Source organism: Manacus candei, unplaced genomic scaffold (assembly GCF_025592945.1).
Source record: "Manacus candei isolate 608988 ecotype Guabito, Panama unplaced genomic scaffold, ASM2559294v1 h1tg000065l, whole genome shotgun sequence".
In the NCBI taxonomy this organism is placed as follows: domain Eukaryota; kingdom Metazoa; phylum Chordata; class Aves; order Passeriformes; family Pipridae; genus Manacus; species Manacus candei.
Window position 1 is genome coordinate 10614655 of NW_026138113.1, and position 288358 is coordinate 10903012.

Sequence of the window (288358 nt, forward strand, 5' to 3'; positions counted from 1 at the left end):
TTAGGATTTAGATTTCAATAAAATTCTCTTTTTATTGTCCTCTTTTGGGAAATTAAGTGCGCTGTTATCCTTCAGAAGCTTCAGCAACAATCAGCTGATGCAAACACCTAAAGCTGGATGAATTAACTTTATCACTGAAGCTCCAGAGCTTCCCAACAACCTGTTACACCTTCACTGATGGCCTTGGGGAGACACTCAGTAGACATTCAGCAGCTCACCAAGCTAATTCTAGATATGGCAATAACCAGAGTTACCACTTATTTATGACAATTTAATTCTGCAAACTTAAACCTTGCAGAGTTTGAAGTTACCCATCAATCACATCCCATACATCACACCTGAAGGACAGCTCTGCTTGAAAAGAAAATCCTACTTTTTTTCCCCCAAATAAAAATAAAAGCAGGGGAAAAAAACCCAACAAAACCTCAAAGTGAAAGCAAAGGGTTGTTCTGTCCCATCTCCAAAAATTCCAGGGATTCCTTTGCAGAAAAGTCTCTAATCATTGTACTGAAATTTAATCATCTGTAAGACTAGACTTGTCAGAAACCTATTGAAAAAGTTGAAAGTAAGAACCTGCCTCCCTAATCCAAGCTGAATTAGGCCTGTGCTGAGTCCCAAAGGGGATAATTAGGTTTGCAAGTCTAATAATCCACTGTAATAGAACAGCCTTTGTTCTCACCAAGCAGGCTTTGTTTCAGTTCACCACGTGAAAAACAGGAATATCTGATGTCAATAATCAATTGACCTGAAGAAAACATTTTACACTTCAAGAACTTCAGAGGTTTTGAAAACAAATAATTCTCCTCCCTCCCCCTGCACCAAATACAGGTATTTGGGAAGAATATTCAAGAGTGGCTCTTTGAGTGCTAACGATTCAAATGCATCACACAACTAATTACAGATATAAAGTATGGATCACACAACCTCTCTTATGGAATACACAAATAAAACTTCATATGGTTGGATCTGCTGCAAAGTTTAATTCAAACTGTGGGTAAACTCTAGTCTACTGCTCTCAGGTGCCAAAAACTGAACAGATGTATAAACACTTGTGTCACCACCCTTGATACCTCACAGTCCCAAGACCTCCCTCCAGATACCTTTCAAAAATGAGCCTAGAAACTAAAAATAATAACTTGGATACAAAAATCACTGACACAAGAGAAAGGACAGTGAAACATCAAGACCACTTTCATAAAACATCAAAGCAATTGTGACTGCACCCTTTTCTAGCTATTAAAGTAATATTATGCATACTTCCTTACCTCCTGCATCCCTCCAGGTAGATCCCTACTCCCTGGCTTGGCACTGCTCATTTGAAGACTTCCTCAGCTGCAGCTTTTTCCTGACCCTCTGGATCCCCCTGCAGTTCCCTGAGCTGTTTTTGGCCAGACTGCCCGGGTTCCCTCCCACCACACCTGCAGCCTCTTGAACCTCCCATTTTTTGAGAGTGCCTGCTCAGCTGCTCCCATGGCAGATGATCTCTCCTTTCCTCCAGGAGGTTTTCATCAGCAGTCACTTCAAACTAATACAGCCTAACACAGAGTGAAAGCAAAAATTAAATAAAACCCAAATGTTTCTGTCTCAATCATTCACTTTTTTTTTAAAAAATGCATTTTCTTATAGCTTTAAAAAGGCAAAATTGTTGTGTTGCTTACAACATCTTGGAGGAGAATCCCATGTAAGGCTCACCCCAGGCAGCCCCTGTCTGATAGAAAGGGAGAAGTAAAAAAACCAAAGTGGGTTTTTTCCCCTTTCTCAGTGCACACATTCTATGCCATCTGTTTGACCCCTCGTCTGTCTCTTCCCTTCAGAGAAAAGTAGTGTAGTTGTGGGATGATGGATAGGGTTAAAACTTAGAGGAGATTCGGAATTCTAGGGCAAAAAGCAGCTGCAACTCCTTGGAGTCTGAGGTTGACATACTCCCCAATATGACAATAATCATCTGCTCAGAGGAACAGAACAGAGTAGGGAACAAAGTGAAGACCACATGGCCCCCTCCATCCAAACCCCAGCAGAATGGGGGAGCACTGTGGTCCTGAGACTGCAGGACCTGTGTGCCAAGGGAAAATCAAGGTGTTGTGCTGCAGAATCCAGCAAGTATGTCTAATCCCCTCCTCAGGGGCCAAGCCATGACCACCCATTAGGTGTGGTGAGAGAACTTTAACCAGAAATAAAAGGTATTTATGACTCAAGTCACTCAAGCTCCACCCAAACAGAAGGAAAATAGTATCAAAGTAAGTTGGGGATAGGGACGAAATTGGACATCACCTACATCAAGACTACTGGGGCAGGTCAAGGGATGCCTGGGGTGAGAATTATACTCTACACATGTTAAATTCTGCTTTTAGAACTAGCAATTGTATTTATGGTCACCTTACAATGTATCAGTAGATTGCTTTGTACTAGAGCTTGTGCTTGCCTAATTTCTGCACCGGTGGGTTGCTTTAAAACCCATTTCTGCAGCCAGAAACTCTCACCGACAGCCTTCAAACCTGATTAACATGTCACAGTTTGTATTAATAGAGAGGGTTGTTCCCTGAACTGTTCAGGTGAGTCCTTACAGCTGCCAGCAGCAAATAAACCTTTGGCAGGGTCCTCTGAGGGGTCTTGGCTCTGTGGAGTCCCCCTTAAAAGGGTGGCCAAAGTACCCCCCAGCCTTGTGAATCTCTCGGTGAAGGGTCTCGTCACAGGGCACTGACAGACTGTGGGACACCAGCAGGGGCTGGACTCTCCTGGGGGCACCCACAGGCACAAATCTAAACCCCCCCCTCTCCCGTGGCAGTGGCACAGCAAATGTCCCTCTTCAGAACAGCCACTCCTTCAGCAGCTCCTCGGACAGCATCATCTGCATTTCTCACAGGTGGAGCAGTGTGAGCCTGAGCAGGGGTTTTAGATTCATTCTTCAAGGAAAATGTGGCAAGGCTGATGAAAATTAAACCTCTGAGACCAACCTGAAGACAGGTCACCAGTAAGGCAGGTTTACAGCAGCTTTGTTAGCCTGAGGACACTGCTGCAGACCAGCACAGAGCTCCAGGTTATTTCCTATTCATACACACCCCTGGAAGTGGTTCCTGGCAATAATACAGACTACAATTAACCTCATCCATTCCAGCTTCTCTTCTTTTTAAATTTCATGAAAATCCACTCTTACTCAAAAAGCTTTACTATGATTAATTCAATATTTTGTTATTAATTCGATATTCTTGAGCCTACATGTAAAACAGCCTTGTTTTGGTGCATACATATAAAACAGGGTTTGATCTATTTATTTTTCTAACAAATAATAATTCCTCTCTCCCCGTCAAAAATAATAATGATAAATAAATAGCATGAAGGATTCCTTTCCTTCCAAAAGATGCATGCTAGGGCTAAACCACTACATAAAGTGTCACCTATTAAACGTGAAAAATGTATATGCAGAGCAGTTAATATCTGGGACATGTATCTCAGGGGTAAAAAAATATTAAAAAATAAATAAAGAAAAAGCAGGATTTTATCAGAAGTTAGAAGTGAACCAAAATTTACAACTGATTCTCTAAAAAGGCACAGGCTTCACTTCTCTAGTATAAAAAATAAATATACTGGGAGTTACATAGCATTGAAATATTTAATGCTGTTGAATTGAAATGAGAAAGATACTACTTTAAAGTGTTTCATCTTCTATATTAATTTTTCTTTTTACTCGATTTTAAAAAGAAACAGCTACTTCAATGTTTTAATAAGCAGAATATATTTTTGATAGAAAACAAAGTCTTTGTTTCGATAATTTTTTAAAAAGAGGTTAAAGAGTAGCAAATTTTCCCTTTAAGGAGTAATAAAAAAATAGGAGTTGCCATGGTTATGAAACAAAAATATATTCCTTCCTACCCCCTCCAGCTAAAACACAAGTGTTTTAGACTACTTTTGTGTTTCAAAATAAAAACACAGACTCAATGTGTAATAAAAATGTAATTGCTCTGTAAATGTTCACTAACGAGGCAAAAGTCCAAATGTCTTGGTTCCACCACTCAGTGACTGCTTAAATATCCCCAAAGAAATTGAGAGGCTGCTTTTATGAACAGCCACAAACCCTTTTGCTCCACTAGTGAATGGTCTGAACTCCAAGATGGTCAGTTTTGGCCAAATTCTACTTTCTTTAAATTGCCATCTGCAACAATAACTAAAATAAGAAACAATCTGTTATCCTTTGGAAGAAAGGAGGAAGCAGCAAGGAGTACAAAACAGAGGCTGCAAGGAGTTATGAAAACCTACTAGAATATTGAAGCTATTGATTTATTTTTGTTTGCTGTGACCCCTTAATCTGTGGTTTCATCAGTTGACTCTGCTTTAAATTAAACTGACAGCACAGCACTGAAAATGAGTCACTGGAAGGGGTAAAACTTTGACCCCACAAATCTCAAAGCTTTTTGCTTGGTAAAATCAAATATGGAAATTCTGGTACAGGAAGAATTTTAATCACAAAATTATTGTCTAAGAAAAGCATCTTAAAGTGTAAAAGCCTGTTTAAACTTTTAAGGTATTCATCAGGATCATGGCCAATCCATGTGTTCTGGTAGCTCAAGATAGAGCCCAGCCCACAGCAAGGAGCACAGATGCCTTTGTAAGTCATTCAGGGAGCTCTACTTCATCCTACATTAAATCTATCCATAAACATGAATTCAGCAAAGGCAAACTTAAGTCCAGCACAGAGCTGACAAATAGCCCATGCTTAATATGCTGTGCTACAGAGATTGTACCCACTACACCCCCTGAACATGGCTTACAGTTCTGTACAAATCCCTGCACTTTGGATACCTTGGAGTTTATACAGTAAGTTTATTTTAAAAGGGCAAACACCACTTGGAAAAAAACATAGAAACTGAGGTGGCCCCGTGCACCTTAATTTAATGAACCTGCTTGCATGGGAACAAGTAGTGCCTGCTTTCATGTGTCCCAGTTGAATTGCCTTTAGTTTAGTAAAATGTAAAAATCACCTTGAGGAAACATCTCTCCCATGCTCTCAATCACCCAGTTAGAGCCAAGGAGGACAGACAGCTAAATATCATTCCTTCTTGAGGAAATCAACCTATGATTGATCCACAGAGTCACAGAATATCCTGGGTGGGAAGGGACCCACTCATCCAGTCCAACTCCTGGCCCTGCACAGACACCCCAACAATCCCACCCTGTCCCTGGGAGCATTGTCCAAACCCTCCTGGAGCTCTGGCAGCCTTGGGGCTGTGCCCACTGCCCTGGGGAGCCTGTTCCACCCTCTGGGGGAAAACCTTTCCCTTAAATCCAGCCTAATATGATTGGTGACCATGTAGACAGATGCCTGGGAGTTCTACATTAACACTCCTCACTGTTAAGCACTTAATTTTATTCCTTTAAGAAGGAATTACTAAACCTTGCTGTATTTCTTTCCTTAGGAAGAGCCCTAAGTCCATAAGTTTCTTGACAGTTCAACCATTCTGTGGCACCCACAGGAGTCAGCAGAGGAGCTGGTGCACGTGGAGCTGCAGCACAGGCCTCTCACCCCCTACATTAACCTACACCAGCTGTGTGGGGCCAATTTTAGAGGATGTTCTCTATAGTGTTTTTACAGCAAAGAATTATTAATTTAGAAAAAAATTCACGAAAATGTTAAGATTCCAATAGTATCTCCTAAACAAGGAAGGGGAAAATGTCCAGTCCACATGTAAGCAAGGTAGCACTTTCAAAGGAAAAGATTGCCTTTTGTCCCCCAACACAGGCAAAAGCAAGAACCCACTTTAAGGGTTGCTTGATAAACCTTTTGTCTTGTCTTGTCTCCCACTCTCATCCCCAGAACCAGAGAAAGATCCAAGCTGGAAACCTTTTAACTTACACAACTGAAACTTGTTGAAGCAAAACCCAAATGGAAGTAGTTTCTTGCAGAGAACAATATCAGAAAAGTTTATTGAGAGGTGACAATGTCTTTCCCTGAAGTAGATTTTGTCCTGCTGGAAGATCCAGCAGCAACAACAAATGGCCAATTCTCCTCCAGATTTAAAGCTGTTACTTGAATCCATGAGGAAAAAAAAAGTTGAGAGAAGGATAAATAGAGAAGCCAGGTGAAAATCAGCAGCTGTTAGGGTTAAATTACAGATCACTTCAGGGGATTGTAACTACTCGACCTCTAAGTGGAACTTACAGGGATTTCCAAGGCATTGGTCCCAGTTTTATATTTGCCCATTAGGCAGAAGCTCAACAGACTGTGAAGAAAGGAAGCAGAGGGGCTGCCCAGCTGCCTTTTCCATCAGAACAGCAACAGTGGTGATAAAAGCTCAGCACAGCTTCGGGTGGAAACGTGGAACTGATGAAACAGGAGGAATTTCAAGCCTCAAGTGAAGTGAATGATTGTTGTCAAACGTGCCAGTGCAGAAGATATTACTGATCCTGGTCAGTGGAGCTCAAGGCCGAGGAAGTGGCCAGGCCACTTCTGAGCACTCCAAGGAGCAGAAAGTAGAGACTCCTCTGGGTTAGCTCAGCCTTCAGACAAACAGGAAAATCAGATTCCCTCATTCTGCAAACATCCAGCTCTGGGGGCTCACCTGGCTGGGTTGTTTCACGCTCATATCCCTGCAGTGGAGCAGTTCAGAGTCAGAGAAAAAGCCCAGTGAAGAGCCATAGAAAGGGGCTCAGTTTCACAGGTAGATTTTCCTGAAAATTAGCAGGGCTTAAGCAATACTAATAGATAGGTAATTGTGTAGTTACAATGAAATCAACTAATTAAAGGGAAGCCAAATGGGAAATATCCAGTGTTCTCTTTTGGCAGGCAACACAGGAAAAAATTTCCCAATGCTTCTACATATCCCTAAGCCATTTATATCTCTAATTCCAGACCTTTTCTCTGTCAGAGTTAAGGATTAAAATCTCTTATGAAAACAGTGTTAACAGGAGAAAAGCAAACAGGAAAGCTTAGTTTTGAGATGGAAGTTAAACTCTGAAATTTCAGTCTGGGAAGTGTTATCCTCCCATCCAGATAAAATTTGATCTTTATAATTCTTCAGCATTTGGTTGCTTAAGGCAAAGCCAAAGTTTCTTTTCACAGAACAGTGAAATCAGTTAACAAATTAGAATAAGTTAATTTTAAATGCTTTTTATAGTATTAGCCTTCTAAAACAAGTAAGAAGGGGTAAATGGGATTCTGCCCCATCTTCAGGCTCAGTATCAAACATTTACTGAATTGGGACTACACAATTTGCTGAGGGTTACTGAAGATGCAAAAAAAAATAATTAAATTTATACTATCTTTTTACTACTGGGGACAAGCATGGGGACATCCTGCTTTCATTAAAAACCATAAATGGTTTGGCTGGAAAATAATTCCAGTCTCTGAACTATGCATCATACTTGGCCCTCACTGGTGTGAAAGATAAAGGAAAGGCAGAAGAGATGAGAAAGCAAAGAAGTAAAGACATTTATTCAGTAAGTTCAATCATTTTTATGATATGCTGTTATTTTCATGAAAATGTGCTGTCACACACAAATATGAAGTGTGATTTTTTTCATCACTTCTACAAAGAGGAAGGGGAGTGATCACTGGTTTAACCTGTAGAGCCTTTAGCAGATCAAAGAATCTCTAGAAATAATAGGATGAAATAATAATAATAATAATAAAATCTTCTAGTGTAAGCAGAAAGCATAGGGATAAGGTTAAAGAAATACTGGAAATCCATTTTCTCAAACTTTTTAAAAGTAGCCAGACAAGCCATTAGTAAAGCTAATGTAAGGCATAATTCTGCAATAACAAAAATGACTACATGACTTAATGCATCCTTTCCATTTTTCTGTCTCCCACAATCCTTTTGATAATCTTATCATTGTGTAACCATCACAAGCAGCACCACCAGAAGTAATGGTTAGCTATTCTCAGACCACTTTTAAATTATTCACAACAGCCCTGTTTCTATTTCTCTGACTCATTCTTTTAGAAATAACAGGAAGCAGAAAACATGGAAATGGAAGAGTTATAACATTACATTTTTAGAAAAACAGAAAGCTAAAAATTATCCGGTCTGTTATTTCTTTTCTCAGCAACGCAAGAAACATTGTGATCTCACTGAACAATGACCCACCCAAACACTGAAGAAATCTCTCCAACACTAGAACTTGCTCAATAATGAACAGATCTATAAGTTCTTTTCTGCCACGGTTGTAGGAAAAAGGATGCAAGGAAAGATGAAATCTTGTAGGAGAGAAACAAGACTCCTTTTTTTATTTTTTTTTAAATATCAAAATTAACAAGTCTTTAGGATAAGATTAGCCCCAAAAGGATAATCTTGGCAGACACTGTTTAGTGCATCTTGCATGGGAAGAGTGCTTTTAAAAGTCACAGTTCTCCCACCCTCCCCAAATGTTTCAGTACTACTTTCTGGTTTGGTCTTTAAAAAAAAAATCTTAGTAATAAAGGAAAAATCATTTCAACTTGTGCTTCTTATAGGAGTGATAAAGTGATTTGGAAGGGTCAGTTTCATTAATCTTATTTTAGCAGAGAGAAGACTGAGGCACCAGGAGAGAAGTCCTGTCAAAGAGTTGGGACAAAGAAATAGAATTGAGGGCTGAACCCCAAAAGGCTACACCAGCTCTCAATGCCATCTGCAAACTGGGCAGGTTTGAAAAGAAAACAAGTTCTCCACGATGTACTTCAATGCCCTCATTAATTTTATCTTTCTACAGGATTATAAAATAAGACTGTACCTAAGGAAATTGGTATTTCTAGAAGGTGTAAGAAAGGCAGAAAACAACAGACATGACAAGGGATGGAGACCCTACAGCCCCATCATACCCATAAAGGTATTTTGTCTTCCACTTGGAAGAAATCCTCTGAAGGTTTTGCAAATTGTCTTCGGGGCTGGTCCCCCTGACTGAAATATAGAATAATACAGGGGAGAAAAAAAAGTTTCTGAAAGGATGATCTGGCTCGAGATCTCTATGGTAATAAACTATTGGACAGAATGTCTTACACAATCTTCCAAGAGTAATTCAAAATGACTTGGAAAGAAGCCAGCTGGCCTGAGAGCTGGCTGAGGAGCTGCAAACAAATGGGGATGTTACACAGTGATGTCCCACGTTGTCCACTCAGACACCAGAAAGAGCAGTGTTCTGTCAGCTCTTATTTACTGCCCTGCTCTGCTCTGGGAAGTGACAAGAGAAAATGGCACCTCCTTTCTCAACAAATCTGATCTATATATGGATCCAGTCGTTTCTAATTAGTGACAAAAGTTTATTCCTATTGCTCCTGCAGAGCCAAAATGGTTTGGAGTTGACTGCAGGGTATTGCTGCCAGTACATCCTGGAAATAGTTTGGTGGGTTGCAGGCAGTTATAGACATACAAGAGGGGCTACAGAAGCACCACCAGCAGCTTAATTCAGAAAACAGACTGGTTATTACCAGTAGTAATGTTTGAAATGGGAAAAAACCCAAACCAACACCTGCCTGACTCTGAATGCAGGCAGAGCTTTCCAGACTGGCAGCCAGATCCCTCTTCTTGAGGGATAAGCATGTTCAGGAAAGACTCATCGAGGTGGAACATCTGTTTAATACTACATCTACCAAATAACTTTGCACAGGGAACTGAAAGAGAAAGTCTCTTTGTGATTTAGAAGTGACAAGCCATGGGAGTTCATCCCCGGGGCTAATGAACAACTGCACAAGGCTGACCTGAGAGGAAAGTTAAAAAACCTTGAAAAGTTTAATACATAGTAGATAAAATTGGCCTTCAAGCATGATTTCAGAACGTCAGTAATTCTATCCTTGAATCCTCTTAAAATGCCTTTAACATTCAATTTCTGAAAGTGTACATAAGCTGCTTTACCTGGAATTATCTTAAGTGATAAAAAAGAAAATACATTGTGGTTGGGCCCTCATTCTCTTTGCCACAGTGCTAGTAAATGCCTTGGAAACTAACAAATTCAGCAGGTGGTATTGATCTATCTTAAAATAAACTAGGCTAAATAATAAAATAGTCTAAGCTAAACACATACAATATACAACATTAAAAGCTGTAGCATACCACATATAATGGATTTCTTGTGGTTCATGAGTGAGTGTCAAGTATTGAGTGCTCATAATTGAATCCAGCTCAAATTAGGGATGGACAGGAGCCTCAGTAAACTCTGTATGTGAAAATATTTTGAATTTTCAAAAGACTAAACAGGTAATTTCCTTCCAAAGAATTGAAAATATACAGGTGAGAAATAAAAAGAAGAAATTGGTGGTTTCTGGTAGATTTTGATGTAATGAATAATATATCTTAATTAATAAGCAGAACCATCCAATTCTGGAAGGTATCTTCCCACTTTGTATGAGAATACTGTTTCTTGCAAACCCCCAGCACTCAGGAATGCAGCCTGGATTTTTTTTTCCCTCATTTTTCCACACTTATTACTGCAGAAAGTCACCTGTAATCCTTTGCAAACATCCCTGATATAAGGACTTGCCTCATGTTTGCATTTTGAGATGTACATTTACCAGGAGAAGGCTTTACAGGTGGCTTCTATCCTACAACCAAAAGCAGGAGAGCTTGCCATCGATCCTCAATTTGCCCTTACACACTCCAAATGGGCAACAAACTGATTCTACAGCAACCAAAGGCTAAAACACAAAACCAAAATAACACTCAAACCCAAATATCCCCTATGAGCTCCTATGAAAACACAGCAAAACCACTGAGTTGTTCCCTGTGTCACAGGATGTTTTTGTTTAAAAAAATTGTACTATCACAGTTCATTGCACAAAATAACCTCTTAGTGCAAACTTCATTATCTCTTGCAGAGATGATCTGGTGCCAACTTTCACCATTTCAGCCTGTTCATGCTACCCCAAACTTAGGAATTCACTCAATTTTTCACTCTGATCTGCCAAATGAAACTGAGACCTAAAGGCCACTGCCGTGCTGGATTACAAAAAGAGGCTCTATGGAAATATCAGCAGTTTAATTGAAGACCTTATTTCTCAAAAAAGGTCCCCTAGATTCTCTCACATTCTCGCACCAACTCAGTAACTCTCTACTCCACAGTTTTAAAAAGTTTTGGTTTTGCTGAGAACAGCCATGTGGCTGAATTTTGCACTTTGAGTGACATACTTACTTCTATTACTATAAAATTACTCCAAAAATAGAGATATTCTTTCAGGAATTTTCTCAATTCTAAGTTAGATTATGAGCAAAGCCCAGTAAACTTCACCTTATTCTCTCCCTCTCTTGCTCATCAGTGCCCAGAGTAAGAACTGCACGGTATAAAACCAAGTTGTTGTCAGTAAAAATCAGTAAATGTGGATGAATAGATACAATGGGCAAAGAAACTGAAGTTTTTATAACTACTTGTCAAGTGAAATCACACTTTGGAACAACTCACAGTGGTGTTTCAGGTATCTCTAAAAATAGGGACTTCCACTGTCTAATTTTTCTCATTTTTAAGGAGTTTTTTTTCCCTAATGCCTGATTTAAATGTTTCCTTGTATGCAGTAATTTCACACTATTGCTCTTTATGATGCCGTTTTCAGCCACTGTCAATAACACAACTGGGATTCTTGCAGCTCCCTTGTTTGTAGACATTTCTGTCCCTATCCCAGTCCCTTCCCCTGGTTGGTTGTGCCTGCACGGAGCCAAGTGTGTGTGCCGGGGTGTTTATCACCCATCACTCGCCTTTGTACCAAAGAGATGCGAAATTTGCATGTCAAAAGCCTCTCCCCCACTTCTCCGGCTGCCAGAGCAGCAAACTCAGTCTGGGATCTGAAAGTCAAGCTGTGTTCCTTCTGCTTCATGCATCATCCTTCTAATAAAAGTTCTACACCCAGACCCAGCTGCAGTTCTGCTGATGACGCACGGGAGCAAAATACAGCCCGGCTCGGCGTGCCTTTGGCTCTGCAGCCCTAACAGAGCTGGGAACCAAATAAATGCCACTGGAGTGGTTGTGAGTGACTTGGAGGAGTCACATGGGACAGAGGGATGTCAGCAGCTTATGCCCAATATCTTTCATTGAGATGCAGTTGCTGGAGCTGAGCACTGTGTATGAAATGTTAACATTTGAGAATGTGGAGTACCCGCCTCTTAAAACATTTTAAAGTCATGATTCCTATTTTGCTATTTTTTTCTTGAGTTTTTTTTTTTTTCAAAAGCCCTCAACTGTCCTTAAATGTAATTCCTTCTTTAATGTGGACTCTCACTGTGGGACTTAGGCACTGTTCTTCTGACACACAACGGGAAAAAATAAAATGCAAATCTAACTGTGAGTTTTGACTGAGTAACAGCATATTTGATTTAATCCATTTGAGAGCTATCCAGAATTAGGCATAGAATCATCCAATCAAAGAACAATACAGTGGTTTGGGTTGGAAGGAACCTTAAAGATCACCCAGTTCCAATCTCCTGCCATGGACAGGGACGCCTTCCATTAGACCAGGCTGTTCCAAGCCCCATCCAACCTGGCCTTGGACACTTCCAGGGATGGGGCAGCCACATCCTGGAACATGGTAATTTGTGCCATTGTCCAATCCATGGTAAATATATCAGGTACATGCTAAATATAGGTACAGATCTTACCCTTCTTGCAGTGAAAATTCCATGTCCTCCTTGGCTTCTCGCCAGTCTAAACTTAGATTCACCTTTTCATGGAAGCCTGGAAAAAAGTCACGACCTTTGTAAAGCCACTACTCTGACAAAAGCTCTCTCTGCAAATACCTGGTTTAGGTTCATGCTGTGTGAGGAATTAGAATAGTTTTATGTAACCTTGTATGTCCTGCAGGGCATTTTTGGTATATGTATAATGAATTTAAGCATAAGGTCAGCTCAGAGGCCTGCTGTTGGTGGTGGTATTAGTTACAGAGTCACCAGACTTCTCAAAAATCATTGGCTTTGACTATATTTGAGAAGCTAGTCTTGCATTGGTTAAGGTCATAGAGGAAGTAAGTTATCAAAGGTCTGCTCACTTGGCTGGACCATGGCACAGAGAGATGCAGATTTCATAAATTACATTTTAGTTCTCATAAAAAGTGAGCATTGTTTTACTTGAGCTTACAGTATCAGCGTTGGGTCTCCCCTACCCTACCTGCCAATAGACTAAATATTGAAGTGTGGAAAGGTTCTGTGGGATTTTTGTTTTGTTTTTTAAGTAAGAAGTTGGCTTGGGATTCTGCTTCTTTTCCAGAAACAGTTGTCCATAAGGAGCTCAGAAGCCTTGGAAGCAGCTCTCTATTTCTCTGCCTATCCATGTGCAGTTTAAAGAGAGGTCAGAACAAGCACAAAGCAATGAGTAGCAGAAGGAGGTTTTTTTGGAGTTGTCTTGACACCAGTCAAAAATGAAGTACTGAAACAAGGGGAAATGATAGATTAGGATTGGACTATGGTTTTTTTTTTTCATAAGGACAGTGTTAAAAAAGAATGCGGAAAAGAGAGGTACACTGAAACACACAATGGAGCAATGACTTCAGACTTCAGAAAGTGATAAGCAATTTGATTGCAAACAGAACAATTAACAGACTCTGTATGAGAAGACTAGCAATAAGACTGTAATACCTGAAAGACTGAGGCAGAAATAGCAGAACATGTAAAATGAAGGGTCCCTGTGAGAGTAACTAAAGTGCTTTTACAGTGAGTTTGTCAGTGCAAAACAGCATCATTAGACTTGCTAGAAATCTGCCCTACCTACTCTTGAAGAACACTGGGTGCATGATGTCACCATGTGTTTCTTTATTACATCATATTATGCTCAGGCTCACAGCTTATTTGAAACAATCCTACCGTTTTCCAAGTGCAGAGATGGAACCCTTTCCTACAGCTATCTTCTCAGATTATTGCTTTTTAAATATATTTAATAAAAAAATGTTAGTTAATGGAGACTGTAAATGCACTACTGAGCTACTCTCTATTTGTGGTATTTTAAATTTGGTTGAAAACAATTAGCAGATGAGAGAGATGCCTGTGAGCATTCATTAAAATGAGGCTTGTGGTTTGTGACTGTTGAATTTCACTGTGCATCTGGAGCTGTTTGCACTGATGGCACAGTTTTCTGTCATCATAAAAAAGGGACTGTTCCCTATAAAGGTTATGCTGGCAAAAAATAAACTGTATTAAATTTTTTCCAAAACTTCCCATTGAGAAAGCAGCAGCTTGTTACCCACGGGGAATTTCTATATCAGATGATGATGGCTCACGGACAATTTAATTTGTTGTTTAGTTTAACAGCTTGTAAATCCCTCTCCTATAAATAACATGCAGTTGTAAAAGCTGACTGCTAATGAGATGATTGACCCTAAAGGTCACACTGGCAGAATCCCCCATTGTTTGCTTAAGGATATAATTTTCATTTCATCTGACTGAAAACTGACATTCAAGCATAACACAATGAGAAATTAAACAAAAATATATTGCATTACTGGAAGAACTGTGCCATTGTTTTATCTTGGAGAAAAAAAGCCTCAGCTTGGACTGAGCTGCTGATGAATACGTGGCTCTCAAATGGACTGTGGGAAGAAATGAATATACTGGAAAATATCTACTGAGCAAGTACAGTATCAAAAGGGAGCATGGTCGGAACGTGAACATTCAATTTTATATTTCATTAAAACCAAGCTCAATTCCAAAACTCATCTCAAGGTGAGGTGAGCAGGGTAAGGAGGTTTTATAGAGGTTTTGCTTGTTTTATACTAGAAAATTTTTGCTGCTGCCTACATTTTTAATATTGACTGTCTAGAAGAATCCCAGGCAGCCTAATGTACTAGAGGACAAATAATATGGACAACACTCCTAACTTAAAACTGGTTAATGCAGTGAAAATATTTAATTTTAAAAATCTGTGTACCCAGTAGTCTGAAAAAAGCACAGAATTAAGTATGAGGCTGCTGTGTTACCCTGTGCTGTCTCAGTATCTACCAGAGCAGACGTACTCATATTTCATTCTTTCTTCTGCACTCATTCACAAAACCTCCAAATTAGTCTAACATTGCTCCCTGTATAGGAATTATTTGGAGCTTTTGTGTCAATGTCCATCTCAAATCATGAATTACTTGCATGATGTCTAACAGTGTACCCAAGAGTGAAATATTAAGCAGATGCAGCAGAGAACATGCATTACTGATCTGAGTTAATCCAGTAAGACTAAATAATGTAAATGAAGTGTGCAATACATTATAATTTTCAACACATTAATTTGGGATAATCATGGTGATTACATAACCAGCTATCTGATCAGGACACACATGAACAGATCTACAATAAAGCCTCAGATACATCAAATATACTGACAGACACCTCAGTACCTTTGTAAACCTCTAATATCTGCCAAGGAAAGCATCTCCACAAGCAAGAGTATTAGTAGTTATATATTCTTCTTATCAAAACATTGGTTACATAAAAAGCTCAAAATAATAGACCCCTTGGCAAAAGTATATTGATTTTACACCAGGAAACTTTGGGCATTGCTCCAGCTTCTGGGTACACATCTGAAAATTCGAGATACTTTCAAAGGGCAGCCTCTGCCATTTAGTTCATAGCACACCAAGCATTTCCTCACAAAGGCTAAAATTAGCACTAACACTCACAAATCAATCTGAAGAAAATTACAGGTTGCACATAGGTGGATGATACCTCATTTTTATATTTATGCATATTCAAGCCTTAATAAGAGCCGTGTGCTCTGCGTGTCCCATTTACATCTCTAAAGGTTCAACAACAGGGTATTCAGGAATTCCAAGGTCTCCATGGCAATGATGTGGGTTGAGCATCTGTTCCCTCTGAATAAAAAGTGATGACCATATTTTGATTCTACTTGGCATTGATTATCTTTGAGGAGAGTCACAGCCTAGTTGTTTATGAGATCTTCACGCTCCATCATGTTTCCCTCTATTCTTAGAGGAGAAGGTGAGAGGCCATATTAATTGACAGGAATTAAAAACAAAGGTTGCCTGCTTGGACAGAAGAAAGAGTGAGGATGACAAGAGTTTTCTGAAGAGATCTTGTTATACCCTTGATTTGAAAATAGTGAAATATTCAAATACCTTAAAGTTTCTTTTTGCTTTGGAATCCTGCACTGGCAGACAAGCAGTGTCAGCAAGGGTGAGTCATCTGCTTAATGTCCCGTTCTTAAGAACTATCTTCTTATTTCTTTTTCTTTTTTTAAATAAAAGCCAGCTATGCCACTGCAAACATTAACCTAATGTTCCAGAATTAAGCTTTCTGTGCATGTGAGGTTATTTATTATAGCATCACCTGGTTGTGCTCTCCCATAAGATCCATGTTCTTTTAGTCTACAGCACAGACTTGTCCCATCTCAGTGAACACAGAACCAAACCACACAAATTTCTGGTGCAGGGAAGCTGTCAAGGAATAATGAGTTAAGTGTAATTTATCCACCACAGACCCTACTATTTGCCAGTCGAACGAAATGGAGAATTTTTCAAAGAAATCAAAGAAAATATCAGTTTTATGATTTAAAATATCCCCGAACAAAGGACACCCCGGGCTTTTATCCTCTCACACTCTGAGCTCTGTCCCTGAGTGTCCCTCTGTCCCTGGGTGTCCCTCTGTCCCTGGGTGTCCCTCACCTGGCTGTGCCACGGATCCCTGGACGCTTTGTTATGCAAAGGATCGGCAGGTCACATCCTCTTGTCTCGACAAACCGAAAAGAACACAATAAAGGCATTTAAAGCCCGGGTATTGTGTATCAATGAGAAAATAAGTGTCTGCGGCTGGAATAATTTTACTTTATTCGTGGGCTGGCAACAGAGGGTAATAGTCTGCCTGAAAGAATCGCACAAAGGATTTTATTGGACTAATCGGAGCCCCTGGTGAACAGACCTAATTGCTGGACTGCCATGGAAACATCAGAGCAGTTCCAGGTGATTGATAACTTTTGTTATTTCCAAAGCACAGAGAACAGGGAGAAGGAAATATTTGGATAACAAATAATGCATAATCTGTCGTAACTTTAAAGAATGTTGATTTTTTATGGAACTACTGTTCTCTCATCCTTTTATCCATAATCAACATAAAAAGCAAAACAGAAGCCATTTACATTCTCTTCAGGCCTACTGTTTTTCCTTAAAACACCGAAGGAAAAAAATCTCTAGGACCTCTTATCATACAGGACAAATAAAATAGCAAACAAGATGAAAGCAGAATTGCTAATGGAGATTCTTACACAGGTGTTACCTGGGATCAGCATCCATATGTGAGCATGATTACTCCAGTAGAAATCAAAAGCAGGATAGGAGGCAAACCCAGTGCTACCAGTTCTTTTCACTGGCTTCAGCTGTCTCTGGATTCCAAGTTCACTTCACTGAAATTACTGCAGGTTCACACTGGTGTAAGACATGGTTAGGAATCTGGACAGATAATTTATGGAATGTCATTACCTAAAGCCTCCTGGATCATAACTGTTACCAAAAAAGCTCATCTGTCTAGAAAGCCCCCCTGCTTATTTGGTGCACAGCCTGACCCCCTGCAGCAGAGTAGTAGAGAGAAGGCTCTTGGTCAGGTATGAGAAATATGACACTGATTAGGGGATGATTATGATTAGATAATAAATCTAATACAGTATCTAAATATTGCCAGTGCAGGATGGAATAAAAGCAGGTCTAAAGGGTGGTATCAGAAGCAGGTTGGGCTGGAAATGCACGGGTCTGTGCCTTGTAGAATGCACGGTTACAGAGCACAGGGCACCTGTGGAGCTGCTTCAGGATTTTATCTCCCTGTGTGATGGGATCTGAGGGCTTTTAGTCACCTGTCCTAAAGTGAATGTTCCCCATGGCCAGGCTGGACATGCCCTGCAGGTGTCCCTGCCCAGGAGGGGATACACCTGGAATCTACCTGCAACTTTTAGAGACCAGTCTTCCCTGTTGTCTCAGTCTCCAGAAACATTTTGTACCCTTCTGCAGGCCAATGTGCACCAAAAAGTCAATGTCCATCCCCACAGCTCCCCATCTCTGAAATTTATTCATTATTAACGCATCCAGAGAATTCCTCCTGTAATTCCCACCTGTGGTATTTATCTTGGGACTATTCCTGCCTGGGGTTCTTCCCCCAGGACAAATCACACTGTCCATCAGAGACAGTCTCAGGGAGAGGGGATGTGTGTGAGGAGAGGACATAAGTAAGACCCAACTATCTTTCACCACTGTCACATATATCACATTGTACCAACAAGGAAGAGTAACAGGATTGTCAAGCATATTGGATTTCATGGATTTGAACGGGAAGCCTGCAAACTTGCTGCCAGTACCACTGAGAACGTGTTATTCCCGTTCACGAGACCCACCTTCCGTTTTCTCCCAAGATAAGGCCACCTATATTTTCTCCTCACAGCCCAGCTGAGGACACACAATAGTGGCCATTTGTCCAAGACCTCCAAAGCCACTCAGTCAGAGGAGCAGTCCTTGCTGTGGGGGCCACTTGACTTCAGCACACACCCTCAGCAGGGCCCCAGCACCCCAGGACTCCCCACACTCCCGTGTGTGCCCTGCTGAGCTGAGCATCCCTGACATTCAGAATCCTCTCCTCCAGTCCCAGCTCCCTCAGGAACACGAATGACTAACCCATAATAAGTGCTTTTATTCCCTAGCTCGAGGACAGCACATCCCAGATTCAGGGCATGCTCAAGTCGCTACTTATCTCTATCTGCTTAGATCTAGGAATACAAACATATCATTGAAATGTAAAATTTCTGAGCAGAGGAACAGCAGCCAGTGCCACAGGATCTCCACTGAGATTGCTGCAGAGGGGAAAAAAAAGGCCAAATTCAAACTAATGTCAGAAAGAAATAATTTTAAATAGAGCAACCTTCATCTTCATTTCATCTCATCTCACTGATGTGATGCAGAAAAGGCCTTTTATGAGAGAGGGATGATTCTAAAATTTTTGAAGGTTCATTTCAAAGGCTTTTTAACTGATTATCCAGAGCATTCCTTTGGTACAAAAGCAAGCCAGAGTAATTTTTTCATCTCTTGAGATTACCATTCCCATTTGGACTACTCAGAAATACATTCCTCACATAGCATTTCCTTTCCACTCCTAGGTCCCTCACAGGAATGCAGAGACATGCAAATTAATTTGCAGACCAAAAAATATCCAGATTTTGAACTGAGTAAGAAATTCTAGATTGGTTCATCTAAAATATTCCTAAGGAACGAGGCAGCTCACTCATCTAAATATTGAGAAATTGTTCATTAGTTGGTCATACTGATTAAACTCAATGGAAGATTCTTGTTCTTTTCAGCTGAACAACATCACAACTCTGTTAACAGAAGTTATAAGCAAAAACAGAAATATATAATCTGGTATTTTCTGTACTTTCTTCACCTACAGCGTGTTCTGTTAACTTGTCGCAGCTATTGTCTGCTTTAACACAAATAGGGAAGAAGGTTCTCCTGGTCTTACAGGACATGCACAGCTTTTAGGTTAAGGTTCCTGCCTTATCACATTTTCTGTGTGGCCCTACACAAGTCCTTCAACGTCTCAGTTTCAGTTCCTCAACTTGTGCAAGGTCCCAGACAGCATCTTGTTATATCACTGAGGTAACAGGGGAAAAAAATGAGGCATCCAGCTACTACAGCAATGGAAACTAGTGATGTTCATTGAAGAGACAGAACTGTAGAGCTCCCTTTCAATTCACTTTGACTCCTGATGGAACCAATCTCTCCAGAAAAAAAATCTTACAGTGTCTTGAAATGCCAGAGTCTGTAAAGCCTGGCCATTAATTAAACTATCAAAGTGCTGTTTCTCTGCTCCAACAGGGAGGTAAATAATGCTCAAGGAACCTCCTGTGAGTAGTAGCATTTTTTTTAATCTCCATCATTTTGTCTCTCACCAATCCAGTATAATTTGTTCCTTTTTACCTTCACTTATTTCTGGCAATATGAAGGCAAATTATCCATATTCTTTCTTTACTGATGAGACAGACCTCAGAAATCGTCCAGCTTGAATGTCACATTTCATTTTTTTTTCAGAGAGTCCATAATTTAAGAAAAGTTTTTCTGTTGTTCTTTTTGCACAGATATCTGTAAACACATTACCAGTTCCTGAAAAGGACACTATTCCAGCATATAAATTTCCTGTTTAAAGGAATGACATTATTTTTAAAAAATATTTATCGCCCAGGACTCAAATGTAGCTCAAAACATGTGGTGAACATACAGTTCATCTACGCCAGAGCAAAGGGGGTGATAATTAAAACCCTGTATTTAGTTTAATAAACTACATCTACCTTCCTGTCAGAAAATGGAGCAGAGGTGGGAGAGGGGAATTGGCAAGAGGGTGGATTTTTTTGTTTCTGGCCACCCTACACTACATAAAAATTTGGCATGCAACACATTCCACAGGAACATCACCAGCAAAGCACACAGACATCAGTCAGGAATATTTTTTGAGAGAATAGCACATAAAATGAGACAGGCTCAGAGAAAGGGGTAATGAGGAATTGACCATTGTTCTGAAGTATCTGCTTGGGAACTATATAAATCCTCTTCATTGATCCATGTATTACAATGACAATTCCTACTCAAAAATTCAAGTAATTTATAGTCTCATAGATCTGCTTTAAGCTTATTGCATATTTTTACAGAACAAGAACTGAAGGTCCTTTTTTCTTAACTCTCAAGAGGAATTAGTTTAGCAAGAGACTGGATATTTTACTTCTAATCTTCACCTGCTGTGGTTTTGATTCTAATGCCCTTCTTTACTCACCCTTAGTAATGTGTTCAGTATTACTTTGAGAGAGCAAAATAGTCCTACTCTGGTCCCCTGATGATTCAGAAAAACACTTTCTGATATACCTGAACTCCTTTAGGTTACATCTAAAAAGACAATTCCAGGAATGCAACCCAGGCTTAGCCCATGTACAGACCTTCCTCATACACTGGTTTCCATGGAAAGACATTCCAGACTCACAGGGGGAAGGAAGCCACTACAAATTTTGGACTTGCTTAGAACTTGGACCAGCAGGAGAGGAGGGCTCAGGAGCTTTCCTCCAAACTCATTTTTTCTAAGATTCTTTGGGAAATAATCATATTCTCTGGCACCAGTGATGCTCCCTGCCTGCAGACAGCTGTGCAGTGTGGATACAATTCCCAGCTCAGTCAGTATTGTCCACACTGTCTGTGTCACAGGGAAGGATTCACTGGCAATCAAATGCAGCCTTAAACTTGTGACTTCAAGAAAAACCTGGAGTTATCCAGCTCTCTTTTAGCATCAGTGCTCACATCATCAGGATCACTGCAGTCCTCTCCCTAATACACGTGCAAATCAGTGGTGATGCACAAAGCCATCTGCACTAGAAAATGGTCTATAAAAAGTAAAATTGCATTCCTTTATTGTTGTAAAATTCTACCAAATTGGATGAAAATAATTTCTTTCCCCAATGCTGTTTCTCTGAAGTTGACCAGTCAGAATTGTTCCTCTTTTAAAAAAAGAGCACATCACATACCATCCCCTCAGTTTGCAACAGGCAAAGGATCTGTATAAATATCATCAAATCAAAGAGACGAAATACTGCAGCATCAGGAAGAACTCCTGTAAGACGTCTGATTGTCTTTCACCTCTGGGTGAAAGGCAATCTGAAATATGAAATTCTATTTAGGACATAGTGAGATCGTCAGACATACATTATTGCTCAGAGCATGTGACTCTGATGATGGTTTCCTTTATATCAAGAAAAAATAAAGTTGTTTGTGTTGCAGAAAAGAGCAGTGAAGAAAATAACATGAGTAGATGTCTAAGTTTTCTAAGAGTTATCTCACAAGAATAGAAATGCTTGAGCACTGTATAAACGGGCCCATCAGTCCTGTTTATAAAAACTGCATGTCAGGGATTTAAATGTGCCTGTTTGCAGAATCGTTTTCAAAATGTTGATAATTTCTTTGTCATTCTCTCTCATCCTCCGCACATATACTCTGTCTCAAATTTAGAGTGTATTTTAGAGAAAAAAAATCTGGTTTTTATTCTCATTTCTGCTGCTTCTTGCTCTGCTGCTCATCCCAGAAATCGCTACATTCCTGGTCTGGTCTGGGGTTTACTGCACACACACTAAAAACAATTATACCCACACTCAGGCTGCAACACAGTGATTGGATTATAAGTGACACCTTATGTTTTAGCTGCTCATTCACTTTCAACTCTAGTGCATTATTGGAATTCTCACCAGCTGACTGGGACAATTCTGAACATTTTCAGCTCACACTGCACGGCACAGTTGTAAAACCACCGGGTGCAGGCAGGAAAGGCACAGTGATGTATGAGACTGCCAGAGGAATGGCACCAGCCTGCGAGTTTGGAGCTCACTCTCTGTGCCTGTGTCCTCAGAGAAAACCACTGCAGTGCACAGGGCCACATTTTGTGGGTTTAAGTGTTAATTAAATGGTAAATAGGTCTCACTCTGGTTCCCTGCACAGGGGAAGTTTCTCCCCTTTGAGCTGGGTGAACTATTCACAGCAGTAATTTTATTTTTCTTTTTTTCAGCTATACCATCTTTTCATTATTAGCCCTTTGAACACTTCTGGAAACTTGTCTGAATGTTTCACATGAAGCATCAAGCATCAAGCATACAAGCATCAAGCATACAAGCATACAAGCAACATTTTATAAACACTTCCAAGTATCCATAAATTGAATATCAACTTTTAAAGATATTTTTTTAGGTAAATATAAAAAACTGTTGCTACTCACTTACCTGATTAGGAATTAGGTTAGATCAGGATGAATTGTATTACATCTGACTTAGTGCCTTGCTGAGTTTTTTGGGCTTCACCTACCACCTAAAAGCAATCAGAAACAAAAGGCCCAAACACAATTAGGGAGATTAACCCTTCTGAGTCTACAGCCCTCCCACGTGGAGCAGGGCTGGGTGGGAGGCACTGGGTGGGACCAGGCAGTTCACTGCTGCCTCACTCAGCAGTGAATTCCTTACTCCCAGAAATCTCCACGATAGCACATTATAGAATCACAGAATATCCTGAGCTGGAAGGGACCCACAAGGACCATCAGTCCAAGTCCTGGCCCTGCACAGAGACCCCAACAATCCCTCCCTGTCCCTGGGAGCATTCTCCAAACCCTCCTGGAGCTCTGGCAGCCTTGGGGCTGTGACCACTGCCCTGGGGAGCCTGGGCAGTGCCCAACCAGCCTCTGGGGGAAGAACCTTTGGCTGAGATCCAACCTGAGCCTGCCCTGACACAGCTCCAGCCACTCCCTCCAGTCCTGTCCCTGGTCACACAGAGGAGAGATGGACCTGCCCCACTTTCTCCTCTACTTCAGGTGACTGTAACAAAAGGGTTGTTCAGGCCCCACCAGAGGTTTTGTGGCCAGGTCCACTCCCTGAAGTGCTTATTCATTTTCTAGTCCAACGTGAAAACAAAACCATAGCATGAGGAATCATTTAACAGCATCCAACTAAAACCTGCAGCACAATCAGTGTCTTCCCAACAAGTTTTCTTACACTCTATAAACCTCCTGTTCACTCTGAAGTTCTCACTGTACATTTTACACACCAGAAGTACCAAATGACTACATCCAAACTCTCCAAGGGGACTACAGATTCCCTGATTGCTTGCTGAGAACTATATTGATGTCAGGCCATCAAGTTTCACGATCCACATGAAAAGATCACTTGCAGCAATTATGTGTGTTCTCTTAAGACAAATTATATTCCTATGACTGTCGTAGTATTTGTTAGCACAAGCATGTGTATTTCTTAGCACAAAAAATTCACCAAAGTACATGGAAGATATGACTGAAATAAAATACTGCAGCCACTCTTCAAGATTTCATAAGGAGAAACAGTAATTTTCACTTTGCAAAAGACTTGTATGTTGTATTGGTACTTATAATCAGGCTTGAAGGATGTAGGAGGAACCCGAGAATGTTCAACAGCAGAAACACGATTTTCAATGTAAAACATAACTTTCTACGAAAAAAAGCTTACCTGAACTGCCATTATTATTCTCTGAGTGGAGAATATGGATTTTATCCATGTACTCTGTTCCACAATGTAAACATTTAGTGTAACATTTCTTGGGGCTAAATCCAAACCCTTTAGTGATGCAAAGCTCACTGGCAGACATGTATTTCAGTGCAATTTGGGGATTATTGGAATCCATATGTAGGAAATTAAAATCAAAATTAAAACTAGACAATCATTTGGAAAATTTAAGAAAAAATATATTTTTTTTACATTTTAAATGTCTGTATTTTTTCTTTGTGTTCTCAACTAGAGTTGAGAAAACTCTTCACAACATGTGCCCATTTGCCCATCATGGTGACATAAGGGGAAGTATATCCTCAAAATTATTAGATTCTGTTTGTTTCATGTTGGGGTGGAAAATAACCCTTCTCACCTAATTCTTTCATGCATTTTTAAGGGATAAAATATATTCTGAAACAGAAATGGTGGGAAAACTTGAAAAATAGCTATTAAGGCAATTGCAGGTTTGTAAGATAACACTTTTCTTCCCTCTCTGATATATTCACGCTGCCTGAAAGGAAATAGTTCTCTCTAGAGTGAGCCAATAAACTCTCAAAGAAACTGCCACATGGACAAGAGTAGACACAATGCTAAACTAAATTAATTAACTAATTAATTAAGCCAAAAACATTCATGAGGATGGGACAGAGAGAAGATAGTAATGTATTTTTCTGCTCTGTTCAGATATTAGGCTGGGTCTGTATAGTCATGGGCTGAAAAATTCCTGTTTGTCTTGTAATTTATATTAAAAAACCAGCAGCAGACATTTATGACAGACTAAATAAAGCCCCTTTGTCATCGATTCTCACTTTTATTTATGGAAGAAATATTATATACAATAAAATAAATGACTGTTGTTTCATGTGATATAAGAGGGTTGGAAAATATCCATTAAAACCCCACAGCATTTGATGATTCATCCTTGACCTTTTCCTGCAAGGATTAATTGTATCTCAAGCTCTGTGTTGCACTGACATTTTACCTAACAATGCTCTACCTTTCTTTGGTATAACAGGTTATACTGAGCTGCTACAGCTTGAAGCAGTTCACACCTGGAACTGCAAAATGGAAAGGAAGCCAATTTTGGCTGGAAGGCTGTAAAAGGAAGACAGTAAAAGCTGTCCTAATACAAAGATTATGAAGGTACCTCTGTCCCTCTGGAGATGTCAGGCCACCTTCAGCATTTGCCATGGGGCTTACCTGGCAGGAGACTGGGATAAACCTCTACAAAATAACCATGTGCTTCATAGTTGCTCCAACTGCCCTCAGCTGTGTGAAAGAGGAGGTCAGATGTACTGCCAAAATAATCTCTTACTTACCTCTAATCCATTTGCCCCAATCTCTCAGTCGAGACATTGGACCAGGACTTTGATTCCAGCTCTGAATTCTACTTCTGCATGAGTAACAAAGCCCTATTCTTTCCATGCCCACAGGTTTAAGTCATGATATAATTTTTAATTAAAAACAAGAAACTGATTCCTCAACAATGTCTAAAGACACTGAGCATATAAAACATTCCTTTGCATATAAAACTCATACCAAAACTGGTCTATCAGTGCATTTTAAAATGAGTCCAAAAGCAGTCCCATCTGTGGCTGGAAATGTGGGATTGTTGGAGTTTATTTTAAAGGTAATTCAACTGGTTTTGCATTGCTCCAAATTATATAAATAATATTTCAGTTAAAAAATGCACATCTTTTGTTTTCATATTCATTGGTAAAACTGCCAGCTTGTGAAATTTGGCAGAATGAACTGTGTCAATGTTGCCATCAGTGAATGTTCCATTAACAAAGAAAGAAATGACAAAAAGACCCCCTGCCAACCACAAGACCTGTTTTATAATTCAAAAACCAAGCTGTTATAAAAAGCAGGGAATTGAGTTTTTTTGCTGTTAAGTATTTTAAAGGTAAAAAATCAAGGCTAGACTTAGTTAACACAAAGACTCAAGTAAGATAAAACATGGGGACCAGTCCCAGAATCATCCATCCTTTGCCATCAGTGCTACCTGCCTGCTGTCTTATTGGCTGCTTCTTCCAAACTTCACAAATCAGAGCATTTCCACATGAGGAAAGAAAGAAATCTCTGTGTTTGTAAGTCCTATGGTATGAGTCTGTATACAGACTCTATACAGACATCCCTGGAAGTGTCCAAGGCCAGGTTGGACGGGGCTTGGAGCAACCTGGGACAGTGGAAGGTGTCCCTGCCCATGGCAGGGGTGGAATGAGATGATCTTTAAGATTCCTTCCAATGCAAGCCATGATTCTATAGGTATCCACTACAGGAAAGCTGGCCTGTGATCACCTGATAAAGAGGAATTTGAGCTGTCACTATTGGACTTTAATTAGTTTTTTAGGAGTGCACAGCAAAATAGTAGGCAAGGGCACTGCTGCTCCCACACCAGAAGGGCTTTCTCCATTCATGGAATAAAAGAGGTCATCTCCACTCATCCCCTCTGTGTACCTGCCATCACACAGACCTTACTCAAGCAGGCACCAGAGGCAGTGGAAGGAGAAGAAAGGGAATTTTGCAAATTATTACTGTGAAGAGAAGGCTGAAATTTTCATTTCATTTATTTCGCTTGTTTAATTTTCACAATGGGGGGGGGGTAGGAAATTTAAAAAAAAAAAAGGAGGAATAGTTGTGTTGCAATGCTAATGAGCACACTTACAAGGCTCTGCCAGAAACTCTGTGCTTCAGCTTGCTTTCATTAGCCATTTTGGAAGATGTCTTAGTTGCAGTTGCACAAAAAACATTGTCAGGATTTTTATATTTTCTCATTTAGAATGCTACAACATTATTTGAAGAGGGTCTGGTTCTGCAGCACGTAAGCCAGTATCAGTATTGTGTGATACAGCAGGAAGACTCATTTTGCAGTGTGATTACAAAACCCATCACTGTGAATTATACAGCAAGTAAAATTGGTTTCCACCTTCTGCAAAGCCAGAATATTATCTTGCACAAATAGTGTACAAATGTAGAAATAATACAAGTCCAGCTTTTCTGAATGACAGAGCACAGAAATCTTCCATTTCTCACTCCATCAGTGCTTTCTATTTACTGCTAATGACACGTGCTCTGGTCTGAAAGCAAACTCTAACAACAGTCAACACACTCACTTTTTTTTTTTCTTTTTCTTTTTTTTTTTTAATTTTTATTTTTACTAAGGACATCCTGCCACTGATAAAAACTTTCCCAATCTGAAAAAGGATTTTCTGAGCAATAGAATCATAGAATTACAGAATAGTTTGGGTGGGAAGGGACCTTAAAACCCATCTCCTGCCACGGGCAGGGACATCTTCCACTAGTCCAGGTTGTTCCAAGCCCCCTCCAACCTGGCCTTGAACACGTCCAGGGATGGGGCAGCCACAGCTTCTCTGGGCAACCTGTGCCAGTAAAGAATTTCTCCCAACATCTAATCTATACCTACTCTGTTTCAGTTTGAAGTCATTCCCCCTTGTCCTGTCACTCAGTTCCTGATGAACTTTTGAGGAACTTTTCACTTCTCTAGATCAGAAACGCCTCTGAATGTCTGCTGCTAGTGAGCAATTTTTCTATTATTTATACTCAGTTAAAAAACACCATCATTAGCTTCAGACTTTTCAGCATAATTTAAAATACAGAAGCAGTCCTTTGGTATGAATAACTCGGGGTGTTCAGTCTTCCTTAGAGGAGGGAGAGCTGGTGAACCTTGTTACCCTGCTTGTTTCCAGTCACTGAGCACACCAGCTGAAAAAGAGCTCCGTGGTCTTAATGACCCTACTTCCTAATTTGATGTTCACAGCTCTGGATAGGGGGACTGGTGGAGAGAGGAGCAACCAAAAGAAGAGAAACAACCAAACAGCTCCATTCAGACAAAAATTATATCCCAAGGAAATCACATACAGAAACAGGCTACCTGCCAAGGCTTCCTCCAGCTGGACAAAGCCTGGAGAAGCTTCCCAAGCCCATTTATCCATTTCTAGAATTCCATGACCACACAGGCTGTAAAAAAAGATTGCCACACACATCTGTAGGTAGATGCAACTGCACGGACATAGTGTAGCTGATTTATTTTTCTCTGTATATTAAAATCAGCAGATCCATCTCTAGCAGAGTTGTACAAATAGAGTTATTCCAAACAGACTATTTTGCAGACACTCTGTCTGTTCTCCAGACTGAGAATTGTTGCTGCTGTGCTGCGACAGAGCTGATGGGATTTGGAGTTGCCATAGTGTTAAATGTTTCTCCTGTGATCAGCAACTGCTGATTTAAATGAAAGTCTGGAGCCATTTTCTCTCCTGCATATTTCACAGTCATTTCAAAGTCATCACAGACAAAAAGGTATAATGATACCAGGTAAAAAATGCATTTAAATGAGCTTTTTGTGATCCGATTTCAAGGTCATAGCACACAAACAGCACATGCTTTCAGTTGCAGTAAAGGACAGGAGATTATGAAGGCCTTTAGTCATCCCAGTTATAATTAGTAAACGTGTACACACATTCACTTCAGGGGACTTGCATATTTAAAAACCTGAGCTGAATTTTGTGTCTGTGCAACGTCCAGGCCAAAAACTCCATCTCTGATGTGTGGGATGATTTCCTTTAGCAGTTGTGACAAATGAGTGTGAGGCACAGCGAGGTGAAGGCAAGCCAGGGGCAATGGGATGGGGAGGCGCTTGGCACTTGTAAAAAATTCGGAGAATTTAATACTCAGATTTATCAGTATTAATAATTCTAATTTAATGCATTTTCCTTGTCACTTACAATGAGTCAATCACTAATTAAATGTTGTTGAAAAGATGAATTACCATTTTACATGCTTTAAAGAGCGTCGCTTATACATCTAAATCTAGATGTGAAATGTAGAGAGATATGATCTAATCCCCCTAAATACCATCGTTATCCAAAAATAATTTTATACTTAATTCATCTCATTGTCAGAAAAGGAAAAGTCCTGGAAAACAGAATGATCAACAACTAACCCCCTAACATGTATTTGTACAAATTTTATATTCAAATTACCTGGAGCTAGTTTGTGGAATTAATCATTTCCCTTCGGTGGGGTAGCAATGACACAAGAAACATCCTGTGTCTATTGACAGGTTCAGAAATTCATTAATTTCTTCCTCCCCTTTGCATTGTAGCTATTCATGTTTAATACCTGTATAAATGTACAATTTAGAGCTCTGCCCAGCAGTAGTAACTCCCATCTCTTTCTGCCTGACAACGATGAGATTTCTGTCATGCTTTGCCTCTCCTACAGTGCCAGTGATGGGATTTTTTTCCCTGGAAATCTTATTACTGAATGCGCTGTCGTGGTCTCAGATGGAACTTTCAATCAAAAAGGCAATCAGAAGGTTATCCATTTGTGATTTTTCCTACAAAAGAGCTTTGCAAAACTCTTCAGTGCAGACTATAACTCCTGGTCAGAGCGACTTGCCCTGAACACTGATGGGACCATAGACAATAACGTGATCCACAGCTCACAGCACCTTCCTTTGCTCCCAGCACTGGAGGGAGACTGAAAACTGGCTCAATTTTGAATCAGACTTTCCCATTTGCACTCCTATTAGATCTGGCATGGCAACTCACAACACCCTGGCATGGGGTGCAAGTGATTAGTAAGAGTGTGTTTGGCTTTAATTGCAGCCTGTTCCATAAATATGTTTGATTCCATTGAAATCTTCATAACTGCTTCTGTTCTATCTTTAGAAAACTTCACTGTTTAGAGTATCACCAAAATTGCTAGATAAAGGTATTCAGAGACAATTTTTAACATAATATAACTTAAATCTATTGGAGACTTCATTAATTTCAATACAATCTTTAGAACACATATAGAAGTGGTATTAGTGTCTTAGTTGTCCACAGTCATTAAACCCAGCCATGCTGCAGCTAAAGCAAAGTAAATGTTTCCATTTAAAACACAGGTAAAATTGGGGGTGATGCATTAAGACTTTTTTGTTTGCAGAACAAATGTTACTGAGGAATTGAAAATCAGTGGGTTGTTTTTACTGACAATACTTTAACAAAAGATCTGTGAGCTTGTTTTTCAGCAAGGCACAAGTGAATTAGACACTCATAACTCCTGTGGCCACAGGCTGCTATCTAATTCTGCAAACACTGTCAAAAAATGTTTCAAATATTATCCTATTTTTAATATTATTTTGACTGTATTAAATTAATAAATAAATTCTGAAGAAACTACATTCCTCAAAAAACCTATGAAGTTATTCAGGCAGATTCATTTCTGCAGTGCACAGGTAAACCTGAAAGAAAAGCAGCAACAAGAGAAGTATTTATAAAAATATATTTCACAAAGTAGGAAACAATACAGGAGTTTCTCTGAATACAATACATGGAGTAAATAAACAAACAATAATATAGCTTCAAAACAAAGTAGAAAATTAAAATGATTTGCATGTAATACGTAGTTTTCTTATACAATTGCTACTTCTAAATGGCAAGTTTGCATTACAAATTGAGTATGCTTGCAGCTTCTAGTGTTCTTTCTCTGTGTGCAAGAGCCCTGGTGCAACACTATGAATATTATAGAAAAGAAATGCTAATAACAGAAGCAGTAAAATTATGTACACACTGGTTCCTGCTCTAATACAGTGGAGAACTATAAGCATGTTTTTTTTACTGTACTGTGTTATGTGTGGATTTCTAAAAGTCTATAGTTTAAATATTCACATGAACCAGTTTACTTCCAGCTGTTTGTGCTTGTATTAAAAACACCAGGTACTAGATTTATGAAGATACAAAACTGTCAAAAGTTTTCTCTGGGAAAGTTTAATTCCTGCCAGCATTCTCTTAAAATTCAGCTACTTCAAATGGATAGGGAACTGCTCTAACCTGCAACAATTTGTCATTTTTCTTTTCAAAATGTACATGTATTAAACATTCATTATATATAGAAAAAAAATCTAACGGATATAATTTAGTTTTCTTCATAATCTTACTCTATAGATTATCAGTTTTGATAAATAAAAGCAGTAATGGACATCAATAAAATATTTATTTCAAAGATTAAACAAATAAATTCAATCTTTAGCAATAAAATCATCAATTCTTTCATTTAGATAAGTCCATCCCATTTCACAGTTTTCTCTTTCAGAAGACGAAGCACAGGACTGATCCTTCTAGAAAAAAAGATCCTTTTGGAAAGCAAGGTTTTGTAGCCCTGCCTCTGAATCTCTACACATTAGTAGGATTTATTACCCATCACTGGAATGGATTAAGAACATGTGAATATTTTAAGGCTTGACACAATATTTAAAGATGATATTCAGTCTGTGGTTACGTGGCCAACAATTACTGTATGTACAATGGATGGTCACTGCACAGTAGAAGCCAGTAGGAATTGGCAATGCTATTTCTGCTCAGCATTGCTAAGAAGACCAAGATATTGCTTTTAAACATTTCTGTGGCGGGATCTTTGTTGGCAATGCAGAAACAAACCATTAGCTTTACACATACTGGCAGGAGCTACTGTTCAACAGCAAAATCCCTGCAAGTCCATTTTCTAAGAGAGCACCAATTTCTTTTTGTTCTTTTCAATTCACTGAAGATAATCAAAGATCCAAATCTCCATCTTCAGAGTGGTCAAGTGAATATCAAATATCCAAAGACTTCTAGACACTCCACATACTTTACTTCACACTCCACAAGACTTAACCTCCTAACATATACTTTTTTTTTTTGGTTCAACATTACAATGTAGTTGATTTTATAGATGACTGGCGCTAAACTTGCCTCTAAAACAAAAAGCCACATTAGTTTTAACTACCAGCAGTGGCCCTAGAATATTACATGATCATTAAGTCAACAGGGAAGAAGTTTGTAATCCACTGTCAAGTTTCTTTGTCACTTTCTCCAACTGAGTAAAGTTCTCCAAGTCTTTTAAAGCGAGGACCCCATTCACTGAGGTAGTCAAAATTCTGGTCTGAGTCTGATGTAGAGGACTCCAATGAGCTCAGGGAACCAGCCGCTGACCCCTTTCCTTCGTAGCCATAAATCTGGATAGAGTCATATGGTGGAGCCGTGGGATCGTTATCAGCTTCATGAAGCCTCACATTAATAAATTCATCAACATCAACACCATTAGGAACAGGTGCAAGACCCTGCCTGGGCATAAACTGAAGATCAGGCTTAATATCCTTACGAGGCAAAAAGCCATTAATTCCATCTGGATTTTGCAAAGTCGCAATGTCAAACGCTTCCGTGTCTTCTTCTCCCCCTCCCTCGTCGTCATAGCGGATAATATTTTCCCTCACATCTTCATCATCTTTGATGATTAGAGGCTCGTTCTTATGTCTTCTCAGCGTTACAAACAGCACCACGATGACTGCAAAGAAAACATCACAGCCTGGTTAGGTAAGAAATTTCCAATCAAAACATGACATGGGAAGTGCAGTTGTGGAAGGTGGTCGGGTGGTTTTTGTGAAATTGAGAGTAATAAGGGTGAAAAGCTGAAAGACCTATAACTTCAACCTCATTCACGTGATGGAAATCTGATCAGAAGCTCTGAGTAGCCCTCAAGATTTTTATTATCAGCTCATATTTACATCTGAAGCTCAATTTTACATAGGCTTCTATATAGCTTTTATATACTTCTATAAAATGTACTTCTAGTTTTGAGCTTCAAAGTCAGTAAACAACTTTTCCTTTTGGAAGTGAAGTAAAGCTATCATTATTCACTGAACACAGTCTATAAGGATCTACATTATGGATGGTGTTTTCCAAAATTAGAGAGTGTTTTTCTGAAAACACAGCCCTAATGACAGAAGGAAATCAGTGTCTTTTTTTACCTGTTGCAAGAGACTCACATTATATAACTGAAAAGAAAATGAGACAATAAGGTGGAAAAAAAGAGCTTAGCTCGATTTCAGAATTGTGGACAGATGTATAAAAAACTCTAAATGGGTTGCAGTGTTGTTTTTGCAGCTTAATGCTGAAATCTCAGTTACTGATGTAAATCTCAGTTACAAAGTGAAGCTGTGAAGTGCAGAAATAGGCCTCTTCCTTCACTGCTCTCTCCCTCACTTGATGTTGTATACAAATTCTGTATGTTTTATTAAAATATACCCTGCTACTTGTCTTGTAAAGCTGCAGTGGGTCTTGTGCCATTACAATCCAGAATAAGCTCATATTAGAAATATATAAATACAAATATATATAATAGAAAGTTCTAAACTGTTTAAAAGCATCCAAACGAGGGCTAGGATGATGATGAAGGGTCTAGAGGGGCCTTACAAGGAGGGGTTGAGGACACTTAGCTTGTTCAGCTGGAGGAGACTGAGGGCTCTCAGGGTCTGCAGCTCATCAGGGTCTGCAGCTCCTCACGAGGGGCAGAGGAGGGGCAGCTCCATCTCTGCTCTGCGGGACCAGGGACATCACCCAGGGAAGGGCTGGAGCTGTGTCAGGGCAGGCTCAGGTTGGATCTCAGGCAAAGGTTCTTCCCCAGAGGGTGGTTGGGCACTGCCCAGGCTCCCCAGGGCAGTGGGCACAGCCCCAAGGCTGCCAGAGCTCCAGGAACATTTGGACAACGCTCTGAGGGCCAGGGTGGGATTGTTGGGGTGTCTGTGCAGGGTCAGGAGTTGGACTTGAGGGACTTGTGGGTCCCTTCCACCTCAGGATATCCTGTAATTCTGAGATTCTATGATTCATGCAAGCCTTAGAAGACAGAACAAATCCACCTCTGTCATGTGTAACACATACTGTGTTCACCTTGCTACTTGACATCCTGGTTGGATTTTTGGTTTCACGTTCCATACCTGCTTATTATGTAACTCATGTGTACAACTACTTCAGACTGGGACTTTGCTTTGTATGCTTCAGCTCTCAGGGCAGGAGGGACACAACCCTGACAGGATTTCAGTACTGCTGCACGTTCCACTGGACTAGACTGTCAGTCCTTCTCTGTGACTCCTGTGCTCCCTTATGGCCACGCAGGAAGCAGAGAAGTTTTGAGCTGTGACACAAATACCTACCCAGCAGCAAAATGATGCAGGCCAGGATTGCAATGAGGGCTCCCATGCTGAGTCCAATGGGAAGCACATAGGCCTCAACATTACAGGACTGGACAATGCCATCACTGCTGCAGCCACAGACACGGATGGTGAGGGTACTGGTGCTGCTCATGGGAGGATTCCCACTGTCACTGATGATGATTGGCAGCAGATAAACTTCTTGCTTCTGCCGGCTGAACCCGCTGTGCTTCGCCAGGATGCTGAGGGTGTTGTCTGGAAAAGGGAAAATTGGCAACGTTTCACCACACAGAGGGGCTGCTGACCCCACAGCTTTCAGGAAACCTCTCCACAAACGTTTTATGACCTCCTCACACCAGCAGCACATGACACAGAAATCCCTCCTCTTTCTGTCCCTGCTCTGAAGAAGTGCAACATATTCATTTTCTTATGTCTTGTGGTATGACCACGAGGCAATCCCTCACTTTCTCCTCTGCATACATCCCTATAGATATCTTCCCATCATGGTTCACCACTGTTTCTCAAGTCATGCAGTCATAAAAATTCACCCAGTAAAGCAAGAAAGAAATGAGATGTTAAAGTAACCCAAACTTAAAGCACATTCATCAATTAAAACAAATGTTCCCTCCGTTACAGTTACAAATTGCACAATATCTTCCCGTGCTACAAAAGATTCTTCTTTTTCATATAAAGACAAAAGAAAAGCTCAATGCATCAAAAGCTGTAGGCCTGATTTTCAGTAACTTAAACATTTATTAGGCCCCGGTGATGGAAATAGAGCAAACGGAACCAGAATGTATCTCCTGTGGAGGCAGCTGGAGGAAATGAGTCTGGGACATTCTTACCTCTGCACACATATGCAGAAACTTAATTTTAGAAACATATAGAGGCATCTGACTGCATGGCATCCTACCCAGACACAGAGTCACACAGTTAAATCTCTCATACTCACTCAGTTCACCATCAAAAAGAATACAAGTTGGTTTTACTTTGGATAATCATATAGATTCTCACAAGTATTAGCTGTAAAAATTATAGATTCTAGCCAGTTAACAACACACTACTACTGAATATCAGTGATCTTGTATGTGTAAGAATGCTCAGGTATAAATCATGATTAGTGAGAATGCCAAGCATGAGAAAAACTCTGATTTATTTACATACTTATATATTCACTGTTAACTTTTAACTGTTTCATTCTGTGGAATGAAAAAAAAAATTCAGTATTATAGTTATATACTAACAGAGTGCATGTTGACTTGCACTAGTTTGGGTTTGTTTTTAATAAAAAGATATTTAATAAAAAGATATTTTGTTTAATAAAAGGATTCTGAGGCACACAGAATAGGAATGTGTGTGTGTGTTACTGCAGGATCCAATGACAATTTTAAAGCTGCACATCATGTTTGGGAGAAGGAGTTACTGTTGATTTTCCTGATTCATCATGAACCAAAGTAAGCCTCCTGATATTTTATGCTATAAAAGGCACATTTTCAATATTAAATGTCATTCCACGGAAGGAAAGAAATTACTGGGATTTATGTGGCAGGCATGAGGCAGGGAAGGCTTGGAAGACAGGCAGTGTTCATATGACAACTACAGCAAAGACTCAATTCTTGAGTTGAACCCCAAATTTCCTTCTTAATAAGGAGGCATATTAATAAGGAATAAAGATGCAGAATACAATGATTACAGAACAAAATATTACTAAACTATATCATGGTCTCAACCTATATCAAGATATCAATCAGTAGATAACTCCTATAGTTAATTCATTACTTCCATGAAACAAAAGAGGAAGAAAGATTATTTGGTATTCAAGCACAGGCGTAATTGCCTCACACAGAGAACAGAGAAGGCTTGTTTTCCCACTCAGTGACTAAGAAAATGAAGCCAAGTAGGCTCCTTGTGAAGATCAGGACCTCTGATTTTGCAGGCCTGCTGTGTATGCTCAGAGGGCTGGAGCAGCTCTGCTGGGAGGAAAGGCTGGGAGAACTGGGATTGTTCAGCCTGGAGAAGAGAAGCTTTGGGGTGACCCCATTGTGGCCTTCCAGGACCTGAAGGGAGCCTGCAAGGAACATGGAGAGAGACTATGGACAAGGGCCTGGAGTGACAGGACGAGGGGGAATGGCTTCAAACTGACAGAAGGCAGGGTTAGATGGGATATTAGGGAAAAATTCTTGGCTGTGAGGGTGGGGAGGCCCTGGCACAGGTTGTCCAGAGAAGCTGTGGCTGCCCCATCCCTGGGAGTGTCCAAGGCCAGGTTGGACAGGGTTTGGAGCAACCTGGGCTGGTGGGAGGTGGCAGGGGGTGGGACTGGATGGGTTTTAAGGTCCCTCCCAAACCAAACATTCTATGATTCTCTAACCCTTCCACAGCAGAACCACCTACCAATCACACTTATGCAACCTGGAGAAGTTCTTTCTATAATTCATATTGCTAATGATGTGTTAGAGATGATGTAACCATTTCAGTATTTTTCACACATTTGGAGTACGTAATGCATGAAGATCAAGCTAAAAATTAACCACTGAATAAAGCAGAAAAAATATAGTCACTTTGCAGAACAAAAAGTATTCCTAACAATTTTTTTTTTCCCAGGAATCCTGAGTTATTATCTATTTAATTTGGAAACAGTCACATCAAAACTGATGGCACCCTGGAGCTAAATAAATAGTCTAGTCCTTTCTTGTGCCCTTTTTGAAAATTAAAGGGAGCATATCTGTTTACTGAAGATAAATTTCAGGTATAAGCTCTTAAGAATCCTGACAACTCAAATAGGACCAAGCTCCCCGAAGACACTCGGAGTCACATGTGCCACTGTGTTACAGTGGAAAAGTCAAGTATGTCTTAAGTCAACAATTAGCAGACATTTAGAAGGGAGCATAAACCACATGTCAAATTAAACCACTTCCAGTGTCACACTTGTTCTTTGGCTGAACTGCAGGGAACAAAGGGAAAGGTTATGCTGGGAAAATAACCCTGTAGTTCAGATTTCCTGAATATGGGTGTGATTCTTACCAAAGTAAGAATCACTAATGCATAACATTGGGATGTGTAAAAGGTAATAGTTTTTTTTTTTTATCAGATAGCATTCTTTTCCTCCTTGGCACCCCTCCCTATTTTCAAATACTGCAAAATAAATTCATCTGTCCACTGACTTTCTCCTGCAAAATTAAAAATATCTCAGCATAAGTTGAATACTTAATGCTTTTTCTTTAACTTTTTAAAGAAAAAGACTATGTGCTGCTCAATTTCCAGCTCTTTCTGTCTTTGAGACAAATCCAACTCAGAAGTGTCACATCTGTAGTCATTTATTCAGAACTCCAGAGACTTTTACAGTTATATTACACAGTGACTTCCTGTGCTCTAAAATCTGTACTGATACAGCCTGTTCCTTTCTAGGAACCTGGTACAGTCCTTCTCTGTCCAAGCTGGAGGAGAGGATTGAGAGCTGAGCCCCAGCAGCCCTGCACTTTACAGATATGCAAAAGAGGGAAGGCACCTGCTTTAGGAAGAAACAATGAAGAGAAGCTGTGCTTGTTGGTGGCAGCTTCAGATCCCTTCTGGCACACTCTCTGCTATCCTGCCTGGCACAGCAAATTCTAATAAGCCAGAACCAGGGTGTAAAACTTAGCAAAAAAGGAAGTATGTGCTCTGAAGAGACAAATAGGACGGGGCAGAAAAAATGAGAGGAAGAAGAGATGGAGAAAATATGCCCACCACTGCCAATTAGTGAAGCTGTAACTGTGTGCAAGAAACCACCTGATACCAGGAGTGGTTCTAAATTCCAGTTCAAAAGAAATGAGATAAAGTAAAAGATATTCAAGATATGTAGGACAGTTAGTTGAAATCTTTAAGTGCAAAAGAAGTTGTTATGGCTGAACAATCAGTACTGTGCAGAAGAGATGCAAAACAAGGAGAAGAGAATAACCCTTCTTTTCTTACAGATGGCTAGCTTGGTTGGATTTTGGGGGTTGTTTTTTGGGGGGTTTTTTGTTTTTTTTTTTTTTGGTTGAAAACTGCTGTGTTTGGAAAGAAACTGGCAATCAGAAGTCATCAATAGAAAAAGCAAAATGAAACAACCAAATTGTTTTGCCAATGGATGGCAAGCCCTCCACTTGCCTTGGCAATTTTCTTTAGCAATGAATTCCTTTCCCTTCATTGCTACATCCTGAAATAAATATACCTTGGTGTTGCTGGAAATGTGGTTCGAGTGAAGAACAATGACTCTCTAGCTGACGTTTTAGTTGGCTCCTAGAACTTGAAACTAAATCCTAGAACTTGAAACTAAATCCTAGCAATTGATTAGCAGTAAACTTAACTTATCTGATTTGATTCCTTCTCTCCGTGGACATTCCCCTCACTGGTAGGTGACAAAACAGCAGGAATCCCCTCCAGGAACACCCTCCAGCACTGCTGCAGGAATTATCTTGGCAGCAGGTGCTCAACAGGAGAGGGGACAGTCTCTTTCCACTCATCTTTCCAATTAACCCACTGATCCTTCATTATAGTGCTGTTCAGGGTATTTATTTATTCGTGTTACTTTTAGCAAAACAAGGAAAATTACATAAATTACACTCAGAAACCCCCCCAAACCTGTCTGTTAATAAAGCTTTGAGGTAAACCTGCCACAGGCAAAGAGACACCAAGTGTTTACCTCCAGTCACTGAGGTACAGTCAGGAGGGCCTTTGATGTTCTCCATGAAAACGAGTCTCCCTGAAATCTGTGCCCTTTCATGTGAGGAAAGGGCTGAAGAAGGTCATGGAAATGCCTGAGTCCTGTGAGATGCCCTCTCATGGGTGATGTTCCAACTACCCAGGATTGACAAGGAGCTCTGTCTGTCCTACAGGCTTCAGGAATAGCATCAGATGAGGGACCCTAATAATTGCCTTACCCTCTGTGTCAGCTCAGAGTGACACAGCACCAGGAACACACAACTGCAGTTCACATCTGGAGCTCATTTTTACCATTTTTAAATATAAAACCAAATCAGTTCATTGTCTGACTCTCAGTTTTTGAAGTTCATAAGAAGATTTTTTTTAAACAGTCGTGAAAGAGACTGTTTTGGGAATATCTCCCTCACAGCTGGAACAAAGAATGGCAATGCAGAAGGTCTTTATGAGACGTCCAGTGTGATTTCCAGACAAAGGGAGTTTGAATAACCGTAATTACCACAGGGCCAAGTGCTTCCTGCAGCTCCCCCCAACAGTTCTCAAGACTCCCAGATCTCTTTTGAGGCTCCTGGATGCAAGATTTTAAGAAAATGTAAATGTAGTAATTGTTATACAAAGCTGCTTCTGGATTTGCTGGACATGAGTGACTTTAACAGCACTGACACCAATTTGGATGGGAAATTAGCAGGCAGGAGTCAACTTCTTCATCTCCCACTTTGTACAGGAACACACGTTGCAATTTTAAGTCAGACAATAGAATCACAGAACAAAAGTAAAAATCAGAAGCAGTCAGTTTGCATCCAAGTTTCATTTTCTCTGCTCACACTATTGCAATTCTTTAATTCCCTCGTGGTCTCTAATATGTGGAGATCAGTGGACTTCCCTGCTGGGTAACCTTACACCTACATAACCCTTTCTGTCTTTCTTTTCCTATCCCTTTTAGAACATTTCCAGAAAGATCAAACGACCACTGGTATTAAGGACTTTGTGGTAGAAGTTGTTATCTATGCTGGATATATTACTTATGTGAAGAAAGAATTTTAATTGGAAACTTTACAGCTGGAAACACCAGAAATACATGTCTTCATGTTTATAAGAGATATCTTATTGTGTACATTTTTTAACCTAAAAGACATTCTCTGTAAAACAGTCCTTTACAAAAGTAAAAGACCATCAAGAATATCCTTACTGTGATGCTCCCTGCTTTTTCTGATAATGAAAAGACAAGGACAGCTCATTCATTTCCTCTCTCAGTTCATAAGTGGCATCTATTCTTACATAAAAAAAACCCAAACTTGAAATAACTGAGCAATTAAGTTGTTATCATCAAGGTTTCAGTGGAAACTACAAAATTACAGGCAGAAAAACAGAACATATGACATTCTACGAAATACTGGCACTATAACATTTAGCAATCTGCAAATGCACTTGAAGAGAACATTCCAGAGAATGTTAAGGTAACATTTCAGCTCTTTGCATAACCATTGATTCATTCAAGTGCTTTCTCTAATTGTTACTCTTCAGTACTGGAGACCTTTCAGTGCCAAACACAGATTTTTTAAAAGATCTGTAGTAATACTGGTATTTTAGGTTTTCTTCAAAATTCAAACCTAACAACACAGAAATAGTGGAATATAGGGAAGATTCCAATCCCCATTTTAGATTCTGGGAATCAATCAAGTTGTCAAAACACAGAGACCTCTCAAAAAGTCTCTCTATGCACTCCATGAGCTCTAAGCCTTACCTTAATCATTATTCTTTTGCATATTTTCTCATGAAAAGATTCACAAATAATACATATTTATATTCGTAGGATTGCTTTGTAGAACGAAACCAAATTAATTCAGCCCCAGCAGGTCCTACACTTAGTCTCATATGTGGCATCTTTGTCAACTCAACTGTTCTGAAATCTCTTTTTTTGTTTAATATTCATAATTACAAAATCCCTGGGAAAGGATAACCACGAGCTGGTCTCTGTTCCACAAGAACCAGGAGCGATGACTCAAAGCACACCCTCATCCATGTTCCCCTTGTAAAAGAACACTGTTCACAGACAGGCCCTGGGCTGAAAAGCTGATTTATATGTTTCAGGCTCCACTTTGGTACAAGTTGGAAACATCAGTTTCCTGCTTTCAAAAGAATGCTGTCAAAATGCTTTATGAGAAACACCCATTTAAGGCGGTATTTTTTTCACTTCTGCCTTAGGCTGAAACACTCTTTAAAGGGGACCTAATTAAAAGGGAACAATCGTGAGTTTGTATATTATAAAGTTGTCAGTCTTTAGCAGCTGAAAAAATAATCTATTTGTTCATTAGCATTACCACCACAATTCTGTTTCATGATTAAATCTGGTGTTTTCAACATGGGTGCATTTATGCATATCAAATATCTTTTATGAGAACTTGTATGTATATTCATATAAACACATAAGTGTGTCATGTGTAATATTTTACATGTGTATTAGGCCTTCCTTGATGTGTGTCTCAAACAAAATTGTGTTGAACAGCAGTTTCCACGAAAAGTGACCCCTTGTCTAATCTGCATAGTAATGGCATAAATGTTCTATTCAAGTACAAGGCTTACAAAATAATCTGAAAATAAAAAGTGCCATTTTTATAGTATATTTTTCTGATTTATGACAGCCAAACCATATGGGCACTGAAGCATTCACAGGTATTTCAAACTGACCTGCTTTTCATGAATGTCAAAAAATTGTGATGTCTTCAAAAAAGCAGATTGATGACTGCTATCAAATTTGATAGCAGACATCAGGTTCAAAAGAAAAAAGTTTTTGTGCTATAAAAATTCAGCTGACTGATCAAACTGTCTCTCCTGCACCATAAGAAGTTGCATGTCATATTGGCATCCTTAATGGCCACTCAAAACATTCCTATAATAAATTACATTCTTCAATTGTTTTTTTTGCCTCGGGACCTGGGCTTTCTGTAATCCCTTAAAACAACAAAAAAGAACACAGGAAAAAAAGTATTTCATGGGAGAAAATGTATCGGTGGAAGAATAATTGGAATATATCACATATTTTGTATCTTTGATTATTTTTTATTCTCTTTACCAGTTGGCCTAAATAATAATAGCTTATGCCAGAACCGAAAGGCTGAATCAACCAATGAATAAAAAAACATAAACATATTTCCATGTATCCCTTTGCAGAAATAAAAAGCACTGTTGGGAATTTTGAATCATGAGCAAAGTAATATTTAATCATGTATACATCACTCTCATATGTTCAAATTTCTTGGAAAGGGGAATAATTATGTTAGTACTACTGTGTGATACGGAACTTGTAGTAAATAAATTCTTGACAGAAGTTTAAAAAAAAAGCCAGACGAATTACCAGCAAAGTGATGATGAATGAGCATTTCCTCCTACTTTTTTCCTTTGAAAAATGTGAACTTTAGATAATAGTCAGTATAATTTCTAGTTCTATTCCTTTGGAAAAGTCTGAACTTTAGATAATTGTCTCTTAAGTATTCTAAAACTTTCCTTTGACCTTTAGGCCTGCAGATCTATAATCAAACATAACTATATGGTCACTTGCAGTCTAGCAGCAACTCCTGTATTTTGTACCTGGGTTTTTTTAACTCATTGAAGAAAGGACAGAAAATCCCTGCTGAAGAAATAATGATGTAGAAGCAAGGGCTGAGTCTGAAATAATACTGGTTCTATTGTTAACGGGGTAGAGAAATAATTAGGACAAGGTACCTCTCCCTCTTTTTTAATTTACAGACATATAAGGCAAGTCAAACCAGGGACCTTGGGGCTCTGGGTGTGTTTAACCCCCCCAGTCCCCACACTGAACTGCATCCAACACACCTGACTGAGTGTCACCCACTCTGCTGTGCCCAGTTATCTTTTCTAAACCCCTGGTGCCACTTTTGACTGACACTCCCATAATCTGCAGCAAATCCAGCCCGGGGAAGATGTAAGATATGCTCAAACAGCCATGGCTTTTGCCTCTCATTTTTCTCTTCTGTATTCAACAAACCAGCCACAAAGTTGTTTACTAATAATCCCATTGCTTTGACATGCTTTCCTTTATTCGGATCACATCACTACATGGCATGTGCATTGAATGTTACATCTGTAAAGTGTAAGAATTAATGCAGGTTGCCAAGCTCTGGTTTAGAAAGAGAGATGAAATGGCTGTCAAATGTGCTCAGCATAAAAAATACATTATTAACACAGCAATTTGCATAGACTGATGGATCATTTTTGAAATCTACATATTCTAGTTAATTCTATTCTCTTGTTATTTTAACCAAAAAGTTTCAGAAAGTAATACTGTGTTTTACAGTGCTTTGATAAAATAATGGCTATATTTTGCATTTGAACCAAGAACTTTCCAGTACTGTATTACCAGATTCCAACAGAAATGCTGCAAAGATAAATAAGAAATCCAAAATACCCCGAGGCTTTACCATCTGTTTTTCTCTTGAGGGATAATGGATTCTTACTCTTTCTATGAATGTGTGCTTACAAATGCAGTGTGGGAGGTGAAGCTGATGACAGACAGATGCCTAAGGCCCTTGGGTCACTGTGAGATGTACAGCTTTACACATCACATTGCTTTGGGGTTCTCTTATGTGTAAAGCTAAATCTCTATCAGATTCAGTGAAATTCATACTACTTTTGGTAGGTGATGGAAAAGTTCCAAAAGAATTCCATCCCATGTTCTTCACCTTCCCCTCTTCACACACGTCCTTCAATTCTTACTTCAATGACTTAATTCCAGGCTCTGGAAAAGTTCAGAGTCTTCATGACTATGAAGACAATCAGAGATGTTGGAAGTGAATCTTTCTTTCCAGAATGTAAACTGTGAATGCCACAGTAAGAAACATAAAACTTAAGTAGGAACCTTTTGGGTTCTAAATGTGATGTGTTCTTGGCGTTTAAGTAACTTAAAAAACAACCACTTTCCCTTGCCATGATAACTGTCTTTTCCATTCCAATACTCTATGGAACAAATTCATGCACACAGTAAAAGTTTAAAACAATTTACCAGTAGATCATATAACAGACCTTAAACCTAAATCTGGAATCAGACCTATCAACCATATTGAAGTTTTGTTATAACAGTAAGAGCCAAATTCAAGCCATACTAGTGCATTTCTATTATGCTATTTACTTTTGTCATAATGTTCACTTTGAAATAGAGTGGCAGAAAGCAAACACCAGACTATAAAAACAGCAACCAGCATTTATTGGAATGCTGCTTATTTGTACTGATGTAATAAAGGTCTTGTCAGCACTTCCACTACAAAATGCCAATTTTCAGAGCTTTATAACTCTGACATAACAACTTACTATGAGAAGAAATTTAGAATGCGTCCTCTCCGCCAAAGAATATTGAAAGTTAAATATGACTTACATTGGCTGGGGCATTTTAAGTCTGGAAATAAATTAAAAACAATTTTGACTGAATATTTTCTTGAGCTGGTGTCATTGAAGAAAAAAAAAAAAAAAAAAAACAAAAACAAAACCGTGGCTTTGATTTTAAAAAGTGCCAGATCCAGCAGTTCTTATATGTGCAGAACTGCCTTTAACTTCACTGAGAATAATTTCTGTGAGAGAACTGAAAGAAGTGCCATTATACATTTTTGTAAATGTCATCAAGAGTTATATTAGCTTTTTGTAATTTGAAAGACTGAAATGCTATGGTATAACATTGCCCCTGGGCACACAGGCAGCATGATAATGACTTTTGGAAGACATTCTGAAATGCAGATTACATATAACAATAACAATTTGTTATCATCAGGCCATTAATGGCAGTAATTTATATCTCTGTCTTACACCCAAAGTATACACATAATGTCTTATATGAACACCTCGCACTGAGGATGTGTCTCCCATGGTGAAGACTAATGGCCATTTGAAATGCAGGGAAGAGCAAAAGGCATCCAGAGAAGGAATTGCAGTAAGTGAAAAAAAAAAAACCACCCACCACAATTACCCATCTATAGGGTGGAATAGATTGCATAAAGTTTTCAAATGAAACATTCCAGATACTCCTGGGAACGTTTCTGCACAGCATGCAAACATTACATGGAGAAAACTTGGCATAGCCAGAAGTTCCAAAGTAGGAAACGCAGTTGGATTGCTGAGAATCAAAGCAGGCAAACACACACACACATCTGAATTTGGATTCCAAGACTGGGACTTCCTGCAAGACCCTGATTTTACTATATACATTCTGTGACACAACACATAACTTGGAAAGAAGAAGGAGCCAGAGAAAGAAGTCAACATTTGAATTCTGCCTCACCACTGCATAGACATTGCAAAGTCAGTGCTGATATTGGTAACTATCTGCCAACTGCAGCATCAGCTCAGGAGCTCTTTCAGGGTTCTCACTGAGTCATGGAATCATTGAGGTTGGAAGGGACCTCTGGAGGTCATCTGGTCCACCTCCTGCTAAAGCCCAGGATCTTGTCTGGGTGGCTTTTGAATACCTCCAAGGATGGAGGTTCTACAAATGGTAAAACATCTGTTATTCATTATTGAAATACAACTGCCACAAAACAACAGACATCTTATTCATTCCTTCTCTTTGTGCCGAGCAGAGAAGTTATGAGGTATAAATATATAATGCATCTGTATACTAAGAGAACCTTGCACACCACAGTGAAATGTTCCTTGTTGTCTTCCCATTTGTGATGAAGACTCTGATAAAGTACAAGTGAAGTGTGCAGGCTGAAGCTGCAATAAAAATACAAAGCAGGATCATGTAAAAGTATTATAAGAGATGGCAACTCTACTGGCAAAGGAAGATACATCTCAATGTGCCAAAAATGCTTCCATGGTCCTAAATTAAAAAATAGTCAAAAAGGTGGACAGAAAACAAAAAAAGCACAAATACTTTGAGAAAATTACATTTCCTTACTGGGAGGAAAAAGAAAAGAAAAGAAAAAATGTTTAAGTAAAACACTTTTAGCCAAGAAAAACCTAAGTTCTGTATACAAATTTTGAAGTAAATGGTTCTACTAGACAGACTGCATTAGAACTCTACAAAGTTTAAGACAACTATATCTTTTGATCTTGCATGTTAGCAGAAGAAAAGCACAAATAAAGAGAAAGTTGATTTGGTATAATTTTTTTTCTCATTTAAAAATAGAAAGTACAAAGACAGAAGTTGCAACAATGTGGGATAGATAAAGATGATATAGAAGGAGATAAATGATGTAGAATTGAGTCTAAACTACCTTCCTCAGTATTTAGTATTGCTGCTAGAATCAAAAATACAACAGCTGCATTAGAGTGGGCTTCACATTTCCTGCCCTGAGCTGACAAATAATTTCTATATGTTTTCTAACAGGAGTCTCAGAAGAATCCAAAGAGACCCCTTAAACCCCTCTCGAAAACCTCAGTCTTTCCCACTCCAGAGGGCACTGCCCACAGCTCTGCAGTGTTTGCATGGCACATTGACAGCCATGGTGATTAAATGACTTGTCCAAATTCATGCAGGAAACCCATAACCCAGCTCTACAAAACTGTTCTGAACTCCAGAGCAATTCCTCAATCAAAAAACCATCACTCCTGCAGAGTGCTCTGAGATCACAAGGTCTCAATCTTTGTTGGGGGGAACACTGAGCACTTTACAGAAGGGTCACATATAATGGATGAAAATGTTATAGAAAGTGGCAAGGCAGAGCTAAGCAAGGTTAGGGAGTGACAAGTTCAAAAAGGCTACATGAAACAGTTCTATTTTATTTTTTATTATTTCCTATAATCTAGATTTTGGTTTCAAGTTTAGGTTAGACTGAATGAATGTTTCCTAACAAAACACAAACAACCCCAAAAGGTTTTATGAGTTTTTACAAAAGCAACGTGAAACTTTCTTGTCATCTATCACATTACAAAAATTAAAGGGAAGAAAAAATTTGGTGTTCTTGTTCGAGACAGTCTAACATTCTCAGAGCACAACAGAGTGTTTTCATCAGCATTGAGTGAACTACTGATGATGCTCCTTTTAAGGTTTATGACTTCAACAGCAAATACAACTGACATTATAATTCCACAGAGAGGGCTTTATTCCTGATTTATCTCTTATCACAGAATCAGATGTACGAAACAAGCCAAAAACTGTGGTGTTACAGTTCCTGCTCCAGGATGGACACAGTCCTTGGCCTATAGGAAAAGTGAAGTTTGCTTGATAAGCCCACAGTTAGTTGGGCCAGGCTGGGGTGATCTGACTCTGCTCTCTCAACACAGGCAGACAGCTACCACTGCTTTACTGATTCCCTGGAATCTGGCTCCACATCCATCCACGTTACCTTCCGAGGACCCCACCAGCTCTTCCTCTTCAATGCCATCAAGCAGACATCTGGTCCTTTTCTTCAAGTTCTATTTATCTCTCCCTAACAAGCTGGCTTATTATCTCACTTCAAACAGGGGCCCATCTTCACTCCCTCTCTAATCAGCCCTGATTACCAAGTGTGCACATCCTATCATTTGAGGATATGCAAAATCTCTCCCCAGAGTAGACAGGTCAACTTATGCCTTTCATTTATTTTCTGCTTTTGGCTCCAAATGTAAGATCTCTGCATTCAGGGGAATCACGTACTCTCCTTCTCCTCTGCCCTCTGAATGGATTGCCTTCTAGGCATATTTATTATATAAATATTACATGCTAATAATTACATAAATATATCACTAATTACTGGATGCTTGCCAGATAAAATACATCCTAATTAGATAGAATTAAATGAAGATCAACAAAGTGACATATTTTACAACAAGGTCACCCGTAGGCATTACAAAATCAGGAGTTGATGGGAAAATAACCTCAGTGATACAAAAAAAACCCAAACCAACCAACTGAATAAAAGCTTGGTCTCCCTTACAGGTTGATGTGAGAAGCTTTGGTAAAACTCATACAAAAATTTCCTCTTTCCTTCAACGTGTCACTGTTATATTTGCTCTGACAGAGAAGTACAGCCCATTCTTGAACAGTCATCTCCTCAAAAGGAGTAAGGAGGAAATAAAAGGGTCTGGAATAACTGTGACCACTCCAGACAGGTTCAGGGGAATGTAGAGACAGAGACTTCACATCCCAATACAAGGCAATGGTCACCTCGTAGGAGGAAGGAGGACTGTGATTCCAACACTAACTCCTTCCTTGTGCACACCACTTGTGGGATTGGTCCAAAACAAGATGCAAATTGGAACATGATCTTAGTCTTTTTAATTCACATTATAATGTCAGTTGTGTAATAGTTTATCAGATAAGCCTTGAGGCTGAGTGTGAAAAATTAATACCTTCTATTTTAATGGAGGAACCACGTGCAAATGGTCTGATATAATGACAAAAGGAGATTTTTAATAATCAAAGGAAAATTTAACAGTTAATATGTGATGATTCATGCTTAAATTGTTTTCATTTTTAGTCTGTTTAGATTTTTCCTTTTTTTTCCTCCAGTAGAAAAGTGTTGGTGTTCTTTTAATCTTTACTAAGACTAAAAGTTTAAAATTAGACTCCTATCTAGTTTCTCATTAATTGACAAAAGCAATTTTTGTCAATTACAGTAATTAATCAGTTAATTGTTATTCTCCTTCAAGAGTCTGCATTTCGGACTGGACAAAACAAATAGTCTGTAATGAGAGAAACCAATAAAATCATAAGGTGTAGGAAAAAAAAAAAAAGATAAATAATCCCATGCCATATTTACTAATTAGGTATTTAGGGAGAAAATCCAAATATTCAAAACAAAACCAAACCTAACAGTGAAGTGAAAACAGAGATGGGCTTCTTATATGCAGCATGACTGTCAGGTAACAAATATATTGAGGTGGTGAAGGGGTAGAGGCCCTCCCAGAACCTTCAGCCCTAGAAGATCATACCTCCTCCTCAGTGAATTAAACCCATTTACACAGGGCATTGTCTGTGAACACTTCAACTGCAGAAATGTTTTCTGGCAGAAATGTTTTCATGGAGGCATTAGATGCAGCCATCGAGCCAGAAGTGGTACTTTGACAGAAATCTCTTAAGATACTTCCAGAAGGGAGTTGGTTAAAAATCTGGAAATTTATCTCCAAACATTATGTATTCACTTAGCTAGAAATACTGCTATGAAATACTTTTAAGGTCCTAGAATATAATAATCATGGGTGCTGCTGGTTTTCAAGGAGTTACGTTTCTAGAGCATTTAGGGAGCCTTGGAACATTAAAAGGCTGGTGGAGCAACATTTCACGGGATCACAGAACACGTGGGGTGGGAAGGGACCCATAGTGGCTCAAGCAGGGCCACCCCAGAGCACATGGCACAGGATTGTGTCCAGATGTGCTGGAATATCTCCAGTGATGGAGACTCCACACCCTCTCTGGGCAATCTGTTCAGTGCTCAGTGCAGAGCAAAGAAGTTCTTCCTCATGTCCAGGTGGAACTTCCTGGGCTTCAGTTCCTGCCTGTTGCTAAATTCCAGGGAGCTGGTACTGCACAGACCTCACTGCTGGAAGTTAGAAGTTTTGTACTCATTAAGAATAACACCTTTCTGACTGCTAAGCAGTTTAGTTTTGAGACCCTGATTTAATGTCTGTTTTCCCCATTATGTTTCTGGAATTAAGTCACACTGAAGATTCAATTTGTTCTTCTCTGCTATTTCTTTCATCCATGTTCCATATTATTGCTAAAATAGATAGATTTTCATGCTAATTTGCTGACCAGATTATTTTTCCTCTTCGGATTTGTTTTCATAACCTTTTATCCCTTACTTAGTCTTTTAAAGTCATGGCAGCCTTGCTCACTTTCCTTCAGTTTTATTATGAAATTAATGAAATAAACTGGAAAAGGAGAGCTGAGTATGTTCCACTACTGAGCTTGATGAAACTCCTACAGCAGGAGAATTCACAGCTGTCCAATCCATTCCCTCATCATGAGTAAGCACTGTCGTGCATATGGTGCACAACACTGACCTCAGATCTTTTTCACTCAGATTGCATCTGGTTCTCAATTAGTTTGATTTATAAAATGAAACATAATTGACGCTTTGGCAACATTACGTTGCCAGCAGCACAAATAATAAATTAAGACTGAGTGAAGTAAAAGTGTCTTTGGTCATGTATGCATAATGGCAGGCTGCATGTACAGGGGCTTCTCCTGGGTTTCATCCCTCACATCTGATGCTGTTTTGGGCTGGGTCATGTTTAGATTAACGCTCTGAAATAACTGTGTAATTGTGGTTGATTGAAACGACTGAAAAAAGGGCGCTTTTCTGAAAGGATGTGATGCCGTGGAAATGAGTCTTATTTTACAATGTGCATATACAATTCTTCTGTCTGAAAGCTTGCACGTGTGAGGCTCAGGAAGGAGTCGTCACCCCAGAGCTAAACTAAAACAGGAGGGGAAGGTTAAACAGCATTTGGAGCAGAAGTGCTCCCAGAGAAACACTTTGGAGCTACAAAAATATAAGAAGTACAGACGTGCTGGGGAGCACAGCAGAGCTGAGGAAGAGCCTAGAGATGCCTGCAAGAGGACAATCAGCTTACCAGATGGCCCCCTCCTTGCTGGTTCTTTCATCAGGTTGGCCTGTCCAGTCGAATGGAGACTTGATGGATCACATCTGGCTTAGGGCGGAGGAGGGAGGGAATCTGTCTGGAGTCCTGCATCCTGAATACAGGAGAGGAGTGAATAAGGTTTCAGATGGACAGAACAGGCAGAATGGTCACAGTGTGGAGGAGCGTGGCAGCTGAGTCAGCCTTCCAAGAGTTGATCCTGGCTTTCTGCTTCAGCTAGAGCAGCTTTGTGCACCAAGAAGGACTCGCCTCTTTAGCCTATCCAAGTGGTGAAAAGCACATAACCATTGTAAGAAGGTGTAAATCACCCAGACAGGGCTAACAAGTATGTTTGCAGAGGAACTGAGCTGAATCTTCACCTGTTTTGTGGTTCGAATTAGAAAGGAATCCAGAAAGAGCAGTGATCTTCATGCAAGAAGATAGATGGGGAAGACAGCAGAAGCAGGTGTCAGTAAAGGAAGTGGCACACAGGAGAGGAAAAATGCTGGCTTTCCATCTATGTGAATGTAATCACTTCAGAAAACAACAGCACGTCCTCCTCTGCCAGAGAAGTTGTTTCAAATTGCACTCAATTGATATTCAACATCAAGGCAAAACAGAACATTGGGGAATAACAGATAAGAGTTGATAGTGATGAGAGTCAAGAAAGAAGGGAGAAAGGAGGCAGAAAGTTATCAGTAGAAAGATATATACTGAGAATATTTTCACCAGCATTCTCAGACTAGACAAGACTGACACTACTGCACCATGGAAAAGTGTAACCTTGCTAGGAATAGCAGAAAGGAATCAGATATATCACCTCAACTGCAATGTGAAATCATACAGTGAAAATGGAAATGCATTCCGTGCCTGGCAAGGCAGAACTTCTGAGCACTGCTGGAATGTGTTGGGGTCCCTTGGTAATACTGCCATTAACTTGAAATTCTACCAGTCTTCTGGAATTTGAGAATAGTCTAAAGATCTATAGCACCAATTTCCACCTCCCGTAGCTTTAGCACTTTCTCACTGGCAGAAAGGGCTCCTCCTTTTGAGTCTTTAGACACAGTCTATTATTTCACAGGGTGACATTACATCGTAGAATTGTCAGATATGTAAATGAGAAAATTGATTACTTTTCTTACAGAGGAAGATCTAACATAGTTTGTGATCCAAAGCAGTTTCAATCAGGTGAATTGTCTGACGACCAAGGATGAAGGAACTTGAGTACCATAAATAAGGAACTGCATTTCCTCAGTTACAAAAAATGAATTATTTCAAGGACTTGACACCAGCCAAGACACAACCACTGGCTCCAGCAAAAGTATTTGCACTGGCTGAGCACTACTTTTTGTATATTAATCAAGGAGAAGCTGGAACCAGTGCTTTCCTGAATAGTCTAAATCCACAGAACTACAATGTTTCATGGAGCTCATCTACCTTAACTATCACATAATTTGGTTTGATAATAGTTAGACTCTCCTACCCAGTAAAATATCAATACCTATATGCTTTTTTCTAATTTCTATAACTTACAATTTCCAACATAAGCAAAAAAGACCTTCCTGAACAAAATCTTTCGACCATGCTAAAAAGGAAATATTTCAACAATTTTATATTATCAATTTCATTATTAACTCTATCATTCATTTAAAAAATCAATAAACTGAGGTTCTTGTGGCATGCACAGGTCATAAAAATGTTGAACTCCGCTATTTAAACAATTCCAGTTTAAATGCCATGCTGAGAAAAAGATTGATGGTCTGATATTTATAATACATTTTTCACACTATGAACACTTCTGGAGAAGCATGATGTGTGCCTGTGGATGGCAGATACTGACACACAAGTGCCAGATTAAGGGTTAACTTGCAGGTTGTTATTTTTTAATACATTGGAATGCTTTATTTTTAACTCTACCCCTTTCACACTGATTGCACCTTGTTATGCAAGATTCTTTGTGATTTCTGGTGATAAAACTATGTCTGTGAAGAGAGATGTTGATCAATGCTGTTTCCTTGATTATGCAGCATATTCCTTTACATCTCCTAGATGTTATTCCATACCACTACTACTGGCAGACAGGAGAGAAAAATATTTATTTATAAGATGCCAGACACATCCTTGAGCACATCACTTAATTTCACTTCTCAAGAAAACCACTAACAAGGTTGTGATTTGGTATGTTTTAGAGTTGTCCTTTGAAAGTTTAATTACTGAGACGCAAAAGAAACGAGGGTGATAATTAAGCACATTAGAAATATATAAACATTTGCTTTCCCTTGAGAAGTGCCATTGTGAAACCCCCTCTGGCACGTGGCAGCTGGGCCACAAAGTTTCCCAAGGCTCTTGAAAAATTGCATGAAACCGCAAAAAATGTGCGAGGATGTGCTGCTCATATCCATGGGGGCTGTTTGTCTGGGTGTTCATTGCACTCCCATCAGGAAATGATGGGTTTAATGATGTCCTTGCTAAGGCAATTTGTACCTGAGGTCAGCGGGTTAACTTTGAAACTAGGCAAAGTGGAAGGAGGGCAGTGACACAGCAGTGCCACCCCTGAGCTGTCTGGGGAACACATTTGGGAAGAAAAGTCAATCAAAACCACCAAAGGAGCTTTAGCTGGCAGCTGAGACAATGGCAGAGAGACTTATACAGAAATGCCAAAAGAACCTGATTCAGGGAAAGACTCAAAGCTGGAGAGTTACTCTGGTGGGAACAAAAGACTCACCCTCCAGGTATGAATTTGACAGATGCTGCTAAGAATGTTTTCAGGAAAAAAGATGTGGGAAAAATCTAGGTTTTATTGTGTTAAAACTACAATGACACAGAAGTATTAAAAAAAAAAAAAGCTGATAATTTGCTTTTGTTATTTGAGATATCTAAAAGGGAGCTGGCATGTAATTGGCTTCTCCAGCTATTGTGAAGTAGTTCAGAAATATTTGTTTATTAATGGTAAAGAGGCAATGAAAAATAGAAAATATTTTAAAATAAGCAATAGTATACAAAGGCAGTGATTGAAGTGATTATGTCAGGCTATTTCTTGTTAAATACATTAGACACTCACTGCCTATGCTTTCAAGGCAGCACAGGGAGGCCAGAAGTGACAGATTTAACTTGTTGCATGGAAAGAACTAAAGAAATGGTCATTTAAACATGAACACTCCTGGAGCCATTATAGGTGTCACAGGTATAACAGACTAAGCATGGCTGAGAATAAATATTAATTTTGTCATAGAGAATGAACAGAAATCAATTCGGACCAAAATCAGAACTCAACTCACCAGATGGACATTTTGATGAACATTTTTGGGAGAGGGGGGGCTGATTACTTATAATCAGTCTATTATGAGCCAAATCAGGCTATTGGACTTCTGCAGGAATATTAGGTCGTGCCACTAAGATTTCTAACCCAAAAGTAATCGCTGTCCATGATCCAGGAAACCCTGTGACTGCTTCTGCCCCAGTAAGAGGTGTGGAATATCCCATTTATACATTAGGAAACAGAATCTGCCATGAGAAACGTGGAGCAGCAATGGAAACGTCTTTTGGGGAAAACTTTAGGTCTCTTTATGGCAAAGATGCATTTGCTAGTTCTTGAAAGTAAAAAATGCATTGGCAGCCTATCAAAATGCTTGCATGTGTGAAAAGGCTTTTATCACAGAATTCTGTTCTCACTTGAACAATCTATGGAAATCTTAAGAATTCAATGCTGAAAACAGGTACTGTTGTGAGGGTATTTTTTGGGATGCAGGAGACGATCCTTGTACTGGCACTGGATTTTAGGTTGCTCTGTGAAGACCACTCACCTGAAAAAAAGACTGCCAACAAATGCTAATTCCATTTCCAGAGGTCTCATTTCAGTTTACTGGTGCCATGACAGTATAAAATCCTCATCAGCTGTCTAAATACCTGCCAGTTTTTTGTCATTTATTGTGATCCTACCGTTTTTTGGAAGGTTTAATTCCAGTCAGTCTATGACACATTGCTGGAGTGTAACAACACTTGTCTAAACATCAGATATTTTCATCTGAAGTTTTAGGTTTTTCTGGTTTGTCAGACGCACTACACAAAATATATATTTTCAATTTTTTCCCCAATTTCTGCTCCTCTGCACAAACCCAGCAGAAAGACACATGAAAAGTGAAGTGCCCAGTCAGTCTGTAGGAGTTTGTGCAGTCAAGGATTTGTTATGTCACAGTCACAGGTTTAGTCACCAGGAAACATTGCATGATTTGCACGTTGCAATAAATCCTTATATTTTTGTTATATAATTTTATGATTTCTCTGGTGAGCAGATAAAGCTTTAGCACCTGGTAATCTAACTGATCAGTGTTCCTTGCATTACAGTTTAAGAGAGCAGCACTGCTTTACTTCAGATTATCACTCACTGCCCACGAACCCAAGGCACAAAATCCACAAAAACTGCCCATTACGAGACATCTGAGCTCAGGAAAGAAAACAGAGAATGGACCAGGAGACATGAAAAATAAAGATTGACATGAGAGGATCTACTGAGATGCATGATGGCATTTAAATTAACATTTTTTACATTATTTACATCAGAAAGGCACTAAAGTCTCTATAGTTTTGGGCATCTTGTCTACAGAAAAGATTGTAAATATGGAATTATATTCTGCTGTGAGCACAGGATAACTTCTATAATACATAAGATAATCTTAGGAGAAGGGAGGGGTATTTGTATTTTCTGATGAAGATACTTGTTGTTTCACTCAGTTGAACATATTTATTGTGACCAATCATAATATTAGCAGTGTAAATTAATTACTGAAGGATCAAGTGAACTTGCCTTAGGGCAGTCTGGAAAGTTTCAAACAAGGGAATCAGCCTGTGTGCAACAAACTAAATTGATTAATGGCTGTGCTTATGTTCCATACAGCAAGAGAAAATTCCACAGGCATCTTATATATTCTTTAGCATGAGGGACAGAGAGAGAACATTGCAGCTTTCTGCTCCTGGCAGATGCCAAGTTGCACTCTTTGCATACTAATGCCAGCAGATTAAATGATGTCATTACGTGGTGGAGGAGTGAGGGCCAAATGCCAAAGTTACCTAAAGCACAAAACAAGGACCCAAAAGGGCAATATCATTTCACAAATGCTCTTGAGGAGGGCTACTTTTGTTTCTCTCTGCCCTTGAGAGGATTTTGGAGAAAGGCAAGCGGTGAAAAACTGTTTAAATAAAGAAATTGCTGGTTCCAGCAAGTAAAGAATTGGGTTTCTAGAGGAGGCTTCCTGAGGAAATGCCATCCCTGTATGATATCCACAGGAGGACAGCACTTCTGCAGCATCACCACCTCAGTCTCTGCTGCCTTGGAGAATTTGGCAGGGCCAAAGCTGTGGGAGGAGGTTGAGGCTGAGGACACAGTCAGGAAGATGTCAAGGACTTTGGCCACCAGCGTGAGCAAATGTTTTTCTGTTCTAAGCTTTGGTGTGTTGTGCACCAATTGATCTCCAGAAATGAGGCTGGTGCTTGTCATAGGCATTTCCTTACAGAGTTGCTCACAAACCACCCCAGCCTGGCTTTTGGGCAGCCCAGACACTCAGAAATACAAAGAAAGGAGGAATTTGCCTTGTGAATTCACTTACTTTAGGCATACTGTATTTTTTCAGCAAGAATAACCACTCATGCTTATCTAGCAGATGTATGCAGGACAAAGTCACAGCCAAGTTCATTGTCTAAGTGGCAAAACGAAATAAAGACTTGCTGAAGATTTATGACGTTTAAAGGACATGAAAACTCACCTCAACCAAATAATACCCTGATTTTGGCTTTGACAGGAATATTTGCTTCCTGTAGGAGATCATGTCCTGGCATCAACCATGCACTGCACCCCTGACTGAGCAATCTTGATAGACAAGGATGGCATGCCTAGCTGGAATTTTATTATTGGATACTGAAGGATTAATTCAGAAAAGTCTCTTCAAGCGGATTTTTAATTTCAAGAGATTTCAGTTGGTTGTTTTAAGAGGATTTTCACATTTAACTGATTCAAACACATTAAAAACTGTATAAAACTGAGTGGCAATGCTGTAACAAAATTGGACTTATTTCTCTCAACCTCGTTATAAAGGAAGTTTCCTCACTCTCACTTGGATCAGCACTCATTTTGCCACTGTCTGTGACAAGGAGTAAGAGTGGATCTTAAATGAGTAACAGATTGGAAGGACAAGGGTAATTAGCAACATGAGCTCAGTATTTAAACATGAAGAGAAATGCTGAGATCTTTTTTACTTTGTCATGCTGTGCCAAGCAAAGCACCTCACATTCAGGATGCTTAATTCAATTTATGTTACACCACCGATGATTATGAAATGCATTTTGAAGAGGTTTGTTTTATCTTCTCCTGTAAGTGCAGAAAACATACACTCATTTCCTACATGAAAGTACAGATAGAAGTAGAGACACACTTTGTGAATGCTGGAAGAGAAAAAAAATATCTAAAGAAAAGAAAAATACAGGATATGTTTAAAGCAGATTTAAGAATTTAGGTTTATATAATGTTATTTAACAAAACAGTGCCACCATGCTTCTTAGTTGGAACAGATAGAACAAGAAATGAAAACAATATCAACTCTTTATTTGATGTTTCATGTATTACTCTTACACTCCTGCACACACAGCTCACACATACATCTTCCTATTAGTAACAGACTAAATAGAGATTTTCTATATTATAATTTGAAATAAGAAAAATAAGGGACTGAATTTGACTAAAATTCCTGGCAGGGCATGTTTTATTTAAAAAAAAAAAAAATTCCCACCAAGATGGAAAAACTTTGCTGAATATTCAAGTCAGTAGAAATACATAAAGCACTATTTATAGCATTCTTGGGATCAATCCTAGCTCTTTCTCACATGACCTTCAAACATATCTGTGTGCCAAAGAAAAGGATCAGTATAAATTTATGGCTCAACAATATTAAATGGGTCTTTTCTTTCCATCACGCATGAAAGTCCCCTTCTATAGCACTACAAAAGGACATTTTGCCCTTCCAGAAGTGCTCCAAAGCACGGTGATACAAAGTGCCCTTGGGGGCTTTGCTGGCCCAGCAGATTTCTCTTTCTAGTAAAAGTTCCTCACCAAAATACTTTGAAACCTTTACACACACAACAAACAGCCTGAAAAGGTGCTTGCTTTGGGAGGTTTAGTAGATATTTAGTTTTATGTTCCCATCTGTAACCACTCAATGCAGGGATCAACATTTATTTATCAACATAGTTCCAGATTTTCATCTCACAGCATATCTCTGCACTTCCAAATTAATAGAAATAATACAGGCAGTAAATCCATCCTTTCATTTTATTTAAGCCAGTGAGCTGTCTTCTGGATCTAAATTCCATATCCATTTTACTTTCTTCTTATCTACTGTAAAGTTATTGGAAATAGCTTAAGAGATACAACCAAGGTACCACTGAGCAGATTATTTACACTGTAATTGCCCAAAGGACAAGCTGGTAAAGTGACTGGAAGTTAAAAAAACAATTCAAAACTTAAGCTGTTAAGATGCACGTTGTATATGTTTTATATTTACCTTCATTTTTCTTGATGGTGAAGTTTGGATTGTTGACCATTTCAGGAAGGAGGCTGTACAGGAAATAATGCCCATTCTTAGGATCATCCTTGTCAACAGCACTGACAATCTGAATCACCTACAACAGAAACAGTCTCATTAACTATTCAAACTCCTGATATAGATATAGAGATAGAGAGATAGAGAGATAGAGAGATAGATAGATAGATATGGTATTGAAAAAAATTGTATTTTATTGGACACGCTTAATTTCTCTGCATTCCAGATTTAAAAAGCTATTTTATACCTTTGCAAGGACTTTAAAGACCTTGGATTGAAAGTCTTAGGAACGGGAACTATATCTGGCCCATTTAAACTGTTTCCAGAACAAGGAGGCAGTGAATAAGGAGAGAGAGGTGAGAGAGGCCAGTAAAAACTGCTGCTGATTTTGGCAAGTAATAAATTATTATTCAACAATAAAAAGAAAGAAAATTGTCCTTCAGAAACACTCGTGGTGCCTATAGCAGTCTTTCATTTATAGAGCCATGCTTCTCACTGGACCAGGATATATAATCTATCTTTAATCCTTTCTCTTTTCCCCCACCATTTTTCACTTCAATTAATATTTTTTTTTAAATTAACTTTTGGTGTGACATTTTAGATGATAAAGAACCTAAATTGAAAAAAAAAAAAAAAAAAACAGAAAATATCTAAGTCTATTTTTGTGGGGTTTATTTTTTCTTAACTTTAATAAACTCTTAGTTGTTCCTGTACTAGGAACAGTACAAATATTCTTGTTTGTTTTAAAATAACATTATTAACAAATAATGGAGGATACTAAGGTTGGAAGAGGAGAGAGTGTCTGGGTAATTTGAATAACTTTAAATAATCAAATAACTTTGTATGAAGCACCTCACATGATTCATATGACCAGCTACAGTATCTACAGTGTATTTATCTCCATTTTCTCATTTACCTCCCACATCACTCAGATACTGCAGTTGGTCTTCAAATCATACAAAGTTGCACAGGAATATGAAAGGAAGAAACGTTATTTTAAAATAATCAGGAGGACTGTTGGTTTTTTCTTTTTTTTTTTTTTTTTTAAGGATTTGGTGCAATTAGTTTTGATTCCATTTATTTTCCAGAGAAACGGAAACAAAGTCAGCTATGGATCCAGTTGCCACACTCAGAGCTGAATTTCAGTGCTAGTTAGCTCACACTAGATGAGTTTTATAAGAAATTGAATTAGAATTATTGACCTTTCTCATGTCCATTGATTTCAATAACATGTTTGTCTCATGTATTTATTCTTACAATGCCTAAAGCAACGCACCAATAATTTCTTGGACAATTAAATTCAAATTAGGAATCACTACAAATTCTATTTTTAAAGGGTAGGGTGAAAATGGAAGCAGGGTCTGTTGCTGTCCAAATTCATAGACTTATACTTTAAAAATCCTCAATGTTTCCCTAAGAAAATGTCAATAACTAACATTTTATACTAGTTTAACCACAATGACTATAATCTGTGTGTGTTCCATACATGAGACTTGTCAAAATCACATTCTGTATTCTTCAGGAGTCAAAGAAAGAATAAATCTTACAACCCTAAAACATAAATATTTGAAATCATGTACGTAAAAGGATTTTTGAGCAGCTACTGATATAGGCAAATGTAATTTCCAGGACAACCCAACCCAGGAAGGAATTTGAGGCAATGAATTCCTTGTCTAATCATACTCTGGATAGGCCAGATTTATTATTAATATTATTAAAAAATTACTGAAAAAATTTAGATTATTTAAATACCACGTAAATAGATATTTTTTTCTTTATAACTGGATCTGCCAAGGTGGGAACCTTGATTGAAAAGATTTCAAACACATGTATTAGAAGAGATGGACAAAAAAAGTGCAATTTAAAACGGAACAAGACAGATATATTTAGGCAGATATATTTTATGAGTGTTCAATTTTTCAAACACTGTTAGAGTGGGAAAGCAATAGGGGAAAAGGATAATGGCACAGTGAAATCTGGAAGGTCAAGTGCACATAACAGGTGCAGTTTATCAAACTGTTGTACAATTTTATCTGTACTGGCTACAGAACTGTTAATTCTTTCCAGGTTGTAAAAATTCACTTCACTGTCTCCAGGTTTTCAATTAATATACCTGAAAGTCAGTGGCCAAGACCATTAGTAACAGGGATTTTCAGCTCACAGACATTTTGTGAAATAAGCTTAGAGTATCTCCCAGACTGGAAATTTTCAAGAAATAGAAACGAGGTATCTTTTTTGTACTTTATTTATTTTTTTTTTTTTTCCAGGAACTATAGATCACAGAATTCCAGAATATGCTGGGCTGGAAGGGACCCGCAAGGACCATCCAGTCCAACCCTCAGCCCTGCACAGGAACATCCCCAGGAGTCACCCCCTGTGCCCCAGAGGATCAGCCAAACCCTCCTGGAGCTCTGGCAGCCTTGGGGCTGTGCCCACTGCCCTGGGGAGCCTGGGCAGTGCCCAACCAGCCTCTGGGGGAAGAACCTTTGCCTGAGATCCAACCTGAGCCTGCCCTGACACAGCTCCAGCCATTCCCTGGGTCTGTCCCTGGTCCCCCCAGAGCAGAGCTCAGTCCCTGCCCCTCCTCTGCCCCTGCCCAGGAATTGGAACTGCACTGAGGTCTCCCCTCAGTCTCCTCTGCTCCAGCTGAACACACCAAGTGCCCTCATCCCCTCCTCATGTGGCCCCTCCAGGCCCTTCAGCATCTTCATGTCCCTTCTCTGGACTCCTCCCAACAGCTTTATATCTTTTTATAGATACTTCTATCTGTCCTATGGAATTCTTTCCTATATTTCAGTTCTTTCCATCCATCCCCTTCCTTGTTTACCAAATCCTTCTTTCTCTGAAAACGCACCAAAAATGTTATGCAAAAGCCAATCTTAGTGGAATACTACACTTGTTGTGTTATACACACACACATCACGGAATTAAGAGTTAGTGTTCCCATAGCAACCTTATTTCTTTGTGCCTTTGCATTAAAATAAGCTCTTAAAAAAAAAAAAAAAAAAGTAAAAAAAGCATAATGTATATACAGTGATAAAAAGCTGTGGTATCTTTTACTTCATAGGAGTGAGAAAAGTCCAGTAATTCTCATGTTTTTATTAGTGTGCTGATGGGCATATTTTACTGCTCAGTGTTGTGTGATCATGGAATGGAACTCTACTGAATACTCCAACTCTTAATTTGTGGTTCACAACATGGTTGAGAATCACAAAATCATGGAATCACATTTAGGCTGGAAAAGATCTCCAAGGTCATTGAGTCCACCCTGTGCCCCATCTCCACCTTGTCCCCCAGCCCAGAGCACTCAGTGCCACCTCCACTCCTTCCTTGGACACCCCCAGGGTGGGGACTCCACCACCTCCCTGGGCAGCCCCTGCCAAGGCCTGACCACCCTTTCCAGGGAGAAATTCCTCCTGATGTCCAACCTGACCCTCCCCTGGCACAGCTTGTCTTTACAGTCATAAAGAAAACAAGAACTGGGGTTTTTTTGCACTATGTATTCAGTGAAAGTCAGTAACCCTTTGGCTGTTTAGTCTTGAAATTTCTGAAATTCTTACATGTAAAATTTCAACTTTGATGTTTCATTAAGTCTTCATGCATGTATTTGATTCTGTACATACATTTAGCAGAAACTCAGCAAATCAGCATATTTTGCTTATCAGGCAGTTCTGTATTGTAGTGAATAGTTAAAGGATCCCCTAGGACAATTTGGCATTATAATTTGCAGGTTTGTATTGCATTTCTATGAAGCCACATATGTCTGAAATAATGCATATAAGGATAAACAGAAAAATAAAGTTCCTATCAATCTATAATAACTATCTATGTGCAATTTTAATACATGGTAATGTTTAAACTCTTTTTGTGGGATGCAACTTATTAACTTCACTGACAATGTTTCCTCATCACTAGTAAACTCTTTCCTATTTTTATTAAAACTGATCTTCCAAGTCTGAAAAAGCTTTTTGCAGTCCCATTGCTCTTCCTGGTTATTTGTGCATGACTTTGCAGACTCAAAATACCATGAGAGTAGACTTTTCACAGGATAATTTTAACTTTGCCTTTTTAGCCAGAGCCCTTCACTGCCAGGACCTGCATTTGACTCTTCAGACAGACAATGATCCAAGTGAAGATTTCTTCTATTAGAAAAAGGCAATTCTAGCAGGAGAAACCAATAAAATAAGAGACAAATTGTCAGAGACCGAAGGACCACTGTACTCACTTTTATATTGCTCTGGTTTAAACACTGACTCAAGCACTGAAGTCAAAATTCTGTAGCTTTGTTTTGAGAAAACAGCACTTCATTGGAAAGGTCTGGGTTTAGGCTGGGGAACAGTGAGTGAGGCACTTTTCTCACTCAACATGACAGAAGCTCTGTTCTAGGAGTACAGGAAAATAATTTCACTGTGCTGGAGAACAAGCAAGTGCAGAGTCATGGCCAGCAAACCATGAATACTCTGGCTTTAATAGTAGAATTATGCCAAAATAAAAAGGAGTAACAGGGAAAGGCATGAGCTTTGTGGCTAACTTGGAGTTACTGTAACATTACATTCAAATAATTTAATTTTTTTCCCCATAAAACCGACAAAAAACATCTCTGGTAACTTTCTGTTGTGTGCAAAAATGTGCAAGCAGCACATAAATATGTACATAGACAAATATATTTCCTCCTCTCCTCCCTTTCCTCTCCATCAGCTGTGGCACCTCTACTCTCAGAGGTAGGTGAAGGCAACGAAAATGCATCTGGCAACATTATACATCAACAGTTTTTAATACATTCTGTCACATCACCAGCAGCTGTACTTGCCACTGCAATTATATCAGAACCCAAAATAGAACCCTTAGAAAGTGAACTGGAATAGACTGTTCAATTTATTTAGTGGCTGCACATAAGGTTTTATAAACAGTTCAAATGCAAACTCCCTTATGGTAATTCAAATGTGATTTAAACTTAGATTCAAGTTGAACTGCAAGTGTAAATAGACTGGAATTGCACAGTTACACCTTTCCTGCACATGTAACATTTGGGTTTAAACTTTGGAGAACAATTCAAATTAGGCTTTTGCTACTATATAAGGAGTAGTATCTTTCTCATATCAGCTATCTCATAGCTGACATACATTTCGTTTTTTTGAATTTTACATCTTGACTGATGAATATGATTTCTTCTGAAATCTGAACAGAGAAATAAGCATAAGAAAAAAAACAATAAAATTGTGGAGATACTAAAATCTCTGCAAGAGTGGATAATTTTTAAATGACAAATTCAGAACCTAACCTTGGTGATTATTCTGAACTGGTTATTGTTCCAGTAATTTTATTTGTTTAAAGCACAGAATAAATTGCAGGATCAGTGCCACCTCACCCATGCTGACAGCCAAATATTTAATAACCATCTGTAAAGTTCACACAGGATCCATGTTCAAGAGTGACATCTGCCATCAGATCAAGAGTGTAAAGGTAATGGTAAGATAAAGAATATCGTGGTTTAATGAAAGTTTTCTGTAAGTGCTTAAACAAAAGCCTCTTTTAACAGCTGACTCTTAATCATCTCATTTATTGTTTCATTGCAAAATGAAATGTGAACATTTTTCACCATGTCTTAAACCACCTGAAATTTGACAGGAACACCTAGATAAATATAGTCAGAAAACACTGTACAACAGAGCTTTCTGATTTTAGGGAAGCTTACTGAGTCCTGGGTAAAGTTATCCTCATTAGAATTTAATGTATTCTAGAAAACTTAACTACTCAGCATCTGAAATCCACCCCGAGCTAAACAGAAATCCACCCTGAGCTGGAGGAACTTAAATGCCAGCAGTGACATGACTGTCTGCCCATAAGGGTACATCTCAATAATCTCCTTTGCACTGGTTAGAGAGAATTCTCATTTCTCAAATGACACATTTTTGACACCATTTTACTAAACAAAAAGGGGTGCTAGAAGTCAAGTCATCTGCTGTAACAATGCAATCCTGCCAGAGGTGGGTTGTCATATAGTGCTATATAGGTTGTCATTTCACACTGCTGAAAGAAAATAACTTCTAACTCTATTGTCAGGTAACCTTCTTTGGAGAACAGTGAATTTAATGCCTAACACCCACATGAGACACAGGAATAGTTGGATTAACAAGCCTAGTGTCATACTGTCAGCTGCTGTTTATTCAAATAAAATGTCACAATCTAGAAATAAATTACAAAGTTTAAAAACAGTGAATTGTTGCAACACACGGTGTTTCTCATGCTGGACAAAAGTTTCCATCTCATTTACACTGCATTACTTTCTAAATGTCTGTACATATTCTGGGATCTTTGCCTTGTCATTTATGTGGGATATGAGATATCCTTCCCTGTTTCTGTACATTTGTCCTTCAAAGTGGATGCTTTTTGACAAATCTGATCTGCTTCATTTTCTTTGAAAAAGATTATAAAGTTTGGATCCATATCTTGCTATGTTTACCTCACCTTGTGGAGTGTTGTGTGAATTCCTCTTTTTCTCCATTAAATCAGGGAGAAATAACCTGTTAATTCTTTTTTTCTCTCTCTTTTTTTTTTTTAAATATAATGAAAACTCCAACTCCATTTCTCCACCACCCCATTCCTCCTTAGAAACCTTAAACACAATTACAGTTTATGTGATTTCCTATCAAGTTTTGCTTTGCTGTCTTGTTTTTTCCCAACTTTCATAAAAAAGTGAGTAAGAACTAAATAGAGATTATAACTGAAATAAGGGTAAGGAGAAATGGGTTTATTGTTTTAACTGTTTCTTCTAAATTATACCTGGAAGCAGCTGCAATATAGTTCAATAACTGGACTGGAATTCAGGTTGGATTATACTTTTACCTCCTGACACACTTGAATTTATGAAGTGCTGAGCTCCATCACACAGAGTGGGATCAGTGGGAGCATAAAAACACTCAGAATTTTTATTTCAAGCTTTAATTTAAAGCCTATATTTAAATAAAATATGCCCATATAACGAGAGATGTATCACAGAACGTGATCACAGGCTTACCTTCAGTTAATGTTAAGGGTTGTTAGCATGAATATACAGGTATATATTTTGGGAATGAAGATGACATAAGGGGACAGGGAGAAACTCAACCTCAGTCTCACACAACATAAAACCATGGAGACACTTACTTGTCCAGGCTTCCCATTCTCACACAGGAAGGCTTCGTGCTCTGAGGCAAACTCGGGAGCGTTGTCGTTCACATCGAGCACCTTGATGGCAACAGGCACCCGGGACACCTGGCTGTGGTTCCCTGAGGCAAGAAACCAAAGTACAGAAGGTGAGCATATTCAATCTGAACCTAAACACACCCAGAAATGCACACACAGTAACCGTGCCCTGCCCATCCCCTGTCCTTGCCTACCTGGGCTGCCTTATCCAGAACGGATCGTGGAGTTGGAGTGGGAGATAAAGAGGGATGGCCAGAGTTTCATGGTTGAAAAGAACAAATAGATCCCTATTGCAAACAGCATTTGTTAGAGATTAGCTCAATGAAGACCTTTCCTGGGCTAAATTGGTAAGATTTTTCTTTGATGAAGTTTGTATTGTTTTATTGATAAAGTCCATTATACATGGAAAAGGGGAGGCTGTAAACAGCAGAGATTTATTTCTTTGTTTATCTTTGGCAGAGCACAGAGCATGTCACTCTATTAATTGTTCTGACTGCACATCTATTATTTCTTCATTGCAAATACGGTTAATGTGGTGACCCACATGGTGAGGAAGATGGATGGTAGACTGACACAGGCAAAACTAGACAGTAATTTGGACTATTAAAGCACTTTGATCATCTCCCACTGACCAAAACCATGACCTGTGAACTTCTTTCTTCCCCGAAGTAAGGACTCATTATTTATAATATAGAGCTATTTTGCATGAAATTGCTTACCCCTGTAAAGAGGAGAATGAGCTGTAAGGCAAGAAAAGCTAAACCATCAGTTTGCATTTGAATAGATTTCAGAGTCAGTTGTTAGTGTCTTTCCCTAAATTCAGTATAGCTAATTTATTTAGAGATTCTTTATAAATATTATAGATTATTTTACCCCAAAGAGCAAAAACATGAGCTCTATTTAAACTGGGGTGACCACCTGATTTGAAGAGTTTGAGAAACAATTCCATAGCACATACTCACCCCTACAAGTAACTCAGGACTAATTTCAAAGTCCATCACTTAGTGAGGGATATTTTACAATCACAGCATTCTACCTTGGTTTTACCATCAACAATGGCAGATCTCCCACTGCCTGGTATTCAATGTATTTATCATTTCAAATGTCTACAAAGTACACAAAGACTGGGCTCCACCAGTGCACAGGGAGCAACTGATGGCAGCCCCACGAGTGACAGAGATGAATAAAGGAAGAATCACAGTATTTTTGGTGGTCTCCATCAGGGTTAATTGTGTTGTGACCTAATCCAACCCTAAATCTTACAGCCTGTTTTCTCCTCCTGTGCTACGGTGGCCATAATTCGTGGGGCTCCACCTATAAATGTGCAAATTTCAACTGCTCAACTGGCATTGCTTTGAAATAGCATAAAAATAACAATTTCAAAAGACACAAGCCCTAAGACACTGATGTTATTAAGAAAGGCTTTATATTTGCTGGACAGCCTTAAATATTAACACTCTACCAGTATAGGATATGGAAGATTACCACACATCAGACTTTAAATGTTTCCCTTTTGAAGGACACCAAAGTTTTTTGTTTGGACAGAAATACATTACAAGAAAAAAAAAGGAAACCCCACTAAAATATTTTAGGACCAATACTTATGTCCATTTTGCATCATATGATCTTACTAACATGTGAGGTGAAACTCATGCCATGAAATAATAATGTATTTGAAACCAAAGAAAAGCTAATATGCAAATCATGAATCCCAAACATTTTAAACACATTTTTTTAATCTTCACTTGATAAAAATACAGACAGTGAATCTCGAGCTTATCAGAATTCTCAGCACTAGTGTCATATTTAAACACTAAAGATTTACTTTTATCCAAATTAATGAAATGATGGCAGTTCAAATTTTAAAGACATTACAGAGAAATGTAATTAATTAGATAAGCTTCTAAAGAAATTATTCATGTCCCTTGTGACTGCCCCCAAAATGTTTGTCTTTCATCAGAAATACAAACATTAAATTTAAAGATATTATAATTAGAAACTTGATGAGAATTCATTTAAAAAATTAATTTACTAAACACAAGAGAGACCCAACCGGTTTGGAGATCTCCAAACAAGGGGATATCTGCTGCCTTTTAGGGTTCTTGTGACTGTGATGAAATTTGTTGTTGAGAAAGAGAGAAAGATGGAAAGGGAATTTTATCTACAGCTTGTACTGCCCACCACACTGAGTACGTTGAATTATTTTGTCATTCCCAACTTTTCAAGGAAATTTCACTTTATGCTAAGTGTTTACTGAGCACACCTTTTCCAACACATTGATGACTCCTCACTAAACAAATCCAGCTTGAAAACAGTGCCCAGACAAAACAGTCCCACCTGTTCATATTCGTACTTTTAATGTCTGAAAACTTGTCAGGGGCAAAAGGTACTCAGAGGATATTTGAATCCAGCTCTGTTAGCAATGCCCAGAATCCTTGGACTGGAAGTGGGAAGGGACTGAAGTGGCTCCACTCTGATCCCAGAGAGCACAAACTGCTCCCATTGCATCCCAGCTGCCCCTCATGTCTCCCTAAATAGTATTCAGCCTTCAGGACTTTTCCTCATTTGTAGAGAGTCAGTTCTTTCTAAACTACTGACAAAACCCAGATTTAATTATTGGGTAGGGTTTTTTTGTTTGTTTTAGGATTTTTTTCCCAACAAACCCCTCAGCCAATAGAATTAAAGGAGACTGAGCCTTCTTGCATGTAGACAGTAAGACTGACTGCTTAAATTCTAATCAGTTCTTTTATGCAAAATCATAGAACAGTTTAAAGTTAAAGACTCTCTAAGGAGCTAAACAGATTTTTAAAGGCTTTATTGTGATGCAGTTTAAAAAGACCTACCTTGAATCTTGCAATACAAGTGTGCCATTAGGGCTGTCACTTGAGAGCCATCAGCTTCATTTGAAAATTTAGCACCCTGAGGTGCAAAATTATAAAAAAAAGGTGAGAAAACCTCAACTAGTCTGGTTAACCAAAAATCTTTTTGAGTCCCAGCTGCACAGAAGGACTTAGTTAATACATTCAATTGGTCATCTGGGGCCAGCAGTGGCACAGCACAGCGTGGAGCTGTAAGGAGCACATGTGCAAATTGTGTACATCCCTTCCTAGAGTGCAGCTCATCCGTGGCTCTGCTGAGGTCTCAATTACTGCCCACAGCCCTGAGATCCAGCAGGGTGCTCTGGATGAGCACAGTACACACAGAAAGGAACAGCCAGGCAGAAATAAGGAAAGGATCACTCCATGTAGAAATAACTAGTGGGGACTCGCTTGTGAGAATAAATAAACTCAAAAAAAAATAATGGGAAATCCAACTGAGTTTAGAAATGCATATTGAAGAGTCTACAGGGATTATAAGCACCTAAAAAAGCCCTCCTGCTTTTCTCCCCTGTTCTCAAGATTCTGCTGGAACACTAAAAGTTTGAAACACACAACTAGCTGGTACTCCTCTGAGTAACAAACCCATTCAAACCCACTCAGGATTTAAAAAGGCTGCTGAGTTTGATACCAAAATGATGAGGTAGATGAGATAACCAAAGTCAAATTAAAAAAAAAAAACAAGCAACAAAACATTATCGAGCCCTTCAGTGTCTCTAAACCTGATCTTTTGGAGGTTACAGATGCATATTTTATCACATCAATATTTTTCTTTCTTCCTGGAAAAACCCCCTCACAGCTGAGATGTTCCTGTTTCATTGGAAAGTTGTATTGCAAAGCACTGAGTGTTGTTAACGTTTTTACTGCAGGCAACAAGTCATACTAGGAGTAACTGGAGCTTATAAATAAAATTTTTGGTCTTGTGCCATAACTAAAAGAACATAATGCAGCTTTTCAACTCCCTTAAACACATAAACACTTCATAAACATGCTAAAAACACTTCCCCCTGTCTTTCCTTGACAGATACACATACAAGTCATCTTTGAGAAAGAGAATTATTGCAGCCCAAAATGAAGTTTATAATTTGTTAAATCCAAGGGAATTCAGTTTAATCCAGTTTTTCTTTATTTAATTAAATCATCCAAAACCACTTCAAGGTTCTCTTTAAGAACTCATTAGTGGTCTTGCATTTTAACTAAAATGAAGTACCTGAACAGAAAGTAGATTCCTAGAAAATAACACATTTTTATTATTATTATCATCACTACATAGCTCAGAAATGGCTATTTCATGCTTCTGTGGTTCAGTGAAATTTCTACTATAATAATATTTTAAATTAGAAGTAGAGGAAGCCCTGGTTCTAACAAAGAAATCAAACCAAAATCTGAATCACTGACTTAATAAAAACAAGGGTGCTTGGTTTAAATCCCTTATATTTCAAACTTATTAAGTTGTATTTTAACAGATCCATCCCCCATGACTTTATCAAAGTTGTATCTGATGATTTTATGAAGATAATCCACATGCAGGACAAGTTTATTTCTCCTGTTAGAGTTTATGCTGTTGTTTTCATTGGGCAATCCTTTACCTCTAGAACAGCACAGCTTATAACAATCTTTCTGTCATATAAAACTGACAAATCTGACTTCAAGAATCCCGAGAAACACAGATGCTATTGTGAAACTGAAGTTTTATTTATGTTGAAGCTTAAGTCTAGAAATCAGATACAACAGCAAATCCTGTGCTCATTTGTCTGAAGCATTGTGCAATGATCTGATTCAAGACAGACTGAGTGCCTCAAACTGACTCCAAAATTGTCAGGAGACATCAGGAATTGCCAGTGTTTCTGTTAAAAATACCAGAACACAAGCTAGTTCTGAATCAGGACAAAACTCAAGCAACCAAACTAAAAACCCAGACAGGATTGTTCACCCTGAAGATTCAGATTCTCCCTTGAAATTATTGTGTTTTAAAAAGGATGAGAAAATACTAAGTTGTGGAATATCTAAACAGCAATATAAACATACCAGTACACAGCAGGAAGGTTCCTGTACAAGTTGCTAAGACAAGAAACAATCACTGCTTCCAAATTAATATTCCATTTCTATTTATTTCAGCCCCTGGAACGCTGCGGAGGAGCAGATTGTGGCGATTTCTGTGTGTACAAGTGCGTGGGAGGGGCGCGGAAAGGAAAAGATGGGAAACATATTTCTTGGGTTTGTTCCTTAAGTCATTCCTCGGGAGACAAACAAGAGCAGATTTGAAAAGTTTTGTCTCCTCTCAGGAGCTCACTGGGTTTGTTTTATTCCGGGCTCCAGAAGAAGAATGTAACGAGTCAAGAGCAAAGCCACGTTACACTCTGGTTTTATGTCCTCACTGATAGACTGTCACCAGTTTAACCAAAGAGCTGCTTAATATCATCCAACTCTTTCATTTTAATCCACTTTTCTACCTCTGATGGCCATGGGGCAGTGTCAGACTCTTGCACAAGACATGCTTCCAGAAGAGCCATACGTACCCGCTGACCAGGGGGAGCGCGGGGAGGGCATTTCCACTGCATAGCCTGGAAAAGGAGGACAAGAAGGAGGGGAAACTGAGGACAGACCAGTTTTGCAAGGCCCTGAATTCAAAGCTGAATTTGTAGTTAAGAGGTTCCCAAAGTTCAGCAGCTCCATCTGTAAAGGCTGACTTAGGTAGGCCACGTACACCTACCTTTAACCAATATAATTAAGATGGGACCAAAGCTTGGGACTAAAGGACAGATTACACTTTGAGGCTGCTGATAAGGCCAGAAGAAAAGATAAAGAGCAAAATTTCTGTGGTGCATGCACAAGTCAAGGCAGAAAATATCAAATGAATAAACCATATTCTTCAGGCCCTTCAGAAAACTTCAGACAAAATTTTCACTCGCTTTCTATTTCTGTGAGGTTTTCTTTTATTTCCACCTTAGTCCATGTAGGACATTAAAATTGTTTGCTCATTAATGCATGCAGGACATTACATTGTTTCATGTAGTCCAGAACCCATAAGATTTTGAATCAATTACCTAAAATTTGCAGAAAAATTAAACGTGCCTGCAAAAAGAGCAAATGGATTTTCTTTTTATCAGCGACATTCCACCTAACTCTGCACTCAGTTCTTTGTCTGCCACTGTAGTAGTAACACTGCATTATTTCCTAAATTTGAAATAATTTAAGATTTTAAATGTAAATATAATTTAAATTAAAACAGAGACTTTAACTGGGTACTTTGCTGACTTCAAAGGAACAACACTGATTTATAAAACTTGATAATAAAACTAAATTTAAAAAAGTGAATATATTCCCTTCACAGAGGCACAATACATACTGATAGAATCAGTTAACCCTCATTTTGTTTATCTGAGGTCAGGCTAAATTTGGCATTCAAATGCAACCTCTTTGTTCTTTTTCATACCATGAAGCTGAGCAGTTATTCAGGAGTCTTACAAACAGCTACCAAGTAATTACTTCTGATACTCTCTGAATTGTGAGATCCATTTGCAAAACTAGGAAAGGTTTGTAAATTTTTTCAGAAGTATCTTGTTATGTTTGGCATATTTTCATTAATGATATTGTCTTGTCTGAATGAACAGACAGATCAAAAGGGCTTGGAAAGGAAAAAAAGAATAGATTGGAAAAGCAAATGTAGTTCACAGGTGGGAAGAGGGTTTCTTGTACCATAACCCTGGTTATAACGGAAAATCAAAAGACCACGTTGTATTTAGATTTCTTGTATCTAGAAAAGAGAAGTTATCAGTTGCTACAACGTGACTGAGCACATGGGGCCAGGGTAAGTGAGATGTAAGTTTGTCCTTGAGGGAGAGGATGCTGAAGCAAGTTGATATCCACCTCAGGACTAGAGGGGAATGGGAAGCAAAGGCAACCCCAACCCCCTGTGCCACCCAAAAACCCAACTAACCAGAAACTCCAGGCTTTCTGGTTATTCTAAATCACTTGGGATGGTGCTCTGCCTTTAATCCACCTTGTTTTGATGACACCAGGTTGGGTGGGAGTGCTGATCTGCTGCAGGGTAGGAAGGCTCTGCAGGGGGATCTGGATCATCCATGGGATGAGGCCAACAGTGTGAGGGTCAACAAAACCAAGTGCTGGGTCCTGCCCTTGGGTCACTACAACCCCCTGCAGCTCCAGGCTGGGGCAGAGGGGCTGGAAAGCTGGAAAAGGATCTGGGCGTGCTGGTCAACAGTGATTGAACATGAGCTGGGTGTATCCAGGGGGGCAAGAAGGCCAAGGTCACCTGGGCTGTACCAGCAGTAGGGGCAGCAGGACCAGGGCAGTGATGCTCAAGCTGGGACTGCACCTCAACTGTGTCCAGTTCTGGGCCCCTCAAGACATCAAAGACTTTGAGGGGCTGGAGCATGTCCAGGGAAGGGACAGAGCTGGGGAAGGGGCTGGAGCAGCAGGAGCAGCTGAGGGAGCTGGGGGGGCTCAGCCTGCAGAAAAGGAGGCTCAGGGGGGACCTTCTGGCTCTGCAACCCCCTGACAGGAGGGGGGAGCCGGGGGGGGTCGGGCTCTGCTCCCAGGGAACAAGGGACAGGAGGAGAGGGAACGGCCTCCAGCTGTGCCAGGGGAGGCTCAGGTTGGACATCAGGAGGAATTTCTTCCTGGGAAGGGTGGTCAGGCCTTGGCAGGGGCTGCCCAGGGAGGTGGTGGAGTCCCCACCCTGGAGGTGTCCAAGGAAGGAGTGGAGGTGGCACTGAGTGCTCTGGGCTGGGGGACAAGGTGGGCATTGAGTACGGGTTGGACTCAATGACCCTGCAGGTCTTTTCCAACCTAAATGACTCTGTGGTTCTAGGAATGCATGGGATATGAAATGGGGATATGAAATCAGAGGGAACAAATGGATGGGATGAGGCTTGAAAAGAGTTAAAAGGGGCATCCTAATTCAAAATTGTAGCATCTTTGCAATATTTGGGTAACTTGTCTCCTGACAGAAGCTCTGGATGCAAACAGTATGTCCTTAGGGACTGCTCTGCATATCTAATTTTGACCACAGTGAGCTTTATATTCATAGTGACACCTAATCAAGATACATGTGACACGTCAATATGGGTAAACAAATACATAATTCAAAATAAAGTATTAGTATAGCTGCTGGAGCGGGTTGTGTTGGAAGCTGCTAAAGTCATGTCAGGTTTATGACAATGAAACAGTTCTGGTTTATTCACAGCTCCTGGGTAAATCCTTAAGGGAAAAGGATAAAAAAAAAAATACTGCCAACATCCTTCCACCCACACATCTATCCAGAGACCAAACTGAAACAAATGCTGGCAGAAAACAACCTGTATTTGTGATAAAACACCGTGTTATTGAGCCTTATTTGTGTCTAACGAGGGTACAAGTCAGGAGGAAGTTTGCAGTCAATTAACTGTGTTACATATTGAAAGGGGGGGAATAATTATACAAGTGCAAAAATTAAAAATACAGCCAAAGTTTTAGCACTTATTAGCAGGGCACTTATCAACTCCAAAGAATGGCAAGGTAGAAATGTTTGAAGTTTTACAGGTTTGGGATTTTTTTTTGGCAAAAAAAAAGCAATGAAAATTAAAAAAACAAAAGGTGGAAAAAAATTATAACTAACTTCAAGAATAAGGAATAACAAAACAACATTTGCAATGTCTGGAAGCATCTGAAAGTAGGAAGCTTTAGTCTACAGACACATCATTTCAGCAAAAGTCGGAGTCTACTAAATGCTTTTGAAAATACTTCCACCAATAGGAAGGAAAAGATAGTTAGGAAAAAGGGAACCACAGAAAAGCAGAGGGAACCACATCTTTCTGATCCCTTCATTACACACTAGAAATAAAAACAGTGGGATGAGATGCCAATGGATCTTCACTTCTTGTGGATCACAGCACCACAAGCCTAATTAGGAGCCCAGATTTTCTGAGGCAGAGCAATGCCTTAAATTGTTGTGAGGAAATAATAGCTTTTAATATCTAACTATAACAACGAGACAAAAATTCCAGAAAATAATATGGTGCCCTTAAGTGACAGAAAAGGATTTACCTTAAAAAATTAACCAGTGAATAGGCAGCAAAAGAAAAATTTTAAGATACAACAGAAGTTCCAGGGCGTGATTTGCTGCTCTGTTTCTCAGTTCCAGCTTAATCAAGGGAGTTGTGCTGCCATAAACCAGTCAGGAATCTGGCCCACACTTTGGAGTAATTATATTATTAATATGCTAATACTTCATGCATATTAAAATGTCATAAAATATTGACTTAGATATGCAAGGTCTTATTGTCAATTATGATTAGCTCTGAAATTTTCTAATGACTAGCAGTAACAATAATAACAATAAGCAGCTTGATTGAGGACAAGATGTCTGGAATATTTGGGGGGTTTTATTTTAAATGATTTCATAACTGAAATAAAATAATCTATAGCTCAAATGAAATCCCTCCCTTACTGGTAGACAAAACATCAAAATGCTTTAATAAAAATTATTATTAAAGCAGAATTTATTATAGAAGTATTTAAATGTCATTACTTTAAGAGCTCCTATTCCTTTCTGAGACTGATTTTTCTTAACAGTGCAATTTAATTAGTCTTATATTTCCTTCACAGATAATATATTATTGGAGATGCTGGATATGAATCAGGTTCCAGATGTGTACCATCAAACCTTTCTTACTTCCATACCTTCAGAAATAAGCAAAAAGATGTCCCTACACATCAGTATGAACCTTTAAAAAAATCACCTCCTTTGTTTTTCAGCCAGAAAATAATGTCATCTTTTGCTATCCAGCACCTTTCCTAGAAGCTCAAAGCACGCTATCCTGAGTAGAGTCTTTATGCTAGATAGAAAGATGCTTAAAGAAGATTGTCCAAAGTTATATTCAGTTACAAACCTCTACTCTGACCTGCTCTTATGCTTCAGCCTCACAGAAAAACCAGGGGATTTTAGACAGTGACATTCCACTCAAAGTTGATGAATTCAGCTTACCAAACAAGATGAATATTACCCAGTGTTTCTAAGATTAATCTTATTTTCTTTAGAGCTTTGGAGTCAACTGTTCAAAGTGCAGATGGCCAGCTGGTAGTTGTTCAGAGTAAAGATGCCCTCACTTTGTTAATATAATGTGTATATTGTCAGCTTAGCCATGCCTCCAGATTTCATCAAAGTAACTTAACATGCTGTGCATGAATTAGTCACTAATCTGTGCACATTTCCACTAATGAACCTTGTATTCCTTACATGAATCCCTCTGTTTCATGCCCCAGGAATCCTTATTTCCTTCTAAGACACCACCTAGTAACCCAACCTTTTGTGTATTAAACTTTGAACAGTGTCCTGACTCCAGTTTGTCTTGTGAAATGAATATTTGCAAGCCTAGAACCAGGATGTCTTGCCTGCCCTTGTAACGCCAGCAAATCAGAAATGAAATATTTCAGACTGTTCATGCAAATCTCTGTCCTTTTCCTCGCCATAATGACGTTTATTCCCTTCTCTGACATATTTTTTTTTGCACTGAATTACTCAGATGCTTTATTCACAGCTACCTTACATGCTTCCCTCTGAACCAGAGGCATCTAACTTCTGCTCAGCATCCCATACCTGAATTTTAACCTGAACCATTGAGGCCATTTTATACAGTAAGTACACTCCATTCCCACTCTGTTTCCTCCTCATGTGGCCACTCCCATGCTGTTAGCCATGTGGATCACCTCTCCTGCTGTTCTTGACCTGTGCAAAACACTAATTGGAAACTTTGTGCTATGTTTGAGAACACTTTCATAGCTGAGAACTGCAAAGTGGCCTGACAGGATTCACCAGCCCTCCACTGCCCAGTGGCAAATGCTCAGTGACCCATTAGGATCTATGGAGTTCTGTGTAACCCTGTAGTTATGTGCAAATGAATAAAAACTACCTTAGTAAATTCTGTGTTTCAGCGTAAAAATGATGGATTATCTAGTTTGAGTTCCACTAAGCCAGAGCAAAAAGGGTCAAGCAGAAAAGGTTAATATTCCTGAGCTTCTCCTGTTTAAACCTCCATAAAGGCTTCCTTTCCCTCTCTTCCTCAAACTCACTGAAATTTACTCAGCCCTAAATTAAAGATAATTTATATGATGCACCAAAGTAACTCCCTAAAATGTTAGAATTATTGCTAATAATACCTATAGTAATTTTTACAATAAAATTAAATAAATGAAAGCATGAGCAAAGGTATACATGGCATTAAAAAGTAGATTGTAGCTGAAGGATTATTCTGAAGAACAGTTATGTCTCTCTTCCTTTTTAATTAGTGTCCTTGTATTTTTTAAAGGAATACACAATATAGATAACTTTAGCAGAGCGTGTGCTGGGTGATGATTCAATTATTGTATTTATATTCTTGGTAAACCATAAAGAGTCTTTCTGGCTTTATGCCCTTTCCCATTAGGTGACAAAATTGCCTCATTCTTCTTCATTTCTAAAGAATGCCGTTGGTATGGGTAATTACCTCTGTCAGACAGAGCCCACAGCTTTGTCCTTGAGACTCCTCTGCTCTGTGCCTGCAAAATGTTTATTGCGGGCAAATGGCCATTTACATTTCAGACCTTGTCCAGATTTTCATCTCATGCTTTGACCAATTACTCACAAGGATTTCTACTAGTTGTGGCAGTCCTGCCACTCCTTGGGCAGGGGCTGAGCCTGCCACAGGAATGCTGCTTGTTTGGCACCTGAACCTGAACACCAAGACTCATTTGACAAAGCAGTCAATCACAGTGAAAAGAACAGCTCTGTGACTGCAGTGCCTGCAGAATAAGGAGAACAGAAATTCCATTAAAACCCTTCATTCAGAGATTTAAAACTTGGCTGAAAGCATGGTTCTAGGTTAATAGAAATATCCTCTCCCAAGCAGTCCTGCTCTGGCTTTAGAATTCCCCAGGGACTGCTCTGTTGTGTCTGTGTGTGTGATGCAGAGAGTGAGAATCACAGAATCATGGAATGGTTTGGGTTGGAAGGGACCTCAAAGACCATCTTGTTCCACCCTGTCATTGGTAGGGACACCTTCCACCAGCCCAGGTTGCTCCAAGCCCCGTCCAACCTGGCCTGGGACACTTCCAGGGCTGGGGCAGCCACAGCTTCTCTGGGCAACCTGTGCCAGGGCCTCCCCACCCTCTCAGGGAACAATTTCTTCCCAATATCTAATCTAAGAAGGGTAAGTTTTAGGAGAGCCTTCTTGCAACCTGGTACAACAGAGCAAACATATCCACACTTCATCCCTGTATTTCCCAGTATGTCTGAAAAGGCTGGAGTCTAAACTCATTATAGAAGGACCTGTCTGTGCCTGAATATCCTCATGGTAGTACCTTAAAAAGGGTCACCAAGAAGGGTCACCTGAAGGCAGGCTCAGGAATGCAGTGGAAAATATAAACCTTGAGCAGCTCACTCAGTGTTACATCAGGTGACAGAAAGCTCGGGGATTTTAAAGGGATCATCTGTCTTTAAAGACAATGACCCAGCCTGCTGTTATTTGTTGGTGTGTTTGTCACTGAGGCTGTCAGTGGGAATATGTTTAGAAGGTTTTACTCGTTGCAACCTATGGTGTCATTCAATGAAGCTCCACCATGTAATACACATATTCTTGGGAAGAGGATTACCTCACTTTTTAAAAAGAGAATTTCAGAGAAGCACTGCTAATAGTGAAGGCATTACAGTACACTTCTTGTTTTCAAAGAATTCACTAGAATCCTGTACCTCAAGCAGACCTCAGCCACAGCTTAGGGATGAGTATGCAAACATCAGGACATTCATATTTAATTTGGAGGAATGTTGTGCAGTCAAATTAGGTTGCTTCTTTCTTGCCTAAGTTAAACCAGCTTCTCTAAGTCTTTCCTTTGGTTTCAAACTCTATCAGTTCTCCATTTATCACTGCTGTTATATCAATTAACCAGCAGTGGCTGAAGGACAGGGCCTTTCCTTAGTATTAATGAGTCACACGGTGAGTGTGCTAGAGAAGTGTCTGAAACGTGGCTGTTACAGCTGATAGAAGATGGAAATGGAAATCCACAGAGCTGGAGGCTTAAAGAAGATGGAGTTTAATTATTATATGCCTTATACATGTCTGGCAATCTGGTTGCTTGAATGATCAGTGATTCTGAACTCCATTCAGAATCTGTGTGAACTGGAGCAAAAATGTTCTAATAAATAAGTCATGGCTATTTGATTTTCTCTTCCTAGCTGACTAACATTGACAACACATAACGTGGTAAGTACTGCAAAACCTGTCCAAGAAACTGGGAGAATGCTGAGGAGGTTAACCCAGCCTGAACCCTGCTCTGCTTCACTGCCCAGCAAAATTGCCAACCAGTTAATGCAAACAACACAAGCATGTCAGTGTGAGCAGTAGTTACAGCTATAATTGTAACCTGTACAACTAAAAATGTATTTGTGTGTTCAGAAGAATGGGATCACACCTGACTATTAGGATCCTGACTTCACTGGATTTTCCTGAATGGTAGAAAATTCATTTCAAACAAGTACCAAAGAACCAAAGATGTGATGAGCCTTTGTACAGACAAAAAAGATGCACCGAAAGAAACGTCTGTAATTTGATCATTCATTCTCACTGCACTGCAATTCAGGCTCTCAAAAAATACTTGCACATGCCCAGAGATTTCTGTCCTGTTGAGGGTATAGCTCCAGAGAGCCCAAACATGTGAGCAGCACATTCAACCTTGACTTATAAAGCAAGACTATCCAGCCCTGTTCTCTCAAGCATTTAGATAAAATAAACCTCCCACCCCTGGCGTGCAACTTTAGGCTCATGGAAGTCCCAGCTACACCACAAACCAATGAGAAATCTCATTAGTTCAATATTTAAAGTCCAGAGTCAGTGACAGAAAACAAAGATCACCTTTTGTATCCACAGAACACAAAGGTACATTCTCAGGGAATCATTTTGCCTGTGAACCTGCTTCCTCTAGCCTGGAATTGCCTGGATGTTCCTGCTCCTGTCCATTCACCAGAGCAAACTTGGATGAATGGTAACGTAAAAAGAAAATTTCAGAATCAATTCACAGGTTCAATAACTTTCAATCTCACCCTTGCCATGAGTGTTAATACCTGTATTTCTTCTGAGCACCCTAAGCCTGTATTTCAGGGGGATCTTCCAAAGATGTCAAAATTCTTTCTAATATTATCTTCTCTAAAAAATCCTTGTGACAGAATTCATCAGCACAGAGGAGTCACCACATGACCAGAGCGGAAAAAACATTGAACAACAAAGAAGCAAAAATTATTCTGATAATATAAGAAAGAAATGTAAGAAACAATACAATACAAAAAAGCATGTAAAAGAAATGGCATATTTAGGAGTAGACAGGTTTAAGTGTAGCAGCTGAGAGGACCAAAGCAGCAGAAGGAATGTAATGGAAAGTGTCTAAGTAAATGTGAAATAATGCAACCAACACCTAAACATCACCTGTGTCACCTAAATGTCACCTGTACCATGTTCATCACATTCAGTTCATTCTTTTTCACACATAGCTCTTTGCATTGTTTCATCTTTAGTAACCACAAAAAGATTCAGGTGGAGGAAATATTTGAAGAATTAGCATGCAAGTGTTAAGGAAACTTCCCAGTGTGACCATTCACTGTCCCTGGCAGTCACAGTGCCACCCCTCAGACTGTTCCTCAACACACCCAGAGCACAGTGTCCTTACTGTGCTTTGATTAATGGACACAAAGCTCTGTGCAACTTCTTTACATATTTTGGGAACCAATGCAAAAGTTGGGCGAGTATCTGAGGGAAAGCCACTCAAGGCAGCTGTTCCTTAGTTTGTTTTTACAATTGCCCAAAAACAGAGGCTGCAGAAAACTGGAAACTCTTTCCCAGGGGCTGGAAGGACCCTGCTAATAATGGGAAAGTAAAGGAGGGAAACAGCACTATCCAAAATGTCTCACCTTGCACAGGTCTCTGAATACAATGGTAATGCTATTTGTCACTAATAGCAGGAGTTTGTTCTGAACAAGAACTGGCCAGATTTCCTACTTCTGTGAATAGGAAAAGAAAATGTCCTTCTTCTAAACAAAAAAAGAAAAAAAAAAGAAAACAACAACAACAACAAACAAACAAAAAAAACACACACAAAAAAAACCCCCCACCACTCAACTGACTGCTCTTTTGCCTGTCCAGTACATGTAGAAAAGAGTCACCTTCCCCACTGGCTCAGGCTTTTCTGTTTCCTCCTAGTTTTGCTGGACACAAAAAGGTTGAATGCACATTTGGGGTCAGTAGCATGTTTAAATTATCCACACATGTTTTAAATCTGATCATAGAAAAAATCAGCCAGTCTGGAGCTGAGGATCTTCATCCCCAATTCAAGACAAAACACAGAAGCAGATATGCTCCACTGAGCAGACCAATCCTGTCTTGGAAGATTCCTACTTAAGGCAGTGGCTGAGGGATGACACAAAGATACTTTTTCACAATAACTGCCAAAAGTTACCTGTGCCTATAGCACAAGTTTAGCTGCAGGTAACCTGCCAGCATGAAGTTCTGAAATAGTCAATTATGGTTCAGCAAAACTTGGTGTTTACCTATGAAAGTGTTGCTAAATCAGGATACTTTTAGGATCTACCATGGAATCAAGAAGAGAAAATCAGTGTCATGGCTTATGATTAGTGAGCTTAATGGCAGTGAAATGGTCTGGTCACTGCCCTGCAGATAGAGAGGAGAGCCCTGAATTAGCCCTGGGAAGCAGCAGGCCCAGGAAGAGGAAATGTTCCTGTATGGACGATGCCAACATATTTATTGTCATGGGAGAGATCAGCAGTCCATTAATATGACTACCAGTGAAAGCACTGTAATGACACACTTTGTGTTTGCATTCATTCCTTGTGTCTGCCTCCAACAGATTTCTGTTATTTTAGAGCAGAGATTTTGCTTATTACTGTCTTGGAAAAAAAATGCTAAAAATGCCCATTTTACTCTGCTTGACAGTTCTAAGAACAAATTTAATTTCTGCATGAGGAGCTTAAAAATAACTTCACTTAAATAAGCAAAAAGAGTAGTCTATGAAATTAAGCCCTTGTTTTATGTAAATGTCAAATAATTATATTAGGAATGCAAAAAATAAGCCATCAGCAGGAACACAAATGCTTAGAACAAGATTGGCATTATTATTTTCATAGCCAGTCTGATAAGAGGCAATTTTACAATAGCAAGAGATGCTGAGGCTCCCACAAAGTCTAATGACGAGGCTGATTTCTTACAAAAGTCTCAAGTATAATTATGTTTTAAAAATCTGAAGATGCAACAGGCAGACTTCACTCCTGTGTGCTCAGCAAAGCACAGTTCTGCTAACACTGCTCTGACACACACATTTAAGGGAGATATAAATGTGATTTGGAGGAGTTTCTTGCAAAATTATTCATTTTATCTCGTTCTTTTTTGACTTTTTGGAGGAAACAAAATGTAAAACAACTTCACTTTACATCCTACTATTCCAATGTTTGGATCACAAACTAATAATTCTGTTTTCCATGGTGTTGGTAAACCTCATGATCTGAGGCAATAGGTATGGTAATTTTATATATTTCTCCTTTTAAAACATTGAGATTATTAATTGGTTAGATATTAAACTGGGAAAATGTGTCCTGTGAAACCAGACCTTCCTTTCTTTCCTTGTGTAGTTTGGTTCCCTGTGTTGGATTGGCTTTCCTGCAAGCACAAACTATTCCTGCTAATTTATCAACGTAGTGTTTGCCCTCAAGACATAACAGGAATTACCAGGGCACTGTTTGCACTACTGGCAATGAAATACAGTAGTGAAATGAAATTACTGAGGTGGGTCGTAGGAATACAGGTTACAAAGGGTGTAAGTTGAGAGTTTAGTTTACACCCAAACCCACCTTTCTACTTATGTCTTCCATTTTGCTTATAGGTCATGGATTCCTAAAACTTTTGGTTTTGCAAAGAACCACAGAAAGAAATATTAGATGAAAAAATGGGCTAAATAAACATATTTTATCCCCCTATTTATTATGCTCATAGCTACAGTCCTATGAAACCACATTAAAAATTCTGTATCAAAATACTACCTCCTTAAAAAAGATACTCGGGGGAAAAGCAAACATTCACATCACCCTATTTTCTCCATGAGCAGCACTGATCATCAGGCTCTGAAGACATATATCCTTACAACCATGTGTCCAGTGGGTATGCACAGGAGTTGTGCCTATCCACTGACTGCAGAACAGACACATCAGCAGAAACCTTGCCAGGGTTTGTGTCTCAGTCCAGGGGATGACACGGGATGAGAGCCCGACATTCCCAGACATTCCCAACGTGTTCATTTGCTGCAATATGTTTGTGTCAAATGCACAGAGTAAAACACAGTGCTAATATTAATAATAAATTACACTGTCACGTGTGATCCTGTCAGCAGCGCTTGCAGCTCCAAATTAATTAAGAATTCCCCTTGATTAAGATCCCTGACCCCCATACCCAGGCAGGGTACTCCTGGCTGCCTGTGACTCAGGTGTGCAGAGCACTGGCATTGGGTTTGTGGGCCTGAACAATCCAGGTTCTTCTCTATTGCTGTGTATGAGTAAACTTATCCATAGGTATCCAACGGGACCACTTTCATGCAACATTACCCCTGTGCTTAATCATTTATGGCACTGAAACATAATAGCACTCAGCGTTAAGAGCGTCTGGGTTGAGCCCACAATTTACCTCTACGACAGCAAAGCTTTAATTTTCTTCTGTCTTAATATAACTAACTAGTTATAAGGCTTTGGTTTGGGCTTTCTAAACCATTTTTCTTAACATTTACCCTGTATACCCTGTACCTAAGTACTCATCTGTCTCTTCAAAACCTCGACTACCATATTCACTGCAAAAAAAAAAACAACCAAACAACAAAAAACTAACCCCCCAAAATTGGAACTTGCACAGAAAGTAAGTTTTCTTTCAATAATTTAAACACACAGTATGTTTTACTTTACTGATTTCTATAGTTTCCACTGTTAAAATCAATTCTAAACCCAATGGAACTAACAGCACACAAATACTTACTAGTTTCAGTAGCTACAATAGTGATGTTGTGCCATGTACTCGTTTCTCTGTCCAGTGGTGTTGCCAAAGTTATTTTCCCGTCTTCTGCATTGATGTTGAACTGTCTCTCAAGGTCAGTGTGGCGATCAATGGAAAACCTGCAAAACAGACATCCCTGTAATCTACTTAATGAAGTTGGTGTAATCCATACAGTCACAGGACAATTTAGGGAGCCCTCTGAGAGCTGCAGTTTTGTAGCCAAATGGATTGAGAAGCTTAAGAGCGCAATAATTTATAAGACAAAATGACAAACTGAGGCTAAAAAAACTTAATAATTGTTGCCCAAGGAGTAATTAGCTGTATACCCAGTGTGAAGGTCATAAAATGCCCTCAGGTTCACTGGGTAAGATCTTTGAAAAACAGCAATGATCAAGAGTTAATTACATAATCCATCACATTTATTAGACAGTTTCTATGGTATTCCACAGTAAATGATGATAATTTCAACAGTAATGCATTAAGCACACAAAAGTGGTGGGTTTCGTGGTTATTGTAAAAAAAAGCTGAATAATATTATTTTACCAACATATTTCAGATTAATGAAGCATGAACTATTCCCCGAGCACATTAGTTGGTTATGGTTCAAGCAGCTCCATGGGCAGAACGCAGTCAGTGAATCACCATTTTCCTATAAAGCACTGCAAACGCTGAAGGGCTGATTGTTTTATGGATTGACATCACTGATTTTTAACAAAACAAGCTTCATCTGACAGGCAGTCACAGTTTGCAAATGTGGGTGTCCAGGTAAATTATGCAGCCTAAACAGAGGCAGCCTGACAAGGCGACAGAGCTGTGGTAGATTGGTCCAACGGTGCATTAAGCAGGATGATGATTTAAAGCTCAGAACTGGATCTCCAGGAAAGCTTTTATGTTTGTCCATTTTCACAGAGTTATTCTATTAATGAATTATTTGCAAAAAGAAACTAAATGGCAAAATTGAGCCCTCAATTTTTAGACAAGGAGAGGTAGGGAACGAGGGAGCTCAGTGATAAACTATTGATACGGTTCAACAAAAATTGATTTCAAGGGGTTTTACTGAATCCTGATTGTGGATTTATACAAAAGCCTTTCAAGCCTTTGTGTCTGTGTATTACACAACTAACAGCATGCACTGACAGTTTTTACATCTGTTCTGCATTGTATCAAGGTATAATAGAGTGAGCTGGGATATGGTATCAGCCTGGATTACGTTATGGAGTGGTCAGAAAAGGGACTCAAGACTGTCAGTCTCTCATCACATTTCTACTTTTTGCAAGTACACTGTTCAAATTCACTGATAAAAGAACAAGAGTATATTTTGCTACAGTGACAATGGCACAGTTATCTAAAAATCAGCTATTCCATTCTGGTTTATGCTTTATCATAGGCAATTTCCAAAAAAATTCTGATTTGGTTGTTCCTTTATGTGCTACAATAAACACATTCTGATGAACTCAATCTCACTCCAGCCTGACACAATTGATTTTAACAGACATAGCATTAGGATCTGATTTCAAAGCTTGGGATTATTGTGTTCTTTTTTTTTTTTTTACTTCAGTGCCAGATATTTTCATATTTAGAATGAAAGTTACATTACAATTAGGTTGCTTGTGCAATGCATTCTGCAAGACACAGCTCACTTTCAAAACCTTAGTTTTTAATTATGAAAATTTATCAAAACGTTTAAAGATGTATTGCTAAAGATCAAGGGTAGTGTGATAACACTGTAAAGTCATTAACAACTTAAGAGTGAAAGCCCCAGTTTAACTAGGAAATGGGATTTTTTTTGATATTTACTTGTTCTGTTTTTAAGTTCTGAGAAGAACTAGTTTCACTCAGTTAAAAATTACTAGTTTGGTAAGAAGAGTACCAGAAAAAAATGAAGTAAAATTACAAATATCTGTGCCTAAAGCTTGGCACATGCATCTGTATTTGGACATTTAAGTAAACTGATTTTGTAGTGAGCTCCACATACTCAGTGCTCAATGGTTTAATGGGAATTGTACTAAACTCAGCACTTCTGAAAATCAGGTCACCTGTGTGGAAGAATAAAGCTGTAGGTGCCTAACTTCAGGCAATCATTTTTGAAAATGGATCTTAACCTTATTTTGATGTCTCCCTAGCTCCAATCAAAGTATTAAAAGTAAAATTCTGGTACTAGTGAAGTTAGTAAAAAATACCTTATAGCCTTTCACAGGTTTAAGATTTCACTCAAGAAAATACAGGAAAGACAGTTTTTAAAGATGACTCCTTAAAAAAGGTTGATTCCTCTCTTTTACTTCTCGATTTTTATGTAATGACACTGAAAGAACTCTACTGATATCAAACATTTATGAATTTTTTACAGTCTACAAACAAAATAAAATGTGAAATGCTTGTATGCTATTTAATGTTTAGTTGACCTGGGCTTGACATACATTTTACTGAGAGAAGACACAGTTTTTCTCTAAGGATCAATCCTTCTTTAAATGTTCCTGTTGAAGTTATAGAACAGTGAGTGACACATTTGTGAGTTTATTATGTTGCATTTCATCTCATCCCAATAATATTTATTCACAACACAATCCCAGCATTCAAGAGGAAACGTTTTTAACATAAGTTACAAGTCTTTACAAGCCAACAAAGAGGTAAAACCCCTACCCTGGTTTTATTTGATAAATATTTGGTGCAAAACCAAAAAATTAAATCTGTACTGTCATAAACCTGGGAAAACTAATAGTTCATTTGCAGTTTCCTTTTCATGATAATGGTGTTGTAACTCTTTTTAATGGGAATGCATTGTCAGATCCATAAAACATACATAAAACATATATTACTCTAAAAATGAGAAAAGAACATCTTGGGAAATAATATCTTTGGAAATTGCCATAAAGCCAGCACAGGTTATTGGGAAGTTTGGGTTAGTTTATGAGTCTGCTATGGCAATTATAGGAACGACCCCACAGTGATTTAACAGAAGACTTAAACTGATTCTCAGTCCTGCTCCTGCACTGCTGCTGTTATGACTTGATTTGATCTGCTCTTTATTTGCACCAATGTAAATATGAGCAGAAATCCTTTTTTGCTGCCCCTGCTGAGGTTGGAATCCCAGCACTGATACCCCACCAGTGGCAAATCCCCATTGTTTATTAATGCCAGGCAGATGGGACATCCTACTTAGTGACAGATAAACACTTGCACCATTGGGGAGGCACAAAATGTTGTCTCTAGGTTTTTAAGGCCTCCTGTGAATTAAGAAAATGATCAACTGCTGCCAAAGATGAAATCTCTGCTGATATGAATGGGGAGAAGCTGCTACAGCAAAGCTTATCTCTCCACAAAGAGACACTGAGGGGCAGTGATTTATGGGGGGCAGATGCAGCATAGGAAGAAAGATTATTACTCATGGTTCTTGCTATGTGCTTGGATCATGCTTTATCCAACATAATTTACTGCAGACAAATACAACATAGTCAGAAAATAGCAGCAGAAACATGAAGTAAGTGCTGCTGGTGTCTGTAGTTGTGTGTTAAGGGAGAATGATCCTCCAAGGCTGATACTGCACCCAGAATGTACCACCCTTCCTACACCAGTAAAGCTCTGCACCCAGCTTAGCTAAACCCACTGGGTCCCTCTCCCAAGAGAGAGCCATGTGCTCCAGATGTGGTTCCAACACATGCTTCTGAAATGACTGGGCTAAAATAAGACAAACTACAGCCCATTTTTTACAATTATTAGCCAAATTTGTAAGTCCTTTCCACCATCAGGCTTAAAAATGAGGAAGCCCTAAAGTGACATGCTCTGCAGAATGGCAATTAAGGATAAAGGAGAGATTTTGCTGCTTGGTTTTAAAAACAACAGGTAAGGAAAAGTATCATAGAGTCATAGAACATCCTGACCCACGAGGATCATTTAATTCCAACTTCTGGCTCTTCACAGGACAACCCCACAATCCCAACTATACACCTGCTTGTGAACTTCTGAGAGGCTCCACACCTTTAGATCAAGTGATGCAAAGATCAGACAACGTTCCATCTCTTCTAAGCAAGAATGAAAAACAAAGGAGTGGTGTATTGCACAGAGATGAGGATGAACATACTTTTTGTTTCTTAAAAAAAAACCACAGGAAATCACAGAATCACAGAATGGTCTGGGTTGGAAGGGACCTTAAAGATCATCTTATTCCAACCCCCTGCCCTGGTCCCACTAGACCAAAAGACAAGTTTCTTGCCAGGCTGTTGTTTAGAATCATTTTTCTGAATTCTTTAATGTTTTGTCCCATGAATTAATATTCATTCCCATGTTCAGAGATATTCAAGTTTCATTTCATTTATGGCACTGCAATACTCCTGAATTTACAGAGCTTTTTTGTATCAGACTCATGTAAAGCAGACGTGGTATTGGGAGCACACGAGGTGATTCGTTTCTGTTTGTGCTGCCTGGGTTTTCATAACAAATAATACACAAAAGCTCTGTCTAACCAAAATATTGATAGAACAGATAGCTATTGAAAAATGTAATTTCCTTGAACTACAATTGGTTGTTGCCTCCCAAAATTCTGTTTTGAAGAAAAGATACATTAAAAAAGGCCAGGCAACACTGAGCACTAAAACAGCCCATCATTTTTAGAACAGATTGGTTTAACTCTGTTTTTTTGAATTTTTAATTAAAGTTTAGTATTTTTGAAATTGTATCATAGAACATATACATAAAATTTACATCACATACGTGATACAATAACAGAATAAACACTTGAAATGCACATTCCAATGAAAGAAAAAAAGGCTTCTATTTTTCTTAAAACCTGACATGTTCCTATTTTGTTCCAAATTGGAAAGAAAGTAATTGCATCTCTGCCCCCTATTTGTATCTGATGAATATTTTTTCTCCTTTAGTAGTAGAATTACTAATTTGAAATCCACTTTTTTTTGTCTTAAAATATTTTTTAATGCAAAGTCATGGGAAAAAAAAAAATTGGGCTTTCCAGAGCTCTCTCAGACAAAGACAAATTAATCAGGTGAGCAGACAAGAGCAAAAAAGTTGCATAGAAAATTGAGGTCTGTATATTTCTTAATTAGCTATAAAGCCAATACTGTGGGAAACAATTAAATCCTCTAAAGTACTGCATATGATTATTAAAAGAAGATATAAATCATACTAATTGATTACCCATTTGTTTAAATGTAAGGAATTTTGGCCAATTCTGTTACATGTATGCCAAATGTTTCCATATGACTTGATGAGTAACAACATTCTAATTCAGTTTGCACACACGAAATATTTTTGCTTTTAAGAGTTTAAAAGTCTCTTGATTTATAAAACGATGAACAAATGAAAATCAAGTAAATTTTTAACTCAGTCCTCTTTTTGGGTTTGGACAGAACAAAGAGGCTCAATTTTAGGACACAGGTAGGCTTGTAGCTGGTCTAAATTATTAGGGGTTTGGGGCAGGACAAGAAAAGAATTCCAGGGCAACAGAACAAGAGTGGAAAAATAGCCAAGTTAAAACAGAAGCAGGAGTGAAGCCAGGCTGAGATGAGGAATAAATGGGACAGGATGAAGAGGTTGAGGAGCCCAGGACCAAACCAAGAGTAAGGCAGAGCAGGGTAGAGGGAAGGAACTAAGGTTAAAGTGAAAGGGAAATGACTACTGAGCTGGAATAAAAGGAAGAAAGCCAACTTGCTGTCCCCGTGTCTGCCTTCACACACCCTTCCAAGGCCCTTGGCTTTGCACCAGCAATGCAAGGCATTTTCCACAGACACCAGTGGTCAGCAGTAACAAAATAAGGGGTGGAGCCACTGCTCCAATTGTGACAGATCAAACTGCCCACTCTATGTCACTGCTGTTTACAAATCTTAGTTAACACTGTGTTCAGCTAGTTCTGAAAGTCTGATTTAGAAATGAGAATCACAGAATACCCTGAGCTGGAAGGGACCCACAAGGACCATCCAAGTCCAACTCCTGGCCCTGCACAGACACCCCAACAATCCCACCCTGTCCCTCAGAGCGTTTTCCAAACCCTCCTGGAGCTCTGGCAGCCTTGGGGCTGTGCCCACTGCCCTGGGGAGCCTGGGCAGTGCCCAACCAGCCTCTGGGGGAAGAACCTTTTGCTGAGATCCAACCTGAGCCTACCCTGACACAGCTCCAGCCATTCCCTGAGTGCTGCCCCTGCTCACAGAGAGCAGAGATTGGAGCTACCCCTCATGAGGAAGCTGCAAAGGGGGAGGAGAAAATGTGTGCTCGTCAAATGAGATAGAAACCAACAATCTGATGGAACTGGAATAACAGATTTTGTTCAAATTAAATCAAAAAGAGAAAAACATTGTCAACTGAAGACTCAAAAGTCATATGGGCATAATGATCTCCGACTTTCTATCTTTAAAGCAGGAATGGGTTTAGACAAAGGAATACAAAATACATTTTGACGACCTTACAACTGCATGGCACAAACTCAGTATTGTTAGTGCAGACACTACAGGATTATTTAAATTCACTGCAGACATTCACACTGATGATTCAACCCCATCCAACCTCATATTTCTCAAAAGAAATGCTCACATTTCTCATTTTCATTGCATTCCTCTGTTTCATAAGACTACTCCTGTGGCAAGGAGCATTTGGGGGACCTTGAAAATGATCTGAACTGATAAACTTTAACATCATCAACCAAATCCTATATGAGTATTTTCAGAGAAACAGAACAGTGTCACACAATGGGTAAGGGAAGCACACTTAGGACTCTGCCAGTAGTTTTTCCAAAGAGCACTTTAAAGCAGCACTACCTTATAGGGCTGGAAGACACGTCGGGGTCATGGGCCGTCACCTGACCAAGCACAGAGTTAAGAGCAGCATTTTCATGCACTTCCAGAAGGTAAGTAGGTGAGGAAAAGACTGGTGGCTCATCAGCATCCTCTACTACAATTTTTACCGTTGCTGTATCCTTGAAGGGGCCTCCGCTGATGAAGCGAGGGTCGATGTGGGTGTTGGCCGCCTCTACCTTCAGAGTATAGGATTTTTTGGTCTCAAAGTCCAGTGGCTGTTAAGAATGACAAAGATAAATGTCTTTTACTAATGGCCACAGAGAAAGAACAAGTGACTGTAATGCTGATGGATGGGAGTTATGTGCATTTCAGCACGTTCAGTGAGTTTTAATGCAATCGCTTCCCACTCCCAGAAACCCAACCTGCAGATTTTCTAGGCATGTGTTGATATCTGTTTATTTATCAGCCTCAGAGAAAACAAAACTGTTTCCTTTCTTTTCACAAGAAATTTACTGAAATATTCTCTCTCCTGAATTATACCATTACAATTACATATCAGATAAACACTACAAATTTGTTGGTGATGGCATGACTTGCATAGTAATAATGCACTTGATCAGTGCTTTGGTAGTTGGAGATAAGAAAAAAAAATATACTAGCTCCACAAAGAATAAATATTTTATTACTTCCAGAACCATGTGAAAAATTCAAAGAACTAGCAATTACTATTGGTTGGACATGAGAGACAATATGTGGAAAAATGTAGAGCTAATCATATAAGAAACTACTTCAATATTATTGCACTTCAGGTTCCCATGTATTTCAGTTTATAGGGGTAGATGAGGTAGACATCTCTCAGGAATTTCTTAAAACTGTAGCAATTCCTACTACTGTATCTTTTTTTTTTCTTTTTTTTCCCCAGAAACGGAATCTCAAAACCAATTACTTTATTCCACCAATATACCTGCCATGTCACCACTGTTTTTACTATTTTACAGTTCCATATTAAAGCATAAAAGACGAAAACACGGTGGATTTAAAGGAATGAAATAACAAATAAACCCCAAATCTGTGACACTTTTGAGCCTTAGACTTTTTCATTAGAGGAGATTCAAGTTTGTGTCTTGAAGCACACCAGTATATTCACTATATAATTCTCTTGTGTCTCACAACGATTCAAATTTCAAAGATGTAAATTGCCAAGCATTGGAAAGATATTAAGATTTGCATTATAATGTCCCAGGGATAAAAAAAAGAGGACATAGACATTCTGAATCTGCAATGCAAATACCAGCAAGAGCACAAACAGGAATCTTCAGGAAGTCTGTCAAAGCCTTCAATATGTATATGCTCAAATTCTGTTGATTTTTTTCAGGTATGAATCAAGCTCTAATGGGATTTGCTCTCTCTCACAAAGTCTAGTAAACATGAGAAAAACTTGCTTCTTTAGCAGCTCTTAAATTAGTGAGCTTTTGTAATTATGAATGGTGATTTACAAATCAGCATATTCACAAGTTCCCAATCATGGCTCCTGCAGCACTTTTTCCATTGCTTTTCATGTGCTTTACAGAAATGACAGCACCCCAATACATTTAGTCGTGCTTAATCAGAATATCATATTGAAAATTTACTCAGCATCGTCTGGAGCCCACGAATTTATGCTCAAGAAAATCTGCTGGTGAACAGTCCCCTCCATACATCATCTACTGTAGTAGAACCAAAATTATTATTGCTGTCAAAATGAATATATGAAACAACATTATGTTGGAGATTCAGTTATGAAATAAAGCCAAGGGAACTGGGGCAAAAGGCTAATTGCCTTAGCTTACAAAAGAGGCCACAGCATACAATAAACAACAGTGAGGAAGATCTGGGATGTATATCACAATTTTCTCTTTAGAAGAACAAATCTAAATTTAGATAAATATACATCAGCTTATTATAAATCTACAGTGCTGACCCAGTCACTGAGAAAAAGTTTTGACAGGCAATCTGCCTGACCTCTTTAATTACAGGTAAAAGTGGACTATTAATTACCTGTACTCACTGGACTCTTTTTTCAGTGGGATGTCATGTTTTGGGTTTTGTTTACTTTTGTTTTTTAAAAACAAAGATTCATTTAGAGTGCTCTGTGGTACTTAGTTAAAACCCTCTCTGCCAGCACTGTAAGTTATATTCATGTGCTTTTTTTGAACACAGCATGAGAAACAGCTTTTTTTATCCTTCCCCAGAAAATAATGACAACTAAATCTGCAATTAATGTTTTGCTGGCTTAGCTGGACAAGTTTTGTCCTAGATATGCTGTCTGTCCCCATATTTCTGTATATAATTGGGTAGTGTTTCTGTTGTGTATGTGCAAATACCTCCCTTTACATACATCAAGACTGTACAAGCATAGAAAAGTTCACATAATTTTCTTTAGGGCCAAAATTTGACACTTCTCATGTGAAACTACTGATCTCCTTGATAACATTCACTGAAATCCTTATTCATTGAGTGTTGAGAGTTCAACATGAGAAAAGGTGGAAAACTAAGCCTCTCACACATCAGGCAGTTTAAGTAATTCCCTATGATTTACTTTTTCTCATAACAGCTATGCAGAAAACCAAATAATTGAGAAAAGGTATTTGATGAAAACCCAGCCAAGATTTTATGGAAGTTTACACCACCACCAAAGCCAAATCTAATCTACTCTTTTGCTTCAACCCCATGGAAGCCCAGATAAGATTAACACACTCCCAGCATCCCTGGATGTCTCCCCAGTTGTCACCTAAATGAGAAGTGTGAGGGACGTGGCCAATGCACCCCTTTTTCATCACTCCACTGGCCTGACACCTCATCCATAGAGAAAAGAATCCCTGGCTGGGTAGTTGTATGTAAAGTAAACATGTATTTTTTTTTAACAGAGAGATGATTTACCTTTCTCACTCTAATAATGCCGTCCTGAGTTTGTGCATCTGTAGTAATTTCAAATATATCCATTCCATCTCCTTCAATAATATCATAGGATGATTTAGCATTCTCTCCAATATCCAGGTCATTTGCTTTCACCCTTCCTATTGGTTCACCAAGAGCAACATCTTCCATTACTGAGAAGTGATACAGACCTTACAAATAAGAGGAAAACACTAAACATTACACCTGGTTCCAGTGTCCCTTGTGTGCTTTTCAATGTTTATACTTCCCCAGTGCAAACTCTTGAGAAGCCCAACTGATACAACCCACATTTACACAAGTTATTTACTGAAAGCAGCAAAATGTGTTCCTCACACAGGAATATTCAGTTTACTGTATGTGAATGTTCTTTTCATTCCACTAGTCTCCTGCATCTTCCTTGCAGGGACGCTTAGTGTTGGCAAACACAAATATCAAGCTATTTTCAACGCTGGAAGCACGTGAAGTTCTCTCCTGCTGACACTGTTGAACTTACCTTTTTATTTATAGACATTTTATTTACATGGAGTTAGAATTTGACCATGAAACTCTGGCTTTTAACCTGTAGAAAACTGGTCTCATACTTTAAAAAAAAGTATTGTGCAAATACTTATATAACTTCAAATGTTTACTAATTTTTAAAATTTGTTTTGGTTTTGTTTGTTTGTTTAAGCCCTTCCACCTCCCACTTGTGGTAAGAAACTAATCAAGAAACATCCAAGGAAACTCCCCAGATTTATGTTTTATTGGCAACAATAACTTCATGGCAATCATCGCTGTATTTACTATTTGGTTCTACAGTTACACTGAAATCCACTAGAAACTGCCATTCAAATTGTCAGCATTTTATTTTTTGTAACACTTGCTTCAAACCTTTTAACCAAAAAAATGTCCAAAATCTATTTAAATATATTATTTTAGGTAGGAATTTTATTAAGACAACCTCAAAATACCCACTTTACTACTGTATCTCCCTGTTCCTAACAGTGTTTTAAAACCCAGAAGACACATGCATGTTTTACATAAAAAACTCTCTCTGGAGTCCCTGTCTTTTTACTTCTTCATAATTTAAACTTATTGAAGCTACAGTTAATACATGATCTAATGAAATGTAGTGTTATTTAGTAGTTAAAATAGGCAAAAAGAATTCAAGGATGAGATCATGAAGATAGTTTTTGACAGAAGGTTCTGGCCTTGTTCTTCTCTGTCCCCCTGTTGTTGTACGACAGTCTGTATTTTTTTCTATTATGTGCAGTAATATTTTTCCAAGAACAATGTTCTGGAGTTGTTGCTTTACCTGTTTTAGACTGATTGCAGCAGCAACAGTTGAAAACAGGAAGGAAACTGGGAGGAATTCACAAACAGATATATTTACTACTCATGGGGCCTGTCCCAAAGCGATTTGTTTTTAACGTTTCCAGGTTAAATTATTAGAGATAATTTGGAGATCATCAAGATTCCTCAGAATATCCATAAGGGCTCACAAACAATGAGCAGCCAAAGCAGTGAAGTGCCTCGGGAGACTAAGTTATGTATTCATCATTTATAGTGCTGGCCACACGTTGTGGTTTGAGTCTCCAGGCACAGCCAACTGCATTTTTAAGTCGAAATTTTGCTTCTCGGATTTATTAAGACAGTTTACAAAGCATTGTAACCAAGAAAATAATGCTGCAGTTGACTCTTTCTACACAAATCCCTCTCTGGAATTACCAAGCGTGCTGTCATAGTGCAGAGCTGACCAAAAACCCACATTATGCATCTTTGAAAGCCCTTTGGTTTCCACAGCAGCGCACGGTTCTCCTCATTACAATTCCGCGGTAAACTGCCGGGTTAAAAACTTCGGTGACTTATAAAACGCCTCTAAAATTATTTCAAAGAGATCACAGAAGTAGCGAAAGTTCATCTTTTTCATTTCTAAAACCCGGGAGGCTAGCACTCTGAAATCAAACCATAAATATACATTTCTGTCCTGCCTGGAAACAATAACCCGATAAAACACACAGCTTCCTGAGCTCATTACCATTTATTGTGCAAGCAGCATGTATTACATCTTATGAATTTCGATTTCATTCTGGTTAGGCTGATTGTGAGTTTGATCCTTTCCTATTTTCCTTTCCAGGCAAATGCAAACCGTGCTTCAACAGTATAAAAAAATGTTAGGCTTGATCAGCTCCTGTCTAAGGCCAGAGAGTGGCTAATCTGCAGGGCTGGGCAGCAAGCTCTGACTGCTGGGGTTTAAAAGGTAGAATTTTTAACAATATCTAGTTATAATATTACTATGGCTCATAATTAAATGCAATATGTGGAGAATACCCAGGTTTGTTTCTCCTGATGGATTTGCATAATGGTCAGGGTTATACCAGGGTGGTTATTCCCAGATGGAAACTTGACTCCTACACCAGAATGCACTGAGTAAACAGCTTCAAAGGCAGCACCTTGCTTGTTGGAGGAAAACTGATCTTGGGAGAAAATATATTCCAGGGATAGTGCTGAAATCTTCCTGATGCTCCCAGTCAGTGTGTCACTGTTCCCAAACTGCAGGAGAACAGATGGGAGCCAACTGCACAGGGAAAGGGCCCTTCCACCTCCCTGTGCTCCCTGCTGAGACCTCCCCTAAAGGTACCAGTTTGGACCAGTTGTGCTGCTGATTTTCGGGTCAGATTTTTGTCACGCTGGCAGCCAAAGGCTTTTTGAGACAGGAGCAGTGATACAAATATAAAGGTAAGCTGGCAAAGGTAGGACTGTAGTCCCTGAGTTACAGGGACAGTGCATTGCAGGTGTAAAGGAAATGTCCCTCTGCATTCTGGTGATATGGTTCATGTGTAGGAGTTCACATTATCAGGGAAATTGCTGGAAAATGCTAACACACAGAGACAAGCAATGCAATGGGATACAAAGTAAAAAATTTACGTTTCCTACTTTATGAGAGAAAACCTTTTATTGTGCAGAGTGCTTATCTGTTAAAAACCACTAAGATGAGGTAATAAAATATATATTGTGCAAATAAGTTTTTAGCTCTGCTTATTTATTTTAGATTTCTCCCTCTGTCCATCTTTATGGGCATTTTCTAGACTACAGAAGAGTATTCATCTCATGCAGAGTACTAGGACAAACCCATTTTACTCTGTGCCCTCAGAACAGGGCAAAAGTGGACTTCAGGTCATGCATATGTAAGACAGAATTAATTTTACATTGATTCCATGAGTACCTTAATAGAAAAAAACATACTCCTAATGAAGCAAAAGTGATACAAAGTCTAGAAGCACACTCAAACCAAACTGACTCTTATTACCTTATAATTTTAATTTTCCAGAACAAGCTGGATAAAATGATAAGTGTCTAATAGTGTGTTAGATTGCACCTGTTCCAAATAAAATTGATCCAGTCAATATTCTCATCCCTCTCCTTTTTTCTTTTTGTCTTCATCTTGGAAATAAACTACAAAGCTTGCAGAGAATCTCAGCAGGATGCCAAATCATTTTAACCTAGCTCAGCAAGATACCCGCTGGAACCACAGTAGTAAATATGGATTTTGAATTAAAGATCAACAATTATCTAGACTCAGACTTATCTTCTTTGTTTTCTTCACTATTACCTAATTAGTCAAACCTTTATTTCTTTTATCTGTTATATATGTCTTTTACTGGTGGGGTCACTTGTCTGCATGAGATGGAAGCAACAAAGCACATAGAAACAACTGCACTGAGAGTAAATATGTTTATTTTAAAAGTCCCCAAGCCCTTCTGTGTGGATGCAAGAGGGGTAACAAGGAAGACTCAGATCTGTGTACACTCTTGTGGACATAATTCCCTCTTACCTAAGCTCTTAATGAGACAGAGGGCTATTAAACTTTCTCTAGCAACAGCTACATTTTTTTAAAGTTACAGTACAAACCCAGCCAATATAAACATTAAATAAATAAAAAACCAGCTTGAATAAAAAAAAAAACAATAAAACAACAGTAGAATACTTTCTTATATAGAACACATATGCACAATGGCACTTACTCTGTGCAAATTTGGGAGGATTGTCATTAACATCCGTGAGTGTAATTGTCACTGTGGTAGTTCCAGAGAGTCCACCCATATGTCCTCCCATGTCCTTTGCTTGGATGACCACAAAATATTCCTCTTTGGCTTCTCTGTCCATGTTGGGAAGAGCTGTTTTAATTATAGCTACAATAATGGGGGGGAAAAACAGTCAGGTACAGACTCAAATTCAGTTTGCAGATGGTTTTATGGATAAACATAAATATTGGTATCCAAAAAACTGCTAAAGGTCCATCTCTTGATACAAAGGATGAAGAATTTGAGATTTTCAAAAAAGCATAATAGAGGTCACCTACCTTGATTTAACTAGCAATGTAATGAAACTACTGTTCAAAACCCAAGACTTAATCATAGCTGTGTGCTAAACATTATTTTTTACATTTTGTTCCTGACAAACTTCTTGGTTGCTGTGGCACCACCCACAGAAATCCATTCATTGTTTCTCCACAGAATTCCCAAACAAGACAAATACATGGGAAACTGAATCTGTAAACATCTGTGACGTTGTTAAAATATTTTCAATGTAGAGAAGTAAAATAATCTGTTGTATATCAAGATATAAAATGTCAGTGGGATAGCAGCAAATATCAGCAATGGACAACACAATTAAAACCAGGGCAAACTCTTACAGATTTCATGGGCAATGAAATAATAAAGTCACTTTTTCTTTCCAAAACTTTTCCACCTGTGATGTGCCACTATATTCTCAATATGTATACAAAGTGCAACACTAAATGTTTAATGGTAAAATTAACAAGTGTTCATCAGAGTTTAGTAATGTCCACCATAATAATAAGATCACAATGGATTAAAAAGTCTCTCTAAGCCTAAGGAAAAAAAATTCTAAATGTTAAACTGAAATATGGACTTTTTTATTTCCCTTTTAATTCATGTTTTAATTCTATTTAAAAAAACCTGAAATAACCCAAAAGAAACCCAAAAAAACCAACCAACCAACCAAACAAACAAAACAAAAACAACAACAACAATAAACAAACAAAAAACCCCAAACCAAACCAAAAACAAACAAAAAACAAAAACAAAAAACCACAAACAAACAAAACAAAACAAAAAAACAAACCAAACCAAAACAAAATCACATTTGTCTGGGCAGGCATTGACAGTAACTCACCAAATCTTTGTAATTCATATATTTCATTAGCTCTCATGTTCTAAGTTGGCTTTTTATACCCATTATTTGTTAAGTATTGTCAGGAGTTTTTGGTTGTCAATCAATACTTCTTGTAAATCTGTTAGTTTTGATTTCTCTGTTGGGACTGGCACAGCTTTGGAGACTCCATACAGCTTTTACTCTTTTGTGTGGCACAGTTTCTATTAAATAAGCTTCTTAGAAATGACACTCTGGCTGAAATGCTAAGATTATCTATTCATGTGGAATAAAGAACTGATCCTGGTCTTTACCATTAATAGAGAGGCCTTTTAGTAAATTCTAACATTTATCAATTCCAAAGTAAATGCTCATATTCATTAATTAGCCATTTATCTTTAATATTATAATCCTAAGAGTGTGATCAGCCCTCCTTTTCGTGGCTGAGCACAGAACCACACAGAGCAAGGGGATGGAAGGCATTTCTAATACAGCAATGTTCTATAACCACCAAACATGACATGGGAGCACTCTTGCAACCTACACTTTTGTACACTATTGCTATAAAATATTTTTGGTTGTTTCCTTAGATATCTTGGAAGTCTAATTCTGGATGAAAACGAAACCCTTATTTTATTTCTGCCACAGCCAAACCAGAGAAATCTCGTGTTCCCTGGGAACTCAGAACCACAGAACAGTTGGGGTTGGAAGGGACCCCCCTGGAGATGATCCAGCCCAAATCCCTGCCAAGGCAGGGTCACCTGCAGCAGGTGACAAAGGGACAGGCCCAGGGGGGTGCACAGTCAGTGATTTTTCATTCCAGGACTGGACAAGAGAGGTTTGAAGCCACAAGGCCAACAGCACTGCAGGCAAACGTGAGTTAGGAGAGAACAGAAGTTACTCTGCAACACACTGAACAATATGCTTGTGTTAAGTTTTCTGAAGGAAAACAGGAGAACAGCAACCCCCAGAAGATAACAATAAACATTTATCAGATGTGATAGGTGCAAAATGCATTCAGTAAAAGAGTAGGGTCATTTCCTCCATGGCAGCCTGGGTAAGGAGAGGAAATGATCCTTATTCCTAAAAGTATTTGACAGCTGAGACCAACTTGGACTGACTGGGTTACTATTTAGGTATAATAATGATGCATTCAGCAAATAAGTCTATTGTTATAAATGAGATGGCTCATAAAAAGCAGGTTAATGCAAACTTAGAGTATCAGAATTTGGTCCACATTCATATTTTTTATTAATAGAGCTGATCCAGAGATCAATAAACCATATTTCAATGGGGTTTGTATTAAGCCTCCTATATTTTTCTCCATTATTATTTTTTAGGCAGAGCTTCTCTGTTTGTTTGGGTTTTTTACCCTAATTTACATAGTTAAGTCTAGCCTACAGATGACTTGTATAAGATGCCATATTTTGTATTCTGCAGTTTCCTCTGAGACAAGTCAATTATTTCACAAAAGTGATGATTTTTCCTAGACATGTATTTTAATTTGTCTCTTAATGTATGGAACAGTCTAGCCCCTGCCTATGGTTTGAAAGATATTAGGAAGATTAAATACTTTAAAAGTGCCTAAAAAAACCCTCTAATTTCTGAGTTCTAAGACATAAAGATGTGGAGGTTTCTTTTTCTGTACAAAGATAATAACACAAGCTGTTATTTCAATAGTTTTATACATATCTGCTGTCTCAGACCATAAACCACTTGCCAGAAGCTGAGTCAAAGACAAAGTCAAGTTTCAATTTCAAACACAATAAAAAGCTAAAAAGCAGTTTACTGTTTAAAGGACTATAAGAGGAATTTAAGGTTTTTAAACATTAAATCCATCCAAATTACACAGGCTCATTGTTGCCACCAGTATTCCTACACTCAGAATCTACAGAATTGAGGTCAGCAAAGGAGAAGTGTTGATACCTCTTAGGAGGCAAATTAATAAACACCATAAAGCTCCATCCTCACCTATTGTGATCAAGACAAACACAGACTGATCTATGCACAGAGTATCTCAAGGATATTTATTTGTTCTTTTGCTTTATTCCCCAGCTCTCAGTCCGGGCTTGCAGGAAGGACTGAAACCTTCTGTTTATTTTTAGAACACAATTCAGGCTTAGCAAATACTAACACACATCCAGCACACAGAACATTAACTCACTGAGCATTCAACCTGCTCTGCTTCAATTCAACCCAGAAACAAATGGAGAATAAAAACATAATCACTTGCAGCATGCAATGATGGATGGAAATGGGATGTGCCAAACAGGAGCAGTTTAAAAGCGAGAGAATTACCATGAACTAATGTCAGGCAGGTAGATGCTTGTTGGAAGATTGTATTCCAAACAGTTATCAATGGCTTACTGTCAGAGTGGAGAGATGGATGACACAGTTCATGGGCTTTGTTCTGCTTCTACCATCATTCAATATTTCCTGAATGATGGAAGGCAGGAAGGCCTTATCAAGCCTTTCAGATAACACAAAGTTGGGAGTCATTGCAAGTACAGGAAGAACAGTTCAAAACAATTTTCACAATTTGGATGGTCTAAAATAGCAGGATGCAACTCCAGTTGGCAAGTAAAGAGCATTTTGCATGGGGGGAAACAATTAACTTCCCAATTACAATAGAGCAGATGACTCACAAGACAGAAGAGAATGTGGAGTCAAAATGAGCTGAGTGCTGATAAAAATGCTCAAACATTTCCTGGTATAGTCATTAACATGTTATACAGAAGAGCTGTGGAATAATCCTTCCACTTCACTCACACAGGTAAGGCTGCAGCTGGACTGGTGTGCCCAGTTTTGAAAAGTGTTGATTTATACAGCCAGGGAAAGGAGGAAATATGTAAAAAATACTGGGAACTACTCTCCTTTTGCACTGGGTATAAGAGAAGAAATCACAGGCCTAAAACATACACCACAAAATGGGTTTCAACTGCACCAAGAGAGATTTCAGTTAAACATTAGGGGAACACTCTCTAAAGGAGAAGGCAAGTACTGACAGAAAGGGCTGCCTGTAGAGTTTCTAGTATTCTCATTCCCATAAGATTTCAAGAATCTATCAGTCAATCATCTGTCAAGAGGGGGAAGGGATAAACCTGATCCTTTTGGGGGAAAGGGCACTCAGTTTTCACTAGAGGTTTCCTCCCTTCATAATGTCTAAGCTAAGGCTTTGTCTCTATGCAGCCTAAAATATTGCACAAACCTTGTCTTATGAAAACATTCAATGGGCATGTAGTACAACCACTAAACAGAAACCTGCATCAGAATTTTCCTACAGATCCTTTGCCTCAAGAGGGAAAGATCAGGAAGCAGGTTGGAAGGTAAAGGAGTCAAGAAGCAATTTATTCCTTTCAAGAATGAAAATCCTCAATATTGGAAGTACCTATTTCTTATTCTTTTTTTTTTTTTTTGGCTGAGTTGCTTTTCCTAAACAGCCATTGGTGTCACACTGCTCAATGGCAAATAAAACAGCTGCAGAAGGGGATTTACTTTTGCAGTGGCCTTAACTGCACACACTGAGCAATTTGCACAATCTGCCTCACAACTTGAATCAGTTAAAATGCACCCCTGTGGACTACTATCAAAAACCTGTTTGGAAGAATATACACTGTCTCACACTGAAAAGGACCAGGGGAAAAGAAGCAACATGTCAGAGGCTGTAGCTCACAAAGAGAAAGAGGAGAAGCAAAAGAAGCAAAAGAAATAAGGATCTGGCTTTCATTTTTCTCTCCATTTTTTAAGGATGTCTTTATGGTAATGCTATAAAATTATACATAATAATAATTGAGAACATGGAACAAAACCAAGCAGGCACTATGCAAAATTGGAATCTGGCCCTGAAAAGCCTTTCTTAAGCATCTCATTCATCTCACGTGTTTTGTTGAAGACTTCCTGCTATTTCAACTTGCACACTTTGGAACTTTCCCTACATCATTTTGGAAGAGCTCAGTAATTGCTTTGATCTTCCTTCCGTGCTAAAATTTTGGTGGAGATTCTTATTAAATAGAACAGTCTTTTAGGACCCAAACTCCTGAAAAATCAATCTTGCAATTTCTTCAGAGAGCCGTGAGAAGCATTCTTTGTATTCCTGTCAAGCACACTGACCTCAGTGATGTTTTAGCAGCCCTTAAAAAAGGTTCACGTGGAGATCTATGGAAAACTTGTGCCATCAATCCTAAAAAATGAATAGATCACAACTAACTTCATTCCAAATTTGAAAAAATGTAGTACTTTGCTGATATGATACAAGAATACTGATCCTCTGGTTTTAATTCTAATTACCCTCACCATAATCTCTTTAATAAGAATTATCATCAAATATTCTAATCCCTTGTTTAGTTCTACTGCCTTAGGATTTTTGTTTTAGCAAGACAAGAAAAATATCTGCAATCTCTGGCAAAGTTGTCTAACTTTCTATAAAAATTATCAATTCCAGGAGTTGTCTGAACTACACTCAGATATAGATGTATTTCAAATCAAAAACATTAGACACAGCAAAAATAATGACTAGGTGGAGAATCAAATACTATATTACACCATTTCCTGTTGAGGGATTCTGTGACATTTTTGTATTTTTAATAGAGAAGATAATAGTGTACATATTTTATTTTAATACTTATTTTTGAAAATTTTATGAGGAAGATGGCAGGTTTTTTTGAACTGTGAGATGAAGTTTGAATATGGCTATATTAATTCTTGTTTCTTGTGTAACCTCCCATCTATTGTATTTTCTTTTTCAGCCCATATTACTGCCAGTTTTGTGTTTTCTGATCTTGTTTTCATTTTGAAGTAGACCTTGCAAATTTGCCATTGAATGTGAAATAACACAACCTACCTTTCACCGTGTGCATTCTGCTAGAAGTATATAATATAGAATATGACTGGATAACACCTATTAGAACATTAAATGTTTTAATTCAGGTGAACTTGTGTCTGGGTTTTATTGAATAGGTAAAAAGCTATAATCTCTACTTACCAGCCATCTCCTTTTCCCTGGGGCCATTTCAGTGGCACAGTGAAAGTATCACCCTCTCAACAACTGAGACTGAATGCAGTAAATAGACATTTTGCACTGCATTTATGACCTTGTTTCCTCAGGATTTTATTTGTAACGATCCTCTAATAGCTATGATTACACTAGACACTTTACAGAAGGTAGCCTTGGATTCTTTTTCAGGTGCTTTCCAGCTCCAGCTGTGTAGTTCAAATTCCTCTCTCTAATTCAGGCTCTTGAAGCACAACATTATTTAGATCTGTTGCCCGTTTTCCTAACTCGGCGTGAGGAACAGTCAAGTTCAAACTACCCCACTAGCTTTCTGAAATGATAGAGGTATTGCTCTGCAATACAAGAAACATGTGGCATCAGCTTTTCTGTTACTGCCATTATTTGATAAACTCTAGAAGCAGATACCACTTTTTTCCCAAATGCCAATCTGCCTTGATCTTAAGCCACTCGGCTTTACCAGCTCCAGACCATCATAACTGCTTTCAAACATCTCTGCAGTGATTTTATACTTCCTTTATTAATCAGAAAAGACAGCTCTTGCTGCTACTGAGGGGCTCAATCCAAGCACCTCATCTCTAATAATTGCTCTTTATGGGTCTAACTAAAAGCAAGAGCGGGGGGACTGACCCTCAGGTCTGTGCTCTGTGTCAGTCCCACTCTCCTAATGGGCTGTCACCAAGACAACTCACAGAGCCACCAGAGACTGTACAAACACCTCAATGCAACTCCTCGGGTTGCACAGTCTGCTCAGTGCACAAAGACAAGAAAGGAATCCCACTGGCTTGAACACAGGCTCTGATTTCAGCCCTGTGCCCAAGCACATCAAATGCTGTCCAGGCAGAGTTGAAGGAGCTGTAACAGCAGCGATCAGGGACAAACTCTAAAAATCCCTGAATCTGCTGGAACCTTTCTGCTGCCTTGGGAATGTTGCTGTCTGGGCTGCATGGACCTGCCTTCTGCATGATGCTGCAAACACCTGCCTGCTTCTAGTGGAAGATGTCCCTGTGCTTGGCAGGGGGTTGGAATGAGATGATCTTTAAGGTCCCTTTTCCAATCCAACCATTCTATCACTCTATGAATCTATAAAAAGAAGTTCCTTCACCTCTCTTGCTAAGACAGAACAACACCTAACCATCCTACTTCATGCCTCTTTTCATTTTTGCAGTTAGAAGTTTACTTACTTTAAATCTGTGGCAACTGGCAAGGATGTGGCAGCAGCACTAGTCAATAAAGGGAGCTAGAAAGCAGCAGTTCAATCCACACTCTGACTCATGTCAAACAAGTTCTCTCTCTACACTAATCCCATGAGGCTTTAAATCTAAAGTATTTAGAAGCTGCACTGTTTAGAAAGGCTCTGTAGAACACGAGTGAGTTCTGCTCCCAGCAGCTCATTACTTTCCCTGTACAGTTGCAGAGCCCTTCCTGTACCAGCACTGCTTTCCCATCTCCCTCCAGTCTGAAATGCTGCCTTGTCATTTTATCATGAGTAACTACAGAAACAGTTCCCGTGTCTCTCTTTTATTAACACCTCTCAAATATTTGTGTAGTGATTTCATATCCTTCTTTAATCACCTTTTATCCAGTTTATACAAATTAAGTTCAATCAATCTTTCATTATAAGCAATATGCTTCTGACCTCAGCTGTGCTGCTTTGAACTGTCCTCGGTATCTCAGCAGGCTTTTTTTATGATGACTGGTCTTATCAGTCCTACACACAATATTCTGAGGGCACCTTGTGCTGTACCATTGCTAATGAACTGGACATCAACAACCAGGTAGAAGAAACACTCTGTAACATCACAAAAATATCAATAACTGAAAAAGTTGCTGCTGTTTACCCTCTTGTTCTCTTACTTCTTTTTATTCTGCTGGACTGTAAATTAAAAAAGATTCAAACCTGGCTTCTGCTGAATGCAGTTTTCATTTCTCCCATTTCATTTCTCATTTAAGTTCTGATTTCAGAACTACAGGGTTCAACACTGTGGACCAGAGAGGGCCACACACTAAATCATTAAAAGCTCTGCTGATTAAAGCATATGCACTTTCAACTGCAAGTTAAAGCAGGTATAGGAAAAAGAGTTGATTTTTCACTCTCCGTAAAAATACCCACATTTATTAGGAGAGTCTTCAGCTTTCTAGTTCTCCTGGCTCTTCTATTCATCTCAGCTGCAGTAACCTGAACCTTGGCTTTGTACCAAAGGGCCATAGCCCAGTTTGAAATGTGCTCTTTCTCACACACAGTAAAGGTCTGTGCCTGACTAATCCCATGTGCTTCCCAGTGCAGGAGGGCGTTGGGTGTAATTTGCCTCGTTCATGGAGCTTTATTTCAGGTATGTGTAGGAGTGACATAATTTAAGTTCATGTGAAATGTAAATAAGTCAGACACAGCTGAAAATGTATTTCCTCTGCCATCCCTATATTGTAGAACACAGTGTCACTTCATATTACACTCCATTATGATAATCTTATTTTAAAGCTGACAGTCATGATTTAAGCTTGAAAAAGCTTAAAAGTGAGAAGTGTACTCCAGCTACTTTTAGCAGCCTTAAGGAACCCCCTTTTCCAGCATTTGGATTGTCATAATTTGGATTATGAGAGAATCCACACAGCTCACATACCTTCATAAATAAAACACAGTAGGCAGGAAGCCTGACATCAGTTAGTGAGATGTAACAATAATGATACAAGGAATGTATTCCAGTCCACCATGAGTTTTGTTACTATTCTGATGTTGTCACAAGTTTTAACTCTCACAAAAAAATCTAAATCTCTATTATTGTCATGTATTATTTATATCTACCCTCTACCCACCAAACCAGTGGTCATATTAAAATTCACCTGTGGAAAGCAAAAAATATTTAGAACAAGCCATCAAAAAAGCATTTACCCTAAGCCATATTCAGAGCACTGAGTGAAAAATAACTTCTGAATTACCTCCTTTCATGTGTCTATAACTCACAGAGAAGAACCTGAGAACCAAAACTGCAGCAGTATATGCATTTTTCATCTCAGGTAATGGAAAATTATTGTTTCACGGGTCACTCACAGGTACTTATTTCTGTGTGCCCAGCATTACAGAATTGTTTCAGTGAGGAGGTTGAGAGTAATGTCAGAGTTTCAACCTCCAGTGTGATTCAGGTGAGGACTACACCCACTTACTGACAAGTCAGTAGGAACCAAGGAGCAGAAGAGTAAGCAATGCTTTCCTCACATTTGCCCTCAGGTGTGACAATCCTTTCTACCACAGGCATGAAACCACATCCCACACCTTTGCTCTCTCTTTTTGTTCAGGTGCTACAGGAGGCAGAGCAGTCAGGAGGCATGGCTGGGATTATTCCCAATGGTTGGCTCTCCACGTGCCATTGAAACAGAGCAGTAAGGTCAAACAATCCTTACTCTGAGCCAGGAAATTAAAAAATGTAGAGACAGTGCAGCCTATCTGTGGCTGCCCTCGTGCTGGTAGCTGCACACATCTAAATTTACTCTTAGTTTCTAATAAACAAAGATAAAAAGGGGCCAGTCATTTATAAAAACAGTGAGTAAATCAGCTCTAAATAGCTATACTTTTGATAACATTTGATACGCTCCCATGAATGACAGAAAATATTTACACTCTTCAGTGGATGACTTTCACATAGTCCATTTCTTAAAATAGTGATTCCATTTTGGGAAAGACACAAGATCTGTGTTCAGGAACAATTCTTTTTCAAATTAATTGAATAGGTTTTCAACTCAGCAGGGCTCTAATGAAATGCAACCGCAGAGGAAACGCAGCCATACACACACCCACGTCCCCTCCCAGCCCCCCAAAAAAACCCCAGTCAAGCCCAGATCCTAAAATACCTACCAGGCTTGGAGGATGAGCTTGAGGTTTGATTTGTGTCGGGTAAAACACTACTACACCTGTTCTGCTTCAGTTTTACGCTGTCACAACAGTCTCCAAACATCTTCCTACAGGAAAACTTTCCCTGAGGGTCCCAAGAACTACATACAAATGTGCAAGAGAATGTGTTTTCCTGGCTTGGTTACTAAAAGCTGAGATGGTTCACACTGCTAACTGGGATAAACTGAAAGAAACAACGAAACACTTACACACTTTCTATTTGCTTTGGACATTTTGTTTTAGAACAGCCTTTTTCACCCTGAGTGACATGTGGCTGCACTTTCTACATAGCTACTTGTCTCTGGTTGACTTAATGACTAGAATTTTATGTATATTTGTTGTTTCCAAACAAACAAATGTGTGCTGTTTGGTGGTAGCTGTGAGAGTAGGGGGGTGGTTCCACTTTGGGTGGAGGCCAGTGCACAGAGATGGCAAAGAAACACAGGACAGGCTCAGAACATAAACTCACCCAGTGGAAATGGTTTAGAGAAGAATATAATTGATGCCCTCCTTCGATCTAGAAGAATGGGGAATCTCAAACCATTTGTTGACTCACAAGCAGCTCCTCAACATGAAGCCACTTGCTCAGGGTCTGAGGCCACAGTTGAATTTTTATGAATAAATTCCCCTCAGAAACTAAAATGTCGTTTTCATGGTAACTGAACTGCTGTGTAAAGGAATATTTGTGACTGGAAATGAAGGTAGGAGGGGGGAATTAATGGTAGTGAAACAGGAGAAAAATCAGGATTTTCAGGTTCACCAGGAAGCCTTGGAGTTCTGTCTGGAGTTCCACGATAATGGAAACAATTTTCCTAGGTGAGGAATACTTACTTCTTTGGATTAAGCATCAGGTTTTAATGCAATACAAATCAGAAATTCGAGTAAAATGAAACAATTTTTAACATTTGGAATATTTCTTTCAGTCTATTTTTCTGTGAAAGAAGTGAAAAATCTTCTGTGTAGGTGGAGAATACATTTCTCAGCTCCTTTAGAAAAGCTGAGGTGTTCTCGTGCTAAGGCACTAACTCTCCCTAATAGAAACTGAGAAAAATCCTACAGCCAATTCCCCTCTAATTAGGTGATGCCAGTCATCACTGCATGCAATAATTTGTAATATTAAAGGAATCAAACAGTATCCTTTGACACTTGATGGTCAGAGGTCTGGTCAGAGTTATATTTCCACACAACTCAGCCAGCAGGAACTAAGGGGCTTCACCAGTAACTCTCTCTTGATACACTTATTTTTGGAACAAGCTGCTCTTCTCCCATTGTACTATGCTGGAGTTATTCTCTGTAAAACTCTATTTTACATGCAATATGAAAATAAAAGACTGAATCACATTCTGGAGGTCACTTTCATGTTTAGGAGAGTTGTCCTTCAACCAGAAGAAAAAACTTTAATGGATTAATCCATTAATCTATTAATATTATTGATGCACACTATTTACATGAAGTCCCTACAAGTTAGGGAATTTCCAGGAATGGCAGATAGTTTTTTCCATGTAATTTCACCAGAAAAATTTAAAGACATTCCAGATTTTGAAGAGCACAAGAGTACTGTGTTTAATGTTGGTGAGAAAACATAGTACACTTGATCTATTAAAAGCATCCTTTAATGATTTCTCCTAGCATTTATTTTATAATTTAGTTAATCTGCACGAGAAGAAGAATTTTTATTCCTGCTTTAATCCTTTACAGTTGTATAAATTCAGGAGGTTTTTTGTATGTTTTAAAATGAGTTTCAGATTTCTTCTCCTTAGGAGATCACAGCTGCTTGACTCACAGTGATTAAAAAGAGCTTCTAGTAACAAGTGAAAGAATATTAGAAATAATATCAAATTACTTTAAAAAACACTTTTTAGACATAACTTAAATAAATTTACTGTAAGTACGACATATGTCCAGAAAACAAGTGGGAATGGATTTATTGGCACTTCTTTCAGATGACTTGCAAGACTATAAAACCACAGAGAAATAGTCATCCTAAATGCATGCTCATAAAACTCCACATCAACACTCAGTATGATGCTCTTTCTCTCCCCAGATTGATCCACCCGAGCAAAAAAAGAAAAATAATTTTAATGGAAACACAAAACATATTCACTAAAATTCTCAAGCTAAACTGTACTTGCTTTAAGTGGAAACACTATAGTCTCCTATTGAAAATTACATTATGTTCATTAAATTCCCTGGGCCAGGCCTTAAAATCCCTGATCAGTTATAAGTCATACAGCTCTTTCTCTGCCTTCAGTTTTGCTTTGGTAACTTCTGCAACTTTACCATCACCCTTATTGTCCTTAACACATATTTTTCCTTTCTCTTGTCACAGGATCAGACTCTGAGGGAACCCAGGTTAGACCCTGTCACCCCTGGGTGGTGCTGACAGACACCCACACTCTCTGATTGCTGTATGGGATACAGGAGAGGCACGGGGTGGACACCTGTATAAATACAATCATGGAATTGTTTCCACTGGAAAAGACCTTTAAGACCATGGAGTCCAAACACACCCACACTGCCAAGCCCAGCATTAAACCACGTCACAAGTGCCACACCCTCACAGCTTTAAACCCCCCAGGGATGGTGACTCTGTCACAGGGCTGGGCAGCCTTTTCCACAAAGATAGTTTTCCTATGCCCAACCTAAGCCTCTCCTGGTGCAGCTCAAAGTCATTTCATAAGCCAGGGATTCCCATTCCCATCACCTACCTGTGTGTGGCTCAATGGAGAAGTAAGGCTGTCCTTCCAGAATGCTATAAACCAGCTTGGCACTATTCCCATACACTGGGTCATCTGCATCCGTAGCTGTGACTTTAGTAACAAAGGTGCCTAAACAGAAAGAATGCACACAATTAATGCTTACACTCACTAGAGATTTGCATATGTTTCTCAGAAACTAATGTGAAACAAAGATTCATTTCCTTGTGAGCTGTGTAACAATAGTAAGAAATAAAAACCATCGGTAACCAGTTAAAACATTAGTTGTGGAACAGAAACAAAACATTTTTCCTTCAAGCTGATGTATGCCAGCAGCCTGAATTTCTGGGTGAAACAAAAACCCTTTTAGTATCTGTATTATTTAAGGTTTCTTTGTAGAATGCATTTAAAGCTACCTGATAGATCTGTGTAGACTTCAAGCACTTGCAAAGGAATCATATCAAAGGGATATGAAATAGAAGGTTAATAATAAATATAATATGCTGCATTTAAAACACAATTTCACATTTGAAAGGACCTTGCCAAGTTACAGAGACCACACTGAAAAACAATAATAAAAGGGATTCTTTTTTCTTCTCTTGGCTTGCAGCCATGATAATGATTTGATGTGGCCACAGTGACAGAGTTAGGACAACAACTATTGTCTCTGGAATGAGCCTCTGCCACTCAGGGGGCCATTGTCTAGCCAGAGTTATAAATTCCATACTCTGTCAAAAATAAATAGAAAAAAAATTAAAGAAAATTGCCCTTTTTATTTTTTAAGGCAACGTAGCACTTGCAGTTTCTGTAAGAAGCAAAATGGAATGAAATTCAGTTGGTTGCATTAAGGTTGCTGCAGAGACCTTTTTCTTGGCTGAAATAAAAGTATGATTGCATTAATTAGGCTTACAATAAAGGCAATATCTACAGGAGGAGAGACAGCAAGAGCAGGAGGGAGGATAAGGGCTGAATTACGATTCTTATGGTCAGAATGGAAAAGAATTTATAGCACCCACCCAAATCTGCCCCTTCCTGGATATGCCTCCTGTGCCTTCTCACACTTTGTGTGCTGCTGAATCCAAAGGACAGGTCACTTCAGGACAGGAGCAGGAAAGCAAAGGGGAAGGAGATCCCTTTGGCACATCCTGGCCCTGTGCTCTCTCTCCCTCTTTCCCTGTAGGCACAGAGCTGATACACTCCAGGCACATGCAAATTATTTAGAGGAATGTTTGCACATTTAGATATAATTTGCTTTCCCTCCTGGCCACTTCCAGCATCAGAGCAGGGTGTGGGGCTGGCAGGGGTTGGGAAGATGGATAACACCTCACTTATGGACTGCACGTTCTGCTGGGACTGAAGTTGTGGCAGGTTTGCTGCATGGAAGTAATGGGATAATTGCCAGGGAAGGGAATGTGGGCTGCAGAACTACATCTTACTAGAGAAAAAAAAAAAAGCCTATGGCTTGCATTGGTCATTTATTTTTGGTGTAAATTAAACCATTCTTAGAGGGGACATTATCAGCAAAGGGAGGCAGGTCAGTTTGCTGTGCAAGTTCCACCACAGCCCCACCTGGCAGGAAAATCTCTCCTCTGCTCAGCAGGGTCCAGAGTAGTCCTGCAACTGATGCACCCCTTGGAAAAGGAATATTATGCTACTATCTCTATCTTCGAGAGATGCTCGCTGAACCTGTTCTTGCAAACATGTAAACTGTTCATGTTTTGAAGCTTAATTTGGTGTTGAAAGGTGATCTTATACCCAACCTTTAATATAACAGACTTTAACCTGCCACCAGGCTTGAGAAATGGACTTTATCCTCAACATGATGGTTGGTTTGTAGGGAATTAATGTCAGAAATTTGTTGTCCAGCCAACTACAGATGTTGCTGTACACCCAGACACTGACAGTGCCTGGGAGGTTTGAGTGGAAATGATAAAGGTGACAGGTGACCCAAATGTGGTACCCAGCCCTGGGGCAAGTACAGCATCCTCTGCCTGTAGGTGATACCCTGACTGACCTCCCTCATATACAGGAAAATACAAACAGTAACAGGGAAGCAACCACGGGGCACACCCAGAGGCCACTGCACAGGCTACAGAAAATAAACAAAATAGGGAACAACAGCAAGGAAGTTTGCAGGAAGCTTGAGTGTGGATGTTGCAGGAACAGGGGAACAGAAGGCACTGTCATGGCTTGCCCACAGCAGTTCCAGAGCAGGAAAAGCTGTAGCTAACAGGATTGTCCCACATATTTAAGTTCTGCTGGCTCACCTTTCCCAAGTCCTGCACCAGCTACAAGAGCAGTCCTTTGGTGTTCCCACAGACAGCAATCTCTCAGCCAGGTTGTGCCCCCTCTCTCATCAAATCCAGGCTACAGCCCCAGCACAACATTGCCTGCAGTTCTCAGCTGTGTGGGACACCAGAGAGGGATGTCGGGGGTCAGAGCTTCCTTCAGCTGGATTCAAGCTGAAACAGCAGGAGATGTACCTGTTTCTGTGGCTGCCACCCTAAAACTTTTAGTTTGTAACCTTCAAAGACAGAGGAGGTTTGTGCAGAACATCCTACAATGGGGCAGGGCTGGAATAAGATAAGGCTCATCACAGAACAGTGAAAATTTTTGTAAGAGTATTTTATCTAGGCTGTTTCATTTTGTTTCCATTATATACTTTATACACAAAGGAAAATAAAGAAGTAAGACTGTTGACTTCTTGGAGATTGTGTTTGATTTGCTTAGCTGGCTCTCATTTCAAAGGCCTTCAGAAATAATTACATTGCTTGTTTAGAAAGATTTGGTATATAATGTCTATTCTTATCTTATTTCACTTGAGAATTTCTGAAGAACTTTTTATAGATATTTATTTCAAGATTCCCAAACTTAAATGGGTCTGCTGATTCTTTGATAAGCGCATTCTTTATCCCAAGTGTTCATTAGATATTAAAGTTGAATACACCCTAATAAAAAGAGGCAATCAGTGCCTAACACTGCTTCAAATCCTGATGCTCAGCTATCAAGATTTTTTTCTTCTGATATAAAATAATTTAATCACTTATTGAGCCCCGAGTTCAAATGAAGTTTATACATATATTAAAAATACACGTGTCATATGTATACCAGTATTCCCATCCATTGTTTATACACACAGAAAGTGGGGGGAGTGGCACATCCTTCTTTTTCTTTCCCTTACAGGTCACTTGAAATGCAATAATCTCACCTAATATAACTAATGAAGGGAATGGAAAACTAAAATACTCTCCCTTCTCCTAGAAATCAGCTTCTTACCCACCCAGTCTCTGCCACTCAGCACTTCATTGCCAACCATCACACACTTCTCAGAAGGTCTCTCAAAGTCAGTAATTTGCTCTCAACGATCTTACTGATGAAAATTGTTTATGAAAGATGTACATGATCATGAAACAGAAATTAAAGAAATTGCTTCCACTATGGAAATTAGTTAAGCTTTGGCATAGTTTAAATTTGATCACCTTTAATTTGATTTTTTTTTTCTTTGTGCCTTGAATCAAATCTTTTGCAGGTGTGAAATATACCACATTATTCTGTTCACAGTGGCAATAAGAAGTATATTTAGGAGCAAACTGTGTCCCCTCTGCAGCTGCAGGTGATATTGCTCCATCAGTGCTGTGCTGGTTCCACTAAGGGTTCAGATGTAGCAACTGATCCCAACACCACAGGTGACAGAACCCTCTGCACCAAAAGGTTTAGAGAACTGAGAGATTCCTGAGGGGAAAAAATGAGGCAGAAAAAGAGGAACTCACAGCCACCATGGCTGTTATTTAGGCAATCTCACAGCAGAACTCTCCAAGCTTTGGATTATCAATATTTAAGCAGGATTTTACTCCACTGCAGTTATAAACTACATGTACATAAATATTTTTTACATGCGTAATGCGCTTAAAGTTTTAAAGATAAAAATCTTGCATTGGAAAAGCTGTAAGAATGCAGGGGAGAGCATTTATTACGTAAATGCTCTTGGAAAAACAACATTCTGGGTTCTGCCCAGCAAATAAACAGTGAAGGTTTGTGTTTGTGTTTAATTTTGACTGCATTTGGCTTGTGTTTGTTTCTTTGTCAATGCTACAACAAACTCATTTAGCCAGAGACTATAAATTTGAAATGGTGCCATTTTTACAAGAAAGCCACTATTATAGTCCAAGTCACTGTTGTCCTAATTACAATAATATTGCAGTTTTATATAATCTGGCCCAACAACATAATCACTGTTTCTTTTTTTCTTTATGTACCTAATGCTGCCTTATGCAAACCAAAACCTTTTTTTTTTTCAATACATGAGGCAAATTTTAAGACGTTTAGGTAAAAAACTTTCTGGGTTTTTTTTCCTGAGGTGCACTTTTGCAATGCTAATAACCCTTAATTATGGATTTAATCGCCATAAATATGGACTGCAAAGAGATTCAACAGATTTTAATTAATGAACACTTCTACTGTGCTTTCGCCATTAACCGGTGCTGATTGTTTTACTCTGTTAGTGTCGGACTTTCTTTTTGCAACAGGCCAGCAATCAGAGACACAATTAACACTAAAAGTATTCTTATATGGCTAGGTAGGAAAGGCTGTGTTTGCTGGCAAACTAAGATTAAAAACCACCATAAAAAAATAAGATGTGTGTGCTCAGCTACTGCTTTTCTGTTGCTTTGGCTATGTTTTTATGTGCAAGTCAGGGTACACATTCTGCACATTAGTCAGAAAGAAAAATGCATATGCTGCCACAGGGAGTAGGAAAGCAAATTTTTTTTTGGTGTGGCAGTGAAATGTGTGTACTGGGGAAAAAAAAAACCCCAAAAATCAAACTTGAATGTTCTAGAGGAGGTAATGCATAGTCGGTGCCAGCAATTTACATGAATCCATATTCAATGAAGCAACCATTTTGTTGAAAGATTGTAATGGCTGGTGAAAATAAATAATGTGACCATAATGCAACCTAGTGGGACCATGTTTTCTCATCTACTCAGGGACTTCTGGGTTTGTTTTTTTTTTTGCTTTACTGATGCCCTTTCTGATCTCATTCACTCCTTCTCTCCTAATCTTCCCAAGTCTTGACAGGCTGAAATCTCCATTTCATTCAGAAGACCTGATTACCAACCGGACAGGGCATTAAGAGAGTATTTGCATGACAAAGCCCTGCCATTATTTACCAACTCTTTTGTTTTCCTAAGAGGATCACAGTGCTTCCAACCCCTAGCTGGATTTGGAGTTGGGTTGATAGTAGCCCTGCAGTCAGGGGTGGTCACAGCAAGGCATTGTTTGTCTCCAGCAGGTCAGATAAGCATTCTTTCCAAAATGAAGCCTTTTCTTCACTGGCCTTCCTTGCTATAATCTCACAGGTAGCATGACAGTTGTTGTCATGGTAACAATTTTTTATTGAATAAAACTGCAATAATCTCATAAAAACCTGCATAACTTCTTGACATGTAAATTATTACTGCCTCAAAGCTGCAGAAACTTATTCTTATTTGTTTTTCATTGTTTCTGGGTTTTTAAATACAAAACCACAGTTTTAAGCATTATCATCTATTATTCTCTATCAGACCATTTCTAAATACAGAATCTATGAATTAGAGGTTTCACTAACCAAATAAAGAAAATGTATATGAAATAGGAATCTGTGTAACGCACTTTAGAACTTGTTAACATATTCAAATTACACACATAAAATGTCATTGCATAGCTTGGTGTTCATGCAAATATACATACACATATTGCAGGTATGTTGCACAAGTTTTAGGGTTCTTTTGCAGATCATATGTTAATTCATCCCTACCTTCTACACTGTACTTCAATGTGTTTTTATTGTTATTAATAGCTGCTTTAGTGCAAAAGCTTTAAGACCCCAAAACATGGATCAGATTTCACAGCCCAGGAAAGTTCTCTCTCCAAAGACTCCAAGAGTCAAGTGCCAGGAAAGGGAAAGGGAAATGCAGACAGACAACCAAAGACAGACAAAGAGTTTGTCCTGCGTGGCCAGTTGGACTCAATGATCCTTGTGGGTCCTTCCCAACTCGGGATACTCCCTGATTCTCTGATTCCATGATGTAAATCAGTTTGGGAAGGAATGCTGCTGGCACTTGGTGCTGCTGTCAGGTGTCACACGTGCCCACAGGACATCAGCAGCAGGGAAGGGCTTTAAGGTCTGCTTTGAGAACAGCTGACAGAGGTCTCCTGTGAGTTTTTCAGGTCTTCCCACACTTAAAGGAAAGCATGTGAAAAACAGAAAAATATTTGCTCTTTAAGTGTCCAGTGGAGTCCTTTCAGTGACAGAAAATGAATGGAAGCAGAGGTAAAGGGTAGAGATACGGGCCAGAATAGTCCACTAAGGGAAAAATGAGCAACTTGTGCTTGACATGCTGGGAGACAGGAAGGTCAGAATGCATTCTACTGTATCTATGGTAGGAATCCAATATACAGTCATTTCTAGAGGGAGAAATGAGAAAGAAAATTTGTGTGTTACAGATGTAATACTGGTGTGTTGCTGATGAGAACCATACAAATACACAGATACAAGACTTCACTTAATCTTCTGCCAAGAGAAAAACAACAACAAAAGCTTCCTTGCAATGAGAAATTGTACAAGGAGGAATAGCTCCCCAAGGGAAATAACAGAATCCTCCTCACTGAAGAGTTCACTCTCTTGCACAGGATGCTGGATAATGTATTCTAAGGGAAAACCCTAGAAAGACAGGAAGATTAACTAATAGGGTAATTTGTCTTTCCCAGCTGTAATTTATTTGACTCTAAGTAGTGAAATACTGTGATGCTGTCATGATCTTGTTTATGATGATTAAGGTAAGGAAGAAGGAAAGGAGGGTTATTCATACAACTCAGTTTTAGGCACAACTGGCTAAATTACATACCTTGCTGCACCAGCTTCCTGCTCTACCTAAGGGAGGAAGACAGTCATCCTCTCCTGGGATCCTCCTTTCTTGGAAGACCAGAGAGGAATCCCAATTAAACCAGCCAGCTAATGGGAATGCCTAAATGACAATAATGACTCCTCTCTGATGTCTGTGCTCAAAAGAGGCCACTCCAGTCTCTACCAGCCCTCCAGGAACTTCAGGCATGTAAAGCTGACACACCACTGCACAGGACAAGTAGAAACCTTGCAAGACTTTTGGGTTTGTTTACATTATTTTCCATATATATATATATATATATAAAATAGAATCACAGAATCATTAAGGTTGGAAAAGATCTCCAAGATCATCAAGTCCACCCTGTGCCCAATGCCTACCTTGTCCCACAGCACTGAGTGCCATGTCCAGTCCTTCCTTGGACACCTCCAGGGACAGGTTCTCCACCACCTCCCTGGGCAGCCCCTTCCAAGGCCTGACCACCCTTTCCAGGAAGAAATTCCTCCTGATGTCCAACCTGCCCCTCCCCTGGCACAGCTGGAGGCCATTTTCTCTTGTAAGCATATATACCTATAAACACCTGTGTGCACTTATGTACTCACCTAAACAGCTGTATACACTTTGTGTAATAAGTTTCAACTGATATAGCTCATATTCAGTCTTTTAAAACTAACATAAAACATTGGAGAGACAAATCATTACTTGCTTATTTTGCCAGTTTGTTTTATATAAGTAGTTGCATGTACAGTCACTAAAATGCAGAGAAAAAGAGATTTGAGAACTCAGTACTCTATAGACCTATAGGAAATGGTTTGTGCTGCCCTAAAAGAACTGATAATCTAGACCAAATGTTTTAACACCTGAAAAATATGACTTAGTGAAGGTATCTGAAAGAATCCAACTGGAGCAACTTGATGTGCAATAAAGTATAAAGTACCACACAGGAAAATGCAAGAAACTGTTTCCTGATTCCACCAGGAAAATAATCTTTTCATACCTTTGATATACTTAGTGAGATTTATCTCCAGAAGCAGAAGAGGTATCCAAATTGTTTCTTTCAAATGTTCCATATTTCTCAATGCAATTTTTGGAGTAGATAGCTTAGAAAGTCAATGAACTCTTTGAAGACTGTTAACATCATGCAGTACATGCACGAGTCAAAACCAATGACAGCTGAACAACCCACCACAGGCAACACAACAATGCTTTTCTGGATTGCTCACGTGTCATTTGAAGGATTTTTTTATCATGTGAGGGAAATGGGGAAAAAAAGCCCCATATTCTATGCAAATATGTGAGTGCAGAAGTATGAGAGGTGCCTGCTCTGCCTGGGAGAAAGGCACTGTCTGTCCATCCCGTGCCAATGGAGAGAGCTGGCAGGGTGGGCACCACAGGGTTATAATGGGGGCTGGGGAAGGCAGGGCTGGAAAATCTAATCAGCTGCACAGCGCCCGATTTTTTGTGCATAAACTTAATTGTTTTGGAACTGCGACGCCACCTTTTTATGTGATTTTTTTGGAAACAAAAAGTATTTTCCGTGAGAAGTATGCATTCAGATTTTGGGATGTAGACTCCTCTCTGGCAATTATCCTTGCTGATGTTGCTTGGGTTTACCTTGTGTGGGTCTAACAAGAAAGGACACTGCCTTTTCCATTTTAAGGCTGGCAGTTCTTTTTTGCTACAACTTATGAGATGGTGCCATTAGAGAGCCTGCAGGTATTCCTTTATAAATTCCCCTGGGTGGCTGTTTGTTAGGATTAGTACATGGTCTGGAACATCACAGGCAACAGTAGAAGGGTAAAATATATTTTATGTTTGGCTTAAAGAATTATGTTTTCCTTTCATGCTGTTTTTTTTTATCCTCCCTTTATATATCACCCTCTCTATAGAATATTAATTGATATTTGCGAGAGAAGTGGGAAATAGCTACTCTTCTTTTCAGGACTTTTTGAAAGACTGCTTGTCTCTAATCAATTGACCATTTCATCAGCATTCGTTCTGCAAGGTCCCCAGGCAAAGGCAGTAAAATTGGATGATCACTGTACACTATATTACCAAGCAGGAAGAAAAAAAAGGTACTATAAGTCTTGTTGATTTCGATGAAAGTTTCGGGTTAGGCTCAGGTGTATTGTAAAAAAATATAAATAAATAATAAAGCAGCCCTGGCTGTTTGCTGCAGAAATGCTTTCAGTGATGAGTTTCTGCAGTGAGAACAGAGAAGGGCTGGTGTCACCTCCCAGCTGGGACGCTCTGCTGGCTTTGTCTGGGGGAGGGAAGCCCACAATGACACCAGCTGTAATCCAGGGTGGCAAAGCAGACTCGGAAATATTGTGCCCTCAGGCCACTGCAGAGCCAACACACGGCAGAGCAGAGCCCGTTTGAGCCCCAGGGAAGGGGCACAGTGGAATCTCCAGCACTGGATTCCCAAGGAAGCCCTGTGACAGCAGCTCCAGGGACAACTGCTGGGCTGTATTCAGGGAGGAACATTAAGTGCTGCAGATTCAGCAGCTAAACAAAGACAGAGGCATCAATTTGGGGCAGGTGGGGAATGACCAGTGCCTGAATCACACCCAAATCTTATTTTGCCAAATATCAAGTGTGTCCCTCAAAGACAGACATCTAACAAAGGCCACTTGAATTAAGAATTTTAAATGGAATATTGGTGCCCGTGCTCTAAAGTCTAGTCTTTGTGCTAACAGAGTGAAAGAAGTCATATTAATAAAAGTTTCTGTGCAAATATAACCACACCGAATTTAATTTTCTGACCTAGAAGTTTCTGCCTCAGGGTTAGAGCTCGTCTACATTTTCCATGGTTGAAAAAAGTCAGAATATGCTCCAGACCAGTTAGTTGTGTGGCATCTCATAGAGCCTCAGTCTGGCAGGAATCTGTGCTGCTCTGCTTGTCTGTTTTCCACTTAGGCATCATCCTCTGGCAAGCAAATGGGCTCATGCCACAAGCCAAGATGTTTGGAAAAAATGAGATGGCACACTTTCAACCCCTACCACTGTTTGAAACACCTTTTTTTCTTCAGAATTTGAAATTCAGCAAAATGGTGAAAAATCCACACTAAGAGGAGATTTAAACTGGTAAGCAAAAGAGAGTGTATCAGAACCCTGAGTCAGACTTAATTTCACACAGTCACAGAACACAAAGACAATGATGTGTTTGATATGTACAAATGGAAGCAACCCCAAAGGATTTCAGAAGCAGAATGTCTGCAACAAGAACAAGATGTTTGTGGCTATTAGGCAGGAATCATCTGGGGAAACAAGAGCAGGACTAGAGAAGCCTGCACCTAAAACTGCCAAAGTTTTCTCTGCTCTGCCATCATGTGATCAACATAAGCTGCGTCTGTCTGTCTGTCTGTCCTCCTCCTTGAAACAGGAACATCATAGGAAGATGTGTTCCTCTGGATAGAACTCCATAGGGAACTGTGACCCAAGTCTGTGACCCAAGAGGATTTTTCCTGTGGAGTTTATCTTCACTAGGTGTCATCTGCACAACTTCCCTTCATGCAAAAGGAATGCTTGTGTGCAAAAAATGGAAAACCTGTGACAAACTGCTGCCACGGAATGGAGAGAAAGAGAGGCAGCTTTTTTCTAAGGAACCAGCACACAACAATAGCTCCATACTTTGTACAGATAGGGCAGGACTTGCTTCTAAGAACCAGGCAGTGCCTTCAGAACCTGAACATTCAAGTACCTGCTGCCACTGCTATGAACTCTTTTGGGCAATCCCACTGATTTTGGCAGTTTTGTGCTGTCAGTCAACCAGCTCAGCACACTCAGGATGATACAGGTGGGCACAACTTAAGGATCAGCTTATAAAGACCAATATTAATTTCATCCATGGCCCTCAAGCTCACAGTGATCATTTAAGATCATTAATGATCATTTAAGAACAATATAGAAAGATAATGACACCTTTAATCAGACCCCATGAGAAAGGAAAACTACAAATATAACAGCACATACTCAGAAGTACATTTTTTCAAGGCTCAGGAGAAAGTCAGGTTCGGGAGCATATATACTGAATATGTTGACATGTTGAATATATCCTTCCCAGTTCCTCAAGGTTCTGTATGATGATTTTAAACCCATACGTGCTCACTAAATTAATCTCTCACATTAAATGCTCAACAGTACCACAGCTAGGGAATGTGATTATGCACAAGATGAACAAGTAGAGGAACAAGACAACATGAAAATATACTTGGTTTTTAACAGCTGTTACATTATTGCCATATTTTACAACATCTGCTGGTTTTTTCCCTTAGCTTTTGCACTGCCTTTGCATTTACCCTTTGGGCTAATTTGTAGTTGACCCCAGTAATGCAGTCATTTTACTCCACAATTTTGTCACAAACTATCATTGATTTAACAGTCATGCTCAGCGCCTTAAAAATCAATGAATACACAGGAAAAAAAAAAACAGTAAGACAGTGTGGTTGATCTTGATAACATTTCAGGTCAGGTTTTTATCACAACTTTCTAATTTGTCAAGTTATTTTATCACTATTCATATCAGAGGTGGAACGGTGATTTCATGTGCAGCACATTTTGCCCTTTTGCAAACGATTTGTGACTGGGAGAGAACTGATATCTTTGGGAGGAGTGGAAAGCAAAGCTGCACTGTGTACAGCGTGCTCCTACTACACCTGCCTATGCTAAAGAACTCTGCTTTTGAGAAAAAGTATAAAAATGGTACCACTTCTTATCCGCAGTGGTGCAATCAAAGGCAAACCTTGATTCAAAGGAAAACACTCCTGAGTAGATGTGCTTGTGCCAAAACTGAAAATTGATATTCTGACTCAGCTAAAAGCCATTTTCTCATTGCCAGTAAAGACCTTTCCCCCCCAGTAAGTAGTTTTCATGGAAGCATTTAAGGACAAAAATGTTATTGTTCTAAGCTTTTTCACGTGGTTATTATTTTACAGTGTTAAAGGCAAGAGCATTTTTAGACCAATAATAGACTGAATTCCACTGCATGTGTTTTAAGATGGGGTTTTTTTATGACTGTCAGGAGAATCCTTAATATTTGGAGATTATTAAAGTTTGTCTGTTTACCTTAATTCAGGCAAACTATGAGAGAAGTCTCTTCCCTTATGTCTTTTGTTCTTTTTCCATCTGTGTCCTTTTTTTATTTCACCAACACGTTTGTCACTCTGGTTCCGTCATCTCCTGTCTTTCAACATGACACTCGCTGTCTAAACACTCCTGGCTTCGCTAAGGAAATCAGGAAATTTCACTCCTCATCTCTCTCCTGAAAAAAAAAGGATCCTGAAACTAAACTGCTGGGAGACAATATCCACTTTGGCTGCCATTACCACCTCTGCAGTGTGTTTTGGGGAACTCATGAGTCTGTGTGTGGCTGAGCAGGTAATACAGAAACAGAACATACTCAAGGGAGGGCGTGTTTTTATCTTTTTTTTTTCCTCTTTTCTTTTTTTTTTTTTTTCCCTTTAATTAGTTACAGGACTAGTTCCAATTACCCTTGTGGATCTTCTAAGTTTGCTCATTCATTTACATAATATTCTGTCTGTCTTCATTGCAGGCATAGATACAGAGCTCACAGAAAAAATGGGGAGAAAAAAAAAGAGTCATGGCATTCTTCCTTCCAGAAGCTTAGATAGACCTTTTTCTTTTTTTTTAAGGTTTTAACTGGGTTTTTAACCCAGTGTGGCCTTTTACATTTAAAAGTGATTAAACAAGGTTTACAGACAAATTAATTTATTTCCTATTTGTGAAATGCAATACTGTCACAATTAAGTGATTCCACAGATTTCACTTTTTGTTCTTTAATTCCTTAAGATACTTACTATCAGAATTAAAAGATTAAAGTGCACAGTTTCAGCAAAGAACATATTCTCCATGTACACTATTAGCTTTCACAAGCAAATTCATCTTTTTTGGAGTTGGGGAACAGGGCTTACCATGGTAGATTATGTAGGAATTACATTAAAAAAAAAGATCAGAAGGACGGAATAAGGGAAAATTCAATTTAGTTCTCAAAAGTTGGTGGTTTTTTTTGTTTTGTTTTGTTTTTCTGGAATGTGCTGCTCTCTTTCCTCAAAGAGAGAAATAAATTATTTCAAAATAACTCGGAGCCCAGCGCCGCGGTGCAGCACTCGGTGCGTGTGTGGGTGTGTGTGCTGGGAAGGCAGCTGAAAAGTGAGCATCATTCCCACCACAGATAACACAGGGTAATACTAATCATCTTTGCTCCCAGCAGTGGGAGGAAAGCCATGCAAATCCTTTTGTTTTAGCAGGGAAGCAGGATTTTCCAGAGATCACCAAAACAGAGTGAAACCCAACCAGGGCAGATGGTGGCCGTGCCTGTGTGCTGATCTCAGCACTGATCTCACCCACTGCCACACACCCCACACATCACACATGGAATGCTGGCACTGAGGTGAATCATAGAATTATGGAATGGTTTGGGTTGGGAGAGACTTTAAAGATCATCCAGTTCCACCCCCTGCCATGGGCAGGGACACCTTCCACTAGCCCAGGGTGCTCCAAGCCCCGTCCAACCTGGCCTTGGACACTTCCAGGGATGGGGCAGCCACAGCTTCTCTGGGCAGCCTGTGCCAGGGCCTCCCCACCCTCACAGACAAGAATTTCTTCCTAATATCCAATCTAAACCTACTCTCCATCAGTTTGAACCCAGTTTTCACATCCCCACAGTGTATCATTCGTGTTCTTTTGCATACTTATGCAAAAATACCACTGACTTTCATCAATACACCTCTCCCAGCAAGGAACACAAGACCAGATCTAACATAGCTATTAGAAAACCTGCATTGTGTTAGAGCCTCAGCTCTGTGGCACAGAACAATGGAAGGTTATTGCCTTCATCTGTATGTTAGAAATTGCTTTCCACAGACATCCAAAAATAAAATGCCTTGTACTGCATCCTCATTACATAAGTACTATATATATCTATATAGCATATGAGTTCCTCTTGTGTTTCAGAGCAGAATTGATATAAGCATTTTGAGGAAAGAAAAGGTTTAGGAGAACTTTGTTTTATCCTGAATAAGAACACTGCCTGTGTGGTACAAATGCCAAGGCTGCAGTTGGCAGTGGGAGGAGATCTCTTTAAGGTGAACTAAGTGGATAATGGAAGAGAAATACTCTTGGTGGGGGAAAAAATAATAAAAATTCCTTGAACTCTGAAAGGAAACAGTTTTCTTATAAACATCATGAAGGAGTTAAGTAATTTTAAGAGGACTAAAACAACTTCAAGAAAGTTAAAATAATTTACAGAGAATCATTTAGTACAGCTCTTGGTGTTGCTACCTGTGGGTCAAGAGAGGAAAGAAGAAGGAAATAGTAACAGCAACAGTAACACTCTCATCTTCCACTTCCCAGCCTTGAAATTTGGTTCCATCAGAGAATAAGACAATGCCTGTACTGCACAGATATTACAGTTATTCATGATCCATGTAATGCAACTGGAAACATTCTCTGAGTTCTGAAGCAACAGCAGAGAATTAGGTTTCATTTCTCAACAAAAGAGCAGGAGTGTATGTTTGTGCTTCTTTAGAGAAACAGCCTGAAAGCATTCACAGTTAGGAATGTCACATAAAACACATGGAAGGTCTAGGGATCATGAGGGATAAATGAGCAAAACTTGCATAGTTACAGTAATAAACCTCAGACCTCTCAGATAATCTATTGCAAATTTCTACCCCTATTTGTGTTGTTAGAACAAACTTGCTGTTGGACAAAACTCTGCCATGCAGCCTAAGAATACATAAAAATGTGGAACTATGTGATTTCAGAGGCAGTTCAACAAAGAATTGTTTCTCTTTCCCCCAACATGCCAGGGGAACAGTTGAAATATTATCCTCCAGGAGCCAACCCTTTTAGTTATTTATAGCTTTCCCAGATTAAGTTTTATCTTATAATTCATCTCCCATGACCTTTCTTTACATTTTCCCCTCCTCTTTCACCCTAACTTTTTTCTCAATTGTTTCACTTTCCCTCTCTTTTGCTAATGTTTCATCTTTTATTCTCTTTTACTCTCCTGATCTCATTGCATTTACCACCTTTTAAACCTCGAGTTAAACAACTCCCTAGATTTTTACTCATCTGATCTCCTGACCAATTTCCTGTCAAAGTTTTTGGCTTTTTTTTCCCCTCCTCTTCTTTACAGGGAATACTCCTTGGATGAGAGCCATGTCTTTATTACAGATTATAAATATTGCTCATATGCACAGATATAAATTATTTTTATAGTAGGATTTGTGATCAGAAACCATCTTTTCTTGTCTGCATATATCTTCATTTTCTTTTTTCCTAGAGTACCATTCATATGGAGAAAAATAGCATTCCATTTTCCTTCTTCCTTCTCCCACTCCCCACTTTTTTTTCTTTATTTTCTTTTACTCTATTTTATTTTATTTAATAAGTCATTTTCTCACCTAGAGCTTGGCAAAAATATCTTCTGAAAGCAGGACCATATTATGTTTGTGCTGCTGTATAATTAAAAGTAACTAATCAAATTTAGCCTATGTTTTAGTAAAAGAACTGACTTGCAGGCTTGAAAATTCAGATATCAGCTTCAGAACAAGCAATTCAATGCAACCAAGATATGGAAACGTGTTAGAGAAGGGTTGATTAAAGACATGAAGGCTCAGGTATCACCATGTAGTGAGCACACCACGCCTGTCATTGAAATGACTCTGCAACTCACTGTGCTGGGTGTGAGAGGGGACAGGTCTGGCTTCTCACATTCCTCCTCTTTTTAGCTAAATAAGACAGAAGGGTGGGTTTGGAACTTTGTGATAGAATGCTGCTTTATTTTACAAAGTGCCTTGGCACTCCTTCAGTTACCTTGCTTTGACAGATGTAGACAAATCACTGAAAAGCACATTATCCTCAACCTAACACTAAAATATATTAGAATTTCCTCTGTGTTTTATGGCCAGATTTTGATGTCTTTGCTTATGCTGAATTCTTATATTGCCCTTAAATTGAGTCTTTTGGTTTGATGGGTTTGCTTCCCTTTTGCTTCAGCGAGAGCTAAAAATCACCTGCCTCAATGTGTGTAGGTGGGGAGTCAGGACCTGGGTACATCACTATCTACCTCTCTAACTACATACTTATACATTTGCAAACACAGAACAAGGGGCAAAGCATGCAAAAAAAATTCTAATATATTAATCCACGAGGAAATAGATTCACACTAATCCGACAAAATGAATAAATATAAGTAAAACGTATTAAGAAGATTATGTTCTACTCTTTTCTCTTTTCTGCTTTCACACAGTTAATTTCCCTTTTCACCATCTTTTTCCACAGCTTTCTCTGTTTCCCCTTCCATCATCCATGCAAATCCTACGGCTAATTGGTTAAGTCCACTCTGGAGTCTAACCATCAATTCCCAGACACAGCATCTTTCACTTCAGTGTCTTTGCTGATTACAGTTGCACTTAGAGGAAAACAAATAAGTTCGTATCAACACACTGCAAGTGTATGAAAACACACAAACAGATAATTAAACATCAACAAAATATCAATAGGATTAGAGTGTCATGCCGGAGCAAATCTTGATAAATCCTTCTCAACAACAACACTCTCAACTACAGCGTCATAAGGGAAATATAAATTTAGCCCATTAAAGTGTTGTTGGACAAAGACAGACACATTAATACAGCTGTTAGTCATTTGCTTACTACTAAGGGACTCTACTGTTGTGCTGCAGATGAAAGCTTCGGCCAAGAGGAGATTTGAAAGCATGCAAATTAATGCTAACAACATAATAAATATCTTATTACTCATCAGCAACTCCAGGGCATCCTGGCATGGACTGAATGGGAGCGATCAGAGCTGCTGGTGTTCAGCCACACCTACCTACGAGGGACATTTCTGGGACCGTGGCGTGGTAGGGACCATCCACAAACTCAGGGGGATTGTCGTTGATGTCCTGGACCTTGATAATGAACTCTGAGGGAGGCTCCAGGGGCTGGTTTGTGTCCCTGTCCACTGCCTGGGCTGTCAGAGTGTACTCAGCCTTCTCCTCCCGGTCCAGCCTTTTCATGGCGTGAATGTCTCCGGTCTTGTCGTTGATCACAAAGATTGTTCCAGCTCCATCTCCTGACAGAATATACTTGATTCTGCTGCTGCCAGGGTCCAGGTCCGTGTGTAACTAAAAGGGGAGAAAAGAATTATTTTAGAGACAAAAAAGTGTACACACAGAATTTTTGTGGGGTTGGTTTTTTTTTTTTTGTTTTTTTGGTGGTTTTTTTTGTTTTGTTTTGTTTTTTACTTTGGGCTAATCATACATTTTGTCAAGCTGTTCCTTTGTACTTCAATCCTGGCACCAGTGATCTATAGCTCAGCTTGAATACACATGGAGAGCAGGGATTTGTATGCATACTAATCAAAAGTGAATGCAATCATAGGCATAATTAGACTTTCTATTTAAAAAGCAGCTGTTATATATATATTTTAAATTCCTGTTCTAAAATGTAAATGCCTTCAGAACCATTATCAGCCAAAATGAATAAGTACAAAATGTCCTTAACCTATTATATCAAAGGGTGAGTGAAGGGTTAACAATAATATATGCTTTAATCAAGTTTCTTATTTTTAGTTATTACTTTCAGCTTATTTCCAGGTGACTGAAAATGGATGAACACTGGCATCTATGGAATGTTGTAACAGGCAGGAATTCAGAACTGTGTCTTAACTCACCTGTTAGCAGAATTTAAAAGATTCTAAGATCTTTATTCTCAAAGTAGGTGCTGAAAAGAAAGAAGAACCCTTACACACATCTTCCCATTCTCATAAAAGCCCCAGTAGAAAAAAACAATTGTATTTCATTTGTATGTCATTTTCAAAAAAACAAGGCAGGATTATAATAATCTGAATCAGTATAAGAAAGGTTTTCTTCTTTACTTTGAATTTTTTTAATTCATTAAAAGCCTGGAGACAAAGGACTTCCATTAATTTTTTTTGGCAGGCTCAGAGCCAAGTAATAAATACCAGAATATCTCCAATAATTTTTAAGTTGTGAGGTGAGCATGTCAGTTGGTGGACCATATGTACTAGTGTCAACACATTCAAAATATAGGAAAACAACTTAAATGTAAAGTAATAATGTTTTAAATTCTATTTACTAGTAAGGCTAACATACTCATCATGATCAATAAGAAGTGAATAACATGACATTACAAATGTAATTTGCATCTATTATTATTTATCTCTGTCTCACAAAAGTTATTCTGAAGGAAATACAGCCTGTTTAGGTTGCAACATAACAACCACTTGTTCCTGTTTGCTCATTTTGTCAGACAGCTCAGTAGAAATTGCTGCTGGTTATGCATTTTACTCTTCAGTTGATAGCAGTGGTTGCCAGGGCTGGGCAGCATCATCATTTGATATAAGAACTTGCATTAGGATATTAAAGTAGGTGAGGGGAAAAAAAGCCTTGTAAGAGCAGCTACAGCCAAGCCACAAGGAGAGTCTCATGTCATCCCCCCAGTAGCTGTGCAGGTCCTTCAGCAGAGCTGGTCACACACTGTTAGAGCTGCAGCTCACCACTCAGCAACTCTGCTGCTCAAGGCCTCAGAAGACTGGAATCTGGGACTGCTGCAACGAGCCCAGTGGACAAGAGCAGCCAGGGCTGATCTCCCCGTTGCTCTGGTTTATTGCACTCCCAAAATCCACCAGAGCATCCTCTGCTCTGCAGGAACAGCACCACTCCCACCAACTGCACGAGGTGTAACTTCATCCCCCGTGTTTTGCTGGGCAATATTTCATCACACCACCACTGTTTGAACAGCTTTTTAAAAGCACCTGAGGGGTGAATATGTGTGACTGCATCCAGCTCACTCTAACCTACATACAGGAATGTACACAGAGATGTCAAGTGACAGATGAGCCCCTTTTCCAAAAATTCAGTCTGTTTTTCTTTTTGCACCTGCTGTCAATTCCTGCTTGAGAACAATCAGCATCATTTATTCAGTTATAGAACTCTCCTGTTGGTTGGTACCACAGTTTTGTCTGTTCAAAAAGTTATTACAACTCTTTTTTACCTTTAATATTATTGTCTTTATGACTCTTATGACCCCAGAGCCCGTCAAGATCAATCCAGAATCTGTGTTTTAAATGGATTGTTTATAATTTAAGCATCTGTTTGATCCCTGAATAAATCTATATCCTATTAAAATTGCGCATGAAGGTTTTGGCAGGATATTCATGGCTGGATTACAGTGATGTAATATCACAGCATTGTCTGGACAGGCACAGCTCAGCAAAGGTTCACCCAGCTCAGCTCACCCAGCCACATACTGAAAGACTGTAATCTGAATTTCTAAGAAGGCACTGGCAGGATAAACTAGATACACAGATATCTGAGAATGCTCAAAGATTCTCCCATTTTCGGTTTGCTAGTAAGTATGAGAGGCTGTCAGTACAATCTCAGGTTTTACCCATAATATCCAACAGCAGTTATGGCTCATAAATCACTTCTGGTGGATATTAATGCAGAGCTATAAAACCTTTGCAGTGCCACTGAGATACCAATAGTTGAAATGAAAAAAGTTGCCTGTGATTATTATTAATTGTTTCCTAAAATAAGTTAAATTCCGTTGTATCAAAAGAAAGAATTTGATGTTGTTATTTGAAACACCATAAAATGAAGGGCTAGACATTAAACAAAGGGGAAGAGACAGGAGCATTTTATGACATTGAAGTTGAAATTGAGTGATGAATAGAAGATCAGTATTTTTTACTGGAAGATTTATAGTAGCAAAACTGATAATACTTTTTTGGGTTTGTTTTTTTTTTAATAAAAAACAAGACATAAATGTGGCATTTACTAAAATCATATGTACTTTCTATGATGAGCATCCAGACTGACAGATTAAGATAGCTTTTCTAGGTTTTTAAGTTCCTACACATTAATTTCTAAATTTTATAGTAAATGACCTATAGAAGAGTCAGTTTTTCACAATAATTTTATTGTTTAGATTTAGGATTAAATATCACCATCTATTTAAAAGGTAAATCACAGAACTGAAGTTAAATTCTGAGTCAGATAGCACAGTATTTTTTTCCCAAGTAATTTTTCCTCTCCTACCAGACATGAATGATAATTTACTGCAATTGTCAAGCTTCAGCAAGCTGTGTTCATGGGCAGGTTAAAGATCATTAAACACATAATTATATAGGGTCGAGGTGAATGATAGAGAGGTATAATGAATATGATAAATGAATATTGGTTTCGGCTGAAAAAGCCTCACAAATGTAAATATGAAACTGCTTTCCACATCTATAGCTTTATCTGTTACACCTGTGCCTGAAGGTTGACCTCTTCTTTTTCAGAGCAATATTGAGAATGCAACAAGAACTTCTGTTTGAAAAAGAAAACTTCTCTGCCAGCCCCTGTGTCCCGCTCCTACACAGCACCCCAAAACAAGCAGACAAGTGTATTTACTGGAAAACAGTACCTTCAAACTCACTTCCATTATGTGAGATTTGGTTTATTAGACTTCAAAGGAAGCGAAATCTTCTTGCTCCATCATTGCCCTGCCTGTGGGACTATAAATCCAAACACCTCTCTCCCTCAAAGCAGCAGATGCAACCCCATCACCCAATTCGTGCCTGGATTTATGGCGACAGGAAAGGGTTTGGATCCTCTCCTAGTTTTAATGGTGATGCAGATGCCCTGTATTAATGTCCTACTAATGGCTCCCATGTATCCTCAGCATAGTTCATTTTTTTTCCTAAAAAATTAACTTCATTCCAAACGAACCCTCGGACCACAGCAGTTTCTAATCACCACTAATTCCTTTGCTATTCTATCCTATAACACAGATGGTGATCAATGAAGCCAGGATTAACAGTAACAGCACACACAGGGTGTTATTTTCATTAATAACCACCTAAAAGTATTGCCAACACACTATTCAAATCCATAACACATATTCAGAGTCTCCCACGTACATACATGACAAACATGCATCATTACAATCAACACCAGAGGAACTGCAGAGAGGAAACTTATTCAAAGAGCCTCTAGATTCTATGGATGCAAAAGTACCACTCTACAGTAAAACACAAAGCCAGGAGTGTGGTATTGTTATGAAATGTTCCTATTCTATAGCTATTTGTTCATTTTATGTTTCATTGTTATATTTAAAACGACGTTTTCTTGGCTCAAAACTACATTTGCAGCCACAGGCTTTGTATGGACAGAGGCTGGTGAAGCTCTTTTGCAGTTCTGAGCAGATTTATGAGTCTCTTCTGCAGATGGAAACTGTCTCACCTGCTCTCAGTGTTACCTGGCAAACCCATGGCAGTCAAAACAACAGGTTGCTCAGCACAACAAATTTCATGTTCAAGCCATGTGTTCACCATCAGGAAAGTACAGAATGCACTTGGGGCTGGTCCATCCCCAGGATGAGCACAAAGATGTGGACTGGCCTCTGCAGGAGGATTGGGCACTTCCAGTCCTCTCTGGGTGCAGTGTTGATGCACAACTTGACAAAGCCCAGCCCATAACAGATGCATCATCAAAGGAAGGATTTGTAATCCCAATTTCCTAGTATTAGTAAAAAAAAGCATAAATGTAGAGATAAGTCACATGAAGGGGTGTGTGTGGGAAATCTACATATTATGAAAATGCTCCTGGACATTTTTAATTAAGAAAAGAGAAGGTGGCATTATGTAGTCAAGATTTTATTTGAATTTGTTAGAAAGTAATTAATTCATCCTCATGTAATTACAAGGGAATTACCCCGTACTTGTTTCAAGGGAAAAGGAATCATCTGCCCTTAAAACTTCATTTTAAAATTTGCATCATCCTTCTCCTTCCTAAATCTGGAATCTTTTTTTAAAGGGTGCATCACTGATTTTCACCTGCTGTTACACAGGTACACACACAACACACCAGCACCACCCTAATGCTTCAGGTTCTCCTATTTTTTACCTGTGGCTTGCAATAAAATTCCTTGTTTATGAGGCAGACCTCATTTAACAAACTTAGAGATGGAATTTTCAGCTTTTTATGACTCTTTTCTGAAACTGCTGGGTTCCAAGAAGCTCTTGCTCATTCTGTGAAAGTATGGAAGGATTTTAGTGACTTTTACAATCATTTTTATATATATGTCAGTGCTTTCAAAGACTGTAATGCACCTTATTCTTCACGTGTTTCTTTCTGTAAGTGGCTTTGCAGGCTTTTTTTGGGTTTTTTTTCCTGAAAATATGAACATCCTTAAGTGTTACAGAATGTTTTTCTGTGTGTTGTTGATGTGCTCTGACACATCATGGACAATGAGCATGTTTATTGTTGACCCAAGGTTTAAAGAATCATTCATAATTAAACTATTATAAATAGATTTGATTCACTTGCACACAACACAGAATTAATAAAGTGAATGTAATTTCAGTTTAATAGAATCCGTCATTTTCTCCACGGATAGGCTGATCCCATCTTTAGTAATGCGAATTATAAGTGCACAATGGGGAAGAGGAGAAATATTCCGCATTATTATTCAGGGTAATGACAAATTAGGGCGCAGACTTGATGCACTTGACATAATGTCAGTACTTGGAACTCTTTCAGAAAGGAAACAGACATGTCCATGGATGACAAAGGTTCCATTTAAGATCCCAGAATCCTGTAACTTGAAGCCTCTGGAGTAACTGTCAGAAGACATTACTGCTCACACTTCTCAGCTGCACTTTCATAACCATATTCAAAGGGAATTAAAGCAATAATACCCCTAACGCTTTCATTTAAGAGTGTAATCTCTGCTTTTGTCTGCCTCAGTTTCCTACCATGTCATTTGAGTATCTTTGATTCCAGATGGCTTCTTTTATGTTTCTGTTTATTCTTTGCTACTGCTTTTTCATTCTATTTGATTTGCTAATTTTGTCTCTGTTTATATTCATGCTGCAATGGTGCACAAACAGCTTTTCATTGCTTACCTTTTGGTAGCATCTCATAGTACACTGGAGTGAACTGTTATTTGAAAACTGGAGACAAGACTGGGATTGAACACTCTCTTTACTCTGATTCACTGATTATGACCAGCTCATGCAAGAAAATGAATCCTGATCTAAGTCCTTCCTAGTCACAGTGCCATTGGTCCTTTCTGTAGGTATCATGTATCACCTTCCTCACCAGGCTGAATTAATAGTTTTTAATATCTATTTTCATGTGATGTCTTGGGAGAAAAAGGTACAGCTATACTTGTTTTTACAGATGGGAGGAACAAAGGAAGAGATAAACCTGCATTCAGCTTCACAAAGATTCATATTAGGAAAAACCATCCAGACCATAGGACCACTCGAGCCATTCCTGGCCAGCTTTACACGTTTATCTCCAGTTACTCTCAATACTGATTTGTAATTTATGTATTGCTGGTGTTGTTTCACTGCTGTGCCCATGCCCCCAGACACAAAGTCTTCCCCAACTCCACAATCCCACGCAAGTCTTCCATAGCTGTGATGGCAACAAAGACAAAGAGATTTGTTCCAACCCCGCTTCCCTCATTCCAAACCGGCCCCTCGGGTTGATTTTTCCTCTATGCATTTCTTATATACCTTCCTGCTCCTGAATCCTTATGTCAAGCCAGATGACAGCTAAAGCTTTCTGTTTTCCTAGTTCTGGCCTTGGCCCCTTCCATTTGGGAATACCATCTGTCTTCCCTTCTGTCCTGAGAACAGCACCACCACACACGACCCGTGTCCCACCACGGCTTGGACTGCCGCCTTCAGCCCCTGCTCTCCTCAGCTCTTTAACACCCAAGTGTCCCGTGTCAAGTGGCCTCAGATGGCTGGCACCTTTTTGTAGCTGGCTCTCTGCCCAGCTGGGAGTCCATGGAACTGTTTCTGAACCCAGACTGATGTTCCTTCCCCGTGTTCCAGCAGACACCACTCCTGTAAGAAGGCCTGGATTTTTTTTTAACCCGACTGCTTCTGACACTTGGAAACACGGGAGGAAGTTGTGCCACCCTGCCAAAGAGGAATCCTTTCCCATCTCATTTACTTCTCTATTATTTCATCTGCAGTGCACTGTGGCTCACCACAGGAGATCTGAAAGCTGGGCATAGAGAGCCTCAAAAATTGCATGCAGCTCTAGTCTTGTAAAACATATTCCCTCTTTTGTGTCTTTATGGGGGAAAAAAAGTATCTGTCATCTCCCACTGTTTGGGGTCAAGCACTTACATTAACAATTCCAGTGCTTCAGGCATTATAATTAAGAGTGCCTCCCTCCTGCACTTGTCACTCTTTTCCCAACTCAGTGAAAGAGCAGCAAAGCCCTTTCCTCCCTCCCCCTGCTTGTCAGCCTTGGACACAAACTATGCTGTCATTTCTGCTGTAAGACTGACTGAAGTCTCCAGGAACAACTTCAGGGGACTGTTCCCTTTTGACTGTCAATTCTACTGCCAGCAGAGTCTCACTTGATGCTCCTTCCTCAATACAGACAAAAAAGATGGGGATGGTTGTAAAAAGCCATAAGCCATAGGCATTTCCCATTCAATGAACTAGCCAGCAGTCCAGCAGTTCCTGCACCCTAAATCGTACCCTGTTGTTCCTTCAATCATCATCATCATCTTATTAACCATGTCCTGAGCTTTCCTTTCGTGATGTTTGGGCTTTATTTTTCCTTTCCTCTTTAAAAGCTTATTATAACTTGCTAGGCTTCATTCTCGGGCCCAGAGCACACTGCACTTGAGTGCTAAGACCTCTTTGTGTTGTTCAAATGATTTTCTCATGTGAATGTCAAAGCAATATCTTAGAATACATACTCTTAGGATTGCAGAAGAGGAATAAAAAAGTTAATCACTACCTACCAACAGCAATAATTTGAAGGCTGCTTACAAAATCTGTCAAACTAGACAAGCTGCAGCCTAGACCAGCCAAGGCACAAAAAGTACAATAGGCCAGAGTGGTGAGAAGATATTTCTATTTATTTAAGCATATTTAAGTTGTCCTGATTTTACAGTCCTTCAAGGCTCTGCTTTCAGCTGCTTTCACCAGCCTGGCTTCTTTTCATATTTTGCTCAAAATGATTAGGAGGGTCCCAGTAATAATATATTTAACCTGTCTTCCTGCTTAATAAAAGAATTTTAAATTCATGCAGAATGCCTTCTGTTAATAATATTTAATAAAACTGGCCTGAAAGCATTAAAACACCTTTTTTTTGTAGGTAATTTTTCAAATTTAAGATTACTGCTTAGCATCCTTCAGTGTCTGAACATAAGGAAGTAAGTACTGTCTAAAACCACATAATGTGTAAAGCTGGCAGTGCAAATAGAAAGCTCTTCTCTAGCAATTGGCTGTCAAACACAGCTACAGTGCAGAAATATAAACATCAGCTATGCAGCCAGCTCGAGCTAAAATTGAAAACTGTTGAGAAGGTAACAGTGAAATAAAGAGAGCTGAAAAATTAAATTGTGGGTACTTACATATTGCTTCTCTTATAAACTATCTGCTTACAGGTGACAATGTAATTTATTTGCAGTGCATTTCCACTAACCTGTGAACTGGGCACACGGGTGCAGTATAAGTTTTTTCATACTTGAAATATTTTTCACATTACTTAGAATGTGAAAATAAACAGAGCCAGGAAATGCTACAAAACAAATTCCTTCTGAGATGTCAAACAAAACATTAGTTCTTCAGAGCTGCTACATTTGCAATTACACAGTAACATCAGAGTGTCATACATCAGAATAAATAGATGTAACATGAGGATAATTTGATTATTTTTCCCTCTTTTCTTGCAGTTAGATGTTTATTAGGGATAACTCATGAAGAATTGTAAGTTATTCGGAACCTGGTTGAAACTAGTTATTAAGATTTCATGCAGTTTCACAAGAAGTTATTTGCTTCATCACTTCTGTGGCTTTCAAAGCCTCCTAATGTAATTTTCCATGCATTTCCACTAAGTCATGCATTCCTGTGAATTTCTTAGAAACTCACTTACAAAGGTTACATCTCATAATGTGATCAATTTGCAATACCATTAAATTTGAAATATTTTTTAAACCACTAGAGATAGATCACAACTCCTGCCTTTGTTAATGATTTTTCTGGAAGAACTGAATGGGGAGAGGAGACATAAACCATTACACATCACCAATATTAAATATGCAGGGATAAACAACTGTGCCCACTCCAGCAGGGTTTGATATCTAGTAATTTATTACCTCTGCTTCTCCAGCAACTTGTATTGAGTTCCCTTCCCAGTGCACATGGAGACTAAAGTCTCAGGGACAGTTATCACTTTTCTTCTGGCACATCAGATAATCTGATCTGTGTCCAAGGAAGCAAAAATAGCAGTGCTATGATTGTAAGTGTGGGCACTGTTTGGAGTATTTATGTCATTTGCTGTAAACACCTAACCCACCCATGATTCAAAACATCCAAAATTTGGGGTCAGTGTCCCATCAAAACAGAAACTCTGGCTCAGCATGAATGCAGCCAAGTTGTACACAAATCAGTATCCCAAGAGCTGTAAGTGTGGAACATATGTCAATCTCAAACCAGCCAGAATCCATATAGACTTAGCAATGATTTAGTCTAGTCCTTTATCCAAATTGTCTGAGCTCATGGAGAAGACTTCTGTGGGAGGCTGCAGGAGACATCTGTACTAATTTAATGATTGTTGAATCACTGTCGGTTTTCTCTACCCACACAAGCTGGGTAGAGCTCCTATCACTCTGTGAGCACAGAACAGCCAAAACCCCAGATGGTCCTGTCCCCATTCAGCTGTTCCTTGCCTTTCTCTAATGTTCTTCTCAGAAAGAAGAGGTGACCAGCTACCCAGCATTCATATCTTTTGGGGCTGCAAGTAGCAGGACACACATGAGACTTAAGGTAAGAGGCAAAGAATCACAGAATCACAGAATGGTTTGTGTTGGGAGAGACCTTAATAACTGATCATCTCATTCCACCCCCTGCCATGGGCAGGGACACCTTCCACCAGCCCAGGGTGCTCCAAGCCCCGTCCAAGCTGGCCTTGGACACTTCCAGGGATCTAGGGGCAGCCACAGCTTCTCTGGGCAACCTGTGCCAGGGCCTCACCACCCTCACAGCCAAGAAATTCTTCCCAATATCCCACCTGGCCCTGCCCTCTGGCAGTTTGAAGCCATTCCCCCTTGTCCTGTCCCTCCAGGCCCTTGTCAAGAGTCTCTCTCCATCTTTCCCCTTGGCTCCTTCAGACACTGCAAGGACACAATCAGGTCACCCCAAAGCTTCTCTTCTCCAGGCTGAACAATCCCAACTCTCTCAGCCTTCCCTCCCAGCAGAGCTGCTCCATCCCTCTGATGATCTTTGGAGCCTCCTCTGGACTCTCTCCAGCAGCTCCATGTCCTCCCTGTGCTGTTCCCCAGGGCTGGAGGCAGCACTCCAGATACATAATGATTTCTCAGGACCTCTTTTCAAGTGACACATGCACCCCTCCTTCAAAGAACTGATCATTAGATTGTCCACTTGAGAACATAAAGACCATAAAAGGAACAACAGAGGAGGAAAACAGCTGTGTGAGAGGGAACTTTGAAGCTTTCCAAGGACTCTGCTGGGGTTTCTCTAATAAAATGAGTGTTCAGGGGAAAAAAGCAAATAACTCACCTTTAAAAAGATGAAAAAGTGGCAGAATATTGCGAAGTTGAGTTTTAAATGTTCCAAATCGTACCCTAGATACCAGAATGAAACAAAATCTGAGTATCTCATCTACATTCCTGCTATTCCTGCTGGAGTCCCTGAAAGAACCCCACTGCGAGTACCAAATGGCAGCTGGGCAGTGACAACAGCAGAGTCAGTACTCAGCTGTAAATAATGGTTATTAATTACTTGCATTACAATAACACAGAGAGGTCCTTGTTGACACAAGGACTCTGTTATACTGTGTGCTACAGCCTTCCCTGAGCTTGCTTCACTCCCCTCTGCTCATGGGGAAATGGCAAATGGTGGGGTTTTTCCCCTTCCCCTTTTCTGAACAAGAAACAGGGAAGAATGAACCCAGAATAGAGAATTTTAGAAATGAGTTTCTAAGGCATTGGCTAATTTCTATAATTACCACCTATGGATTCAGTAGGAGCCAAACTCATGGAAAAAATGGGGCTGAATTCCTTCATACATTTCTAATCCTAGGATGATTTTTTTAAAATGTGTATGGTTTTAGGACCTCAGTAGGAGTCTATGTCTCAAATTTGAAAGGACACTGGACAAAACTCCAAAGACTTGTAAAGGAGGGTACAGAACCAAAGATAACCCCTCAAAAAAACCCCCACAATAAACATCCAGTTATGAATTCATATTATGACTCCACAATTTATAGTCCAATTAAATTCAGAATTTAACACTAATCTGCAAGTTTGTTTTTTATACTTTTTTTGATAGCTAATAGATCAATTGTAACTGACTTCCATAATGAGATTAACAATTATCTGACTGTGAGATAATCAAGTGTTGAAAATAGCAAGGCCCTGAAGTAAAATATTTGAGATTATTTATCGAGTCTGTAAAGCTGCCTTTTCACATTTACTCAGGATATAGGAGATGGAATATTTTGTTTGCCTATGGAGATGGGATTATTGGGTATGTAAATGGACATTGATGGCAAAGTTAACTGAAGAGATAATCTGCTGCATGAACTCCTTCAACAAAATATGAGCAGCATAAACACACTGTTAATCAGTCCTGCTGACTGACTGATAAAATTAAATTGATAAAATTAAGAAAGATATCTTGGCTCACCAAATGTTAACTCTCTTTTGAGACAAACTGGAATCATGGCCTGTCAGAAACCACGATCCCACCATGATTAAACCAACCTCTTTTTCCACCCATACTAAAAATTCAAAGCCATTTTAAATGTCTCCCCACTGGTTTCTGAGCTTGTGTGTGTTTGTCAGCTGGGCCACAGGTCCCTGTCTCAGCTGTGCCAACTCCACTGTAGCTGCTGCTCTCAGAAAAAGGCAGAAGCCCCCAGGATGAGGATACTTGGAGCCATAATTCCCTCCAGTCTGGTGCATAACTGCTCCTGATTATACAGATCAGTGTTAGCAAGGTGGCTGAGCAGGGAAACCCCATGGGTTCTGCAGGCTCCTTTGCTTTCCTGAATGTGCTGTGACACAGTGGTAGAAAAGGCTCAAACGTTATTTTTTAAGAAAAAAAAACTAATTAGCCTGAATGAAACCCTGCCCTTCTAACCAGCACAAAACCCAAGAGGAAACACACAGAAATTCTGTGGGACTGCAACACTGACAGTTCCTATAATAGGAGAGAAACACATAAGAAAAGCAGAGTTCCTGAGCGAGTTATACATTCTGCTTTGGTTTCATATATTATTGATATGCAGGTTTAACAAACAGGTCCAAGTGTGTGAAAGAATCCAGAAAAGACTGAAAAATTCTTAGGTTTGTCAATTGTTGCCTGAACAGTCCCTTGCTGACGGGTCATGTTCTTGGAGCTCGTAGAATGCATAAGTATTGAGAGAAATCAGTTTAAAGATTCATTGCCAATAGATCTTTGGATAACTTGGAGTTTTTCCAGCTCTCCTGGAACTCTCAAGGTAACTTTAAGCCTTGGATGCTGTTTTCTAGTTTGGTCACTCTCTACTCAATCCAGTTCTAAGAGTTTAGATGAATATGACCTTAACTCCAACCATTCTCTAGACCTGGACAGAATGTGCTTTTATTTCTAAGGCAGAATGGCAGATTGCAGTGGAGTTGTATTATATACTCTCTACTTACTCCTCAGCCTTTAAAAAATAACTTTAATATGAGTTAAATAGTTACAAGTCTGACATCTGTCCTTTACCAATAAAAAGGAATGAGGTTATGCAGATTAGGTGATGGATAACAGAGAAAAATGTAAAAAGCCTCCAGCTAAAATATGCTATATTGTCACAAGAAAAAAATAATCCTCATATCTCAGCTTTCTTCTGTCTGCTGAGATGTAGTTCCAAAGGGACACTGGGGGTGAAACTCAAAGCCCAAATATCAGCCAGTTTGGAGGATGAAAATGCCTAAGAAATAGAAATATCTAGAGTAAATAAATGGGAAAGCAGGAAGAAACAAAAGAAAATAAATACCAAGCATATGGCTCCTAAAACACATGGAGAAAAAAGTTACATTAATGTTAGGCAATTTAAATATTGCCATGGAAAATGAAGCTGAGAATATTTAACTTCCAGATGCCAGTTTATTGACTACAACATGGTCAGGGCTTTTTTTTTGTTGTTGTTGTAAAAGCCTAACAATCCACAGTCCAAGGTAAAGAGGAAAACCCCCCCAGATCCAGGAATGCCTGTGATAATATTCACTTTGAGGCTTACCTGGAGACTTTTACATTTGGTAAATACTTTTTTTTCCTTTTCCTGCTCTTGCCTACAAGGCATTGGACAATAACTGATTTTTTAAGCTTGTGGAGAAACACTGGAGAAACAATCCCTCACCATCAAAGGGATGGACGAGTTGCTTGATGGGAAGAAGCTTTTCCAAGAAATCTTTATAAGAAGAAATTAGAAGAGCAGCTGGTTAAAATCAAGGAGAATACAAAGACTTACATTCTGTAAGGTGGGTCACAAGTTGTTTGCAAAGATAACATGGATTTCAAAAGCTTCTCTGACTGCAGAAGACAGTGAAAGGAATGGATATGGAGCCTTTGAGTGTATTTTTTTTCCCAGGAAAAATACGTGATTTGGATCACGTTATATTCAATAGTGACTGTATTTTTTTGTTAAGAATACTCCCAAACTTTATTTATTCTGTCTTGAATCTTGCTGCCAAGCTCATTTCTTCTCCCTCCCTGTGGCTAAAGCTCTCTTCTGGCCTGATTCTCATCTAGAAGTGACACTTTATATTGATAGCCCAAGCACAGACACTCATCAGCAAACCAGCTGTGTCATCCAGCCTGGGGTGCAGGGCCCTGAGTGATCACACATCCTGAACAGCAGCAAGTCACCTGGAGCTTTCCATGAGCCACAAAACCCCTCGTGTTTGCCTTCCTGCAATCAGGGTATCTTATCACCTGGATGTGAACAGAGGGACATGAGGGACATCCCTGCACAGGCTGAATGTGTCACCACAGTAACCGAGGGAGCAGCAGCACAGCCCTGAGAGCAAAGATGACACTGTCTCCCCGTGCTGCTGCTGGGGAAACTCTCACACAAATAGAGGCTCAATATTCAGGACAAACTGAGTAGTTACAAATCCTAAGGATCACCAAGAAGCCTCCCTTAAAATACCAGCCTTACCCTTGGAGCTGCATAAATTTTTCCCCTGTGATTCTTTTTCTTTTTGGACAAGGATAATAATTCAGTGACACTCATCACAGAATCACAGAATCACAGAATCACAGAACCACAGAATCACAGAACCAACCAGGCTGGAAAAGACCTCTGAGATCATCAAGTCCAACATGTGACCCAACCCCACCTTGTCACCCAGCCCATGGCACTGATGCCACATCCAGTCTGTCCTTAAACACCTCCAGGGACTGGGACTCCATCCCCTCCCTGGGCAGCCCTTTCCAGTGCCTCATCACTCTCTCTGCAAAGAATTTCTTCCCAATGCCCACCCTATGAGAGGGCAGCTCAAGGCTGTGCCCTCCTGTCCTACTGCTGGTTCCTGGGAGCAGAGCCCGACCCCCCAGCTCCCTCCTCCTGTCAGGGAGTTGGAGAATCTCTCACTTCAACCATTCAGGTGAATATTATTGGAAAGTTGAAACAAATAGTTTGGGAAAGGACCAAGGCAGTATTTTTTCTGAATGTTTCCTGACCAAAACACTTCAGTATTATTTTTTATTCAACAGCTTTTTATACCTGTATATGCATTAATTTCACTCTTTTGAACTATTTATCTTTCTAAAATGTAAATAAAATATTTCCTTTCAAATTAATTTCATTTGTTATCATATAAGGGGGTTTATTTCCATCTAATTAAAATACTATGCCTAGCCCAAAACAATTTTTGATATTCCAAAACAAAAGTGACACAAAAGTATCTTTTCTCCCCAACATTTCAACTGTGAATGAAATGAAAATCTGTTCCTCATCTCAGAAGCAGCACTCGAGCTCTAGGAGAATTAAATTCTTATTTGCTTTAAAAGCAAAACCATTCCTACTGCCTACACAAATCCTGCAATTAAACCTTTACTTCCAACAAAAATAAAGCAATTTCATTCCCTTTGTTTACCATAATTTCATTATTTTCCTTATTAGAACAACCTTTATTTTAATGTTTTGGTCTTTTTATGTGATGACTCACTCTGTAGATATTAGAGCAGCTTTCTGCCCTGCCTTTACTTTTGCAGTGTCACAAACACAATTAAAACACATTTACTGTGATTATATTTCAGCACATACAGATCAACATATATTTTGCTCTTAGGTAGAGAGTCCCTATTGTTCATGTAATTACTATGAAGAAATGATGCAAATGAGTCTGCTGGAGACAATTATTGGACTTTCTTTTGAACTTTATAATGTTATAAACAAGAATTGGCATTCAACTCAGGAGTAGACAGCAAACATTCATTTTATTGAGTGCTTTAAAGACTTCTTGGAACCACAGAATACCAGGATGGAAGGGACCTCCAAGGTCATCTAGTCCAACCTTTATTGTCTACACAAAATGGTCCAGCACCCTGTCCAGATGAATTTGAAAAATGTCCAATATTGGGGAATTCACCACTTCCCTGAGGAGATTATTGCACTGGGTGAGTACTCTCATTATGGAAAATTTTCCTGTTTTATCCAATTGGAATCTCCCTACAAGTAACTTTTACATATAACCCTTCATTTTTTTCCATGTGTTTCCCTGTGAAAAAGGGAATGGCCTTAAACTGAAAGAGGGCAGGGTGAGATTAGATATTGGGAAGAAATTCTTGGCTGTGAGGGTGGGGAGGCCCTGGCACAGGCTGCCCAGAGAAGCTGTGGCTGCCCCATCCCTGGAAGTGTCCAAGGCCAGGTTGGACGGGGCTTGGAGCAACCTGGGCTGGTGGAAGGTGTCCCTGCCCATGGCAGGGGGTGGAACGAGATGAGCTTTAAGTTCCCTTCCAACCCAACCACTCTGTGATCTTCTTTGCAGCCACCCTTTAAGGACAGGAACAGGGTGACAAGGCCTCCCCTGAGCCTTCTACTCCAGAGGCTGAACAAACCCTGCCCTGTCAGCCTTTCCCCACATGGCAGCTTCCAGGCCTTTGATTTCCTTTGTGGTCCTTCTCTGGACCATCTCCAGCCTGCCCACATCTATTTTGTATAGCAGGGACCAAATCTGAACACAATATTCCAGGTGTGGCCTGGCAAGCACTGAGCAGAGTGGGATAAAGACTTTTCTGTCTCTTCTAGTGATGTGACCCAGCATCCTGTTGACTTCTTTTGCTGCAGCAGCACTCTGGTCACTCATATTGAGCCTGTTGCCCACCAGACTTCAAATAAACAGAAGCTAAGCAACCACTGTAATCATCCATTTAGTACATACTTATTTATCTCTAAAATCAGACCTCAGATTGTACTCTGAAGTTATACAGCTCGAGATATCTCTTATTAGCATATCTTAACAAACAAACTTAAGTCTTCTGTGTCTGTGTTAAAGAGTGTCACAACCACGACTTGGCATCTGCCAGCACAACTTGAATAAATATTCCCAGCAGGACGAGTTAAGACTGGAGTAAAATCTACATTTTTGTGTACCTGCTGAGAGCCCTTCTTGACTTGAATAGAAAGACCTTTAAATTATTTAAACTTTTTTGTAGTTTGTAATGAAAATCTTTGACCTATATCACAGGATGACAAACAGCCACACACTATGTTCTCCTAAATTAGTTTCCTCATTCCTGGTAACAGGATTCTCTTCAGTTAGTCAGAAATCCACACTAAGCAAAGAGAAATCTCACCTGGGAAGGCAATAATTTTCCCCTGGAAAACAATCACTATAAATCACGTTCCAAAAGAACATGGGGAACACTGCAGAAGCCTGTCTTGGAAAAGGATGGGCACAGTCTGCTCCTGCCAGAGGAAATATTCAGAGACCAGGGAGTGAGGGGGTCGTCCCACAGAGTCAAAGCCTCAGATGCTCAGTCAAACCAATCTCTCAACCTTTGCTTTCTCCCTCTTTTTTTCCTACTGTGCCTTTTCTTTGCATCACTTGGGGTGCTGTGCATAAAGGAACATAACATCCTGCTGCTTTATCTGAGACCCATCCAAAATTTGTGTTGAGGACTGTGCTGAGTCAGACATGAGAACCCCCTGCACCAAAGGGCAGGATGACAGGGCCATTCTGGATGGATGATCCCTCAGACAGGGTCACACTGATGCCACCTGACTGATCTATAAGGCACCACAGACAGCTTCCTGGACTTGGTCTTTTTGTTCTCATCAGCCCAGGCTAAATCCACAAGTACTGCAGGGGATTCAATTGCTTATTTTTTGCAGGGATCAGAATATTATGTTTTTAAAACACACTCTCACCTTATAGAGCATCTCATTATGAGGCAAGTCAAGTTTTCTTAAATATCAAATGCCATATAAGAGTCTGAAAGCTGATGCACTCAGTTTTGGGAAAGGAAAAGGATTTATTAGACCTGATACCTCCTCAGTTCTTCAACAGTCTCTTCCTAATCATTTCTTCCTGCTTATCTTTCACAGATCCTAACTTGGCCAAAGGATTTTGGATTACAAGATTTGACACACAAACCCAATCATTCCTGCACACAGCCCTTTCTGTTACTGCTTTGAATATATTTTACTAGCAAATGAAAGAGGCTGAGTTTGCTCTGACTTTCGGAAATCTCCAGTCATAATTTTTGAGGCTCTTTTTGAAGTGATCTGTCTGTGTTCCATATTTGGTCCATATTTTTGCCCTTTGAAAAAGTGCAATCAAAAGGAAGGATGCCAGCTCTCCTCTGAATGTGCCATGATGCACAGCTGAAGTACAAACTATCAAAACTGGAGATACAAACAAACCAAAACCCAAGGCAAAATAAAAAGCCCTTTTATCTATGCTGCACTAGTAGGCTCTGCCATCATTTCAAATGCAGAAATCTACTCAGATACCTCATTATGCTCTGGAGTAGCAAATTTTTGTCTATCCCTATGCTGAAAAGAAATCCAGTGTTATAATTATTCCAAACATTCTAAGAATCTCCCCAAATTCCCGCATTGACAAAGTTGCTCTTTGATGCTAAATCTTGATTTATATTTTAGTGATTTCTTTATTTTAAGTGAGGGAATGGGGGAAGAAGAACTCAATTCTATTTGTTCATTTGGAAAGAAAAAGAATTTTTTGAGAAAACTAAAATTAAACTTCAAGAGCTTTGATATGTTTCTTTTTTCTTTTTTTGGTGCCTCCTTATATTACAAAAATGGAAAGGAATTTTTACTTGATATATATCTAAACTCCTCCAAGTTCAGTAGTACATATGTTTGAATTAAATTGGAATTATTTTTGAAAGGTTAAGAAGTGCTACCACAGTTTAGCTCTGTTCAACCAAGCAGTGCCTATGCTTTGAACTGACAGAAGCCTTTAAGTGCAAAAGCTTAGATAAGCTGATAAAGATGAAACCAGCCACATCTGCAGTTTCTTAGATCCAATTCAATTCAACTCAGCCCTATCATACCACAAATCTCAGATATTCTTGCACTTTTTACAACAGCATTACTGTGGGGTAGTAAATAATAAGCTTGCACAGATAATGAGATCTCAGACAAAAAGACAAAAACCCAAAAGATAATGCCTTCGTTCCTGTTCCCCCAGCATATAAGTTGTTACCACCGCAATAAATTCATTACTGCAAATTCAAAATCCCAAGCTATTAATTAGAAATATCCCCTTTAACATGGAAAGAGCTTTCTAACACAGTATTAACCAGAACAGTAACATATTTTTTACATTGAGACCATACACATACACATAACATCTGTACCATGTTGCTGTGTTTGGTTAAGATCAAGCACCACGTGTACAGGAAAAAGCAACAGTGGCATTACCCTGCATTCATCCCTCACATACCAGGAACCCAGAAGAAATATGGAATGTTGGCTGCTGTAAATTATCACAGAATGATAGAATGATTTGAGTTGGAAGGGACCTTAAAGCTCATCCAGTCCCACCCCCTGCCATGGGCAGGGACACCTTCCCCTAGCCCAGGTTGCTCCAAGCCCCGTCCAACCTGGCCTTGGACACTTCCAGGGATCCAGGGACAGCCACAGCTTCTCTGGGCAACCTGTGCCAGGGCCCCCCCACCCTCACAGCCAACAATTCCTTCCCAATATCCAATCCATCCACTCAATCCATTCATCTATGTCATTAATGAAGGTATGAATGTTGTCCCCTGAGGGACAACACTTGGCACTGGTAATAGTTTACTTGCAGTTTACTTTCCACAAAACAAAACAGCTGTTGAGTCCTGTTCCCCCACCCCTGAAGGTCTGAAGGTCAGACTGACTCTGAAGGTCAGTGGTATTAAACACACTGGCCAGACACCTTGTTTTCAGGGAGCTAAACAGCTCTCCATGTACAACACCAGACAAATAAGTGGAATGGGAATTGCTGCATCTGTGCCTCCTGAGGATTCCCAAATACCAAGGTAATCAGGACAGGAATGAGCCCACCCCAACACAGGCCCACGGTGGCCAAATCAGTTGAGTCAATGTGCTTTAGCAATCTGTCTGGCATCACACAGTCCAGCTGCATTTCACCCTCCTGGGACACAAATGAACAACATAAACTCCAGATGTTTGCCCTTCCCAAAGTCAATGCAACCCCACAGTGCCAACAAGTTTTGTGATGGCTTTTAATTAAAACAAATAAACAATGAGATTAAAATGTAAATTATAAAAGAACACCCATTCAGGTAATTCCATGTTGATTATGCCTTTTTCTCTGAGGCCACCAAAAGCACACAGGTAATTTACTATTTCAAACTGATTTTGCAAATAGATTAGCTGTTAACATAAAATTGTTAAGCAAACCATTTCAGGGGAAAACCATTCTGGGATACAGCCATGGGAAGAGGTCACATATGCAAAACTAAGCTTTGCCCAATTGATTTCTAATTATAAAATCAGAGGCTCTGGAGTTTGTGGTTAATAGTCCTTCTCTTTAGCCTGGAAAAACAAACTTACAGCTTGTGCTCACAACAAATACTCATAAAAAGCTCCTCATTGTGCTAGTAAGCAAGTGTGTGTCCTGGCACCGAGCAGCACTGAGTGAATCAGACAATGCCTCACTGAAGGCCATCCATGGAATTAAGTCTACAATGCCTCACTGATGACCAGCTGTGATACAGCAAATTATTCCTTAGAATAAAGCTACAATAATGTCTGTCTGGGGTGGGGGGAAGCACCACAGGCAGATTCTACAAGGGCTGAATAAATTTAAATGCCCATGTTGTATAATCAGATGATGTTGTGTTTTCCTTTGTAAAAAGATATTGGGCAAGAATTTCATGTCTTTAATCCATTCATTCTTCAGCACCAAGCACAGACTGGCAGGACATCTGAGTCTCTTGTCTCATTTAATCTTTGTATGAAATTGGACAATTCTCAGGATGAAAGATAGATGAGCAGCATTGTTGCACTTAATAAGTGTGCTCAACATAAGGATGTTTTTCTGAGTACATTCTGCACCTTCATCATTGACTAAAGTGGTATGAAGGTGAGGGTACTTTGTCTACTACAGAAATAAATCAGGAAAATCTTTAGTTAATATATTGTGTGCAAGAGCATTTGCTTCACAGGTCTGCCTGTCTGGTTTGTATTACAGCTGTATTCAATGTACATGCATTGCACTTTAGAAAGTAATTTTTTTTTTCTGAGTTCGTAATTTTATGATGATAAAACACTAAAACAAATAAACAGTGCAAGTCTTTTTCTCGGGGAATCTAAATTCTGTGTTGTGCTGCGTGATTACTCAAATAATAAATTACTACTCCTCATGACAAGAAGAGAAGAATTGTGATCTCCATAACTTGTCATCTCCATCACTGATGTTTACAAATGAATGCATTTAATGATTTGGCTGCTAGAAATTTCACCCTGTAATATTTGCTAAAACTTAGTCATCTTCATTATTTTTTTTCTCTAAAACTGAAAAAAAAAATACATTTTCAAAAGAAAAATATTTTCTCACTAAATTATTACTTTCAGTTCTGGGCTTGAGTTTCTGCTGCATTATTCCACTTGCACATCTAGAAAGTCAGCAGAGCGGAGAGATGACATTTTTCGAAGAAACAGGTTTTTCCTTGCTCTGCTCCAGTCCCCTTATCACTCATTCAAAGTTACACAAAGTAATCTGGAAAACAGTGCCACGAATCCAGTTGCATATATCTGAGTAACAGGTTTTTAATCACATAGTGGTGGTAGACCAGCTTGCAAGCCAGCAGTCAAATTTCGTGGTGGCATCACCCACAGATGTTTCACAGAAAACGAGACACGGGGAGTTGTCAACCCACTGTGAATCAATTTATTCATTCTCACCAACTCTCCAGTTGATTTCATCCTTCAAGGTGGAAATTAGAAATACAGATGTATTCTCTGAAAAGCTTTTCCAGCTTCAGGTTTTTTAAAAGCAAGTTTAGAGCCTGTTGGATCCCGTCCAGTGTAGCATCAGTTTAACGCTGGAGGAATTCTTCTGCAGGGAGCCACATCCCTAGTTTTGAAGCAAACTTTATAAGCATGTATTTATATCAGTTATTATGTCCCTGCAGACCTAAAGTCCTAAGACTTCATAGCCACCATCAAGACCTGGCAAAATGCCGTTGGATTTTCAGCCACTTCCACCACAAGTGGAAAGTGTGAAGCTCCAAGGATGTGCCACTATCTTACACTACATGTTTGACATTGTTACTCCTGGGGATCAGAATTTGGAGGACAGCAACTACCCACGACTGCTGCACAAATGCAAAGGAGTTTTAGTGCTTTTTAGCTATGTAGAACAGTGAGATATCTCGTGCTAATTCAAGATACATTCCATCTGCAATAACCTAGAATGGAAGGAAAAAGAAAACTGGGAGCTGAGTTGATAAACTCTGCAATACTTGTTACAGGTCTGTGACGTGATGAACAGCAACAAAGGCTAAACAATGATGTGCTGCATCTGTGGCCCACACTCTAAGCCCTGCAGAGAGGAACTGGGTCCTTGTATTTGTATTTGCTGTCAGAACTTCCACGAGTCAACAGAGAAACAAAACACAATCACAGGATCAGAGAATGGGTCAGGCTGGAAGGGCCCACGGTGGCTCATCTGGTTCCACCTCCCTGTTCCAGCAGGGCCACCCCAGAGCACATGGCACAGGAGTGTGTCCAGAGGGTTCTGGAATATCTCCTGTGAGGGAGACTCCACACCCTCCCTGGGCAGCCTGTTCAGGGCTGGGTCACTGCTCAGCAAAGAGGTTCTTTCTCCTGTCCAACTGGACCTTCCTGGGCATCAGTTCCTGCCCGTTCCTCCTGTGCCATTGCTGGCCCCCCCGAGCAGAGCCTGCTCCATCCTCTGCCCCCTCCCTGCAGCCCCTGACACACCCTGGGGAGGGCCCCTCTCAGGCTCTGCTCTGGAGGCTGAACAGCCCCAGCTCCCTCAGCCTTTGCTGCTCCCAGAGATGCTCCCGTCAAAAGAAACAATGAAAGTCTGTCAGGTTCTCTACCACCTTTATATTCAAAGATTCTTTTCCTAACACTGCAGGGTGATATTAATAATGGTACAAACTTGTTTGACTGATAGAAAGTAGATCGAATTTACCTGCCTAATTATGCCTCACTTTGGTTTAACTGTGAGCACTATGAAGAACAGACAACTAACCCCAGTAGGCTGCTCTGCTGTTCTCTATTAGCAGCTGCAACATTGGTTTCTCTTGATAAAATATTTCAGAGGATCAAAGCAGAAGACTATGGAGGTAAGAAGAAACAATCAAAATATTTCATTCACAATATAGTTGTTACCCTTTTTTATATAACTAAGACTGCTCGGAGCAAAATATTTCATTCTCGCTCAGAGACACTGTGAACATTTTTATTAATATATGCATTGTTCTTTTTTTTTTTTAAACCCCACAAAATTGAATCTAAAATAATACTGTTCTGGGTCCTGAGAAAGTATGATTTTATAGCAGTCACAATAGCAACTCTATCCCCTTATTTTGATATTCATTCTTTCTTTTAATATGCAGATAATCACAATCCATAACTATACAAATGTAAATACCACAGAATCCATTTTAATCAGGACACATAAAACAAATGTATAGAAGTGAAGACAAAGAAGTGCTTCACAGAGGCAAGAAGTCATAGAAATACACAGTTTACAAGTTTATTATTGACAGTGTATTCTTGACTCATTCTTGCAAATACCCTCAGGAGGGTGACTTGACCAGGGTGAGCATCGGCCAAATCCAACAAAAAGAGGGAAAACAATGCATACATTTTTCATTTTGCTCATGGCACAAGAATGAGCACTCCACTCCGAGCAAGGCTCTTTCAAGAGTATGAAGAATATGTGCTACAAAGGCTTCAGGGTGCACTGTGAGTGACTGTTTCCTTTCCAGCTACAGAAAAGCTGGTAATGGACTCTTCTGTCTCTGGGGAAACTTTTAAAACCTAGCCAGAATTTCAATATTATTTTGCAGATAGAATGAATTTGTTGCTATAAACCTCACTGCAGATGCACAGATTTTATTTAAGCCACATTTTTAGAACAAAGAAGTCAAGAAATCAGTTTTGAAGGGGTAAGCTTTTATCCAAATTAATAGGGCAGGACGTGCAGCTGTTTGACGTATGGCTAATGTGGTACTTTTCAGAGCTTTTAACACACTTTGCTGATTGTTTGCTCAAGGCATATGGTTTGAACGAGCTGGGCAGTGCACAGTGCAGCTGGCAGACTAGATATCAAAATCTGGCAATAAGCCTTCGAGTTATGTGTGACTAGGTATCAAATCTGCCTGAATTTTATGTGATGAATTCTCCCACGTCCATGTAAATCACAAAGCTACTTCAGACTGTGCCACAGGAGATGCCATTGCTCCCAGTCTTGCAGCAATTAGATGGAGCTGATCCATGTTGTGCAGGGATGGTCTTAAAAGGGTAAAATCTTTTTTAGGGGGCAAAATAATTCTAAAAAGCTTTCATTAAACAAACATGGAATTTTGAAAATAGGCAAGTATCATTTTCTCTAGTGCACAGATTGGGAAACTGTGACAGGTGCTGTTCCAAATACACATTCATTTCAATCAAGCAAAGAATGGGAAGTTTTTGGCAGCTTGTCCTGTTTTCACCATTACCTCCCATAACCCAAGTCGATGGTTTCAGCCTCAGCTCTGGTATTCAGGAAGGTTTGCAAAACGCTCCAACAGTATCTGAATACAATTTTTGTATTAATTTAATAAATGAAGCATCATTTTTGGACTCTCAGCATAATGAACTCTCATTTGCACTGAGTAGATTCATAAATTCATGCTTCTGAAAACTGTTTTCATCAGAAATGGGCCAGCCTCCCAGGGTGTCCATTCATATTCCAGTTCTGAACTGCAGGAGTGTGTTTGCCAGTCACAAGTGTTCAGTTATTATTGCAGAGTTTCCTTTATTGCTGCTTGAAAAGCCAATATAGATACTAAAAGTGACTCTCTCATCTCAGAGTACGTACAACTGCACATTTCTGAGTACATATTCACAGTTTTTCAGTGAAGTGCATCACTTTTTCATGCCACGTGAACCCCATGTAATGAATTAAGATGAACACCAAGAGAAACAGAGGAGCAGTAAGTTCCCTGCACAGACCTGCATGGCTGTGTAAAAGTCTTGGTGATGAAAGGTGTGCAAATGTCTCACTGAACTCAAAAGCCATTCCAAGAAAAATGGACTTCTCAAGCAAATAAATAAAACAGCCCATAGCCTCTATTCATCTCAAATATTATTAAGTCTGGAAAGAAACTAATTTTCCAAAATTTCTATTTCCAGCAGAGGAAGTCTTGTAAATTTGTGAGGTTGACTAATATCTTAAATGACAATGAACAGCTGGACAATTTTTAAAAAATGTATTTTAGTAAAAATAAAGATTAATTCATTCGAAATCTTCCTTTCTTCCCACACCCTAGTTTGTCTAATGATCATATTGAACATGGAGTCAGCATAGATTTGCTACACTTGGACAAACTGAAAGTGTTAAAGGATTTTTAAATTTTTTTATCTCTCTCAAACTTTAGTTTCCTTATCAACATAAAGGAATACAGAGAAGGAGAAGAACCAGTATGAGGAACAAAGGTTGCACACACTCACAGCAGAAGTGCTGCACTAAGTTCTTGAACCTTTTGGAGATGAGCCTGTGAATAATGAATGGAATGTGCAAAGGACACTGTTTACAGGACAAAGCAATCCAAACACAATAAAAATGTCACCTACACCGAAGGGAAGTTTGTGGAAGTTCACTGCAGTACCAGTGAGGCACAATGCAACTGGAAAAGCCACAAGGTACCATTTCTACTTCAGCAAATAATACAGTTTGCCTGTACAAGTTCGTGGAGAAGCTCTTCAGAAAGATGTCATGGCACACGCTCTGACTCATGCAAGTGAACGTGCCACTCCTCTGACTACCCTTCTGTGGCCTTTAGAGTGTCTGTACTGTGTGGCTTTTCATTATTTTTAAGTGATATTTTAAAAACTGACTACATTTTCCAGCCCTAAGACTTGACACAATGTGCAAACACGTGTTCTTTTATCTGCAAGGCCCGGTTTGCAGACAAGCTCAAAGTATATGTCAGCTTCACAGGAAACACTGCTAAAATAATGTTAAAACCAGCTATAAATAAAATAGACTGAGGTACAGTTCAAAGAATACTGAGAGGAAATAAGGAATGTGAGAGGTCATCCACCTACAAAGAAGAAATGCTATCAGAGGATGACAAAATTTGATTTCCTAAGCAACTCCCAGGTCATTTAGTGCCCATTTAGGTCCATTTCAGGAGAGTTCTCTGATATGGAGATTGGCAGATGGGTTCTTAGAGTCACAGAGACACTTAGGAATCTACCAGCAGCTTCAGGCCACTCTATGTAAACTCTCTCTCTAGTCCTGGAACAAGGAAATGCCTGTTTCCAGCTTTGTGGAAGCTGCCAGCCATCAGTTTGATGTGTGTGGCCCTTCCACGTCACTTGGGTGCACAAACAGACCCCCCCTCCAGAGGGCCTGGTGCACTGAATCACAGAGCCAACACCCAGAGAGCACAGGAAACATGCTGACCACTTCCTAAGCCAATGTTTTACTCACACAAATGGGCAGGTATCTGAAAATCCTCCAAGACCAGAATGCCAAACAGCAGCTTCCACCCTTCTTAATTTCTTCCCTCAAATTATACCATTTCCCTTCATCCCTGGTCCTTATTTTGCTCATGAGGTTTAGTTTTTTTGCACAAAGGGAAGAACTCTGACAACAGACCCACCTCAGACTACCAGGACCCCTTGAAAGATGGGGAAGGAGGAGAAATATTGGCCTGAGCTACGACCCTGACACAGGAGGGGATCAATACTGACACTGTTACAGGTACTTTCGACCTGAGCTGAAATTCCAAGCAGAGACAGGTAATCTGAGCTTGTTGCATCACCAAACATACCCAACAGACTGTCAAAACTATCAGCCAACTTACCTCATCTCCACTGTTGTATTAACTCAGGTTAAAAATGTAACTTTTGTATTGAGAGCTTTTGTTTTCTCGTATTTGGTGTTGGTTTTTTTAATCATATTTGCACCAGATTTGAAAAGCCAATTACTAAATATCCCATTTTGAACAATGTTTTCATGGTAAATTAAGACAGTGATTAACAAAAAGGTCTTACTAAGCATATTGTCTTAGAACTCAAGTGTTATAATTGGAAGAACTCGGTGGATATTTTCATGGTAATACAAAATAGAAAAATCTTGGCCCAAGAACATAAAAGAAACAAGTTTCAACCCCAATTATCAGACTTTACATATGATAGCTACGGAATAACCTAGCTAACTGAAAATGGAATGTAAAATAATCCAAAAACCGGTCTTGGAGAATGAGCATATTCACACCACAAGGTTCTTAATTACCAGCATAAACCTACTGCTGCATATAAATATGCAACCAAAGTCAAGCCAAACTTTCAAAGTAGAATAAAAAATAAATAAATCTTCACTGAGACATCTAGTAGCTGCCTTAAATCAAGCACAGTGAAAATGGCAGCTGGGTTACACACCACCAGTATCCCGGTACATTATTTACAACTGGGCAGTCATATATTCTTCCAGTATCATCTTTCCCTGGGTTCTGTACTCACCAGAGCCCTTGATACCAAAATGGGTGAAAAAAAAATGAGAATGTTCAATTCCACAACAAAAATAAGACACAGAAAGGTTTCATTGTGGGTCTACCATGGCTTGAAAGTGTCTGCTCAGCCTGAAACCAGTCCTTGGCTTTCTATCTGTGGTCTCATGTGGCTTCCTTGTCTCCCACTTCAGCAGTATTTATGTCAGAAGGTCTGCAATAAGTTAACTGTTCTGCTGGGTATTGCAACTACAGACATGCTGATTCTACAAACATGCTGATTTCTTTCTTTATTTCCCCCCCCTCACATTTATTTTGCTCAACCCAGTAAGATAAAGCCTGCACCAAGATGTGGTTTGGAGCCCTAAGTGGGCAAAAATAGAACTGTTTAGAAAGGCTGTAAACTCCTGCTATAAGCCAATGTTTAAATAATGTATTAGACATATCTATATATACACAAAGATATATACACACATACTTAGACTAATACATATATATATATTGCCCTGCAGTTCTGTATTAATAAAATAGAATATTCTGTAATAGAAATACACTACTAATAACTCAAAATAGCACTTCTGTTCAAGTTGCCTTGTACAAGCTTATTTGAGTTCTAATTGTGTGCTGAAATCCTCCCCTTTAATGCCTAGGTCTATTTGAAGGTTAGCTTTTGGTCCCATGGAGATGAAGGAAAATGCGCCAACAATTTGAGAGATTTGATTACCTGTATAAAATTATGCTTGCTCATTTTTCCTAGGCAAGATACTCTTGGGGAAAGTTATATTAAAGAGGGAATAGAAATAATGTACATCCAAAGAAAATATTTTCCAATTATGTTTCACAAGATGCAGAAAATATTACTTGTTATAGAGGATTATGAATGAGATAATTACCGAGAGCCTAATGTACCTAAAGCTACAATAAAGAAGAGAGAAAATCATTAATAAGTGGTTATTGACTGTTCTTCCTGCTCTTTGTAATAAAAGGTCAGAACAGTACCAAGGACAAACCTTTCCATAGTTTTGCTCTGGCAGGTTACATACAAGAATATCTTTCCTACTTACATAGCCCACCATTAATTCCTAAAAGTGAAACCATATCAGCTGTTATTTAGCACCCAAAACACTCTATGCCTCTCAAAACAGACTTGACAAGAAATGTTTCATATTAAGAGTCGATTGAAAATAATAGAGATTTAGAAACAGAGGATAAATGTTCCCTCTTTCAAATGATTTCACTCCACGCATTCCTAATGAGCAACCTGCACTTCCAAAAGAATCCAGACCAGTGGTAAGGTGCAGAATGACAAAAGACTTTTAGAAATTAAAGTATGTCTCATTATCACTTTTTGATTCTCCAGTGAAATAAATGGTAACTCAATTACCTCTGAGAAGCCCTAGCAAAGAACATTTGAGCTTCCACGTACAGTATTTCAATACAGGTGTGATTATAAAAAAGGATTTCTGAGTGGCTGCAGCTCTTCTCCTACTGCAAAGCAGAACTTGGTACCACGTGGAAAATAGCCTTCAGTACCTTCTCTTTCTTTTTTTTCTCCTTCCTCCCTTTTGGCTCAAAATCCTGCTGCATCAAGGGGGAAGGTACAGTCACTACAGAAAAGTTAAACACTATTTCTATAGAAATGAGAAAGGCCACGAACATTACAAGGATCAGTCTAAGGGACTTCCAGGACCTGAAGGGAGCCTGCAGGAAAGATGGAGAGAGACTACTGGCGAGGGCCTGGAGGGACAGGACAAGGGGGAATGGCTTCACACTGACAGAGGGCAGATTTGGATTAGAGATTTGGTGAGGCCCTGGCACAGGTTGCCCAGAGAAGCTGTGGCTGCCCCATCCCTGCAAGTGTCCAAGGCCAGGTTGGACGGGGCTTGGAGCAACCTGGGCTAGTGGAAGGTGTCCCTGCCCGGGGCAGGGACTGGATGGGCTTTAAGGTCCCTTCCAACCCAAATCATTCCATGAAACTGCATCTTGGGCTGATCCCCCAGTGTGGGCAGCAGGGCAGGTGGGATTCTACCCCTCTGCCCCTCAGGTGAGACCCTGCAGAGCTGCTCCAGCCCTGGGGAACAGCACAGCAGGACATGGAGCTGCTGGAGAGAGTCCAGAGGAGGCACCAAGAGGATCAGAGGGATGGAGCAGCTCTGCTGGGAGGGATGGCTGGGAGAGTTGGGATTGTTCAACCTGGAGAAGAGAAGGCTCCAGGGTGACCTAATTGCTGCCATTTGACATGCAGAGGGAGCTGCCCAAGTGCTGTAGCTTCCTTCTGCTCCTACACTGAGTTCACTCCACAAAGAGCAACAGTTCCCCTAAAGAAACACATGCCCAACTGATTATTATTGTCCCTCTCAACAGAAACTCATTTAATATTCTCATAGACACACATACACACATGCACACCAGTTTTCATCTCAGTGCAGTCAATGATTTTTTGTTTCACCTCCCTGGCTCCACCAGACCCTGCATAAACTGTATCTTAAGGCTTTACATTAAATGCATTAACACAGACTTAATGCCTAATGACTTTACTGACCAAATTTGGAATTAATTTGACCTATTGGATGTGATGCAATTCAAAGTATCGGGAAGAGTGGACCCCTCAAAATTATTTTTATCAACTAAAAGCAGCTCTGCAGAGCAGGAAGCTCAACAAAGCAGAAATCCAGGCTCTGCAAGAGAACATATCACGAGGCATAATAAGAACAAGTGACTTATCAATTAAGTGGCTGAGAAAAGAATAAATTAATCATTAACTCTTACTGGATTATTGGTTTCCCTGAGAATTCTCAAAGAAATGATCCTCAGAGATTTCTTTTGGTAGTGTCTCCTGGGGGCAATGACAGACCTGAGTGCCTGAAGACTTTATCGTGGTTATTACAGCACAAAGGTCAACAAAAAGAGAGTCCTGAGGTCAGTGACTTGGTTCTTCACCAGCCCGGATCCTCCTGTGCTGTGAAGGTTCTCAGAGCTAAACACAAAGTGAGGCAGGATTTGTATTCTGCCAGGCTGACAACCTGCCTCCCCAGAGTGACATCAGAGCTGCCCTCTCACAAAGAGCCCGTCCATGGAAACCGAGCCTTGGGACAAAACAGAGCCACATTGGCCTGGTTCAGAGTCAGGAAAGTGTCTCCTGCCTTTTCCAGCTGTTCTGCAATTTCCAGGATTCACTAATGAGTTCCTGATCCTGCACAGATGTCATCAGTTGGAATAAATACTGACTCAGTCATGCTCTGTTTCTTCTCACTCTACAGGTGTGAAGCACATGCATTTCCCAACACAAAGCACTGCACTGAGCCCACGTCTCAGAGTGAGTGTCCAGCCTGACAGAGGAAGATTTTGCTTTCCTGTCCATCAGACTGTCCCACAGAGAATTGCCTGTTACAGTGTGTGTGCAGAATGCATTTGATTTAGACAGAAACATTTACTCCCAAAGTTCCCTTAAAAATTCAAATATTTATTTATGCATATAGACTGCTCAGCATTCCTTTGCTTATCAGTAATTGCAGTAATGAGCAGGTGGCCTTCTGGAAGGACAGAATTTAGATCAATTACAAAATGATTACTTAATGGGATGATCAGTGCAGTTGCCTTCTACACAGAATGAGAAGACTAATATTGGCTAATTAAGAGTTATCCATTTTCTCCCTTTATTTCTCCATTGTGTCAGTAAGCCCTATGCCCAACATATTGAAGTATAAACATATTTGCTGTTACATCACATTTAAGTTATTAATAAATTGCATCTCCCTTTCAGACAGCAATAGCTTTGAGGCAGAAGTTGTCTCCTACCCAACAAGACAGATCAAAATTTCAGTCAAGGCTTCATAAATGTCAGCATTAACAGCTTTCATGTTTTCTGTTACTTGGTGTACCATTTCTCATTTACAAAACTGCCCTCCATGTGTTCTTTGAGGGTATGTAAAATGCTTTAAAAATCTGTCCAAGAGACAAGGTCACACTGACTTTCCCTTAAAAAAAAAATCCCATGGCTTAAATCTCCATTCAAATCTTCTCATGCCAAGTAAAATCCTGGCATACGTTTCAAATAATTTCAATTATTTCAATAACTTCTATTAATTCAAATGAAAACTCAGTAAAAAGTCCTTGTATATTTGGATCAGCACCTGCTCTCAGTTCATGTGGGATATAATAATCAAGACCCACTAATTAGCAGAAAGAGATGAACAAATGGGAAATACTGTGCTGGCATTAAGTCTTGTTTCAGATGACTTTGAACAAAGACAGAAACACAGTTTGCTTTTGCCTGTGGACATTGTATTTTCTTGTCTGTAAGGCAGGAAAACACCAGGAATTGCAGTGTGTGCCAGTGGTCTACATTAAATGCTTCAGACTGCATAAATATTAGAGAAGAGGTTGCCTAAAAAAACAGGCAATTAAAAAAAATGGAAATAAGAGTGAAAAAGGAATATCCAGAGTGTCAGTAACTGTATTTAGAAAACTTACTCTTTAAAAACATGACATATTTTCACTAAGCTTTTTGAGGTGAGTGCTATCAGATGCTGAGCCTTTTGCATCATGCTTTCACATACAGGTTCACGTTGTATCAATTCTGTTGCAGATTATCCCAAATTATATTAAAAATAAGGTGTTTTTTCCCCACTCACTTTAATATCCTGACTTCTTAGGTTGGATGTACATGTCATAGATCCTAATGATGCTTGTAGCATGATGACCTTAGAAAATAATGGGATGGAAGGGCTATGGCTGCGTTCAATTCCTTTATCCTCTGTGTTCTTCATGGCTGGATGCCCCCCACCAGCTCTGCATATACTAAAATCCACCTTAGCCCTATTGTGCACAAGCAGCTCTCCCAGGCAGGGAAGAGAAAATGAGATAATATGGTTTCTGGATTTAAAGCAGCAAATGACATGGGCACTCTGAAGTGCTCAGAAATCTCTTTTGCTGGCTGTGCCTACAGCTCTGCTCGTTGCCTCCAGTGATCCTCCCTGAGTCAGTCCTTTATTTCAGCACATTCCCCCTTGTTGAGGCGTGACCCAACAGCTCATCAGGTTGGAACACAAACCCTCAGCTTTGCTTCTATTCACCAGGGGCTGGATGAGAAACAGTTACCGAGCTCAGACCCTGAAGCAAAAATAAGGGATGTCTTCTGTGGCTCCTAATGATTCCTCCGGTTAATTCAGGAATGGCATTGACAGTCTCCAGGGAGAGCTGCACTTGCTTTTTCTTAGCTGCTGGCATGACTGCTGTAAAATAAAGGCTTTGAAAGGAATTCTTGAAGGAGAATTTTTACACTAAGAGGGAGTCCTCAGGAAAAAGGAAAGTTATAAATTACTCTGCATCACTACAGGTGTTCCTCGGGGATCACCGGGAGGCTATTCAAATACATTAATATTTGCCTAAATATCTCTAGGAAAATTATCTACATTTATTTTCAATTCTATGTGCCTCACACATTGCTTTCAAATAATAGTTAACTTTAAACACTGCCTGAAATATTTTTGTTGCAGCAAATTATTTCTGTAATAAAACACAGCATTGGCATCCCCAGCTTTGTCAAATAACCCAAAAAAATACACCACCAAAACCCTGACAGAAGATCCTCAGCTGTAAAGTCCTTGGTCTGTTGCACCACACATATTATGCCTTTCTTTATCTTTGACTTTACTAGAATAGAAGGAAAACCCAACTTTCAAAACAGAACTTTGGAGAAACAAAATTTATGCAAACTCGTTCCCACTATTTTCACGTGCAAAGCCATTTTTCTCGTGATTCCTGTGAGTGTGTGTTTGTTACATCCTAAATCTGCAGTGCTGCCCACCAGCCAAAGAAACCAGCCTTTCTCAGGTGTGACTCATGAGGTATCACCCACTTCACCTCCAGAGCTCTTACTGGAAGGCTACAGACACCAAAGGAATTAATCCCAAAGCATTCCTCATTTTAATGCGAAATTAAGGGGTTTGTTACATGAATCCCTAGAAAATTGAGGAACATCCTATCAGGACCTGAGAACAAGAAATAGACCCTTTTACTTTACTGATTGAAACAACACATTCTGGCACTTTTGGGAAGTCACAACTACCTGAAAGCTCAGCCGTGGATGGGAAATACATTTGTCAAGTTCAGCAAGGACAAACTTTTAGCAAAAAACTACCATCACAATTGGCACTAATTGGGAGTTAAATTGACAACTGGAACTGAAGCATCCTGACAGCACCAGGGGTGGGCCCTACAGGTAGAAATTGAAAACCATTTACTGGAGCAATGTTGGAAAGACTAAACGATCATAAGGCATCTGCAGAATATCATGTGGAAGGCTCTACTTAATTTTTCATACTGTCACTTCAGCATTTTGCATGCACACTTGGACAACATTTCAATTCACTGTGAGAAAGAGAAAGTGTTCAGATCAATCTATTGAAAAGTACACAACTTCCAACTCTTTACAAACAAACAAAATGCTAAATGTTAGCTTTTTTTTTTTTTCCTTTGGAAGGTTAGAAATTTTTGTGGCTTTAGAAAAACATGACAAAGAAATTTAAGTGAATAATGCTCAGGTATCATACAGCATTCCCTCTTATTAAAAAAAAAAACAAACCACAAACAACCAACAACAAAAACAAACAAAACCCCAAACAAACCCCCTACCCAACTTTTAAGTTATTTTTCACATCACAGATTGTTTCCCACTTCATTAAAGAAAATATAGACAGCATAGGAGGTGCCTGGATTCATAAATAACTGACAAAATACCTCTTTGAAGTTATAACCTGTCCACTTATGTGGCTGATGTAAAAGTGTTTTAAGTTGTGTCTCTACTTAAACTGTGGTTATTTTCCCCAGACTGGAGATGAGGGAGCATGAAAATGTTCAACCTTACTCAGTGATGCTCCCAGAAACCTCCAGACATGAGATTTTCAGTGCCTGAAGATATGTCTTGTTTGTTAACTCCAAGTGAAATCAGTGAAATATTTTTACACTGTATTAGAAAATGCAGACACTGTTGGCTCAGTCAAACTGTCCTTGTTTAAATTTATACTTTAGATTAAAATTTCTTTTTGGAACTTGTACTTAGTTAGAAAGAAACAAATGAAATTTGGGCAGGCTCAGGAATAGTTGTTAAAAACCCAGTACTTTTATCAGACTTCTATTAAATGTTGTATACTGTATTTATTGTCTTTACAGCTACATTTAATTAAGAAGAGTTTTTCTTAGATTTAGTTATACTCCTGCTTACAAAGCTGATTTAAACTGTGTAAACTGCAGCACTCTATGCACTATGCAGTCATCTCTTCCCCTTCAGAAGCACACAAAAGGCAAGGGGAATTAGTATTTTCCATAAAGGATACAGTAGCAAAATAATTGATACATTTCAGCTTCTGGGAGTTTGTTAAACATAAGTAGGAAAATTAGTGTATAATTATGGTTGCAAAACAACAACAAAAACTGAGGGCTCAGAAGGCAATGTTGACTTTGCAACATTTCAGATATTGAATATTTTATGGCATGCATTTAAATCATAGATAACAAAACATACAAGTGTGTATTAGAAGGAAAAGAGGAGAATCTACATAATACGAGGTTCTGATTTATGTCATTCTGTGAAAACTCTTACAAAGGATTAAAGTAGGACTATGTTACACCCTATGGAACCTGTGCTGGGGCTGTGCTGCACCTACATCTCACAAGGCTTTTTTCCACTCAGGGAAGCAGCTCGTAATTCATCCCTTAAAATAATGATAGCCTTAGTTCTATACATTCCTGGTTTGCATCACTTGAGTACAACAGCCTTTCCAGGCAGCCATCATAAAAAATCACAAGTTCAATTCAGGAATGAAAAGGAAAACATTCTGAAGGAACTTGTCTAATTAAAACCTTGTTTACTTTGCCTGAATGTATCACTTCAACAGAACTAGTCATGAGTTTAAACAAGTAACATTTTACCATTTCCTTGTTAAGAGAGAAAATGTGTGCTGGTGAAGAAACCAGAGCTTGCACAAAGCATGGTTAATGTAGAACATACAGCTCCAAGTTATTTATAAGTGCTCCCTGCATTTCCAGGTTTGGTTTTTACAGTAACACAGCCTGAAGCACTTAACTGTGAAAACATGATGCCTCTCCACTGCTCCTCCTACAGGAAAATGATTTCTCCTCTAAAGGCCTAACCCGAGCACCCTCACATCATGGGAAAAATCTTCATTGCTCTAAACAGCAAAAGTTGCCCAACTCCCTCATCCCACAAGCCATAGAAAAAAAAGTCTGTGTTTAACTGAGTGAAGAGACACAAACCACGTAAGTCAGAAGGCAGAAAAGCTCCACAGTCACACTAAAACGCCCACCTGAGCTCGCTCCATAAGGAGCTGACCTGGCTGTGCTCTTTCTGAGTCCCAGTCAGGCAGTCTCACTGGTTTCCCCCCATGCAGGCTTTGCAGGGCACCTTCTCCCAGCCCTGGCACCGACCACCTGCCACAGACGTGCCACAGCAGTTGTGCAGGGCACAGGGGCTGCTCTTCCCTGCCCAGCTCGTTTTCCAAATCTCTCATCACAGAGACAAAATAGACACCATGTTATTTTGTGTCCAGAAACAGGGAAATTCAAAAGAAGTCCGGGGAAAGTTCTGAGAGAACCTGGGGAGTGTTGCCAGTGGAGCGGTGTCAGAGACAGCGCTGACCTGACTGACCATCAGTGTTCTTTTGTGTCTGGACCCTACTGCTGATTCATTTATTGGTGAGTCAGAGAACATTAAAAAAACCCAAACAAACACCTTTGGTTGCCTTCATGCCCTCTTTTGTTCTCTCCATGTTTTACCAAGTTTAACAAGGACAAGTTCCAGATTCAGCACCTGCGATGGGGCAAACCCGGATGGACAGATGGATTTTGGGAATGAAGCTGGAGAGCAGAGCCAGGAAAGGGCCCTGGGGGTCCTGGTGGTGCCAGTTGTCCCTGAGTCAGCAGTGCCCTGGCAGCCAGGAGGGACATCCCTGTCCTGGGGCACCAGGGAGGGGATTGTCCCACTCTGCTCTGCCCTGGGGCGGCCTCACCTCGACATTGGGGCAGTTTGGGGGGACACAATGGAGGGAAGGGATTGAGCCACTGGAGAGTGTCCAAAGGAGGGAAATGAGCATGATGAAAGGCCTGGAGGGGCCACACAGGGAGTGGCTGAGAGTACTTGGCTTGTTCAGCTGGAGAAGAGGGGACTGAGGGCAGAGCTCATCGGGGTCTGCAGCTTCCTCACGAGGGGCAGAGGAGGGGCAGCTCCATCTCTGCTCTCTGTGAGCAGGGACAGCACCCAGGGAATGGCTGGAGCTGTGCCAGGGCAGGCTCAGGTTGGATCTCAGCAAAAGGTTCTTCCCCCAGAGGCTGGTTGGGCACTGCCCAGGCTCCCCAGGGCAGTGGGCACAGCCCCAAGGCTGCCAGAGCTCCAAGAGGGTTTGGACAATGTTCTCAGGCTCATGGTGCAAGTTTTGGGGTGTCCTGGACTTTGATGATCCTTGTGGGTGCCTTCCAACTCAGGATATTCTATGATTCTGTGATTCTAATTACAAACAACAACAGTAACTACATTAACTATGCCAGATTTTTGCTTAGAAACTGTTATTAAACCAGGTCTTAACCCATTTAAAACATCCCGAATAACACATGCTCCATAAAACAGGAGCTACAACACCCCAAATCTGGTTTCCTAATGCTTTTCCATTTTATTATCTATGTCATTGTGGATTCAGTGACTGTCTCCTGTGAAGGAACAGTGGCATTTGGCACAGCACAGATTTCACAGCACATCTGCCGTGGTGCTGTAAGTGCATGCAGAGGAGACAGAAAATGCAGCAGTGGATATCAAGTAAAAGTTCTATCTAACTAATCAAGTCCACAGGGACAGCATGCAGTGTCACAAGACATATCACTCTACACTTGAATGAGGTTGTCAGCCATGGGGAGGCTGCAAACTGCTGACAGCAATGTGCAGTATATGGAGCCTTATAAAGTAGACACAGTGGCTTTGTAAAGTCCCTGTTTCTGTGGGTGAAGGGAAAAAAAAGAAAAGAAATCAAGTACAAAAGGGTATTTGCAAATTTGCCTTTCTCTGTTGCTGTGGATAAAACCAAACTCGTTCAAAGTGTGCTGCACGAACATGAGAAAGGTTACTTTGCAGGTTTCTCAAAATGTATATATACATTTTTACGTGTACAGATCAAAACAATAAGGAACTTATTAAAATAAGAAAGATATAAAGCTATTAGAGAGCATCCAAAGGAGGGGCACAAAGATGGTGAAGCATGGAACTGTGTCAGGGCAGGCTCAGGTTGGATCTCAGCAAAAGGTTCTTCCCCCAGAGGGTGGTTGGGCACTGCCCAGGCTCCCCAGGGCAGTGGGCAGAGCCCCAAGGCTGCCAGAGCTCCAGGAGGGTTTGGACAATGCTCTGAGGGACAGGGTGGGATTGTTGGGGTCTCTGTGCAGGGGCAGGAGTTGGACTGGATGGTCCTTGTGGGTCCCTTCCCATTTGGGATATTCTATTCTAGGATTCTATGAAAATGCCAAATAAATGTGATATGAATACAGGCAAAAAATAAAACCCCAAAACTGGAATGTTTGTGGCATTTTATAGAGAACTCTCATAAATTCAGCAATCACCCTAAGAGATAAGTCTTCATACCCTTCTTTACAGATGTGTGCACTCAAGCAGAGATGCTTATTTTGAACTTGATCCTACTGAATATGATGACTAAAATTGACATTAAAAGTGCCTGTTGCTCAAATCCATTCTAAGAAGTTGAAGAATGACAGCAAAACATACTCAAGTCACTCAAGAAAAGCACCTCACTTTAAAAAAGTGGTCATGTTAATTCCCCTTATTAGTCTCCCAGATTATTCCATTTATTAGAGCAAAGACATTGAGAATGCCTTTATTACTATATATTCCTGCAGAACAGCAATGAAAAAGCTCCTTTGAAATGTGTGCAGTTGCATTGCAACACCTAAAGCTCTGAAGAAGGGTCTTTATGCCTAGAAACTGTTTCTTCTGGAAAAACTGAGCAGCTTAATAAATGATACTACATAAAGATCCTGTCTTGATAAACTTTCTCTGCACTCCAGAAACTTTGGTACAAGATCTTTTTAATTAACAGAAGGAATACATGGACTCTACGTTCAGGCTTTTATTTGCAAAGAGATTTGTGTTCTGTCTGTGTTCTTTATAATTAATCTCAATTTTCAGTTCTATTTTGCCAATATATTCAATTCAATTCCATTAGAATCAAATGCTCCCACTCAAGGCCTTTCCACGCACTAACATGAAAACCATTATTTAAGTATCAATTTTGCTCTGAGCAGTTCTTAGCTGAATTTTCAGTGAGTTTTGAAGGTACATTTGAGAACACACAACAAATTCTGCCTCTGTGTGTGTATTATTTCTGTCTGTGCAAAACTTATTTTTGTATTTGCTCCCTAAAGCACCTAATTACATGTCTGTACAAACCATACATGGCTATGAAAAGGATCAGCCACACTCTACAATAGCGTAGAGACGAAAAATGCAACCAAAATCTACATAATTAGATTTGCTTCAAGGAAGTTTCCTTTGAAGCAATGAACTGTCAATTAAAAAATTTGTTTGGAGATTATAGTAAAAAACCTTCGACATGTAAAAAGCACACGCCAGCAATACTGCCTCCATAGTGGCACAAAAGCATATTTCTGTCCAGAAAATGCAGCAAACGGGTGGCACAGGTTTGATATCACTCTCTCCACAGTGTTAAGCCTCTCCACACTAATTCACTATATCACATTTTACTGAGTGTCCTTCGTTCAAAGTTTGTCAAAAAAAAAAAAAAAAAGAAAATCAAGGGAAATCATAGAGCAGAAAAAAATAGTCAAAAAAGAAAATCACACAATGAAGGAGATACCCCAGGCTGGCAAACCCTTTGCCAGGGGGCAAAACTGAAAGGCTGGAGGAAGAGTATAAGTGAAAAAGCGATGAGGAGGAACCAGGTAAGTGCAAACCTACTGTGAGTCCTGAAAAGCAGGTTATTTTTAAATTGCAATGGATAACAAACCCGTGAGGGTGACAAAGGACAAACCACAGCCCAACTTCAGGGAGAAGGAAAGCGTTTTGCTGGTGACACTCTGCACACCTCTAAGGTTCGGGAAGAAGGGTTGCCAAGAACTGTGACTGAGGGAGTTGCTGCTTTTGCAGTCAGGAAGGATTCAGAGCAGCTCTGAAAGCTGTGGAGCACCTCTGCTCCCTCTGACTACACACCAGAGTCTGAAAGCACTCAGCACTCGTGAGCCTCAGGAAAGACAGTAAGTCAGAAATATGGATGAGTGTTCTGGAGAGCGAGAAAAAAGTACAGAGAAGAATTGCAAGAATATTTGAAGTCATTTTAATGAATAAATCTCGGATTGCTCCCTATGGGACACAACTTCACTTCTTGCTCGTTTCCATCTATATCATGCAGTGGTTTAATTATGCAGCAGCCTCAACAAATAGATTGTCACAGCATTTTAGAGTAGCTAATTCTATTCAAAATGCCTGCAGAAGATGGGATAATGTCTTTATTGGTTTGGCTTAGTTTAACCTTCCCACTTCTATTCACTAATGACTCAATTTAGGATATTTTAACCACTAAAAAAACGCTAATATTGTAAAAATATTGAGACCTGGATATGCTCTGAAAAGCAAAGGACTACAGAGTACAAACTCAGGATTCTCCTCAGCTACTTAAAATTATTTTAAAAGCTCGACTAAGTAATTCCAAAAAGAATGGGTTGAATAAAACATTTTAAGATCTGGAGTAAGCACGTTGCTGTCTCACTGAAATTGAGATATGTTACTAACCACAGAAAAATAAATGAGAACAGATATATAATACCTGATATAAGTGTAAATTGGCACAGCATCAAAAGTCACTGGATACAAAGCTCATTACACCTTCTGACCCCAGGTTTTGATTAGAAAGTGGTTAGAATAGGGAAAGTTTGGGAATGCACTTGACCTGTGTTCTCTTCAATAACAAATATGACTATTGACAGTCCCTGTATTATAATATACACTATCCATTTAGCCACAGAATTTCTAAAATTATCAGGAAATTAAATTATCCATGATTTGGGTTGTCTAGAATTTTTTACTCCATTTCAGTAGCCAGCTGATATGACAATAACATCCCTGGTTATTCAAAGAGAACTGAACTTTAGTGGTAAACAATTCAGGTATTTATACCTGCTCAGTGCCAAATGTGCATTTATGAACAGATCATTCTTTTCTAAGAATAAATCTATGGATAATTCATCCCTGATGGATACAGATGGCTCAGAATCTCTTTTAAGTGCAAAGCTGATTCACTGACTGGAGGTAACTCACTGAGCTACAGAATAAACTAATGCATGGCAACAAGCAAAGGTTTAAGGCAACAGGCAAGCCAGGACATGCAGAACAACATGATAATTTCCCCTGTGTTATCTTCCTAACTTTGAAAGTAAATTACAAAATCCATGGCAATAATATTATTTCCTCTGTGTGCATACCAGGACCTTCTTATAAACCAGGACCTTGTAATTTGCTGTAGATCCCAAGCTTCCCTTCTCGTTTTTTTTTTGTTTGTTTGTTTTTTTCAATAGAAAACAACCTATAGATGTAACAACCTTTTGGAATGCACAGGAACATATTGCAAAGGGCTGTTTTGGTACAACTCTTCAGCTGGCAGAGGTGAGGAGTGGTGACTAATGATATAAAAGAAGGGATGTGTACATGCTTGTGGGGGTTTTTGGACAAATGGAATATGCATAATTTTGTTGAAAATAGCAGGTTAGCTCACCAGGAGACCATGCCCTTAAAGTGAGATACATTTAAAGTATGGATATTAGAGAAGAGTTTTGGAATCACAAAGCACCCCAGACTCGAATTCCTCAGAAGAGCCTGAATGGCTGAAGACCTTCTCATGCCACACATTTATAAACTCAGAGAAAAAAAAACCAAATCTTGCTTACCCGGCCAACCAGGATTGGTTCAGGTCCAGAAAATTCTTCTAATACAAACATTTGATTCCAAACCCAGCCTCTCTTGGAACGGTTCAAAACTCTTTGTTCTTCATTTAGCCTTTTTAGTCCTGTACTGGATCCACTTGGTAGTACTTGAGATTGATTCATTGGAGCCATATAAATGGAAGGAAGGACAGTAATCCATAATATTATTAATGGAGTCCATGTATCCATAAGCATTTCCGTTAGTCTTTCTGGCATTGTACCACGAGCTACGCAAATCACCACAGAAATGAAATTATTATTTTGCTTTCCTCCAGACTGTAGCAATCCAATTCATCATGCAGTACAGAACATTTACTTACAGCTCCTCCATGTGTTTACAGCACAGTCAATGTAAAAATAGCTTAGATGATAAAAACATGATCCATTGAGTTTTCCAGTCATTAAAGATTCCTGGTGGGGGAAAAAAAAAATAAATGGTCAACTCGGTGACTAAATAGCTTAGGAAAGCATTCTGAAACATCTTATTTACTTTTACACCATGAACAATGCATGTTAGGTTTTAAATGTGTAGTTCATAATATTGTTGCATATTAAATGGGTTAAAAATTAATTGATTCTGTAAATTCTGTCATTGCCTGAAATAGTGAGAGAAGACCCAGATGAATAATTACAAACAGTCAGGAAAACATTTGGGTCTGAGAGCTGGAGTTGTTTCAGGTCAGGTTGAACAGGTCTTGAAGCAACCTGGTCTAGTGAAAGGTGTCCCTGCCCATGGCAGGGGGTTGGAATGAGATGATCTTTAAGGTCCTTTCCAACTCAGACCATTCTGGGATTTTACCTGCAGTTTTTCTCAGGGTCTGAAGAAGCTCCCAGCCTTCCTGCTGGCTTGCAATTTAATGTGGTCAATCATAAACACCTAGTATGTCAAACAAAATAATATTCTTGTATTCTTATTCTCCTTCATCCACAAGAAAAGAACCAAAAACAATAAAACAAACTTCTCCTACGTGTACAAGGCTCCAGCAATCCACTGGCAATTTAGTCATCACCTCACTGCAGCAGCACATTGCCCAGCAAAACCTTCCCAGCCCAGCAGAGGAACAGCACTGGTAAATCCTTTGTGAAATCCATTCAAACCAGACCACTACCAGACCTTAAGGAAGCTCAGTTATGCACATCTGCACTCAGGTCTCACTGTCTCTCTTTCAGAGAAAACACACAGCCGTGTTTTACTTCAAAGACATTTTCCTTGACAGACATTTGGGAGCATTTTGTCTTTCTTTCCCTGCCCACCCTTTCATGTAGCAGAAGGTCACATCAGGTTTCATCTCAGTGTAAATATGCCTTGAAATACAACCTAGCAGGGCTGATGCCACTGTGATGGCAAAACCTGAAATGCAGCCATGGATCACCTGGGGAGCTTGATGGGACGTGGCTCAGGGGAAGGGCTGCATTACAGCTGCTCAGAGAGGCTGCACTTCTGTCAGAAGATTCCTGATAAATTTTCTTTAACTGATTCATATCCAAACCATCTCTCACTATATCCAATAGAGGTAGAAATGTCTATTCTTAAGCTTACACTGTGTCTTAGGCTGGTTTTTTCGATTTAAAATGAGTTCTCAGTGTTGCATGTCTATGAAAATGCTGAGGGCTTAGGGTTTGGTTTTTTTTTCTGATAGTGGAGGTTTGTTGTTCTTTTCTTAGGTTCATATACACTCATGGCAGAAAATATCTGTAAGCATGTAGAACACCAGTAAAAGTAATTTTAAAAGCAATGTAAAAAGTATTTTCTTTTTTATAATTCATTAATTACCAAAGCAGCTGTGAAATCTGCTGCACAAAAGTCTGAAACTGTGAGAAACTTGTCTTGTTAAGAGGGGAGAAGAGCTGCTACCAAAGTAAAACTCAATATCTCAAGCAGCACGGAAGAGCAGGGAGCTAATAGTGCAGTGCTGGGACAACACATCCAGGATGAGGGAACATCCATTACAGACACAACTGTGAGGCTGATGGGCCTCACTGCCAGCTCAGCTGGAAACAAAGAAACCAGACAACACAGCAAGCCCCTGCAAGGAAATTTTGGGAAAAATGTGAGGCCTTTGATCTCTCATCCTTCTCTCCATCCCAGAAAAGGAGGAGCAACAAACAGTCTCATGGCTTGATGGGAAGGGTTGGTCAAATCACAGCCTGAAAACCCTCTTTAGTGGAGGGAATTAAATGGAGTTTACTGCTTCCTGGGACATGATAAAAGAGATCTCCTGGGGCACGTTTGTTGGTAGAAAGTATCAAAAGAGAGAAAAACTTAAACTTTCAGTGAAAGTGGTGAAGTTTGCTCATAGGGGTTCATATCCCCTTTGACATGTGGGGGTGTGTGCCAGCCAGGGGACAGATTTTTCTGATTTATTCAATGGAGCCAGAATCAAAATACAGGAGAAATAGAACCACTTCAAAACAGAGTACAAGTCATCATCTGCAAACAACATCTAGGATGAAATTCAAAACTGGGGGTATAAACTGAAAATCCAACTTAAGAGTCCTTTTCTGTAGCTGAGTTTCCAGGTTTTATTTTTGACCCAGAAATAGAGTCACCCCAGAAACAGAATAGTATGTTACCCCTCACTCTGTCCAAACCTTAAAAACAGCCAAAGTGGGTCATGATTGATTTTCTTACTCTTCCAGCACAAGTTGGCATACTTCTATTATTATTATTTGGTCTTGTTAATAAAGAAAGCAAAGTGCTTCTTTTCATATTCAAGAAGCTTTTTGAAAACAGTTCCTAATTAATCTACACAGGCTGCCTTCTAAAAGAGATGAAATAAATGAGATAAAACAATGTGATGCTAACAGAAACATTTTTGTTTGAAGAAAGAACAGGATATTTGGGTTTCAGACTGTCACTCCTCAATCCTTGGCAAGCATTAAGTTCATTTCAGTGCAACCCTCCTCGGTTCCTCCCCCAGACTTCCTGCTTGTTACTCTTCACTTACTCCAATCAAATTTAGGTCCTATCCACTCACACTAATGCTTCAGATTCACTGTGACTGCAGTGTCCTCACAGTAGCTCTGTATTCAGCGATACCTTAAGGCAAACGAGTCAAAACCACATCAGAAATGTTAGTGATGCACATCCCGTGTTGTTAAACCTCATTCAATGGAACAACCCCGTGGAAGCACAGTTACACAAGCTCACTGAACACCAAGCTGTGAGATCCTCAGCAAAGTTGGGCAAGTGTTGGACAGTGCAGGGCAAAGAAAAAAAAATCCACTGGGCCTTTGGCAGATGCTGGTTCTGCAGAGGAATGTGATCAGAGCTGGATATAATTCTCTACAGTTTAACCTGCACTGCAGGAGCATTTTAAGAGCTATTTGAGAAACAGACCCTCCTTTAGGATTCACAGCTCCATCAGTGAATCATGGCATCAACTTTGTGCAATGCACGGAGGTAGTATAGACCTCAGATTTCTTTACCAAATTGAGGAATTGCTTTTCTTCTCTATTCTTGGAAGCAGAACACCATGGATGTGACTGGGAGCTGATGGAAGGCATTATTAAATACTTGGCCGTGCAATTTTCACATTTGCTAATAGGAAAATCAAGAAATGCCTGGCAGCTAAAATGCAATCTTCTGGATTAGATACGTAGGACAAACTGATTTGGCTACTGAATCAGGTTGCTATTAAAAAGCCATATGTAAAGGCAGACCTGGCAATCAAGGAGGACTAGAGCAGGTAAGGCACAGTGGCACTGCCTTTTCTTATATTATGGCAGGGTCTAAAGAAGTGGTGAGTGTGGAATGACAGCAAAATTATTCCAGTGAAGCCAGAACTACCTTTTGCTAAGCAACCAAAAGAGGACAAGTACAGGGACCTTAAAGAGTGCATTTCACAGAACCACAGAAACACAGAATGAGGTGGGTTGAAAGAGACTTTAAAGCTCATCTCATCCCACCCCCTGCCATGAGCAGGGACACCTTCCCCTAGCCCAGGTTGCTCCAAGCCCTGTCCAACCTGGCCTTGGACACTTGCAGGGATGGGGCAGCCACAGCTTCTCTGGGCAACCTGGGCCAGGGCCTCACCACCCTCACAGCCAAGAATTTTTTCCAATATCCCATCTGAACCTGCTCTGTCAGTTTGAAGCCATTCCCCCTTGTCCTGTCCCTCCAGGCCCTTGTCAAGGGTCTCTCTCCATCTTTCCTGTCAGCTTCTTCAGGCCCTGCAAGGCCACAATGGGGTCACCCCAAAGCTTCTCTTCTCCAGGCTGAACAATCCCAGCTCTCCCAGCCTTCCCTCCCAGCAGAGCTGCTCCAGCCCTCTGATCCTCTTGGTGCCTCCTCTGGACTCTCTCCAGCAGCTCCATGTCTTTCCTACTACTCCATCCTCATCAAGACTTTGCTAGTGTTGATAAAAGTGGTTTTTTTGCTTTGAATTTCCACATGTTCAAATGGCTTTGGGCTCTTTCCTTTAATAAAACTTCACTGTTGTTCTAAGTGGTCTCCCTGTACAATATATACAACTACAGATAAACTCTAATCCAGCAAAGCTGTTTACAAAACAGCTTTAGTTCTCCATTCATCCCTGAGAGGGGAGAGTGATATTTAAAATATAAAGAATTTATTTAATGTAGCAAATAGATGAAAGAAAATGTGGCACTCTGTTCGGTAGCAGAGATTCAAATAACTGTGTTATGTTTCAAAAACTTAACTCTGTGTTCATAAATTTTGTTCTCATTTCACAGCCTATAGAGAAGTACAGATAAAGCTGAGTGGTTTGTTGTCTACTTACTGTAGGAGCTGATAGAGTTTTAGAAAAATATTATTCTCTTCACAGGGACTTGAATCTTGGAGCACTACTCATAAAACTCTGGGCCATGGAGTGCTTAAGTCTTGCCAGAAAGTGGCTGCAACAAAGCAGAAGTTTATAACCTCACAGTATTTGCACCCCAGCTTCAGAAATCAATGTAATATACACTACAAACTCTTTGGAACTAAAATCTACGCAGGTTACAGGTTCAGTCCCTGCATAGTTAGTCAGGTATGGCAGCAGACAGCTGCAACAGTTGCACAGTCCCCATTTTGTGCATGAGTGGTGGAAAGCTTTACAATGTTATGATGAGCTCTGATGGGGTTCATTTCGCCAAAATTACTTTAAAATCATCTTGTAGCTTTAAAAGGTGAACACTGGAATGCAGTAGCTTTGTTAAAAAGATTAATAAAGTTAATAAAGGTAGTAGAAGATATGAACTACTTACTGAAAAAGAAGCAAAATAAGATCATAAAAAGCTTTAACTAAAAAAAACCTTTTTTTTTTTTTTTTAGTTAAACCAGAGAATATTCATCTGGTCAAATGAACCACTTTATTACAATGCTAGTGCATTGATTTACACCAAGATCTTAGTTTAAAAGATTTGAGCCACTCTAGTGTTTTTTAACACAAGAGACATGGAGGGTTGTCTTAAGAATTGCAACAAAGTCTTTATTTTATTCTCAGTGTTGATATGCAGCATCTAAGCCCTTTGACCTCCCTATTTCATTAAGGTAGATTTTATCAGTTCCTAAGCAACCATTATTAAGGTAAACCCCTCCCTTGAGTACTCCCTTGAGTACTGGTTTCTTTAAATAATTTACACTAGAAATGCCAGACAAAAGTTGATGATTTTTGCCTAAAGTTGTTTGGGGTTTTTTTTGTAGAATTTCAGGATCCATTATATTTTGTACATTAAATATGCAATTTCTACCTTTGATGCTAATTCAGTATAAGAAAATCCACACTGCAACACAAGCAGCTTCAAATAATTGATGAGAGGTGTTCATTTACTGACCACCCAGAGAGTTCCAGTGGACTCTGTGTGATTCCTTTAGAGCCTTGAAATTCCACCCAGACACCCACATGGGCTTCTTATCCAGAAGAATTAATTTAACTTAATGTCTGCCAGAAACAAGGATCCTTAACACTACAAAACAGAGCTGTGGGTAAGTTTTCATAAAGGTTAGGAGAATAAAATAGGAAGGTTAAGCAGGTGTCCTTGATAAAAATTTACATCTTGTGCCTTCCTTTATCTGAAATTCATTAGGCAACAATGAGTTTCTCTTTACACTATCACACATTTTCCACAGCTCATGATGAGGGTTTGTATTTCCCCTCTCAATAGGTCAGGGAAACTGGGATCCATTATGGCTGTCTGTACACAGGTATAAGTACGTTGTACCATTCAGTGTTTCCTCTGGCATCATCCAAGCAAATTCCTTATTATTGCTAAATTTACTCCTTTTTTTATTTTTATTTTTTTTTTGCCTATGGCTATTTTTGACCTTCCTGGATTTTTGTCCCCACAGTATCTGAAATATCTTTTTGTTTGGTTCTGTGGGGGTTTTTTATTATCATTTATTTCACACTGATCTTGTTCCTTAAACTTTTTTAGGTTTACTTTTACCTCTGTAGGTATTGGCTACACAACAACTTATGCTTCCTAGCCCCATTTCTCAAGGATTCAGACAGGGTCCTTTCCCAACAACAGCAGCAACACAATGCAAAGGCTTCCCACCATGATAAGAACCACAATATTTCCTTCACTGATTCCCAGCTGGCAGCACAACAGAGCCTTAAGTTTTCAGTAAAAAAATAGTAGGTCTTACTGCTCCAGTCCCACTTGTTGGAATTCTTCTTGCTCTTCTTCATAGAATCACAGGGTAGTTTGGATTGGAAGGGACCTTAAATATCATCTCATCCCACCCCCTGCCATGGGCAGGGACACCTTCCACCAGCCCAGGTTGCTCCAAGCCCCGTCCATCCTGGCCTTGGACACTTCCAGGGATCCAGGGGCAGCCACAGCTTCTCTGGGCAACCTGTGCCAGGGCCTCCCCACCCTCACAAGGAGGGATTCCTTCCCAGTATTCCATCTAACCCTGCCCTCTGACAGTTTGAAGCCATTCCCCCTTGTCCTGTCCCTCCAGGCCCTTTTTCAAAGTCTCTCTCCATCTTTCTTGCAGGCTCCCTTCAGGTACTGGAAGGCCACAGTTATGTCACCCCAAAGCTTCTCTTCTCCAGGCTGAACAATCCCAACTCTCTCAGCCTTTCCCTACAGCAGAGCTGCTCCATCCCTCACCCTTACAAGAACTGTGATAAGGTTTTTAATTTGCCAATAAAGTGGAACAAAACCAAAGTCCACCAGAGCCATGACCAACAAATAATCATGTCATGCCTGCACACCTTTGCTCTGCACTCCCCCTGTTTCCAGTATATATCCATTAAATTGTACCTGAACGTGATTGAAATCCCCTTGGATAAGGCAGCATTGTCATGCTGCAAAGGAATGAATACTTCTTGCCATAAATAACAACTCCTATTCTTCAGCGGATTACTCATTTGGGCAAAGATCAGTCATGTACTCCCAAAAAATTAAAATTAAGAAGCGATTCTCCACCTAACTGTGAGACCAGAGGGACTGAGGCTGTAATCAGACAAGCTGCCATGGCAGTAGCTCAGATCCTGCTCACAGTGCCCACTGCAAAGTGCCACTTGCATGCCCTGGCTAGACTTTACTGCCTCTTATCTGCCAGCAGAACTGTGTGTGCAGTCACTCCCTAACCCAGTTCTGTCAAAATGATCTTGTTAACTTAAACGCCTTTAATAGTAAGGTGTTTTTAAAGCCAAATCATTTTGACAGAGCTGGGTTAGGGCATTGCTCATGCTATTATTCCACCAAGAGCAATTTTAATTTAAGAGGTTCTTGTCCCACCCCCCCTCAGCCCCCACAACATGCAAGCTACACATTTCAAATAATTCATCTCCATCCCCATCCCTTCTCCATTGCAGTCCCTGCAGTTGTGCTGTTTGCAATCAACACTGCAAGACACATCAGTGAAATGTGGGTTAACAAAAGAATTTTCAACAAAACCTTGCTTTGAGAAGTCTTTTCCTTCAAGTTTTTAACCCACAGCTAAAAAGCCCATAAACTACAGAACGACGACAGGAAGTTTTGGAAACAACTGTGCTGACAAAAAGCATGTGAAGTTTGACTATATGCTTCAGAGAGCAGTCAGAGAAATAGTTGAATCAACAAAACTAAGTGGAGGATAACTTCTGGAGAAGAGGAGAAAAAAAGAAATTAGGGACAGTAAACTTAAATCTCTGATGGACTCCTGGTATCCAACCATGGCAATCCCGTGTGCCTCTGTTCATGGGTGTTGGAAGGTTTTGGGGATGGAAGCCTCTCCCCCTGCCCCAGCCAGGCAACATCAAAGTGCTGCTCAGACCAGGGGAACTCCTGTGATCCAGCACATCCCACTGCACAGGCAGAGGGGCTGGCAGTGGCCTCGAGCCAGCAGCCACACTCCTGGCCAGGCACGTTCCAGGCATTGCTGGAAGTCACAATTATCCCGGGGAGCTGCGCTGAATTTCCCCGACTAGCAGTGATTTTAAGGGACTGTTACGTCACCTGGAGTTAGCTGCAACACAGAAAAGCATTAAAGCATTATCCACACATCCTTTCCTCTGGCCAAGCACCTGAAATTTCAAAGGAAGGGAAATGAGATGGGAAATGTTACACGATTGCAGGAGGGTGAATTATACTTCGTGCTGTCAGGGGATGCTGCCAATACAAGTGCAAATCTATTGTCCGAGTTTATTTTGATATATTACTCATGGCAATTTGCTTATGGCTGCCTGGAAAATCAAAAGGAGATATCTAAAGCATTATTTATTTCAGCAGCAATGGCAACAGACACCATCTCTCTCTTTCTTTACCCTGCACACGGAGTAAATCAGTGAACAGAGATATCCCACTTTATTTTTTTTTGAGCTTAGTCATGCACTGCTACTCTTTATAGTTAAACACTTCTGAACAGTTCTTTAGGTTATTAAGTGAGTTCCTAAGCTTGTGTCAAATGTTAAGGGACTGCTTTAAGCACAGGGTTAGTCTTTGCACTGGATAGAGCTGATGGAATCCGTGTACTTGCACTGAGGAAGTACAGACATGCACAAATGCACATGCAGGTGCAAAAATGTAACAGTTTCTTCAGTATTTAGACCTTTAATATTTATTGAGAGATTCATTAATCAATCTAGAAGGTTATTATTAGCAAAAGTGGGGCACTTCAGTTTTAGGGGTCTGTTTCAGGGTCAGAGAGAAGGAAGGTTTAAAAAAGTTTTTCTAAGATAAATTCCTCTTCCTTAGTTTCCTTCCTCTTGTGCTTTAACTGTGAAACACCACAACTGGTTGAGATGAGGATATAGGTCATTACACAACTTGACTAATGCTTTGGGATAAGGAAAAAATTACACGTACATGACATTGAAACATATCCCCCTTAATCAAAGTAATCTATTGTAACAAATTGTCTGCTATTCTGTGACTTCTCAACATGATACTTAACATCTACAAAGACTATTTTAGATAAGTGACTATCTAATTTTTTTTAAAATAATTTTTGGCAAATATTTACTATTAGGAAAGCCCTATCTAAAAAAATCCAAACAAACAAACCCCAAAAGAGTATCCTGAACCTGTGATGTAATGTTATTTTTTTAACTTCTATTGGTATCAACAGAATTGCTTATTGGGGATATTTTTGTTGCTCTTTGGTAGTAAAATCAATATGGGCTAACTTTATAGCTGCCAAGACTCAGACTCTTTGTATATAAAGCTGTCAGTCTTTTCAGAAGTGTTCACTACTTTAGAGAACCAGAATGCTTTAAAAAAAACCCCTCACCAAGTGTGTTGTTAGAACTTTCAAACTATTTTTTACCTTTATGACTCCTTGCACTGTGTAGTGCTCAGGATTTCCAGTCATGGATCCAACAGGAACGGGACAAAGAGGCTCCATGTGCTCCACAGCTGGAAGCTGAAGTTTCCTCTCCAGTGAAATGTGTATCTACAACATTTTAAGGTTGTTTTGGGGTTTGTTTGTTTGTTTGGGGGTTCTGGATGTGGGTTTGGGTTTGTGGCTTTTCGTGTGTGTGAATTTTTTTGGTTGATTTTGTTTTTCTTTTTCGTGACAGCTGATAAAAGAGGAACAGACATTAAAATGACAACACGGCTATTTTAGCTCTACCATAGAACAAAAGGTGTTTGAAACTGTCCCTTTCAACTCCTTGCACTTAGAAAAGAAAAAAAAAAGAAAGGTTTGGGGATTTATAGGAGTCAGACACTCCACTGATGTGTGTCAGAACATCACTTCACCTCATGCCATCGTGCTGAGAATTCCATGAGGGAGGTTCAGAACAGAAAGACAGACAACCAAAGCGGTCCAGAAACTTAAACAGAACAAAAGTAGGTGCATCAGTGTTGCTTCCATCCTGTAGTAAGAGGAAGAAGTGATCTGAAGTCATTTTTATTCTCTCCAGTCCACTGATTAAAGCGATTTTCCTTGGACTAAAATAGAACTGCATTGCTTATAGACTTAACAGCCTCAGCTCATGCCAACCTCATCTCTCACAGCCATGCCCGCCCTAGGAAGGTGTATTACAGATTTTGAAGACCTACATCACTTTTAAAGGAGAGAAGGGAAGAAAAAGGTGAGTTGTGTACAACACAGAGAGCTCATGAAAAGGGAAAACAGGTTGGGCTGCGACTGAGAAAGGTGTTACCCATGCTCTGCCTGGGGCTTTGTTTATCAGGAGAGTTCCAGCAGCTGGGATGTGCTTATCCTGTACTTCCCGAAAAAACATTTAAATATTAATGAAGGACATAAATATCTTGCTTTCTGGGCTTCTTTTTCAGTCTTTATATATATATATATATATATATACAACAGAACTTTCATTTTTACTGGGTTTCTTTAAAAGGTGTTAAGTGTTCTCTACAGAATTAAAGAAAACGTAATAATTAAGGAAAGTTTAATTATTATTAAACTTTCCAAATAAATACCAGGAAAACTTAATCATAATTAAATTATAATTAAGTTTTCCTGGTATTTATTTGGATTCAACTAAGAATATAAAATTATGAGTGGACATCATGACTCAGTGAAAGCTACATATGTATGAATGTGTGTGTACATAAAAAAATCTTTAAAAAGGAAAAACGTTAACCTACCTGGACTATGCACATGTACCTAAACATCCACATGTATATATGGATTGCAAGAAACCTACTCAAATCTCTTCTGCTGAGACATATGAAATTAGAAGTGGAGCTCTTCAATTTTGCATCCTTGAATTTGATGGCAGTTTTACCATTGATTTAAAATTAGTTGTTTGGAAAGAATTAGGGTTCTTCAGTGTTAGACTTATTCCTTTGGCAGTTGCCAAGTTGAGGTTTTGGTTTTTGGGGGTTTTTTTCCCCCCATTTATTTGTTTTGGTTTTTTAATCTAACTTTTGGAAGTGCACAAAAAATAAAGGCCACATACAGAATACAGAACTCAGTCTAAGCTTCAGTGACATTAAGTTTTGATGATCTGTTACTTAAAAGGCAATCAGAGCTGTTACATTTAATCCATGAGAGAGATTCACATCTGAAGTGTTGCAAAACTCAATTAGTGAATTGCACTCCCTCTTGAGTGCATACAGTCCATTTGCATTAGTATTAAGGGCTTGGATATAATATATATACATATAAAGATAAATATGTATTCCTATGTTTGTATTTATATTATATATAAACATAAAACTATAAAATATATACATGCATATGATGATTATGATCATCAGTGGCTGCAAAGGAAATGGGTTTGTCAGAGTTCCTCAAACAGGAACATTGCTTCCCTGCAGAGAGGCACTTCACCCAAACACACACCAGATTAGAAGGTTGAAACTGCCAAGACTGGCTGTTTTCATAATGTTTTGAACTCCCAAACCTGTTGCAAAGACCTCATCGAGACACACCGAGAAAGCCCTTCCTGAGCTTGTCTGTGACTCGGGCACCGCAGGGCACAGGGGACACTTCTCCTGGAAGGTTTCCCTCGCTCAGCTCTAGGACTGGCAGGCACTGCTAATTTGCAAGCCAAGCCAAGGTGCTGATCATTCTCAATTTCAAATGATTTTCACAAGGCACATCATGATCAGCACCTTGGAAAATCAATTCTATGAGTGTTATCACTGCAGCTCATGGATGAAGGCTCATGACTAAGGCAGGTAGAAATCAGTCTTTTGTCTGGAGTCAGATGCTTTGAAATCCATTTGTTGGTAACTGAACTGGTTCAGAAATACTTTTTTTTTCTTTTCAGCTTGCATTTACTACTCCAGATACCATCAGTACCTAACGTATTTTGGGAACAAAATTTTATTAATGCCACTGAGTTGGCATTATTTACTTGATTTACAAAATGAGAAACGTGCCGAAGAGATTCTAGAACAAAGGGATCTGTCTGAGAGGAAAACAAATAAATATATATATATACACACACATTTGAAATCTCAAATTGGACTTTACCTTGTTCTCTGTCTGTCTACTGCTCAAATAGTTATGTTTGGAAAGATATGAAGTGAGCCACCTTTTCTATGGCAACAACACTAAGAAAAATGTTGAGTTTCCATGATCTAATTTAATTCTATTGATGTGATCTTCTGGTAGCAATGATGCTTAAAACATTCCAAGCTCAAATTGCCTTAGCATTTGCCTCCTACTGCAAGAATTTAGGTTTTATTATTTTATACTCGTAGTTGAAAGACTCTTATGACACCACTTTAGTGTCTAATGTAAGCATACAACTGTCAGTATTAACAGTAGGTCAGGCTTTAATAATATTAAAATGGAAAAGGAATACTGCTAAGATATATGGTTATGAGGTATGCTATAAAAATACCTGTTTTACTAAGTATCATGAGCAGTTGCTCTCTGTCACAAAGCACACACAACCATCACTTAGAAATACACGGCTCCGATAACTTATAGTGCGTGTTAACATTTCCTTCTCTCTCATAAAGTCAAAGGTCAGCATTTGTTTCCCTTTAAAGACTCTCAAGTTTTGGAAATTAAATGATCTGTGAGTATCAAGAGTCAAGTGGGTGGGTTCCAGGCCCTGATTTTCAATAAGTGTCTGAAAAAGTCCCAGCTAAAGTCTGTAGGAACCTCATTTCAAAATGAAGATTTAAAGAGATGAAACCTGCAACTGTGCAAGAGGAGATAGAAAATTCAGGAAGTACTTCAAGGGGTAACAGACCTAAATCTACATCCATGGCTGATTGTGTGTTCTTGGAACAGTTGTGTATCCTGAAGAAGGGAGTACAAGTATATTTTTTCCAGAGAAGACAATGCATCATGTGTTCACAGCGATCCAAATACAGTGTCCAGGGATCAAATAAATGTATTTGATAAGGGTGTAACGTGGTTGGAAAAATCCTGATGGTTACAAGTGATAAAAAGTGAATTTAAATCTGATTGTGGGACTACTTCCCCCCTTACAACTCTGGTTTGGACCTCAGTAGCAGGAGCTGATGGGAATGACTAAAGTATATTGAAAAAGCACTGAGTGACTTCATCTAAGGAGGATTCTACTTCACCTCACAGTGATGAAAACTCCCTTTATTTTTTAATGAAAGATGCAGAAGGAGTAGCTGTCCTATATGGGGATACTTCTTGTTAAAACCAGTTGCATTTGTTAAGCAGGCACACATAGTGTTATTGATTTTTTAATATTGAAGAAAATGTCCAAAGTTAGTTTCTTGGCCAGTAGCATGCCCAGTTAACAAATTGCTCAGCTGGATAATTTAACCAACCTACATGAAATACTTTGATCTCTGAGGACACTGAAGGCCCTCAGCTTACAACTAGACATGGAAATCAAAGTTCTCCACAGCCAGGATGCAAGTTTTGGAAAAAGGAAGGAGTTAATAGCCAAGGAGAAAGCCGGGAGAGAGCTGGGCTCATTCTGTAAGCAGAAAGGTGGAACAATAAGGTTTAATGGATTAAAATATCATGTAATAATCACTTCCTTTCCTAGGGTTCTTCTGTCACAAATATCCACACAATTAGGCTGGGAGGTGACACTACAGAGAGCTTTTGGGGTTTGATGTTATCGGATTTTATGAGTGCGAAATTGGATAATTTCACAGGTATGTAAAATACTGACTCCTTGTAGATGCTTTATCATTTTATTTAAGAGAGGCAAAATATGCACAAGGGTAATTTTTCAGTCTTCTGAATTTTTTTGTTACTTCCTTATATTTACTGAGAAGTCTATTGTGAAATCTCTGCTGGTACATAGCAGTCTAGTATTGAACACAGAGGAGGATCATCATTCATACAAGAGCACTGCATATTTCTCCTTCTCCTCATTGCAGAGAAACTCTTGAAGAATTTCCAAAAGAGGATGAGTGAAGTTAAGAGGATTCTTTATCTATAGCTTTGGTAGTTATCAGCTCTATTCTTTAATTGAAACTGAAGTGAGCAGCTGTTAGCTTCCCTTCTATTAAGCACTAACATGGTAGATTTGAAACAATAAACAGTTAATGCTATTTGAGTTCTTACAACCAGCATCCCCCAAAAAACATCTGGCAGCGATAACCAGAGCCACAAATGGTGAGCCGCTTATGAGATCAAGTTGGCTGTTTAGAGGTGTCAGCCTTTATAAAACTTGTATGAGTGTTTATTCCTACTTTCAGAGGAGACAGACTCGTTTGCATGAAACAGAGCGTGTGTGTTTGTGCCTGCCTGAAAGAGAGAAAGAGGGAGGGAGAAGCGAGGGTACAGACTTTGATACCTGTTGGCAACACGAGCAGGTTTGTGTAGAGCCGTTCTGTGCCAGGTTGGATTGATTCCACCCTATTTAGTCTGGTACTGAATGCAAACTGTTTGAATTGAGACAAATTCAAGACATGACTGAACAGCAACGAACCGCAGAGGAATTCCTGCCTGTGTTAAGTAGTGTCACCTTCATGGCGGTAGGCAGAGTCTAAATAAGGATTTGAATTAATCTCTTTTATATTACCCTCCTAGAAACTGCCACAGGCTTTCTGTGCTGAAGCTTTGCAGTGCCTCCCAGCCTCCCCAGCCAAGCCCGTGCTCAGGTCTGATGCTGTCTAGCAGGGATGCTGCCTGGCAGCTCGGGGCTCCCGATTGGGATGCTGCTACCCGGCAGACAGTGTAGCCAAGCAGAATGGAAAGATGTGTTACTCCTCTGCCTCCCTCAAAGGCAAGATGAAGCGTTTAGTGGCACAGCCAGATTCCGGGGGCCAGAGAGTCCTGCCTTTCTTCTCTGGGAGCCTTGGCAGCGAGGGACTGGAGCTGAGGAGCTTTCCCCCTCTCCCAAGTTTCAGCTGGGTGCATTCTCTGTTTAGGCAACCAAAGCAAAACAACTTGTGGGACAAGGATGACTCCTGGCTAGTTATGGCTAAAGATTCATTCCCATCTGAGCTTTTAAGAGGAAGAGCGGTATTTCTGGGATGCTTTCCTCTCCGAAAGTAGGAAAGGAAGCTGTGAAGCCATTCCTATTTATTTACTTATTTAGGGGGTGCAAAGCTTTTGGAGGAGGGAAGATGGTGATAAAACAGGGGGATTTCCCCCCCTCACAGTTCTTCCAGCCTCCTCCTCCCTCATTTACATATCTGGCTGGTGGGTGATTTTTATTCTCAGCACGAAAACTGCAATCTATTTCAATGCATGAATGCAGCCCTGCATCTATTCAACACAGTGAAATAGCCCAGAGACTTATTGTACTAAATAAGAAAACAAGGAAAAGAAACGGGTTCTCCAGCCTTGGAAGCAACCCTCTGTGATCCAAAGTCCTTCTGATCGTTTATAGGGGGGTGAAGAAGGGAAGGAAAATAAACCACCCCCAAAAAAACCAAACGGGAGGAGAAACACAATTACCACCACTTCTCCTCTCCAGGGAATAATAATAATTTTAAAAATCCTAAAAAGCGTTTTCATTATCGGGAAATTGAAAACATCTTGACCGAATGAAGCACCACAGTTCAGCCCAATACCGCACCTATGGACGAGGAAGGCGCTCGCACAGCGCACCTTGCACGCACACAGAGCCCAAGTCAGACAGAAACCCGCGGAGCGAGAGCCCTCTGCCAGCCAGCCACAAATTGTATTAATAAAATGAATACTCACTCTTTCAAGGAGCAAGGGAACCGCTCGCCCACAGCCACTTCACGCACGGATTGAAAGGGCGAGGTAAAAAAACATCAGCCAGTCCCCGGGAACAGGCAAGATTCTCCAGATTTTCTTCTCATGCTTTCCGAGGCTGCTGATGCTGGAGGAGACGCTGGTTGCTGGGCTTCCCGGCTCTCTGTGCCTGCATGCTGGAGCGCAGTTATTAATTTCTCCCTTCGCACGAGCCAGCGGCAGCAGCACGTCTCCAGGAAAGCAGGGATATTCCAAATAAATCCGCTAATTCCGGGGCTGAGCGCGCTGCCGTGCCTGCCTGCCTGCCAAATGTAACTGTGAAGCGATGTGGAAAAGTGAGCCGGGAGCCTCCCCTGACAGCTCTTATTGGGCTGATCTCGGAGGCAGGTCTAGCGCTGGGAAATTCGTGTAAGCACTTTGGGGTGGTGGTTTTTTTCCCCCTCCCTCTCCCGCGCACCCCGCAGCCCGCCTTCCCCCCGGCGAGGGAGGCACACAACTTTTCCAGGGCCGGCCGTGCCGCCCGCTCCCCGCGGCCGTCAACTCCGCGCCGGGGCATCTCCCTGCACCCGGGAGGGAGGGATGGAGGGAGGGATGGAGAACGGGCGGGGGTGGCACCGGGCGGGCCCTGAGCCGCGGGGCCACGGGGGAGGCGCCCGCCGGGGCTGGGACGTGCCCAGAGCCCCTCATGGTTTGGGGCGATGCCCGCCGGGAAGGGGAGGCCGGGAGACAGGCAGCGGGCACGGGGGGGTGCGGGGGGCACCCGGGGGGATGCGGGGGATGCTCCCGGAGGGGCGGCGGGCAGCTGTTCATCCCCGTGTGACAGACGCTGCAGGCGGGCGCCTCGGGGACAGGGAGGGCATCCTTTGAAAGCCCTTTTGCCAAGGCGCCCCGGGGAACCGCAGGCGGGTTTGAACGCTCGCCGGCGCTGCTCCGGAGCCGCGGGTGGCGGTCGGACGGGGAGCGGAGCCCGGAGGCAGCGCCGAGACCTCCCCGCAGCAGGAGCCGGCTGGAGGGCAGCGCCGCGCAGTAAGTCCTTGACCCTCGCCCCGCTTCCCAATCCGCTTTGGGACTGACAGCGCTGGGAGCCGGCACAGCCCGGGAGAGGCTCGGGCATCCTGAGCGCTGGGGATCCTCACCTGCCTTTGCCTTAAAGAGCTGAAGGTGGCTCATCCCATCCGAGGGCTCCGCACGGGTCCGGGCTGAGGAACCCTGCGAAGGGAACCCTGCCTGCCCCGTGACCACCCTCTTTATCCACCGAGTTTGAGTTTTTCCCCTTTTTATGTTGCACGGGTTATCCATCAGCAGGTTAAATGTATTATTTTTGATAATTACATACGTCATACCTCTGAATATTTCCCAAGTTTAATGTTTGCCAAAAGAGAAGGGGTAAGAGCACAAGGTATAGACGTGGTCAGGTACAGACAGTGACTTAAAATGGAGGACTGATTCAACACTGAACTAGTGCTCTTGAGGAAGCTTAAGTGCACTCAGTTCCATCCTCGTTCTCCAACTCTCCTTGACCAGTAATGTGCTGTGTTTAAAATGAACATTCAGTGTGGTTCTATGTTACTGAACCTGGTTCATTGCTCAACTTTATGTTTAAAAGGCTGGTTGTCTTAAACTCATTCAGAGCACCTGGAAACCTCTTCACTCTAAGTAAAAGATAAGATGACTGTTTTGCTGAAGATCAATCTAGGATGATGGAAAGTGGACCCTAATATTCTTCTATATAGTAAGAATACAATATAATTTAGTTGAATGATTATTAATCTTATTTTTCATGCTCATACTACAATGTGTGCACGCACACATGTAAGACAGTGAATGAGATCACATTTGGAGCTCTTACCTGCTTGACTTTATTCTAACTAAATGCAAGTTATTGCAGATAAGAGGTGCATTTCTTCTTGCACAAATCCTCATTCTGAAAAGTTTCCAACTCATGGGAATGTAGCAAAATGTACCCAGAATGTGACATTTTTCAAGGACAATGAAGAAACATCCAACTACCTCTTTGCTTCCCTCAGCCCAAACGTTCACTTTCCAAGCTGTGAGCCTGGGATGATTCCTTGGAGAAGGATGGATATAAAAATACACAATCCTGACTTGAAGCAGGCAGAGAGCCTTGAGGGAAATACAAAACACTTTGCAGTGCAATAGATAAGGTCAGAAATGTGGCTTCCCTTTACCTGGGGTTCTGCAGAGGCAAAGGGTGTTTTTCTCCCCCGTCCTTCTACCAACTGAACATCACGGCGAGAAAACAGATGCTGTCCCAAGGAAAGCTTGAGGATGCTTAGCCTGGCTTTACTCCTGGTAATTAATGACAGTTTTCAAACTTTTTTTAGGGTTTCACTAAGAGTAGTTGCACCCCTTGCTTTAATTTCTATTAAAAATACCCGATGGAAGCAACCAAGAATAAAAGTTCTCTCTAATAAGATCCCCTGTGTCTCTGCTTTAAACAGGCAGCACGGTGGTGTGGGAAGAAAGCTAATGGTGGAGGTGGTACCTCCAAGTGCAGCTTAAAAGTTTAGGTCTTTGTTTTGATTTCAACCTTTGACTTGTGCCATTTGTTCTATGTGACCTCTCTTGCAGTTGGAAATTACTGGGGCAAATGCTCTGCTCTTTCATCCTCAAGTTGTAGGAGAGGATGGTAAGTGTCTTGTTAAAATGGATTATGTCATCCATGGATTCCCCTGCTGGAAAGCCTTACAGATGATGGAGTAAATCTTGACAGCAAGAAGGGTAGGGATTAAAATTAATGTAAAAATAATCTTGGAACAGCAAAGGAACATTTGCAACCTTCTGCATCCTATCCAAATGAAATGATTTAATGATATTTACCATAGTGAGATATATATACACACACTATTGCATAACACTGATGAATATGCTGGCTAAAAAATTGTTTCCTCTTAAATAAATATTAAAAGGAAGATTATTCCTCTACCTCCTAAATGGCCATTTCATTTTTTAAGCAAAAAGCAGCTCAGACTCCAATTGAAATGGGATGAAAATTTTTAGTTTAATAACTGTACTGAAGAACAAATGTCATCTGCAAAATGCATGTGACTGAATGCATCCTGGATCAAACTGGAATGCAATTTTCATATTAAATTTTTGCATCAGGAAAAAAACCAAGAAACCAGAATATTCAAAAAGTATATTGGTTTGTGGGATGAGTTGGTTGTTGGTTTTGTTATTTGGGGTTTATTTTTCATCTTGTTTGGTTCTTTTTTTTGGTTTGGTTCAGGGGTTTTGGCAGGTTTTTTGTTATTTTGTTGTTATTGGTGGGTTTTGGGATTGTTTTTGTTTGGTTTTTGACTGGTCGTGACTGACAATGGGGAAAAAAATAACCTCTGCTTGGAAGAGAACCTGGAGATTTTTTTCCATATTGCTTTGCTTTATGAGCAAGAAGGATTAAAACCCCAATGTGACTTCCCTTTCATATAAGACAGGAAATATCTATCACCTAAAATACGTGGCATAATGGAATTCAACCATCTTTTCTCGCTTTTATGTTTTCATGAAAACTGTTGTTGATTATCATCTAATTCTTTGTTCCTCAGCAGTGCAATAAACTGTTTTGTGAAGACAGAGAATTTAGACCTTACTGCTTAAAAATATTCAATAGGAGTGACTTGAAATGAGCTCTTCAGGGGCAACTCAATCACAGCCCAGCCTTAGCAGGGCTGCTGCTGATGTCATCTCATTTCAATTACAATGCCAAAGCCGAGACTTGAAAGGGGTGGGGAGGAGAGCGAAGGGAAAAGAAGGCACTGTTCTAATTCCTCCTGTTCAGGTTTTATTCCATCAGATCACCTAGCACTGAGAGATTTCCCTCAAAGCATCACTAGCTCGTTTCAGTTTTTAATACACAAAATAAGGCCTGATCCAAAATTAATGGGTCCAGCGTGACTTGCTTGATCAAGATAAATGACTTTGCTGCAAGCTACCTTTGCTTATAGGGATTACCACTACAGTGCCACTTCAAAGCAATATTATTAATAAGAAATTAATAACTGATCTGAAAGTTACTAAAGGAAGTTTACAGAATAGTGGTGTCACCTGCCATTATTCTATTAAAGCTTTAAATACAATCAGTGCTGTTTTCTCAGGTGATACCCAAACACTCTGCATCATTTGCACCTTTTGCTCAGATCACGAGAGGGATTATTCCTAAATTTAATTTGCTTTGCATGCTAGAATTCACATTCCATAAACTAAGAAGAAACAAGATTTATCTGAAATCCAGAACATTTCTGACTAAAATATGTGCTTTTATCAGCTCCCTGTGCCAGCACAGAGACATAATTACCTTTAGAACATGGGTTCTTATCACCGTCTTGCAACCTTTAAAACCTGCTTGTATACAGTTATCACAAGTTGGTTATCGGGAAAAATAACGATCTCCTGGGTTTTGGAAGTCACTGAAGACATCTGTAACTTGAAAAAAATCCATTATGTAATGCTTACAACTGATGCTGTAGATTAAAACAAAGGAAGATAAAGGTATATGGTTTGGGGTGGGTTTGGTTTTCTTTTTTTTCCCCCCCCTCTGAAAGTAATTCCAGTTTACATTTTAACAGGGAAGCATAGGAACAGTGAGAAACTCAAGTGAGGGATTTACAGAGGTTAAAATTCCAGTATCCAATAACCAACACTGGAACAGAAAGCTTGGAAAGTCCCACTGAAGGAAGAGCAGCAACCATAAGTGACAAAAGTGATTCTCAACCACCCAAAAATACTTGCTTTCCAGTCTGGCCCTCTGAGAAAGAAGCCTAATCCAAGTCCAGTCCCTTGTTACTCCACACATATGTTGTTGTATGTCAACAATATAAGATTGTTGACAAACACAACCTTATAACCATTGAAATTCCTCTTTTGGCCTAAGGACAGCTAAACAGAAACACAGGTTTAACCCAACAGCAGCACTGGGCTGGTGGGCCCTTAACTTATCCTTTTCCCATCCCCAAATCACTCCATTTAGTACTATAAAACATAAGTAGTTCTGGGCCCTTTTCGCTCTCTAGAGATTATAAAATATAAAACCCCCAACTACTCATTTGTGTACCATTTACACCAATGATATTATGGAGTGCATAAAAATAACAACACATTATCAGGTTTTGTTATTCCTTGGGCACTGTTTGCAATTTTGACTAGTTGCTGTCAGGTTGGCTATTAGAAAAAAACAATTATTCCTTTTGTGCATCAAACCCTAGGATGAAGACGAAAGAAAATAATATCCAGCAAGGAGTTCAACCCTTCTTTTTTTTTTTTTTTTTTTTTTGCATATTAACGTGCAAAAGGGTAAAAGCCATACAGGATGCAATTTGGGAAGTTAATCTTTTGCTGTTAGTTTTCACTGTACTTTGTGAGCGTCTATAACTGGATCGGTTGCAGTAGCTGTGCAAATATTGTTTGCTCTACCTCAAGTGCCCTCTAGTGTGCAGTAATTAGGCAGGTTAAAACATTTTTTTTTCACTTTTTTTTTCCTAACAGCCACTCTTCTAAATCCCAAAGTAATGTGTAACACTGCTTTTCTTCCAGAGGAAAGAGAAATTCAACGTTCGCTGCATTAATCGTGTGGCTATAAATGAATTATCTCCTCCATGGAAAATCAAATCACCCCTGTTGCTGTCAAGGTTTTATTCTCAGAGGTATTAGTTAAATAAAGCCCAAAAAATTCTTCTGGGCATTGTGCAAATGTCGAGGTACAGTTTTCCATGCTATCAGAATCAAAACAAACCTTCCCTCTGATAAAGCAAATTAACATATTCATCGACAAAGCATGACCCTAGAAAAAGATTTAACAACAACCCCCCTAATTATGCTTCCAGAGTTTTTTAACAGTACTTTTTGTCCCCAGTTTAGAAAACAGGCAATTCTACATGAACCTAATGACTGAGGCACACATGTAACAAGCTCTGTGTGTTCTCATCTGTGATTTCCAGCAGGACTGATCTGCCCTGTCGGTCAAAATTCTGCCATCCCTGGGCTGGATAAATGGAGCCAGGTCTGTCAGTGGGAGCAACTTCTGTACAGCAACTTCCTGATGACAGATAAAGAACAGTGGGAGGAGGAGAAGAGAGAAGGTGTTGGGAAATAAAAGTCTGGAGAGGTAAAATCACTGGGTGCAGCTCCAGGAACAAAGAATAAAAAAATATCAGTAGGTGTACCTGCAAGAGGTGGTTGTTTAACTTAATCCTATTTCTGAGGGGCTCCCCTGTATTTAAAAATCAGACTTAACACTTGAGTTACCCACCTGACTTTCCCCACTGCACAAACGAGTTAATTTTGGGGGCAATCACTGAGGAGTTTTACCTCCCATTCTTCATTTCACTGTGGCCTGAAATCAGAGCCAAGTACTCACTTTCAAGCAGGATTTACCATAAAATTCCAAGATAATAGCAAGCTTAAGCATACCCTACATAAACCAGATTTTTAATGGACTTCTGAAAGCTGAGGTAAGAGGGATGGGTGGATCCCAGGAGAGATGAAATGGTTGCCTATAACAGGGATACACTGCAAGGTGAGAGAATTGAATCTTTTATGAGTTGTAAAATCAGTAGGACTTCCTATAAGTGGAAAGACTCATCATTGCTGTCTCTGAGCTGGGGCTGTGGTTTCCAAGTGAGAAGCCCACAGGATTGCTTCCTGTTTGCCAGCTTAGACTCTTCCCTGCTTGGCAGGTTGGCTTTTTGGAAGGTTAATTTTCGTACCTTAACTATTCCTCCTGCATTCTACAGAGAATACACTGTTCTAGCAAAGCTTAAACATGCATAGGAGGCTACAGAATAGAGACCTAAGCATCACACTTTGCCAATCCACACTTTTCTAACACTTAATGGCCTTTTTTATCTATTTTAACAGTCACATAAGGATCACATAAGGAAAGGGGAAAGCCCCTCAGTGGCAAGGGGAGCTTCCTGCTATAAAATGGATAACTTCCAGATTGACAGCACTCCTGCCTCTGTTCTGAACAAAACAAATCTCTTCAGTTTAGCCCCAAGTACTGCCTGCCCTCACTAGAGCAGCAATAGCGTGTCTCAGGGCCATGTGAAGGTGACAATGAGAGCAGGCAAAGATTCCAAGGGTACCAGTGGTTACTAATAAAAGGAAAAGTAGCAGAAGTCTCAGGTTCCAGCACATACCACCTGAAGAAATTCCCCGAAAGGTATTTTTGCACACCTCATACCCCAAATCTAATGGCAGCACAAGCTGAAATTTGGCTGCAAGCTCAAATCCTGTTTGTTTTGCCATTCTGAATGCAGTGACAGATTAGGAGTATGTGCCTGTTTCAAAGTACTTTTCTCCAGAGATTTCTGGTTTGTTTCTTTGGTTAATTAAGAAGGTAAGTCAACATATTGCCCATAAAGGGATTTTTCAGCAACTGCTGACATCGTAGTTTGTCAGACTGATCTTAAAAAAAAAGTAATGCTGTGGTAAAAGAAGGCATCCATTTCCCCTAAAAATATTTCTGGTCCATATATAACAAATACTGCTAATTAAGGAGAATATAAACCATTTAAATCCACAGGATTTAGAGCTGAAAGACATTTTTTCAGTAAGGAGCTAAAATGGCAGAGTATATCGAGGAAGGACCATTTTACTCAAACTACATATTTTTAATGCCAGTAATTTAGGGAATCAAGTAAATACCTTCTGAAATATATTCAACATTAATTTATGAACTTTGATAGGTGGTTTTTATTGTCAAATGTAGTAAAATCAAGTGAATAAGTATCTGAGACTGAGATGATGCAAATAATGTCCCCAGGAGGAAACAGCATGAAAAGGATGTGACTAATAGTTCTGCTACTTGTTGATCCTCAGCTTCTTTGCAAGTCCTTAGAAGTAAAGAGACAGGAGTAAAACCCATGTACTCCATGAAGTACTCAAATCAAATAATCCATCTGTGCAATAACTGAAGGAATAGCAGGGCCTCACTACTGTGCTAATTTCACTAATTCCAGCCTAATACTGGAGTAACACTGTGCTAAAAAACAACCCATATTTGTATTTAAATTAAAATCTCTAATATTCATAAAATATTTATAAGAGCATATAACAAATAATTGTGGCAAACATTGCGTAATAAAGATGAAAGGGAAATTAACCTTGTGAATTTTTAAACTGAAGAATAAAGACCATTACATTAATAAGACTTAATTATAGCATTAAATATTTAAAATTATGCCCTCCAATAAATGTTTTTATTTAACATATTTCTTTTTTATCTATTACATTAGTAAAATGCCTTTAAGATATGAAAGAAGGAAAAAAAAAAAGAACAGAAGAGGTATTTCTTTTGGATAGCCCTGCAATTACAGAAAAAGGAGAAGGGAGCCATATGTTACCTCTTCAACTCAAGGTCAGCTCTCAGGACAGAACAACCTGTACTTCCCCAAGCCTCAGCTCCCTGCCTGGATGGGCTGGTGAGGAGCTGCATCTTTGCTAAGCATTTTTCTTCAGTTATTCTCATTTTCTAGGCCTAGCTTGGCTCTATCTGTGCTGAAGAACTGAGTTAAGCTGGCACAAAGAAAGCCTGTCACCATATGTGTTTCTAGCATTCCATTTAGCATCTAACCCCATTAAAAGGGCTTCAAAGACCAGCTTCTGGCCTGCAGAGATGAGTCCCCCCCTTGCTGTCACTGGCAGAGCACAGGTGTGACAGCAACAGTTGGAAACTCAGGAAATCTTCAGGAGTCCACACCTTGCAAACAAGAGGAAGGGCCAGTTTGGTTGCAAAGGATTGGGTAGTAAAAGCTTTGAGAGGGATACAACCCCCCCATCATCCCTGTATTGATGTCACAGATTCTTTCCTTGGCATTATTTTATCTCAGCTTATTCTCTCTTAGCCCTTTTTAATTATTCTACAAACTGCTGCAGCCAAAAGCTCCTGCATCAAACCAAATGCCAGGTAACAATTTTACCCACAACATTGCAGCCCTGCCAGAAGGAAATTTCTTTTTCTAGCACACCTCCAAAACTTCCAGCGTACCCCTACACTTATGGCACTTCTAAGTAACATTTCTGTCTCTTCAGGGCACTCCTGTTGCTCTTTGTGCCTTGGCTGTAGGTGCAGAGCCCACACCCAGGTAACCTGCCTGTCTCAGCTTTGCACTGCAAGCTGATGCTACATTACCTGCACAGAAACACTGATTAAAATCAAATGGCAAACAGTAACAAACCAAATCTAACTCATCAGCATTTCGCATCTATCAGAGGCTAAAATTTAATGGTGCTTTAGTTGGAAATTCTTTTCATTTACAAGCACACAAAAATAAAAAGCCCTCTCTATTCAACTACTGTGCTTTTTGTAGCTAAGCCATTCTGTTTACCAGAGTAACACTTAATCTGATGTAATCCCTACAAGTTCTTGTTTATTTTTGTAATATTCTTTTGACTTGTCTACTGTAGATTGTGTGTTTTGTTGCTATGATTATCTTCCCAGTCCCTCACCATTTCCCACTCCTCTATCCCTCATCACCCATACTGTAATTACAGAAATGTTATTTTTTGGTAGACAGGTGCATGGGGTTGCTGGCAGGAGTGCTGCCATTATGCAGTGCAAACACTGTGCAGAATATTAAAGAATCTTATAAATCAAATCTTAGTGAAAGAATATTCCTGAGAATTATCAAAAAGTTTGAACTAAGTCTGGTTTGCTTGTTTACACAAGGGGATAACTCACCTAAAACTAGGTAAGCTTTATTTACATGTGGCAGCTAGGACTGCACTGGAGATATAGTCTTCTAATTAACACACATGATGCTGCAAATATAACCAAGGATAAACACATATTCCATTATGTAAAGCTGCCACTCACACTGCTACAATATTCTTTTCAGTGCACAAGTAAAACAATGCTACAAAGCAAACAAGCACTGAGCTTGCACTTCAGTACCTGCCTCATAATGTCATACCTTATTTCCAGGAGATTATTTATTTGGAAAAGTTGCCAAAAAAAAAAAAAAAAAAAAAAAAAAGGCAGTGTCATCTCCTACCACTTCATTTAACTAAGGCTCAAGAGGCAGTAGAAATAACACCCAAGCTTCCACTAGTGTTATGTTTTACTTTGCTTTAAAGTTTCCGTAAATAAGGCATCTGTTTCTGACTGGCAACGTACTGACTATTGAAAAGTGACACTTTGCTTACAAACAGAAAGTTTAATTTGTAGGACAAACAAGGAATAAAATATGTATCGTGGTTCCAAATGGATCACTAAGATAAGGCAGTCCTCCTAGGCACAGGTACAACCAAGCACAGTGAAGGGAATGTTGAAAATTCCCTGGCAACCACTTCCCAGCTGTGTCCCCACCAAGACTTCCCTTGGGAGCACATCTCAGTGATTGCCATGCTCTGAAAGGACCCCTTGCCATACCTTCCTTCTGGGTTGGTTGGGCTGACAGGGAAAAGGGGAAGATGCTGCCAGCAGAGACAGGAGGGCTGGAACCCCCCAGCTAAGGATGCCTTCCCAGGGCAATTCTGCCTTTCCCTTTCACTCCAGTGTGGGGGGGTGACTCCCACCATCCTGTCCAGCTGCTCTGTCCCCACAGCCTCATAACCAGCACATGTGTGTGCACACAGAGGGCTCGCTGTGCACGTGTACTTTTACCACAGAGCTCTGCAAACCTTCAGGACATTGCAAGATCTCTTCTGAAAAGTCAGTGACTGCTGTCGTTTGCAGTAAGACAGGATTCATCATTTCTTTCCCAGTTCAGCCCAGACATGCTTGGACAGGGCTATGGCCTTCACACAGAGTGCTCTGCTAAAGTGCCTCCAGACAGACTTTTAGTCTCCACACTACAGTTCACTGCACACCCTCACCCTGAGTTGTCTCATATATAATTTAAATGTTTAATGCAAAGCAAAGCTAATGTTAACAATACACAGTTTTGAAGACTGACAGTATAATGCCTTATTTCCTAAAGGAATAACTGGAGTGATCCACGAGCAAATACAAAGCCAAGTAACACTGTCTGACCAGACATAATTTGTGCTCAGCCTTGAGAAATCTTAAGAGTGCATCATCCCTTCCTCCTTCCCAGCTAGGCAAAGTGGGATTTACTGTGTGGTTTTCTTTCAGGCAAGGTATGAAAAGCTGCAGTGCACTTTGTTCTGTATTGGTATTAATGATGCCTTTAGAACTGTGATGTCTTTGATATCTATTGTGTGCTGCTGACTGATGGCTCTTTTTAGCCTGGAAAGGTACTTTGTCTTAGCAGGTTTGTGTGGGCTGAGAGTGGAGGCCACGAGCACATTTTGAAGTTGAGGATTTTTAAATTAATATAAGTATCATATCATTAAAATCACCCTAAAACTTTCTTTGTCCATGCAGGAAATTATTAGATATTATCCTATCTTGGTTCTGGATATTCTTTATTGCTGTTCATTCTCAGAGGCAGTGGATGAGATTTCACAAGAGCAAGAGCAGGGACAGCAGAATCATTCTCTTCGTGCACAATCTCTTGCATATTTGCTGCAAGGCCCCCCAACTTCTTTTAAAATAAAACACTCAGAAGGAGCAATTCTGGTAATTGTATGACTAATAACTTCATTATCAAAAAGTGGTGTCTTTCTCATATAACAAATGGAGGCAGTACTACTATCAACACTGGAAATAAGGATTTAGAAAAGGGGAGTTATTTATCTAAGAGAAAAAATAAACTGAAAAGATTAATTTGTGACACATCTTTTTCTTAACCTGCGTTATAACCTGTAAACAAACATTAAATAGACAACTTGCAAACCAATTCCATATGATCCTGTCCATTTCTTTTACCTCACTAGTAATACTTAAAGTAATTTTGCATAAGAGGAGACCTAGGTTTTGCTCTTAGATTTTAGTTATGCCATCTGAAGTGGGAGCAGTGGTTAAGAGAACAGAAGAAAAAAAATTGGCTGGGGCAGGAAATGAGATGGTTGTTTGGAATTGCAGGCTCTGAACAGCTCGGCTGGTTAGTGATCAATGCAAGGCCTGGTGGGCAGCTGTCCTCTCTGCAGAACCAGAGAGAAGAACAGAAAAGGCACTGAACATCCTCACCTGGGCAGTGGGAGGGAGAAGGACTCTGGACCAAACTCCCAGGGCTCAGGAGGAGCCTCCTGAGTTCAGGAGTGAGAAACACTCGGTGCTGCTGCCCACACCAAACCTGAGCTATGAATAGACACCTTCATCCTCTAGGCTTGTCAATCTGTCACCAGGGAAGAAAATAGAAGGGAAAATTAAAAGGTTATGATGTTATCGTCTCCAGAAATAGGATTTCAGTCATCCTGGAGAAGTGCTGCGCTTGGATTTTTTTCACTCAGGTTCTGCAGTCTGCTGACATCTCCCTACTGTCACCAGCACCAAGCTTCCTTCTGGGACTGCTAAAGGTCACAGAGCACCAGGGACAGGCAGGGATACCTCCCCTTCAGGGACCACAGGGAAACGTCTTCAGGATTCACATGAAGCACAAGGAATTGAAACAGTTTTCCTACGTCTCTCTTTGCTGTTGCTGACAACACCAGAACAGCAGTGCCTTGTGTTGTTCAGCATTGCCTCGAGTCCACCAAAGACCAAAGGTTAGTTCCTAAAAAAGGATGTTGCTGCCTGAACCAGGAGCCTGGCTCCTTATATTTCTGAGCTAATGCAGGAAACAAAGGATCACAGGGTGCAAGAGCAGAGAAGACCAGTGGAAAACACTCTGAGGATAAAAGAAAAACAACCAGTGAGTCTCAAATAATACTTCGAGAGCGAAATTAGTAAATGCCACTATCCACTTTACTTGCAAAGACAGAATTCAATGGCATCAACAGAAACTGGAAGAAAATCCTCTGGTGTGAAAGCAAAGTAAGAGACTAATTCAGTCCTCAGGGCACAGGAGGGGATGGCAGTGGGGAGTCTGACCCCGTGAGGTGCCAAATGCCACACAACAGCCTGCAAGGAGTGCTCAGCACTTCCAAGGGTCAAGCCTTTGGCACTCTGGCATTTGAGATTCACTCTCTCTATAGATTAGGATTGATCTCCCCTGCCTCTGGATAAAAAAACAAACAAACTGTAACCTTGAAAATTGTCATCCAAACCTGGAGTCCAGCCAGAACAGCAGAGACAGAATCCCCTTGAGAAGCAGAACAGCAACCCCAGAGGTCACTCTTGATGTATCAAACAGAAATAGGGGATTTTGATACAGCAGGGACTTACGTCATTTCATTTTTATTCAAAAACTAAAAGTGTAATCATATTTTTTCCCCCTGAAATGCAGAATTGTGTGCATTTCCCTTTAAACCCAGATACTCAGGGGATAACTTAAATATCCTTTTGGGATTGAAAACAGTGCAGTTAGAGAAGACAGCATCCTTTTCCATGGCAATGGGAGGGTGCTGTACTATCCTCCTTGTTGTTTTGGAGAAGGGGGGAATTGCCAGCAGCTTCAAAGCACTGGCACCAGTCAACTCTCCAGACAGAGGGATTACAAGTGGTCAAGCTTTTACAGCCCATTGCAAAATAAATGAGTTTGGATTGTTTTTTGCTTTAGGTGAGGCAATATTCATTCTTAAATGAATAAAGAACTCAAGCTGCTGGAGGTTCTGTTTCCACAAGAGCCTCAAACTCTACCTCAGATTCACTGGAACTGAGGAAAGCAAAGACTGCAGAATAACATCTCAAAGCCACAGAATAATATTTCACGTGTTTTTGCTTAAAAGTAGCTCATGGCAATGTGTTCATTGTATCCAATTTCTTTACTTTTAGTGGGGCAACACCCAGCAGACTTTAAGCAAATGTGCAGCTGTACAGAGAGATGCACCCTCAATTCTCCTTGGTTAACTGAATCTAAAACTACAGACATTTGAACTTAAGTCCTGCAGAATATCAGTCTAAAAATGAAAGAAAAAAAAAAACAAAGCAGGAAAGTAAATGGAAAGCCACACAATAATATATATAACAGTTGCGAAAAAAGTAAAGTAAGAGGCCCTCAAAGATTCATTCAGCCAAGGGAGAAGTGCTATATAAATAGGAATAAAAAGAAGCAAGCAAGTGCTTTGAAGGGAAGTGCAAGGAATTTGATTGCTCCATCACTAACTGCATAGGTTACACAGCACACCTACCAGGAATGCATTTTATTATCTAATATTTATCACTTTTGACGGTCACAGGTGTTGCTACTTCAAAAAGATTTTAGCGAACGCCCCTGTGTGACATCTGGATACTGTCACAGCAGTAACAAGAAGTAACTTTTGCCACCAGGCTCTGCTCTGGCAGATGTGGTTTTAGTGCCACTGTTCATTTCCTTCCCTGTTAAAATGCAAAACATTAGCTTTTACTTACAAATAGACATAACCTGTTCTTTTCTACAACATGAAGTTAGTCAGATCCTTCTATACTCTTAGTTCAACAAAAAAAATACATTAAATAGGAAAATGTTTTAGAACATTTAGACCACAGAATATTGTGTCAGACTCTTGAGTAATATAAATTAAAGACCACGAAACTGTTAGAATTTCACAATGGTTTGGGTTGGAAGGGACCTTAAAGATCATCCAGTCCCACCCCCTGCCATGGGCAGAGACACCTTCCACCATCCCAGGTTGCTCCAAGCCCCGTCCAACCTGGCCTTGGACACTTCCAGGGATCCAGAGGCAGCCACAGCTTCTCTGGGCAACCTGTGCCAGGGCCTCCCCACCTTCATATCTTCCTATATCTGATCTAACCCTGCCCTCTGTCAATTCAAATCCATTCCCCCTTGTCCTGTCACTCCAGGCCCTTGGAAATAATCTCTCTCTCTTTCTTGCAGGCTCCCTTCAGGCACTGGAAGGCTGCAGTTAGGAAGCTTTCTCTTCTCCAGGCTGAAATGATACCTTTTGTTAAATATTCTTAAAGTTTTTAATAAAAAAGCCTCAGGAAGGAAATTTAAAGTTTACTGTAAACCTGCAGAGGGAACCAGCTGCTTTAAGGTAAGGTAGAGTTATCCTCCAAACATTTTACATTAAATATTTTTCACAAGAGCCTTAAAAAAAAAAAAAAAATCTTTGGAAATCTCTTGTTTCCAGAACCCTATAAGTAGCTGAGTAAAATTATCATATTGTGAAGTCCCAGGGAATATCAGTGTCATTGAGCTGCTCAGGCTCCCTGCAGGGCCAGAGGAGACATGCCCTGGGGAGCACACTGTTTCAGGTAGTTCTTTACCAATTTGTACCTTCTTTTTATCTCTTGCAGAAGGAAAAAAAAAATACACAAATAAAACCTCAAAACCTATATGAAAAATGTGCTTACTCAAAACAGTTATGTGTGTTAGAGAACTGTCACACAGTTCACAGGTACTGTGGGTTACTATTAAGTGCAGAAAAAGACAATGGAATTAGTAAGTTTATGATTTATGCACAACCTTCTAGAGATCTCAGCAGTCCAGGAAGAGTAAAGAACAAGAGTGTTATGAAGTCAGAAGAAAATGATAGGACACTTTATGAAACAAAATGCTACAGATTGTATATGACCAAAGATGGACATAAAATTGAATATAGACATTTTTCTGGAAGTGTGAACATCAAGGATGCAGCAAAATGCCACAGGTCTACGAAAAATTCCAATTTTATACAGAGTATTAATATCAGTCTGTGTCAGATTAGACAACCTATAGTGACACGGATATAAATTCCATTCTCTGCTCTGAAGGGTTTTTTGCATGTTAAGTGATATAAAGCATTCTACACCTATGCCCAATTCTGCAGGAAATTAAAGCCTATGATTATCACTTGTCTAACAGCATCAATGGAATAAATTAAAGGCTTTGAATAATGGCCAGCATGCTTCTCGACCATATTTCAAACTTTCAGAAAATAATCCATTTTTTGGCAGACCATCTGACAAGTTCACAACTTTAGATCAAGGCTTATATTTTGTGTCATCAGTATTCTTTTGTTCATCTCATACCTATCAATTTTTGTTCATCAAAACCTAAGGCTGTTTAAAGTGCAGAAGAAATTTGGCATGTTATGTGGGTCATTTATGGAAATCAAGAACATGATTTAACATTAATATACATAAAAATGACTAGAAATTATGCACCACAAATCCAGATCAGTTTGTGGCTTTTTAAACTCCTTTGTATAACACAAAGCATTTTCTCAGTGAGGGACAGAAAAATTCAGGTGGAAAAAATATAATTACAAGATAGAAATCTTAGCTTAGTTGAAGCTATGTCGTATATTAATGTTATTCTCAACACAGTAGGACATTGGTAAATAAGACTTACATCTCTGAATGTTAATTTTTAACAGCAAAAGCTAGCACCTCTGCTTCAAATGCAAACTAACTCCCAGGGGTTTCTGAATTCAGGTAAAATTTACTGCAGAGCTATAGCTCTACCCCATATGGGATGATCCTTGCTTTTATAAAGAGGGAAGCAAAGAGTAGGCACTGCATTAAGTGAAAAGAAATGCAAACACCATAGCAAGTTGTTTTCATTATTTGGGAACAGCTGAAAAGACATTTGGAAAATAAGTGTATTTCACTGGAATTAGAATCATAGCATCACAGAGTGGTTTGGATTGGAAGGGACCTTTAAGCTAATCCTGTTCCACCCCCTGCCATGGGCAGGGACACCTTCCACCAGCCCAGGGTGCTCCAAGCCCCGTCCAACCTGGCCTTGGACACTTCCAGGGATGGGGCAGCCACAGCTTCTCTGGGCAACCTGTGCCAGGGCCTGCCCACCCTCATAGGTAAGAATTTCTTCCCAATATCCCATCTAACCCTGCCCTCTGGCAGTGTGAAGCCATTCCCCCTTGTCCTGTCACTCCAGTTCCTGATGAACTGCCCCTCTCCAACTTCCCTGTAGCCCCTTCCCACACTGGAAGGTGCTTTGAGGTCTCCACACAACCTTCTCCTCTCCAAGCTGAACAGCCCCCACTCTCCCATCCTATATCCACAGGGGAGGTGCTCCAGTTCCCTTTATCAACTCGGTGGTCTCCTCTGGACTTTAGTTCCATATCCTTCTCCTGTTGGAGGCACCAGAACTGTGCACAGTGCTCCAGGTGGGGTCTCACCTGAGGGGGCAGAGGGGCAGAATCCCCGTCCCCTGGTGCCCACGCTGTGGCATCAGCCCAGTGCATGGGGAGTTTCTGGGATAGGGCATGTCCAGCCTCTCACCCACCAGACCCCAAAGTCCTTCCCCCTCCCAGGGCTGCTCTCAATCACTTCTCTGCCTCACCTTTGCTATTTTCTACAGCAAATATTAGAGTCTCCCCATTTCGTGATCCAGTTGGCTCTAGACTGGAGTGACAACAGAAGCCAAACTATAAAAAGAATGCATCAGCAGAGCCCAGGCCTGACTGCCTAACGTGGTGTGGACTAGTCAAGATATTCCTGATCATTAGGGTTTCGTGCTGGCACTGTCCTCTGCCACCACTGATTTATCATAATTAGCTTTTGCAGTGATTTTATTCCATGACTAAAATGCAGACTCTCATGCAACAATGAAGCAGCACAAAATGAACATAAATCCCAGGCTCCTCCCACCCCATAATTAGGAAGGGTTTCTTCACTTATGAAGTTTTCTAAAGCTAATAGAGTTGAACTTGGACACAGCACAGTGTGTATCATACTGGGAACAGCGGCCTAACATTCATTCTGTTGTCTCATTTCACCCTTTCAAAAACACAGCCAAGTTGTTCCCTTGATTTTCTTTGTATTTAGCTCTCTCTGGAACATTAAAAAGCCTTGAGTAGGAGTGGGGGATGACACAAACCACAAAAAAAAATATCAATCCATTTGCTCAATGCATTCAGGAGGGTTTTTTAGTCCTGTGTTATTGCTCCTTCCAGGCTTCCACAGCACATCAATCTCCTACAGCATTTATTCCTTGTGCGTAACCAGCTCTGGCATTATAGGATTTTTCCTTTGCATCATCACCACAAAGGAAACCTCCACAACAAAAATAATGCTTTATAAAGGCACCAACACATAGGTTTAAAACACTTTACTGGGGGAACACACGAGGAAGCTGCAGACCATGTTCAAGTGCCTGAGAGCTGTGACTGAGCCAACAGGAAACCCTGACTGCTCGCTGAATAGTCAAGAACAACTGAAGATAAACTCCCCAGTTGTTTAGATTTCAGATATGGCTCTTCCCTACAGAGCCCTATTGCTCAAACCCTGCCCAGGAATATGCACCTGGGGTTTAACAGCCCCTCATGCCATCTGCACTGCTTGGCCCTGCTCCCTTCCCTCCCCACACCATCAACACACAGTGCCACATTCCCAGATGTGGGAACATCTGACTGTACCTCACTCTCCGGAACTGGGTGCCAACAGCCAGTACCATGGGGAAAAATGAATGGCTGAGGTGCTGCACTGGGACTGCAGCTGACTGGGGCTGCAGCCTGACCTGCTGGCACCTGTGCCCCAGCTGCTTAAATAAAACGCCTCTCACTTTGCAGCTTTGCATTAGAAGTGTAGCTCAAACATTATCCTTGTCCAAAAAGGATCTCTGCCGCAGCAAAGCTTCGGGCTGTTGTGTGACTGTCAGGGAGCTGCAAACAGCCTTTGCAGTACCGCTGTTACCTCAGTGCTGCCAAAGCAGCCCCAGGGCCGGCCAGAGGCTCAGAGACCCCCGGGCCGGAGTGTGACACTGAGCATCGCCGCGACAGCCGCGGGCAGCCCCGACCTGCCACCGCTGTCACCGCGATTAACTCAGCATCAGTGCGTGCTGGAGCAGGATGACAAACAGGTTCTGGAACCAAACTGTGCTGCTCCCACTTCCCCGGTCGCCGCGATGAAGCCGGGATCGCCCTGCCACCTCGCGGGAGGCACCGGGCTGCGCTGGGGACCCGCTCCCACCCGCTCTCACCCTGCCCGGGCGGTCCCTCCTCCCGGACCGCGGGGCAAACAAAGCCCAGGCAGCGCTGCCGCTGCTCTTTGGTGCTGCTCCCTCGAGTGCTTTTGGAAAACTGAGCCTCTGATGTGACGCGCCGGACGGGCACGTCTGCCCTTTCTCCTTGGCATCAGAGCGTGCCTGCGGACACAGGGCTAAATTCAGATAACACTGTAAAGACTCTCTAATCCTGCTAATGTCCAAATCAATGGCTTTGCCACGAACTTCCCTGGGAATGAAGTCGACGGTTGAAACAACTTTTACTGAAAATATGTCTCATCAATAAACAAAAAAAAATAAGAACAAACACGTGGGGCAGTGATTCAGATTTGCAAATCCGTGTGTGTGGTGGGGTGTGTGCCCTACACCCTCCTCACACCCAGCACCTCCAGTTCACAGACTAGTGAATTTATTGCCCCAAATAAAGGAAGAAAATTAAAAACATGGCAAAACTCTTTCCAAGGGACAGTGTAATGAGATTCCAGCAACTTATTTTCTGCTCCTTACTTCCCTTGATTGAACTCTTCCTATTTCTTGATACACCCCAATTCAGACTCTGGCTCTCCAAGCCTCAAAAGTCTAAATCCAGGACCAGTGTGTAGAAGATAAGTTACATATCTTTAAATATCTATTGAAGTTAGTTTTATCTTTGTAACCCAGTATATGTTATTTACTGCCAAAGTGAATCCACTTTGGACTGTGTTCTTATGGATTACGTATTGATGAAGTTCATTTTGATAACACAAAGAGCTTTTTCCATTGCTGGAAAGAGTGTTACACTTTCAGTCTTCCCAAAGAATGCAAAAAATATGGAAATTCAATTATAAATGCTGGGAAAAAAAAAAATAAAAATAATTAAATAAAAGTTATAAAAGTGATATGGCAAATAGATTATTTTCCTGGATATATTTGCTGTGAGCATTTTGAAAAAATCTGTAGTTTTAATATCATGTTAAATTGGATAAAGACATAAATTTCCTCAAGGAACAAATACAGTTGGAATTTTCCTTAAATGTTAGCTGTGGGGGGATATAGAGAGAAAGAGAATAAAAACACCACAAATACTCACTATTTCCTCCAAATTTTATACACCTGAGTTTTTGGATTCACAATCCCGAGACATTACTGTGTCTTTGCAAAAACTACAGTTTTATTCTGATTTTCACTACTGCTCTTTAAACTTCTGATTTTCTGATGCAATATGTAAAGCCCATTTCCTTCAACATGTGCCATACAGAAGATGGAGGGAAACCATCAACAATAAAACTATAGCTCTGGTTTTTCATTTGTTCTGTAACAGCAAAATGTGTTAGCAAAGAACTAACTGCAGGCTGCTTCACTGGCTCTCTTTTATCTAGTTTTCTGTTTAGGTTTTGTTGAAATCAACACCTTCTATCAGGGTAAGAATTCCTGTTTCGTTTGTTTGCTCATTAAGAACAAGAAAGTGCATATTCCAGAAAGGCTTGATGTACAGACGAAGCTGTCAAGAGCAATGTGAATTCTAACAGAGTCGTTTCTCAAATGTGATAATTACTGTTTATTTTATAGGCTTACACATGACATCCCATTATTAAAGTAACTCCCACTTCAGCTTTTATTATTACCCACACTTTTCAATCTCTTATCGACCTCAAGCAAAACTGTATTTTTCTGCACAGCAACGACAAAAAGCTAACACTCAACGTTTGCTTTACCAGGAATTATTCTCCAAGCTCCTTCCACATTTTAGAAGGTGCCTCATTTGAAAATACTGATGGCATCCATTAGGGATTGAAACTGCCCTTTGCAATAGACTGGATAAATCAAAGTGTAGGGAGAACCAGTAGGACTTTCAGAAGCATTTGGAGCTGGTCCAGCTGAGTTCCCATACGGATCAATGTGGAGTTTAACATCACTTTCCAGGACAATAGCAATCAGAAGGGAAGAGCCACGTAGCTACTCCTTGCAGAATTCCATGCCATCACACAGGATAATTATGGAGACTCCACAGACCTCCCAAAAATCTATGCCTGGCACATCTGGGCCAACCCATCTGTGCTACAGAAACACAGTGTGTAACAGCACTCCATACAAGCAGATGGCAGGGGGTCAGAGGTTTTGGCTGCAGATCCTCTTCCCACATGCATCATTACTATCTCCCTTACTATTTATTCTCCCCTGAGTATGAAGTGATGACCTGTCACAGTTTGGTTTAAACCAGTGTTATCCTGGCTGAAGTTTACTACTGCAGCACAACTGTACCACCACCTACACACTGAGAACACGCAGCCACCAAACCTCTTCAAACCACCAGGAGCACAGGGCACTCTTTCCTATGTTCATGTCAAGGGATCTGCCATGTAGTACCATGGCAGGAGAGAAGGAAGGAGGAAAAAAGAAAAGGAGTATCCAAATGTTGAAATTGCCAAATCCAGAGTAAAATAAAAACCCAATAACCACAACGCTAGGAAGAATCTCTAGCGGGAAGGAAAAAAAAAGAGGGGAAATGGAAATCCTGTAGATTGGGTAAGAGAGGAAGAGTCATGGGGATGTGCAGGGCCCAGAGTTGGACTTGATGATCATTGTGGGTCCCTTCCAACTCAGGATATTCTATGATAACCTGAGAAGGCCCAGCAGTGATTAACCACAGGAGCAGAGCAGAAGAGGACATGCTGGGTTGTGTCCAGCAGAAAGCAAGTAAGGAAGGAGTTCCAAATGAGCAGAAAAGTCAAAGGAAGGAGAGCAGAGACCACATCTGAGCTTTGACAAAGGGAAAGGACATGAGACCAGAGTCTTAGAGACCTTGAGATCTCACCTGACCTGTGAAATAAGAGTTCTTTTTTGTTACATGGATGGTAGGTTTTTGATCATATATGCTTTTAGAGATGCAGTGTCATGGCAAAGCACACTAGAAAACATCAAAATATAGTAAGTTTGGCAGAAAACATGGGATTTTAGGGGATTTTCCCTGGAAAACTTCAAGAAAGCACAGCTGACTATTGAGATCTATTGAAGGTTCTAACAGTAAAGGCAGCACATATAGACCACACAACTAACCTGAAAGGAGCCTGCAAGGAACATAGAGAGAGACAACTGAGAAGGGCCTAGAGGGACAGGACAAGGGGGAATGACTCCACACTGACAGAGGGCAAGGATAGGTGGGATATTTGGAAGAAATTCTTGGCTGTGAGGGTGGGGAGGCCCTGGCACAGGTTGCCCAGAGAAGCTGTGGCTGCCCCTGGATCCCTGGAAGTGTCCAAGGTCAGGTTGGATGGGGCTTGGAACAACCTGGGCTAGTGGGAGGTGTCCCTGCCCATGGCAGGGGGTGGAACTAGGGGGGCTTTAGATCTCTTCCAACACAAACCATTCTGGGAGTCTTTGATTTCTGCTTCACGCCTAAAATTTGGATAAATGTACCACTGTGTGTGGATGTTCAGATTTTCTCGTAGTGTCAAAGTTCCTGAGCAAAGGAATAATAATGAATATAAAAAACCTCCACACTAAGTTGAAGAAATAAATCCTGCAGAAGTTTGCTACAAAAACCAGAAGTGGGGGAGATGACCAGCGTTCAGTCACTGATGTTTAGTTGACTCCTTTGTTTTTTTCCTTCTTTTTATGGATTTCTCTGCTGCACTTGCTTTGTTGGTCTTTCAGACTAGTCGGTTTTGCTGAGTGTTTTCAGTAATTGAAAGTCATACTAGAATTTTTAACAATGTTAATTTTTACTTAAATAACATGGGGTTTTTTGTTTGAATTACTATAATTATATTCAATGTCTTTATTGTGATCTAACTCCCAGATGGCTCTGATGAAGAAATAGAAAAACTAATATAATATATAGGGATATAAATTAACAGTAAATCTGTTACTGTTTACGTGGTTGAAGGCTTCTTCCCCCAAAATAAAATGCAGTATTCTCAAAACTAGCTGCCACATTCTGTGATACAGAAGAAAGCAGAGATTTGTAAACCCTTAAAAAGCACTTTTGATGTCTAGGTTTTTATATTCCTTTGATCAGAGATTAGTTGCTATAAATGCAGAAAAAGGATCACTTGCTGATACACAATGAACTTTAAGAACTAACATGGAAAAAAAAGTCTCTAAAATATCAGATTTATAGGCCACCACAGCTGAAATTGAACCCAATTTTAAGCATGAACACACAGAACACTAATCTATAATTTCACCTAAAACATTTCCTAAGTGATTTTTTTCATTTAACTGAAGGGAATAAGATAAACAGCTCTCAAATGAGCATTGGCATGTTCTACTATGATTTTCATTATACCATTGAATTCTACTGTTTCAGGAGAGGTGTCAAATACAACTTATTATTCACCAAAAATGGCAAGTGTAACGAAATTCAGAATAGGATATAACACCCATCTCCTACTGCACTTGTCAGATTGCATTGTCAGACACACTGGATTCTGAAAAGTAACACAGAAATGGCAAGAATATACCACTTTTAGTCTTAGTTCTCCATTTCCTAATTTATTTTGGAAGTAAGAAGGGTTTTTTTAAGCAAGACATCCATATCAAGAAATTGTAAAGTCCACTGATTGAGGGCTGGGTTATATTGATTTTTCTGAATTATTTCCACCCTATTTTATATAGTTATGCATTAAGTAAGCATACATGTGCATCTCACAGAAAGGTATTTTATATTTATTTTATAGATTTATTTATATATTTATATACCTTTATATTTAAAGGTATTTTAGAACTACATCATGTACACCTTGGCAGGGAAAAAGACCTACCTGGTTAAACAGAGAACTTAGGCTGAACCTCTGGAAGGTACCTTGAAGGGAATACAAGGATGTTTTTAGGTTATGGAAGAAGAAAATTAGAAGGGCCAAAGCCAAACTCAAACTTAATTTGGAAACTGCAGCTAAAGGCAACAAAAAAGTTTTTGTAAATACAGTGGCAAGAAAAGGAGGGTTCAGGCAAGTCTCCATCCTCTGCTGGATGCAGAGGGCAGCAGTGTCAGGGCACGAGGAAAAGGCTGAGGTACTTTTGCCTAAGTCTTTCATACCAAACCTATTGAAGTTGAAATCAGGATACCCAGCTCCCAGGGTTGGAATTTTGTGCCAGGGAGCTGAGTGAAGCCCTCATAGGATCATGGAATGGTCTGGATTGGAAGAGATCTTAAAGATCATCTCATTCCAACCCCCCATAGTCCAGGAGGAAATAGTTGTGACCTGCTGTGCCTGTTAGACACCCACGAGTCTCTGGGCCCAGGGGGGATGGACCCAACAGTACTGAGGGAGGGGGCAGAGGATGGAGCAGGCTCTGCTCGGGGGGCCCAGCAATGGCACAGGAGGAACGGGCAGGAACTGATGCCCAGGAAGCTCCACCTGGACAGGAGGAAAAGCTTCTTGGCCATGCAGTGACCCAGCACTGAACAGGCTGCACAAGGAGGGTGTGGAATCTCCCTGACTGGAGATATTCCAGAACCCTCTGGACACACTCCTGTGCCCTGTGCTCTGGGGTGGCCCAGCTGGAGCAGGGAGGTGGGACCAGATGAGCCACTGTGGGCCCTTCTGTTCTGTGATCTCACAGAATCTCACAAGATGGTTTGGGTGGGAAGGGACCTTGAAGCTCATCTTGTTTCAAACCCCTGCCATGGGCAGGGACACCTTCCAACAGACCAGGTTGCTCCAAGCCCTGTCCAACCTGGCCTTGAACACTTTGAGGGATGGAGAGTCCACAACCTCTCTGGGCAACCTGTGCAAGAGTCCAAACTGAAAATCAGAGAAAAAACAAGAAAAACCACAGACCTCTGACTTTTGATACGGGGCTGCAGAGCAGGTCAGGGCGGTGTTCACATCTCACTAATGGTGTTATTTTCTCAAGTGGATCTCATCCAGTCTGAGTTCAGTGATGTTGCCCCCCACCTCATCACCTTGCTAGCTTGGCATCCAACTTCACACAGCATGACAAGGCAACATTTTTATGAACAAGCCTAATGTCTGTGATCTGCCTTCATATGAGATTAGTTTCTTCCCAAATGCCTGTTATTCCAGTTGTTAAATTACTCTAAGTCATGCTCCAAGGCATGTATAGTATACTACAATCAAACAGGAACAACACTTCGCATATCATTAAATGCCAAATTCTTTCTGCCACTCTGGAAGCAGAACTGCAGCCAGAAATGTCTGCTTTCTATGCTTCTTTGTAATTCCAATTGCCAAGTGAACACAGGCTGGGGAAGCAGTTCTGCCAAGTGTCAGCGCTGCGCTAATATTGTTATTATTCTCCGGGAGTGAAGTATATAATGCTATTTTCTCCAAAGGCATTATTGATACCAAGGATTAGCATTACAATTTGTATAATTATTGCAGTGCCCACAGGACTTTATGTCATCAAATATTTATACAGCTTGGAATAGTTGAGTGCAAATGATTTTAGATGCCTTGCTGGACCTTTGGAAAAAAAAAAAGTGATCAGATCAGGTAGTTAATTCAAAGGAAAAGCGTATTACAGTATTGTCCCAGGATTCTCAAGACATATTTTGTCTCAAGATAACCTTGAAATCTCTTCACACTACTTTTTTTAATTAAGGGCCTTCATCTTCTGTTGTTTTTTTTTCTCCTAAGAACCCATGTAATTTCAAACATCCAGTATCCCCTTCTCACTTCATGGTCTGTCCCTTCAGTAGCCAGTGTTTGTTTTTTCTGCTTCAGGCCTCCACCCCACATACCCCTTCTGCACCACACAGCACATAATGCCCTGTTGTCCAGCTGATCCTGTCTCTTATCAACGTGGCCCAGTTGACAAAATTACTGCTTTGCTATTTTTTTTTTTACAAATGCCTGAAGGAGGATTGCTTATCAAAAATACAGTTTCATTCTAAAATATACACTGTAAGATATTTCTAAATTAGGAACATATGAATGCAGTTTGTTCAAAACTCTATGTAATTGGAAGTCAAAGGCAAACGTCCCATTTCTGTTTTTTAAAGAGACACGAGGCAGTGCCTTCACCTTTGCAAGGCTCCAGGGCCAAGACAGATTTTCAAACAAAGACATATGCAGGCTAAAAATCATGCTTATAAATGACATACTTGGAGACTGGCTTCACACCAACAGAGTAGGTTTAGATGGGATATTTGGAGGAACTTCTTGGCTGGCACAGGTTGCCCAGAGAAGCTGTGGCTGCCCCAGCCCTGGAAGTGTCCAAGGCCAGGTTGGATGGGGTTTGGAGCAACCTGGGCTAGTGGAAGGTGTCCCTGCCCATGGCAGGGGGGGGAATGAGATGGTTTTAAAGTCCTTTCCAACTCAAACCCATCTATGATTCCATGGTTCTATGATTTTTTTGAAGCAACTAATAACTATTGAACTAACTCTGCTGCAAAAACCTCTACTAAATGATTGATTTAGTAAAAGCTGAAACCTCTGGAAATCCTAAAAGCAAGATGACTATCACAGCACAGTCCTATACCAGAAACAGTCAAAAACTTGATTATGTAAAATGGCATAAGCCCTTTTGCTTTTTACATGAATAACATTGCTTCATCTGTTATCTCAGGTTAGACCATGACTAAAACAAAAAAAACCTCAGTCTCATGATGTTGAGTCTCAGTAAGTTGGACCTGGTGGCACAGAGAGCAAGTGAGACATTCAGAAAGAGTAAGAAGTTATTCTCACCATATAATGTATGGTGTTTAATCACAGTTGTGTTGCAAAGTGAAAGTAGTGTGCAATAGTTAAGCACTAGTAGAATAAATCTGTCTTAATTGTGTCTTGAACTACATTTGAGAGTGTTTAAATAGATAATTTTGAAAAGATCAAGAGCAAGGCCTAGTAAGTAACACTCCATTAGAGATAAAACAATTAGCAAGTTAGCAAGACACCACACAACTACAATTTCAATATCAGCATTGTAGGACAAACAAGGGTAGTGGCATTAACAACACCTTGCATTAAGATTGAAAAAATTTCTATTTTCATTTTTCATTGTGTTCTATTTGGTCTCCTATCACAGTAAGTGCAGACAACACTATTTCTACAAATACCTAGAGTGTGACAAAAGCCTGTCTTTTCATTCTGTAATTAGAAAAAGGTTTGCACATTAAGAAAATCCAAATGTGGCATATGCTGCCTTCTATTTTCACCTTTCCCTCCCCTCAAAGCATATTCATAACAAAAACACTGGCACTGGGACCATTGTAATAGAAGCAGTGTTATGCTCTTCAAAAACAGGATTAAAAAAACATGAGGGAGAGGGTGGCACACGTTCTCTCTTCTGCCAAGTGGTTCCTATTCAAAACAGATCAGGGCTTTGATGAATACTTCCATGGAAGATAATGGGACTGGAAGTCACTTTGGAAGCAGCACAAAGACTCCAGTGAGGTCAAATCGAGTTAACTGAAGCAGAGAAGCTGACCCAGAGTTTTACCACACTGAAATACTGTCTGTGCCACGAAGTTCAGGCCATTGATTTAATTTTAGGCAAACATCCATCCTTCTACCCCAAGGCATCTCATAGATACCCTTCAACTAAATTACATCATTAAAAGCAACCACTAAATAAGGAGAGGATCACTAGTTTCTAGCTCAATTCTCCTTTTAGCTTGTCTTAACCAAAGTTGTATCACAGTAATTGCAAATGACTTTACTATCATTAACATCACTAAACTTCATGGAGAAAGCAGTCTGTAGGGACATTAAAATAAAATCAACTATGCAAAATTAAAAGACTCAACAACTCTTCTTTAAGGCAGTGTGATACTAATTAACAAAAATTGCTTTCTGGTTGAGGATTTCTCTTGGCTGTGTAAATCAGGGGAGATGCTACTTTGTGACTTAAAGCAGACAAATCAGGGAAAGAAGGGAAAAAACCCACCAAACCTACGCTCCAACAAAACCTGGTAAACAACACAGTTCAGTGAAAACGTGTTGAAATGCAAACCCTTCTCAGCCAGGAGACAAGATTTACCCAAAACCCTTGGTGTCACATGATAGTGATTAAGGAGAGAACTGAAATTTCAGAACAGTCTTTTGAGTGAAGCCCTGCAGTACCAGCCTGGCTTTGGATGAAGGCTTTCCTCCCTGCTCTTGGGTTTGGCTGCTCCTTGCACGTGGGTCAAGATCTTTGCCCTTCTTTCTACAGCTGATGTTGTGCTGCGTGTACAACGAATGCAGAGAGCTTGGAAATAACCAACACCAAAGAAAATTATATGAGCTGCACTTTCCCTGTCTTAATATCCTTCTTGGGACAGAAGAAATAGCAGGTTTATATTTTTATGAGAAAATGTACTGCCATTATTTGAAAGGATTAAGTTTCATGCTTAAGGAATCACGTTTAAACTTATTTTTCATAACTGCAAGACTGATTTTTACCCTGTTTAAGGAACATTTGGCTCTCTTGAATTTCTTATTGCATCTTCTGCCTATTAAAAAAAGAATAGTGACTATGCAAAAAGCAAAGGGACACTTCTGGAAATACAGAGTACCAAACCAGCAGGGAGAATGACCCGCCAGAAACAAAACCATAATTCAGACTGTACAGAAGGTTCTGTACAGAAGGTTCTTACTCCAGAGGAACAAGAACTACGGAAAGAGGCTCAGAGTTAATATTAGCTAAACCAATTTTATGATGAATTATGATCATTATAATGATCAAGTCGTTATTTAAATTACTTCCTTCAGTACAGAAACAAATATGGGACTTCTCTAAAAGTAAAGAGTTGTGTTTATTTGGGGGGGTACATTTTTAGTAACTCATTGAGTGGGTGCAGTAAAGTTCTTCAATTAACAGCAAAACTGAGCTTTTAGACTAAGCTATCCTTATGAGATGCATCCCTATCAGACTAAACTGTCCTGACTTTAGCAGGTGGGGTTTCTTTGTTTTTAGCTCTTCACATAAATAAAGCAATTATCATGTGGAAGATATGAAGGCAACAACTTCCAGTAAGTACTTCTAGGTTATGGAGATTCTTTAAATTTAGGGCCCACAACACTTAGATCTCACATTAGAAAAGAGAAAAAGGGGGAAAATATTTATGTAATAGTGTATTGTCAAAGAAAGGATATTTAGACATTTTCATTTCTTAAGTGCAGCACTGAATACCACCAATAGCCTGTTATTTTAGAAAAGCAAGTATTTCTTGGAATAACAGCTAGGTAACCAAAATGCTTAACTGGCTGAGGCTGTATAATCTCCAGGAGACTGACTCAGGTTAAATTCTGACACCCTTTACCAGCCTCTTGACAGTAACACTGCTGTCAGTGGGATTCTGAAACCAGTGCTGAAGCCTGGGCTGCTGCTCCTTTCAGAGCAGAAACCACAACCACATTTTGTAAAGAACCATCTCTTGTTGTTGACGTGGAACTCTTGAAAAAGGCAACCAAAGCCTAACAAACACTCACCTAAATATGGAGACAGCCTTTATGAGGTGTCAACTCTGACATACCACAGTTTGGTAGCTGGACAGAGCCAACCCTATAGAACACAATACAGGGCCCTCACAAATGCAAACCAACATTGTTTCTGCCAGGAAAGCTTGGACTGGGTGATCCTCAAGGTCCCTTCTGATCCTAATTTAGCACTTCCATTGCATCAGTATGGAAATGGGTCCTTTAGAAGAAGGGGAGTTCGTCTGTTGGTAGGTGGTCTCCCAAAACAAGGATCAGGAAGGTATTTAAAGCTGACCCAAACAGGTGTGAATGACATCTTCTGCCCACCCAACCAGGGGAAAGGAGAGTTCTTCTGTCTCCAAGAACTCTGAGTCCTGTTTGCACCACCCCATACTGAACTCAGACACACCTCAAAGCCAACCTTGCTCAGTCCACTTCACTCCTAAAATTCCCCTTGCTCATCATAAACTCCTCTGACATTCAATATGTCTCTTGTCCTAAAACTGTGCACCTTCAAGCTTTTGCCAACCCCCTCTGCAATAGAAGCAGCTTTTCTTCCCTATCTCCTCCACAGTGTACCCTTCCCAGCCACTGAATAAAAAAAAAATTAGTAGAGAGTTGCAGTCTTTTCTTACTTCAGGAAATAAAAGAGTTCAGAAGAAAGATGTACAACTAGAACAGCAGTCTCAAAAGATTAGATTTTTCCGATTCATATCTGCAGAAAAGGCAACAACTGAAGCTTGAAAGAGTTGCAAGAATAAGACAAGAGCTGAGCTGAAAGCAGCCAACTCCAGCCTCCTCAGACATCAGTTTGATTTGTCCTCCCATCCTAGATTCCAGCTCTGCTCACGCTTGAGCCTGTTCTGTGTAACTCTGAGCTTCACTTGTTCTGTACCAGCAATATCATTTCTTGAGACTCTACTAGTTCCTAATGATGTGGAATATAATGTGTCACTGCTGAATGCAGTTCAGAAATATGCAAAAGAGAAAATGCCAAACTTTGAAAGAAAATCCTGCCTTAGCACACTATTAGACTAATCATGTGAAAATGTTTATTTGCTATGAAGTCACAGTTATTAAATAAATTGGTCCATTCTGCAGTGCCACAGTACTCTTACATGGTGTAGCAAGATTTCTTTAAAATTATGTTGAAGAAGATACATTCAGCTAACGAAATTAATGAGCTTTAATACTCCCTTGAAGTACAGGTTTTCAGCACAAATTTGCTTCATTATCACAGCTCTGTAAACCTTGTAATGCTTAATGGTCACTGATCCTGCCCAGAACACAGTGAAACATGGCAAAAGTTTAATTGTACATGCACCTACATTTTAAAGCAAATAAGGCCATCTCCAAGGCTATTAATATAACAGATGCCTTTTATAATTAAAGGGATAATGTCCAAAGATTAGCTGGAAAGTATTTTAATTAAAGTTAGTAAATTACTGTTGAAGTCATCATTACATGGAAACTCAATTAAAATTAGATCCTTAATTCTGCAACAGCTCAGCGACAACAGTAAGTTTCCCCACATTTATGTCACATATAGAACTCCACCTCACATGCTGAAGCACCTCATTTGGTACAAGTTTTCTTCATGTGCTTAATACATACTTTATTGTACACCAAGTCTGGTGCACTGTTAAACGGACTTTATTTTTCTCCCTGCTGTTCTCAAGTAGAAGACTTTTTGCAATCTCATCCCCAAAGAGTAGCATTCACATAAAAAGTAATTTTAATGAGTTTATAAAAATATAGCCACAGAAAATGCAGCATTAGCCCTGGAAAACACTTTCTATGGGCACCATTTGAATGAATGGGCAAAGAGGCACAGAAGGACTCAATAACTTCTCTTGAATGCATCAGCAGCACAAATACAAATCCATTACAGGAAGTCCATCTGAAAGTGCATTTCAATAGCTCAATTTAGTAAAGGTTTACAAGGTCTTGGGATGGCACAAAGTGACTCTGGGAAGTAGTTAACATAACTAATTATAAGAACACATTTTTCTTCTTAACAGAGAAAGGATTAAGGTCATCTATTCTTTTTTATATTGAACTAAGTAAGAGCATACATTTTCAGTCTACTCTGTCAAGTTTTATGAGACATCAGACTCCATTTCTCCAGTTTGCTCTCTGTGTCACTAAGATATCTATTCGACACATTTCAGACTGTTCACAGACCCAAAAAGGTCAGTCAAACCCAAAGTTTATGCAAACACTTGCACAGATGTTGCCTTTGGAACAATACAGTGAAGTCCTTGAACGAACAGGAACAGTCTTTCTGCCCATTGTTCACCAGAAGTCTAAAATTAGATTTGTAGCTGGTTCCCCTCAGGAAGCAGTAAATGCCCACATTTTTGTGCTATTAGTCAGGATAAGGGTTTAGTGCAGTAATCACACACGTGTGCAGCAGTGGCAGAGGAGCTGGGGAACTTAGAGATGAAGATATTTTACTTTGCTGTCTAGAAACCCCCAAAGAACAGGTTTCTAGTTTAAGAAAGTAAAATTAAAAGCAGGCAAAGAGACCACAGTTGGTGTTGGGGCTGAATTGAGGTGAAGAGAGGGAAAACAGTCAAGCTGTCGAGTTCCTCCTATAAAGCAAATGCTGCTGCTGAGAGCAAAAGGCCAAGACCTTCCATCTCCAGCCCTGAAGTTTCTAAGTTCTACTCTACCGAAGTTCCACCATGTCCTAATCATGTGTTGGTTGTCCTCTCTCCCTCTGAGGAAGGGTGGCCTGGTATTACAAGCACTGATACCAGTAATATACACCCTGTTGCAAATAACTGCTGCAATTCCACATTGCTGCAAGAGGCAACGTTCTTTGTGTGCAGCTTTCAAAACCACAGCAAGCTATTTGCGGCAACTCTTTTATATTTCATTCCTATGATAACATTCAGCACACTGAGCCACTCCCTGCACATTTATCCTTTTGGGGCTGGTACTACAGAGTCTGTTACGAGCACTCGGATCCTACACAGACTGGACAAGCCAGAGATCACTCTTGTCAATATTTGGCTTTTACTAACAGAGTCACCATTACACCTGCACTAGATATTTGGTACTAGACTACACAAAAGAGAGCCCAAACCACAGTAAACTTTGATATGCTGGAAGGGTCAGTTATGATGGCTTTTATGGCACGTGGATACTGCACAGTTCCCAGGTGTCTGGGAACAGTTTCTCTGAGAAAGTATCCCTTACCTGACTGAATTCATTTGAACATGCAGTTTTCATGTGGCAGACCTCTTGAACTCCAGTAACAGCGGGGAGTATTTTCATTAGCTGCTGTGTTAATTCACCATAAGTCAACAAAGTTTAAATCTGTTAACTCAGCATTCTGGTGTGTGTGCTGCTGGTCAGGCAAACTGAGCTTTCTGTATCAGCTCATAGTTGCTATAATGTGGATAGAGACTTGAAATGGTGATCAGAGGGACGGAGCAGCTCGGTTGTGAGGAAAGGCTCAGAGAACTGGGATTGTGATTGTTCAGCCTGGAGAAGAGAAGCTTTGGGGTGACCCTGCAGTGCCTGAAGGGAGCCTGCAAGGAACTCTCAAGATAGACTCTTGAGAGGGGCCTGGAGGGACAGGACAAGAGAGTGACAGAGAGTAGGGTTAGATGGAATATTAGGAAGAAATCCTGCCCTGGAAGGGTGGGGAGGCCCTGGCACAGGTTGCCCAGAGAAGCTGTGGCTGCCCTGGAAGTGTCCAAGGCCAGGTTGGACTGGGCTTGGAGCAACCTGAGCTGGTGGAAGGTGTCCCTGCCCAGGTGGAACTGGGTGATCTTTAAGGTCCTTTCCAAATCAAACTGTTCTATGATTCTATGAAATGTGTCTTTTAAGAATAAATTGATGCACTACTCATCACTTCACCGTCTAAATTAGAATTACTGTTTCTGTAGTGGTGGGGAAAGCCCAGGTTAGGCTGTCAGAGCTGGCTGGCAAATGCAATTCCCTTCAAGACAGCAGAGTTTACTGCATGGCTTGCACATCCATGGAACAAAACCTCTTATTGAGTCAAAAGCTGAGATATACCACAGAGATGAGCATATATCTAAATGCAGTGTCTGAAGTGTTATTGATTTTCATAGCCAGTCAGAATATGTTCCACAAAATCACTGCCTTTTCACTGGTTTTGACCAGCTCTGTTGACTCCACTTACAAGGGTGTCTTTCAAAAAAGTGTTTAGTGGGGATACAAGAAGGAATCCATCAGGAAACAGCATACATTAAAACTGCTGCAATGAAGAAAACTTAATGGCACCAGCAATGCTGAAACTGCCTTTCTAGTTTGTTTGCTGCAGTCTTAAAATATATATTGAAAACTTAAAACTGCCCTTCCCCACCAACTCCACAGTGAATCTATTTTATTTTTGTAACTAGACTTGCTTGGATAATTCTTACAAGCATTTTTAACCTTTTTGCTACTGAGGCTTCTGCCCATACCTTAGGTATAGAATTCTCAAGAAACTTGAGAATTTCTACCGGTTTGAACTCATCTCATGTGATCTACTTCTTGCTTTTTCAATAGCAGGATACTAATTAGCACTTAACATTTACTTAATACATTCTATTACAGCAAAATGAATTAGGATCTTTATTAACCTGAACTGAGAAATTATGATATTGTCTATTCAATGACTGGGTATATTCACTGCATTTGTATTGTGTTGGTTTTCTTAGGATTCTACTGTATTTTCCTCATGCTGGGATAATGAGTCTACTAAATTGCTATCTGCAATAAATTTCTTGTGAAATGGTTCAGTTTCCTTTTTCCACTCTTTCATTTTCTGCTTTGAATAGAGAACCCTATAGTGAGATAGAGATTGCAAAGAAAAAACAATTCACAGAAGAAAAATCACTAGAGAGTTTGGAAGAGGATAAAACCAAAAGGTTCAAGGATTACAAATGCACCAGCTGGTCATTTATTCTGAAATACGTGTGATAAGTTTGTTAATAATGTCATTAGCTTTCATATAATTTTTTTGCCTCTCTCCTAGTCTGCATCTGACTGCTCTGCCCAACTGGTGCCTTTTGTCAGGGGCACATCACCCTTTCCACAATGACCCAATTTTTCCCTGTCAAGACTCTCTCACTCTCTTGTTTACCCACCAGCCATTTCTTTTCTATTTTGGGAAGAAACCACTACACCTCCTGGCTTCTTTTATTCTCACCCTTCAAAGTAGGACTATTTTCTTGAATCTTTGGCAGTAACTCTTCCCCAGAGTCATAAAACAAATCAATGTGAGTTTCACTTTGGCAATTTGAGATTTTTTTTTTACCCTCTAAGTGTAATCTCAATGACTACAAGGTATAGTGCCTAACTCCTTCAGAGGAAGAAATAAGCCTTTCAAAGCATTCTCTTCCACACTTGGGTCATGGCAAGATCAGCAAGACAGTCAGTGGTGGCAGAGACTAACTGGTAGAACATCTCTGCAGCTGACTAAGTGCAAAGACCTGACACTAAATAAAACAATGTTCGGACAAAGACCAAACAAAAGAATAAGCTCCAAGAATTTCTCTTTATTATCCTGGTAACCCACAAGAACCAATTCTTTTACCAAATGTCACAGAATCTATGGATTTACAGCCAATTGTCTCATGTAGTCCTTATTTCTTTCAAATTCAGTTCCATTCAAGTCAGCTTTGTAGCTACAACATTGCCTTAAGTGCAAAGAGATACAGAAAAGTGGCTTTTTATAAAGGTGTTCCCCACACATACACACTGTTTTTTCCTTTTCTTTATTTGAACAGCAAACTATTGAGTCCAGCTGAACTACTGATCATACTGACAGTTACCTTCATGAGAAAAATGCCCCCAAATGAGTGTTTGAGCCAGTGTTTGGGCTCTCAGACATGTCATAGCTGAAGAGCAATAGCAGAGTAAAGAACGTCACAAAGAACTGTTTGGTCTTAATGTATTTTGGTGTTTCTTATTGCTGCAAGAAATAAACTGATATGATCCCCCCTGCACAGGGTGAGGATGTCTATGTACTTATACTTGAAATCATCACCTCACCTTCTCTCTTCTTTATGGAACTGATCTATCCCAACCTTCATCTGTGGAGGCTGGCTACCATCAATCTCCTTTTCCTTCTCAGCTCCAGACATGTTCACACACACCTAACCTCTCACTTTGAAGTAGAATACTCAGCTTCCAGAACACAAAGGATCCAAGTATTGTCATCATACCTTTATCAGACAAGTAATGTCTCAAACATCAACAGCAGAGCTGCATTAATTGATGCCCAAATTTGGCTCTTTTTATCTTTGAGGGTGTTTAAAAAAGGTAAATAAATATGTAGAAGGTTCATGCTCTAAACTTAGCTGGCTCACAAAAGCAATGACTGCAACTTAATTTTGACTTGCCACTCTTACCTCAGACGGCTCAGTCAGATCTCCCTTTCCACTTTTATTTTAATCCTTTAGTTTTTATCCCACACCTGAACTCCTGTGGTTTTGAAGCAGATGCAGGACATACCCAATGATTGTACTGGCAGCACAGTACAACAGTGGATTCTGCCCCTGGGATGGGGTAACTCCAGATGGACGGACAGACTGGGAATGAGAGGCTGGAGAGCAGAGCCAGGAAAGGGCCCTGGGGGTCCTGGTGGTGCCAGTTGTCCCTGGGTCAGCAGTGCCCTGGCAGCCAGGAGGGACATCCCTGTCCTGGGGCACCAGGGAGGGGATTGTCCTGCTCTGCTCTGCCCTGGGGCGGCCTCACCTCAACATTGGGGCAGTTTGGGGGGACACAATGGAGGGAAGGGATTGAGCCATTGGAGAGTGTCCAAAGCAGGGCAAAGATGATGGGGAAGGGTCTGGAGGGGCCATAAGAGGAGCTGCTGAGGGCACTTGGCTTGTTCAGCTGGAGGAGAGAGGACTGAGGGCAGAGCTCACTGGAGTCTGCACCTTCCTCACGAGGGGCAGCTCCATCTCTGCTCTGTGAGCAGGGACAGACCCAGGGAGTGGCTGGAGCTGTGTCAGGGTAGGCTCAGGTTGGATCTTAGGAAAAGGTTCTTCCCCCAGAGGCTGGTTGGGCACTGCCCAGGCTCCCCAGGGCAGTGGGCACAGCCCCAAGGCTGCCAGAGCTCCAGGAGGGTTTGGACAACACTCTGAGGGCCAGGGTGGGATTGTTGGGGTGTCTGTGCAGGGCCAGGAGTTGGACTGGATGGACCTGTGGGTCCCTTCCAGCTCAGGATATTCTATAATTCCATGAACAAAACCTCAGAACACAGATGCATTTCCTCAGAATGATTTATATTGTGTGGGAAGGTTAAACAACTAGTCAAACAGTACTTGTGCAATGTTTCTTTTAACTTGTTTCTCATGTACTTTACTTTTCTTTTTGCCATTAGAAAAGCTCAAAAAGTTTAGCAAACATACACCAGTTACAAAATTAGGCATAAATCTTGGAGCCACTGGACCCTCAATAGTACTCTGAAGGCTTTTGTTCCTTTGTCTGCTTAAGTGAGACATATGTCACCATCAATATTGCTATCCCTAAAAATATACTGCTCCATTACCTTCTTGATGAAGGAAGAAGAAAACACATGCCTTTCCTTCAGCAACAGGTGAGTTTCTAAGTTGTTTTAGAATGTTGTTTGTTTACTTGTAGACATAATTAACTATTTTTTCCCTGTAGTTAATGACAGTTCCTTAGATGTCATTAAATATATTCACAAAGAACTGCTGTTGTACAGAACAAGTTATCCCAACATCATGAATTCAACTGCTGGTTTTGGTTTTCTTTCCAGAAAGTTCAGCTCATAAAAAATGTTAAGCCTAAAGTGTTAGACTTAAATAGAAAATAATCTGTAATAAAAGGCAGAAAATACTGATCCCTAATCAACTTTCTCACCCAATTACCTTTTTGTAAAGATAGTGATCTATAACAACTTGTTTGGTGATGTTTAGTTTAGTAAAGATACCTACTTTCTCAGGCAATAAATGCTGTTTTCAACAGTTTTACCCTTAAGAAACGAAACACAAAACCTAGTGGAATAGCCAGTATCAGGATATGTTGCTTTGCCAGTAGAATTTTTGATACAGAAGGGACAGGCAATGAAATTCCATATTTTTTTCACACCAAGATTAAATTGAACACAAGAAAATCTCCAAATTTATGGAGATTCAGATGTATTGTTTGTAAATGTACAAAAGAAAATCCATTTAATGAAGCATCTACGAATTTTCCCAATATTAACCAGTTTTACCATCCTTAACTATTACTTCTGGAGGATAAAACCCAACAGTAAAAAAATAAGACATTGGGTAAAAACCCAACTAAGAGCAATTTTGAGAACTCCAGGATCTCAACCATGGAAAGGCTGATCATGGAAGCACTGCAGTGTGATTTTGGGAAAAGATACCTAAGCTTGGCCTACATAACCCTTTAAGCTTCTAGACCGTTTCCTCTCCCTTACATGATTTATAATGCATAAGTAATTTTAAGCTTTACAGCTCAAACTGTGCCTGCTCTTCCCTCTTGAGCCCCAGTACGTAGAGGCAGATGGAATTTCCTGAGGAGTAATTGCCTCTGTCATATAAACCCTTCCATAAACTTATATAGTCCATTTATTGTCAGGGAGTTAAGCAGTGTCAAGGTAGGGAGGCAGCAAAATGAGGATTTGAGAGACTGAGGGCAATATTAAAGTATATTTGATGCAGAGACATACAAGCAACTTCTTTCTTCCCTGCCTTCCCTATTTGACTCCAGGGAAAAAGGATGTTGTTAAAGAACCACACTTCTATGCAACTACTGATATGTACACTGACTGATTTCTGCTTATTCTGCCTAACAAAGTCATTCACTGAGTTGCTCTGATTTAAAATATTGCATTAATAAATAAGGTTGAGACACTAAGTTTCAGTAGAATTGAATTAAAAGTAAAATAACTACAGTTTGCCTTGTTTTCTTAAAGGAAGAGCAGAATTGCATTGGATATTTGATTGCATTTTTTAGTAGGAAGGTGATTTTCCTCCTCCTCAAGAAAATAATTCAAATTCTGTGCAGTCTGAGTCAGCATTCTAGATCATGAAAAGAATTCAACACATCAGTCCATGTTTATTATTCCATATTACTTTTTACTGGTTTGATGTAAAGTGTTTTGCTAGATTTTTTTCGCCCAAGACACATCATCATTTGGCTCTTTGCCTTGTTTTTGCTTGTGTTTTTGCTGAACTAAAGAATCAATACCTGTATAAGCCAATTTTTAATTAAAGAAGCTGGGTCTATACAGAGATTTTCCTGGGTTTAATATTTATATACATACACCCCCCCCCCAAAAAAAAAGAAAGTAATTTCCCACCATAAGCCATATTTAAAGATTTCTGAAGTAAATGGGAAGACTTTTGATTTTCCTGAACTTTTGAATTACATCCTAGAAGCAAACATCACCAGAGATCTTACTCAGTCAAGAGGAAAAAAAGAGATCAATGCTCTTCTTTTCTCCCTTGGTTGGTCCATCCCTGACTGCAAGAGCAAGAAAATCAAATGCTAAAGAAACAGGTGCTCTGATTTATCTAATGAGGGCTGTGGAAAATTATCTGTCCAAAATTTTAGATTAAGAATCAGTTACGACTTAAGATGTAGAAAAACATACAGTTTTACAACAGATTATTTTTTAAGAGTCTCAAAGAGATTGAAAATGTTACAATTTAAGATGTGCTCTGTGATAGAAGGCAGAAGACAGAGTGGAGGGAAAGTGAAACAAGATCAACAAATCCAGCTTAAAAATACATCTCTCTCAAATATCCTTTGCTCTCATCTTTTAATACACACTGAATTAATTGGCTCAGGATTTGGGGTGCAATAAGATGGAGTTCTGTATGAGTATGTAAGACTTGCTGAACTGCAAATGTTATTTTAAGGGGTGTCTCTGCTTGAAGAATAATTGCACTTTCAAATTACAGACCACCCAGTCCTTCTGTGGTATGAAACAGAGAAACAGAGACAAAATGTTCATGCAGAATATTAACAATGAGCTGGGTAATCAGACTGAGGAAGAAATAGCAGAACTTAAACATTTCCCTTTTTTTATAACTTCTGGAGTTCTAGTCTAGAACCATCAGTGTGCCTCAAGATACTCAAAACATTTCTCATTCTTATGTTGGGACAAAAAATCCTTTGGCGACATCCCAACACCTGAAGGGGCCGACAAGGAAGGTGGAGAGAGACCACTGGCAAGGAACTGGAGGGACAGGACAAGGGGGAATGACTTCACACTGACAGAGGGCTGGGTTAGATGGGATATTGGGAAGGAATTGTTCCCTGTGAGGGTGGGGAGGCCCTGGCACAGGTTGCCCAGAGAAGTTGTGGCTGCCCCAGCCCTGGAAGTGTCCAAGGCCAGGCTGGATGGGGCTTGGAGCAACCTGGGCTGGTGGAAGGTGTCCCTGCCCATGGCAGGGGGTGAGACTGGATGAGCTTTAAGGTCCCTTCCAATCCAAGCCAGTCTGGGATTTGATGATATGTGTCAAGAAATAAAGGATGCTGTAGAAAAAAGCTCTGACAATCTCCTTTGTCTCCTGTCATGCTGGACATGGAGCTCGATCCTGACCTCAGGCCTGCTCTGTGCCACTGGAGATTTAAACCCACCAGCTCTGGTCTGACTCTCAGGCTCATCTCTCAGGCTGTGGAGAGCGACACACTGAGGACAAACATCTAAAATTCCAGCTCTGCACAAAAGGTTGAAGGTCAGAATTTGAGCTGTGCACACAGCTTTGGTGCCTACAAGGGTTAAGACAAATGATTCTTCACCACTGCAAGTTTGGTTGTGTCATGTTCCTGTAGAGAAACCCAATGGCAGGACACAGCTCCACCTGGAATTCTGCAAAAGTGCTCAAAGCAGGCTCTACATGCAGAACTTAAAACTGTCTTTTTATCAGATTTCCTCCTTCAGGCATACTGTGCAATGGGAGGGAAGCAGTTTTGTGTCAATTTACACAGGATTCAATAAAAGCAAATTAAAAATTGTTTCCTATTAAAATCGACACAAGTTTTCTATTATCATGAGTATTATTAACTGGAGATATATATGCCAGATCTTCTTTTAATTACAGACATATAACTTACACAAAGAGAAGTCATATCTTCCAAGTAATTACAGGCAGCTCTAAAGCATATTATTGTATTATTAAATTAAAAAATCCGCTAGTCGAAAGATCAGAAATTAAATACGGAATCATCCAGCACTCAAAGAAATAGTGGGCATAGACAGACATGAAATAAGCTAAATTACTCAGATTTAAAACACAGTCTTCACACAGAAAAGAATTATATGCTGCAGCAGCGGTTGGCTGCAGTTTTCTAAATCAGATGTAGCTACCAGCAAACTATTCAGCTCTCATTAAAAAGTACCAAGAAGCAAACCCAGTTTATCCCAAAGAACAGCAAACAACATTTCCCCCCCAGTGAAATCATTTCTGGAGAGATGCCCCATGCAGGATGAGGAAAATGAACAGCACTGTACAAGAAGAGCCTCGTGGATTAAGCAATATTGTCTAACTTCAGTTCTTCAGAACTTGTACAAGCATATGTGATTTAATCCTTCCTTTTCAAGCTGAGAACACAGAATCCCTTCTACTGTCCAATGGTAGCAAGACAAAGTTGAAGAAAGAGGCACAGGCCCTACTCCAGGTGGGTTAAACAGCCCTCTCAAGCCCTCATTAGTAAGATGCCAACAACCCAAGCCTGAATATTTTATCCACAGCTTTGTTCAGCCCTCTGAAGAGACAAATCTGGCTGTGCAGTGGCCACAGAGCACAGAGACTCCTTGAAGTCAGGAGTCTTCCTTTACCTTGGCCTAAACTGCCCACAAATTGTGCCATCCCATCACAAACCAGCCCAGCTTTCATTCTTCTCCACAAGTCTGAATTAATGTTGAGCCTTAATAAGATGGAAAATAGTACAGATTAGAAAGAATCACAATGCATAAAACTGCATTTTGAGGTTGAGCTGGATATAGACTTTAAGTGAGCTGTTACATATTTTACTGTAGATCTAGAGCAGGATATCCAGGAAGCATTTCAAAGGGAGTTCCAAGAGCCTTTTCTATATGACCATGGAGAGAGGCAAACAATTTAGGTAAAACATTTGCTAGATACATATTTAAAGTGTACATCTACTTTTATATCAATGTTTAAAGTTCAAAATACTGAAATGTTTTATCCTTTTTTCCCCCACTGGTAGTTTCCAGTAGCGAACAGATCCACAAATGCCATAACATTGCAAGAATTATTCTTTTAATCAGATTTGCCTTCTAGTTTTGTAAGCTGAACAGGTTTAGCAATTTGTGATAAGTTCTGAACTTCTGCATGTTTATCTAAGCTGAACTCAAAGCAATCCTCTTGAAATCTGCCCTGCTACAAATGTGAAGTGCTGAAGATCTGCCTTGAGGTTGTGCAGCTTGCATGGAAGCCTCGACTTTGTATTTTTATAAGTGACTTTCCCTGGTGTGTTTTCTTTTGATATTGTAGTTATGGCCTTTTTCTTAGATTCATTTTCCTCACAATGTGGATAGGACTCCTATAAAACAAGATGTCTTTCTCTCCCTACATGTCAAAGCACAAATGATGCCTTTTTTTTTGATTTTTTCCCTCCAGTTATCTTTACACAGTAGAGCCACAATTCCAAACTGAAATGCCTGAGAGGTAATTTAGTCTTAAACTACATGAGAACCTTTGCAATTTTAAGCAAGTATCAACTCCATTCATGTCAAGGTTAACAATGAATTTTACTAGTAACCTTAGCAAGTACTCTGCAAATATAGAGGCTGATAAATTTTATAAGGCATGAACACCCCAGAAAGCTCTTGAAATGTCCATCAACCCTCACAATGACCAGCTCTCTTTGGACACACATCAGTAGGAAAAGACACCACAAGTTTTAGTTGGATGACATAAGACAAAGGGTGTTCTGGTATCAAATATTTGCTGCATAAAACCTGTTGTTTTTTTTGTTTGGTTGGTTTTTTTTCTGGCTAATTCAAAGTGTCATCAGAAAGGATTACAGAGCAAAGGAAAGAGAAAGAGTGAGAGAGAGGAGGTGAATTAATTCCTCCATACCAGAAAGCCAGCTTTCAGTCAGCTTTTCCCTGGATGTTTGTATCTGCAAGCCTACCGAGGATTCCAGCAGAAGAAAGTCTATTAATTTTCCATGTACTTGTTGACGAAAAAGCTATCAGGATTATGGGTTGAATATTTCTAGAGTAGGGAAAGTAGGGGATGCAATTAATCTCTGTGAACTAAAATATACCTCTTTTCATTAATCTTTTATTGTAAATGAGCAAAGTAATTGAACCAGTACCACACTGTCAGAATAAATGCAATGCCAGTGGGATATGCATGAGAGAGCACATACTGATTGAGTATTAAATATCTAACGGCAATAATTTATGGTTCATTACCTCTTTTTGGAGTTCCTTAGTTGCAGAGTGCTTGAATTTTAAGCAGACAGACTTTCAGCAGAAACTGCTTTCAAAAGCTGAACATACCAAATGCTCAAAACCCTCATCAATCTACTTAAAATTCAGAGTTTTGTACTTAGTTGAGCCAAACTCTGCACTGCCAGAAACATGCAGGCTATTTGCAGCTTGGATTAATGCAATTAAAGGTGTGGTCATGAGGATCAAGGATCATGTGCAAAATGAAATTCAGAGCTATGAACAGAGCATGGCACATAAGCAGATCCCACGTAATAATTTTCAAATACCTTGTTACATGTGTTTGTATAGGGAGAATTCATACAGGAGACACAGCTTCATGCTGTTCCCTTAGATCCTGTCACAGGGAACAGGATCCCAGGGAATGACAGGAGCTCTGTTAGGGCAGGGTTAGGTTGGATCTCAGGAAAAGGTTCTTCCCCCAGAGGCTGGTTGGGCACTGCCCAGGCTCCCCAGGGCAGTGGGCACAGCCCCAAGACTGCCAGAGCTGCAGGAGGGTTTGGACAGTGCTCTGAGGGACAGGGTGGGATTGTTGGGGGGTCCTGGGCAGGGCCAGGAGTTGGACTGGATGGTCTCTGTGAGTCCCTGCCAGCTCAGGATATTCTATGACTTCGAAAAGGCTAATTCCTAGATAAGGGAGCAAAGCATGGCCACTTAGAAGACTCTGTTACACAGGATCACTCAGTTATCAAGTAATTAACTCCCACCTGCTCAAGGGGGGAAAAAAAAAAAAAATCAGACATGGACTTGCCTAGTTTTATATATAAACAATGTTATGTCTTTATTCTGACTCAAGCATCCCTGACAGCATCAGTCACAGTGAATTGTGGCAGTGGTAAGAGTTAGTAATAGCCTGACCTCTGTCCTTGGCACCCCTTTTTCATGGACTCTGAGCAGAATCACATGCAGGGGAAAGATGTCACCTTTGCTAAATTGACACACCACGACCTTCTTCCCCAACAGGCCTCCTGACAGATTCCAGCTGTCCTGCTTTGACGGAAGCTTTCAAGGATCAAAGAAAAGATCAAACTGGAACTGGAAATAAACGTCTCAGTGTTTTTATACCGCCTTCATCTTGATTTCATAGGGGTGTAACTGATGAAATCTGAGGCAAACGAGACAGGAGTCAGCCCAAACATACGGATTTTAATTCTCTTTCTGAATTTTACTTTCTGTTGCCTACTGGAACTGGTCCTGGAATGCAGGCAGGGCTCCTGAGTCTCTGTTCCCAGTGAATTCTGCTCATCTGTTGAAAATTAAACTGTCCTATTCAGACACTGCTCACTTGGCAACAGACTGCTCTGTTTACTGTTTATTGATTTTTGTTAACTGGGACTACAGAGAAGAAGCATTTCAGTTTCAAAGTCGTCCCAGAGGACACTGGCAGGTTACAATCACTTATACTGTAAAAAAGCTTCATGTTAATTGACTCTATATTTACATATTATGAATGCATATTTTAATCTGTTTTACATGAATAAGTCCTCCACAATGAAGATTTCATTTCCTTTTTTAAAACAACATAACTACTTGCCTTATTTGAAGAGGCAAATCTCTTCTAAATTGTTTTGACCTTTCCTTGTGTCCTTTCTTAAAGTCGAAGTTGTAGCTGCCTTCTCAGTTCAGGAATTTTTTATCTTAAAGCAAAGGGATGAACTGAACTTCAAACTGAAACCATTTCATTGTGCTCTTTCTAGTTTGGCAAGTCACCCTGTCTGTCTGTATTTGAAACAGCCAAATTCTTGACTAGCTCAACTAAACTATTTTTAGCCACAATAGACAAAAAGCTGATAATAGACCAACTTCAGCAATACACTGGAAAAAGGACTCTGGTCAAACCCAGAAAGATATGGAGATATCCCAGACTAATAAAATAGGAAGGTCAGGACATTAATCTAGGATGGAACAGAACCAACCAAACATGGCACTCCTACTGCTGTTTAATATTTTGTCCTCAACCTTGGCAAAGTTTGTTCTCCTTCTGCACAAATCTTTTGTTTGGAGCCTCCAAAGACAACCTGCATTAAGATGAAACACTTTCTTACCCACGTCTAATTTCATCACCATCAGATCAGGTCTCAATCAAGACTTCAATAAAATATTACCCACTTATCCAGTACAGTCTCTGGCCTCAAACCTTACTTTTAGGCAGAGAAAGTGCCTAAGTAAGTAGTCATCATCTCTACCCCATCCCCCAAATGTTTCTCTATGCTCTGCTATTTTCCAAGACCACAGTAAACGCTGAAAGCCATCTCTGGATAGGTTCTGTAAACAGAGCCAGGCAAAGCTTTCCCCATGAAGTAGCTGCCTCCCTTGGCACAGTATCCATGCATTTTCATACATTATTAGCTCACACAGGACTCTGCTGCTGCCAAAGATAAATGCCTCCATCCTAAGGCCTCAGGTGAAGCCCTAATAAGGAGGCACCTTAAACATTTCTATTTGTCAGGCACCACATTTAAAGCTCTGCAATAAAACAATTAAGCATATTCACAGATGTGAACAGTGCAGCCCTGAGTGTTATTATTCCATTTCTACATTCTCAAATCACTCTAATATTGCTCTAGTAAATGTGTGCTCTAGGGGCTTATCTGTTACTGTTCTATATCTTCCCAGCACCTTTGTAGCAATGTTCTTTTGTGTTTGGAATTACACCCTGCAGAAATTACTTCCTGCCACCGAGACAGACCAATTCATTTTATGACTACAAATCTATATTAATGTCTTTTCTACTGTATTTAACGATGCAAGTCCTTCCACTTGTTACTTTTAAGCACATCAAGGCCTGGATTTCTGGAGACAGCAGTGCATACAAAGATCATAGTGGGGTTTATTGCCATTAGCAACTACCTGATGTTCCCACGACCAATACAGTGAAAACATGTGTGTGTTACATTACAAAGTTAAATATAGATAAACAAACAAAAATCAGAGCCAGGCAACTGCAGTGGAACAGTTACAAAGAAATAGTTCTCATTTATATTTTTACTAAAAGCCAATCCAGCATCATAGCAGCAGAACAGAAGATAGCAGCAGAGTGCATATGGAATTTAATTTTGAATGATATTGAAAGGTCAGTACAGAATTGCTCAGCTCATATTTTTGTGAAGATAACATGTGTGAACTAGTTATTTCCTCCTTTTAACATATAATGACCTTGTCCTTTGATTTAATGAGAAAATTATACATGCTGCACTCAGATTTAACAAACTCTCCAGAATTAAAGATAAACCAAAGGAAGGGAAAAAAATAAAAGAGGAATGAGATTGAGACCTCACACTTGCAACCCAACCATCTGGCAGAAGAAAGCCCAGAGATACCAACACAATGACCTGTGGAGCCTGTGGTGTGACACATGCTGGAGCAGAGAGGGGGAAAAGCTGTGCAATAGCTCATCCTACCTCAGGTGCACTGACCTTATTAATGTGATATAATGTGAACAATGTACAGAGTTAAAGTGCCAAGTCACATATGTGCTGCTGGTAGCAAGGAATGGGAAAAGACAACAGTGTCTGAAACACTGAACTGTTATAACTTGAGAAGAGTTCTATAATCTTAATTATATGAGGTTGCTCAACCCGTGTTAAGGTCATATGTCTCAATTCTAAAGATTCCAGCAGTATCCCATGTCACAAAGGAACATTCATTTGTTCATTAAAAAATCTGATTTAAATTTTCAATCAATTTTAGCATTTCAATTGTTCTTCTCAACGCCTATAAAAACATTGAGACCTGGCACCATTAAAGAACCTCTGCTAACATACAGAAGTGGAAGAGTGAACTCCTAATTTTTTTTCTAGCTCTGCTACAGCCACTGCACACCCCTGACTACGTTTCTTTTGTTCTCTACCCTTTAGGCCTCTTCTAATTGCCATCATTCAAAAGATTTGAAATTTGTGTGGCTATAACATCCCCAGGACGTGTAAGACAAACAACACAACACTGCAACTATCTGTGCCTGCTTCCCACTGGCAGCTGAGGAAATCCAGCTGGAGGTGCAGAAGTTCAAATAGATGGATAATTGCTTGACTATTACTCTTCTTGCTTACTTTTCAGGCTGAACCTGTGCAGGTGATGTGCTGGCACCACCCTGAGCTGTTTGACAGGCACAGGGTGACCATTCTGTGGCTTGGGCCACAGACACATAAAGGTGCAGCTTTAAAAGAGAGATTTGTCCTTCCCTCCCAGTTTATTTCTTTGATTTTGTGCAGGTTTTTAGTTTCACAAGCACACTGAGTGGAGAGACAGACAAGACCAGAGAAGGATTTCTGCAGATGAACAGTTCCACAGGGATCACCTGAGGGAATCCTTTAGAGGCTCCAGTGGCAGATACGGTTTTGAACAATGAATCTTTAGAATTGTTTAATGAATATTAGATTATATTAAATATACAGGTTACATCTGAAGCTTGACTAAAGCAACTGGTATTGAAATTTTTTTTGCTTTGGAAAGAAATGAAAACAAGAACAAACTGAAGACTACTGAATTCACGTTGGTTCTCATGATATTATTCCCCTTTGCTCGCTTCAGAGCAAGTTACTCACAGGAATACAAAAACCTGCCCAAGACAAGAGCTGGTTCCAATGCCATGGAAAAGAATAACAGAGGAGACAAAAAGCCCTGCTCATCCTCTTCACAGGTATCAGCCTGATGCAAGCCTGTCTCACCTGAGTGAGGGATGAGCAAGGCCCAAAGCTCTGTACTATGGTTTTGGGGGTCCACAGATGAGTTCCTTCCCTATGATCTATCTTCCAAACAACCACAGCGTGGCACTGTGACATTCCAACTGCAAACGTGCAGTTCTTTCCCTCGAGCCAGGAGACAGCTGGTGACAGAACCCACAGAAAGGCACATGTGGTGGGTGACATGTTCTCTGAAACAACTGCTTTGTTCTCCAGCTCTGCTCCCAGCAGCCTCCATCGCTCACAGCCATGGCCAAGGCCGGGCTCCCAGTCCACACCTCCTGGGCTCCCATTTTGCTGGGAAAGCAAGGGTGCAATCCTTGTGCTGGGTCACTGCCAGCAGCTGCTGTGCTTTGGGACTGTTCAAAGGCAACAAAGCAGACTGCTTTTCCTTTGTTCTGAGAAAAGCACCATCCTACTGCTAACGTTTGATACTCGGGGAAGCACTTTTGACAAACCAATATTTTCTACCAGAAAAAAAAAAAAAAATTATCAAAGAGCTCCACCCTCAACATCCACATGGACACCAAAGAGTCCTGTCCTGCTCCAAAGAGTGTTACTGTACCATTGTAAAACATTTTATAAGGGGGCCTCGAATTCTGAAGCAAATTTGTACTTGTAGATCATGGGGTAAAACAAAATAATCACTCAGCATTCTCTAAACAGTTTAAAATAAATATTACAGCCAGCAAGAAACTATTTATTATAGAAAGTATTACACAGGTTTTGTTGACTGGAGTCCAGCCAAGAACTTCTAAAATGGGGTTCTTTTGTTGGTTTGGGGTGCTTTTTTTTCTATTTTAAAATAATATAAGCTCATGAAAGGCTGCAGCCCTTCAGTCCCTGTCTCTAAAGGTGGCCTGAATTGTCACAGAGCTGTTCTGGGGCCTGTCACAGCACCACTTCATGTATCCCATGGCTCTCAATTGAAATACTGATCAAGTCTGGCCCCACTGAATTTTTACAATTAAAGTTTCAAGGTGACATGCTATGGCATAACATTAGGCATAGATTTCATTTGTCCTTCATTAATAATCAACCTTACAGTCAAATATCCATTAACATGAACTGCATAATAAAATCAACAACAATTTCAAATGAATTCCCATATGAACAAAACATCTCAAATGCTTAATATTTCACACTCCTCTTTCACCAGATACAGTTCAGTAGCAGTCTAGGTCTTTGAAATCTTCATAATGCTTTTTATCTTTTGAAATTAAACATTTCCCTTAGACTTTCATATCACCCTTATTACTTTACATCGGTGCCAAGTCAATTCCCTTTCTGGATTACATCTTTTCTCTCATATCTCCTTTACTATTTAACAAACAAATCCTTTTCTCTGGATCTTCTCTGGGTATTTACTAACAAAAAAAGATGCTGTTCTAAATGAAATTAGCAGAATCAGATCCTAAGGCAGCCATCCTCTGCTGCACAGGATGACATGTCCAATAAGTAAAAATTCAGAGATAGAAATGCATCAAACAAGCAAAATTAACAGTTGGCTTTCTATATATAACTTAACTTGGCAATGTAGGCCCACTGGTGTACTGGATTATTATGAAAATAATCCTTCAACAATGCAAATTTATGTCTCTTTCACTGTCCTTTAGATTTTTTTTCCCCCTAAGCAGTAAAGATTCAACCCACCATGCACATTTAACCTGAAGCTATTCCGTGCAGGAACACAACAGCTCCAAAGAACAAAAACCCCAGCAATTATCATCATTAATAAAGAAAATTTTCCCCAATTGTGACTGGAGCCTTTAAAGGTTTCAGCTTTAGCTACTTTTTATGGATGTGAGCAGTGTGATTGCTTGTATTCTGCAGAGTAGAGGTGACTTTGTCATGCTCAAAATCTGCGCTTTTTGATGTTAACTAACTTCCTATAAAACCCTGTGAATGCCAGATAAGGAGGCTTTTACCTGAGAGCAGCTAAGTCTGATAAGTGAGGTGTTTGATTAAGCTCAACTAAGATTAGGAGAAAGTTATTGATGCCTTATCTCAAAAGGACTATTCAGTTAGACAGCTATCTCAGGAAGGAGCCCTCCTTTTTCTCTACTTGACAAAGCCAGAATCCAACCATTTTAAATCCAATCCACTTACAGAGTCCAGACAATACTATTCATTTACTAGAGCTGAAGTTGCTGCATTTCTATGGCAGATTAGGACAATATTTATTACAAGATCCAGAGCAGTATATATGGAATTCTCAACCATTAAACATTTTAGACAATAAAGATTTCCCAACATTTCTCCATCTTGAGACGAAAGCACATAATTTTTAAATTACTGCTTCCATTACATAATACTCCCCTGAACATAATGCAAAGCAATTTCCCAGTACTTTATAAAATCTATTCCTTTAGGCTACCATTTACATCCCAGGAATTACAGCCATACTGAGCAATTGCATGGAGAGCATTAATATGTAAAGTGGGACACAGAACTTCAGCAACTGGAAAATTCTGCACTCATAAAAACCCACCCCATCCCTCTCATGTGCCCTTTTGCAGTGGAAGCAGAAATGCACCCCCTCTGATGGCTCTTTGGAGTGCTGGCTGTTTTATCATTACAAGTTTGGAAGTCTCCTGCTGCTTAGACAGCACAGGCAACTCCAGGAGAGGAGTCCTGGATGCCAGGAGTGTTTTGTGAAAATATTGACACTGTTGAACATGGAGAGAACAAAGTCCCAGACCCTGAGCCACTGTGCTGTATGAGCAAAATGTCTCCTGCCCTCCCTGCAGCCCGGGGTGCCCCAAAAATGGACTGAGCTGTGGTCTGCACACCTCTGTGTTCAGCTCTCCTTGTCACATCTCTGCCCCTCCAGCTTCCAGCTCAGGGTATCTGCTCATTGCAGATCTCATACCAAGGTGCCTGGTTCTCAAACTATTGCTCATCTAATGAGCAGGTCTCTTCTGCACACTTCAGTATGGGTTTGAGTGGCCCCAACTTCTAAGGAACCTGATTTATTATTGCTGGAATGATGTGAGACCACACTTGGACTTTTACTGAACTTGACCTTCTCTCTCTCCTTCTGTAAATTGCCTGACACACCGCTGGAAGTACACAGACTTAGTCAAGAAATTGTAATTATCAAAATGCATGAAACTGGAGATACAATTTGCACTTGTGCATCACACCATTTCATTTCCACACTGTTGTATTTTTTCTCATTTTAATTGAGTTACTATGCTGCAAATTAGAGTCACATAGCATTCCTGCTTTATTGTTCTTGCTTAAAGCAAGAACAATACCTCATCTGTGAGGTATCCCACTGAAACAGCTCAATTCTCCCTGTAAGGGATATTTAACTTTCCTTGCTAATCCTGACTGCAACAGCTAATTTAACGAAGGTTTACTATTAGTCCTGTATTATTTTACAGACCGTGCCTACTTCCATCATGCAAAAGGGAATGCTAAAAAACCCAGCCTAATATTGCAGTTATCTGTTGTGAACAGACTTTTGAGATCATAATGAAAAAAATGCAGATATGATCTCTGGAATTTGTGCAGGTAAGCAAACTAAACAAAGCTAGGTATTGCTGTATTTATCTAGCACAAATATGTATGTTCCCCACATATGAAAAGAAAGTATTGATTTGCTACTGATACAATCTCTGTTTCCTCCAAGCACTACTGGCTTAAAGCCCTTTCTGGAGTATACTCTTGTTGATCATCAAATACAGCACATTCCTACATCAGCAGCGTAGGAGGGAAGATTATTCCTCTGAGAATTACTGTATTCAAGAGGCAAGTGATAATATCATCACAAAATAGACAAGTTATATTTAAAATTAAATAAAATAATGCACCAGAGGCTTCTGCATCTCCTAATGCTTTTTTATTTCCCAAACTTGTCTCCAACTGGATCAGGCAGAACAGTGCTTTAGTTCCATGAATTTTTAATTTGATTTCATCAAAACTGCGGTGAATTCTTCCTACCTTTTCCCTATGCAGACTTAAAAACAGCTTAGTGAATTTGTACAGCCAGACATACTAAAGTAGGCTCAAAACTCCAGATGAAAGCTTTGGTTTCACCTGTCAGTAAATAAACATTCTTTTGGCAAGGCAGGAAATTCACTTGTTGGCAAATTCCATTCCCATGCTTCATTCATTTTGTAAGAGGTTGTTGGGCTTAAAGGTATTTCAGCATCTTTCTACCTTGAAGAAAAATGTCACCCACGAACCACTTCACCATTATTAAAAATCTGCATCCAGGTCATAGAATCACAGAGTGGTTTGGGATGGAAGGGACCTTAAAGATCATCCAGTTCCACCCCTGCCATGGGGCAGGGACACCTTCCACTAGCCCAGGTTGCTCCAAGCCCCGTCCAACCTGGCCTTGGACACTTCCAGGGATGGGGCAGCCACAGCTTCTCTGGGCAACCTGTGCCAGGGCCTCCCCACCCTCACAGGGAACAATTTCTTCCGTATATCCAACCTAAATGTCCCCTCTTCCAGTTTGAAGCCATTCCCTCTTGTCCTGTCACTCCAATTCCTGATGAACAGTCCCTCTCCAGCTCCCTTGTAGCCCCTTTAGATCCTGGAAGGTGCTGTGAGGTCTCCACAACCTTCTCCTCTCTGGAATGAAGAGCCCCAGCTCTCCCAACCTGTTTCCATAGGGGAGTTCATCAGCTCTACATGCAGCACTGGAGTTGTACAACCAGTTATTCCCCAAGAAATGGTCATTATTTGTTGTTCTGCACTGAGCTGACTCTGTTTCCCGACACAAAACCTTTCTGAGAAGGAACCATTCTTTTGGCACCACCATTATGGTGACACTTTCCACTGTGAGAACTACCAGGGACTCTGGATTTCATAAAGTGCAGGGCTGTACTAAAGTGCTCTAAAGAATGCAGAGGATTTCCATAGTATTTATTTGATAAATACAGTTTAGGTTTAATTTCTCCATTCACTCCTTCCTCCTCCTGGAGAGGCAGAAGTTAATACATTTTGCATGCAAGCAGGAACCATTGTGGTTAGTATGAAGAAACTATTTCAGACTGTCAACATGCATCTAGGGGAGCCTTGAGACAGAGTGGAAGACAAATTGACCAAATGTTGATTTATAACAACAGTCAGCCAGGGAAGGCAGAAATGTGAAAACAGTGCAAGCAGAGTGTGAAACCCAAACCTGAACTGTCAGGAAGCTGAAAGAACAACCAGATGCTTTCTGCAGTGACATAAATCGAAGCAGAAGTCACCAGGCAGAGATATAAGCAGTGCTACCACAACACGTAAATAATCTGACTTACTCTAAAAGAGTTGTTCTGTGGTGCTGAAACCAACTGCTGGTTGCATAAATCACATCCCCTCTCAGACACAAACAGGGTAGAACAAGCATTCTTCAGAGAGGGGAAACTATGTCACAGAGCTGGAGTGTTCTCTCCTGCTAGAAATGTAATCTAGGACAAAGAAATTGTCATATTCAGGGGTTGAAAGAATGCCAGTGGATTAGAGAGCAGCTCCTGCTGGCACTGCTCTTTCAATTTATCCCCAAGTATCACATGAGCATTATTGTTAGTGCTTCCATTCTGCAACAAGAGATGAAGAAATTGGTCACAGACCAGCTAGAGACCATTCAAACAAATGAGCAGGCTAAAAACTACAGTGGCAATAAGTCCTTGGTGTACCTATCACAGCATTACATGATGCATGAATTTATATTGAGTTCTGCAGCTGACTGTGCTTTTATTATTCCTACAAGTCAACAGCAATCATTAAGCAATAATCAGTTAAAATATCTGCAGTTTTCTGTGTTTCAGAGCATAGAACTGATATATTCTATGCTCATATCACATTGCAAGTTAGTCTTTTAAAGTGAAGTTTATACACAGGAACCTAATTAAGTTTATTCTGAAATAATGGTATCACTACCAAATACTCAAGACCGAAGCTTCTAAGTATGTGAACACTGCTATGGAAAAGAGTTTCTCCAAAAGCTATAATCTGCATGGAACACTTCTGGGGTCATCATGCACTAATAAGTCTGCTTAAGCTCACCTACACTATTTCTATTATTAAAAAAAGAAATTGTACTGTACAAGTCTTAACATCAAAAATGCACCTAAAAATTTAATCTCCGAGCTCTTCTCAAAGGATACCATACATTGATTAACTGAATTAGTTATTACCTTTGTGCAACAAAGCAAAAAAAACCCTCTCGTTTTCCTCAAACAGTTCAAACTTGGAGAAAGGCATCAGACTCTACAGGGAAACATCTTCTCTCAAAGCAAATACCAATTCAGTCAACAAGAGCAAAGTAACACAATACTTGGATATATCTCAACTTCTTTCCCACTTGTTTACTTTGTTCATGCTTTAATGCAAGAAATAAATGATACTTTCTCTCTAGGCTTTTTTCACACAGAAACACAAATATACAAAGCATTACTGGGAAAAGAGAACACACTGCAATCTAAGTGTATTTTAGCACTGCAGAGGCTTTTTCACCTTGCCAAAAAATATACACTCTACAGAGACATGAAGCAAGATAAGGGGGGAAAAAGGTATCACGTTGAGGTACAAGATAAAGGTCAGCAAATCACATGAGCATTCTTATGTCAAGACTGAGCCACAGAGTAAATTACTCTGAGCCCCACAGAGTGTCTACAGAAAGTTGTTTGGAGATTCAAAACCTGTACAAACCAGTCTGCTGGCAGAGGGGTGGAAGTCAAAACCATGAACTCAATCACTCACAAGTAGATAATAATAAAAAAAAATAAAATAAAATAAAAATCCCAACAAAGCTCAAAAATATTCACCAACAGAAGAGAGAAGAACGTGCTCATTTCGTCCACTTTCTGTAAGCAGTCATTTAATACACACAAAACTTAGTGGAATGTTTTCCATGTCTGCATGGAAACTTTTCAGAACAATCATATCAGAAATCAAAAGCTCTCTCTACCTCACCACCCCAAACTAAAAATAAGCCCATCTACTTCTGAGACACCTTTTTGTTGTTTCTAGTACTCCTTGTTGTCTTTTGAATGCTTCAATTTTGTCATCAGGTTTGTTTTGGCAGGTAGATTCATTTACAGCTTTGAGAGTAGTTTCAACTGTTTTATTCTTTTCCCCTATTTCAAATATGTTGAAAGATTTGCCTTTAAAAGAGGTTTTATGACAGCATAAAATGGTGATCTTACTCTAACACTCAAAGGGATGAAAGGCTAGTACAACATGCCTTAACCTGAAATTCAGCACAGAAGAAACCACCACAAATATAAAAATCAGCAGAAATTCAGGCTTTTTGTCACTTCTCTTTATCTTCATTTTGCCTTTCATGTTTTATCTGAGTGTGTTGGGAAACAGGGGAACACAGGATTAAACCAACAAGACTTAACATACACTTCCAGACAAGACAAGAATAGACAAAAGGTGCTGAATGATAGATCATCTATTCCATGTCCACACACACAAACAATCTGATTCAGGAATAAATGTCTGGGTTTGACAGATCACTGGGAAGCATTGCAATATTATTACATTTTCTAGAAATAGTTGAGCATCTGAGGTTTCAAGAGACAACAGAAAATACAAAGGTTAGAAAGACATTTCAGTATTGTTATAAACATCTCCTTTTTTTAAAGGAGCAAAGAAAATTTGAAAAAACAAATGCAAAGAATCAATTTTGAGCTTCTGTCACTTTTAGAAGCACAAGAAAGACTTTGTTTTGTGGTCTTAACCTGAGAGAAGTCAAACTCCCGGGAGATGTTATGACTTTGTCACTGTAGATGAAAATATTAGGATTTAGGATTCACGGCACTGAAAAAACACACACATTGTATAAAGGTATATTTTGGAAAGTAGTTAAATATATAAGAGACTGGAAGTAAATTCCTGCTTGTTATCCACTAAGAAAATGCATGAGAGCTTCATGCATCCAAAATTATAATTAGAGAAGACAGTCTGGAGAAGAGAAGGCTCTTGGGAGACCTTAGAACCCCTTCCAGTACCTAAAGGGGCTCCAAGAGAGCTGGAAAGGGACTTTGGACAAGGGCCTGGAGTGAGAGGAGAAGGAGAAAGGCTTCAAACTGAAAAAGGGGAGATTTAGATGGGATATTAGGAAGAAATTGTTCCCTGTGAGGGTGGGGAGACACTGGCACAGGTTGCCAACAGAAGCTGTGGCTGCCCCATCCCTGGAAGTGTCCAAGGCCGGGTTGGACGGGGCTTGGAGCAACCTGGGCTGGTGGAAGGTGTCCCTGCCCATGGCAGGGGGTGGAATTGGATGATCTTTAAGGTCCCTTCCATCCCAAACCATCCTGTGAGTCTGTGAACTCCACACAAAATGAACAGGTCAGCAGTACTTCCTTGTTGGTTCTCCATTTCTTATCCCCCTCTGACCACTCAGCACACACCTATCACTCAGAACCTTACCACAACAAATATGAAGACTTGTCAACACTCATCCTTCCCTATTTCTTTTGCCATCAAAGAAATTACTTAAAAAGGCAAAGACCTGTGGATCATTCAGCTGAAGAGGTGCCAGATCACACTGCACTGAGAAGCGCTTCAGGAACGTGGATGAACCACTTCCCACCCCCTCCACTCCCACAGCTGTCTGTCTTTATGTTCTTAACCTCCCTCAAGCAAACAGTAAATCAGCTCAGTTTACTCTGAAATGAACAACTTCATCTGCATCAAGTTTTTCTTGCATTTGATAATGGCAGGTAAGTGTCAAGCAAGGCAGGACATTAATCTCAGGTCAGCGTGGCAGCTGTGTATTCCCTGTGGCTCAGCTCACAGAATGACACCAGAATCCAGAAGCCAAAGGTCTTGGGGGGCAAACAAGCGACACAAAACAGCCTTGGCTGAATTCTTGTCTTCACATCTGAAGCAGCTTTCAAGGATACACTCAACTCTGCCAATAGAAAACTCAAAACCACCTGCCAATTTACTGAGAAAACGCTGTCACCTGCACAGTCCCATTCCTTACCTCAGTACCAAAATTGTCTTAATGCCATTAAAAAAAAAATATAAAAAGATGTTTTAGGCTTTTGGATCAATACTGGTCATCACTACCCAGTCACACTTCAGCACAACCCTCGGAAAATTCCTGGCTCTGTTCCATATTCTCTGTATCCCACAAGAACCTGTTGCATCCCAGGCTTATTAAACAAATACTTATTTAAGATTGAGAGTAATATATTGGATTATTTTAATAAACAATCCTTTCATCTTGAAAATACAAATATATTTTTTTTTCATAGCAGGTAAACGAATTACAATAAAAAATGTGGCATTTTGTTGGGTTTTTTGGTGTTTTTTTAATAACTTGTTCAAAATTTTATTACAGCAGAGGCAATTCTGGAGCCACTAGTTTTGTTCCCCAGACTACTTAACTGAGAGCTGGAATATTGCTTGTGAACTTCCACAAAGTGTGGACTTTGTGCAAGGATAAATAACATGAACAGCAATAAACAGATCAGTAAATGGGGGAAAAAAGTGGATTTAAACACATGGCCACATTTTACTCAGGAAAATAATGACTTCACAAAATCCCTTATTGTTATTGATTACAGAATTCATTACAGAATAAATGACTTATTCTAACTATGATTTTAATGACTTAGTCTTAAACCAATCATCAAGATTAAAAGGCTGATGCTAATTTCACTCTTCTATTTAACAGAAAGTTATCATGGTTTATTCATCAGTTATTAATATATCTGTTCTATTAAAACATAATAGTCCCAAAAAGTAGGGTAAAGGGAAGACAGAAGGTTCATTTTTCAGAGCAGATACAACATTTCTCTGTTTTCCTAAATATTAACCTCTTATAATTCTTTCCTTCACCAAGTAACATTCAGTACTAAGCTTTCTATTGCCCTTTCAGCGATTTCCTTACTTTGCATTTAAAAAAAAATATAATGGTCTAGCTTTTGATACACAGAAATATTTTATATCAAGTAGATTCAGACTATTTAAATCACATCTCTTCCCTCTGAAGTTACCTGAAAATCCTATACAGTCTTTTATTAAATTTCTACTACTGAAATAATTAAAATTGGGTCTGAAAAGCTATCAGTGCTGTTGCTTTCTCACTCTTATATTTACTACCTGTCTTTTTCTTCAGTACTTACAAATGAAGAGTTTACAATTTGGTCAGAAATCTTAGAAATTGCAAATTTGAAAGTTTGGGGGTTTTTTCCCTAATCTCTAGATTATGCCTAGGAACAAACTCAAACCCACTGTGGTGAATCTTAGCTACAAAACTTGAACAAAGATTTCTAACTCTTTAAATCTGAGCTTTTCTCCTGGTTGTTTTTTTTTTTAAGCAGGAAATCAGACATGCAGCACATGTTCACATGCAAAGGGTTTGGGTTCTTTTTTTTGAACAACTTCATTATTTTAAATGAAAGAAAGCACCTGGATGAGTGCTAACAATGCAAGAATAATTTTGATCTCAGTTACTCAAACACTAAAAATAAACAATTTGCCTGGAGTCAATTATGTAAGATTACAAATAGACACACATTCAGAACCTCCTAACTGCAGCTAATCAAGGAAATTGGAAAGGTAGGATGCCTCTCAACTAGTGAAATCAAAAGCCATAAAAAACAGATGGAAGCATAAGATCTCATAATGCAACAGCCTGCACCACATTCCGGGTTCTCACAGACCAGCACCAGCAAGTTGAGCTCTGCAAACTTTGTTTGAGAAGAAAGAGGCACTTGGTTACATGTTTCAGATACTTATTTTTTGCATTTCAGGAGGAATTTCTCCCTGGAAAGGGTGGTCAGGCCTTGGAAGGGGCTGCCCAGGGAGGTGGTGGAGTCCCCACCCTGGAGGTGTCCAAGGAAGGGCTGGAGGTGGCCCTGAGTGCTCTGGGCTGGGGGACAAGGTGGGCATCAGGCACAGGTTGGACTGGATGATCTTGAAGGTCTTTTCCAACCTCAATGATTCTGTGATTATACATGTACTTGCAGTGATCTTAGGAAGCAATGTTTCCTCCTACAACTCTTTTTTATTTTTTTTTTTAGCTTGATATAAGCTGCTTTCAGCCTCTCTCTTCCCTAGAGCATTCTCTCCTGTTGGTCTTTAAACAGAAAAAGAGCCTGTCCTGGAGCCAAGCATCCTAGTTTGAATTAGATCATCATTAGCAGAATCACCTTGGGGAAGCTGAATTAAATCAGGTTAGAAAAAAGGAAACCACTGTGTCCCTTCACATGCATACCACTGATTTGCAGACTCATAAAGCTGTTAAAAACCTAGGTAGACACAGTCACTTCTGAAGATCTTTGCCTAGATCACCTGCCTAAAAGCACCATGAGTCTATTCCATGGACAAATGTCTACAAAAATAACTAATTGTAAGAATGGTGGGACAGTCAACAAAATCAGCCACCCAACAGCAAAATTAAAAATAAATTCCCATATGCAATAGTAGAGAACATCATAATCTCTCTGGCATTTTATAATCAGACAAATCTCCTCAGCCTTGCTAATTCTGCAATTAAAGCAATATTCTTATTTGGGAAGCAGGCCATTGGTCAAACAGCTTACATTCACAAAAGTAAACTTTAGAAAAGTTATTTTAAGCTGAATTCTATTTAACAACATATTGCCTTTTTTTTTTTTAATTTTATTTTTAATTCAAGTGCCCTGTGTCCATACAAACCACAATCACCACAACTGCTCCTCCTGCCTGGGGCCCTGGACAGGACGGCCTGTCTGTGCATCCTGAACTCCTCCAGCAGTGCAGTCCTGGCCAGCACACTCCCCTTCCCCACTGCTTCCCTGTCTCATCCACCAACTTGGAATTGCTGCACAGCCCCAGGTGTTCAGGACCCCCCAGCTGACTGCATGAAGGGCCTGCAGTTCACAAAACATCCATTTGGGTACCTCGGTGACAGGAATTGAAGTTTAGTTGCAAGAAAGTGGCTCCAGGAGGAGGCAGCCCAACCACTGTGATATTACATGTATGGCACGAGAAGAGAAAGAAAATCATTATTCTTTCAGATGTTTTTCCAGAATTTACTTTTAGGAGAAAGAGGCACATCTGGTCCAAGTTTAGTCTAAGTCTAGAAGTGATAAGCTTCAGTAGCTTTTGGGTTGCTCACCCTTCCCATGGGAAAGGAAGCCAGGCTCCTCCAGCCACACTCTCAATTCCACCTCAGGCAGCAACTGCCAAAATTACTGGAGTTCCCCTTCCCCCCAGGCTGAGCTCAGGTGTCTCCGTGGGTTTGGTACCTTGATAACAAACACTGTCCTGCCCTGCAGCCTCCCCAGCTCAGCTCTCACAGCAGTGTGGGGCTGGGGGAAGCCTTGGGGTCTCCTGACACAGCACACTGTCCCCTTGCTCTGCATCCTGCTTCAAATAAAACCCATCAACACTTATAAGGGTTGCTCACTGCAAAGCCCCACCTGCTTCAAAAACCTAAATTCAACATTTGAAATAACACGACATTGTCTTAATTTTAGCCAGAGAAAGAAAAGAGGCTTTAAAGTTTTTTTCCTGTATCAGCAAATGGTTAATTCTATCAAAGACCAAAATTTATCTCAGGGATAAAACCTTTTAACAATAATAAAATCTCAACAGTCCCAACTCTAGTTTCAGATAGAGGAACATAAACAAGTAACTTCACTAAAGTCAACTGAATAAAAATAAAAATTGAAGCACATCCAGAGTCTTCCCAATCAATCTCCATTATTAAGGCTGGCACTCAGGAGTGTCAGATCCATCACCTCTCCTTTATAGGACTTTCTACAAAAGATTCATCTTATTCTGACTGACATTCTTAATACTGAATACAAATATTAAATTAAGATTGAGACATTACCAGAAGGCATTGAGCATTTGGCTTTAGGCTTTTAGAACATGTTATTTAGATCCACCTTGTCCACTTGGACTTCCCATTGAGCCCAAAGGTGTATTCTAAGGACTCAAGGAAAGGTAATGTATCCAAAATCTATTTCAGACATTAGTGTAAAGGAAGAAGAGCTACTGTAGTGAAATCTCTTGTTATTGATTTCTTTTTCTAAGAGAAAAAACATTTCAACGTCAATAGGTATCAGCAAAAGATTTTAAATTCAATAATATAATTCTAATGAAGATGAATTTACTTCTCACTTTTGTGGGCTTCTTGGATGCAATCCTACTTACAGTGGAAGCCAATTGCCAAGACTGTCACAAATTAGACAACTGAGAAGTAAGCAGCAAGTTTGTTAATTACTAGGATTAATTTAATGAACTTACTCTCATTAAGCTTCATGAGCCATGCTGTCTATAGGAGTGTGTGAAGGTCCACAGCAGTAATGTCAGGAGGCAATTAAGGACAACTGCTGAGAAATTTTGTAAGGAGGGAGGAGAATAACAAGGCAAATGTTTCGTGGAAAACTGCATTATTACACAAAATTAAAAACAGCCAACTGAAAGAATCAAATAAAGGTCATTTTGGTCCTACCAAAGTATAGCAGAAAAAGAACCACTTCAGCCACAGTGTTACCCAGCAGCCCAGGCCACTCCTCAGGTGAGAAATTGCCTAACAAAGTTTTCCCACACCTGAATCCACTTAATACTGGATGCCAACTACTAGTCTTGCCTTCAGATCTCAAAGCAAAACCAGCATTCATGTAAAAACACTGCTAAAGGAATATAATTTAATAAAACACCACACACATTGTTGCTTTTCAAGCCCTTTTTGAATTTAAAACCATGTGAAATGATAAAATTATGAAGTATCACTTATGAAACCAACCCTACTTCTTCCTATTTATCAAAATTACACCAGGAAAGACCAGCACCAACACAGACTGAAATCACTGCAGTTGCACACAATTCCCTTTAAATCCACAAGTCTTAACCTCCAAAAACCTCTAAGCTCCAGACAACTGGATGTGATGATCCAGAGGAAGTTTAAGGTTCCCAAAAATGTTTCACCCCCCCTAATATTTTCAGGAGAAATAAAACCATCCCAACCCTCACTGGGGGAAACACTTCCAAGGTGTCACAACTGGGAAAATGCATCTAGGAAAAGTGGAACTGTGTCAAGCAGGGAGGAAACAAACAGTCCTGGGGCACTGAGGTGGGAATAAGGGGCAGGGAATTCCCTGCTGCCTGTGCAGAGGATTATCATGGCACAACGTTTACCTGTGGAAAGACTCGCTGGAGCAGATATCCAAAGTGCAGCTCTGGGATGGGGATGTGTCCTGAAGGAACTGCAGCCTCTGGAGAGCCCGTGCTGGAGCAGGTTTATCCTGAAGGACTGCAGTGCACAGCAGGATCCGTGCTGGAGCAGGGAAGAGCACGAGGAGCAAGGAGCAGTTGTTCTGGAGACACTGCAGCCTCTCTTGGTCACCTCCTGGTGCCACTTGGTGGGGATTCAGGAGCCAGGAATGAAGGACTGAGATGGAGCCGGTGGAAAGGAGGTGTTTTTGTTGCCTCTCACCACCCAAATCTTCTTTAATCAGCAATAAATAAAAGGAATTGTCCCAGAGCCTGTTTAGCCTGGGAAGGTGATTGCAGGAGACCTCTGTGCTTTTAACCTTCTGGCTGGTGTTTTCCTCCTGCCTCGTTAAGGTGAGGGAATTCAGAGCAGCTGGGTGGGCACCTGGCACTGCCCCAAGGTCAGCCCACCAGGACAGCAGGGGCTGGACTGAGGCACCACTGCAATATTCCTCCTGGGATGTGCCAAATGCACTGTGGCTTATGGAGCTAATGGAACACTCATCATAACTTCATGAGGAAAATAAGCCACTGTTCTAATAATGTGATTAATTAGCTGTAGCAATTACTACGTTGAAACAATGCACAGCCCCTATGTATCCCATTTCCTTGAAAAGCTGTTTATAATTATTTATAAAGCTTTCAGAATCCTTTTTTTCCTTCAGGGTGTGGGGGGGAATATTTAGATGAAAGTAAAGAGGTACTTTTTCTGACTTCTCCCTCTAAATAATTAAGGCTGGATATTAATGTTTGGATACTCAAGGTTTGCTATTCTCTTAACTAAGACCTAACAGATATTCTCTCCACCTTATACTGCTTTTTGAGAGCTTATATTATGGGTGTATTGACAGTGATTAGGTTGAACACAGTAGGAAGAAGAAGTAAGAAGTGTTTTTTTAGTATGAACAAAATAAAAGGAGTGGGTGGTGGAGAATAAATCTTTAAAATGGCTACCCTTGGGAAAGAAATAGAAATACAGCAGAATTCTGCTATTTGTCTAACATATGGTATAGATAAATGTCTGATGCTGTTAGTGAAACTGCACTAATTCCCTACAGAAAAGTGCTTTCTGTAGCTTTGATCAGTAGACAAATATTCAGATATTAAATACTGACAAGAAAAAAAATGGACAGGACAAGTGTTACTTTTGATGTTATTTAAATTGATAAAGTTAAATAATTTCAAATAAAAAAATGTTTCCCAATTTTAGAGATAGCTAATAATTAGCTACTCAGATGCATTAGAAGAGCCTGGTAACTACTCCTTTCTCCATAAATTATTCTATAACTGTGTTGGATTCCAGTAGAGCTTTAAAAGTATTTTTTTAAAAATGTGAATCTAATTTGTTTGCTGTTTGGAGCTTCTGCTGGATGTGTGGGTGGAATTGAGGTGGACATATCCCAAAGAACATTATTTTTTTTTTAATATTAAAGTAACTGTGGGAGGGAAAAAACCCCTGGAACCTAAAGGTCTATCCTAAACTATTTACATGGTAAGATTTGATTCTGCTTTGGCTCAAAGAAAATGCCCTTTTAGATGATTATAAAAGCTGAAAAAGTACATTAATTTTAAAGGTTTAATGCCATAATTACTATGATAATCCCATTTTCTCTAGTAAAAACACGAATATAGTTGGGTACAGCACTTGAGGATAACACGAACAACGTGTATTTCAAACAAATAGGTAACATTAGTGGAATCTGTTTCAAACTCAAATTCTTCACGCTGTGTATTTTATCAAAGCCAGATCAGCCTGGAAAGTGTGGGAAGGCTCAAAGGCATTTTGTGTGCTTCTTCCAGGACTGTCTCTGAGAAGTGGAAGGAGATTAAATTTGTGTTGCTATTTGTTACACCTTTGAACAAAATGTCTGAGTCTCTGATGTCGGAGCAAAAGGTGATTTGTGGTGTCTCATCTTTGGTGTTCCAGTGTGTTAAACCCTTCAGTAATGAGGCAAAGCGTGAGAGTAAAAATCAAATACAGGTTGGAAGACTTAAATTCCTGGGGTGAAACCCTGTAGCTCCTCAAAGCTGGTGGGATTTCTGTCTGTGTTCTGTGGGCATGGAACAAGATGACCTTGAAGGTCCCTTCTGACCCAAACCACTCTGGGGTTCTGTGATTCTATAACTGTGGACTTCCCTCTGAGAAAGGAATGAGAAATTTGTATATTCATAACCAATATGAGCAAGATAAAGAGGGATTTGGGCTCAAAAGCTGGGCAGTAGTAGTTCAAAGCAATCCTTGGCACAGTGGAAAGATGAACATGACCACTTCCCATTTTCCTAGTGATGCTGGAAGGGGTGAAAGCCAGCACTGGGTGAATTTTGTGTTCATGCCATCCTGCAAGAAACAAATCGTGGCAGAAAACTGCCACTTCTAATTTGAGATGAAATAGAAAATGAGATTTTTCCCAATCTACAGTGAAAGCAGAAGGCTGGAAATAATCAGTAGATGTGTGTACACTTTTCCTTATATACATACTTAAAAAAAATAATATTTTAAAATCATTGCACAACTAGAAATTTCGTACGAGTCATAGATACACCCTGAGTCCATCCATTCAGCTGCAGTGTTATTCTTGTTTTGTATGAAATCCCCTGCCTCTGTTAAAAATAATTATCTCACGCTGTTAAATGCCCACCCTGCTAATTGTCTCAGTGAAAGGTTAGCCTGGTGATTTATTTCTACTCTTTTACTGCTGCTCTGTGGCAAGTTTATGACCACAGAAATGCTTCTTCCTGAGAGGAATTTGTATGTGTGTACTTATAGCTTTATATGCATCCTGAAATTGTCAGAATTATAAAAAAGAAAGGTTTAATTCTGAAGGTTTGGGGAGTTTCTGCACAGTTGCACTTCCAATCTCACTCACAGGTGTCACACTACCTTGTAGGAATTACTGCAAATATTTTTTGTGTGAGGAAAAAAAAAACCTCTTGTTTGCTGTTGCTCTGCAAATAATTACAACATAAAAAGGAAGAGTAGGAGATATTTCTTGTTCCTTTGCATAAGTAGCACTAACCTGCACAAAAAGCACCCCAAATCCAACATAGAAGTGTCTTATCCAACAGAAGTTACTTTCAGAACTTCTAATTTAGTTGTGATTTTAAAAGTTCTAAGGCTCACATCCTCACCTAGAACCAGAATTCCCTAAAACACGGAATTATGATTTATAAGCAAAGTACCTACAACTCTTTCTTGGTAACTATAGATACTTTTTTCTCTTTTATGTTGAGCAAAACTTCCACTGAAAATGTGAACAAAACCTTCACATCCTCAGCATTTAAGATTTGTCCCAGGAATGATGGAAAAAGTGATGACTATGGAGAGAAAATATATTTAGGATGACAGAAAACAGCCCTGCAGAAATATTAGTAATAAGATTTAGATAAGGAGCTTCAGCAAAGTGACTGGGGACAAAGCTGACAAGTCCTAGATTTTAAAACAGGTTATGTGGAAGTGGATGAAACAGCTCTTAATTTACTTGTGTACTGACATCTACTTTGAATGTCCTATTAATTAATTAATTAATTGTTATTTATTTATTTATATTTTAGTAACACAAACATTTAAAGCCCTAAAATGGCTATAGGCAAAAGTTGCCCACTCAGCTGATATGTGAACTATCTCTTTGCTGTTGAAGGCATGAAGAGAAATACCCAGAATTGCAAGGCTGGATTTCAGAGCAACTGAAATTATGTTTCAAGTGGTCATTTTCCATTCCTCGTGTTCGTTCAGGGTGGTCTCCTGGGAACACAAATTGGCTTTTGTATTCAATCATGTAATCATAGATGATTGAATTCAATCATGTAATCATGTATTGGATTTTAGCACATCCTGAAGTCATTAGGATAAGTTAATCAAATGGACATAATTGTTTAAGAAAAAACATAATCTTATTTTGTTATGGGAAAACCACCCTTTATCTCACATTTTGCAATAGTTTACATGGGCATAAGCATAACAAAATTCAAGACTTTAGTAGAATGAGTGGGAAAACGGTGACAGCTACAGAAAACAAATATCACAATGTATAGAAAGTACCAAAAAAACATTTTGGGGGTGTTCCTGCTCAAATGTTAAACAGAAAATATATGGAAACTCAGAAGACTACTACTGTAAGAAGATTAATCACAGGGTTTGTTGTTTTATCATTGCTGTTTATCTCTGAAAGTTTTTCAATAATTGGTCCACCAAAGGAAAAGAACCTACTCAGGGCTGTGTTTCAGTTCCATGACACAGGGGTAGAATTGTCACAAATTAAATTTCTTTTTTTGGTCTCTAGTGTGTCTGTCAGTTTTTATGGAAAAAAAAAAAAAAGCCAATTGCCTCAGGAAGGGTACTATCCAGGTAAAGACAAAGGAAGTTAATCTGAGAACAATGAAAGGCAAATCAATAATGACCTTCCATCCCACTCTTTATGCCTGGATTTACTAAGAAAGTGGTACTGTAAACCATTGGCTTCAAGTAGGTACTTGAACCATATCTCTCCCTTTTGTTAAGTGTGTGTAATGATTAGTGACTTGAAATCACAGAAAATATTTAAGAATAAAGATGGCTGATGCTACTACATTTTGCCTTCTTTTCAAGAAGGATTTTTCATTTTTTTACTTTGGTCTATCTTATGTCTATTTATTACTTCTAACTCCCTTTCCAGAAAAACATAAATAGTGTTTCTCAGAAGTGTAATGATGTTTATGTCTGTAAAAAATATTAATAAAGATTGATGATGGACAAAAATCTATACTCAGACGAGATCTACTTTTCTTTTCTGAATTAGTTTTATCTCTTCTACTGTAGAGAAACAACCAGAACTCAGAGAATGGGGTTTCAGGTTCAAAGAATAAAGGATCATTGGTTCTGATTCACACCCTTCAAACATGGTCCCAATTTAGATGGATACAATAACTCAAAATAAAGAGCTATTTTCTAGTTATGAACTAAAATAGCCATTATGGCAAAGAATAAAAACGCCCATTAAATTCACAAGAAGCTTTGTCTTTTTGTATTTCCAGGGAAGTTTTGCAGACTTTCATTTTTAGGCTCCTTTTTGCACTGTCACCTGAATTTTTCCAGGCTTCCCTCAACTAAAACATCAAATCTTTCCACATTAGGTCATTAATAAGGTGGGATATAACCTCCTTTCTAGTGAGTTGCTGTTGCTGTCCTGCCCTTTGTATTGACCACCCTGCCTTGGATTTGTTTCCTCAGCATATTTCTGTGCCTTACTCTGCATTTCTTCTTCCAAATTGTTTATAACCTAAATCAGCCAACACATTTGAGAGCAGGTTTGGAACCTGATCTTTTGTGCACCTGCATTTTTACCTCTAATTCCCAAAGTCTTGTCGATCCTATTTGCCCTCTGTCACTGGGATCCAATCAAGTTCTGCATCTTTGAGCTGCTCATAATTTGTAACTTGCTGATCTCACTGGTTTGTCATTTGTGGGTTTGGATTGATTTAGATGGAGTAGTCTTTTGAATATTTTCACTGGGTATACAAAGTGATTTCCTAAATGCCCCAGTAAATTACAAGTAGGGAATTCCCACTCAATGCTCTTCAGAAAAAGAATTTATGAGATGTGTTGCAGTGATTTCCCTTTGATAAAGGCATCCAGATGCTCTACAATCATCAAATAATAAACTTCCATAGGTTTTCTTACCATAATAGCTGATAAACTTATCCACACACTTGTTGTGTCCCCAAACTTTATTGTGTCCAAACTCAAACTTTCTTAGCTAGTACTTTTATACGTAAAAAATGAACATCCTCCTTATTTTTTCCTCATATTTTCTAAAGTGAAATTTTATACCTCTACTTACTCATATTTGGACTTAGGAAGACATTTTGCATCAGGAATTTCGGTAGGAATGCAAACTTCCACTGACTCCTGAGAGGGCAAAGTGGTTGAACTGGGAGATCAGGATTAAAAAGACAAGGTAATTCTGACACCTTATTTTTTTCTCATAACAGGACGTTCATTTTCCTTAAGTAATGAAATCCTGCACCTTATTCTCAGACAAGACTATTAAAAATGACATCTATTTCCTATTCACACTACACTTATGAAGTTGTGTCACTTTGAGGCCGTTCCCCCTTGTCCTGTCACTCCATGCTCTTCAGACTGGGCCTGGTTTTATTACCTCTATAAGTATTATGAATATGCTCTGCACATAATGGAAATGTAAAAAAATGTAAAGATAAATTTAAAAACAAAATAAGTTAAATCAAAAGGCAGCTAAAAATTCCTGTACCAGGAATCCAACTATGGTCTCTTATAAGTTAACCAGTTTTAATTACCTTCTACCTGGAGCTGGACCAGTTAACCTACAGAGGTTCCTTCCAAACTTAATTACTCCATAATTCTACTAGGAAGTCCTAACTTTCACTCTGAGGATGGTGGAAAAAACTGTCATTAAAAAAATCAAGGAAACCATACAGATCACCACAGCAGTACTGACTGTATCATTCTCTTTTCCCTTATTATTAAAATATACTAAAGCTGGTAATATTAACTTAACCCAAGTGAAGAGACAGACAAGCACATAGAGTTACCTAAGAAATTCTTATTTTCTCACAGTTCCTTACATTTTAAAATAATAGATTCTTCCCTTCAGGACCTTTCACACCATTTTTATCACAACTCAAACGTTCTCCACCAACAAGTGTAATTTTCATTCTGAGGACAGGAACTTAGGCTCTTTTTCTCCTTTCTGTTTAAAATTTGCAAAAACAAGCAAAACCTAAAAACAAACAACTAAAAATAAACAACCAAAAAAAACCACCAATAAAAATATCAGCAAAGTTTAGTACAGGCAAAAATGAACATGTTCAGCAACAGTTTGAATTTCAAGGAAGCTTTTGGTTCAGACTATTTTCTCACTAATTTCGTAATCTGGAAACAGAAAGGAGAGATGGAAGCTGGTGCTGAAATACTCAACACACTAAAACCACTGAGAGATCTGTGACAAGAACAGGAAAATTTTGGTTTCCCTTAGCATAAGCCATAAGTGTACTCCATCAGTTCTGCTTATTCTCCAATATTTATGCCAAAATTATTTTTTTTCCCCAATTAAAGACGATAATCACTTAAAAAATATCTGATTATTATCAGTGCTACTGCCTGTTCACGTTTTCTAATCAAAACTACTTCTCTCGTGGTGTTAAACTTTATTTTGACCATCACTGCTGCTGTTGTAGCACAACCAGCACAACTGAAGTCATCCATTCAATCTGGGCACCAGGTATCTAACACAGAATAAATTAGAAAAGTATTAGCTATCTGTAGTCTATTTAGTGTAATTTCCTGGATGAATATCTGTACTCAGTTGTGAATAGAAATCTTTTTTTTTTTCAAGATCATTGATTGTGTCCTTAGAAAAGTAACTCTCAAAGATTCTCATTAAAAGTCTGTATGACAATTTTAGTAGAAATGTTTCCTCCTCTCCTTAGCTGACCATTTTTGCAGTTGAAGAGTATCATTGCAAAAGTCATCCCAGTTTGCTAGACAAGGAACATCAGAGAAAGTTTAATCCTTTAGTAGTCATATAACTCACTCTTCTCAATGATTCCTGTGTCCTTTTGTCCTTTATAAAAGAGCTGAGGATGTATATATAACCAGGCTTTTCCTCATGCCCAGTTTTTCCAGTACATTTATTTTCACTGAGCTGGCACCAATGTCCATTCCTATTGCAATTTCAGTCACTATTACCTACCTCTACTCAAGTACCAAATATTCAAATCTACACATATTGAGTTTCAACAAGTTCCATGCAGTCTTGTCCTCCTGGACTCCTTTACATAAAATTATGTGCTTTTTCCTTTCCATGGATAGGATGATAAAGCTTAATTCATGTCCACTAACTCAGCTCCAAAACAATAAAATTGAGTTAAATCTCTCTCTTTAATAGTGAACTTCTTAAGCCAAATTCTCCTGAGAACCAGCTCATTCTGCTTTTGGAGTCTATTTCTGTTGCACGGTAGAAAAAGGATAAGCCTATTCTTAAACCAGTGCTTAGATAAGTTCTGACATATTTTACCCATCACTGATCAAGCACTTCATCTAATTAGCTTTCTAATGAACTGCTCAATTGCAAAGCAGGTATGCTGCATCTTTCTTTCTAACTGCTCTATGGGAGATCTTTTAAAAATATCCCACACTGGTAACAAAATTCCTTTTCCCCCTCAAGGGCTCTGTGTAGGGATGGGCCCTGCCCAGCTCCAGGTTTAGCTGATCCCCTCTCCCCTCATGAGCCCCTGTGTGTGCAGTCAGGGTTTGTCCCAACAGCCTCTGTCTCCACAGAGGGGGCAGATATAGAAATTATAAACTGGATTAAAGTGGGTAAGGTGTTCTTGCCTTGTTGTTGAACTGGGGCAATGAAATATGATGTGCCATCATTCAAAGCTGGCACTTCAAGTGCTTCCTGTAGGGCTCTGCAACAGGTTTGATTCCTCAGCTGCTTCTGTAATCACTTCTTTGAGCTTTGTTTGGTTGCTTTATCCCAATCCCTTAGACCACCAACAATAAAGACCAGAGAAAAAATGCCTAAACTCCACACTTCAGTGGAAGCCCATTAATTAAATTTTACCATTAAACTTCACCATTTCATGCAAATCATGTCTTGCAAAATGCCCCTCCCCTGCCCGAGGGGTTGTGATGGTTGCCAGCTGACCTGCCAGGAGCCAGCCAAGTTGTCCTCTCCACGTCTGACTGGGTGTGTCTGCCAGACTGAATCACTCCCCTGGCTCCGCAGGCTTCCCTGGGCATCCTGGCTGCTGCACAGAGGCCACAGTTCCTCTGCAGAACACCTGCAGCCAAACAGCTTTTCTAATAAGGAAAAACAAAACCCTGAGCACCACCAGTTTCTGGGAGAGCTGAAGAGGACTCAGGATTTTGGAGGACTATTGTTGAAAATTCGAAACAGGAATTTCGGAGTGGGACTTCTGACTCCTCTTTAAATACCATATTTTTTAGAGTGCTAATAGAAAAAAAAACTGCCCAGACCAGCAGGATGAAGGAATATTATTTAGGTGATTAACACCCCAGAACAGTGCAGAGAGCCAGTCAAAGCCAGCTCTAAAGCACACGACATGCTTAACGAGAAGCCACAGGCAAGCTTTGAGCACAAATCCCCTAATCCTATTGATCCTGCTCCTGGAAAAAGGGAAGCTCTTGTGTACCACAGAAGGGTGACAATATCCAGTAAGTGCCCAAGGCAGGCAGTGTTTGCTTCGGGGAACTTCATCACGGAACGTTCTTCATTACTTGAAAAATCACTTCTGTCAATACTCCAGCCACATCCTCCCTGGCTGCTGCTGCTTAAGATGCTGCCAATCTTCCCATATGATTTTGTGAACTATATAAATCCCAAGTCATTTAAAGGCGTTATTATCTCTGCTGATAACGTTACCCCAGTCAGGAGTTGCAGAAATAGGAAAATAAAACTTATTTCGGTCCTTTTGTTTGCCAGTCTCTCAGTCTCCCAATGTGAAAACAGAAGGTTTCAACCCAGAATTGTAGTATGTATTTGAATATATTCTCATAGACATAAATCTGTTCACAGTGTTCAACCAGGAGTACAATTATATTATAAATCAAAGAAAAGGTTGGTTTTTTTTTCCTTTCTAGAAGCAATTATCTTTGAAAGCAGGCACTTCATTCATACAGATTATCTGACATGCCAGAACAACCTGTCTGGTTAATTTTTCTGTAGGTTTTTCCACATGGGTTTACCCATTTCCCAGAAGAATGTAAATTCTCCTCCCTAAAGTGATTGTTATTCCTCATGTCAGAGATTTTACATACTTCGATATGTATCTCAAACCACAAAGTCATAAAAAAAAATATTGTTGATTCTGATTTGATTAAAAGTGTATTCAAAACATCTCCCTTTGTGAGAAGAGTTATCAAAAGATTTTTTCCACCCATAGTGCTGTTTTTATTTTTCAGAACTGGAGCACTGCAAAATGCATATCAAAATAGAGGCTGAAATTACTGTGTTAATGGCAATTTCAAATGTTATTCTGCTTCAGTTGGTAAGATATCAGCAATAATCTAAATTTATAAGTGGTTGTTTCAGAAAAGAAAAGAAGAATTTTATTTTATGAAGGAAATTTAGGGAAGAGACTGTAAGGACATTCTGGCCCTTGAATAACAATTAACAATTATCTTATGTTGTCATAACAGCAAGGAAGCAACAAAATATGATTTTGATAATTGTAAAATATCCTTAGCTCCCTAACTCTCAGAGAAAATAATCTGTCCTTGTGCCTCCCATTCTTAATTGTTTGTGTCCAGGTCAAGACTGGTATAAAGAAATAAAATGAAATAAAATTTTGTCCTTTTGTGTCTCTGTGGACAATGAGCACATGCTCACACACCCAAAAAAAAGTTAAAAAAAGGTGATAATGATGAGATACTTTTTATACCACTCATACTGTGAGTAACTATTTGAATATCCAGCAAAGAAATTGGGCAATTAATTATTCCCACTTACTGTCCTGGAAAGAACAGAGAATCATAAAAAATAAGGAAAGGAAAAATGTGAGCTGGTGATTCATCTGTTTGACTCAAGGCAGAATGAATGAGTGGCAAGCAACAATTTAAAATATGCATAAAACTGCACAACTAGAATTATTGTTCATCCTGTTGCTGCTTGTTCTTTTTTTACCTTTCATTAATTTTCACTGCAATTTAACTAAATATAAAATGCAGAAAAATTATTCGCTTCGTACAATGGAAAGATGGGAGTTCAGTTGCAGGAGTGGCAGAGAAAAACTGTGTTCTGCAAAAGGAACGTGTTGTATGGATGGTTTTTGTGCTCTGAGAGAAACAGATGGGCCCCCAATCAAATGTCTCACAGGGAGGATTCTGACCCCAGAGCTTGGTGGGAAACCAGGCTGGAAAAACATCATCATGTTTCCAGGAGATGGAAGTCTATCAAAGGAACCACCAAGTGGAAATGTTCTGTGACACCACAATGTTCCATGGAGCATTACATCAAAGAATCATGGAATCATTTCAGTTGGAAAGGACTTCTAAGGTCATCGAGTCCAGCTGTTCCCCCAGCACTGCCAAGGCCACCACTAACCCATGTCCCCAAGTGCCACATCCACATGTCTTTAAACACCTCCAGGACAGGGGCTCCAGCACTTCCCTGGGCTCAAGAAGGTGCAAGAAATCTGAACAACTTTGAGATACCTTTCTGATCCTTTTAATTTTGCATGTGAACAAAATACATAGCCATTTTTTTTTACATTTCCTTATTTCTATATTTCTGATATGATCATATCGATGATTGCTTTAGCATGTAACATTGCATTACAACACTCTTGAATCATAGAATCATTGAGGTTGGAAAAGACCTCTAAGATCATCGAGATATCATCAATAATGGATAATTTTCACTGCCCATGGCAACGGGTTGGAACAAGATGATCTTTAATGTCCTTTCCAACCCAAACCATTCTGTGCTTCTGGAATTGACACCAGAAGATACACTGCAAATAGAAATTAATCTTGCAGATCATTACAGTTTGACATTTAACGGGCATTCTAATAAAGTTTGAACACAAGGATGCTTCTAGAGATTTATTCAAAAAGGTCACAAAGCCCAGCCATAAATTTGCATTGCAATTTGAATGAAAACTCACAGCTTTATTTTTGCACTGTCACTGCTAGTAATCACTTGGCAAATTTGGCTATGACACTAAGGTTACTGCCAGGGTCTTGGAAGAAAAGTTCAAGGAAAACTCCAGTGCCTACAAGGGGCCGTTAGTTTAAAGTCCCCTTGGAAAAGCAGTACCTCCACTGCCCTAAGTGCCAGGGTAAGACACTCTCTTCAGACTTCAAAATCATGGAATCACAGCATGACCTGAGTTGGAAGGAACCTTAAAGCTCATCCCGTTCCACCCCCTGCCATGGGCAGGGACACCTTCCACCAGCCCAGGTTGCTCCAAGTCCCATCCAACCTGGCCTTGGACACTCCCAGGGATGGGGCAGCCACAGCTTCTCTGGGCAACCTGTGCCAGGGCCTCCCCACCCTCACAGGGAAAAATCATCTCCATCAGCTCATTTTGTTGCTGGCTTGGTTTTCTATTTTCTTTTTTTCCTCCTGTTACCAGACTCTCCAAGGGGAGTCAGACATTTCTGTACCCATTTAATAGCTGGATTCTAACTACACAATAATAATTTCTGTATCAACACTGAACTGTTTTTGAAAACTCTATTTGCAAGTCCTCTATACTAAAAATAAAACAAGAAGGTAAAGGAAACAAATTAGGAAATGCATGGATTTCAGGTTGCTTTTGTTTGCCCCTTTATCTCATTTTCAAAGGATCACTCCCTTACTTAGTCTTTCTAAACTAAGCTTCACCCTGAGTGGAATTTCCAGAGGAGTTATAAAGTCCTGAAAAATGGGTTTTATAACAGAAATGTTAACAGTTGACTCCGAACAGTAGCAGAGTTACCAACCCCTGCTATAATATAGTAGTCTCTAACTGCTCTAATTCTGGTGAAAAGTTGCTGTAATGTGACTCCCTATCTATACTTAGACCACATCATTTCTCTTCTTTATGGTCCTCATTATGGTAAGGAAAATGCATGTCCCCCTAGAGAAAGCTGGCAAAAGAGGATCTAAGTACTTATAAGCTCTGTTTCTTTTCCATCAGTGCCTGAATATAAGGCTGGAGGATCTAATGTGCTTACAGTAATGAGAAACACTATCAATCCTCCTCAGAAAATGAAGACTTAGATGTGGTACAGAATTCTAAGAGAAGTTAATCTATAGTGCCTTTTGTCTTGAAGGATTCCTGGGTGTTTTAGTGACTAATGTCCCTGAACAACATCCACTCATCCCAAAAAAACACAGCCACCTGTAGGATGGACAAAGCATCCTTTCCCCATCTTCAGTGCCATAACTGTCCTCGTGCTCACAGAACAGGAGGAAAACAGAAAACAGAGAATATATTCCTAAAATGAACTACCAAGTGGGAAGCACAATAGTTTTGCATCAGCTGGTCTCCTGATACTTCCTATAGGTACAATCAAAAAATTCTTTATAGTGAGCTGACTGTACATGTGCTTTTATTAGAAAAGAGAATTCCTAGTGTTTGTGCTATTATTCTGTTCTGGAACAGCACTACAATCACACAATGCCTCTGTTCTAACTGTGCAGTTGCACTTGATATTTTTTGTGCTGGGGGGGCAGAGGAGTGAAAGGATGCAGATATTATATTGGGAAATTCAAAATTAAAAATACATATTTAATGAAAAAATATATTTTACAGTAACATTTTCAATACTGTTAAGTACTCTTTCTTCACACTTGTATTTTTCCAGTATTAAATTAGAGGTTTTTTGATGTAATGTTTGTGTTCATGAATACTATGTGTTTATGTGTGTTAGAGGGAGAGAGAATTTATGCACATAAACTGTCATTTCAAGGTCAGATTGTGAAATGCAATTGCTATTAATGACAGTAAACACCAGAGGTGGATAAATATGGGTAGCTTTTAGCAGATGAGCAGCTTAGACCATTGCTTAATATTTTTTAGAGCAGACAAAACTTTTTTGATATGCAGTGGAAAACAGTAGCAAAGGCAGAGCAAAGTCAAAGCTATAATCAGAATGTACTGTGATTAAAAAAGAATAAATCAGATGGATACAGGAGATTATGACCATCTGTATATTTTTGCCTCACATGTCACTCCCACCCGTACTCGAGGCCCCAAAAAAACCTCATCCTCAACGTATTTGCCCAGGAATATATATCCCATTCCAGCCTGGGATAACTTCCATTCAACAAAACATGCAGCTCCAAAAGAGGTTAATCAATATTAATTGCTGGTCAAAAAAAGGAATTATTGGGAGGAGATGGAAGGTGCCTTTCATCCCTGGGACATCACTTACAAACCCCCTTCCCACGAGGTGAGACTTTCCCACACGAGTTCCCTGATGCCCCCCCATAACTCACTGCTCTGCCTGGGTCCAGCACAGGTGACACTCCTTGGCCAACACTGAGACCTTCACACCTAACACAGGACACTGTAAATCTGTGCACAGTTCAAACAGAGGCACATGTAAGTATGAAGTTAATTCTCTTTGTACAGAAAATGCATTAGTTATCCCTTCTGGCTGAGAATCAAATTTTTTGCCCGTGTTGAAGCAAACATGACTGTAATTTTATTTTGCCTTGCTCTGAAAATGAAGCTAAATAACCTAACTGTCTTTCCATCCACTTGATGGTGCTGTTTGCAAAATACATACTACGTAGTGAAAAAGAAGAAATTGAATCCAGAACTTATTTTACTCCTAGAAAATAAGGTGAATAACGAGTCAATGTTCTTAGAGTCTGCTTTAGATACAAAAGCTACACCATCCTGTCATCCCAGTGTTCCCTGCATTTTCAATTAAATGCAGCAAATTTTACACCCCCTCCCAATTACCAAATCTTTTAATCTTTCCTTAAAACTCATGGCCATGTGACACAGCCAGTAAGGTCACTTGCATAATTAGGATGACTCATGTAACCAAGTTTGTCAGATCAGCATTTTGAATGCAGGATTTGAATTTTTGCCAGAAAAAAAAAGACTCTGCAATTTCAGACCCTGATCTTCAACAACTAAAATATTTGAGAATTTTCATATTCACCCTCTCCTTACACAAAAGTTTAAACCACACATATTTGGGTTATGTCTATATTTGAAGGAATATCAGTAGCCAGCTAAAAGTATTAAGGTTATGAGACTACATAATGTCAGTAGGGCACATCAGTGGTGCAGTCTAATAGATTATCTAAGTAGGATGTATTATGCAGCAGAATCAGGAGGCTTATATTGGAAACTGTGCTGTAATAAAACACATTTAATGAGCTAGAATTAATACAGTGTAATGTAGGCATGCACAGCATAATGGGATCTTACAGGGATCAAAAACAAAAAAAGAATTATTTGTTGTGATTCCTAGAAATAGAATTAAATTCCTATAGATTTTTCTATAGCAAGAGTAGAACAATTAGGTACTTAAATTGCTGAGAACTTGGTATGTAGGCCCACATAAAATATTATTGCTTTTAAATAAAACCATGCAAAAATATTTTTAGATCTTGGGTACTTTACATTTATTAATAAATATTTTATGAAGTTCCATCACAGAAGTTATTTAAACATGTGATAAGCCTGAATAATTAGTCTGCAGCACATATCACGAATAAAACAGATTACTTGGGGAAAAAAAAGAGCAAAAATACCAGGCTTGCCTAAGACACAAAATGAGGATGTGAGATGAGGCACTGAAATGACATTAACCTTGATTAAGGTTACTGCCTAAAACTGATTGTCAACACAGGATCTTTCGATGCATTACCCTTATTCCTGTTCTTATATCTCATCTTAATCTGAAGGAAATTTTAATGGACTTTTGAAAAACATGTTAATAGTTACATGGGAAAAGGAAGTGTCAGAATCACATATAAATTCTCCCCCTGGTAATTTTCCCTTCACTCTCCTCTCCCCTCTGCAGTGGCTTTCCTCCATTAGAGCAGGCCTTGTCCATAACTGTCAGGCTGTGCACAACAATTTCAGGGCGAGTTTTTTGGGTCGCTCGGCTTTGCCCATCTTGGCTGCTGTTGTTGTGTGGGAGGGCTGGCCCTGCCAGGCTGACACGGTCACTGCTGGCTGCTCCTGCCTCCTTGGAGATGCAGGGCCCAGAGCCCCTGCCCTGCTCTCCCCAGCCTGGCAGAGCCCGTCCTCTTCGAGCCTGATTACCCTCCCTGCCAGGCTGGGGGAACAAAGGACTTGTCACACAGTCCTTCAGAGATGTGGCAGTGGGGAACAGAGGGAAGGAAAACAGTCTGGGGACTGCTCCTTCTCTTCCAACACCCATGGGTGGGCTTGTACTACTTTTTACTTCTCCTCAGCCTGGAGGTTCTCTGGGGTGGAGAACTGCCTTTAGCTCTTCAGAGTGCAAAGTTTATGCAGTAGCCTTGTAGAGGCACACAAAACTAAAATTAAGTGCATTGCAAATCTGCCCAGCAACCAAATACAATCCCACATATTCATTACTTTCTGTAACTCCACTTGTATTTTAGTTTTATCACGATGGCGCTTCTGAAGCCCATCTCCCAAGAGTCTTCACCTACCACTGACCATGGGAGCAGGCATGGAGAGGACAAACTTGATTCCTTTCAGTTGATCCCTTTCATCATTAGATCCAACCACTAATTTATATTTAATCCATTGGACTAAATGAAAACTAGTCTGAAATAAGCCTGCTTGAAGTTCCCATAATGTGCATAAGCTCTCAGCACCAACCATTTGGCTTCACAGACATGGTCATGTCGTGTCACACTGCTCAATAATGTAGGTATAGATAACATGTGGCTACTGCTGTGCAGTGAAAAGGGAAAATAAAAAACAGAAAGCAGCAGTAAAAGGATAGAAAAAAAACAAAAAAGGTTGTAATAAAAATATACTATTTTATATATATGTGTGTGTGTATATATATATATATATATATTATGTTACACCAAAATAATTTTCAACTGTTAAACACTAAGGGGGGAAAAGGAACAGAAATATATTACTAAATATTTTTAACATAACAATCAAGGACTTTAATGCTTTTGTTGATGTTGATGGATATGAGTAGGATCATCTTTGACTTTGAAACTATATTAACCTTTAGAAAGCTGCAAAGCATTCATTGTTAAGTCTCTGAGCAACCACACAGTTGCTACTCAGACTACACATAAGTTTCTTGGCATCTAACAAGTTGGCAAAGCTTTACTGCAGACCTAAAACTGTAACTGGTCTGTTCTTGTTGTTTAGTTGTAGTTTAGTAGTACCTGGAGACTACAAACAAATGAAATGCAGCCAGTTGGAAAGAGGGATCAGCTGCAGAGAGTTCCAGGTCAACTCACTGCAAATCACACCTCTGAATTCACTCTGGGACTTTGCTACTGCTGTGACATAGATGTGTCCTAAATGTAAAAAACCCACATATATCAGTCAACATCTCCAACAGCACATTACCCTTCTCAGAGAGAAGGTGCAGTTGTGGTTTAACTGTGTTAAAGTTTGGTGAGAATGATTCCACTGAACCCTGAACAGAAAATCATTGGTAACCAGGTGGTGAAAAAGTTAAATTTTTGTCGTACATCTATGGAAAAAAGACAGCTTTGATATTCAACAAATATTACATCTCAGGTATAATCCAGTTTTTTCTTTACACTGTAAGCCTCACAGACCACTTCCAAAGAGTATCAGGCATAACTCTTGCACAGCACATCAGTTTTGCACCAGCAGGATTTCACACTGGAGATCCTGGTGCCAAAAAATGTGGTGGAGATTCCTCAGTGGAAAGAGCTGTGATGAAGTCAAGTAAGAACAAAGAGAAAGCACTGCAGTAAAGGAGAATTACTCTGTTTCTACATCCAGAACTGTCACCTAAAATACTCGGCTGTAAATGTTTGCAGAACTGTAGTGCCACAAAACTTTAGGTTTGCCAGTTGTTGATAAAAAGGAAGATAAGTAAGAACAGGACTGAGGACACGTTAATTGTAGTACTAGTGAAGAAATCAAGCAGTGAAAAAATTGAGTCTGACTTTGTGATGAATAGCAAAGTCTTAAACACTGGCAGGATTGCAAAAATAGTACCATAAATTGGGCATATTATTACAAAACATAAGGCTTTCTGTGCACAGATAACTGACAGTGGGTGGTTTTCTTTTATGAACGGAGTGTAAAAGTTATTAGGAAAAAAAGAAGCATTTTGAAAACAGCTAGAAAGGAAAAAAAGGATATAACCTTGAGTTTGCAAGTAGTCCTTCCAGAAACATCTTTAAACATCTGTAATACATGGATATGAAAATAACCTATTTTTTATTTTGCTCTTCTGGTGGAAAAGACTCATACCTTTGCTAACAACCTTCACAAAAATTTAAGCATCATTTGATTCCTTCTTTAGCCCCAAAAATAAGTCATAAGCAGAATAGTCAGTTTGCTGGTCCTCCTCACAGCAAAGCACTTAATCCAATTTTTTTTTTTTAATCTTAAATGAAAGGAAGAGAATTAGTACTTAACTTGAACAAAGTCTGAACAAATACTGTAATCAAGAAATTTGGTCTTGTTTTTCTCTCAGATGTCCTTGAATAGAACACAGATTTACTCTTTAAAGCATCTTGATGACATATTTAACATAAGCATTTGGTTTGGGGCTCGTTAGTCTTGTTTTGGCTTTAGAATTTTGAGATGTGTTACTTAGATGTGATTATTCATTATCCATGGCCTATAGTAGAGCACAGTGGATGAAACAGTGAAAATTAAGCTGCATTCAGTAATAGCAAGATGTAGAGCCCAAACTTAAAAAAAAAAAAAAAAAAGTAAAATTAAGACCTGTTTTGTATTGTTTATTGCTATTTTGGCTTAGGTTTTTTTAATATTTTTTAGTGTCTAGTCTTTCAGCTCACACTGCTGACATTCCTGGAACTGTTTGATATTTGTCAGCGCGGCAAATGCACACATATCTCTGGCTACAAAGGCAGAGCAGGCAACCCTGCAGGAAGGGCAGTACAGGGATGCTCTGGGGCATCTGGAGAATTACCTCAGCTGAGCTGCCAAGGGAAAAGGTCAGGATGGGGCAGAAAAGCCTGAAGAAGCCTTCAGTGAAGCAGCACTCCAGTGCACTGTGTTTTGTGTCACCATGAGGGAAGAGAGATCTCCTCAGAAAGAGAAGACTGAGAGGCTTTATCAGACCTTCAAGTGGGTCTGAATCCTCCCTGCACCTGAGGTTGAGGGACATCTCACAGTAAGATATAAAAGCTGACCTGAGACCCATCAAACCCCTTTCCCCAGAAAAGGAAGAGGAAATGTCCATTCCTCAGGTCTGTGCTTCTGGGGTAATTCTGGACTCCTCATCACGATGAACAGGAGCAGAGCATTAATTCATTCCTTTATGGATCATCCACACTTTGAAACTTGAACGTGAGGGCACCTGTTCTTCAAAGCCATTTGTCCTTTGGGAGCACTCCTTTTCCTGGGCATCTGGAGTGTTATCCTTGAGGATGGAGGCTGATCCAGGCAAGCTGGGGATGTTGATGAGGGAACCTCTATGAGCTTCAGGCCCTTAAACCACATTGCTGAGCACAGTGCAGCAAAGGAGGACCTGCCAAAACACACTGGTAGCCAATGGAGGCATTGCTCTGACAGCATGGGCAGCTCATCCACAGGAACTGGAGGTGCCCTGGAGTGTAACAGCATGATGTCCTACAGGATTATAGCATTCTTTGGAGGAGCACTGGGAAAAACTGTGTGTCCTGTCAAGGGCTCTGACACAACTGGAGTGTATCCCATTCAGAACACAAGGATAATGCCATTCCAGATGACCCACAAACTCATGAGCCACCTAAATAACACCAGCTGTGATGGGGATGGCAGTGACAGGCTGCTTTTGCCACAGATTCATGGGAGTCTGGCAAGTCCACTGACTGCTGGATTAGGATGGAGCCTGGAAACAAAAATCCAATATCACCCGGTCCTGTGAGTGGAGGATCTGAGATGAAGCAAGACTATGGTACAGATCAATGTCTGGGGATTTTATTTTATGTGGTCTGAAATGAAATAGGGGCTCCATAGTTAAATGCACTCACTGTGTCAGGACCACTCCAGCTTCAATTCTTCCTTCAGGACTGTAAAAAGATTCAATTTCCATTGTGAAGTCTTGAAATTATATCAACGATCAGGGTAGAATTAGACCTGATAGAGGTTTGGTGGTCTTAAAAAGTACAAGATGTATCCATCTTTCATTGTAAGAAGATTTTAGCTTTCCACTGGGCTTATTAATTTTTGCACTTTTTTTTCTGTATTCTATCTATTTTTAATAAATAATGTTAATTGAAAACCTTTTTTGCAAATGCACGTGTAGGTGTTCATTTCTGCTGCATTTATTTTTAGCTTCCTGATGAATTTATAAGTTCACATTTTTTTTTATAAAATGAACAGGAAAAATAAAAGACAGGAAAATCCACAGTACAGAGGCAAAGAAAAGAGTAAATACATTCATTGCTTTCCTCAAAAGAAATGTATTGTGCAGCTCCTGAGGAATACAATATTGAGATGAAAATGAAGCTGCAATGGAAATGGAATGAGAAATAGGTATTTGCTTCTGGGTGAGCACAACAAACCTATCAGCTACACAGTTAAAAAGCAGCAGCCCCATCTCACCAATTCCTGATGACTAAATAAACTACAGGTAAAAAGACAGGGGAATAAGACAGAAGGAAAGAAGGGAAACGAAGCTGCCAAATGAAAGAGAAGTGTTTCTGCAAAGGTCAGTAAGGGATAAGATTGGTTTGGAGTGAGCCAATACTACAGTGTAATTTGCAATATTTTCCAACACTTCAGAATAAGCATTGCTTGCTATTTTTAATACAGACTTTAAGCCATGACTATCTAAATAGAGAGAGTAGGCATTAAAAGTTCATAGGGCTTGATATTGCCTGTAAAGAGGGAGCCCCTACAGAATTTTATTTTATTAGTAACCTTTATTAGCCTTGTAGCCAGTGCTGATTAAAGTATTGTGGCATATCTGTCAGCAGGCAGGAGTGCATGGAGATTATTAGCAACTGCATTTAAAAGTCTGAGAGCCAAGAGGTAGAGTCACAAGCCTGGAATACTAATTCCCATTTTACTCAGTGTAAACAGTCAAAGGGACGGATAAGAGCTTACTTGTCTCCTTTTATTGGCATGTTTATCTGTCCTTTTGCTCTTCTCCCTCACCATGTAACTAAGACAACAGAAAATAATACAAAGTATGAGGTACCTACAAGCGTGGGTCAAGCTGATTTCAATGCAGAATATCTAAATTTGGCTGGTCAAACATAACTTCTGCCCCTTATAGACTAATGACTTCATTGGAATATATACACTCCACCTGCTCACAGGCAGATATGGACTAAATACTGATGGGAAATATGTATTCAGGAAAGGAAGCCCGTCAGCATTATGATGTAGACACATTCCAGGCCTTTACCAAAGGATTTTGTTTATCTTTTGTAGACATAACTTCTAACCCAGATGACTCAAATGTCTTCCCTGAGAATATTCACAACTCACATTTCAAACTGAGCTGCATAAGCAGTTGAGTCATACTGCATTCTTTTATCTTGGGACTTAATAAATTACTTAATAATTTAGGAAATTTAACCCCATAATAATTTTTTGTGCTGTTCAAAGCAATTTTTTTTCCATGACTGACCGTGTTGCAGTTGCAGCAACAGCTTGTTTTGGTCACAGAACCACAGAATTGTTGGGGTTGAAAGGGACCTCTGGAGGTGAACCAGTCCAAACCCCCTGCCAAGGCAGGGTTAATATTCCAATTAATGAATTTTTCCTTAGGATGAATCCAAGCCAAACATGAATAATGATGTTAACAATATGCTTTGAAGTTAAACTCCACTTGGAAATAGCTAAATGTTTATGAACGATATCTTTCAATATTTATAATGCTCCCTTCACCACTGCAGTTCTGAAAATCCTGACACAAGTTAGGCAAAATTAGCCAGAGCCCTACTGATTTAGGAAAACAATCTGAGTACAGTTCAAGTATTGATGTAGTGAAAAATTTTGGGAAGATTTATCTTTTTTCCCACTGACAGAAAAACTCTTCTGTCTGGCACAGAACTAAAACCAAAGGATCATAAATCACTGAATTTTAAAGAACAAAAAATGGTTTCTACCAAAGACAAGCCAGTTACTCAGCTGGTAACTGGAACTCACCAATGATGCTTTTGTATTTTTTTGCTAGAAAACCTTTTATGAGACTGAACATGACAGTGTGGCAGAAGAACCCCAAAGTTTTAAGTGAGCAATCTTTCATGTCCTCTTTTAGAATAACAAAGGGGAAAAGTAATCATAGGTATAACTGTAGCATTGCCTGTGGACTGTGAATATAGATCATGTAATCATAATTAATTAAATTAACGAACCTGGGCAATATGCAGAGTTACCAAGGTATAGATTAAAATTTTAATAATCATAATAGAAAATGTCTCTGAAGGTAATTAAAAAAGCTTAGTGTCGTCTTCCAAAATGTTTGTGCAAACAACTCCCTATTTTATTTCTGAAAATGTTGTGTTCTTTAAAGCTGCCTGACAATCTTGCCCAGTTTAAAATTTGTATGAATTGATATAACTTGCCTCTAAATATTTGTTACTAAGCCTTGGTAATTTAGCATGTTTTGTTTCTTGATCACTTAATGATTTGAGCATGTTTGCCCATGCAAAGTTGTATTTCTCTGCGTTCCTGCAGTTAAGAGATGTTCTGTCACCTGTGCTCCAAGACTCCAGCTGGGCAGGAATGGTCCTGCACTCCCCTGGAAGCACCTGAGGTGTGATCAGTGCCTGTTCCCACCCTGGTGTCTCTGGGATCCAGCCACTCCACACGGTGGTGGACCTGAACAGGCCACCCAAACAACACTCCTGGCAGTACCTGGAGACATTGAATCTCACTTCCTAAACCTAATATGTCAAAGGAATTAATATAATGAATCACTATTATTTCTCTACTGAAGCAAAAAGGAGTTGAATTAAATTTCCCCCGTGTTTTCCAGCTCTCTGATGTGGATTACTGTGATTTTTCTGCTCTTGCTAAAAAGAGTCATCTGGTGTTCACCTGCTCCTACCCTTTATGCTGCACTATTCAGAGACCCCCTTGTCAGCTCTCAGTGAAACTTTCTGTAAAGCACAAAAATACAGTTACTGTGACTCACCTTTTCAGTGCAGGAAGCCCTGAATGTCTGAGCAAATTCTACCCCACTCTCTGACTAATAAAACAATATTTGTAGTGATATTGTCTTATCACAAAGATTTTGTTTCATGATTTTGTTAATTTTTCTGCATTTTTGTCTGCAGTTCTATTCACCACCTATTTCTTTTATTCTTCTGTTTTACTTCTTTGGGACCAATTTCCTTATGGTCTTGCCACCTTCTCTGACCCAATAAAATGCCAGCATGTGCTGTAAATTTTGGTCTCAGCTTAACTTTTCCTAAGGTAGATCTACCTTTTCTGTTCAGTTGGTCAGTGTTGCTTTGAGAAATATTCTGGATTTAAACTGTTGCAGAACTACTTTTGTCAAAAATTAAGCAGGTGAATCTATATGAAAATGAATGCCAAACCAGAAGTTTTAGTAGGATTTAATTAATACATTTTGATTCGTCAGCCTGGCAATTATTTGGGTACAGTAACCAGGAATTTAGAGGAAGCATTGATGTAGCATAGCCTGCAAAACTCAGTTGCAAAACTGCAAAAAATCTTGTCAGTGTAGCTTTATCAGAAGAAAGGCAAACCACATGGAATTCTGAACTCATTGCACAGAATAATGGTGAATATCATGTCTATTTTACTGTCCAGATCAGCTTACAGAAGCTTAACCTACCTGCTTTAGGTCCATCTAGTGATTACTTTTCAACTGAAATTTTTATGGTAAAGTTTGCTGAGCCTGCAAAAACCATCTCTGGTCTACTGAGAAACAGAACTTTTATTTACTTAAAAAAAGAAGAATTAACATTTTGACAAACACAAGCCCTCCCCAGGGCATCCTCTTATGCAGGACTCAGAATGTTTTCCAACAGAGGCTTACTCTCCAAATTCTCTACCAAATCATTCAGCTACATTTAAGTAAAATAACCCACCAAATTACCTTCAATAACATTTGGAGAACTGTTTCCTCAAGTCTCTCTCTGGTTGAGTGGTAAACAAGGAGTTCCTTCTTCCACAGCTCTTCAGCCACAGCTGAATTTATTCACAGTGCTCAAATTAGCAGCAAGAGAGTTCTCATCAGTGAATTAAGAAGTGTCACAAATCTGAGGGTACCTTTTTCCATCAGAGATCAGCAATTTGAAAGGCAGCAGAAAGCAGAGCTCTTTTAAATGATGATCTAATCTCATCATCTGTAATAGATCCACAGTGGAGGAAAAAACAACTGTGGGTGCAGCATTCTGAGATTCCATCTCACCACCAACATTTGTTCAGTTTATTCACTTTTTGTATTATTCATCAACTGGTTTTGATATTGAATTGTGCTTTCATGTTCCAACTGCAGTTTTGTCTGAGAACTGCATAGAGACTACATAGACTCTATCACTGCCTCTTCAGAATATAAGGGAAAAATGTGTTTGCTCTTTGCTGAGGGTTCTTATCACAGCACATCCAGATGCAGAATCTATAAGAATTCCACATAAGAATTTTAGAGACTCTTTGCTTTTAAATATCTCATCAAAACAGAAAGATTTCTTCCATTTGTTTGGATTCCTTATTGTATAAGGAATATTTCAGCTATAACATTTAAGTTCTTATACAGAGTCATGAGTCATTCAGCATTTGCACAGTTCAGTTCCTACAGCACTGGAGTTTGCCTTGGTGATACTTGTGTGTGGAATGTAAATTTACATATCTATAGCCAAATGTAAATTAGATCATGTATTAGAAATGTATTAAAAATAGAAATACAATTATACCAGCACATCCTTGAAGATGATTGCTACTATTCACTTTAAAAAAACACATGACATGACAACATAATGTGCATTTTATTTGGCTGTTGTGAGAACAGCTGTCGTTTCAGGGACCTAATAAGAACATATATGAAACAGGGTGGTTTTTTTCCTCAGTGTATAGAAGATTTATTTAAAAAAAAATAAAACAAAACCAAAAAAATTGTTTCTGGCATTTGACTTGACCCAAATAAGAAAAAAATCCTTCTCAACCTTAAGCAGATACTAAAATTAGATTTTATTGCTATTGCAGCATCAAATCTGAGATGTACCACTGCAGTTTTTGTGTTAGAAGGTTTTTTTCAGCATTTATCAGGTATTTTTACCTGCTGAATTTGTTAAATACTCCCATCTCTATAGCTGCATGTTGACAAGCAACTTTCTCTGAGTTTGTAAGGGTGAATTTGTTAACATCCCAGTTACCCTGTCACACTGCTCTCCTGATTGTGGCTAAGACCTCTTGATGTACCTTCCTGGACAGGATGAACCTCAATAGATTTGTTTCCTGTTCAGCTGCCTCTTCACATAATGTACTAAACACTGGTTTAAACTGCAACATTCTCTTAGCACTAATCTGGGTTTTTTTCTGTGAAATTCTGCTCAGTTATTTGGTTTAAGGCATGAACCAAATGCATGTCACATTTGGGTACCTGATGTCACATCTTCTTTCACTGGGAGAAACAGAACTGAGTTTGTAATTCTGAAATAGTTGTAGCTGAAAAATTGGGGGGGGGGGTTCAATTAAAAAAAATAAAGATTAGGTTAAACAGGCAGTTTTAGACTTTTTCTTGGAAAACTGGTTTCAGAAGACAGATGATTATTACTGTTTTATCCACAGAAACCAATGAGCCAGCAATGAAAAACTGTGCTGCAGAGGGGTTCTACCAGGGATGGTGGTTTTAATTCAGTGTCTTAATGTACTGTTAGGAGGCAGAAGCTATACAGGACAGGGTGACTGAAAATATACCAGAAATGTGCAGCCCACTGCAAAGAAAACTCTACATTATAAATGTATTTGTGCACTATATAAACATGTAAGTGTATAGATACATGGTGTATCATAAACCCCGGGATGAAATTCTCCATCCAGCTCCAAGGAACTCAGGGAGATCTTTTCCAACCTGAATGATCCTGTGATTCTGTAAAAAAACTCATCCCTAACACTCAGCTTGTCCTTAATGGAATTACATGAAGAGGCCTTTTCAGGTGAGTTTAAATCCAGCTCTTTTGAACTCTATGTCTTTGTAACCTTCATTTTCTTCTAACACAGTGGACAGGGCTGTGTTTTCTACATGAAAACTAAACCAGTCCATCTTCCTTACTTCTTGGATTGACACCTGCACAACCCACACCACTAATTTTCACTTTTAAGTTTTGCACAGAAAGGGAAGGATCATTTATTTCCTAATTTAGGAGGATCAGAACAACCGTGAACTGCACAAGCTTTGAGACGTGAGGTGTGATGGTGAGTGAGAGGGAATAAATAACATTTACCTGGAAAATCAGCCTTTGCAAGGCAAGGCTGGAGAAAAGTTAAGCCTGTCTAACCTTTATACCTTCTTTTCATCAAATATAGATTTTTTTAGACCACAAAGTATTAAGTCTAAAACTGGAAGTGGACTACAAAAACCTCGAGTCCCAGATCTCTTGTGCCAACAATTAATGATGTTCTAGGAAATCCTACTTTGAGCACAAGTGGATTAATATGTATAATGGCACAGTTCTGTTTTATAAACTTTAATATGGGAAGTGCTGTGCTAAGCCATAGTCTATTTAAAAATAGGCATTATAATGAAAGAGCTTTGATTGCAGACGCCCATTTCCAAAAATCTCTTTAATGCACTTGTTGCAGAGTTTCACCAGTAAACAGCTGGTGATTTTATGACCCATAAACACATTTGCCCTATTTTTAAAAATGGTGCACAGAGGAGCTACTGCATGATGAAGATATATACTATAGCACACTCCTCAACTGAAAGGTAACACTGGCACCATGCTTTTAGTCAACCCTCATATTTATCCCTCCAGCCTTACACTGACAACTTATATGGAACAGAAAGAGATGCTGATCTTCACACCAACTGATTAAGAGATTGAAAAGACATTTTCTGCAGACTAATTGTTTATTTCCCACCTTGTAATGTAGATGGTTTGGACTATTTCATTTTCCCTTCAAAGTATGTGGCTGAAAACACACAGTGAGAAATTACCCTACAACTTGTTTAAATAAATGGATGAGAACAGAGAGGCTGCAGTACAAGTGTTGCTACAGTGCACAGATTTATGAGAGGTTATTCAGAGTTTTAGAGAATAATAGTGTCTAAAGAATTCCTTGATGAGTTTGAGATATAAATATGCCCAAGTCTTGAAAAAATAAATAAGAAAATACAATCATAAATTAGAAAATAATAACATACCCATGGATACGATAAGAAGTCTAGGAACTTATTTCAACATTGATCAGTTATTTCTGAATAATTTGTTGTTCCATCAATAGTTATAAAAGAGGGTGAGAATTGATCAAATGCTGTACAATATGAGAATGTCTTGGGAAATACAGATATACAGATCCATTTTTAATTTTAGAGATAGTGTAATCTATTTTTATGTCAGTATACAATATGTTGATGTGAGGTTGCAAGACAAAAGTGCTATTATGATTACTTGTTCATACAATATTCCTCAGTTAAATGAATTGATTTTCCTATTTATCTGACGTGTGACTTCAGAGTTCTCTGTGGTTTGTTCAAAAAAGTAATATCCAAATTTCACAGAAAATTTGGCATTTGGAATGACAGTGAAAATAAAGAAAAGCAGCAAAACTTCTCCCAGTATAGTTTTGATGGATAACATAATTATTTTTCTTTGTACCACTCTTACTTATCTAAAGACATTGTTTCAGTGTTCCTTTAAATGAATCCTCAAATATACAGGAGGATTAGGATTCCAGTTCAAGTAATCTCCAGGTTTACCAACATATTTGGTGATTACAAGCACCATTGTCAAGCACTGGGACAGTCTGTCGAGTGACTCCCCAGTCCTGGAGGGATTTAAAGACATGTGGAGGTGGCACTTGAGGACGAGGTTTAATGATGGCCTTGACAGTGCTGGGGGAGTGGTTGGACTTGATGATCTGAAAGGTCTTTTCCAACCCAAATGACTCCATGGTTCTACAAAGACCACTAGGATCTGGAAGGTAGAGAATTCTTGACATTTTCTGGTCAAAGGTTCAAGCTCTGTGAAATCTTTGTGCCTGACAACATCTGTGGGTGAGCCTGAAAGTGTCTTTGAATTAACTGAATTTCCTGGTTTGTTTTTTAGGTGGTGTGAATTTGTGAGAATATAAAGGGCAGAAAAGGAAGGATTTTTGCATGGAAAAGGTTTGTTTAGCACCCAAAAGATACAGAATTAACTATCCTGACAGTTAATCGTGGAAGCACAAGATGGTTTGGGTTGGAAGGGACCTTAAATATCACCACCAGGGTCTCACCACCCTCACCAGGAAGAATTTATTCCAAATATCCCATCTAACTACTGTCTGTCAGTGCAAAGCCATTCCCCCTTGTCCTGTCACTCCAGGCCCTTCTCAATAGTCTCTCTCTCCATCTTTCCTCCAGACTCCCTTCAGGCATTGGTAGGTCACAATTAGATAACTCCAAAGCTTCTCTTCTCCAGGCTGAACAATCCCAATTTTCTCAGCCTTTCCTGGTAGGATAAGCAAGGTAAAAAATATTAAAACTGTGTGAGGAGTATGGATGTGATGCAGTGAGGGTGGGAGAGATATTGCAGTCCATGTCCAGACTGATACACACACGGGCCCCACCAGTTTCCAGCAGGAACAGAACGAGAACAGCAAGGCTAAAATACATGAAGGTTCATGGAACTATGTCAGACATGGAAGCAAATTTTAAAGATCATGTCATTCAGAATAACCAAAGAATTTCAGTTCTAACATGAGAGAACTGACTCATGATGACGAAGACCAGTTGTCAGTGAAAGTCAAGAATAATAACATAAAAAGTAAGATATGGTTAAATAATTTTCTCCTAGTCTGTCCTAACTGGAAAGCTTCTATAAAGAGGGGTAAAAAGTATATATGTAAGGAGAGAAAGGGATAAAAAATGCACTTTTCCCACCTCGAATCATGTTGGAGAATCTCCTCCAGTGTGATTGGTTTAGCAGCCCACTAGATTTTTATTTCTTTTGTGAAAGATTTTTATATCTGTAAAGTTTTAACATTTTATTTATCTAGAAAAATCTGAATTCATACGTCCATAATAACTTGATTGTAAAATTTTATATGGCAGTCCGAAAATCTTAGGAAAACTAATTGCATTTATTATTGAGCAATAGGCACTAATTTTGAGTCCTCACAAGATTCCTAGGAATCATTACTCCAAAAGCAGTAGTTTGAAATTGGTGGTTAAAATAACTGCTTTGAAGGAAAGGATTTTTTTCTACCTCTGAAGAATAATAAACTAAAACTACCTCCTGGCAGACAAAGTGATAGCCTTTTTCATAAGAGCTTGAAAATGACTAAACCTGAAGCCAATAGTCTCAATTACATATAAATGTTCTGATCAGATTATATTAAGGACAACTGAATCCTCATTAGTGTCCACAGCCATTGCCATCAGGGCTTTGAACCAGGTGTGCAGATCCTGCAACACCTTCTCCCCCAAGGGAATTTTAGCTGCCTGTCTGCAAGGCCAGCTCTGATCCAGGGCTGCTGCCTGATCTTCGATTAGACCTCTGTGAGAAACTGAAACCAGGTGAGGAAAAGCTGTGAGAAGCCTTGCTGGGGGAGCACAAGTGATGTTGGGTTTTCTGCTCCCTCGTCTGAGCTGCAGTGTTGGTGTGTCTGTGCCTGGCTGTGCACGGCGCTGATCCCAACACCAACCTGCTGCCTCGGCCTCCAACCCACCTCACTGGGGCTCCAGCTGCCCTTTCCATGCTTTGTGGGGTCACTGTTTGTGGGGATCACTGCCCTGCCTGCCCTGCTGCTCCCTCAGTTCCCAGCTCGCCTTCCCGTGCTGACCAACCCCTCCTTCTGCTGCCTCCCTGCCTCTGACAACCTCAAGGAAAAGCTGTTTGGGTGGATCTATGTCCTGCCCAAATGGGTCACTACCTCACAGGCAGCACAGTGCACATCATACTGGTTTGTAGTTTCCAAAAGAGCAAGAACTGGAGAAAATTTAGTCTCTCTCCACTGTTGTTTGGAGGGCACAGGAGTGTCTGTTGTCCTTGGGGGTTTTAGGCAAATGGGACAACCACAACTGGGAGCTCAGTCTGTTTGGAACAAGCAGCAGGAAAGTGCAAAGCAAGTTCTGACCCTAATTGCAGCTTATGGGGAAAATTGCCTTGGATGAAACCTCTGGATGTTGTACAAATACTGAAGCTGCTGAGCACAGTCAGCAAACACCCAACTGTTCAGGAGAGCAGGGAGCTCTTAGATGTCCTTGTTCTTAAAGAACAGCATTTGGGCAATAAAGAAGCAAGACAGTCAATTTGTTAGTGTGGGCATGTTCATGCACAGGGACATGTGGACAAGGGGTGAGGATGAGGAAGACCTCACTATGTAGAGCTCAAGCAGTAAAGCCTCTGTTCTGTGCTAACTCTTACAAAGTTCAGAAGAGAAATGATAAATTCGAGGGGGGAAAAAAAGTCACCGAAAGAGGGAAACACCAGCTGTGCTTGAAAGTATTACCAAGTTGAAGTGAACCTGCAGACTTTCCTCACATGGCTAATTTCAGCCAAGGATTCTGTTATGTTTAAAACAGTGCTTATGACCTTCTCTAGGTTGCTATATAGTACCAAAATAGCCACATTTCTTTGGGAAACCAAATAATCCCTCCCCCAAACCATAATGTTCTGCTCTAAATGCCAATAATCATCTTACTTACATAATACACACTGTAGGGTAGAAACAAAAATTAATAATGAAAGAATTATCATAGAATCACAGAATGCTTTGGGTTGGAAGGGACCTCAAAGCTCATCCAGTTCCAATTCCCCTGCCAGGGACACCTTCCACTAGCCCAGGATGCTCCAAGCCCCATCCAACCTGGCCTTGGACACTCCCAGGGATGGGGCAGCCACAGCTTCTCTGGGCAACCTGTGCCAGGGCCTCCCCACCCTCACAGGGGAGAATTCCTTCCTAGGTAAAGATTTTCTTCCTAAAATATAAAACCACGCTGGTGAGTGGTTTGAGGCAAATGCAGGAATATCAAGATGAAAACTTGGATTTGTGGTACCTTTCCTGTGAGATCAAATATGCACCCAGAGGAAATGTGAGCCACGTGCCCACATCATGTGCTTGGTATCTGGGGCCAGGCAGTTCCCAAAAACATCTGAGAGACGCTTCCTATGAACTCTACCAACATATCTCACCTGTACTTGAGACATACAACATTGTAGCTCATTTTTAGGATGTCCCTACAGACTCCAGGTGACACCAGCTCCAGGTATTTTCCACCCAGGCACAGGGTGACACAGAACTCGACTGCAGGGAGCTGGAGCTGACCCTGCTCAAACACCATGCAGATGGACGTGGAATACAAAATGAAGATTTCTATCCATTGTAAAGCTTCTATTTCTGGCAGAAATTCAATTTGGACCCTTCTCTAGCCATTTTTTACCTCCACCTCGTGGCCTTAAACACAGCAATAAACACACATTAACACAATGGGAAAGAAACAGGCGCTGTGACTCTGAGCAACCTCTGCCAGGTCATCCTTGTAGTTCATTACTCTGTAATTTATTAAACAATGTCCAGAGAGATCTAGGGAGTTTTCACATAGCTCACATAATTAAATATTAAAGGAAAATATTATCTCATTCAGCTGAAATAGAAACCTTGATGCAAGTTAACTTACTGAAATCCAAAATGCATCTTTAACATTCTGCTTGCTATTTTTTCAGTGAACAAAAATTGACTTACTCTGCACTAGCAGACAAATTTATAAACTGACACCACATTCCATCATGACAGAGGTGAATTTGGAAAGCAGCTTGATAGTTAGTAAAGCATTATCACTAGCTGTATAGACAGTACATTTCTCCACAGAAAGATTAGTAGGAGAAGGAGAAAACTTGCTGCAGACCTTTGGAATAGAAAATGTTCATGAGGTAATGTAAAAAGCTGTTCTGAGGTACCTTTGCATCACCAAGAGGGAACTTAATTTAGATGTTCAATATTAGTGTCAAGCTCTGAGGAGCACTTCAGATCACAACAGCAGCAATTAACAAATATATTGTTGGCACCTGAATTCATCCCACAGGGCAGAAGTTCAGAGAAAGCACCGATCTCCCAGCTGGTTTGCATTTCATTTTTAGTGACCTCATCTTTAAAAAGTGTTTCAATTGGTAGCTGGGTTTTTCTTTTTCACCTAAGGAAGCCACTGTACCAAGTTTGGAAAGTGTAGGTCTGTAAAATCTGTAAATTGCAATATTTTTCTTTGTTCAACACTGCAGTTGGGACGGGTCTCAACAGGCATCTTCTCTTAGGCCACATTAAGATCAACAATTGCATCTTGAGCTTAACTAGTCTGCAAGGGTTTCCAGCTACATTAACCACTGGGACTTTTTATTGCCTAAAAACTGTAAGGAAGCTATAAAGTAACATACTCAGCGTAGTGAATACACAGCAACATTAAAAGGAACTGTTATAGCTCCACTTTAGGTGCCTGGGATACATTAAGTGTCATAAGCAGCTGCTTTTATATCACAGTTACAGATTACATATTGCTTGCTACATCAATCTTAATAGAATAATTCTAATTATTCTATCATTTCAACCAAGTTGCTCTAGACAAATAGAGGTTAAATATTTCTTTCTCTGAAGTTTATTACAGAAAGGTTTTTTTTATTTGTAAGCCAATTAGAACAAAAAAAAACCCCAGCATTAAGAAAATCCAAACCACTTTTTATTTAACAGGATTTGTCAAGGAGCAGTTCTAAGCATTTTTTGTTTGCTCTTTAAGTTTTAAACAACAAAACTTAATCTTCAAAGGTCTCTTTCAGCTCCTTCTTCCCCCTTACACCAACATTGAGGAAAGAAGAAAATAATAAATTGTTATAGTAATTTTCCAGTCCTGCAGCTAGGAAAAAGATCAACAGTCTTAAAAAATTTAATTATTTTTCCTCATATTTTTATATATTAAGAAAACCCTGCACACTTGGAATGAAGAGCAGGCAAAAGCAATGTATTGATTGTTTTGCAAGTTCATTTTTCCTTGGGTTTTGGTTGAGTTTCTTATAGCACTCAGAGGAATGTTGTGTTTTAAAGAAGACTAAAACGGTCTTAATATCACAGAATCATTTAGGCTGGAAAAGCCCTCCAAGACCATGGAGTCCAACCTGTGCCTGATCCCCACCTTGTCCCCCAGCCCAGAGCACTCAGTGCCATGGCCAGTCCTTCCTTGGACATCTCCAGGGTGGGGACTCCAAACCTCCCTGGGCAGCCCCTGCCAAGGCCTGACCACCCTTTCCAGTGAGAAATTCCTCCTGATGTCCCACCTGCCCCTCCCCTGGCACAGCTGGAGGCCGTTCCCTCTCCTCCTGTCCCTTGTTCCCTGGGAGCAGAGCCCGACCCCCCCCGGCTCCCCCCTCCTGTCAGGGGGTTGCAGAGCCAGAAGGTCCCCCCTGAGCCTCCTTCTCTCCAGGCTGAGCCCCCCCAGCTCCCTCAGCTGCTCCTGCTGCTCCAGCCCCTTCCCCAGCTCCGTTCCCTTCCCTGCACACACTCCAGCCCCTCAGTGTCTTTCTAGAAGTGAAAAAGTCCCATGGCAAAGTCATTCCCTGACCCCTCCACAGACACTGCCCTGAACTGCCCCGGGCAGGGACCTCCTGCTCTGCCCTGTGCCAACCTGTGCTGAGGGCCAGCCAAAATTAATGACAAACACCACAGACACAGGGCAGAACTGCAGCCTGTCCTGATCAAGGAGACAAGAGCAAATCCTCGTTAAGGAAACCTGGAACATATATAATTGACTTTCTCAATGTTATTGTGCTTAGCGTGTAAAGAAATTAAGGAATCTGATTTAACCTTTAGTAAGGTGAATCGAGTCAACAGAATGCAGAATGAACATCTCAGAGGAAGCTCTGAGCAAAAGGCAGAAATGTCCCACTGGAAGAGATGGAAAAACCTGGATTCAATTCCTCAGTTTTCCAAAACTGGTCAATTAGTCACAATTAACCCAAGTTTTAGAAAGGAGATACTGTGTCCCATTGTCATTGCTTTCAAACACGAAAAATCTTTTCAAATAAAAAAACAGGCTTTAATGAGAAAACTCACACTGGCAATTTTGATTTATTGGGGTTTTTTGGGGGTTTTGTTTGTTTGTTTGTTCTTTTTTTTTTTCCAAAAAGGTTTTGTATTACAAGGAAAAAATAAACAATGGCAAAATTCTGCTAAATTGAAATATTCTCTGAACTCTGCTGATAAAGGAGAGGAGGTTATTTTGACTCGAATAAGATGAGGTATTTTGAAAGAGAAAGCACACTAATGGTACTCACATAAATTTGTCCATTTCTGATGTTTTGAAGCTTTATGTTTGAAGAAAAACCTTGTTCTGCATCCTGCCATTACATTTTCTTTGGGCACTGTTTTTACACCTCTATGGGACATGGCAGGTCAGAAAGGGAGAAAGAAAAGCTATCTGAATTAAATTAGTCCAGCCAGTTATATCTCTTCATAGAGAATTAATAGGGAAACTGCTGGAAAAAATATCATATTCTGATAATGCTTTATGAGCAGGCTCAGGTTCTCCGTTAATTACCAGAATCACTCACCCAAAGTCTGTGTGTTTATTTCTCCCACAAGTCTGAGACAAAGAGGGAGGAAATAATAATATCTCCTGGAGTTGTCAATGGGACTTCTGCCCAGCAGTGGAAGAATAACTCCCTGTAAAACTCCATCCTTTCCATAAACCCACGACTCCTGCTCTTTTTGTCAGAACTGATGTTTACTCTGTCAGACTTCTTTTAACATTTCAGACATAAATTAAAGACCTTAATTATTGCTTTCCATTCTGTTCTCAAGACCAGGACTTTGTGTTCACCACTTCAAGAGACAATACCAAGCTCTGTTGGGTGTTCAGATGTATTTGTTGCACCCTTCTGCCGTGGCAGTAATTGTACCTGCTGTTTCTTTGTGGCTGTGACCTTTCAGTCATCCAAAATTAGTCTAGATAAGGCTGTGCCTCTGGCACAAACAGCACTTTGGCTAAACCCTTCCAAAAGGGCAGTGCCAAGGTAAGACACAGCCATGACAAACTTTAAAAGGCACAAACAGAATAGGATTTTTAAGTTAGGTAAGAGCTGACCAATATTTATCTTGAATTAGGAGGATTGTTGGAGAAACAGTTTTGCTGAGTAGTGATTTAGGAACTGAAAAGTTATGAAAAATTCTTTAAAGAGAGAAAAATAAGTAAAATGAAAAGTGACCATTTCACATATTGTTGGCTTTAAGCCACAGTATCTTACACAACCAGCCATTAATTAGCTTAATAAATAATAATTAATTTAAATGTTAACTGCCTCGATATGCTTTTTGCTTTTAATGTCAAGGCCCCTTATGTTGCAGTTCTCGTTAGAAGGAGTCTGTACTGATCACTAGGAGCTGGTTTATTTAAATTGTTTCTCCTCTCAGGATTTTTGGGTCAGCTTGTCCATCCAGTGCTTTACCCAGACAGTTCATTCAGATTGTGTTTATTCTGTTTATATTGTCTACCTCCCTTTCACAGTTTGTTGTCACGACAGAGGAAAAAGCATCAGAATGATGCTTTTCTTTTCTTTCCCCAAAACAATATCCTCCAAGTGCTACCTTTTTGCTTTTCTTTGAAATGCCATAAGACAAATTAACAGAGTGAGACTTCCAGATGAAATCCTGTGAAGGTGCTCTTGACACCTGATTGTGCTGCCAGAGGCTTGGAGAGGACTCTGCAGCTCAGTAATGCCTGAGGGTGTGGCCTTGCATGTCTCAGCCCCTCAGGTACATACCAACAGCTTTATTTTCCTGAAACTAGAATTTATGCTGTCTAAGACTTCTAAATTTAGCTCCCTGCTTCTAATTTCAGCTTCTGTGTTGGAATTGCCCCACACTGACTCAAATTACAATGGGGGAAGTTACATATTAAGGAAATACTACTTTTCTTTTGAGAAGCTGGATTGCAAAAACAACAAAACATTTATCTTGATGAATACTCCAGGCACATGAAAAGCAACTGGAAAGGATGGAAAGAATGTGCAGTACATCAAGTATTTAAAAAAACTAAAGGTTTTTTGGGTTTGATACTAAGCTTATACTACAAAGAGAGCAGCAAACCTCAGTATTTCTGCAACAAATAAGTCCCAGACCACTTCATATAACAATAATAAAAATGATAACTGAAGAAACATGTATTCTGTGTATCTGTTGAGCTGGAATGCTGCAGTGAGATTCCCTTCCTTTCAGCATTCTCTTCTCTAAACTAAACAAGCACAGTTCCTCCCCTCATCCATCACCTGCCTCAGCCCCCTCAACACCTTAGGGGAGACTCCGACTCACTCAAGCCCAAAACCAGATGCAGAATTCAAGAGGGTTCTCCCAAAACTGATGAAAATAGAACCTTTTCTCTGGAACTCCTGCCTGTGAACTTGCCAGGAAGAGGGAAGGCTCCACTGCTGACTGTTCCCCCGTTCTTGTCTGGGGATGGTCACCCCTGTCACCAGTTCCATGGGCTGGTTCTGTCCCAGCAGCAAAGCCCCACGTTCTCCTCTAGATTGTCTTTCCAGGTCTGACAAGCTTCTGTTTCCCCACACCCCTATCCTTGCCTGCATTGTTTGCAATTTTCCAGTCATTAGGCACCTTCCCCAAATGCAAAAGCCCTTCAGAAATGATAGGCTCTTGCAATCTAAAGAAAAAGAATTCTTTCCTTAGAATTTTTCCCTTAGAAAAAACAGAGTTTTACTAACACTGATCTATAGGAATCACCCTCCATTGTCTGTTTTGCTCAACACATGATATAAAAATGAACAGTCCACATCTGGAGCTTCATGCAGCTCTTTGACAAATTCTATCCACCTCACATGGAACACATTAATTTACAGAGCCTCAAGTAGATAAAAAAGCCTTGGAATTCAGGCTCAAGCTCGTCATCATCTGATGGTGAACATGCAATTAAGTACAACTGTTGTGCAGGTTAATCAGTATGTGCAAAGATGATGATGGTCTGTTGTGCATGGAAATCTTGGGAACTGGGATCACACTCCTTTGTTCTGGATAGGAACCCAAAAGTAGATCTTCCAGCTTGTAGGCTGAGTACTGTTCAGTGAATAATTTATTTAATGACGACAGTGCTGTTGTAACTCATTTCCCCTACATGTTGCTGGGGTTAAATCCTTCTGCACATTCATCTGGATTATTTTTTCCTTCTGTTTATGAAAAAACTCTCTAAAGTTGCAAAGATGAGAATTTCACATCAGACTGTGATTGAAGAAATAGATTGAAACCAAAGGGGGGAGGGAGTGAGGGGAGGAAGGAAGGTGAAGGTCACATTAAAAAAAAAAAATGTCTTCAGCTTTTGTTCTGAATAATTTCAAGTCTTTCAGTTCCTCTATCTTTCTACCCTCTTAGCCCCGGACTCTTTCCCCTTACAAACATTTATGTTTTGAAATTCTCTTAAGTAAGAGGAAAGAAGATAAGAATCTTTAGATTAAAAATGCTTATTTCCTTTGAGAAAATAATCTTTAGCACTAGTTCTGAAATACTGGTTATGTAAAGCTGGTGCGGCTTCAAGAAAACTGGTGTAAAAGCAGCCTGAAACAGTAAGGGTTGAAGAAGATGGAGTGTAACAAGCCATTATTTTCCTTCTACAAAGTTTTTTGTATGAATGACTGCAAACTTGAAAAATATGGTTTACTTATACCCCTAAACAGCTGAAATACTTTCACCTTGGAAAAAGAGAGTTGAAGTATGTGTGTGTGTGTATATACTCACAGGTACACACATCATTATTGATTACAAAATATCTCAAGTGACTACTTGAAACCATCCAAATGACAACTCTGAAATCATTGAAATAGGCATGGATTGATAGGTGTCCAACAAGGGGCTCCTAAATTATACCAACAAGCAGAAAGATGTGGGCTGCATTTCTGGAATAAAGAACATGATAAAAGGTTCGGCCTTTTGTTGTATTTCCTCTGAAATGTGCAATTTGTTACACGTTATATTGTCTGTGGAAAGAATCCCTACTGCAACTCTAATGTGGTTTTTTAGTATCAAAAACATAAAAGCACATCAGAACACATCATGTGCAAACCATGGCATTAAAGAGATTAGAAAACTAAATGTCATACTGTAACATGACCGGGTTTTTTGCAGTTAATTTCCAAGAAATGCAGAAGAGCTCTGTAGGAAGCACTTTCTCCAAATATGCACCCTGCAGCTAAAATACCTCATATACCTTATTGTTCTTACAAGGGGGAAAAAAAATTAAAAAAAAAAAATAAGGAAGGAAAAAACCCTTGACTAAAGTGACAAATTTAAAGCTTGTGTGGATTTTTAAGGTGACTAAATGAATTCTGTGTGAGATTTGTGCACTGTGAGCAACTTAAAAAAAAAATCACAGCAGTCTCAGCTATAAAATACTCTTGCAATCTAACATTTGATTGTTTGCACTGCAGTTGTACTGAAATATTTTTAATTTTAGGAATGCTTCAATTACTAGTCAAATTTTTTATTGAATTGCTATTTAATTGTATTTTCTTCTCTACCCCTCTGTGACACTGCAGCCACAAAGATGCTCTTTGGGTTTACTTACCAAGAAACATGTTGGAATTTCAAACCTGGTTTGCTGCTGGATCTGGAGGAGTTAAACAAGACTCTCTACGCTCTTGAAGAGACTTAAGTAAAAGGCCATCAGTCTTCTTAATTAAGGCTTTTCATATAAGCACTGCCTGAAAGCACCTTAGTTGCCTTTTCAAGCTCTCACCTGATTCTAATTAAGCTCCTTGGAACATTAACCTGGCTTTTCCCTCATGATTCATCTCATTAGGAGAAAAAGGTAAATTACTCACTTTTTTATCCTACTTTTATACAGTGGCCTTCTGCTGGAGTTGGGGAGAACTTTGAGGCTGTTTGACCAGGAGAAGAAAAGGTTTTGTGGAGACTTCACAGCACCTTCCAGGATCTGAAGGGGCTACAGGGAAGCTGGAGAGGGACTGTTCATCAGGAACAGGTGGAATTGGTTTAAACTGAAAGAGGAAAAATTTAGGTGAGATGCTGGGAAGAAATTCTTCCCTGTGAGGTGGTGAGGCCCTGGCACAGGGTGCCCAGAGAAGCTGTGGTTGCCCCATCCCTGGAAGTGTCCAAGGCCAGGTTGGAGGGGGCTTGGAGCATCCAAGTGGAAGGTGTCCCTGCCCATGGCAGGGGGTGGAATGAGATGATCTTTGAGGTCCCTTCCAACCCAAACCATTCTATTATTGTATGTTTCTAAGTCCTTGAACACTGATTTTAATTGAAGCAGATTATTTTCTTGGAAATTAAGCCACTGGTATGGTTAAGCAATGTCCTAATGCAAAAGAACACTCCCATAATGAAATACAGAATATAATAACAGTGCCCTCTCTCCATTACCTTTGGACAGTTACCCATGGCAGCACCTGAGATCAGGCTTTCAATAGTTAAGGGCCTGCTTGACTAGTTATCAAAGCATCCTCTAGTTCTAATTTAGGTGCTTAGAACTTTCTGCAGAAGACCTACATTCCCACAAGAATATCAAGCATTTGGATCATATTGAAATCTGCCCTGGAATACACTGGTAGATTAATATACACCACACATTTGCATTTTGAGGAAGAGTATGGAACAGCCTTCTCCAAGCTCAAACTGTGTTGTATCGTGGCAAGGAGATGTGCTCAGTTTTTTCTCCTTCTTTGCTTGCCTGTGCAAACACTGGTAACAAGTTAAACCCTATATATATTCATATGTTGTTGGTTTTGGGGTTTTTTTCTTAGTTTGTTCCACTAAAATTTTACTTCCTTCAGAGACTTCTTGAACAATAATCATTTAGCCAGCAAAATGATAAAACATAATTACTTCCAACTGGTACCAAAGAGGAAAATGTAGTCAACGTGAAGAAAAAAGAAAATTTTGGACCTGAATGAGTGAACAATGTTCTTTAGTTTGAGAGCTGACCAAAAGGAACAAAAAGAAAGTTAGATGGACCAAGTTAGGCAAATAGCAATATAGCTGACAAAAGTTTTATAAACCTGTCAATGAACCTCTTTGGTTTATACCAGGTATTTATTAACCAACCAGGAGCTCCATATTACAAGGAAACCAGCAATCTTTTTCCTTCTCATCTTCAAGTAATCTGTGTCTTATTCCTCCAGATTTTTTTCTAAAACAGAGGTATTTCCCAGAGAAGAAATGAAAAGGGATACCTGTTCTAACAACACCAAGGTCACGGGTTACTTTTTTTTATTAGTAAATTTTTTCTCCTAAGGAGAAAGTGTGATAAACATTCTTGTATTGAAAAGCTAGTTAAGAGCTGCTACTGCAATTTAAAACTTCTTGTTCTAATTCTGGAACAGTAATATGAAAAATTATGATAGTGGTACTCACAAAAAATAGTCATTCCTGGTTTTAAATATCATGAATTCTACTGGACAGTGTAATATGTCACCTAATACCTGCTATACCTGAAAGCAATAATCACAAGTTGACAAACATATCTATTCATAGTTAGATCCATCATTATACAGCCCTGAATATAAAGTGACAATATAAATAGCCCTCAATTTTTTTTCTGTATGAAACCTTCCTGAAGTGAAGATCAGGTGGGATCAGATGTGATATCAGCCAAAACAAAATTCAAGCAGCACTTGCATTTATTTTCACCTGCCCTCAAAAATCAAGTTTCAAACAGGGTGAGAGAACCACACTTCTTTAGTTTTATCACAGTTAAATTCCTTTCTAAATGTGATTTGGTGGGAAAATAGACTGACCCATTCAATCACATGGTATAAACTAGTCACATCATATCTTGGATGTAAGCACAATCCAGGTGACAAAAGAATAGGGGAAAAAATAAAGGAAAAAAAATTAATTCAGGTTCATCAATATATGCAAAATATTTGGTGCTTTTTCATGGAGGAATTTTTAGGACCAGGCAGACACCTACCTGCTGAGTACTTCTTTTCATGAGAGGGACCTCTGCTTGTCGTGTTGGTGAACTGGAGGCTGAGGTTTTTTGGACACAAACAGTCTGGGTGCTGTATTAAACTTCAGCAAGACAGTGAAGTGGGTGAACGAGACCACAAATAAAACTGTCACGTAATTTTAACTTGAATCTTTATCTTAATTTCTTCACCAGAGTCAGATTAATTAGCAAAACGAGATTTATTACCAGTGCTGACATTTTGCAAGCACTAACCTGACTGAGCACTGTGATTGTGACAGCAAATTGTATTCAAGTGCTACTCTAATACCAGGAGGAGCAGAATAAAGCCCTCACTTCTGTAGGATTACAGCAGCTGGTGTGTTTATGGCTGCTGGAAACATCCAAGGCAGAGCCATTCCAGCTGCAATCCAATTGCTCAAATCCCCACAAGAATAAGAAGCTGGGGCTTAGAGTGCAGGGTCATTTGGGGTACTTGGATATGCACAGTTCCTGGATTTTGAATTCCCTCTGCTGGTACTGTAACTATCCCGTTAAATGAATGTTGAGTTTGCATATTCACAATCCCCCCACCCGTGTGCCATGAGTAGGTTGGAATTCTGGCTCTGTTCCTGTGTACAGAGTTCTCATTAAGTACACCCCAGGTTAACACCCCCTCAGCTTACAGTGATCATCACCCTCAGCTGTACTTACTGTCACATTCTACCAACAGTCTTCCCCCAAATTTACCAGACTTGTGTAATTTTTTCAGAAAATCTCAGCTTCAAGAGCCATAAATACCCACACTCTTTGCTTGTGTACAGCTAAAAATCATGATTCCATAGACCTCTCCACTTCAGTGTTGAATTAAGCAACTCTGTTGAATTAATTTGTCAAAAAGACCCAAAACAACAAGCCTAGATGATTTGTTACCCAGCCTTATTTTGAGTCCACGTTAAAACTTGTTCCTCCAAGCTTCTTGATTATAATTTCAGAAACATGTGCATAAACTCTTGTAAGATGAAATGGTTATTTTGCACAATGCAATAATGTTGGAGGTGGGTATCCTAAAATAAACAGAAATTATTCGGACCTCTGAACTGAGAGTGGGCAAAGAATAAACTTTTTTACAACTCATTAAGCACACCAGTCCAACTAGAGACTATTTTGAAAAGGAATAAACAGTTAAACTGTTCCCCAAACCAAACTGAGTTTTCGGGTTTCTTTCCATTTTATGTCTTGTTAAAACTGGCCAAAAAGAAATGCAAAGGAAGGGTTTAAGGTGCCACACTTGGTGGTGTTCATAAAGAACTTGTGTGTAATTCCTCCTTTATTTACAAATAAACCCTCCCCAGGGACACCATAAGGTAAACTTTTGGCTTAAAACACGACTTTGGGTGATTCATGGAGGCCACTATTTCCTTTATATTCCCAAATAGGGGACTCAGACTTTCAGAGACAGAACCTGAAGTTCCAAAGACACTTAAAAAAAATGTACTAATTTTGTATTTTCCACAGCTAGTTTACCCCTGTAGATAATATGCATATAAATATACATGCACCCATTTAAGTGCATACATATTTATGCATATTTTCTGTTTGAAATATTTATTAAAATATATTTTATATGTATATATATATGAATATATATATTAATATATATGTAAATAGAAGTCCTAAGGCAGAAGTCTGGCAACAAAAATATAACAATCCCTTGCTAGAAGCAGCTGCTTATTCATTTGTTCTATGAAAACTCTGTATTTCACATGGCTATCTCTGCAAACCACAGTGCTTATAGTACTTCTGGGACAGGGGATTTGCCTCCAGAAATAAATATGCAGTGATATGTGTAATTGCTGAAACATTTTCAAGGCAAGGGAAAACGCTATGAAGATTTTGCTGGTCTGAAAAAAATCTACCACTGTTCCTGTTGTGGGGTTTTTTTCCGCTCTGCTGTGTATTTTAAAAGCTGCAAGCACAAAAGTTGGAGAAGAGGGGGAATCCTCAAAGTGTCTGAATGAAATCAGATCATTTCCTCCCAGATCCACGACTGCAAAGTGCAGCATTTCCTCTCTGCCATTTCCTCCCCCAAATGGCTGCTCTGTGCTGCCTCATTGGTCAGGACACATCTATATAATCTGGACATTTTCTAAAACAGGGCTCGGCTGGCAGTGTAATTAAAGCAAATGGGCACAAGTGAGGGAGCCATCTGATTAACTCACTGAGGTTCCAGTCCAAGTGGTTATCAGCCAAGGATGTAAAACTGTCAAATTGCAGCCAGTATTTTGGAATCTCTAATTTAAAGGAATCCCTGCAGCTGTGTGTGAAACTTTACAGCACTTGCTTCTGATTTAAAATATCCTTTAGTTAATGCTTGTAAAAGAGAGGAAAGGTAAGAAAAGCATTGTGTAAATACTAAGTGATTTTTTAAGAATGTCAGTGATTGTCACAATGAAAACTAAGAGGAATAGCAGCATATCTTTTCTTCTAGGAAGCAGGTCTTGTATCTGCTAAAGCAAAGTGCTTTGGGCAATAATGCTTGGAATGTGTTCACGCTGAATACATGGATAGAGATTATTTTAATTTTTGTCATATGGAAATCAATGGGTTGTTTTATTGACTTCACAAGGAATGAAATCATCTTGCATGTGGAAGAAATTTCCAAATCTCTCTCTGTAACACAAGTAAATTGTGGGTAAAAATCAATGTGAGTAATCTGATCCTGATCACTAATGCCTGTCTCATATTCCCTCTCTATTCCTTTCATTCATCTCTATCACAGGAAGATTCATTGCTGGTTTGGAACAGATGTCAGCAGCACTAAACAATCTGC

At 39.7% G+C, this 288358-nt stretch overlaps 1 protein-coding gene and 1 long non-coding RNA gene across 4 annotated transcripts; one reads left to right on the forward strand and one right to left on the reverse strand.

The window, feature by feature from the left end:
- Positions 1-30226: 30226 nt before the first annotated feature.
- CDH8 (cadherin 8) lies at positions 30227-183788 on the reverse strand. Of its 3 annotated transcripts, XM_051805976.1 has the most exons (14): positions 183344-183788; positions 167709-167799; positions 167353-167615; positions 125995-126289; positions 109265-109384; positions 96513-96680; positions 92491-92678; positions 89593-89846; positions 82814-82950; positions 70280-70324; positions 64846-64967; positions 57661-57778; positions 33926-34177; positions 30227-32280 (listed from the first exon to the last, which is right to left on the reverse strand). In XM_051805976.1, exons 2-14 carry the CDS (start codon positions 167788-167790, stop codon positions 31787-31789), a joined length of 2538 nt encoding a protein of 845 aa, XP_051661936.1. In that variant the 5' UTR covers positions 167791-167799; positions 183344-183788; the 3' UTR covers positions 30227-31786. The 3 variants fall into 3 exon arrangements, with proteins under 3 accessions (XP_051661936.1, XP_051661937.1, XP_051661938.1); XM_051805977.1 differs by lacking the exon at positions 70280-70324; XM_051805978.1 differs by lacking the exons at positions 30227-32280; positions 33926-34177 and adding an exon at positions 50105-50225.
- A 35952-nt stretch (positions 183789-219740) lies between these two features.
- Positions 219741-227049, forward strand: LOC127479278 (uncharacterized). Its single transcript, XR_007907522.1, has 2 exons — positions 219741-220119; positions 226951-227049. It is a non-coding gene; the product is annotated as an uncharacterized LOC127479278 (long non-coding RNA).
- Positions 227050-288358: the final 61309 nt, after the last annotated feature.

Coding starts and splice junctions, on each gene's coding strand:
- CDH8 (XM_051805976.1), bottom strand. CDS start 167,790: ATGACTGGAAAACTCAATGGATCATGTTTTTATCATCTAAGCTATTTT. Junction 64,968..70,279: donor GCGCTCCCCCTGGTCAGCGG/GTACGTATGGCT, acceptor TTCTTGCCTCAG/GGAACCACAGCCAGGTGTCC. Junction 32,281..33,925: donor CTGCATCATTTTGCTGCTGG/GTAGGTATTTGT, acceptor TTTTCTTTGCAG/TCATCGTGGTGCTGTTTGTA.